We start from the raw sequence: 288,358 nt of genomic DNA, 5'->3' as shown, positions 1-288,358 counted from the left end.
CTTTTGTAAAGATTAAATAGTGAAGTATTTGTAAAATACTTTATAGACCAAGCTGCTAACTTGATTGTCAGGTAACAGATGATTGGGGCAGGCGTGGTTTAAGGTGAAATATCTCAGGAATGATTAGCTTTCATGTTAGGGGTACAATAAAAAATGCTGGGGCCTCTGGCAAACAGGAGAGTTGTAGTCCTATCTGAAGAATATGGCCATTTTTTGATAGAAGTTCATCAATACCTTGTGGGAATATAGGTTCAGTGGCTAACTCCACATTTTTTGAGGAAAAAAACTCAAACATTCCATTTTTATTTGCAATCATCTGGCTTGTTTTAGACATATTTATATCTTAAGGTATGGTTAGACCAAGGGAGCAATTTGTGAGCTCTTTGTAACATCTGCTGTAAACCCTAATACTCAATGTAAATGTCAGTTATAAATTTTATCATGAATTCTTAAAACTGGGAAGTAAGGTAAACAAGTGAGAGGCCAGGAGAAAGGAAATATGTTGAGGTAGGGGAGAGAAGGGATCTGAATTAGGACAGGAGTGATGGAGATACTCAGAAATATTTCAGAAGGAGAATCAATAGGACTCACTAGCTCCTTGGTTAGGGTGGGGGTCCTGTCATTGCTGAATCATGGAATCTTTTTCAGTCCAATGAAGCCCAGAACCCAGTCTCATAATTGCGTTTTTAAATGCATAAAATCAAGCACAAAGCCGACTAAGTTTGTTAAAAGTTAGTTATAAAAATAACCTGAGCAAAACACACAAACAAGCAAACACCCTAAAATATCCTGAGCATCAGATTTGTCATACTGTTACAAATATACTTTAGTGACACTAAAGATCTAGTGGCAGGTCTAACAATTTCAAGGTAGTGATGAAAATAAATGATATTTCAAGATATCTGCAATAATTGTAATGTGACATTAAAATGTACTTTCTGTTGACACAGGTGCTGCTAACACTGTTAATACTTCTGCAATTTGTTGCCTCCATTCATAACTTCAGCTAGAGCTTGTGAAAATTAAGATGTGACTTTTTTCCCTCCAACCCTGGAGGGACTCCCTGAGAGTCCCACAGACTCCCTGAGTTATAAACAAGTTGAGTGTCATTTTATTGAGGGAGTGAAAGAAGAGGTTCAGAGTTCTCTCTGAACCTGGGGAGAGTCAAGATGGATTGACTCAGGAGGATAAAGTAAAGGGGAGAGAAAGGAGTTTAAAATAGAGTTTGGGAGAATTGTGATTAATAAGAGAGTCAAAATTGAGCTTTGGAGCCAGAGTTCCTGGGTTCAAATACTGGCCCAATTTCTTCTTAGCAGCTTTGTAATCTTAGTGTGTACAATAGCACCCCATTTCTGGCACCAAAGAAACACCTCATTGGCTTGTATATCAGTTACTGGGCAAAACTCTTGTGCTTCAGTTTATCCAGCTGTAAAACAAGGATGACAATTGCATCACTTACCTCCAAAGTTACTGTCAAGATCAAATGAGTAAATACAGGCAAAGCTAATACATGCCAACTACTCAGAACAGCACTGGGCACACACAGTAAAAACAATACAGACCTAGCTACTGTTATTGAAGGGATGGTGGTGGATGAAGTTCATTCATTAATTATTCATTCAACAAATATTCATCAAACAGTTATGAGGCCGAAAACAAATCAGACAAGGACTCTCCTCTCATGGACTTTAAAGTCTCTAAGGGGAAACAAATAAATAGATAATAGACAGGGTAGTGATAAATGACAATGTAACAGGGTGATGGAGTAAAGTTAGACTAGATAGGAGGATCTTAAAACAGGTGGCCAGAGAAAAAGAAGGCAATTCTAGGTAGAGAGAGCAGCTGGCTCAAAGGCCCAGAGGCAGTAGTGTGCAGCATGTCCAAGGACCAGCAAGGCAGCAAGTGAGCCTGGAACAAGATGAGTGAGGGAGAGCGTGGTGGGAAATGAAGTTGGAGACTTGGGGATGGAGGGGTCAAATCCCATGTTATATGTCAGGGATGTAATGATGAATGTGTCCTAGTCAATGACCTCAAGGAGTTCAAATATCATAAGGCATTGCTGTACAAGAGGTCTGAGTGAGGGGTTAGCCACAGCTTTCTAGAGGACACATGAGCTGAGACCAAGTGACAAGCAGAGAATGACTCAAGAACAGAACAAGAAAGAGGTGTGATCGTAGAAGCCACCTAAAAGAACCAGCTAAGAAACTTACAGTCAGATCATGGAAAGCAAGGGAAGGTCGTGTTTTGAGAAGGAGAACGGGATCTACGGTGTCAAAGCCAACAAAGAGATCAAGTAGGCAGAGATCCAGAAAGAAAGCAGGTGGTATCTAAATGGCGGTTCCAGGTAAGCAATGGCTGGAAAGTCATTGTGTCATGTGGAGCAAGGGGAGGTGAGTGAGCAGCACATCTGTTCTAATCCCTGACTGTTGGGAATGGGAGTCATGTTTGAGTCACCTCTTTCAATACTTGGAATTAGTGTGTCACTGAGCACTTTCTGTTCTTGCTTTGTAAGTCTTGTTCATTCACCCTTGGTGGATATGTAAGAACCCCACTTCTGACTGCTTCTGGTCTTCATCAGTCTACCTACCAGTGACTGTACCGATCTCATAGCTATTTTCTCAAACTGTTGCATCCTGCTTCCACTTATCAACCCCATTCTTGAATATGCTACCATATTTTGTGCTGCTGAACTTTCCCACTTGATTTTTCATCAGACTTTTACTCTGCTCCTGTGTTGTTCCAGGTATTAGGCTAGGGCTAAGATAACAGTTATTACCCTTTGTCAAGCACCTGTTGTACAAAGTCAGTGTGGATGAAGTTCTTACCTTTGAGGAGTTTATAGTCTACTGGGAAAGACAAATGAGGAAGCCAGTGACTCAGATAGTCAGTGGGGTTATTTATCATGGGGTTTGTTTCTGGTTCTGCCCCCTCTACCATGGGGCTAGTTGTGGGCACACAACTTGCTATGGTCAATACAAACCTGTGTTTGGATGTGTCAAGTGATTTCTTGGTGGTAGTTTTAAAAATCACTGTGTGACGTGTCATGTTCCCTTCTCTGCTGTGACAAGATGGAACTTCTGTCATCCTGGGTCAAGATCACAGCCTCCTGCTGCCTGTGTTGGACATGTCCCAGGGCAAAAAAACAGACTTTTCCTATTAGGTCACTGGGACTTGGGGTTGCTTGTTAGAGCAACAAAAATGTGCCACCCTAAGCATGATTCTAGCACTTGTGGCTTCCCCTGATAATTCTTATTGGTTTCTCCTTTATTATAATGATCACATACTTCCTTTCACTTCTAGTTCCTCCCCCAATTTTTTTGATTCTTTAAAAATACCTTCCATGAAGCCTCCTTTAAATTTTCACAACATTTGCTGTCTCCATACCACTACTTAACTCCTAATCATTTACTGTGGTAGGAAGGTGATGTGAAGACACAGGAGAGGAGACGGCATCTGTAAGACAGGAGTGAAAGGTTCAGGCATTTGATAGCCACTTCCAGCCTCGGGAAGGAAATAAATCTCTGCTGTTGCCGCCACCCAGTCTGTGCTACTCTGTGATGGTGGCTCAGCAAATGAGCTCATTCATTGTGTAGGCTGTCCCGACCCGCGGGATTCGTAGGCACGAAAAGAGAAGGGCTGAGGATTGAAATGAGGGGCTTGAGACAACTTGACGCTAGCGTTTACTTCTTTATTTTTCCTTTTCCTTTCTTTTACTTTTCCCTCTCTTTCTACCTTCCCTGACCTTCTCTCTGCTCCTCTCGCAATAACCTCTCTCGCAATAACCTCCTGACCTTCTTGTGGTTCTCTTCTTATATCCTGGTAGCTCCTCCCCATCGTACCTCCCAGTCTCAGTTGATTAATAGGAAACACCTGTGGTTTCTCAGCAGGCAAAACGGTAAAGCGAAAACTAATTAATGGCACGTGTGTTGCGCAACACGGCGCATGCTCCAGGCGGCTCCGGACAGTAGGCCACGAACTCCCTGAACACACGGGGCCTTTGTGTTTCCTGCTCTCTCTTTCTGAAATGCACTTGCCCCCGATGTCCTCCAAGATCGTCCTTCACCTTCTTCAGGGTTTTACTCAAATGTTAGCTTCTTAATGATGACTTCCTGTCTACCTTGTTTATAATTAGAGCCCTTGCACATGTCCTAGTCCCCCTTCCTAGTGTATATTTCCACTAGCACTTAGCTCAATCAAATAATATATATTTCCTAAATTTGTCCTGCTTATTATTGTCTGTCTCTTTTCACCTACTTCTAGAATGTCAGTCCTCTGTGACTGACATTGGACTCTTGTCTCTGTGTTGTATCTCAACACCCAGAGTGATGCCAGTAGAAAGCAAATATATCTATATATATTATATATAATACACACATATATATCTATATATACCCCTCACACATATGTGTATATATAACACATTTCCTTTATTCATTCATCTGTTGATGGACACCTAGATTGTTTCCATACCGTGGCTATTGTAAATAATGCTGCAATGAACATAAGACTGTATATCTTTTCATATATATATTATATATATATATATATATATACACACAAATATATGTATATCCCACCTTCATTCTTTTTGCCTGCCCCATTGCTGCCTTTGGCAACCAGCAGTCTGTTTTCTGTATCTAGAACCTGAGGCTTTTGTTTTGTATACATTTCACATATAAGTGATATCATACAGTATTTACTTTCTCTGTCTTATTTATTTCACTTAGCATAATGTCCTTGAGGTTTCCATCCATGTTGTTGCAAATGACAGGATTTTCTTTCATATGACTGAATAATATTCAGATATATGTGCATATATCCCTATATATACTCCTCACACATATATGTGTATATGTCACACATTTCCTTTATTCATAGATTGTTTCCATACCTTGGCTATTGTAAATAGTGCTGCAATGAACATAAGAGTGTGTATATCTTTTCAAGTTAGTGTTGGCTGGCTTCTCTCAGGCATGCATGAAGTTGTTACCCCAGTTTATCAATGTCCTCATTCACATGTAGGACAAGGGAAAGACTGACTTCCAGATGCTCTCTTTAAAGCAAGACACTTCCTTTCCAGAAGCCCTTGGCAGAACTCTTCTTGGGTGGTATTGCCCCAGCTGACCCTGCTATTCATTCATGAACCAATAGCTAACAATGGTCAGAGTGGAGCATAACCCACAAGATTAACTAGCAGGCAGGCTTGGCTCTGGCCCACTGCCTGAGATGAAGCTGAGTTTGTATCCCTCACTGTCACCTCCCTGTTGTATGATCATGAGCCAATGTTGCAACCTTTCTGAACCTCAGTTTCCACATCTGTGAAATGGGAATCATAATGATACATGTGATAGTATTCTTAGGAGGATAAAGTGAGCACTGGTTGTAAACACCCTGCACAGCCCCCTGACAATCCATTCTACAACTAAAGACCTGGCTGATAAAGGCATTAATTGTAGCAGCTGTTGGCTGCTGCTCTGCACACGTTTGGGTCACCTTTACTCAGGCTATATTTGTAATTGCCTGGGGATTGTTCAGTGTGGCAGATTTGTGGGATCCTTTCTCAGGATTGACATAAATAATCTTACAACACCCCAGTGAGTTTGAATGGGGGGACACCGAGGCACAGTGAGGTTAAGTCACTTGCCTCAGGTCACAGAAGGCACAAGTGGCAGTCTGACTCCACACTGTGTTTTCTTATTATCACTATAGGTGGTCTCTAGTATTTGCCAACCAGGATACTGAAGCCCCAGTATTTCAATTCATTTTTTAGAGAAATGCAATAGGCAGAAATCTTTGATACCATGTGCAGATGCATTGGAACCAGGTGCCAAAGTTCCCTGGCAGGTCAGTTACAAGGGATTGAATCCACCTCTGCTTAACCCCAGCATGCAGCCTCCTCACCCTGATGCCAGGCAGCAGGGAGGTCCCTGCACCAACCTGAGCTGCAGAGAGATGGCTGAGATGGAAATCCTAGTCATTATTGTGATGGTTACAAAATATTTTAGTGAGTGGGTTTGAAACACTGTAAACAGGTTTAGTCCTCATCCGCTCCTTTGCAAAGAGGCAATTTACTCAGAGAGCGAGGAACCCAACCTAAATTTAACAAACCAAAGCTGGTGAGCAATGGCAGAAGCCTGAGGAGGAGTCACCTTGGCAGTGTCAGATAAGGTAGCCAGGCGCTCCTCCTGGGGTCTTCCTGTACAACCCTCTGTGCCCCACTGGTGAGAGTTCCCAGGTCTTGGGTGTTCCAAGTGAGGTGGGAATTAGAGGCATCCTGGTTGTTGTTGCTGACCTAAGGCAGATACACTAGAAGGTTTTCCTTTGCTCTCTCTGCCTGTGCTATCCAAATTCCTCTCTTTTGTCCCTAGTTCTCTCTATCTCTGTCTCTGTGTGTCTGTGTCTATCTCCGTGTTGGTACCTCTTCCTCTCCCTCTTTCTCCCATTTCTCTTTCTGTCTTCTCTTTCTCCCTCCTCTCTCATACATGCACACATTTGCTCTATTGGCATGGTCAGAGTGCCACCTGTTTAGGGCCCCAGGCATGGAAGAGAAACCTTCCTAAGCCCCAATGATAGGTCTCAGCTGCTTGCGGGGCACATTCCATGGAAAGCCACATCTTAGATCAGGCTCCCAGAAAGCAGAGTCTGGGGTGCAGATTCTTGGGCAAAAGGATATATGGCAGGGGCATTCTCTTGGGAGAGACCTCTAAGGCAGTTTCTCCAATTTGGCCGCACATTGTAATTACCTGGTAGGTTTTTAAAAGTCCTGATGGCTGGACCTTGTTCCATACCAATTAAATCAGCATCTGGGTGGGTGGGGAGGGGGGATAAAGGGTGTTTCCAGCTTGAGAACCAGTGATCTCTAGAAAATGAGGGGTATGGGACCTTCCTGGTGGTACAGGGAGTAGGCACAGCACTATGAAGCTATCTGCAGCCTATGTAGCATAAGTTCAATCCCAGGCCAGGGAGCTACCTGCATGGCGCAGCAGACCTCTCCTGTCTCGCCTGCTGCTCCCCTTAGCACTGTGTTTCAGTGGATCTGCCCGTTCTGCTCCCTACTGTGTCTCTGGTGAGTCCTCATACTACCCTCCCCCGCCCCCATACCTCTGGCCCGTACCCCAGTTCTTGTATGCATAAATAAATAAATCTTAAAAAAAATAGAACTGGTTGAAAAAAAAAGAAAATGAGAAGACTGATAGATCAGGGGAAGAAGTAGAAAAAGGAGGTGGGTTCAGTTCAAGGTCATGGGAGTTACCGACCATGAAAAGCACCACAGATGTCATCCCACCCAGGGCTTGGGACCAGGCTGGCAGCTGTTGGCAGCCCGACTTGGAGCAGTCTAGGATGGGTGACTCTACCTGGTAAAGATGTGCCAGCAGCCTCCTTTCAATTTATAGGAAAAGGTTTGATAATATAGGACCACTAATATTCCAGGGTTTACATTTCTGTTTTAGAATCTGTGCCTTTCAGCCTGGGAGATGTGATGTTGAGCAAAGAGAAAACTGAAAGTGCCAGTGGTGTGAAGTTGATTCATTTATTGAGTTGCCATGACATGCCTTGTCCTTTATGCAATTTATGTTAATAGGAAAGACAAATAATAAAAATTGGAGCCCAAGCATAAACAGGTTATTTCCATTGGAGCTATCAGGGGTGATTATGGGAGGAGCCAGGGAGGTAACTGACAATACTCAGCAGCAGGCGGGCAGGGAAGGCCCATCAGAGGACATGGCCCAAGACCTGAGCAAGAGAAGGAAGAAGATGTTGAAGATCTGGGGATAAGTGTGCCAGGCAGAAGACAGCAAGTGCAAAGGCCCTGAGGTAGTGGTGAGTCTGGCTTGTTTCAGGAGTGGGTGGGAGCTGGTGAGAATGGGGTAGGATGGGCTGGGAGGAGGTGAGCAGTGGAAGATGAGGTTGGCAAGAATCAGATCATGCAAATCCTTGCAGTCTAGCCTGGAGAGGCTGGGCTAGTTTTCCTAGGTGTCACAGGGAGCCACTGAAGGTTTGGAGCAAGAGAGTATGATGATTTGTTTTAGAATTTTCTTTTGAAGACAAAGTTGAAATAATATAAAATTGACCATTGTAAAGTGAACAATTCAGTCACACTTGGTACATTTATGATGTTGTGTAAACAATACCTCTATTTTTACCCAAAAAAGTTAGCCCTACAACCATTAAGCAGTCAATCTCCATTTTCTCAGCCCCTGGCAACCACCAGTCTGCTCTTCCTGTCTCTGAATTGACCTATTCTGGATGTTTCCTACAGATGGAATCACATAAAGTGTATCCTTTATGTGTCTCGCTTATTTCAATGAATATCATACTTTCAAGGTCTATTCATGTTGTAGTATGTATCAGGGCTTTGCTCCCTTTTTAAAAAGATTTATTTATTTATGCATACAAGACCTGGGGTGCAAGCCAGAGATGTGGGAGGTGAGAGGATTCGCCAGAGACAGAGTGGGGAGCAGAATAGGCGGACTGACTGAAATATACTGCTGATGGGAGCAGCAGCCGAGACAGGAGAGATCTGCACCTCCCTGGCCCAGGATCGAACTTGTGCTGCAGTGGCTGCAGGTAGCTTCATAGTGCTGCATCTTAACCCCTTGCGCCACTAGGGAGGCCCCATTTGCTCCTTTTTTTAATGACTGAAGAATATTTCATTGATGGCTAGAGCACATTTTAATTTTTTGCTCATCCAATGGACATTTGCATGCATATGAATGTGTTTGAATTCTCTCTTTTTTTTTTTAAAGATTAATTTATTTATGCATACAAGAGGAGTCACCAGAGACAGAGCGGGGAAAAGAACAGGTGAATGTACTGAAATACACTGCTGAGGGGAGCAGCAGGCGCAACAGGAGAGGTCTGCTGCGCCATGTGGTAGCTCCCTGGCCAGGGATCGAACCCATGCTGAAGAAACTTTGGACAGTCTCAACAGTGCTGGGTCTTAACCCCTTGTGCCACCAGGGAGGCCCTGAATTTTCATTTTTAATTCTTTTGGTTATAATACACCTAGGAGTAGATTCAGCATTTTTACTACTACTGTCTTCTGTGTCTTCTGTGTGAAGAAAAGCTTGTTGGGTGTCAGGGAATTGCTGAGAGGCCAGGGAGGAAGCTACTGTGATAGTCTGGGCAGGCAATAGTGGTAGCCTGGCTAAGGGGTGTGGCAATGGACATAGGAACATGTAGTTGAGTTGTACTGGGGTTCTGGAAGACTAATTGATGGAGAAGATGTGGGGGAAGCTGGAGGAGCTACTCCTTAAAGGTGTGCCATGATTTGGGGGTAGAAAAGATCTTTGAAAATAATGGCAGCTATTCTCACTAAGCACATTAGTTCTCTCACCACCCAGCTCTTCCATCCTTGAGCAGAGCTGTCCATGGATCTTGGCCCCTTCCTGCTTCTCTGATTCCATCTTTCCAAAGACCCTCCTTGTTTCCTACCCTTCACCACCATTAGCCTTCTTCTTGCCCTTAAAATCCACAGGCCTATTCTGCCCCAGGGTCTTTGCACCTGCCTTTACTACTTTGAATGCTCTACCACCATATCCACACGGTGGTCTCTTTTAAGTATCAACTCCAATGCCACCTGATCAGAGAGACTTTCCCCAGTTCTTGTCATTCTCTACCACACGTTCCCATTTTATCACCTACTATTTTGTGATATCTGAAATTATCTTTATGAATTCATTTGTGGCTGGATTTATTGTCCTCAGTCCATGAGGCTGTCAGCCTCTTGAGGGCAGGGATATTTGTCTAGTTCACAGTTGTGTCGTGAGGCCTCTGGCACACAGCAGGTGCTCTGGTGTTGTGCTGTGACTGCACTTTAAGTGGTCCAAATACACTTGTGTGCCACAGAATGACATGTCAGTCATCGAATGATCATGTATATGACAGGGGTCCTAACAGGCGGTACCATATCGTCTCATGTGTAGTAGGCTGCACCACCTAAGCTTGTGCAATTACACTCTGTTGTTTGCATGATGATGAGGCACCTAATTAAGCATTCCATTGTTAAGCCCCCTAGGACTGTACTTAACATGGTTGACCTCTGCCCTGAAGGGATCCAGAAGACTGACTTGTCAAGTGAGAGAAAACCTGAAGATAAGGTTGAAGGGGCCAGGCTGGCCCACATAATGTTTTATAGCTCCAGTCCCAGCAAGGAATGCTGCATCTGAGGGGAAGTGTCACTGTCTGGGGAGGAGGCTGTTGCCTGTCTTGATGAGGCAGGGAACTGACAATAATGCCCACTCTTTTTTGTTTTATGGACTAGTACAATGTGGACCAAGGGATTCGTGGCTCCAAGCCCAGTTGCAGAGTTAACAATTAACTGTGCACCTTGGGCATGATCCCGGACCTCTGTAACCATTTCTGCATCTGGAAAACGGGGACAGGGAGTTTCCCTTCCAGACATAGTAGAAGAATCTTAAGACTCTTGGTCATTATCTGATGAGCAGTAAATAAACTCTCTCCAAACAATGCAGTATTAGATTGTTATTACATGCAAACTAATAATAATTAGTAATAAATATCTGTTATGATTGATTAATATGGTTATTTTTAGAATAATCAATGATATTCCCAGAGCAATAATAGGGGCAGCTGTAGCATAGCAATTTGAAGAATGAAAAATTGGCCCACATATCTGGATTCAAATTCAGAGTGTGCCACTGTGTGACTTTAGCTGCATCACTTTGCTTCCCTGCTCCTTGATTCCCTCATTTGTATAATGGGATAGTGATCTCAAGGTGAGTTAATACACATACAGTGCCTGGCATGCAATGGGTGTTATGGAGTAATTATTCCTATTTTTTTTAATAATAAATTTTATTTTTATATTCCCCATACAATTGCAAACCCCCCATTCTGACCCCAATCCCTCCCCTCCCACCCCCCACCCCCCAAGAAGTGTCTCTGGTTCATAGTTTTTTGTTGATTTTGATTTTCACTTTCTTATAGTTATTCATTTTCCTGGTCCCTTATTTAAGTTTTCTAGATTCCTGCTATGAGTGAGACCATCCGGTATTTTTCTTTTTCTTTCTGGCTTATTTCGCTGAGCATGATCCCTTCCAGCGCCATCCATGTTGCTGCAAATTGCATGTGTTTATCTTTTTTGAATGCTGAGTAATATTTAGTCCTATTTTTTTATTCTTATTCTTGTTGCTACTTTGACATCTATCAAATTGAATCTTCCCCATAATTTGAGATAGTTCTTTGTGCATTAAAAGGGGGTAATATGTTAGTCTATTAAAGTGGCTTTTTCCAAAATAACCCTGTAGGACTGTGTCTCCAACCCCAAATGACTTCCCTCCTCTCTTTTCCTCTCCGGTGCGCCCTCATCCCCTCCCCTTTTCGTCCCCTCCCTCCGTTCTTAGCAAGAGGGCCCAGGGAGAGATCCAGTCCGGGCTGGCCTATTCCAATAAAATATTAGAATGATGACACTGTTGATAGGCTCACATCACACAGGTGTGCTGGGGACTTCTGTGTGTTTGGAAATGGTCAGAGTAAATATCACCCAGGTGTCTCATCTCAAGACAGAGTGGTTGGAAGGTAAATGGCATTTTCACAAGCCGGAGTGACACATCAAGTAGACGATCAAGGCATAGATCTTCTGAGGGCCTCGACCTGACCGCCGTCAGAGAAACCCAAGTTCACCACTGTCTACTTCCGTCGTTTCTCGACGAAGAACCTCTTCAAGCAGGGGTGGGGGGAGGGGGCAGGAAAAACAGCCTCCATTAAGTCGGGGTGATGCTCATGATGGGGCACAGGCAAATAAGAGAGCCTGAGCCTCCTCTACCTGAACAAGGCTCATCTGAGGGCAGACGTGATCTGCAGATGTGGCTGGGTAGCCGCTGGGGTAAACTTTAAGTCACCGTGAAGGCTAGACAAGACCTAGGCCAGGGTGAGGAGGATGAGACAGTTGTTTTGGGTGCAAAATTCAAGGGATCCCCAAAAACCTAGACATTAAGATAAATATTTTGATGCAAAATTTAAAAAAAATGCAAAAATCCATGATGACCAAAATATCAGAATTTTATTAAATTCTTTTTCTTTTAATTAAATTTATTTTCTTACATTGTTGTCCATTTTTGGACAATATTTGATTTCTCCCCTCAGGTGTAGCCCCAATAAATTTCCCACCACCACAGCACCAGTGACCTGTCACCCCAGTGTCCTGTGCTCTTCCTTCCCTGTTTTGACGCCTTCTTCTCCCACCTGCTGTGTGCCCCAGATCTATGGTCAGCTTGCCAGCTTTGTCTTTCTCCTGACCTTTTGTGTCTCTATATTCCACATATAAAAATTTTCAAGGCAAGCTCTTCCCTTTGGCTGGGGTTGTGGCAAGGCTTGGCGTGAGCCATGGGTGGTAAGTGTATGGGCTTTATGGGTCAGGTCCTACACTGAAGTCTTAAGTCCCAGAACGTCAGAATGAGGCTTATTTGAAAACAGGATCATTGCAGATGTAATTGGTTAAGATTAATCGATAATGACTAATTATTGACTAAATAAACATAAAATAAATATTACTAGTTACTAATGAAGTAGGAGGTGTCCATAGAAAAAGGGAAATTTGAACATAGAGATGTGTGCTTGGGGGAAAAAGCTGTGTAAATATTGAGTTATGGGGCCACAGGCCAAGGAACTGCTGGAAATCAGGAGAGAAACCTGAACAGACCCCAACTTGGGCTGTTGATGCCTTGATTTCGGACTCTGCCCTCTGCAGTGGTGAGACAATAAACTCCTGTTGTTTAAGCCACTCAGCTTGTGTGCTGTGTGACAGTAGCCCTACCTGACAAATACAGCCAGGGGATGTAGTGGTTCAATTTTATTCTCAAAATGAGTGCCTTATTCTCACCTTTAGACAAGCCCCACATGATGGACATGTGAGGACACGGGACTGTGGACTTTCTGTCTTTCTTCTACCCTCCCTTCCCTTTTTCCTTTCCTCTCTTCCTTTTTCTTTCTCTTAAATAACAGTTTTTTTGGGATATGATTCACATACCATAAAACCGATCCCTTTAAACTATACAATTCAATGTTTTTAAAAATATGCATAAAGTTATCAAATCATCTCCACTGTACATTTTCATAAAGATAATGCAAACTAGAGATAATGCAAACGAATTCTCCTATAGAGAATCCTGTACCCATTGTTGGCTGTTGTTTTTTAGGTTAAAAGCAAAACAAAACAATAAAAAAACTTAACCCAGAACTTACTCAACCTGCAGAGAACAACTGCTTTGGTCTCCCCACTGGGGACTCACAAGAAGCCATGGGACCCGGCACCAGTGTCAGGCAGGCAGGGTGTGTGTGGGCCTCGGCCCTGAAGAATGGTCCTGGGCTCCTCTAGGTGCCCACATGATCTCTTTCACTGTTGGCTCAAGGGGAAGGCCAGGGTGGCATTGAGGGGGCTGTAAGATTGCAGATGGGGGGCACACAGGGAAATTAGGGATGGGGGCTACTTATCAACTGATATAGAAATATTTTGCAATTGTAACAGCCCAGAGGGTAAGCAGCAGCTGCGATTATAACCTTCTGGTTGGTATGGAGACCTTGAGCTGTTCAAGAGCTGGATCTATGCGTTGGCCCACTATGTAGTACCTGAATGTGGTGGAACATGGGTGGCCAGAATCTATTTGTTGAATAGATCTTTAAAGCTTGGAGAATAATAAGGTTTTGGGGAAAGTCGGTGAAGCTGGTTTTCCCCATAAAGGACTTGGTTGAGAAGACTTCACTGTGGAGGGGTGCAGCTTTCAGACAGAAACATGATTAAGAAGAGGTCAAATCCCAGAGTCCACATTTGGGTTTCACCTATGTCACCTCCTCACTGTGTCACCCAGGACCTCAGTGGTTTCTGGCCTGTAGGTTGGAAGGGATAATATTTCCTCTCCACTCTTAATTTGGGACAAGAATTCAAGTAGAAATAGTTTTTTGGAAAGTGATCCCGGCAGAGGTAAGGGGAAGTGCAGAGGGAAAGGGGAGTGGACTGTTACCAAGGAGTTACCCGTGGGCAGCTGGGGCTCAGTTGCAACGAGGAGCTGGGGGGCAGTGGAAAGTGTGCTCCGGGACTCATTCCATTTATGTAGGGAGGGGGCTGAGCATTTAGCAACCAGTTTTTGTGGGTCATTGGATGAGGTTATTAATTGCTTATGGTATTAACCCCCCAATACTCTGGCTGTCCTCCATCCCCCAAAACTCAGTACACCAACAGCATCTGGCATAAGGGTCTTGTGACTAGTCCCTGAGATAATGTGTGAAAACCACAGGTCCTCAACATTGAGTGCTATTATCTCTGAAGTTGTTGCTCCCAAGTGCTGTGGAAAGAAGGCTGATGTTAGGGTAAGACTAGGCTACTGGAACAAAGAGCCCGATACTAACCTTAAAGAGGATAAGAGTTTGTTTCTCCATTTGTTACAGTCCGAGGTGTGCAGGTAGCTTTTATCATGTGGCTCCACCATGGTTGCATACACTGTGGATGCTCCACCCACATGCCCCTGGCACTTAGCACTTCTCAGCAGACAGGACCTACATCTCGCTGCAGGTCTGATAGCATTTCTAGTCAGCCAGAGTTTACTATGAGTGCAAGATAAACCTGAATTGTTGAATTGATAGGAAGCAGCCCCAGCCAGTGACTGCTGAGGTTTGCTAGATAAATATTCCGCCTACTTCCCTCTGGGCGGGAGCTCTGAGGTGTGTGTCCTACATTGTCTTCCTGAGCTCACCAGCAGGTTTGAATCCCAAGCATCTTTGGTGGTAACTGACTCTAAAGCAGAATCCTCATGACTGCCTTCCCTATTTTGTCTAACTTCCCATTAGCTTACTGGTATTTTCTAGGGTCAGTTCATAAATAAATACTTACATCTGAATCCTTGTCTCAAGGATTATAACTAAATATGAAGAAATATTTTCCCCCCGTAAGGTACAGATCCAGAAGAGGCACCTAAAGCTTCTGCTCGTATTTTCCTGGACACATGACCACATGGAATCACAAGGGTAGCTGGGAAGTGTAGTCCATCCTCATGTCAGGATGCTGGTGGGTATGAATAATCTTTTCCACAAAGGTGGCTGACTGAGAATGAAAACTCGACCACCTTTATTCATAAAGTACATCATTCACTGCAGATAATGCCATGTTCACAATGATGTCTCTTTCCCTAGATTAACCTAAAACTTCCTTTTTGGCTCAAGAACAAAATTAGTTCTCAGCCCTGCAGTCTCGGTGCTAAAGCACTCGAACACTGAAGCACAGAGAAATCTGCCTATTTTTTTGTTTGTTTTTGTTTTAGATGACACATGTAGGGATTATGTGTCTGGACCCTGAAATAGCTGCCCCCACCCAAGCCTGCCAACTAGACAGACAGAGCCCCCAAATATTCATATAGTTATTTAGTTAGGTTGACCTAGTATTTGTAGCCAGTTTTCTTGGGAACAATTTCTGGTTAAATATTCTTCAGAGGATTTTTTTTTTAATTTTATTTTTTCTATTTTTTATTTTCATTTTTTTGGGGGTGGGGAGGTTGTCAAGCAAGCTTAAGCCTCATGGTTTCTTTTTTCCCTAGAGGAAGCAGGTGTGGATGGAAACCTCTCCAGCATCCAGAGCCCAGAAAAGCTGGTTCTTAATCCTTTTGCCTTGGAGGCATTTTTTTCCCCCACCACTCCAGCATCTTGCCAGCCAGTTTTTCTGTGCTTTCCTCTTCCTCCAGTTTTTCTGTGCTTTCCTCTTCCTCCCCCAACTTGGGGCCTTTCCCCAACGCTCTGGGATTAAAAAGTGCTGAGGTCAGTGTCTCTAAGCGCTCTGCCTTCCTGTTGTCATAGCAAAGGGAGCTGGCAAAGGCCTACTAACTCCTTCCTCCTCAGGGCCTCTGAGCAACCTGGGACCATGGTTCAACTGGGACTTTAGCCCTTTAGAATTTCAAACAGCAATCCTCCATTAGCTAGCTCATCATAGTCTTATTATTTAATATATATATTTTTCATTTTAAAAGTTTTTGAAAATTGAGGTATAAGATGTGCTGGGGAAGATGTGTAAAACACATGTACTGCCAATTCGTTGTTTGGTGGATTTTTATGAGAGTAAACAACTATGTGAACATCATTCACATTGGGTGTGAACCAACCCTACCTCCAAGAGTTCCTTGGGTGCCCATTCCTAGTATACCCCTTATTCTGATGACTATCGTTATTGATTAGGTTTACCTGTTTAGAACTTCCAATAAATGGAAACCCTCACTGTTCTTATTCTTTGTCACATATGATCAACATTATTCTCATTGTAAGTGTGAATAAAATAATCTTTAGGAAACCTTACTGTCTTTATTGCTGCTTTATAACAATAGCAAATATTTACATGGTGCTTACAGTATGCCAGGCACTGATCTAAGTGCTTTGCATATATCAACTTTTACTTCCCATACAACCTTGTGAGGTTGGTACTGCTATTACTTTCCAGATGAGGAAACTAGGCACAGAGAGTTTAAGGGGCTAGCTTAAGGCCATCCAGCTGGAGCTGGCAAAGCTGAGATCCAAACACAAGCAGACTATCTCTGGGATTAGCCATCAAGCATTACATACTTTCAGTTCAGGTGTGGTGGCCTCTGAAATGGTCCCAATGATCCCATCTCCTGATCTTCATGTCCTTGTATAACTAATTCCTGTCCCTTGAGTGTGTGGAACTAATGATTCCCTACTAATAGCTAGACTACAGCAAAGTGAGAGGATGTGATACCTTGTTAGGTTATGAAAAGCCCGTGTCTTCTGTCTTGCTCTACTTTCATGCTCTTTTGCTTTCTGGCTTTGGTGAAGCCAGTAGCCGTGCTGGGAAATGTCCTATGGAGTGGCCCACGCGAGAAGGAACTAAGCAGGACCTGTAACCAAAAGACTGTGAGGAATAGGATCTCGCCAACAGCCATGTGAGTGAGCATGGAAATAAACCCTTCCTTAGTTGAGCTTTCAGATGAAACCACAGTCCTAGATGACATCTTGAGGGCAGCCACACGAGAGAATTTAAGGCAGAGGAACCCAGATAAGCCATGCCAGAAACTATAAAATCATAAGTGTTTGTTGTCATTGGCTGCTAAGCTCTGGGATAATTTGTCATGCATTTGATAATAATAAGCCAAATAAAAAGCTTGTATTGTAAATGTGATTTTGAACAACACCCCTGGCCCCAGATGCTGATCTAATCCATGCTCCTAAGCATTTTCAATGTAAAAATTCCAGCACTGCATTAGCTTTAAATCTAAATTTAATACAAAAGCCTTCCCCTACTCCCAAGATTAATTTCTTGGTCCAAACTTGTTAAAAATCTGGCATTGATGGTTTTGTGCTAAGGGTTGCAGGAATCTTGCACATGCTGTCTTTCCCATTTCGTGTATGCTTTACCATGACATCAATGAATTCTTATTTAAAACAAAATCAATATTTCAAAATGTCTGACTCTTTCCCCTTATTTTTCCGTGAGATAATCCCCATTAATGGTGGTGATGATCCTTCCCATTTTATATTAGGATAAGCAGAATTAGCATTACATGTGTCTATAGATTTGCATCATATCCTTTTCCACTTAAAATGGGATAATGATGATGTCTTTATTATATGGACTAGGATTTCTTCCCAACCTTACTTTCCCGTTGCTTAGTGACCAGCTCCTATGTGCTAATTTGTGATCCAGGATTTGGGACCCATCAGTGCCTTCATTTGAAAGCCTTTTAAAAATCCTTCCTTTGTCTTCTACCTTATTTTTGTTCTTTCTCATCTGTAAAATGGGAATAATACCAGAATATACCTCATATAGTTTTGGAGAGAATGAGTTGAGTTATTGTACATACATTTTTAGCTAAGTACCTAGCATGCAGTAAAAGTTAGATTTATTAGCTGTTACTATCAGCATCTCTCCATGATAATTCCCCTTCTTTTTTTCTGCCATACACTTCTTTCTCACATGCCTTCTTACTTTTCATTTTTTATAGGAGGGAAGGGTGCTTGAATTCTGACAGTGTTCTGTGTGGGTCCATTACCAGCGGCTGGGAAGAGAAGAATGAACTAAATTAGAAGATGCAATTGGCTATCTCAGGGAGCAGAGCTGAGCCAGCTGGAATGAAAGGGACACATCTTCCACCCTGTCCCCATCCCATTTCCCCCCTGCTCCCTCCTCTGACAAATTATTTCTCATTGTTTCCAGGGATCTAGAGGAGTTTAGCTTGGCAGGTGGGCCCTGGAGCTGGGGCTGGTCACACAGCAGAAGATGAAAGAAAGGCCTGCTGCTGGCGAGAGACACCCACTCCTTTATCTGCCTGTCTCCGAGGTCCCTCTGTTCCCTTCCCACACACCTTGCTTGCTATTTAATCAGAAGAGAGGATGCACACCCGAGCCCTGCAGCCACCACCAGCAGTACAGCCTTTTGCTTTTCTTACCCTTTTAAAAATAAATCCATTGTCAGAAGAAGGCGACACTTTACTATTTGATCACTCACGCACTTGTTCATTCAACACAACAGCTACTTACTGGGTGCACCGAGGTCAGTGCGGGGAACACAAACATGACAAGGCCACAGAGCTTACTCCTTAGGAACCCATGGTCCTGATGACACAGACCAACAGACTCCTTGGTGCCAGGCAAACACTGTGGGAAGAAGGTTCTGAGTGTGCTGGGAGCCCTGGATTTGCTCTGTGGAATTAGGGAAATCTTCAGAGTGGAGGCAGCATCGAGCCAAGGTGTACGTGATGAGTTGAAGCTTGTCACGCTGGTAAATACGGTCATGGTCTGGAAGAGGGTATTCCAGCTGGATGGGATGGCTCAGGGGTATCAGTCAGCGTCCTTTTAGTTGTAAGAGACATAAACACAGGCAACCTGACATGGGATAGGAAAGGGGGGTTAGGGGGAGGGATCTGTGGCTGAATCTAAAATACAGGACTCAGTAAAGGCTGCATACAGAGGCTTTATTAAGATCATATTTCACAAATGGCTGCATCCAGGGCCTGGAATAAAGTCATCAGCCTGTGGTTTAATAAAAAAAATTGGTTTTTATGCCCAGTATCCTGACACAGAGTTTTTGTGTGTGTGTGTTCTAATGAGATGACGCTTGGCCCGGGAGCTCCTGTTTCCAGCAACTATTCTAGATGGAGGGGGATCAAAGAGGTAATAACCTCCTCTCAAAGAGTTTATATTCTAGAGCGAAGAGGCAGCCCTGGAAGATCAGGATACACACTGACTCTAGGAGGGACTGGCTGATTCTACTGAAAAATATTAGAAAAGGATTTATGAAGCGTGTGTTTCCTGATGTAGGTTGTTGTCTGTCAAACACTCAGGGAAAGAGGAAAGGTTTGGAGCTGGCTTAAGGGTGTGGATTGTCTTAGATATTGGAGGAAAGGAAAATAATTGAGTGCAGATACCTGTGCTTCTCCAAACGGCCTGCCCTCCTGGTGCTCTGGAGGAACTTAAAAAAATAAAATGGCAATGCCAAAGCCCTACTCTAGACCAGCCAAAAGTTACTCTCTGATGGTGGATATTTAAATTTTTAATTTAAATTTTAATTTTAGCTTTGGTTTAAAACATTATATAGGTTTTAAGTATGTAACATTATAAAGTAACATCCACATGGCATTATGTTCACCAGCAAAAGTCTAGTTTTCAATGCAATAATTTCCATGCAATTATCCATTTTATCCAATGCATGTACCCCCTCCCCCTCTCCTCTGGTAACCTCCATTTTGTTCTTATAATTCAAGAGTTTGTTTTGTTTGTTTAGTTTCCTTACCTTCTACAGATGAGTAAAATTGTATTTGTCTTTCTCTGATTTATTTCAGTTATCATAATACTCTGTACGACCCTCCATGTTGTTGCAAATGGCAAAATTCCATCCTTTTACAATAGCCAAGTAGTATTTAATTGTGTATAAATAGCACATCTTCTTTGTCCATTCATCCTTCAATGGACACTTGATTGTGTCCAAATATTGGCTACTGTGAATAGTGCTGCAATAAACATAGGATACATATAAATTTTAGAATTAATATTTTCATATCATTCAGACAAATCAATGGTGGGTATTTGAAAAACCCTCCTTGCCTCTGGGAATTATAATGTGCAATCAGCATAGAGACTCTCTGGGCTAGAATTTATGCTTCAAGAAAATAAAGACTTGGTAGATAACGAGATAAGGGTTTGGTAGACAGAGGTAGAAACAAGCTCTGGACTTTACCCAGTGGGCAGGAGACTCTCTCTTCAACAATGTGGATGCTTGGTTGGAAGCCTAGAATCCTAAAGCAAAAGCGTTTAGCCTAGGAGCAAAAGAGAGTTATTGAAATAATTACCATGTGGCCTAGAAATCCTTTTCTGAGTATATGCCAAAAAAACTAAAATCAGGGTCTTGATGAGATACCTGCACACCCATGTTCACACCAGCATTATTCACAGTAGCCAAAAGGTGGAAGTAACCTAAATGTCCATTGCTGGGTAGGTGAGTAGATAAACAAAATGTGACTTATACATGCAATAGAATAATATTTAGTTTTAAAAGGGGAGGAAATTCTGACATGTTACAATGTGGGTGAAACTTAAGGACATTACACTGAGTGAAACAAGCCAGTCACAAAAAGACAAACACTATATGACTCTACTTACATGAGGTCCCCAGTCAAATTCATAGACAGAAATCAGAATAGTGCTTAACAGGGCAACGGGAGATGGGGTGGGGGTTAGTTTTAGGGTGTTCAGAGTTCCAGTTTTGTAAGATGAAAGGCGTTCTGGAGATGGTTGGTGATGATGGTTGCATGACAAGGTTAATGTACTTAATACTACTGAGTTCTGCACTTAAAAATCATTAAGATAATACATTTTATGTTATGTGTGTTATACCACAACTTAAAAAAAAAAAAAAAGAAACAGATCGTCACTAAAATTTTGAGCCAGGGAATTTCTTTATCAGAGGTATGAGTTAGAAAAAGACCTCTGGGAGCAGTTTGAGGGATGGTTGCAGGGAAATAACATTAAAGGAAGGGGAACTAGGGAGGATACTGCAGTAATCCCAGCAAGTGTTGCTGGAGGCCTGAACTAGGTGGTCATGGGAATGGAGAGAAAGGTTTGGAGAGAAAGGAATAAGTGACTGGCTGACCAATGGACTAGTGGTGGTGAAGAGTTCTTTGAATCTCTGTAGATCTGTTACTGATGCTTATAAAGACTCATCATCTGGACTAGGGTTCCCAGCAGGGTCTAAACTGGGATTCAACAGATTGTTATGTTTTAGTAATTAATGAATAATTAATAAACATCTGCATCTTCTACTCCTCCCCAACCTGTCCCATTCCCCTCCCCACTTCCATCCCCCATTCCTACAATATTCATAGGTTTCTTTTCTTTTTTTCCCTCAGTGTCATTTCATGCAAACTCATGAAGTATGTGTGAACATAAATATTTATTTTCATTTTCCCTCCTTCCTTACATAAAAAGGCACATACTCGATATGCAGTTTGCCATCTAGCATTTTTTTCAATTAACAAACTGTTCTTGAAGATCTTTCCAGATTCCTTTGGTGGGAGCTTCCTTCTCAGAGAGACAATATTACAGTAGCATTGTTGAGAGCACAGGAAGAGCTGAGGAAGAAGGAGAAACTGAGGCTTCCTATTTCACCCCTCCCCCTACCCTGGGGGTATCTTCCCACAGACTTGGGTGTGCTAGGAAGGTGACTTCACAGCATCCCATTCCACTACCCTCTATCATTTCCCTGAGCTGCCAGCAGCTCACTTGGGCTTCTTTTCATGCTCACATAATTGCCTGCTCCCAGACCCTCAAATCACTATCCTTCTCCATGACCTGCCTTGCCTCTGTCTAGCTGTGTGGTCTTGTGCAAGTTACTGACCCTCTCAAGCCCTCAGTTTCTTTACCTAAATTGGATAGTGGTTATAGTGCCGCTCTTGTGGTTGTGATGAGTTAATACATATAACACATTTAGAATAGTGCAGTGCACAGGGTAAGTAACTTATGTCTAAGCTGTGATTATTTTCTTGGTGGTCCATAATTTATGAAACCAGCCCCCACTGATAGATACCTGGGTTGTTTCTTATAGTCAGCCATTACATGCAAGATTATATTATATTGTATTATAACTGCACATCTGTCGTTTAAAAAACATGTTAATGTAACATGGACAATGGGATAAATTTGGAGATGATGGCTTACTCAAGGAGCAAAGGCATTTTGGTTGATATTGCCAAATGACCTTCCACCAGGCTTGTGCCCCTCCCACCAGCAATGGATAAGACAGCCTGTCACCCCTTCAGTTCTGCCAACAGAGTGTGTTGTTCTTTAGCTTTTGCCCACGAGAGAGGTAGAATATGGCATCTCAGGATAATTTTAATTGCTTTTTTCCTATTATGAGTGAAAATGGCCCCCTTGTCATCTGTTTAAGGGCCATTTGTATTTCCTCGGGCACCTGTGGAAAGTGATTACTAAAGCAAAAGGCAGGACATGCATAATAGGTTGACTGGCCTATTTTTAAATCTCAGCTGCTGCTGCCAGTCAACACATCTGATTATCATTTAGCTTGATTTTTGGTATGGAAGTGGCATTCTCATCTGCTTAATTTTGTGTGTCTGAGGTCTTAACTCAAGTGTCACCTTCTCCGAACACATGTATTTTGTCTTGTGGTACTGTCTGGTTCACTTGTGTGTTTCCTATTATCTTTGCTCCCTCACCATCATGTGCTCATCCCCAAAGACCGTGCCAACTCCATGAGTGCAAAGATAAGGGAGAATATGGCCTCATGGCCTTCTGGTTTTAGGGTTGTCAAAATGATAACCATCTCTGGTTTCCTTTGGAATTGCAGAGTCACACTCAGCATTTTGAGGGAAACTCATCCATCCACCCACCCACCTGCCTGTCTGTCCTCTGTCCATCCATCCACCTACCTGCCTATCCATCCATCCATCCACCAATTACTCATCCACTCATCCATCTGTTTACTTATTCAACAATATCTCAAGAACCTGTTATGTGTCATGTCTCATACTAGACCCTGCAAGTACAATAGTGAGTAATACAGATATCGTCCTGCCTGCCAGCATCCCAGGTTAGCAGGGCAATTGAAGTGCTCTTACAAAAGAGCAAGGTTTATAATTTCAGTGTTGAATGTAGTCTAACAATATCAAAGAAGGCTTCTTGGATAAAAGAACATGAACATGGAACATGGAGAGTGAGTAGGAAATAACTGGGGAAGGAGAGGAGGGAAGCTATGGACATAGTGTGGTAAAGGTCGGGAGATGGAAAATAAGATGGTGCACTTAAGAATTGAAAGGAGTCCAGGAAAGCTAGAAAGTAGAGTTGGGAGAGAGGAAGCTGTAACTGGGGTAGGGACCAGATCATGTAGGGTCTCTGGGCCACATTAATGGAATTGGAATTAATCTTAAGAGATGATGGTAGAATTTGATGGAAGCAACAGCAATGAAGAGAAGTGGGGGTGCATTAGACAAGATAGGAAATGCTAAACATAGTCCTTGCTCACTCAACTGTCCCAGATGGGTGGTTCTGCTAAGAGGCTTTTCTCCAGGTGGTGACTCAGGGATCTAGGGTCTGTTAACCTTGTACTTTGCTTCTCCTAGGTAGGGCTTCTGAGTTCCCCAGTGGTGCTTCCAAATTTGGCTAGCAGATGAGGAAGAGAGAATGGAAGATCTTGTGCTGGAAATTTCTTATGGGCCAGGCTTAGAAGCAGATCCCATCAATTCTGCCTAAATGTCACTGGTCAGAAGGCAGTTCCAGGGCCCCAACTCACTGCTGGGAAAGGAGCATGTATATCCTTGCTGTATGTCCAGGAGGAAAAGGAAATAGGATTTGGCAGTCCTACAGCACTGTCACTGCCTAAGTGGGGCCAAATAAGAGAGGGTAGTTGGATAAACAAAACTCCATCTCCATAATTTACCAAAATTAGAGGAAAATGCACATACACAAAGGGTATGTCTTTAATGGTGAAGGGTCAGGAACATTATCTGTGAAGACAGATAGTGCTTTAAACCAAAAGCCTTCCTATTTCATTCAGCCAAGATCCCCTTTAACATCAGAACCTATTTTAGAAATATCTTTCCCCCCTTTTTAAAAATATGCCTGCCTTCTGATCCCTTCTGACCCCAGGGTCTGTACGTTGCCAGAAACTTCAGACTATTTTTCTCCAACACATGGTTCCTAGACTGATTTTTCTTTCAAATGTTTCCTTAAGTCCTTGGTCCTTTCTCTAGTACAATTGGTTATTTTCTTTGCCAGCCCCAGGCAAGAGAGAGAGAGAGAGAGAGAGAGAGAGAGAGAGAGAGAGAGAGAGAGAGAGAGAGAGAGAGAGATTGAACAGTTGTGTGCTAATTACTTGTGGGCATATTTTAATATTATAAAGAATGCTACCATAAAATCTTTACATACCTTTCCCTTTCATTTGGATTATTTCCTTTGTATAGATTTCCCAGAGTAATTTTATTGGTTGAAAACAAAAAGGATCCATTTGAATGGTTTCTGATACATATGGCCAAAAAAAAAAAAACTTTTTCAATTATACCAATTTACAGCAATGCCTGAGTTGTTACCAGCAATGCCTGAGTTTTAGCATTTGAATGCAGACTGACCAGCATCAAGTATTATTGTTTAAAAATATCTTTTGTTAATTTAATAGACAAAAATGGCATCGCCTTATTATTTTGATCTGATTTGTTTGATAGGAAGTGAGATTATTCTTCAAATAGTTTTTTTTTTTAAGATATACTTATTTATGCATAGGAGAGCTGGGGTACAGTCCAGAGGTGCGAGGGGTAAGAGGATTCACCAGAGACAGAGCAGGGAACAGAACAGGCAGACTGACTGAAATACACTGCTGAGGGGAGCAGCAGGTGAGGCAGGAGAGGTCTGCTGCGCCATGTGGGTTGCTCCCTGGCCAGCTGGGAGATCGAACTCGTGCTGCATAGGCTGCGGACAGCTTCACAGCGCTGCTCTCAACCCCTTGCGCCGAAAGGGAGGCCCATTTCTTCAAATAGTTATTAAGCAACCTCCCCATGCCAGGCTATATGCTGGGGCCACAAGGCTGGTAAGCGAAGCAGATGTGTGTTCTGTGTCCTTGCGGGACTTACCGCCTGGGGCAAAAGAGGATTTAATTAATTAACACCCCCCCTTCAAGTTTTAAACGAAGAGGTTTTTTAAGAAGGGCTTTCTTTAAGAAATGTGGATAAAGGAACCCCCCAGAGACGGAGGTGGTACCCAGGAGCTAGCAATAGGGGGAGCCTCTACGTCTCTTGAATTAAAGAAAGGGCGGTGCTGGAGCCAGAGAGCCGAAGGAGGGGCTTCCTGGAAGGGCCCCTGCCGTGGAGGGGTGGGGGTGGGGGGGTGGCACCAAAGCGGAGAGGGAATGGGGAAGTATCCGTTTTTCCTCTTCCCGCTCTGAGTTCTTGTTATTGCCTGTCGATGGTTGAAAGTGCAATAGGGTGGTCCCCAGGAAAGGGGGAGGTTCCCTGCCCCACCCAAGGGAGGGTGGAGCTGAGCAGGAAGAGGAGAAGCTGCAGAAGAGACTGAGGAAGGAAGCAGAATGGAGCCAGGAGACCTGGAAGAGGCGCATGGAGCCTAGAGACACGTGAAGAAACTGTGCTTGTCTTTTGGTCGTGGACTGGGTGACACAGATGTGGGTGAGACCCGTGGAGAGGTGACCATGGCAGCTTTTATCTTGATGTTGATTTTGCTCTTTTCCTTCCGGGCTTGTCTGGTTGTTTGTGACCCTTTTCTGTGGGTCCCCACTGGAAGATGCTTTAGACTTGGGGCAGGCTTTGGGGCCTTGTTCTGGGCCGATCCCATTTGGATGGAGTTTTACCCACGAGGGGACGGGTAACTTTGGGTGCTTCATTTAGAAACTAGACTCTTTGCCTTACCTGTATTGTTTCCTAGTTTTATTAAAGTTCCTTCCCATTAAAGTCTCCTATGTTTTGTGTTGATGCGGCGGATGGCAGAACCCATGTAGAATAGGCAGGTTTGCGGGGTTTGGGCTGCCCCTCTCCCTGTCCTATAACAAAAGCACAGGAACTCAGGAGACCTGGGCGTCCCCCCCCCCCCCCCCCGCCCACAGATTAATTTTTTTCATAAGATTTGACACTTTCAAAGAATCACGGGGCATAACAAGAGTACTGACAGGAATTTTCCCTGCTTGTTACTAGTGATGTGACGTCGGACAGCTCGACCTCTCTGGGGTTCAATTTCCTCATCTCTGATGTCAGTTGCCTCTTTCCTGGTTGCATGTCACAGGGGTGTTCTTATAATGCTCATAAGGGGACATGGAGCAGAATCTTCAGCCCAGCCTTATGTGGTTATAAGGCGTTGGAAGCTGCGTACTTGTCCATCACCTCTTATCGCTCTTGTAGCGTCATCAGTTTTTTTGATGTCTGAGCCAATTTTAGGTGTGGAGTTGATTCCTCCCTTTGCAGGACAACTACAAAGTCACTGGTATGTGAGACCAAGTGGTCTGTCTTCTCTTGCTTTTGGCTTACTATTTTAGCCTCTCCCACCTTTTAAAAAATTGAATTAACATTGCATTATAACATTATATAAGTTTCAGGTGTGGTCATAAATCAACATGTGTATACATTACATTAAAATGTGCACGGGTGCATCTGCGAAGGGAATTCTATGGGGACTACATGGGGCGAGGAAGGGGAGGGAAGGAATATTGTTTAAAAATGAACAATGATGTAAAAAAATTTTTAAAAGTCACAAAAAAAAGTTCACCACCAGAAGTTCAATTTTATCATTCACAGTGTGATTGTACCCTTTCACTCGATTTACCCGTCCTCTTTCCCCGCCCTCCCTTCTGGTAACCACGAATAGGTCTTATAGTTTGAATGTTTACTTTTGTTTGATTTAGTTCACCCATTGTTTTCTCTGTATGCCACATATGAGTGAAATCATAAAGTGTTTCTCTTTCTCCATGTGACTTCTTATACTAATACGTTCAGTCCACATTGTTGCAAATGGCAGGATCACACTTTTTTAAAAATTCATAGCTAAATAGTGTTCCATTGTGTATATATTTCACATCTTTATCCATTCATCTGTTATGGATGCTTGGATTTTTTCCAGCTTTTGGCTATTGTAAACCATACTGCAATACACATAGGGTGTATATAACTCTCCAAATTAGTATTTTTGTATTTTTTTTGGAGGGGTAAACACCCAGAAGTGGAATAACTGGACCAAATGAAATTTCTATTTTTAATTTTTTTGATGTATCTCTAAATGCTTTCCATATAGCTGCATCAATTTACATTCCAAATAGTGTACAAGGGTTTCCTTCTCTCCACATCCTCCCTAACACCTATTGTTTCCTTTTTAAAAAAATAATAGACATTTTCACATGCATAAGGTAATAGCTCATTGTTAAGAAGATTTATTTTTGTGTAGAAGAACTCTGGTGTTGGCCAGGGATGTGGGGGTGAGACAATTCACCAGAGACAGAGTGGGGAGCAGAACAGACAGATTTACGAAATACAGTGCTGAGGGGAGCAGTGGGCAAGACAGGAGAGGTCTGCTGTACCATATGTGGGTCACCTCCCAGGCCGGGGATTGAACTCAGGCCCTAGAGTGATTGTACTGAGACTTAGTGCCTAGGCCACCAGTGAGTCCCTATCTCATTGTTGTCTTGATTTATGTTTCTGCAATAATACTTGATAATAAACATCTTTTCACGTGCCTATTGGCCCTCTGTATGTCTCCTTTGAAGAGGTGTCTATTTAGATCTTCTGCCCATTTGTTAACTGGGTTGTTTGGTTTCTTTTGTTGTTGAGTGCTAAGAGTTCTTTGTAAGTTTTGGATACTGATCCCTTGTTGGATGTATGATGTGCAGTCTCCTATTTAGTCGGCTGTCTTTCCATTTTGATGCAAGTTTATTTATTTATTTATCCATTCATTTATTCATTTATTTATTTGATTTTGTGCAGAAGCATTTTAGTTTGATGTCCCATTTGCTTACTTTTTAATTTTGTTTTCCCCGTTATTGGAGCCGAGTGCCCAAACACACCTCAGGCCAATGTCAAGGAGCATATTACCTGTGTTTTCCCCTATTTTATGGTTTCATTTATTAATCATTTTGAATTAATTTTTGTGTAAGGTGTTAAATAGCAGCCAGTTTCATTCTTTTGTTTGTGACATCCAGTTTTCCAATATCACTTATTGAAGAAACTTTCCTTGCTTCATTGTATGCTCTTGACTCCTTTGTCATCAACAATTTGTCTGTATGGGTGTGGTTTTATTTCTAGGCTCTCAGTCTTGTTCCATTGATTGGTGTGTATGATTTTATCCTAATACCATGCTGTTTTATTTACTATCACTTTATAATATAGTTTGAAACCCCCCCTTTTTTAATTTATTTTTTATTTTTATATTCTCCATACAATTGCAACCCCCTGATTTTGACCCCAATCCCTCCTTTCCCCACCCCCCCAGTGTGTCTCTGGTTCATAGTTGTTTGTTGATTTTGATTTTTTTCTTTCTTATAGTTATTCTTTTTCCTGGTCCCTTATTTAGGTTTTCTAGATTATTGTTATGAGTGAGATCATCTGGTATTTTTCTTGTTCTTTCTGGCTTATTTTGCTGAGCATGATTCCTTCCAGCTCCATCCATGTTGCTGCAAATTGCATGTGTTTATCTTTTTTGAAGGTTAAGTAATATTCCATTGTGTATATGTACCACATCTTTTTGATCTAGTCATCTATTTTTGGGCATTTGGGTTGTTTCCAAAGCTTAGCTATTGTAAATAGTACTGCTATAAACATAGAGGTGCAGGTGCTCTTTGGAATTGGTGTTTCTGTGTCCTTTGGGTAAATACCTAGAAGTGGAATTGCTGGATCATATGGAAGCTCTATTTTTAGTAGGTCAAGGAATCTCCACACAGCTTTCCATAGTGGTTGGACCAGTTTGCACTCCCACCAAATGTGCAGGAGAGTTCCTTTCTCTCCACATACTCACCAACATTTGTTGTTGCTAGTTTTTTTTTTTTTAAAGATTTTATATATTTATTTATTTATTTATTTATTTATTTATTTATTTATTTACACAAGCACTGGGTACAGTCAGGAGCGCGGGATGGTGAGAGAATTCACCAGAGCCAGAGTGGGGAGCAGAACAGGCAGAAGGACCGAAGTACACTGCTGAGGGGAGCAGTGGGCGGCAGGAGAGGTCTGCGCGCCATGCGGGACCCTCCTCCGGTGGCCGGGGAGCAGCCGGGGATAGAACTGGCGCCGCAGAGGCTGCGGGCAGCCTCACAACCCAGCGCTCAACTGCTGCGCCACCGGGGAGGCCCTGTTGCTAGTTTTTTTTAATATGTGCCATTCTCACTAGTGTGAGATGATATCTCATTGTAGTTTTGATTTGCATTTCCCTGATTACAAGTGATGTTGAACATTTTTTCATATGCCTGGTGGCCATTTGTATTTCCTCTTTGGAGAAGTTTATTTTTAGCTCTTCTGCCCATTTTTTGACTGGGTTATTTTTTTGTTGTTGTTGTTGAGTCTCATCAGTTCTTTGTAGATTTTTGTGATCAGTCCTTTATCATTAGTGTTGGGTGCAAAAATTTTCTCCCAGTTGGTAGGGTGAAACTCCCCCTTTTTAAATGATGTTATGGTATTTTTTTAATGTAGTGAAAGATAACCAGACAATTGCTTAAACATCTTGGGGAGCAAGGTGAGCATTTGTAATGAATGCTTCTTAGCATCCTTTCACAGGGGAATCCATTCTCCTTCCTATTTAGAGTTCCAGTCCTTGGACTGGCTCAGGTTTGGGAATTGAACAAGAGGCCATGACTCTCTATTGTTGACCCTTGAACAATACAAGTTTGAACTTGTACAAGTGCGAGTCCACTTAAACACAAATTTTCTTGTAAACAGATGAAGTAAATGGTATTGATAAATATAGCACAGTACTGTTACTGTATTTTCTCTATCTTGTGATTTTCTTTTTTTTTTTTCTAAAGATTTATTTAATTATTTATACAAGCACTGGGTACAGTCAGAAGCGCGAGAGGGTGAGAGAATTCACCAGAGCCAGAGCGGGGAACAGAACAGGCAGACTGACGAAACACACTGCTGAGGGGAGCAGCGGGCGCAGCAGGAGAGGTCTACGTGCCATGTGGGACCCTCACCAGTGGCCGGGGATAGAGCCTGCGCTGCAGAGGCTGCGGGCAGCTTTGCAGCCCAGCGCTTAACCGCTGTGCCACCAGGGGAGGCCCTTGTGATTTTCTTAACATGTTCTTTTCTCTATGCAATCAGTAAGGTTTCTGGTCAACAGTAGGCTATTAGTAAAGTTTCTAGAGAGTCAAAGTTAGATGCAGATTTTTGACTGTGTGGTTTTGGTGTCCCTAACCCTGGTATTGTTCAGCAGTCACTGCACTCTATGGCAGATCTTTATTTGTCAGATCTAGATTTTTTTCTTAATGATTTATTAACATTTCCTAGATGGTCCATTTTTTTCAGCTCTAGGGTAGCTTGATCAACTGACTGTTGCCAATGATCTCTTAGCATTTCCCATCATGGTTACTGTCCCAAATTTGTTGCTATTTTCAATAACACTGCCCACCTTGTTTCTTGAACTCAGAGCAGAGACAGGCAGAGAATCAGTCTGGCAAGGCTTATGTGGGCAAATGGAGAACAACCATCTCAGAGGAGATCCTCATAAAATAAATCAACAAATAGCTATGAAGTACACTATGAAAGAAACCAATATTTGCATTAATATAGAGCACTGGTGGAGCAGGTATGTGGGAGGTGAGATCTACTTTAAACAGTGGGGAAATCATTGCAATGGAAACATTAAAGTAACATTTGCAGTATTCCAGATACCCTATTTTGGCTGTAGTGACTAATCTGATTCTCAGAAATCATAGCTATAGCTACTTCCATCCATAGATATTTCTATTTCCATTTCACAGATGAAGAAATTGTGGCACAGAGGGGTTAACTTTCCCAAGGACACACAATAAAAAAGGGGACTGAGTCAAGATTTGAACCCAGGTCTAGTTCAGTCTTGGCTCTTTACCCTGAGAGGGGCGATGGCTTGGTGTGTTCCAGATACTAAAAGGAGGCTGGTTTGGCTGTGATTTAGAGAGATCGAGTATTTGGTGAGAGAATGTTGGAGATGTTGACATTCTCTATGCAGAGACTATGCATAGTCTGACTTTGTCTGACTTTGTCTGACTTTGTCAGACTATGCAGAGCCACAAGATGTATGGAGTCACTGAAAGATTTCAAGGGGGAGAAAGGTGATGGTGTTATTATTGAACGTACCATTGACCTTTGAACAACAATTTGATCTACAAGGGTCAACTTATACATAAATGTTTTTCTATCCACTGGTTCCACATCTGTAGGTTTAACCAACCAATATCTGTGGTTGGTTGAATTCATGAATGTAGAATCAGCAGATACAAAAGGCTGTCTGTAAGTTATATTTGGATTTTTTTCAAATGCATGGGGATTAGCACCCTTAATTCCCTCATTGTTAAGAGGTCAACTGTATATTTTTCAATGATATCTCTGTTATAACAGGCAAATACAATATATGGTATGGGCTAGATTGTGTTCCCCCCAACTCATATGTTGGTATCCCAACTCCCAATCCATAAAAATATGACATTATTTGAAGAATCTTTGGTTTTTTTTCCATGAGAAATTCTTTAATCGTTGTGTGGCCATTTGCATTTCCTCTTCAGAGAAGTTTCGTTTTAGCTCTTCTGCCCATTTTTTGACTGGGTTATTTTCTTTGTTGTTGTTGAGTCTCATCAGCTCTTTGCAGATTTTTGTGCTCAGTCCTTTATCATTAGTGTTGTGTGCAAAAATGTTCTCCCAGTTGGTGGGGTTTCTCTTTGTTTTTGTTGTTGTGTCTTTTGCTGTGCAGAAGCTCTTTAATTTGATGTAGTCCCAGCTGTTTATCTTTGCCTTCACTATCACTGCTTTGGGTGATGTGTCTGTAAAGATATCTTTGATGTAAATATCATGTAGTGTTTCGCCTATATCTCCTTCTATGTATTTTATGGTTTCAGGTCTTATGTCTAGTTCTTTAATCCATTTTGAGTTGATTTTTGTGTATGGTGTGAGGTAGTGGTCAAGCTTCATTCTTTTGCATGTAGCGACCCAGTTTTCCCAGCACCATTGATTGAACAAACTTTCTTTGCTCCAATGCATATTCTTTGCTCCTTTGTCAAAGATTAGTTGACCATAAATCTGTGGGTTTATTTCTGGATTTTCTATTTGATTCCATTGGTCTGTATGTCTGTTCTTGTTCCAATACCATGCAGTTTTGATGATTATGGCTTTGTAGTATAGTTTGAAGTCTGGGAGTGTGATGCCTCCATTCCCTTCTCTTTTTTTCAGGAGAGCTTTGGCTATTCGGGGTTTTTGGTGATTCCATATGAATTTCATCAATAATTGTTCTATTTCTTTGAAGAATGACATTGAAATTTTGATTGGAATAGCATTGAATCTGTATATTGCTTTTGGTAGGATGGCCATTTTAATAATGTTTATTCTTCCAATCCATGAGCAGGGGATGTCTTTCCATTTCTTTGTGTCTTCTTCTATTTCTTTTAACAGTGTTTTATAGTTTTCTTTGTATAGGTCCTTTATCTCTTTTGTTAGATTTATTCCCAAGTATTTGATTTTTTTTTGTTTTGATAATAAAAGGGATGGTTTTTTGATTTCTTCTTCTTCAGACTTATTGTTTGTGTATAGGAAGGCTACTGATTTTTGTGTGTTGATTTTGTATCCTGCCACTTTACTGAACTGATTGATTAGTTGAATTAGTTTTTCTGTGGAGTTTTTGGGGTTCTCTATGTATTTTATCATATCATCTGCAAATAATGATAGTTTGACTTCTTCTTTTCCTCTTTGGATTCCTTGTATGTCTTTCTCTTTTCTTATTGCTCTGGCTAGGACTTCCAGTATTATATTGAAAAGCAGTGGTGAGAGTGGACATCCTTGTCTTGTTCCAGAGCTTAATGGGAATGCTTTCAGCTTTTCGCCATTGAGAATGATACTGGCTGTTGGCTTGTCATATATGGCCTTTATGATATTGAGGTATGTTCCTTGTATCCCAAGAATTTCAAGGACTTTTATCATGAATGGGTGTTGCACTTTGTCAAAAGCTTTCTTGGCATCTATTGATATTATCATATCGTTTTTATATTTCTTTTTGTTGATGTGTTGGATAACGTTGATTGATTTTTGGATGTTGAACCATCCTTGTGTTCCTGGAATGAATCCTACTTGGTCATGGTGAATTTTCTTATGGATACATTGTTGGATTCTGATAGCTAAAATTTTATTGAGGATTTTTGTATCAGTGTTCATTAGGGAGATTGGCCTGTAGTTTTCTTTTTGTGTGTTGTCCTTGTTTGGTTTTGGTATTAGTGTAATGTTGGCTTCATAGAACGTGTTTGGTATTATCCCTTCCTTCTCAATTTTTTGGAAGAGTTTGTGACGAATAGGCACTAATTCATTTCTGAATGGTTGAATTCATTTGTAAATCCATCAGGTCCTGGGCTTTTGTTTTTGGGGAAGTTTTTGATTTTCTTTTAAATTTTGCTGCTTGTAATTGGTCTGTTTAGGTGTTCTATTTCTTATTTGAAGAATCTTTACAGAGGTAATCCAGTTAAAATGATGATTAGGATGGCCCTGATCCAATTGGACTTATGTCCTCATAAAAGAGGGAAATTCAGACACAGGGGTGCATATAGGCAATGTCATGTGAAGATGAAAATAGGCATCCATAAGAACAAGAGAGGCCTGGGGCAGATCCTTACTTCAGCCACAGGAGGAAACAATCTTGCATATGCTGTGACTTCAAATTTCCACCCCACATATCTGCGAGACAAAAAATTTCTGTTGTTTAAGACACCTTAGTTTCTGGCAATTTGTCATAGCAGCTCTACAAAATGAATACAATGTGGATCTTGATTTTTTTTAAAAAAAAAGTTGTGAAAGACACTTTTGTGTCAGTTGGGGAAATCCAAATATGGGCTATTATCAGATGATTTCAGAGAAATGTTTTTCTTTTTGGGGGTGTGATGATGGTGCAGGTTTGAATAGGAGAACATCCTTATTTTTAGAAGACATCTGCTGATGTATTTAGGTGTAAAATGTGAAAAAATATCTTTAACTTAGTTTCAAATAGTTAAGAAGCAAAGAAAAAAAATACATGAAATGCTAGCAATTGTGGAATCACCATGGTTCATATTTAGATAATTATTGTATCAATCTATCAAATTTTTGTATGTCTTAATTTGGGGTCTTCCAGAAGCTGACCTTGAGACAGGCATTTGAGGACAAGCTATTTATTGCAGGGATGATTCAAAGAAATACAAATAAGGGGATATGGAGGTAAATCTAGGAAAGGAAGATAATCATGAAAGAATCAAATAACTCCCCCCCCCCACACACACACACAACTGTTCCACAGGCCAACTACACTGTGGAACTTGTGGATATATAGTAGAACACTCATCTGAGTTGTCCAGCCCAAGGATAAAGTAGCTGGGGTATTATCCATCAACTCTCATTAAACATGGGAGAGCTTCTGAGAGAAGGGTTGGACTTGGTGGATTTAGAAACAGTTAAGTTTAACCACTCCTATTATAATCATCCCTTAACTCATGCTAAGTAACTCAGCTAAGTAACAGAAGTCTGCTGAGATTTTTTTTCATTTCTGCCATCACGTTTCAATTTCTGAGTGTTCATTTTGGTCTTCTGTTTCTTTTTCAAAACATCCTGTTCTTGTTTCATGGATATAATATATTTCCCATAGTATTGTCCCCTCTGAGTTGCTAGTCTCTTTCTATGCTTATTGATTTGTTCTGATTCGTTCACATGACTGGCTTTCCCAAGATGTCTCTTGACTCTTGGATCTCTATTCATATTTAAATATGGAGAAGTTGGGGCCTCCCTGGTGGCACAGGGGTTAAAGTCTCAGTGCTATCCAGCTAACACCAGTCACTGTGGCATGAGTTCGATCCCTAGCCAGGGAACCAACCCACATATTGCAGCAGACCTCTCCTATCTTGTCTGCTGCTTCCCTCAGCAGTGTATTTCAGTAGATCCACCTGTTCTGCTCCCCACTCTATCTCTGGTGAATCCTCTCACCTCCCCTCACCTCTGGCCTATACCCAAGTTCTTGTATGCATAAATAAATTTTTAAAATATCTTAAAAAATAAATAAGTAGGGCCTCCCTGGTGGCGCAAGGGGCTAAGATGCAACCTATGAAGGTCTCCGCAGCCACTGCAGCACAAGTTTGCTCCCCAGCCAGGGAGCTACCCACATGGCGCAGCAGACCTCTCCTGATTCACCTGCTGCTTCCCTCAGCAGTGTATTTCAGTCAATCTGCCTGTTCTGTTCCCTACTCTGTCTCTGGTGAATCCTCTCACCCCCTGCTGCCACCCCCCACCCCCATATCTGGCCTATACCTCAGTTCTTGCATGCATAAATAAATCTTAAAAAAAATAAGGGAGACCTTTTAAAAAAATTCAAAATAAGTAAATAAATAAACAAATATGGAGATGTTAAAAAAAACAGATATATTAGGATCTGACATCAAATGCATACTACAATAAAACTGCATAATTAGAAGGTCTATGCACAAAGGGACAATTTCTTTTTTTTAAAATTTTCTTACATTGTTGTTCATTCTTGTATAATATTTGGCTTTCTTCCCTCAGGTGTAGTTCTCATAATTCTCCCACCACCACAGCACCTACGAACTGTCACCATAGTCAAATGGACAATTTCTAAGGGAAGGTTCTAGGGGGCCACAAAGATGGTACAATCACCCAAGGTTATTCTTACAGGGGCTGTTTTCACCACTGGGTCTGAGGGGACAAGGAGAAGAGGCAGCTATCAGAGTCTAGAGGTAGTGAATCTGGCTGCCAGGGAATGCAGTAAGTTGAGGCAACCTGACAGCAGAGGAACAGAGAAATAAATACCCTAACCACACTACATAATGCAGGAGCTCCCCATTGTCTGGCCATAACTACAAGTGAGAGTACATGAGAACCACCAATAGGTCCTATTAGCTGGGATTCTCCAGAGAAATACAACATATATATATACACACACACACACATACACACATAGATACATGTATACATATATACAACCTATTATATATATACATATATATACACCAATATATGTATATATACATAGAGAGGAATTGATTTTAGGGAATTTGCTCATGTACTTGTGGAGAATGGCAAGTCCAAAATCTGCAGGGCATGCTGGCAGGCTGGAGACTAAAGGAAGTGCTAACATTGTCATTTGAATCCAAAGGCAGTCTGGAGGTAGAATTTCCTCTTCCTCAGATGCCTCGGCCTTTTTCTTAAGACCTTCAGCTGGATGAAGTCCATCACATTATGGGGGTAATCTGCTTTACTCAACTGATTTAATTGTTAATCTGATCTAAATAATATCTTCACAGAAACAGCTAGACTGGTGCATGACCAAATATCTTGTACTGTGGCTTAGCCAAACTAATGCTTAAAATTAACCATCGCAATGGGGCTCATACTATTCAGCCCCTAGAGCCTAGGGCAGGGAGGAGCAGATGGATAGAGTAGATCAGGGAGGGAGGTATGTGGAAGATTTTAGACATGACTCCATCTGTTTTGGAATAGTCCATTCTGAACTGCCAGAGTTTACTTTTATTCTCAAATCTTAACCCTAATTTAAATACCAACTTTACTATAAAATTCTGAGGGCTTTCCAAGTGCATAAGATTTTAGAATTCACTTTGGAAACTTGGGTGCAGGGGATCTTAGATGGCCCCCATGGGCATTTGGTCATTCAAAATCTGGTCTACTATTTTTTTTTAATTTATTTATGCATACAAAAACTGGGGTGCAGGCCAGAGGTGCGGGGGTAAGAAGATTCACCAGAGACAGAGTGGGGAACAGAACAGACAGATTGACTGAAATATACTCCCCTCAGTGGATTGCTGAGGGGAGCAGCGGATGAGACAGGAGAGGTTGCTGAGCCATGTGGGTAGCTCCCTGGCCAGGGATTGAACTCGTGCTGCAGAGGCTGCAGATAGCTTCGTAGTGCTGTGCTTATCTCTTGCGCCACCAGGGAGGCCCTGGTCTACTTTTTTTTTTTTAATTTAAATTTTATTTTTATATTCCCCATACAATTACAACCCCCTTATTTTGACCCCAATCTACTATTTTTTAATTGTGGAAGTCAACTGCTTTAGGGCCTCCCCTGGTGGCACAGCGGTTGAGCGCTGGGCTGTGAAGCTGCCTACAGCCTCTGCAGCGCCTATTCGATCCCTGGCCACCAGCGAGGGTCCCACATGGCACACAGACCTCTCTTGCCATGCCTGCTTCTCCCCTCAGCAATGTACTTTGTCAGTCTGCCTTTTCTGTTCCCTGCTCTGGCTCTGGTGAATTCGCTCACCCTCCTGCACTTCTGACTGTACCCAGTGCTTGTATAAATAAATAAATAAATCTTAGGGGAAAAAAAGTCAACTGCTTTATTCATTTGTTAATTCATCTGACATTTCCTAAGGGCTATACAGCATGCAAAGCTAAATAAAGCTGGTTTCTGTACTCAAGGAGTCTCCTGAGCAGAAACAGTCAGGTAAAAAGGCAGGCTGGTAGACCATATATATTTGTCAGTCAAGAATTTTGCTTGACTATATACAGTGACCTAAGGCTCAAAGTGGCCACTGCAACCTCAAACATCATGTCTGCATTTCAGTCAGGAGGACAGTTAAGGGACACTGGTGCCCTGTGTTTCATTGCCCTGCATTTTCACCTGGCCATACCTTTTTGCAAAAGGGCCTAGGAAATGTAATTTCCTGGCTTCTGAAAGCTTGAGAAGAAAGAATGAGTGAATAATGGGTTGGCAACTGGTTGTCTCTGAAACTCTTTATCTCAGGTGTCTAGAACAGTCTCTGGAACATAGACACTTAGTATTTGTTAAATCAATTGCTAAACAAATAGCAATACAGTAGGATTGTTACTAAGATAAAGGTTGTTACAAACAACAAAGGAACAGGGCATGAGGATTCTAATCCTCAGGGATTAGAAGAGGGTAGGGAGCAAAGAGGGAAAGTCGTGGGGCTGCTGGGAGAGGGGAGGTTAGTTTCCGTCTAAATTGAAGAGTCCTCATACACTCTGTCCTTAAATTGCCAAGTATCCTTTCCCCACAGCTATTTTGTTTTCTCACCTGCAATCCTTCCTCAGCTCCACTATGTTTATGTTCAGGTGGAACATGGTCTTACAGATGGGTAGATGAAACAATGATAATGTTGCATTAAATAGATTCTCACGTGAGGAAGAGAATTTCTCATTCTCCATATTCTCCCTGATGGCATTTTATTGGTTTTGATAGCTGTAGAAGCTTAGTTTGGGATTTTTCTGGCAAAATTCCCAGAGAGCAGGGTTTATCTAAACTACCTAATATGCAGCATTTGCAAATAATTATTAATAGATGTTTGCATTTTCATTCTTTATGAATGCTGCTGTGTGGTGATTCTATAATTCAAGTGGGACATGGTAATGTGGATTGTTATTCCTCCCAAGACTATTCCTCCCTCGGTCTTCTCCATCGCAGCTGATAGCAGCTCTGTCCTTGGGCTCCTCACATTAAAACCTCTGAGGCATCCTTTGTTATAACCGCCCTCTTCCCCCCAACACTCTCTGCAAAGAGTGGATCCTTTTCCCTCTAGGGAAATAATTCATCAGAGCACTGGAAATAGTTGAACCAAGCAAGGCCCAGTGCTGGAAAGCAGCATGTAGCCTGGTTCTTCAGGGCAGTCGGGATGAGGCAGGGTGCAGGAGAGGAATATGGCAGCTTGTTCTGGGCTGCGCTACCCTGGGCACGCACAAATTGGTTACATTCCAAATGTACCTGCTGATTTTGGGGCTTCTCCCTCCAGGAAATTTTGAGATAGTCATTAGTCAGAATCTTACCCTTTTGTCTGGCGTGGCCTTCCTGGGCAGTGTGGTGGCCACATTGTTTGGGTAGGGTTGGCGAGTCCATGATTCAGTCCACCTGCTAGGCTGTCTCACCTTGACTTCTCTCCTTTGCTCATGCCCCACATCCAACCCATAAGTAACACCTGTCTGCTTGGCCTTCAAAATATATATGGAGAAACAACTCTCCATGGCAGCCTCCTAGTCACAGAACCCCTCATGGCTCCCATCTCACTTGGGATAAAAGCCAAAGTCTTCACTGAGGCCCGCAAGGCCATGCATGATCTGCCCCCACCTACTTATTTGTTCACATCAAGCATGTGCTCACCTCAGGGCCTTTGCCTTGCTATTCACATAGCCTGGAATGTTCTTCCTACAATTTTTCCAATTTTTCCTTTCCTCGCTTCCTTCTTACCCAAATTTTTCAATTTTTCCTTTCCTCACTTCTTTCAAGCTTTTGCTTGAATGTTACTTGCCAAAGAGACTTCCCCAATGACTGTCTCTGTACCATGCCCTCCTTTACCCCCATGCCTAGCTTCATGTTCTATGCCATGTCTGCCATATTAAGTAATTATTGTCCACTTTTCCAGTTATAGTATGCCAGTCCTATGGGGCAGGGGCTTGAGGTTATTCTGGGCTGTGTCCCAGGTACCTAGAAGGTGCTCTACAAATATTGGCAATGTCCAAGGAGCAGAAATATATCAAGTGTTTCTAATGGCAGATAGGTACAGTCAATTTAGGAAGATATGGAAATATATATCAAGGATCTTGATGCAGCAATTCCACATCTGACCCACTAATTCTACACCTGGGACTTCTCTGTATTCAAAACCAAAGATATACCAGGACTCATTACCCTCTTACTACTAAGAGCATCTCATTAGAAATATTATTAAAAGTTCACAAGGGGCCTCCCTGATGGCTCAAGGGGTTAAGATGCAACCTATGAAGCTATTCACAACCACTGCAGCATGAGTTTGATCCCCGGCCAGGGAGCTACCCACATGGCGCAGCAGACCTCTCCTGACTCCCACTGCTGCTCCCCTCAGCAGTGTATTTCAGTCAATCCATCTGTTCTGTTCCCCACTCTTTCTCTGGTGAATCCTCTCATCCCCCACACCTCTGGCCTGTGTCCCAGTTCTTGTATGCATAAATAAATAAATCTTTAAAAAAAAGTTCACAAAAGTAAATAAATAAATGTAGTCACTAAAATGATGGTTATAATATGTCATAAAGTAAGAAAGGGATAGAAGACACCTTTTCATTTTGAATAGTTAGTACTAGAACAAGCTTTTCAGAGTGAATCCACTGAAAATAGGAATCCAAACTTCACAGGGAGCACTGAGTGGGGGAAATTCGTTTGGGACTTTCTCCTGTAAAATGAATGCAATTTGGTATGCTTGTTTATTTTTAAAATCGTGTTTAACAGAATTGAAGCAATAATTGCAAATATACTCTTAATTATTTGAATTAACAAAGAAAGAGTCAAAAGTTGATATTTCAGTGCATTATTTCCCAGCAAATTTTATACCAGAACAATGGAATATTTCAAATTTCATCTTCGATTTTTGTGACAATAATTACAGTGGGCATCATTTTTGCACATTTATGATTTTCACCAGTTTTCCCAGAGGGTCTTTAAAATTATTTATTCAGTTGGGTAAAAGGGGTTAATTGTATAGTGAAGGACAGGATTGAATTTTTAGTGGTGAACTTAATATAGTATACACATGTTAATTTTTAATGATTCACTCTTGAAAATTAGGTACTATTACAATGCAATATTACTTCAGCCACAAAAATTGCTAAAAAATAAATTTTTAAAAATCACTTGCTCATTGGTTCATCCTCTTAAAAATACTCATCTCTGCTATCTGCTTTTTTTCTGGTTTGTTTTTGTTTTTGTTTTTTTGTTAATCAGTCTAACTTTCCAGGTTCCTCACTTGTCAACGGTGTCTTTTACGTTGCAAGTGATTCTCCCACATCACTTTCATTGACATCATGAAATCCTGCTGTTTTTTGCAAAGATTTCCAATTTTCATATTATAATAGATGCACTTCATTTCAAGTTATGTTGTTGAATTCAATCAACCATCCACAATCAGAAATAAACATTGGCAAACACATTGACTTCATGGGCTTAGAAGCAATGTTAGTGTTAGTCCAGACCTTGCATTGTGACATTATCTGTATCACATTAGTGAAGATGTTTATGTTAAGATGGCTTTTGGTTCCTTAAATCCATAACTGCGTGGATAACTGACCTTATAATGAGCCCTCAGTTATTGAGACACTACTGTATGTAAAATATCTTTATACTATACTGACCTTCCTTAGTATGTAAAATAAAATCACAAGGGCAAAGAAAAAAACTAGATAGAAATACAATAAAATATCCAGAGTGTTTGTGTTAGGGTAGTCAAGAGATAGTGGCTTAAATTTTTTTAACAAGAAAATTACTTTACTTTTGAACATATTTTAATGCAAATCATAAGAAGTTTAAATCAAAATGACTTCATGCTGGAGGTAGGGAAAGTGAGCATCACCTGGGTTCTCAGTCTTTCTATGTGGATGGTCTCATTCAATCCTCACAACCCCCCAAAGTGGTGAGCTCTGCAGTCCCTCTCTTTTACAAGTGAGCACACTGACACAGAGAGGTTGAGCACCTTGCCCAAGGCTGCACAGCTCAACCCACACATTGGGAACTCATGACACTTTGACACATGTCCTTAAATGAACATCTTAGCTATGAGAGTGAAGTAATTTCTGTTGGCATGGAATGAATGGATTTTCCACAATAAAAGACATGGATAGTGCTGTGGGAATAAAAAAGACATAGAAGAGAGGCTTAATACTCTGTCAAGGCAACCCATAATGCTCTCTGTGTGGGAGAACATGTGTCAGAGCAGCCTGAATAATAACACATTCCCATTTCTATCTGCAAGTGTTTCTTAGATGAAACTTTTCTTTCCTTCAGGTGATGTGGTTAGGGTCACTGCTGTTACCTGTATTTGGGTCTCTGGTGGGTCCTTTACTGATTTTGTCTGCCTCATTTCTGAACCATTGCTTGCTTCCCTGGGGAATACTTCCTCTGGACACACGATGCAATTGTACCTACTTGCTATAAATCCAAAGGGGTACATAGTGCCCTCACCCCCATTTCACTTGCCCATCAGTTTATTCTCTTTTGAAATACTCACCACTGTTATTGGAGATACCGATATGGGTGTATTGGTAGAAATACACCAAGGATCACGTATGTCATTCTACAGGCTCACAGCGGTTTAAAAAAAAAAAACAACTGGCAAGGTTAGTTTTAATAACATATTCTAACCTAACATGTTGAAATGTTATTACTTCTACCTGTAAGGAAAATAAAAATTATTAGAGAGCTATTTCATACTGTTTTCTTTTTCCATACTAAGTCTCCAAAATCTGGTGACATTTTTATGCTTACATCTTGACTCTGACCAGTCACATTCTAGGCATTCAGTGGCCACACGAGAGTCGGGGCTATATTTTTGAGAGTGTGAGTCCAAATGTTTTGACAAGTAGTTCTGGGATTTTTCTATGACACAGTGAGTCTCGGTAGTACATGTATTGAAGGTAGGTGATATATATTCAGGTTTTATCCTACAAGCCCCTTCAAACTCTTTTTATGAAGAGGAATGAGGGACAAGAAGGAGAGGGACAGGGAGAGGGAGGGGGAGAGGAGGGGAGGAGAATAGTAAGGGAAGGACCTTCTTTCTGCCTAAAGATTGTGAAATAATTACCATAATCTATCCTACTTCATTGTCTCAGTTTAGTTCCCCCAGAAGCATATTTGGAAGCAAGGATTCAAATGCTTTGGGGAGAGATCCCAAGACACACTGGCAGAGAGAGGAGCAGGGAAAGGAAGACCAAGGAACCATAGGCCCTGAAGTGATTGGGGCAAAGGGGTTATCCGTGCGCAGTGTGACTCAGTACGCGCTGGGGCCTTTGGGAGGCCGCAGAGAGCACATTTCTTAGAGCCCTGGCTTGGGGGTTGGGTGTGGGGGGGTGCGGGAGGAAGGTGGATCCAGGGAGCAGAGGTATTTTTATCCACCAGCTTCCATCTATCTCAGGTGGAAGGATGCTCCCAGGAGTATTCATTTCCCAGCGTCCAGACCTGCCCAGTGGACACTCTGGAAGCCAGAGAAAGCCCCTGGTGCTTGCAGTGGAAAGTCAGACCACAGTGCTCCTAGGTGGCCAGGTCAAATCTGGACAGCGTCCATCACACCCTTGACACACCGCCTTTCTCATAATCCAAAAGTTTTCTTTTTCATCACAAGCCCTCATTAACTTCAAGTGCGTTAACTTTGCGACAGTTGGGAATCCATATGGGACATGAGATTATTTAGCTGTTGTCATCTCAGTGACAGAAAAGGCAGAACAGTTATGGAAGGATGTCACAGATGTATGTGTACATTTCCATGTAACCCCGAGGACACGTGTGTATGTTCCCATTCATGTTGTCAGCATGTCAGCTTAACTCTCACTGCATTCGCTGTTACTGTATGTGTTTCCTGCTCTCTTTTTTCCTCATTCGGTGAGATGGAAGCACATAAAAGGAGTAAGTTCATGTTCCCGGGGAAATAATGCTGCTAGGCCTCTAACCTGGTGATGGGATCAGATCTCTGTCCCTAGACCCCTCCCTCTCTCTCCCTTGTGGAAAATCTTTTGCACTGGTCTCTGCTTTATGCTTTGTTTCTTTTTTAAAATATGAGTAAGCATTCTTATATTTTCAAGCAGTCTGTCTCTTTCATAAACAAAATTCACCATCCACATTTCTTGCCCTTTTCTATTTTGATCTCTTTAGGTTGTTGAGGCTGAAACAGTAAGTAGGATAGACAGGACCTTGAGGTCTGGGAACTTGAAGGCTTTTAAGGGTCCCCATGACCCCAGCCAGGCCCTCTTGCCCTCCTCCTAGGACCCTCCCCCCCACCCCCGCCAGAACCCCAGCCAAGAGGGCAAGTTTCATTAGGATAAATGACTGGCCATGTGTTTCGGATGGTTTGAGATCTGTCTGACCCTGGAGGAGCTGCCTCCCACCCACACCCCAGGCTTAGCAAATCCCATGAGACATTAAATGACTCACTGGTGAGCACACATTTCAGATACAAACCAACCAATTAGAACCCCCACCTCATCAACACCCCTGTGGGGTTCTCACATTCATGGCCATGACCCCTCCACCCCAATCACTTCAGGGACAGGTGTCAGACAACCAGGGATAGTCCTGATGCCTTAGAGCCTGCTGAAATTACCCAACCTTGCCGTACTCCAGCCTTCTTGCCAAGATTCACCATTTCTTTCCTCAGGAAATGGCAATCAACACTCCTGCTCACCTCTTCCCTTTGTTCTCTCTGGCTCCCACCCTGGCGCTTGCCCCTGTGGCCTGGGCGTGCTCTCTCCTCTCCCTCTGGAAGTAGAGCAAGCGCTCTTGGCAATGACAGTCACCTTCTGGCCTGTTGGCCTCTCCACACCTGGACAATAATAAAACCTACATTTTCAAACAATCAAGGCCCAATAAGGGATGACAACCTCTAACCCCCACCATTGCTTCCTTTCCTCATCTGCCCTCACTGTCCCCACTCCAGCATCTGTGTGTCCATTCCTCTTCCTCAGACCTTTCCTTAACGTTCACCTTCTCAGAGAGATCTGAGATAACGCTCCCTCCTCTTCGATTTGATCCCTTCCCTGCTCATTTTTCTTATAAAAATAATCTCCTCCTGATACATGCTAGATCTACTCAATTTCATTCATCTTTTCCATGTCTCTGCCCCAAAACATGATTTTCTTTTTCTTTTTTTTTAATTTTTATTTTTTTTAATTAATGACGTATCATTATTTTAGATCTTTGTTGGTTTTTTCACAATATAGGATTCCTCCCCTCAGGTGTGGTTACCCTAGTTCCCCTACCACCAAAACATGATTTTCTTATTTGCTCTTTCCATGGATGCTTCTATCCCTAGTGGATGGGATAGGGCCAGTTACATAAAAGATGCACAACTAGTATGTGTTATATGAATGAATAAAAAGCAAATGAAGCCTGTCATTCTTCTCAAGTGTTCAGGTGAAACAGCATCCTTGGGTCTGTTGTCTATTACAGTTGTGGCAAAATTTGTTATTTTGCAAGTTGATGGGACCTTGTTTAGTTCTTGCTCAAGAAAAGCTGAGATGGAGGTTTCCAAAAGCAAATGTAGTTCAACTGATTAAATTTCCCTTGCTAACTTCTCAGGATACACATGAATATATAAGTAAGCATTTAATCAAGCTCCTGACTTAACAGAGGGGTTAGATGCTGAATATAATTTGTAATTGCTTGAGAATATAGTAAGCTTGAGTACTTTTGTTTCCATAATTAAGTATGAGGGTCTTCTTGCAATGTGAATAAAAAATACTTCAAGTATTTTATAGAAAAAGAATTATTTCCTTTCAGAAAAATTCAAATGTGTACGAAAGAAAAGAATAGAATGATAGCCCACCACATTTCCACCTTCGTACCTAGAAACTCATGACCCAGCTGCTGTTACTCCCTCCAGACCTTTAACATAACCTTGCTTTGAAAATTAAAGCAAACCTTTTATTTATTTTAGCTTAACCCTGGGTTGTGTTAAAGCAAATCTCAGACATCATATGATTTCATCTGTAAATATTTTAATATGTACTTCTAAAAGCTAAGGACTCTGTAGCTGCTATGGAAAATGACATGCAGATTCCTCTAAAAATTACCATGAGATTCTGCCATTCCATTTCTGGGTATAAACCCCCAAAAATTGCAAGCAGAAACTCAAAGAAATATTTATACACCCATTTTCATAGACACATTATTCACAATAGTCAAGGTGTGGAAGCAACTCAAGTGTCCATTGACGGAAGAACAGATAAGCACATGTGGTATGACCATAAAATGGAATATTCAACCTTAAAAATGAAGAAAATTCTGACACATGCTACAATATGAACCTTCGGGAAGTTATGTTAAGTGAAAGGAACCAGTAATAAAAAGACAAATACTGTGTGATTCCATTTATATGTGGTTCTTAGAGGTGTCAAATCCATAGAGACTGAAAGTAGAATGGTGGGTGCCAGGCACTTGGGGGGTAGGGCAGAGAAGGAAGACTTGGTGTTTACTGGGTATAGAATTTCAGTTTGGGAAGACAAGGAGGTTCTGGAGCTGGTTGGGAGGTGATGGTTGCACAACAGTGTGAACATTCTTAATGCCACAGAACCATAAAAATGGTAAATTTTAAGTAGTGTATGTTTCACCACATATAGAACTGCAACGAATCACTTTTAAAAGTTTTTTTTAAAAAGATTTATTTATTTATGGATCCTAGAGCTGGGGCACAGGCCAGAGATGTGGGGGGTGAGAGGATCCACCAGAGACAGAATGGGGAACAGAATAGGCAGACTGACGAAATACACTGCTGAGGGACGCAGCAGGCGGGACAGGAGAGGTCTGCTGCACCATGTGGGTTTCTCCCTGGCCAGCGGGGATCGAACTCATGCTGCAGAGGCTGTGGATTGCCTCACAGTGAAGTGCTTAACCCCTTGCGCCACCAGGGAGGCCCAGAACTCGCTTTTAAAACCATGACCATGATGTCTTCATCACATCCATAGCATAACCAGGAGCTGGTTCTGATCCTACTTTGTGGTTGGCACATTGGACATTGGGCTCTCCACCCCAAACTCCTTGGATTGAGGCCTCACCCACCAGATTTTTCTCCTACCTCCTTGTTGGTGCCTTTACAGCCAGGGACTTCTCATTCTCAGCTCTGTCTTTTGTTGACATTTCTCAGGATTTTTCTTAAGACCTCAGTCCCTCTCACCTGGTCCAGGTTTATTTCATCCACCACAATGCTTATCAGTCAGTGTATTCCCATAGCCCTTGTATTAGTTTCCCGTGGCTGCTTCTAAAAAACAAACAAACTACCAACTAGGTAGCTTAAAGCAACAGAAATCTATTTCACTGTTCTGGAGGTCAGAAGTCTACAATCAGCTGTCAGCACGGCCACCCACATGCCCTCCTGATGCTCCTTGGAGAATCCGTTCCTTGCCTCTCAGCTTCTGGTGTCACCCACAATCCTTGGTATTCATTAGCTTCTAGAAACATTACTCTCGACAATCTCTACTCCCTAGCTTTTCCTCTTTAAATGGCCTGCTCTACTACATCTGTGTCTTCTGTCTCTTATAGTTACCCGGCATGGAATTTAGGGCCAACCCAGGCAATCCGTCTCAAAATCCTTGAGTTGACTGCATCTACAAAGGTACTTTTCCCAAATAAGGTCATACTCAAATGACCTGGGACTTAGGGTCCTCACAAATCTATTGGGGACTGCCAAAATATCTTGTAATTTCTCTCCTAAGCCTGGAGCCATACAGACAACAGGCAAACCTGTGTTCCCAGCTTCCACTCCTTCCCATAAGCAAATTCTTCCCTAGCTATTCAATCTCTGTTCCCTTTTTCCCCAAAACAAAGTATAGTCAGACCGCCTGGTCTTGAATTCCAGCCCTGCTCACTATGATTAAGTGGACACAGACAAGTTACTGAAGCTCTTATGCCTCATTTGTAAGATGCAGGGTTTTTTTAATACCTGCATTTTTTTTATAATAATGCAGGTATTATTTATGTAAGATGTAATAATGACAACTATCTCATTGAACTGTCTTATGAGGGCTAAATAAGTTAAAATCTGTTAGGGCCTTTAGAAGTTGACTAAAAATAGCATTATTCATAATAATATGATCTTATAATGAAATTCTAATTAAGTTCTCAATATCTTGAGAAGCTGCCATGCTGTTCCCTGCTTTTCCTTTCCAAATTCTAGCTAGTCAAGAGGCACATGACACCTGCCCCAGGAAGTCTTCCCTGACTATGCTGATCTCACTTATCGTTTCCTTTTTTAAAAAAATATTTTATTTTATATAATTCTTACATCATTTTTTTCATTTTTGCACAGTGTATGCATTTTCATTTTGGTTATATTCCCCGTACATTTCCCACCCCCCTTATTTTGGCCCTGATCCCTCCTCTTCTTCCCACCCCTACCCCCTATTAGTGTGCCTCTGGTTTATAGTTGCTTGTTGATTTTGATTTTTTCTTTATTATAATTAAGCTTTTTCCTGGTCCCTTATTTAGGTTTTCTAAATTCCTGCTATGAGTGAGATCATCCGGTATTTTTCTTTTTCTTTCTGGCTTATTTCGCTGAGCATGTCCCTTCCAGCTCCATCCATGTTGCTGCAAATTGCATGAGTTTATCTTTTTTGATTGCTGAGTAATATTCCATCATGTATATGTACCACATCTTCTTGATCCAGTCATCTATTTTTGGGCATTTGGGTTGTTTCCATAGCTTATCACCCAAAGCAGTGATAGAGAAGGCAAAGATAAACAGCTGGGACTACATCAAATTAAAGAGTTTCTGCACAGCAAAAGAGACAATAACCAAAACAAAGAGAAACCCCACCAACTGGGAGAAAATTTTTGCTCACAACACTAATGACAAAAGGCTGATCACAAAAATCTGCAAAGAGCTGATGAGACTCAACAAAAACAAAGACAATAACCCAGTCAAAAAATGGGCAGAAGAGCTAAAAATAAACTTCTCTGAAGAGGAAATGCAAATGGCCAACAGGCATATGAAAAAATGTTATTGTTTCCTTTTAACAGCCTATCTGTGATAAGGACCACAGTTAAGCACTTAACATGTAATCTGAGTACGGTACTAGTAAACCTATTAGGGTGGGAGGAATGCATTGACATTTCTCCTCACCCCATAAAGCCCCTCAAATGGGGCACCTATTTGTTTCTCAATTATTCACTTGCTGATTGGGTAATTGGGTCAGGAAATTGGCATTAGAATCACAGCTACAGACACTTTAAGGCCGATACCAATAGCAAGATTTGCTGAAATGAGTGAATGGCATGCTACAGGTCACACTGTCATAACATATAACCCCCAAATCTCTGTGGCTTTAAAATGCCAAACGCTGGCTTCTCACTCATCCAGTCTGTCCTCCTAGGTGAAACTGGGGCTCTGTTCCATCCTACCATCCCTCTGGGACCCAGTCTTTTCTCTCTTTATTATAAAAGGACATGCACTAACTATGGGATTTTTGGGTATCTTTTTTTTTTTTTATTGAGGTAACATTAGTTTACAGTGCTGTATAGATTCCAAGAACACCACTCCCACCACCAAATGTCCATCCACCATCTACCACCAACCAAGTGCTGGGACTCAGTCTTAAAGAGCTCTCACCATCTGGAGCTGGACTGGCTCCTTGCAAAGAGTGCTTCAAGCAGTAGCATCCCATAGAATTTTCCCGATGATAGAGTATTCTCTAGGTGGCCACTTGACACATGTGGCTTTTGAGAATGAGAAATGTGGTTTGTAGGACCAGAGAACAGAATTCAGTTTTTGTTTAGTGTTCACAGCCACATGTGGCTAGTGGCTGCTGGCTCGGGCACCAGCAACTGAGCTCCAATCTGGAAGCTGCACACTTTACTCCCACCGGGAACCCCTGGGCTAGAACCCATCATGTGACCTCAGCAAACACCAGGGGGCCAGCAATGCCATCTTCCACATACCTGGATACACTTTGCTCCTGCTCTGCTCTTCGCAGCCCTTACTTCTAGCCGACATACTATGTATTTTCCTTCTCACTTCCATTTATTCCATCTTCAGTCAGCTCTACCATGCCATAGGGATTTTTGTTTGTTTGTTTGTCTTGTTCTATGCTTGGAAAACCACCTGGCACATAGCAGGTGCTCAATAAAATGAAGATGTGAATGAAATTTATGTATATATACTTTTATGTTTATATGGAAATTTGTTTATTTTAACTTTTTATTTTGACAGAATTTCAGTCTCATTCAAGAGTTGTAAGAACAAAGAATTCCTATATACACTTCATCCAAGAAGCCTAATTGTTAACATTTTATTACTTCCACTTTATTCTTTCTTTCTTCTCCCTTTCCTCCTCCCCACCTCTCTCAGATATGATGGTCCTTTAAGTCTTCATACCTCAATGTGTTCTGAAGGGCATTCTCTTACATAACACAGCGCAATGATCAGAACCAGGAAATTAGCATTGACATACTATTATTATCTAATCAACAAACATTATTCAGTTGTCATCCATTGTCCTAATGACATCCTTCAGAGCAAAAGAAGATCTTTGTTCACTTGTTGGATTTGGCCAGCACATCTCCTTTATTGTGGAGAAGTTGCTCAATCTTTTTTGAGCTTCCTGACATTAACACTTTCAAAGAATGTAGGCCAGTTACTTTGCAGAATGCCCTCGATTTAAACATGACTGTATTCAATTTATTTGAATTATACTTTTTTGGCAGGAAGTCCCCAGAAATGTTGCATCCTTTTTGGAACAGCATAACAGGAAGCACATGGTATAAATTTCCCTGTTACTGATAAGGTTAAGTTTGATCAGTTACTTTTTTGTCTGCCAGGGCACTATATGAAGAGTACAGCATAAAACCATAAGGTTAATATTTTTTTTACCACCATGATTAACAATTGTCTATGAGAAGCTGCTTCCATACTATATAAATGTGTTATTTTCATCCATGACTTTCAGCATCCCCTGATAGCTCTTGCATGTTTTTCTTTGGTGAATGCCAAATTGCCTGCACATATAATTTCATTGTATATATATAAACTTCCAACCAAAAAAAAAAAGAAAGCCCAATATGCAATATTATATTCAGCCCTGAGATCATGGTGTTTAAATACCATCCTCCAATGAAAGGAACCAGGGCTCCTTGGAGAAGTGGTGAATTCTAGGGCAAGGCAGTAAAAGATGTTCCTGGAGCCTCTGGTAATGCCAGAAAAAAAAAGAGACCTTTAAAAAAATACAAAAACTGGGGGCATTTCAAAGGGATGCAGAAGTCAATCTGAAAGAGTTCTCAGTAACCAAAGCCAAAACATTTCAAGCAAGAAAATACACTATATAGTATTGAATGATAATCCACAGAATAAAACTCATAAGAATCTCTACTGATATAAATGAAAGGGCAAATGAATGAATAAAACAGGAGACAAATCTTTCTTACAAAGGAAATCTAAAGAATATGTATAGATAAAAATATAGGTAGACTCAAAAGAGAAGAATAGACAAAGGCAAAAATAGTAACTTGACTGTGGAGAGACCACGCCCAAGAACAACACCCCAATGACAAGCCATCTGGATGTTGAGGAGTCCTGACATGATCTCACGTAATGAGGTGGGCATTGCACCAAACTGAGAGATACTGAAGTTCAAAATACCTGACCAGCACTCCGAAAACTTGTCAAGGTTGTGAGAAACAAGGAAAGACACTGTCACAGACCAAGGAGACTAGGCAGACAGGATGACTCAGTGGTCCCCTGGATGGGATCTTGTATCAGAAAAGAACATTAATGGAAAAACAATTGAAATCTGAACAAAGGTAGGGTTTAATTAACAAGTTTGTGCCAATGTTGGTTTTCTTGTTTTAACACATATACCCGCGTTATGTAAGATGCTAGTACTAGGGGACACTGGTGAAGGGCATATGATAACATCTTTTGGTAAATCTAAAATTATTCCAAAGCAAAAAGTTTATTTAAAAAATTAAAAATAAAGCAATATTAAATCAGTCTTGGTCAAAGACATTCCCAGACTAGAATCCAGGTCTAGAAAGTCAACTATGGTAATTTTTAAAAATAGCCTTTATTTTTAAAAACAGTTTTACATTCACAAAAAAATTAAGCTGCAGTACAGAGATTTCCCATGTAACCCCTTCTCTCTCTCATGCAGAGTATGAGTAATCAGCATCCCCGCCATTTGTTATCATTATTGAACATACAATGACATATCATTATCACTCAGAGTTCACATTATGGGTCACTCTTGGTGTGGTGCATTCCATGGATTTGAGCAAATATAATGATGTGTATCCACCATTACAGCCTCATACAGAGTAGTTTTGAAACCAGGGCCCCTAGCAAAACTGACTCTCTTTCCCACCACTAGCTAAGCCATTTAGGAAAAGCTGTGGTGGTTTCCCTGCTCACACACGAAATTGCTGCCTGTGGGCAGCCCCTCCCCAGGTGCCTGCTAGGTTTCAGTGTGAAGCTGCAGCAGGACTCTCCCCACCCCCATCCCCCCGCACCCACCACCATACCACTGCACCCAGGCCATCTGCTGCCTCTAAGAGGGCTACATGGAGGTCCTGCATTGGCAGGGCTTGATGGTGGCTTTGTAGCCTTTTATATTTGGCACCTGGATTGCAGAATGGACCAGTGAGGTGCAAGTTGAATATAACCATCCTTTTAATTAGTTCATTAGTTAATTATTCAGCACCAAATGGACTTATTGGTCTTAAAATGGTCCAATCGGTCACTTAAAATTGAAAATGGTACCATCAGGCAGGTATCAGATATTACAGTAGGGGACTCTGAAAGAGGATATAAGGCAGGGAAAGGCAGGAGCTGGCTTGGGGTTCCTGTTTCCTGGGCTCCAAAACAGAAAGAAAGGAGAAAGAAGAAGCATCCAACAGTTGCCCTCTGAACAGAGAGGTCAAAGAGCTTCACAGTGACAAGTTGGTTGTATCTGCCTGCAGTCCTGCCTCTGACATAGCCTAAAAGGAGCACCAAAGGCCCCAGGCCTGGTGTCTCAAAGAACTGTTTGCTGGTGGTACGCTAACAACTCACAAAGAACTGTAACACTGCTATTTTGACATGTGACTGGCACTACTGCCCATCACTGCTGATGGGTGTCCAGCACTCTGTGTACGCATCACTTTTGAGAACTATTAACATGGTGTATCTGATCATCTGGTTCTGCCTGCCAGTGCTGCTGCCTCCATTGCTATCTGGTCCTGCATCTGGTACTGTTTATCCTGACCTGCCCCCAGTTGCTGTGGGCTGCCGTAGAGTCATCTCAGTGGCCCTGCCTGTGAGCACCTCCCACTGCCACTGTGGGTTGGATTTTGGCCCACTGCCTTCTGGTGTGCCATGAGCTCCAGGTTCTTGAATGAGCAACCTTTTGTTTGGTATTTGTGGACACTATCTGGGGTTAGATAGCCAGCCACTTGTGACCTTAGAAACTCTTTGTATCCCCTGTTTGTTAAATAAACCCCATTGTTGTTATTCCCTAAACCTGAGTGTCTTGCAGTTGTACATGCAGGTGAAAACTCACAGAGAGTGACCTGTCCTCTACTGGGCACTGTCCTTTGACCTGCTGTAGTGCGCTTATAGCTCTGTTTCAGTTTCATTGTGCTAAAAGTCCTCTGTGATTCACTTAATCATCCCAACCTCACCCCTACCCCCTGGAAAGTATTAATAAAAATATATTAAATTTATATTCTTTATAAAAATAAACTATCTCTATAGTTTTCCACAATGTCATTTAGTTTGAATCATACAGTATGTAGCTTTTCCAGGTTGGCTTCTTTCAATTACTAATATGCATTTGTTTCTAATATGCATGTCTTTTCACAGCTTGATAGCTTGTTTCTTTTTTAGTGCTGAATAATATTCCATTGTCTGAAAATTATTTATTACACAATTTATTTACACATTCACCTACACAAGGATATCCTGATTACTTCCAAGTTTTTGCAGTTATGAGTAAAGCTGCTGTGAATATATGTGTGCAGGTTTTTGTGGACATAAGTGTTCAACTCCTTTGGATAAATACCAAAGAGCACCATTTCTGGATCATATGGTAAGAGGAAGTTTAGTTTTGTAAGAAACTGCTAAACTGTCTTTCAAAGTGGCTATATCAATTTCTATTCCCACCAGCAATGAATAAGAGTTCCTGTTACTTCACATTCTCTCCAGCATTTGGCATTGTGAGTGTTTTGGATTTTGGCCAATCTAATGGGTATATGATGATATCTCATTACTGCCTTAATTTACATTTTCCTGATGACATACGATATCTTTTCATGTACTTATTTGCCATCTCTATATCTTCTCATTCTTTTGACTCTCTGTATGAACTTTAGAATCAATTTGGTAATAAGCACAAAGTAACTTACTGGAATTTTGATTGGGGTTGTATTAAATCTATCGATCAATTTGGGAAGAACTGGCATTTTGGCAATACTGAATCTTCCTATCCATGAACATGGAATGTCTCTCCATATTATTGTGATTTTAAAAACATATATTTACTACCATTTCTCGACTGCTTATGATGTGTCAATCATTGTATTTGTGTCAATCATTTGCCTGCTTGATCTTAATCCTGTGGGTCATGGAGTCATGTCTTAGTACAAGGGAACTGAAATTCAGAGAGGCACTTTTCCAAAAGCACACTGCTAAGAATCTTAGAGCTAAGATTTAGACCCAGGTCCCCATCCCAAATTTGGCTCTGCATCATTTGTTTTTGGAAAGTAACAAGGCACATACACTATGCAGTGTCATGCTGGAGTCACAGCCACATTCCATCTCCAAATTCACTCTTGAGGGTCTACATCTTGAGTGTAAATGTCTGGATTATAAGATTTTGTTTTGTCATTTATGCCCTTCATCCTGAAAGATCATGGTACTCATTCCCATCAAGTTTTCAGACCAGAAGGCTATAACCAAATATCTTTTGGCCAATCCATTTATGCAACTCAACATGACTGGATTAGCTGGCAATTGTTTTAGCAGTCAAATGGATGTGATTTGCAGTTATTTATTTAGGACATTTATTTCAGAGAAGCTAGCCCCATTCAACTGAATAACATTCTCAAAACCAGTATGGTAATTCTGCTGCTGACTGAAAAATTAAACCTCCAGCTGGCAGATGTGTTAAAAGATTGGAACCAATGACTGGGACTGATTTCTGGGAGCCTGCAGTTAAGCTGCCTCTGTCTGTGATGTTAATGAGATTCTAGATCTTTCTACCTGGTCATCTGTAGTAATTTTGGTCAATAGGGAGCAAGGAACTACTGGCAGTCATTTAGGAAACCTATGAAGATTTCTTGCCTATTCATCCCATTTCCTAGGTGAGAATAAGATTTCAATATTAGAGACTCATTCCTTTGGCTAAACTATTTTTTGTTGTTGTTCTTTTTAGCCTTTTGTTCCATAAATCCTGGAGCCCTGTCACAATTTAGATAAAGGGAGGACTGAGCAATTGGGGGGGGGGGGTTGGAAAACTTGGGAAGACCCTGAGGAAGAAAAGGGGAACCCCGATGTGTCTAACTTCATAGTGAGGCAAACCTTGAAAATGTCATTTGGTGAGAAGATGGTATAGACGTCTGTCACCTTGAAGGTGACTGAGAATGTGTGTATCTTTGCTTGTCACAAGACTGGGGGTACTACTGACACTTAGCGGGTATGTGTGAGGGCTGCTAAACTGCCCACAAGGCACAGGAGAGCCCCAAACAGCAAGAATTATTCCACTGAAAATGCTGCCACCACCATCATTCGTAACTCTAGAGAATTCTGAGATAAGAATGGTAAGTTTGCCGTATTCCAGAACAGTGATTAACAATCCTGCCTTTACTCCAATGGACTTGATGAATGAAACTCAGGGTAGAAAGAGAGGGCCGGGAATCAGAATTTTTACACTTTGAAGACTGTTATACAGTCAGTTTGCTGTCTAGGCAGGGGTTAGGGCAACCTGGAGGACCATTCTTTGTCTTCTGAATTTGTTGTAGGGACTTCATAGTCAAAATATTCAAAAGCCCCACAAACATTTCTATTGAAATAAATAACATACAGAGCACTGCACAGCTCAGTGATGCACAGCTCAAGGAAAAGTTATAAAATGCAAAACATTTCCAAAGTGAATGCATGTGCACAACTATCAGGCAGAAGCATCCAGAAGGTTTCCCTTTGGACCAGTTACTCCTCTACCCTCAAGAGTGATGTCTACTTTGACTTCTAACAGCACAGATTTGTTTGTCCATTTCAAGTTTTATGTAGCAGGAATTATTTGCCTCATTCTATAGTATGTCTTGTTCTTCGGTTCGGCATCATGGTTGTGAGATTGCCCCATGCACTTGTGTGTAGGTGTGGGCCCTCCATTCGTATTGTTACAGAGGGCTCCCTGTACAAATGTTCCACAACATCTTCACCTATTCTGGTATTGATAGACAGTTGGGGAGTTTCCAGTTTTTAGCCAGTATGTCCATGCTGTTATTCACATTCTAGGGTGTGTCTTTCAGTAAACATATGTCCTTATTCCTCCTGGTTACATACTCAGGAGTTCCATTGCAGAATCACTGGTATTCAAATGATCAATATTGGTAGAAATGGCCATATGGTTTTCCAAAGCAGTTGTATTAAATCACACTCCACTCAATAGAGTAGGAACTTCAAAAGTGGTTTCAGACCCATGTCAGTGTCCTGGGCAAATTTTTAAACTTCTCTTAGCCTGTGTGTTTTCCTCTGTGAAGGGGGACTTCTATAAGGACTCAGAAGAAGGTTTACCCTGTAAGGACTTTATCAGTGAGAGCTTGCTCTTTCCCAAAAAATCTTGGGGTCTTTAGAAATCTTTTTAGGTAACATGTATGATGAAACTCAGCAAGTTACATGTAGGACCACCTTGCCCTATGCTGTCTTCTTGTTTGGCTGGCTGTATTCATGCACATGGGACTACTTCTTTTTAATTTAAGTAACATTGTTTTATAACATTATGTAAGTTTCAGGTATGCATCATTACAAATGAACATGTGTATATACTACATAAGTTCACCACTAAAGCTTAAATTTATCCTTTACCATACAGCTCATCATTTTTATCCAACTTGCCCACACCCTTTCCCCTTCACTTTTGCTAACCATTAAATTGGACTTATAGTTGAAAGTTTATTTTTGCTTTATTTTGTTCATTTTTTGGTTTGTTTCTTTATGTATGAGTGAAACCATAAGGTGTTTGTCTTTCTCAGTCTGACTCGTTTCACTAACCATAATACCCTCGAGGTCCATCCATATTGCTGCAAATGGCAGGATTTCATCATTTTTTAAAGTAGCTGGGTAGTGCTCCATTGCATACATATTCCACATCGTATTTATCCAGTTATGTGTCAATGACACTTAGGTTGTTTCCAAGTCTTGGCTATTATAAGTATTGCTGCAATGAACACGGGGTGTACATATCTCTTTGAATTGGTGTTTTTGCATTCAGTGGGATAATCGAGTTGTTTCACGCTGGCTATCATTCACTTTTGAGATAGGAACCATTATCAAGTACAAAAATCATTATTTGTTGAGAATCCTATACATCCCATCTTCTTGCATCTCCAATTACTCTTGGTTTAATAACTTTGTCCAGGACCTCCCTGGTGGCGCAGCGGTTGAGCGCTGGGCTGCCAAGCTGCCCGCAGCCTCTGCAGCGCCGGTTCCATCCCGGGCCACCGGTGAGGGTCCCACATGGCGCGCAGACCTCTCCTGCCGCCCGCTGCTCCCCTCAGCAGTGTACTTCAGTCCTTCTGCCTGTTCTGCTCCCCACTCTGGCTCTGGTGAATTCTCTCACCCTCCCACGCTTCTGACTGTACCCAGTGCTTGTATAAATAAATTAATAAAATAAAAATAAATCTTTAAAAAATAATAATTTTGTCCATATCTTGACAAGTTAGAAAGTCTCAAAGGCACTGTTGGAAACCTGTAAAGGCTGACCTATAAGCACAGAATGGGAAATTTATATGACGATATCCTCTTTTCTTGACTGCTCCAAATAGATACAAATGCAGGCATGGCAGGGGAAGGCATTAATTAAGATTCAACTAGATAAAGCTTAAAAAAAATTTTGCCTTCTTCAACCTCTTCCTTTTCCCTCCTCCCCACCCCTGCCTTCAAGTCTATACATTGCTTGTGAAAATTGAGTGGTTCCTTGGTATATCCACTTTGGAAGACACTTTGAGGATATCTTACCACTCTGAAGATGTCTTTATAACCCAGAAATTCCACACCTAGGTCTATTCCTACAGAAATACACACTTACAGGCACCAAAAGTGTTTGAGGCAGGAATGTTTAAGAGCCCCAACTGGAAACAACTCAAATCTCCATCAGAGAACAATGGATAAGCAAAATTTTCGATGGAATACTATACAGCAATGAAAACGAATCAGTTTCAGTCACATGTGACAGCAGATGATTTTTAAAGAGACATATTATTGAACAAAGAAACCAGATTTCAAAGGACACATACTATATGATTCCATTTATATAAAGTCCGAAAATATGCAAAGTAGACCTGCATAGTTTAAGAACGCACGATAAAGTAGTAAAAGTGTAAAAAAGAGCAAGGATATTACAATCATGTACAATATAATGACTTTTTGGTCAACAATGGACTGCACATACCATATACAGTCTCTATACACCACTTAGAATACATAGGAGGCGTACCACCAGGTTTGTGTAATCACACGCTGATATTCAGGCAATGATGAAGTGGCCTAACAAAACATTTCTCAGAATGTATCCCCATCATGCAATGCATGACTGCAATACCATAAAATCAAGATAGTGATTATTGCTGGGGTAGGGAAGAGGCAGAAGCATGCATATATGTTTGTGCTTGTTTCTGGAAAGCTTGCAGTGTTACATTTCTAGTCTTGGACTTGAGTTTTATTTCATGGGTATTAGTGTCACGAGAATTTCCTAAATTGTACATTGATGCTTTAGGAATTTTTCTGTGCTTATTTGAGTCCACAATATAAATCGTAGTGGTTTTGTTACAGGGCAGGATGAGGGGCACTCCAGAACCCCCAAACCTGCATGTTCTAAATGGGCTCTGCCATCCACCACATCAAGACAAAACATACTCTAGTATGCAAGATCATCAATAGAAAGTAACTTTAATACAATTAGTGTGCAATAAGGACAGGGAATAGGAAGGATATAGTAAAAAATAGTTTCCAAATGAAGCATCCAAAGTTACCAGGCGCCTTCTGGTGGGGAACAGAGGAAAGGGGCAGAAGGGGCCAAGCAAGCTTGGGAAAAAAGGAGCAAAAGCAAAGCCCACGTAGGGTAAAGGCTGCCATCACCAACCTCTCCATGGGTCTCGCTCCACCTCTCTGTCTCTTTTCAAGTGTCTCCTTCCATGCCCCGAAGTCCTTGGCACATCCAAGGCCAAGAAGCAAAAACAGCTTCTTCACCTGTCTCTGTTCCATGTGCCCCTCCAGGTCTTTTTCTTGATCTCTTCTCCCAGTCTTCTCCAGCTCTCCCTTCCTGCTCAGCTGTCTCCTTCCTCAGGATGGGGCAGGGAACCTGGATCCTCCCCTTTCCCTGGGGATTATCCTGTTACATACAGTTTTGGACAGAAGTGAAGACCATGCAAAATGGACCCCCTCTCAGCAATGGACCCACACAACTAGGACCTGGTTAGTTCTGTTTGGGACAGTATGCCCCTACTCGGGTCTGTTCAAAGATGGGCTGAATCTTTTACTACAGCTTGCAAGGCCTCTGTGATTTGACAACTTCCACAGAAGTATCCCAAACCCTTCTCGTTAAATAAACGTTCTTTGCTAAATAGACCGAATTTGATTGCCCCTCTTGATATGAATCCCCTTCTTTTTCCATCCTTAAGTTTCTTCCTTCCTCCCTTTTTCTCTTAGCAAGACACCGGGAGCGTCAGGTTGTTTGCAACCCTAAAGACACCCATTGGAAAACCCAAGGTCTCCTCCCCAGAGAGGAGGCATCTGTCGTCCCAGCTTCCCCTTGCCCCCCAACCACAGGGCTCCCCCCTCTATCCCTCCAAACTCCGCTGAGTCCTGTCCCCTCGCACCTCCGCGATTGGACGCAGGCCGTCATGTGTCCACACCCTGGGTGGGTCTTTCTCCCGTGAAACTCATCAATCGCTTCTCTTTGGAGCGTTGCTGGCCAGTGGCTCAGACCTTTGCGCCCATTTCACCCCTTCCTGCCTCTTACCTTAGCCCTCCGCACCAGTCTTACTTTAGGAAAACCTAGAGAAGGGGGTGGGGGCAACACAAGGCATTGCAGCATCCGGGGAGCAGCTACTGAGTGGCTAAGCGAACGGCGCATACCTCTCTCTTTTTTTCCCGTTGGGAATTTTCAGGATTTCATTGCTGCAATTTAACCCCGAGATGAGGCACGGTTAAGCGACAGCCTGCGCGCACGCACACGCACTCGCTCACACTCCTTCGTGAGCAGAAGAGGCACCCGCTGGTGATTCAGGACGAAAAAAAAATCCCTGGGACCCTGCGGCTTCAAGACTCCTTAAGAGCCCCCCGGAGTGTTTCCCTCCCTCCTCTCCTTTCCTTTCCCGTGAATATTCCTTCATTTTATTTGATTTAAAAAAATTTATTTTGGCTACACATCTTTCAGCATTTCTAAGGTCTAGGAACTACAGCAAAAGCAGAAAGAGGGATCTGGACAATTTTTATGGCTGCCCTCCCCTCAGCAAAAACCTGGATTTTATTTTTTTTAATTAAAACATTTTTTTTCTAATGGGCCGAGCGCACTCCTTTTGCAAGATGCCAGCCTGACCCGGACCTCGGAGGAATTTGAAGCTTCCACTGCGTCCCGGGGGGGCGTCCTCTGCAAATTGCTCGCGTCTTCAGGGGGTGTGCGTTGCTTTTTTTTTTTTAACTGCCTTATTATTTTTTTTTCCCGGAGTGGGTGGACTGGGGATTGCCTGGATTCCTTCCTCGGTTATTTTTCGCTCGCTTCCCGCCCCTCCCCCCGGCCCCCGCGCCCCGCCTCCGCGCGCTCCCCCGCCCCTCCCTCGGGTCAGCCGGGAGGATGTCCCGCGCCGCTGTCCCCGGCCGGGGCCGGCCCGCCGCCCGCTGAGCCCCCGACCCGCGGCGCCGCCCGCCGCCGCCCGATGGGCTGGGCCGCGGCGCGTCTCCGCAGCAGCAGCTCGAGCCGCCGTCTTCGCAGCTCCGGCAGCAGCGGCCGCGGCATCGGCATCGGCGGCGGCGTCTTCCGCATCGTTCGCCGCAGCGTAACCCGGAGCCCTTTGCTCTTGCAGAATGGCCCGCTTCGGAGACGACGTGCCGGCCCGCTACGGGGGAGGAGGCTCCGGGGCCGCCGCCGGGGTGGTCGTGGGCGCCGCAGGCGGGCGAGGAGCCGGGGGCAGCCGGCAGGGCGGGCAGCCCGGGGCGCAAAGGATGTACAAGCAGTCCATGGCGCAGAGAGCGCGGACCATGGCCCTCTACAACCCCATCCCCGTCCGACAGAACTGCCTCACGGTCAACCGCTCGCTCTTCCTCTTCAGCGAGGACAACGTGGTGAGAAAATACGCCAAAAAGATCACCGAATGGCCATATCCTTTGCCCGAACCCCGGCAGCTGCGCCTCCCCCCACCCCCCTCCGCTTCCCCTTCCAGCCTGGGAGAGAGACCCGGGGGTTGATGGGAGCCGGGGGGGTCTTCCCGGGGCTGGGACGGGGCCCCGGGAGGAGTGTGCAGGCGCTCTCCACCCCGGGCTGGGCTGAGCCGCCGTGGAGGCTTGGGGTGGGGGGCCGGGGAGTGGATTCCGCCTGAGGACCGGTTCCAGAAGGAGGGTTGGGCCCCAGGGTCGTGCAGAGGCCTTGGGGGGGTCTGTAGCGCCAGTCCCAAAGGAGTCAGAGTTCCCGCGGACGAGCTTGGACCTGGCTGGGGCCTGTGCGTTCTGGCCAGAGCCGGGCGACCGTGGGGGCCTTGGCTGGGCTTCCTCAGCTGCCCCTCACCGGAGCCCTCCGTTGCCTCTGGAGCCGGAGCCCAGTCCCAGCTTGTGAGCCTCCCCACCGCTGCTTGTCCTGAGCTGGGGGGAGCACCTGCAGGGCAAGGCGCGGAGGGGCTTCTCAGGACCAAGAGCAAGTGGGAGAACATGTGGCCTTCCTCCTTAGGGGTCGGCACCGGCCAGAATTAACACCTCTGAGTGGCCGATGGCCCAGCAATGGGGAAGCAGTGATGAGTTGAGGGTTCTCTCCCGTGTTCTGCCGCTCCTGTTTCCCTCAGCCACTAATGGGGGACTTCATCATCTTTTGGGGTGTAGAAAACATTCCCCTTGCCCCATCTGGAGCCCTGACCTGAAGACCCAGCTTGGGCTATTTCAAAAAGAAAGGACAAGAGCAAATTAGGTGGTGGGTCCTTCCTAGGGCACAGTGGCAACGCTTGGGTTGGAATCTGCTTCTCCTACTCTAGAGACCCAGGAAGGGACACCAGGAGAACCAGCATCCATGTGGACATCTCTGGCAGGTAAATGCCCTTTTATAAAACCATAAAATCAGAGATCCAGAGGAAGAAGGTAAAGACCACATTTTCCTCTATGGAGATGCTATCAAAATGCAGATCCCCTTGTGTTTCTTTAAATCAGTGCCTGCTTGAAATAAACCTTGAGGAGGGCTTAACATCTGTTGAGATGTAGGCAGGCAAGGATGGGTAATTAGTCGGGCTTTCTAGCAGTTATCTAAGCATGACCCAGATTCCAAGTGGGGGGACGAATCCTGCTCCCTAGGCTGACTGGCCACTGTGCCCTGCCCCAAAGTGCTGCTTCTCGGCACCTTTCCAACCGGCTGCTCTCCGTGTACAAATGAACAGTCAGGATAGGCCCCTGGGGTTCAGAAGTGAGCCCCCATCCCTTTTGTGTGTGAGTTTGACTGCTATATTACTCAACAGGCTGGGGCTTGAGTGGTTCTGGGCTTGCTTATTTGAGGAGCAAGGTGGTGGGTGAATTCACTTCTAGGAGGGCTCATAATTGAGTCAGGCTTTTGGCTTCTGGGTGCTGAAATTCTAACAGAGGGCTCTGAGGTTTTGGAGTGTGTGAATAGTCTGCTTTCATGATGGTGAAAATTTAGAGGGTTAACTGGGGTCTATTTGAAGGCATATACCCCTCAGCATGATGCGGTCTCAATTGTTGCGTGAGACAGGAGCCAGGTCTTTGCTTCCTAAGTTCCAATCACATGAAGGCCCATTTGCAGTGTTCAAGGGTCTTGTGATCAAACTGCCTCTGTGGAGGAAGACAGGGTGTCAGCGTGTGCACGCTCAGATAACTCCAGTGGGTGTCCAGGAGGGATTCACCGGGCTGGCAGATTTCGTGTTGAAAATGGCTTTAGATCGCCTTCTGGAGCCTGGATTGGGAAGGAGGTGGGAGTCCTAATGTGTCCTTAGCTCACCCTGGTCCAGCCTGAATCCTGCAGATGATAGGACTGTTGGGGTGGGGGAAGGGTTTGCAGAGGGCCCCTTGGAAGGAGGAATCTCGGGGGAAATGCAGGTAGATTGGGAGCATTCTTTGGTACTTTAGATTTTCTCTGGCTTTCTTGCTTTTGGTAGCTTAGTGATGAGTTTGTGCATTTTGCTCTCTGCAGACAGTTTTTGTTCTCTCGTTGGCCCAAGGCAATAAACATACTGTACAGTCCCACTCTGGAAGGCAGGGCTCTTCATCTCTCAGTCTGTTGCCAAGCGTGGACATTCAGGACTGAGCTTTCTCTGGGGGAATGACAGGAGAGGGGCCGAGAACTGGGGGACTAGCTAAGGAGGGGATTGGAGCTGGCGCAGGAGAGGGGCTTTATGGGAACGCAGGTGTTAGGGTGCCCGTGCGGAACATTGAATTCTGTGTCCAAATACTTTTGCCATTTAAAAAAAAAGTATTTAAGAACTTTTTCTAAACTTTTAGAATAAAGTCTAATTATGACAGGAAAGTGGAGTCCAGTTTGAGAAGTCATGACAAAATGCCCCCTCCCACTCACTCCCCACACAAGGGAACTTTGGCTTTCAACCCCACAGATTAATTTTGCCTCCTTTTGAGCCTCCTATAGATGGAGTCATGGGCTGTGCGCCTTTGTGTCTGGCTGCTTTTGCTGAACAGCACGTCTGAGACCCATCCACATTGCTGCAACTGCTTATCAGTTGTCCTTTCTCATAGGTGTGTAGTGTTTCCTTGTCGGACATGACCCACTGGACTTGCCTGTTCCACCATTGAGAATGCATTTGGGTAGTTTACAGATGGTGCTGTTAGGAACATACTTATACAGATCTTTTGTTGAACTTTAAAAAAAACATTCCCTTGGGTCTATACCTAGGAATAAAAGTGCCCCTGCCATTCTTGGATGCATGTGCAGTGGGCCATGTACTTGGCAGTGGGGTGCCGGGGAATAGAGGAAGCAGATTCCTCACTTTCTGTGGTGGAGTAAATGTCCCAGGAACTTGGCTGTCTGTTCATTGGGCCTAAAGACATTACTTCAAATGAAAATTCCAACAGGCATGCTGGGGGAAGTTACAACCTTGCATTTACCTCATTGCACAGTGATTGCTTACCCTTCTGCATCCTCCACCCCCAGTTGCTTAAGCCATTTGTGGGTTCTCATTAATTTTGCTTTTCTCTTCTTAAGTAAGAAAACCCAAATGGAAACCTGATGGTCAGCTAACATTGCTGCTGCCTTTTTCTCTTGGAGTATTCCAGGCAGCAAGCCGTCTTGACCACACACCTTGGTTTCATGATTTCGTTGATTGGAAGTCTGTTTTAAATATGGCCGTGATGGGCTCTGATGATGGCTTCTAAAGAGCTCAAATCTGTCAGCTCAATAAGGTGCATCTGTCAGCCTTCCTAGAGCCCCCACTTAATGCCACTTGCTCCTTCTGATGTGCTACCAAGTGCCAATGTGAATGTCATCTTCCCCCAGCCCTGCTGATGCCAGCAGATCTCCCACTGAGCAAGGTGTAGGAATTTGGGGTCCTTGCAAGAGCCACAGACTGGAGTCTGTGTGTTAATGACACTTGACCTCCTGGATTGCACACAGGATTCCAGATTTTCATCTGTGTTTTCAGAAATCTTAACAAGAAGCTTAGAGTACCATACATCAGGTAATCTGTGGACATTGGCTGACTGACACTTAATTGTGCTGTTTGTTTGCTTGTTTTTAATGAAGCACTTTGAAGATGTATGTTCTGCATGGAGAGAAGAGGTAACTCTGGGAGAAATTGAAGCATGTTATCAGTCTTAGCCCATCTTGAAAAGTAGAATGTCCTAGAAGGCACTACTGTTGAGGGCAGGACAGTATGACCTGTAAAGTCCTTCTTCTAGATTAATGTGGCTGCTATTTCCAGAAGAGCAAAATTCTGGGAAGTAAGAATGAGCATGATTTTTTCCACTGGGAATTTTTCTATAAAGGTGCAGTCCCTCTTCTCAGTCCCCAAATGTAAAAAGCTCTGAAAGGCAAAATGTCAGCTCATTTAGGGATTAAAAACCTACCTCGAACAGATCTGAGTTTATAATCTTATTTTAAATTTTCATTTATCCATCTGGGTGTGCCTTTTGGTATGTCTTGCTGCAAAAAAGTTAGATATGATTGTTTATGGGTGCTGTTCCACTCCCCACTGGGGATGCTATGTATAGATTGTAGTGCTTTTCAGACTTTCATGAGCATGAGAATTGCCTGATTAAAATGATGACATGGCCCAGCAGGTTTGGGGTGGGGAGGGGTGGCACGGCCTGGGATTCTGCTTTTTTGATCAGCATCTATTGCTTGCCCACGCTGCTAGCCCATGGGCTACGCTTGACATTTCCAGGTTAGATCATAGATGCATCTCGGTATCTTTCTCTTCTTTTCCTCAAAAATCAGGCTCATTGAGCTATACTTTATTCAGGGAAAAATTCACCCTTTTCAGCCCACAGTTCTGAGTTTTGGCAAAATGCATACAGTTGTGTAACCACCACTAAAATCAAGATACAGAACAGTTCCAGCACCCCAAGACACCCCCTAATGTCCCTTTGCGTCAGCATCCCACCACCTGAACCCCTGGCAGCCACTGAACTATCCCTGTACGTTTGCCTTTTTCATAAGTCATTTATAAATAGGCTCACATGGTATGTAGCTTTTGGAGTGTGGTTTTGTTTGCTCCACTTTTGAGATCCATTCATGCTGTTGTGCATTCCTTTTTAGTGCTGAATAGTATTCCATGGGTGGAACAGAGCTGTACATTCATTTTCCATTTGAAGGGCATCTGGTATATTTTGAGGTTCAGTGATAATGAATAGAGCTGCTATAAACCCTGGCAGGAGGGATTTAGTGGGAGCCCTGGGAGAATACGTTCCATTTCTCTTGGGTAGGATTGCTGGTTGTTTAGCTAAGTGTATGTTTAAACTTTATAAGGAGACCTCTGAACTGTTTTTCTGGCAAGATGGTTGTGCTGTTTTATATTCCCATCCTTGTTATCCCTCTAAAAGCACCAAGTTCTAAACTCCAGAGTTTGTCTGGGTTTAGGATGGAGGATTGTGGGCATGTAGAAAGTGGTGGAAGTGGTAGCATTCAGTGCCAGTCATGGAAATGAGGAAGGATAGGATGTTGTTTTTGCTGTTTGCCTGCACTGGTTTGAAATATTGAGGGAGAAGGAGATCTCTGGTGTGGCGTTCATGGGTTCCACCACTTGCCAGTGAAAAGTCAGGTTCCCTGGCCACAAAAGCCATCCCCATTGCCCTGGGCACCACTGCAACCCACTGTCCTGTCACAAAGTAGCACCCTTTAAACATTTGTCCATGAGTAAAAAAGTCCCTCTCTCCACCTGTTTGCCAAATCAGAGTTCTGATTTTCCCTGTGTTTGGGTTTTCAGTGGATTTTAGGTGCAGCGTAGGCCTGGGTGGGGACTGGGAGGGGCAGGTGTGATGAGGTTTATCAGGTCAGAGTCCTCTGAAATGTTAGTGCTTGAGAAGTTGGGGCGTGCCTTGAGAGTGAAATATTCCTTCCAGTGCTTGGGGGATGTCTGTTGGGTGCTGGAGGCTTATTTCCCTCCCCGCTCGGTAGCCCCTGGAGTGAGCACGCGCAGGCACCCTGTCAACATTGTTAGGCACCACTGGGGAGATGGACTCCATCCAGAGACAGGGCCAAGAGCCCCACAGTTAATCCATTTCAGAGAATGCTAACTCAGCTCCTTAGAGAAGGAGCTGCTTGTGCCACGAGAAACAGACTGCAGAGAGGAGAGGGAACGTGTTCTGGGCGGGGGGTCATCCAGGCGCAGGTTGGAATTGCCCACCCAGCCAAGCGGCCTTAGGCCCCAGAGCCTCAGTTTCCTCAGGCGCATGGTGAGAATATGGCTTCTGGTAACATCTCCCCCAGAGGGCTCTCAATGAGGCAAAATGGGGTCACACATGGGAAATACTCAGCACAGTGTCCGGCACTGAGAAAGTCCCTAAGTACATGAGCCACAATATCAAAGGGTACACTTCCCCCTAATATTCTTGTTTTGGGGAACTTTGCCTAGAAATAAGGCTCTCTGGCTAGGAATGGGAACAAAGGGCCCCTCTGTGATGACCGACTTGGATTTCTTAATTTGAGTGTGGCTCTCTTTAAAGCAACCTTTAGATATCTGCATTCTCCATTGCCTCAGAAGCATTAAGGGGAAAAAAATCATGTCCACTTGACCCATTTTCTATTCCCTTTGGTCTAAGGTAAAATTAATTGTCTTCCCCTCCTTGATCTCTCCCCAAGGTGAGGGAGTTTTGGAGTATATAATTAACTGCCCTGATCCCCCTCCCATCCCATTTCTTCCTTCTGAGCTGGTCAAGAGTCCAACCCACGATGGAGACCACAGCCTAGGATGGCTGCTGTGGCTGCCCCAGACGACCACTGAGAGTATAGCTTTGGGGTTAGCATGTGATCCCCCCCCACACCTTAACTCTGGTCTTTCTTCTTTCTCCCCCCTCTCTCACTTCCTGGGAGGATAGAGAAGGAACATTCCAAGACAGGAACCAGGTGGGTAGGTTCAGCATCTTAGGTTTCAAAAATCACCAGGCATTAGTTCTTGTCTGGGTGTGGTGACCAGATGCCCCAGTTTACTGTCCTGGTTTAGCATCTTGAGAAAGCTGACAATTCTGGGCAAACCAGGATGCTGGTTGACCTGGTGCTGAGCTTTTTACACCCAAGAGAGACAGAGAAGAAGGGATGGTGCCAGTGCCCAGGAATGAAGATGCTTTTCCCTCTGAAAAGCCGAGACTTTTTTTTATTGGAATGAATTGTGCTCTGGAAGCTGCCTATTTAAGGTAGCTAATGCAAGAGAGAGATCCTGACTCTGAAGCAAAATTCCTCAGTTAAGTCTGGATCAAGTTTTATTATCTCTCTTGGGTCAGAGATGGCTTTATCTTCTGCTCAGACTGGGAACATTCTTGGTTCTTCCTTGAAGGTGCTCAGTGTTCAGCTGAACCTGGAATTCAGAATTTAGTGCCCCCCGCCCAGAATAACACACGAGGCAGGACCCCCTCTCTGGAACAATGAGGGAAAACTCAACTTTGTCACCTACCTGCCAGTGAGATTCACACTTAGTTCTGTTCTCACTTTAGACTGGTGTGTAAAAAGTATATATAAGTTTAAACCAAACTTAAAGTATTTTCATACAAGCGGAATTTGCAGGAGGGATAGTCCGATGTCAAGAATAAATTGATGGATTTGTCAGTTTATTGGTACTGACCTAGAACTTGCTCTGGGGGCAGGGGGAAGGTTTCTGACCTTCTTGAAGATGCCGTGTTCTTTTATCTTGTTGACCTTTATTATATTCCTTATTAAGAATAATGAGCATGGGAGGGGGCTGTGCTGACCTTCACTTGCTGCTGTGAAATATTTTTGAAGTCCACTAGCAGTGTGCCTGATGAGCAATAGCAGGAGTGGAGAAGAGACAGAGAGGAGAATGACACTAGGTGTCGCCTACAGACCTGGGCAACAGTGGACCCTGACTGCCGTTCTCAGTCCCAGCTCGCAATAGTGAAGCCTTAGTCTCTTCATCTGTGAAATGGGCGTAGCCGCCCTATGTCCAGGGAGTTATGGAGGTCGCTGTGTCATGCACAGGAAGCTTGGGCGCTCGTGCGCTGCAGACCAGCAGGACAGATGGCCTTTCCTCTATGACAGCAAGGGCTGGACTGTGGTTACCACTGTGTTTAGCAACAGCAGAAGCTGAATACATAATTGTGGGATATTTTCTTGCACTTCAGGCAAGCAGCCTATTGCTTTAACCCTGTTCCAAGCTCATAACACAATCTCAGTATTGTCTCTCAAGAACTAGATTGACAGTCCCCAAAATGCAGTCCCCAGTCCCTGAGATCAGAACCTGCTCTAGAGCAGAGATTCCCACATAGGGATGTGCATCAGCGTCATCTGGAGGCTCTTTTAAATACAAATGACTGGGCCTCACCCCAGGGCTTCTGATTCAGGAGATTTGGGGAAGACCCTGAGAATCTGCATTTCTACCAAGTTCCCTGATGGTGTAGAGGTCTGCGGGCATACTTTGGGAAACCATGAATTAAAAGATGATCAGCAGTTTACTGCTACCACAGTCTCCACCACCCCACCCTGCCTTTTTTTCTAACCTTCCCCCATCGACTTCCCAAAAAACTCTCTTAGATTGTGTATTTCTTATTTCCTTGCTTTTTTCCAAAAAATGTTTTTTTGTCACATATTTATATATGCCTTAATATAAATTTAACAGTCCTGATTTCTGAAATGTTTTGCCTTCTGGAACTTGCACTTGCTTTTGTTCACTTAATTGTGTTTCTAAGATTCATGTCTCTTATTGAGTATTGCTGTAGGTCATTTATTTTTCTCTCTATAATATTGCATTCTGTGATGATACAACAATTTATCCATTTTCCTTGGTGATGGACATTTGGGATGTTTCCAGATTTTTGAGCAGTGCTACTGTGATGAATAAATAATTTTTGAATGAATGAATTCAAGGTGTTAATTTTAGTCTGTGTACTTGGAAATCTCGCTTCAGCTAGAATCAGCTGAGATTCATCAGCATTTATGGAACACCAGCCATCTGACAGGCCCTGGCTAAGCCATTTCACAGTCTACTTATTCTCTCTAAGGACTGGGTCAGCCAGACAGCCCCTGTTCCTTCTTTGTCTTTTGAGAGTCAGCTTATGGTTTAGAAAGTGGCAACTGATATGGTCATACAGCAGCATGGCCAAGTTGAGAGCATGGACTCTGGAGCCAGGTGGCTGGGGTACAAATCCCAACTCTGCTAGTCACTTGCTGTGTGACTTTGGGAAAGCCACATAAGTGCTCTGTGCCTCAGTTTCCCAGTCTGTACAATGGGGGTTCTAATAGCACATATCTTGGAAGATTGAAGGAGTTAATACATGCCATGCTTAGAATTATACTGGAACTTAGTATGCACTGTATGTTTACATATGGGTAATGGATGGATGGATGGATGGATGGATGAATGGCAAAAAGGAAAGATGAATGACTTACTTTATTTTGGTGGTATGGTGTGTGGCACATGGTATGTGCACCATAGTGCTAATTATTATTTTTCTGCCTCTTCTTGCTAATATTCTCAAGTCCCTTGATGTCTCTTACTCTTTGCCATCTATCCTCTAAACTCACCCTGTTGGATGATCAATTCAGTCACCACTTCTCCAATATATAAGTCCAGAGGAGAACAATCACAGATTCACACTGATTGTCAATACTAGAATTATCTGATTCCAACATCCATTCGCTGACCCATATTTTCACCCTTCAATTCAGTCCAGTTATTTACTCATCTCCTCATTCACCCACATATTCACCCATCTATCCATCCCCCCTCCATCTACTTATCCACCCACCTATACCCCATCTACCTGTCTATTCAATCATCATCCAACATCTTCCTCCCTCCTTCCCTCCTTCCCTCCCTCCTTCCCTCCCTTCCATGAATGGATTTTGGATATGAAGATGTGTATGAAAAGGTGGGTGCCCATGTCTGGTTCTCTCTGGTTTTTGTTGTTCTTGTTGGCTTTGGAATGACAAAATTCCTCCACTTACCAACCTAGCTATATCTTTTCAACATCAAGTGAGTCTGGCATGGAAATCAGCGGAAATCAGTAAGATTGTGTGTTTATGTTTTACCTCTAATTAGAAAGCTCCTTGAGGGTAAGGGACAGAGATTTGCCTTCCTTACATCTGCTATTAGTTGCATCACTATATCATGCACAAGTATTTGTTAATTGAGTAATAATGAGGAAAACAAACAGTGTTATTGATAAAGATTGTTAAAATTCTGGAAACACCTGGCTTTGTTTATTTCAGCACTGGACTGGAAGTTGAATTCCTTCTGTTTTGCTCCATCAGTGAATAGTGGTGGGATAATGTACTATTTCTCTTCTGAGTTTGTTGGGTAAATGCCCTGGATTCTTACCCTCTGCCTAAAGTACAGGCTACGGATGAACCAGGGTTCTAGAAGGCCCTGATCTGGTCCCTGTTCTGTCTTTGATCTCATCTCTTCCATTTTCTACCCCCTCCTCTCTGTATCAACCCTGTGACCCTTTTTGCCCACACCAGGATCATTTGCATTTCAAAGCATTTGTGCTATCTGTTCCTTTCACCTGCTTAATTATACTACCAGGTCTCCTTATGGCTCCTTCTCTTCATTTTGGTCTTAGCCCAAAAGTTGTATCCTCCGAGTGGCCTATCCTTTTCATTTATTGAATAGCTAAGGTACAAAGAATGTAAATTCAGAGGGACTCCATGGAGATAATTTAATATATTTCATTCCCTATATTTTAATGGATATACACTTTTGTGAACACATTTTCATGCCACTAGATATCCTTGGACAGCATTAAGACTACCAGGTATGGTTGTGCAGGCAGTACACTACACAAGGGTATCATAGCTCATATCACAGGCAACTTAAAGCCATACATTTATTATTTTAATTTCCCAGATGATGGAAGCTTAAGATCTTTTTCAAGCAAAATGAAGATATTATGACAGTTTTTGACAGATGGACCTAACAATTTGAAAAAGGGGCATCTTATTTAAATTCACACAGTGGTGCTGTATGGGTTGGCAGCAGCCCCAGAAACGACTGTTAATATCTGATGATATTCCACTTTCTGGATGTATCATACTACATATAACAATCTCCAGTTGTTTGTTTTGCATATAACTAACAGCACAATGAACATCTTTGTGCAAAAACCTCTGTCCAAGGTTCTGATTATTTTCAGAATGAAATTCTGGTACTGAAGTCATGGAACTGTTGTCATCACTTTCCTAGAATCTGTAAAAGAGATTTGGAGATCAGGTGACTCAGAATTCAGGAAGTTGATGAAGAGGGGCAGGGAAAGAACAGTTGATTGATTTGGAATTTTTCCCAGGCTACATATAAAGCAGTGTGTTTGAATTGGGGGGAGATTTTGCCCCCCAAGGGACTTTTGGCAATGTCTGGAGACATTTTTCGTTGTCACGAATGCAGAGGGCGGGGTGCTACTGGCATGTAATGGATAGAAACAAGGCTACTGAGTATCCTAAAATCCACAGGACAGCCCCTGCCCCAGTAAAGAACTAGCCAGCCCAAGATGTCAATCGCGCTGAGACTGAGAAATCCTGCTATAAAAGATGTCACGGATTTCTTGGAGGGGAGTGGGCGGATTTAGGGTTTTTGGGTGACTTAAATTTAATTTACAGTTTCTCTTCCTAGCTGGGTGTCTAAGCCAGCTTTCTGTGAACTTTAGATCCCACACGATCAGCAACAGGCTTGCTACAGACAGATTCGTTGATGTAAATATAGATGAGTATATAGAAGGAAATCTCAGCCGGAGTTGGAAAATGATGGAACGAAAGCTGCTGTGGCCTCCCTTTCTCCCTCCTTCTCCTTATGTTGCCCAGTTTTAAAATCGTGTCTCACTTTCTCTGGGCTCCTGACGTGGTAAGTGCTGCTGGTATAGACTATAGTTCTTTATTCCTTTGGTGCCCACACCCACGCTGGTCTTGGGCACATACAGGAGACACTGATGGGGCAGATTAATTTAGAGATGTGAGGTGGGAGAAGGGTGCATCCATTCACAAATGTTTATTGAGTACCTGTGTGACAGGTGAGTGGAGGGAGGTGAGTACAGGAAGGAGACAAATTGTGCAGGGCTTTGTGGGCTTTGGTGAGGACTTTACTGTAAAGGATATGACAACATCATTCCCACTTTTTCCTTTGGCACACCTATACTTTTTGTTTTCTGTAATAAAAACTGTGTATCTGTTTTGAGAGCTACTGTTCTACCAATGATAGCCATGCTGCAATGTCCTCCCTCACCCCAAGCCCCATGGTGTCTTTGCACTTGTTTGTGACTATTTCCTCAGGGCAGATTCCTGAAACTGGCATAGTTGGGTGAAATGTCAGACTTTGGGGTCAGGTTTCAGGGAACAGTAGGTTGGTGCTCTTTCAAACTCTGAAGTTCCCTTTTCCTGTCCAACTGCATTGCCCTGCATTTTACATCTTTGCCAATCAGGTAAGTGAAAGGTGGGATCCTGTTGTGGTTCAATATGCATTCTTTAGTTCTTGAACACACAGAGCATTTTTCAGGTCCCTGTGATCTCCCTGGTTCCACCCTTTGGTTCATTTTCTCCAGATGTCTTTTTCTGGGTGGGGGAGGTTTGCACCAGCTTTTATAGGTGCTAAGAGGTTCCATTGCTGTGTTGGGTTTGAGGCAGTCCAGTATAGTGGTTAAAAGGAGGGACTATAGAATTCAGGCTGCCTGGGTTCGAATCTCATCTCTGCTCTTTCCAACCTGGGCAAGTCACTTAACCTCCTGAGCCTCAGTTTCTTCATCAGTAAAAAGTGTAATGTTAGCACCTGCCTTGGGGGGAGGGTTGTTACAAAACTCAAGCAGCACTTAAAACAGTGGGTGATACAGGGAGGGTGTTAAATAAGAGTTTGCCTGCATTATTCCTATAGCCTAGGCATTAGCTTCCTCCCTCCGTGGTGCAATAGTATGTGTCAGTTTCTGTGCACCTTTGTTGGTGCTGAAAATCCTTTTCTTTCAGGGGCAATAGCCATCTTGTAATTTAGAGTGAGCTCTCCAAGCTTAGTGTAAGCCATGGCTCCTTTAAATGACCAAAATAGGCCCTCTCACCCCAACCCTAAGCCCAGTAAAAAAACAACTGGACTGTTTTCCATGGTCATGGTGGGTGGGCACTTTCCTTGGCTCCTGTGCTTGTTCATGTCTATTATTTCAATGGAGCTCCAGTAAAGAGAAAGTGCCATATCCTGGGAGGACAGGGAAAATGTCTGCATTTGAAAAATAGTTATTTTTGGAGAACATTCTCTTTATGGGGAGGCGGGGGCTTATGAGTCCCCAGGCTGTATGAGATTGACTTTGACCAGCTTAATCTTCATATCAGCCCCAAGAGCTTCCAAAATGGTTCTATTTTCACCTGTTTTACAGATGTGCACACAGAGTCTCAGAGAGCTAAAGTCGCTTGCCAAAGGCATCTAAAAAGTAGGGAAGTCTTTTGGAACAGGAGACAACACAAAGACCCAGAGGGGCAAAATTCACTCTCCAGACAGGTTGGAGATCTTGGGGTCTAGTGGGCATATAGGGTGTTAGTGTGATGAACCTGAGTTAGGAGGAGACCAAAGGGAGGTGTGAGCTTGTGTTGGAAAATGATGCAGGTGTTTCCCAGGTGAAATCTGAGAGCCCTCCCATAGGTAGAGGGCAGGGAGAGACAACAGAAAGAGGCAGGCTACTCCAGATTTGTTGGGTGACAGCCTTAATGAGGCATTGTCTTGGGCAGATGCAAGATGAGTGGTTTTCCACACCACCTGCACCAGATCTCAAAGTTTCATAGGGGCTTTAATTTTATTGAATCAGGTTACAGTTCAGATAGCCAGAACAACACACCACACATCTTAACTTGGACTCTCAAGGCTGTGTCCTTGGAGCTGCTTCTGGGAATGCATATTCTCAGGGAAAGAAGTGGGAACAAGAAGCTTCAGATTGCTCAGTCCAGCTTGAGGGTCAGTTTGACTGTGGTCATGTTCTTTTGATTGCCTTTCCCAGCAATCTGATCCCTGTTGCTCTGGGGGAGCAGGTGTGGTGAGGCCTGAGGTCTGTTTTATGTTCAGCTCTGTCTAGGGGATGAAAGGGATTGCTTGGGCTGGTAAAGGGAACAGGTGAGGGCCCTTGAGCAGGTGGGCGGTACTGGGAAAGGAAGGATGGAGAAGAATCAAGGGAGTTTCTAATTTCTTCTGAATTGTCTCCCAAATTCTCCCAAATTGTCTTATCTTTCTTTGTCCCAGGTCATGGGGTTATTTAAAAACATAATGGTACTGAGTTCTGGGTTATTTTTAAGGCTCTCTGTTGTTAAACAATTCTGGGATATCTTTTTTTTTCCCTAAAGAAAATAATTCATTAGATGAATTTAATGCCTCATTTCTTTCCTTCCTTGGAGGTTTTCTAGAACAGTGCTGCTCAAAAAGGTAGCCACTTGGGCCTCCCTGATGGCGCAAGGGGTTAAGACGCAACCTATGAAGCTGTCCACAGCCACTGCAGCATGAGTTTGATCCCCAGCCAGGGAGCTACCCACATAGCACAGCAGACAGCTCCTGCCTCACCCGCTGCTCCCCTCAGCAGTGTATTTCAATCTGCCTGTTCTGTTCCCCACTCGGTCTCTGGTGAATCCTCTTACCCCCCACACCTCTGCCTATACCCCATTTCTTGTATTCATAAATAATAAATAAATCTTTTTTTAAGGTAGCCACAAGCCACACATGGCTTTTTTAATTTAAAAGGTAATTAAAATTAAGAAAATGAAAAAGTCCCTCAGTTGCACCAGCCATATTTCAGGTGTTCAATTGCCACTTCTGGCTTGTGCCACAGGTAGATGGAGAAGTTCTAGACATTGCATCATGGAGAGAAGTTTTTGGTTTTGTTTAAAGATCTATTTTTTATTTATTTAAGTGTCCAAGAACTGGGGTACCGGCCAGACATGCAGGGGCTGAGAGGATTCACCAGAGACAGAGTGGGAAGCAGAACAGGCAGACTGACTGAAATACACTGCTGAGGGGAGCAGCGGGTGAGACAGGAGAGGTCTGCTGCACCATGTGGGTTAGCTCCCTGACCAGGGCTCCAAGTCATACCTCAATGGATGGTGATAGCTTGACAGTGCTGAGACTTGTAACTTCTGCGCCACCAGAAGTTTTATAGGACGAGCTGCGGCCCCCATAGAGCCGTCAGCAATAGCAGCATCTCCTGAAAGCTGGTTGTAACCACAGATCTCATACCCAACCCCCAACCTGCTCAGTCCCAATCTGCATCCTAGCTGGGTTCCTCAGATGAATTTGGGGACAGTTGGAATCACCTGGAAGCTTTAAAATGCTGATACCTCAAGCCCCACACTCACAGAGGTTGGTGACATTGATTCAGATGAAATTAAAAGTTCAACTCAGAGCAGCAGAGAACACTTGGAAGGCAGGTAGACTGGAGCTGGATCTGGGTGACCTAGGGCAGGCTGCTCACCTCTCTGATTCTAAAGTTCCCTCTTTATAAAGCCAGGACCTGCGAGCACCTCCCTTCCAGAGCTGCGAGGAATAAATGATGTGGTGGTTTGAAATGCTGAGCAAGGGGCCTGAGACACGGATAGCAAATGCTTCCTACATAAATAAGTGTCATTTTTAAAATGAGGTCAGCAGGTTTCAAGCTAATGGCTGGAGTGGAGAAAACCAAATTTTTAAAAATGAGTTTTGGGTTTTTTGTTCATTAAAAAAAAAGGAGGTAAAATTCACATAACAAAATTAACCTGTAATGTTTTAAGGTTCAGTGGCATTTAGTACATCCCCAGTGTTGTGTTAACCTCTTTGTAGTAAAACAACATTTTCATCACCCCAAAAGGAAACCATCAGACAGTCTCTCCCTCCCCCTGACTTCCCACGAGGCCCCTGGCAACTGCTAACCTCTGTTCTGTCTCCATGGATTTCACCTATTCTGCTTTGGAGGGGACGGGTGGTACAGTCCCCTCCCCTGCAGACCTCCTTAAGTGAGACTGTGAGAAGGCCCAGCTTCCTTCATTCCCAGGTCTTCCTGCATCTGGTGTAGGGGGCTGCCCCCACTCACATCCTGCTCTGGTGACCTGGACCTCGCCAGTCAGCAGTGGTTAATCCCAGCAGCAGGCCCCTGCTCTGCTCTCCCAGGGCCACCACAAATGAGAGGTTTCATCTCAGCTGGGTTTCTCCTAGTTAAATATTTAATAAATAAGACCTACAACTTGTGATGCTGGGAGTGTTTGATAGTGAAATTAATGAGGGGGAGAGTTGCAGGCAGCCTACGGGTTCATGCTTGAGCCTGGCCACGGGCACCCAGGTGGCACAGGCTCATCTGGCATCTGGTGGCAGGACCTCAGTGAGCTATGCTGTTCTATGTCCCCTGACTGTGGCCTCCCTGGTTTTTAGCACTGTGTCTGCTACAGAGGAACCACTTAGCAAATGTAGGTTGAGAGATTTTGTGTGCATGTAGGGGAAGTAGAATGGAAGTCAGGGGGGGAGCTAAAGGAGGAAAAAGTGTGGAGACAGAAGTGGGGGAGTGAAACAAGGGAAGGGAGGGGGATAAGAAGCAGATGGAAGAGAAGGACAGAGCTGGAGGGAGGACGTGGAAAACAGTGATGGGAGAGGGAAAAAGATGGAGGAGGTTGAGGGACCTAGAGAGACAGAGACAGAGGGAGAGGGAGACAAAGAGATGATAGAAAGAGAAAAAAGCAGAGATGAGAGAATATTGCTTCTTGTATCTTTTCCCCTCCCCCATTGGTCTTGCTCATCTTTCCCCCCTTTTTGGTCTCCTTATTTTTCATTTCCTTACTCTCGCCTTCTTGCCAGCTTCCCATCTCTTTTCATTTCCTGTGTCTCTGTTATCTTTTAATTTTCTGTCTGAGTGTTTGCCCCTTTTCTCTGGTTCCTCATAAACCATCCTTTGGTCTGTGTGTCTTTTTTCTAGTCACTTTTTAGCTGACTGTTGGCTAGCTTTGTGTGTGTGTGAGAGAGAGAGGCAGACAGACAGACAGGCAGAGACTGAGAGGGAGGGAGGAGTATAAGAACATGGGTCAATCAGCATTTCCAAGACCACTCATAGAGCAGATGCCCAGACCAGGAGCCGAAGGCCACTGTCTCCTCGGTGTCCCCTAATGTCTCCCGTCACAGCTCCTCCTGCTCTCCAGGGCAAATCACTGTCGAGGATTTTATGGAGCTCATTAACTTGCTGTTCCTTGTGGCTTTGCCACCTAGGTATACATCCCTAGGCACTACAGTTAAATGTTATGTGGTTTTGAACTTTGTGTAAACAAACTTATGTTTTATGAATGGCTTTGTATTTTGCTTCATCAGCTCACAATTATGTCTGTAAGATCCATCCTTGCCGTGGTTGTTGTGGCTCCTTCGTGGTGATATTTGTTCCCTGATGATGAACTGTCAAGTGTTCACTTTTTGGTGTCATCATGAGCGACATTGCTGGTTGTTGGTGGATTTTGTTCTGCAGGGTACATGCCTCAGTGCAGAGGAGCTGGATATTAACACTAGTGCATCTTCGCTTTGGTTATGTATTTTCAGCTGTTTTTTGCAAAATGTTTGTGCTGATTTATACTCCTCCAGCAGTAGGTGAGCATTCAATTTACCTCACAGCCTTGCCAACACTTGACATTGTCAGACTTTTTAATGGCAACTGTTCTAGTTGGTGCATGGCAGTTTCTTGTGATTTTAATTTGTGCTTCCAATTATAAATGAGGGTGGACATACTTTAATATATTGACTATTGAATCGTATTGGCTATTCAAGTATAGAATAGTATTGGCTATTCAAGTTTCTCCTTTTGTGAAACACCTCTTCATGCTCTAGTCACTTCAATGTGGTTGAAATCTTTACTTTTACAGCTTGTGGGCTTTGTCTCTTATTTAAGGAACCCATTTCTACCCTACGATTATAAAGATGTTCTACAGTATTTGTAAAGTTTTACATTTTCACTCACCATCTGTCTTTAATCAGCTTGAAATTGATTTTTCTGTAAGATGTGAGGTAGGGTTCCAATTCTTCTTTATTCCACCTGAGTTGTCTTAGCACCATTTATTAAAAAGTTCATCCTTGCCTCAATGATCTAGAAGACAAACTCTGTTTAACTTTTACCTCCTTTGGACTGGTCTGTTTTTGTGCCCATCCAGGCAAGCCACAAATACTTATTGAATGCCAGCTATGTACTAGGCACTGGGTTACAGCAATGAACACAACAGATGCAGCCAGTGCTTCTGTGGAACTTACAGATACATAGTTATAGCCACTTAATTTATAACTACAAATGCTATAAGCCCTTCAAGGAAAGATGAACCCAACTTAATCTGAATGAGGCATATACCCAACTTCCCCCCCAGGGAAGTGGCATTAAACTGAGTCTTTAGTGGCATTAAACCAAGTCTTTAGTGGAACACATTTTCCTACTTTGCTATAGTGGGAAAGGAGTGATGGGAAAGATTCTGGTCAGAGAGAACAACATGTGCAAAGGTCCCATGGCAGAAGCTTAGGACTTTGTATTCCTAAAAACAAACCCAAAAGACACTGTCTGAGCACAGAACCAGCAATCTGTGATATATTATGTCTATAGATGGCCTCACTGGCTGGCATGTAGAGAATGAATTGGGTAGGGGCAAGAATTAAAACTCCAAAACCAGGGAGGCAACATTTATAGTTCTTTAGTGACACAGACAATGTGCTGTGGACTTGGGATAGTGGCTGTGGAGATGAAATTATTGATCAATTTGCAACATTTTGAACTGGCATGATTCTCCTCTCCCTTCTCTCTCTCTCTCTCTCTTCCTGTTCTGGTTGATATTTCTGGGTGAAGAAAGCAGTTGTGTTCCTGCTAAGGGTATGTACTCTGGAGGGCATATTTGTCACAGATGGTCTTTGGAGTTCTAGCCAAGAGAGTAACTGGACAGCCCCCGGCCCCCAGGGTTTTCTGGAAGCATTTAAAAAATGGCCATTTATTAATAACAACAGTGAGTTGATAGCCTTTCCTTAGAAACACTGTTTGGCTATTGCCTCATTTATCATCCCAAATGGCTCTAAGAGAATGATGGGGGAGAGAGCTGGGGGCTTTTCTCTCTGTTTTTGTTGTTTGTTTTTTTATAGAATAGGGGAAAGTTAATCAACAAACTTGAGATCACACAAAAGACATTGGCTTGGGGATTGGAATCCAGTTCCTCAGATTTCTGTCCCAAGAAGTCTGTCACACACCCACTCTCTCAAGCATACTCTTTCGCAAACCTCTACTGAGGTGTTCTTGAGTAATTTTCTTTTCTGTTGCAAAGAGGCAGAAAACTCAAGGGACTTAAGCCAAAAGAGAGGTGTTTCCTGGCTCTTGAGAAGGAAGAGTTCAGGTTTGTCTGGATTGGGGATCAGATAGCATCATTGGGTCTTAGTTTCTGAGCTCTGTTTCATTTTGTTTTTAATTTTCTTTTTATTTATGTATTTTTTTACATCATTATTCATTTTTGAACAATGTTTGCTTCCCCCCTCAGGTGTAGTCCCCACAAAATTTCCTTTACCAATGCACCTGTGCACCATCACCACAGTCCCCTGTGCTCCTCCCTCCCTCTGATCCTGTTTTTTTCTCTTTTAAACAAAACACCCAACACTATTCACCTCTCATAACTTTATTTCGGTTTTCAGTGTCTACTAATTTATTTTAATTTTGTGTTGTCTGGTTTATCCACTTAGTTTCCTTATGTTGCACATATGAGTGAAATCATCCAATGTTTGTCTTTATCTTTTTGACTCAATTTCACTTCACATAATCACTTCACATTCCTTCCATTTTCCTGAAAATTGTAAAATTTCATCTTTCCTTATAACTGAATAATATTCCATCATGCTTATATACCACATTTTCTTTATCCAGCCATCAATAGACATTTTTAGTTTCTTTCTCTGGAATCTGATTTTTGAGGTTGGTGCCATTCTCCATGTGCATGTAATCCAGCTACAGCACCAGACGTTTGGTCCCCATTTGGTCCTTTCCAGAGTATAGCCAAAGGGATTCTCTTCCACATTCATCCTTCCAGCATTCTCCCAAATGATTTATTGCTTTTTGTTGGCTCTGCAGAGGTCATGTGATTATGCCTGAGCCAGTCACTGTGGGGAACTGCAAGATGCAGGAAGAGGTGCTCTGCTTAGCTTGAGCTTGAGCCACATGACAGTGTCTGGGTGAAGCCAACTTTGTGGAATAGGGACAGGTGATGCCTTTAAAGGTGCATTAGGGTAGGCAAGCTATGCAACAAGCAACTCCATCTTCTGCAGTGGCTTAGCACAATAAGAATGCATTTCTAACTCATAAATCCCTTTCAGATAGTCAATAGGTGGCTTTCCATCTGGTGATGTAAGGACCCAGGCTCTTTCTATCTTGTGACTCCACCATCCCTTGAGAGCTTGAAAGGCTGTTACTTCCTCCCTGTAGACAGAGTATAATGGTATAACCATGAGGTGGGGAGGGCACATCTAGAAGTAGTACACCTTGCTTCCACCAACATTCTTTTGACCATCATTTCATGTCATGGGACATCAATGAAAGTCTCAGTAGGAAACAGAAGACACTCTTCAAGAAATGAATGATATGGGCAGTTAGCAAAACAGGGAAGAAAGAAGGGAGAGAGAGAAAATAGAGAGGAAAAACATCTGCCTGGCAGGAGCTGTAACCTGAGGAAACTGGTAGAATAAATGCCTTAACTTTCTATACCCCTCCCACCACCACCACCCCCATTTCCTGCAAGATCCTTTTTTGTACAAACCAAATTGGAAGCCAGAGAGTGGGGAGCTCAATGAGATGGTCTATACAGGTTACCCTGCCCAGGCATAGCAGAGTAGGAAAGGAAGGAAAGAGGATTCTGGGGAACAGGAAACAGCCAATACCCTTCTAGTATGGGAAAGACAGAGCCATTGAGTTCATGTGCACCGTTGGGAGGAGGAGGCTTAGTGGATACATCACACTGTCTTTTCCCACAAGGAGATAAAACAAACAACTACTTTGCTGCTGTTGTTATTGGTGGTGGTGATGGTGGTGGTTATCGGTTTCCTTTACACACTAGTGTCTTCCCCCATGTTTTCTTTTCTTTCTCTCAATCTAAGTAGAAATGCTTTGATGTCCTTGAAAAGAGTTCACTTCTATGCCAGGCTTCAGTGTGGGGCCCTCTGTTAGAAAGCTGATAGTGGGGGTTATCAGCACGCAATCTGTGCCCCTCACAAGGCCCTTGGTTTAGCCCAAAGCTGGAGTGGGGGAAGCTGCTTGTATGGGCTCAAGGAACGACCCTTCCTGTGAGCTCTGTTTTGCTGAAGGTGAAACCTAGGAGAGGCCCTGTGTCTAACTCTAGGAAGGTGGACTCTGGCAGGAAGCGACCCCTGCCCCCACCACTCTTTGGAACAGCCTTGGCAGCCAAAAGTGGATGCACAAATGAAATTGTAGCCCTGGCGTGCTGACAATGGCTCACATCCACCCCACCCCAATCCGGTGCAGCTGTGTTAGCTTGTGCATCTTTTTCTCCAGCCGCTGCCAGGGTCAGCCTAGCCACGATAACAATGACCTGTCCCCTCCTTGCCTTGCCCACTTCTTTGAACCCTTGCCATCACTGTCTCGGCGTCCTCCATTCACACTTTGCGGTATCTCCTCCCCTCCATGGAGAACGGAAGAACAGCCCCTCATTGCCTCTGGCAGCTGACTCGCCAGGTCCCCACCTTCCAGCCACTCCCGGGCCCAGGACAACAATGAGGAAAAAGGTAGGCAAACCCAAGTTGCCCATGGTGGTGCTGGCTCCACCACCCATGGATTCTGTGATTCCTAGTTTTCATACCCTCTTCTCAACTTTGCCGGGCTCCTGCTTCAGCAGTGATGATTGCTTGGGTTCAAATCCCAACTTGATCACGTGAACTTGACCCAGTGAATAAATGACTTCACCTTCACCTTTTAGCTCAGTTTCCACACCTGTCAATAAGAACAGTCATGATGACTAGAACTGAGCAATTGGCCAAACACCTCTCACTTGAATCTGTTAAGTCCGTCCTCTCGGTACCCTGACGATAATATCCAAATTCAATAAGCTGTTGAACAGGTTTAATGCAATAAGTAGGCAAGAAAGCTTCCTGAGTCCAGGGCTCACCACATCATAAATGCTTGATATAGATGCTAGTTTGAATAGTAATTATTATAGCATGTTATATTACATAGTTCTACATGTGTTTATAAATGTGTGCTCTAAGCGCTTAATATATTAACATACAGTTATTTATTATTGGCACAGCAGAGGAGTCAGCAAACTTTCCTTTAAAGGGCAAGTAAATATCTGGACTTTAATAAATAATAAACAAAGGACTTTGCTACCTTTCAGATAGTAAAGATCTGAAGCTCTGTGGGCCATAAGTTCTCTCTCAGGCCCCGCTCTGCTGTTGTAAAAGGCACCCAGAGACAGTATGTCAATGAATGGGCATGGCTATTTTCCAAGAAAACTTTATTTACAAAAACACGCCACAGGCTGTAGTCTGCCAGGGTCTGAGATAATGTGTGTCATTAATGTAGCAGTATTTTTTAAAAACATGTTCTTCTGTTTATACACTTCTTTCCCCTTCCATTCTTACAGGCCTGCTTTTCTTTCTCTCCTTCGCTCCCATCTTTCAGAAAAGCACATCGAGGCCACTAGACTGTGTGGTCCTTCCAGCCCCAGGCTTATTTGTCTGGTGGGGAGTGAGGGTGGTGCAGGCTTACATCCCTCTGCCCTCCCTCCTTTATTCCTGACTTCCCAGGTCACCATTCTTGCACTGCTGATTTCCTCAAACCCTGGAGCATCTTTGTGCTCCTGTCCCCACTCACTTGGCTTTTGCCATGCTCTCCTCTTCACTCTTCTTCAAAGACACTGAACACCCTCCTTCCTCAGAGTCTGGGTACCAGCTGCTCCCTTGGCCTGGATCTTCACTGTCCTAGGTCAGTCACTTCCTGCCTCTTACCTCCAAGTCTTTACTCAAAGGCTTTCTCCACAGCCAAACTGTTTTAAATTGTACACCCTGCCCTTCTCACTGCCTCCTGGCTTTATTTCCCCCTTTGGCAACCTCTTTGGTACCCCTTTTCCATAACCTGTATAGCAGCAGGCAGTTTTATTGATTTTGTCCACCAGTGTAGCCTAGAACAGCACCTGGCACATAGTAGGTGGTCAAAAATTGTTTTGAATGGGTGAGAACTACACCTTTGTTCATTTTAATTGCTGAGTAGTAGTCCCTTGCATGACCATACCAGTTTGCTTGTCCATTTATCTGTAGATGAACACTCGATGAATCTTCATAAATCCTTTAGGTTTTCCATTAAATGGTACCTTCTCAGAGAGCCTTTAACACCCAGCCCCCCACCCCTGGCCTGAGTTTGGTCTCCCCCTTCAGTCCTCATAGCACTCATCATGGTGCAGTCACAGGTCTGTGCTGTGAGGCATGCTCTGACCAGAGCTGTTTACTTCCAGAGTGAAAACTGAAGCTAAGAAACAAAGCACAAGCATTTGTAAAAACAGCTCTGCTCTCAGAGGCAGTGGTAGTTGGCGCCCCATTCATCCATGTGGGAGGATGTCACAGGTCTTCTGGAGCTTACTGTTCATGGTGGACTCTATATGGTTGATAAGGCATTGTTACATGGTGTCACATGATGTCCTGCAATGACAGGTTGTCATAAAAGCCAGGACAGAGCACTATGGGCCAGTGAGCTGGAAATTAGGGAGGAAATGACAGTACTGACCTAGTCAAGTGGGAGGGGCAGGATCAGAGGGTTAGCTGTGGAGATAATGAGTGGTTGTGTTCTGGCAATAATTTCTAATTTATTTATTGTGGTAAAGTACGTAAAATGTAAAACTTGTCATTTAATGGCCTTTAGAGCATCACAATATTGTGCAACCGTTACCTTTGTTTAATTTCATCAATTTCATCATCAATGTTTGATCAGCACAAAAGGAGACCCTGTACCAGTTATTAGTCATTTCCCACTCTCCCTCCTCCCAACTCCTGGTAATCACTAATTCTGGCTATAATTTGAAAGTTGACCAGTAGGATTTCTGGACAGATAGTGGTAAGAGATCAGTGAATTAATGTGAAGAAAGCAGTTTGGTGACATTTAGCAGGTGCTGAAAACTGATATATTGGCAGTGACAGCAAATGCTTTCCAGAAACCTTGCTCCCATGATAAACTGGCTTACCCACCTCCTTGGAGTTTCCGCCTGCTGGCTGGAAGTGTGGCAGACCCAGCATCTTTGTACATCCTGAGTAGGGATTAGGAAAGAGTCATCAGGGGTCAAACCAGATTTCCCAGAATCATGCAAGACTGCGCAACCAACATGAGTTGTAGCAAACCTGGCTTTGGCTGATGTTGCTCCAACTAGCATTAGCTGGACCTTCAACTTGAGCCAGAATGGCAGCTTTCAGGGGAAGAGCAAGAGGCGTATAGTTTCTTTTCCTGAATGTGCTTCCACTTTCTTTTGCAGCTTCAAATAAACTCCTGCTCTGTTCTCTTTTACTGTTGACCTCTCTCTGAAAGGAGTATGAATCTCCCCCACCCCTTTCCCAATGTCTGTGATATGTTTTGGTTTCTATAGATGAAACTCTTCTGTGTGTATGTCTGCTTCCGTCTCTCCTTCACTGAATGTAATTTTTCCCCTTGTTCCTTCTCCCCCTGCCTCCATTGATGTTTCTTCTCATTGTTATCTAAATCTTATCCTCAATTCCTTTCACGTGCAGTGGGTAGCACTTAAAGAACACGGATCACATGGTCTTGGATTCTGACCCCATATCTGCCACCTTTGAAACTGACTTTGGCCAAGTTATTTAATCTTCCTGGATAGAAATCCTTTGTATTGGTCAGTCAATATTAGGGGTTCTTCTCTTAACAGCATATTCTCTTTCCTATCTCCTTGAAGTTGGGCATGGCTATGACTTGCTTCAGTCAATGGATTGTGAATGGAAGTGACATGTGTCACTTCTAGGCAGAAGCTCTAAGAGCCAGTGTATGGTTCACTGCATTTCCTTTTGCCTGTATCCACCATCACTAATGCACAGAGATGGAGCCTCCCCGAGACTAGGATGGCACAGAACAGAGTTCCCGCTCCACCTGAAAGTGGACCTGTAATGACTTTGGCAAAACATAGACTCTCCATGGTATTATCTATTATCTAATATCTATTAGCTATTAATATTTCTTGATCTGCACACTGGGAATATTATCTAAGCACTGTGAGCATACATATATGCTCACATGCATATAAAATTTTTGCTAACAAATATGATTTCCTAACTGCTGTCTCCCTCTAGGGTCTCTACTTCTTCTCCATGTTTTTGAAATCTTGAGGAAAAAAAGTGTGGGAAATAATTGTCTGACTTTTCCACCCAGGAGATGAATGGTGTCTAAAGCTCTGAGCAGTGATTCAGTCCCTCTTCGCCTCCTTCCTATGACCTTTTTTCTCTCCTTCCCATATCACTTGGTACCTACTGAGTGATTAAAAAATCGTATTTTTTAATTAATTAATTTATTTATACAAGCATTGGGTACAGTCAGAAGCGCGGGAGGGTGAGAGAATTCACCAGAGCCAGAGCGGGGGGCAGAGCAGGCAGAAGGACCGAAGTACACTGCTGAGGGGAGCAGCGGGCGGCAGGAGAGGTCTGCGTGCCATGTGGGACCCTCCTCCGGTGGCCGGGGAGCAGCCAGGGATCGAACTGGCGCTGCAGAGGCTGCGGGCAGCTTCCCAACCCAGCTGCACCACCAGGGAGGCCCAAAATCATTTTTTTAATAAATTATTTTATTTTATATAATTCTTACATCATTTTTCATTTTTGCATAATGTATGCATTTTCATTTGGTTGTATTCCCCATATAATTCCCACCCCCTTTTTCTGACCCTAATCCCTCTTCTCCTACCCCTGCCCCCCACTGTAGTATGTCTCTGGTCTTTAGTTGCTTGTTGATAAAAAATCCTATTTTAACTCATTCAGTTTTAACTCTTGCCATCTTCATTTTCTCTTTCCCATGTCCTGTTTTCCTGTTCTACTGCTTATCCCATGAGGGAGTTTAAACTAGTGGTCTAGAACTTGCAGTGCTTCTCTATTATTTTCAGTTTATTGTTTACCTGCCCTCCCCCCGCCCCCCAGTCAGTTATAGTAGCAAATTAACAAATTCCTCTGAAGTTCCTCAAGCTTGAAGACATTTCCTTTTGCTCACCTAAGCAGAATTCAGGAGCAGTTGCAGATATCCTGGCCCCTACTGTATATCTTCCTCTGTGTTGTGAGAGCGACTCAGTCAGGGTCAGTGAAGACCCAAGCAGATCTTAGCCAAGGCTCCTTGATGTTCTGGCTGTGCTGGGGTGTTGTCATATTGATTAAGCTCCTGGGATGGCTGCCAGTAGCCTCTAGGATTAAATCAATAGAGTTTGCAAAAAGTAAAAGCTTCTTTTGGAGGCACAGAATATGTTGGTTTATTTTTTAATGATAAAGCTTCAAGGAGAATCTTCACGGATGGCAGGCCCAGCAGAGGAAAAGGCCAGGCAGACCCAAATATTTGGAAAGTGCATGGGGAGCAAGTGAGGGAGGTTTCATCAGGGGCATGGAGCTTTCAAAAATATCTGTTTAATTCAAGTTGCCAGACCTACAGCTGGGAGAGTTGAGAGAGAAGGTAAAATATGCAGAAAGGAGTAACACCAAGATGTAAAGAGAAATGAAGTAGATGTAGATTCATTCACTCATTCAACAAACATTTATTGGAGTCCTGTTACGTGCCTCGTATGGGACGGATACTGAAAATAATGGTGAACAAATTCTTACGACAAAGTGTTCTTAGAAAAGATGAAAAGGGGAGAAGACACAGGAGGAGGTCGTGTGAAGACAGAGGCACAGGTTGGAGTAAGGCTGTCATAAGCCAAGGTATTCCTTGAGCCACCAGAAACTGAAAGAGGCAAGAAGAATCCTCCACTAGAACCTTGGAAGGAGCTCGGTCTTGCCGATATCTTAATTGTGGGCTTCTGGCCTGTATCACTTAAGAGAATAAATTTCTGTTTTAAGTCACCATTATGTCAGCCCTAGGAAACTGATACAGACACTCCTATAAAGTTTGTCATGGCACAGATAGACACAGTGGTTTCCAGACTCTCACTCTGTAGCAGGGAGGAAATGGGATGAAGAAATACCCCAAACTCCTCCTCTCTTACAATTTCCTGCTGGTGGGAGATGATGGAGGTTGGGTGATACACTTCCCAAGAGTCAGCTCTGCCTCTCCCAGAACACTCAGCAGAGCAGTGAGTGAATATTTGGGGGAAAGGAGCAGCAGGAGTATGACAAAGCATGAGATCAAATGCATGAGATCCCCTAGGAAGTGGATATGGATATAGAAGGGAAGATTACCTGGACTTGAGCCAAAGGAAAGACCAACTTTTAGAGATTGAATTGAAAAGGAGGAGTAAAGAGGAGAGACAGAATTTGTGACAAGCAGAATAGGAAGGAAACTAGGAAGACATAAAAGAAGGGTATGGCCAAGTAATCCAAGCTGTGAAAGGTGACCCTGGGATTTAGCAGCCTAGAGGCCTTTGGCAATATTCACTAGGAAAGTATTGGTTTAAAATATTACATAGGGGCCTCCCTGGTGGTGCAGGCAGTTGAGCACAGCGCTGTGAAGCTGTCTGCAGCCTCTGCGGTGCGGGTTCAATCCTGGCCAGCCGGGGAGCTACCCACATAGCACAGCAGAACTCTCCTATCTCCCCTGCTGCTCCCCTCAGCAGTGTATTTCGTCAGTCTGCCTGTTCTATTCCCCGCTCTGTCTCTGGTGAATCCTCTCACCCTCCCGCACATCTGTCCTGTACCCCGGTTCTTGTATGCATGAATAAAAATAAATCTTTAAAAATAAAATATTACACAGTACAAAGCTTTATAATGCAATATCTGTATATACTACATTATGATCACCACTGAAAATCTAGTTTCCATCCACTGCCATTTAGTTGATCCCATTTACCCAGTTTCCCTAATTTCTCTCTCCCTTTCCCCTCTAGTAACCACTATTTTGTTCTTATAATCTAATAGTTTTGTTTTGTTTGTTCCTTTGTTTTTGTTTATGTTCTACACATGCATAAGATGATATAGTTTTTGCCTATCTATGACTTATTTCATTTAGCATAATGCCCTCAATTTTTGTTTTAATGAAAAGAAGTAGAGAAATTTAAGTTTGCAACTGGTGGAAGATTTTGGGTCAAGAGTGGGGGTTCTAAAGATGAGAAAATATTTTTCTAAATTATGTTTGGGCCTTCCTTCATCTAGGATGCTACAATTTGTGAATGCAAATATGAGGTCATGAATTTAACGTCATCAGCACAGATTGCTTATCTTATTCAGGAATGTTCTCCTCTATAGGCATGAGAAGACAACTGGTTGGATTCATCCAAGGATTGGCTTTTTCCAGGAGAGAGAGACAAATAAGGGAGTAAGCTAGGTAAGGCTGACAAGGAAGGAGCTGAATCCAGGAGGAGGTGCTAAGAAATGGTGCGGTCAGCGGGTCACGGGAATTGATGGGATGAATGTTGGATTGCTCGTGATATGGGAAGAGGAGACTGGTATTTAAAGAGAAGGAAATTTGGAGAAAAGATATTTTGGAGGTCGCTGGCACAGTTTCTAGGGTGCATGATTGGAGTAACTTAGAGTTGGCGTTAGTTACTTTTGGTGAGATAGAGATGTCCTTCAATGATCAATAAGGAAGGGATCAGCATGGATGGTGGTCTCTCTACAAGGAAATTGAAGGTCATAGAAGGTAACACAATAGTCTCCACCATAATTTTTATTTTCCTGGGGCCTCAGCATCTTGACTACTGGGACTTCCTTCTTCTTTTGACCTTGAACTTCCGACTGAACCCAAGGCATTAGAAGGGACAATGTGGGCTTGCCAGTTTTAGGGGAGGCAACTTCTTGGTCTTGCTGTCTTTCTTGACTGCACCTGAATTAGAAAAAACTTTCTTCACCTTACCTGATTTATTGGGCACTGTTATCACCTCACCTGAGTTGGGAAGGCCATTCCTTGTTTTGCTTGCTGTCTTGAGGTCCTTCTCCTTGACCTCACTGGTTTTCCTTGGGGTCTTTGTGGTAGAAGTCACCCTGGACTGGGTTCTCCATTTATTCTTCAGGAACTAATTTGAAGATGCCAGTTGGCCTCCTCGACCTTGGAATTGATAGTCTTTGGGGATATTTCCAGGTTTGAATTTAAGCCACGAGGTAAATAGAACATATAGAGAAGATGCTGGGGAAATGGAGGATTTCACTAACTGTTGAACAGGGGTGAAGGTACAAGAGAGGAGAAGAACCTTCACTCAGTAGAGGGAACACACTAGGGAACACAGATGTAAATTGTATCAGGAGATGGGGACCACTTAGAAGGCCCCAGGGAAGTTATTGTCCTGACAAATAACTTAAGATAAGAGACTAAGAGAAGTCTTCAGTTCTTATTTGGAATCCCAGACCCCAAGAGTCTAGAAATGACCAATACCACCTACTTTTTTCAATTGTGTTATTCTTTTTTTTCTCTTTTTATCAAGGGAACTTCTTTTTGCTTTGTGTATATTTGTGTTTTCCATGAGTCATGTTAATTCTTGCATGTTTAAACTTTTTGATAAAGAGCAATTTGTATATTTAAATTACAGATTTAATTTCATAAGGAACACACGTCTGTAAAATAAAATGTGGTAAATCTCCAGGGTTGACTTGGCGGTATATAAGAGAATATCAAAGGTGCACCCCCCCCTCAACAGTTTCACAACATTTGGAATTTATCCTACAGAAAAATCCTCACAAGTGCACAAGGATGTATGGTCAGATTATTCATTGCAGCTTTGCTTGTAATAGAGACAAACTGGAAGCATTTAGGGGAATATTAAATAAATGATGATGCATCCACTTACAAGAATACTGCACAGCCTTTTAAAAGAGGAAGGTCCAATGTACTGATATGGAAAAATGTATCCAGTGTGGTGAGGGGCACAAATTGCAGAACATTATGTTCCAAGATCCCATTTTTGTAAAGGGAAATGCAGTTTTGTATACTCATATGCACTCTTTCAATACTATTTATTGAGTACCTACTATGTGTTAGTTGCTGGGCACATAACCAAGAACAAATTCCACAAACTTTGCCCTAATGGGGATGACATTTCTAGTGAAGGAGATTAGCATGAGTAAGATAAATAAAATACATAGTTGGCTTAATGTGAAAAGTTGCTAAAAACAAGAAGATCGAGACTTTAGATCTGGTAACCAGGGAAGGTCTCGCTGGCAAGGCGATGTTTTATACCACCTGAGGGAGGTTAGGCAGTGTGTCCTATCATATCTGGGGGGAGAGTTGGGGAGACAGCCGTTGGCACAAAGACTGTGAGGAACAGAGCTGAAATACAGACACTGCACTGGTAGTGGGTCATCTCTGTCTGGAGAGTAGTGTGGGTGAGGACTTTTCAATTTTCAGATGATACATTTTCAAATTTAAAAACTAAAAAGTGCACATATCCTTTTATAACTAAAACCATTTGTTATATTTAAAAGGAGGGATCTTGAGGGTTGCCTGGCTGGTGTTTCTCTCTGGGTTCAGGACCCACAGGAAAAAGACATCCGGAAAAGTCATAGGGTGGGAATTGGTGGGAACAGAAGCAAAACTAACAGGGGTTTAAAAAAAAATCAAGATGGGATCATACAACATCATTAACCATTTTAGAGTGACTGGTACATTGGCATATAGTGCATTCACGATGTGCCTAAACCACCACTTCCGTCTAGTTCCAAAACATTTTATCACCCCGAAAGGAAATTCTGTCTCCATTAAACAGTTTCCCCCTTTACTCCCCGTTTACTCTGCATTTTTGTCTCCATGGATCTACCTATTTTAGATAGTCAAAAGTTTGAAACAGTCCCCAAAACCCATCAGTGGATGAACAATGAACAAGTTGGAGTCTGTACCATAAAAAGGAATGAGGTCCTGATCTATCAGTTTTAAGTGTGGATCACCCTGAGTGAAAGAAGCCGGACCCAAGCTGTCGCCCATGGTAGGATTCCATTTATTTGAAATAGCTGATGGGGTTTTTGCAACGGTTTGAGCCTGATGTTCAAGGAACATCAAGCAGTATGTTCAAGACCACACACGTTCACTGCATTCTGTTCTCTGACACATTTCAGAGCTATGACGCCTGCTAGTGAAGGGAAGGAACTGAGAATTATGTGGGTAAAAAAGAAATGGGAAAAATTAGGAATACTAGTAGCAACTGTAATAAAAATAGTCAAATAAAAACGGTGTGACTACAAAGAGATGCACCTCATCTTACGATTTCATGAGCACATTAAGTTCTCTGATCATCACAGGAACCAGAGTTCCTCAAATATATTTACCAAAATGCCCACTTTTGCTGAGTATGATATACAGGTCCTGTTCTAAGTGTGCTGTATGGTTCCATCCTTCCATCCATTCGTTCCATTCTTACACAGCTTTGTGGGGTGTGCGCTCCTCTTCTTACTTTATTTAGGAAGGAACTGAGGTGGGGAGAAGGAAACACTTTTGCCCAAGATCAAAGCCATATCCAGACCCTTTCACATGCTCTGCTTTGTGATTTCTCATGGAAATATTTCCAGTTTTCTGAACAGAAGCATGATCAGGGTAGACTTCTCTTTTCAGAACCAAAGTGTTGAAAATCCTTGGATAATGTTGAAAACCAATGACAGCAAAATGATTTGGTATTGGGTTTTTAACATTCTCTTTATTTGATTCTCCTGATATAATGAATCTCTTCTTGTTTTAGTCTCTACTCTGTGTGTGAAGTGTAGGTCTTTACAGATATCTCAAAGGGTGTTAATACTGACACTGGGTTGGTTTGCCCTGACCCAGGCTTGCCATGTATGGGTGGATGTGAAATTAAACTTCTGTCTCTTGGCGCTGGCTGTGGTGCTGGAAACATCCCGGGCAGCATCAGAGTTGCCCTTGTTAGCACCCTGATACCACTGGTGGAACGGTATCAAGCTTGATACCATTTCTAAGCTTGATTGGAGACTTTGAAACTCATGTCTGAGAACTTAAAGCTCTTTATATTATTGGAAGTTGAAATATTCATTAATATGAACCACTTGGGAAGGGCTTATGAGGGCGTGGACTTACATGTGGTGGTTGATTGTTACTAAATTAAATTGTGGCAGTTGGTTGGGACTCAAGTGAGGTCTCTCCATTTGGTCTAACCCATATGGTTAAGGTCCCACATGTACCTTAACTTCAATTTTTAAATAAAAACAAAACCATCCACCTTCTAAAAAGGATAAGCTGCTGAGTTGGCTGTGGGGACCACCAGCTTGAAAGGGTGGGTCTTGGAGTGAGCCTTCCTGTACCTTCTTGTGACCTTGAACTATTTAATTAACCTCTCTGAGACTTAATTTCCTCATCTGGAAAATGCACCTTACACCAAATCTACATGGTAGAATTTCTGCAAGGAATTAACTGAAACATTGAGTGTGAGGTGCTTAGCTCAGTGTCTGCCCAGCAAAGCGCTCAGTAAATGGCTGTTATAATTATGGCTATTGTGCCTGTTAATGGCCCTCTAATAGTTGCTCATATTGCTGAGTTAGACTGTAGCGTTTGTTTAGTGGAGCAAGGAATGTGTTCTAAATCTGTACATCTAGGGCCCTGGTACCCACGGCTCTTCCCCTGGAGATGAGCATGACAGTAACATGAAAATAAGGTCTGTTTGGCTTCTCCCCACAATCTCAATTGCTTGGTTCACTCATTGAAATATCTGTTTCCTCAGAACACACCCATCAAGCAGACCCCATAGTAGAGACAATGTCTTGATGAGTTAACAAACCTGATTTGATTGTCACACCAACCAAAGGAGGGGCACCACACAGAGGAATGAATTATTTGGACATTCTGTAAGGTCTTGCTAAAGGGCTGAAACTGTCAGCCATGCCCACTTTGCAAAGTGATTTTCCTTGGTATCCTGGATCCCAAGAGCATCTCCTGTTAGCAGATGCAGCCCTTCTTCCCCAAGAAGAATTGCTTGGTTGGTGCCAGTGTCACACACGGCCACTCTCTGGGGCCTCTGCAGGTCCTGATCAATCTAATTGTGGGAGAGCTTTGTGTATCTGCACTTGCCTGCAGGGCTATTTGCTATCCTGACTTCCACGAGCCATTTCAGAAGCCAGCTTTTCCTCCCATCAGGGATGCTTCTCTTCTTTCATCTCCTCCTCCCCCACCCTCTCCCTCCCCTTGGCCTCTTCGGCTGGCTGATTATTCTGGATCCCGCTGACACAGGTGCTTTCTTCCTGAGCCAATCCGGGAGCAAGAAGGCTCAGCTCAGCTAGCAGCGGCATTGCTCACCGCAGCTGTGAGTTAGAACCCAGGCTTTCTAAATTGGGAGGATCAGGCACGACTCAGGGTTGGGCTGAGTAAGCCTCTGCTCCCCCTGCCTGGACTACCTTTGACTTCTGCCTGGGGTGAGGCAGCTCCTCCCATGCCAAGAACTGAGTACCCCATCTTTGTGTCTGTGTGCCAAGTACATGGCTGCATATTTCAAGGAGTTGAAATGTGTCCTTAGCATATCCATGGGGACTTGGCATAAAATGAATTGGGGGGAGAGGTGCAGAAGAACTAATCACCCCTCTTTCCTTGTTTAGTAAGCACCTGCTATATAACAGATGCTGTCTTAGGTGCTGAGAACAGAGCAGTAAATAAAGTAGACAACAGTCCCTGCTTGCATGGAGTTTACCGTCTAGCAGGAGAACACAGTGAGCACAATAAAGGAAAATAACAGTAGATACTGGATTGGAGACATGGACCAAAGGGGAAAAATAAGCAGGAAAAGGGGCTGAAGACCTCCTTGAGGATGTGATTGCTGAGTAAAGGCCTAAAGGAAGTGAGGGTGGGAAGCATGTGGGTCTCTGGGGAAAGAGCATTTCCAGAGAGCACAACAGGTGCAAAGGCCCTGGGGTAGAATATGCCTGGTATGTTTGGGGAGGTCACTGTGGCTGCAAGTGAGTGAGCAAGGGGGAGAATGAAGGTGATGAGGGCAGGTCATTCATGGCCTTGCTGACTGCCAGAAGGATTTTCACTTTTCCTCTAAGAATTGGGAGCCATGGGAAGGCTGTGGATACTTCTGTATCCTTTAAACCAGAACTTGCTTATCTGCTTGGCTCATTCCAACATTGCTCAAGATCTTGGCCTTCTTATTAGCCCCATTGTCTTAGTGGGAGCAGAAGACTGGTCCAGGCTTCCTGAAGTCTCTTTCTGGGGTCAGATGTAAAGGAGAAAATTGGGAGGCAAAAGAGAAGCCCCTATTTCTTTGTGCATGACTAAAGCCATAATTACCTGGGCTCGTCCTACCCCTGAAATAGATTAAGGCAGCTTTCCTAAACTTAAGTGTGCTGTAATTCCCTGAAGCTCTCACTAAAATGCAGATTCTGACTCAGCAGGTCAGCCTGGGACCTAAGACACTGCACCTCTAGCCAGTGCTGCCGATGCTGTTGGTCCTTGGGTGTAGCGAGGGTGTAAAGTCAATGTTGCAGATTCCCATGGGGGCCTGCCAGAGGACACTGGCAGGGTCTGCAGGTGTGTGGAGGGAAAGAGAGATGATATTTACTATCCAGGGTGACTAGGTCTGACCAGAAATAAGAAAAATAATGAATGTGGGAGTGGGCAGCCTCTTTCCATTTGTCCACACACTAAGCCTTTGTCACCATCCTGGGTGAATGCTGGGTCTGAAATGCGGGCCATACTGGGCAACTGAAACCCTGATAATGCAGCCCACAAAAGTGCTGCTTGCTGCCAGCCTTCTGGGACTCTTCCTGGAATCTCAGTTCAAATCTGATGCAAAGGAAGTCACATTCAAGCCACTTAGGGGCAGGAGGCCAGGAGGCCGGAGGAGTGAGCCAGCCGGCAGCTTCATGCGGAAGCCAGCAAGGAGCTAGTTGGCAGGGAGGGAAAGTGAAATCAGAAATGATCGGATTCAAATCATGGCTTCAGAAGGCTCGGGGAGGGAAGACCAGGGAAGGGTTTGGCATTGCTTTTCTGTGTACAAATATTGTCTCTTATTTTCCGGGCTACAGGGTGAGGCAGAATGGAGTATTTGTGCAACACGGCCCAGCTTTGTTCTCTGTGCTCCTAATGACTGTTAGCTGGGAGGCAGGAAGCCAATCAGAGATGATAGTCGCAGGGCTGGCTTTTGTTGGCTCCCCAAATTGCCCTGAGTCTCAGATTTGCTTTTCAGAGTGTGTGGAGTGCGACTCAGCTGTTTTCAGCTGGAAGCGAAGGCCAGAGCTGGTGGCGAAGATGCTTCGGTTTTTCTGTTTTACTTAGACTTTTGCCTCCCAGTCTACTTCAGACGTGGCTTGCCCACCTGAGAGTGGGTCTGCTCCCAGTCCTCCTCCAGCAAGAGCCTTTGGTTTTACAGAGCTTCCAAAATGCCAAGCCTAGTTCTAGAGCCAGAGAAGAGCCTGAGACCAACTAAGTCTCCAAAGGAGAAAGCAGGGAGAAGGGCAGGAACTTGACAGGACCAAGTTCACCAAGATGCATGGATAACCTCTACCTCCCATAGCTCTTGAATAGTCAGCTTCTCAGAGGCTTGCCCTGGCCACCACATATTTTTAAATTGAGGTAAAATTTTGTAGCATATTAACCATTTGGAAGCAAGCAATTCAGTGTCATTTAGTATATTCTTAATGTTGTGCAACCATCATGTCTAGTTATTACAAAATATTAGACAGCCACTCCACACTCCCCAGCCCTCTCCCCCACACAAGCCCTGGCAGCCACCAATCTGCCTTCTGTCTCTATGCATTTGTCTGTTCCAGACATTTAATATAAGTGAAATCTTTTATTTTAAATATTTATTTTATTTATTTATGCATACAAGAACTGGGGTCTAGGCCAGAGGTACAGGGGGTGAGAGGATTCACCAGAGACAGAGTGGGGAGCAGGACAGGTGAATCTACTGAAATACACTGCTAAGGGGAGTAGCGGGCCAGACTGGAGAGGTCTGCTGCACCATATAGGTCATCTCTCTGCCAGGGATCAAACTCAGGCCTCAGTGGCTGGTGATAGCTTGATAGTGCTGAGACTGCAACCCCTGTGCCACCAGGGAGGCCCTGATCATATAAGTGAAATATTATGTGCTCTTTTTTGTCTGGCTGCTTGAATTCAACATAATATTTTTGAGGTTCATCCACATTATAACATGTATGAGGACTTCATTTTTTAAAAAGATTTATTTATTTATGCCTACAAGAGCTGGGGTACAGGCCAAAGATGTGGGGGGGTGAGAGGATCCACCAGAGACAGAGAGGGAAACAGAACAGGCAGATTGACTGAAATACACTGCTGAGGGGAGCAGCAGGCGAGACAGAAGAGGTCCGCCTCGCCATGTGGTTCTCTCCCTGGCCGGCCGGGGATCAAACTCATACTGCAGAGGCTGCAGATTGCTTCATAATGCAGTGCTTAATCACTTGTGCCACCAGGGAGGCCCAGGGCTTCATTTTTTATAGCTGAATAATATTCCATTCTAAGTATAGACCATTAACCATTCATTCATTGATGAACATTTGGGTTGTTTCCACCTTTTGGCTACTGTGAATAGTTTTTCTATGACTATGCATGTGTAAGTATCTATTTGTGTACCTGTTTTTTATTTCTTTGGGATGCACATGTAGGAGTGGAATTGTTGTGTTATCTTGTAATTCTACATTTAATTTTTTTGAAGAACTGCCAAACAGTTTTCCATAGTGGTGGCACCCTCACCAACATTTATTACTTCTTTTTTTTTTTATTTATTCTAGACATCCTAGTTAGTTTGGATAATATTTCATTGTGACTTAGATTTGCACTTCCCTGTGATTAATGACATTGAGCACCTTTTCATGTGATTGTTGTATATTTGAATATCTTTGGAGAAATGTCTATTCAAGCCCTTAGTCCATTTTTTAAGTGAGTTTGTCTTTTTTTATTGTTTTTTATTATATTTGGAATACCACATCTTTATCAGATATATGATTTGCAGATGTTTTCTCCATTATGTGGGTTGTCTTCACTTTCTTGGTAACACCCTTTGATGTACATGTTTGAAATTCTAATTTATCTGTTTTTTTCTTTTGTTGCTCATATTTTTGGTGTCAACTCTGACCACTGAGTTTTTTCGACCTGTAAGATGCACCATTTTATAATGTACCACACATTGTGATTATTTCACTTACTCACTTCTCCTCTACAAGGGCAGAAAAAATTTTTTTTAATCTCTGGACAGCTGTGTCCACAGTGCCAGAATAGGGGCTGACACACAGTAAGGGCCAAATTAATATTTGTCTAATGAATATTGGAGGTGAGATGAAGGAAGAATATCCACATTTTGTTAAATAGTCATGTTCTGGATTTTGAAGGCAGTGAAACTACTCTCTGTGAGACCATAGTGGTAGATAATGTCCATTATACATTTGCGCCAACTCCTACCATACACAACGCCAAGAATGAACCATAATGTGAGCTAAGAACTTTGGATGATGATGACATGTCAGTGTAGACTCATCAATTATAATAAATTCACTGCCCTGGTGGGGATGTTGGTAGTGGAGGGGGGGCAGGGAGTGTATAGAAACTCTTTGTACCTTGGTCAGGTTTGCTGTGAACCTAAAACTGCTCTAAAAATCTGGAAATTCAAAAAGGGAAGAAAATCTTAGGTTTTAATAATTGTTAACTCTTTCAGTTGAAGGAGCCAGAAAAAAAACAAGTCATCTACCCCATGTTTGGGGCGTGAAGGGATTCACTCCAGACAGCTTAACTGATGGGGTTGCAGGAATCTGATGTGGGAGAGTTTTAGGGGATGTTCAGAGATATGAGATAATTTCAACCCTCTCCTCTTTTCCCTTATACAAGCTGGAAAGATTTTCCTTAATTCTCCTATACTCCCTTTGAATATATGATTTTAGCCACCATCATAGCAAACTGCATCGTCCTCGCCCTGGAACAACACCTACCTGATGATGACAAGACTCCTATGTCTGAACGACTGGTGAGTGATGTCTCTCTTTGGGGGATTTTCCTTTGCTTTAGTGGCAAGTTGATGTGGTGGAAGAGGCCAGTGTGGGTTCTCAACTTGGAACCAAGAGCCAGATCATAGGTCCCCTGGCTGGGAAGCCTAAATTTCATGAACACCAATAATCTGGGCAGAAAGATGTCCTCACTGTACAACACCTGCCTTCTTGTGTGACCCTACCCCCTCCAGCAGACCTGGTATCAACTGGGAAGGGGTATGGATGGTGATAGGTGTCGCATTGTCCATGAAAACATCATGTTCAAAACAACATTCTTGTGAAAAAAATGTGTCCATTCCCAGAACTAGAAAGAATAGTACAATGACTGCCCCACAACTACCCATCACCCAGATTCAACAATTGTCAAACGTTTGCCTCTTTCACTGCCTCTGTCCTTTTGTTACTTCTTTGGTTTGTCTTTCTTGGCCAAAGTATTTTAAGAAAAAACCCAGACAGCATGTCAGTTTGCTGCCATATACTTAAGTGTGCATTGCTAAAAACATGGGTGTTCATGACCACAGCGACATTTTCACACTTGACCCAATTAACAGCAGTTCCTTGAAATCATCTAAGACCCCAGTAATCACATTCCCATGATTGTCTCAGAAATGTCATTTTACAATTGGATTGTTCAAACCAAGATGCAAATAGCGTCTAGATTTCATGTCACTTAAGACTTTAATCTAAAGCAATATTTTCCCTCCTGTCATTGACTTATTGCAGAATTCAGTCCAATTGCCCTAAAAAATGTCCCATATTCTAATTTTTGCCTGGTTGCTTTTTTATGATGTCCTTTAACTTGTTCCTCCATTCCCCATGTTTCCTATATGTGGATGTCAACTCTGGAGGGAAGTCATTCAGAGTTGCTCATTCAGGGAAACTCAGCAGAACTCTAAACCGGCACTGTGAGCCTTCCTGACCCCCAGCCATCACCCAGCATCTCGGTGCCTCTTTGACATTCTGACATTTCAATAAAGGAGACTTCTTTCACCTTTCAGGGTCAGTTGGTAGAGAGAGGGCAATGTAAGAATTCCCTTGCTTCTCATCCACAAAATATTAATGGTCTCATCCTGTGTATTCTTTAAAAATACAAGTAGCTTAGCAAACCTATGATTTTAAGACTTTTTGGTTTTTGCTTAAGATGAAGCTAAATAAAAAGAGTCAATCAAAAGAATAGTCAGCAAATTATAGTGCCAGTGGCAAGCTGATGGGGTGGGGGTTGGGGGGAATCATGACAGCAGAATGCAAATGATAGAAGCTTAAGAAATGTCATAATGTCCATGTAGGGGCTCTGATGGAGCAGAGTTTATGGCAGAGTTTATGGAGCGAGGGTTAGAGCACTGGCCATTTGTCAACCAATGAAGTATTTTTCCAAAATATTAACCACCTGAACAGCTGTGCTAGTGCATCCCAGCTGAGACCTATCACGAATGTCAGCTTTAGGGAAGAGGTTGGTGCACAGCCAGTCTCAGAGGCTTTGAGTTATGTGTGTGACGAGTAAACATGCTACCCAGCATTTTCCAGTAGGACTTCCTACAGCGATAGCTTCTATATCTGCTCTGTTCACTGTGCTCGCCACCGGAAATGTGGCTAGTGTGACTGCAGTACTGAAGTTTGCATTTTATTTCTTTTATATTCATTTCAACTTAAATAGCTACATGTGGCCAATGGCTGCCATACTGGATAACACAGATCCAAGCAAACAGTTTTTTTTTTTACTTTTTAATTTTTTAATGAAGTACCATCATTTTACATCCTTGCTAATTGTTGGACAATATAGAATTTCTCCCCTCAGGTGGGGTCACTGTAACTCTCCCACCACCAAAGCAGTGGTAGTTTTCTATCACAGTCCACTGTGCTCCCCACCTCAATTTTCACCCCTTCCCCACCTCCTCCCCACCTCGATGCCTCAGATCTATGGTCAGCTTTCAAGGGCTGGTTTTAAGGTTTGTCTTTGAGCCTTTCCAAACAAACAATTCTACTTGGCTGAGTGGTACCTGAGATTGATATTCTTTTGCTTTTCTTGCAAAAACCTTTGGAGGAGAGAATTCCAGGCAGGAAGCAGTGGAGAGAGAGTAGCACTGAGTGCTGAAGTGGGGATGTGGGTATAGAGCTCTGGTAAGCTGGTTTCTGGTCTTGCCACCTTCTGCCTAGCCAAAGTCACTGACCTTATCCACTTTTTCTTCCAGGACGACACAGAACCTTACTTCATTGGAATTTTTTGTTTCGAGGCTGGAATTAAAATCATTGCCCTTGGGTTTGCCTTCCACAAAGGCTCTTACTTGAGGAATGGTTGGAATGTGATGGACTTTGTGGTGGTGCTAACAGGGTGAGTAGCAGGTGCTATTTCTTATCATTATCTTGAATTATAAGGACTTTAGAAACATAATGGTTGGTGTGGTCCAGGTGGGGCTAGGAAGGCCAAGACACAATGTTCTTTAACATGCATCTGCCTTTCTACCTCCATGTCTTGGCTGCGTATTACAGCGGATGCTTTCTGTTTCAATTAGAATAATAGCTTGTTAGAGTCAACTGCTTCCAAAGAGCTTTATGTGCATTCTCTCATTTAATCCTCACAACAACTCAATGAATTAGGAAATATTAATATTCCCATGTGACCACTGAGGAATCTGAAACACAGAGAGGAACTTGCCTAAGATCACCCAGCTCGGAAATGGTAGAGTTAGAATTTGACTTAAGAGTATGTCATTTCAATCTTTATCTACTGTGCATGTGTAGCCTTCTTGCCTGGCTTGGGGATGACTTTATTTCAAGTTGGTAAATGTTTATGGAGGACTTTTGGGTGAAACAATTTGTGAGAGGGTGATGGAGAAAACCAATCTACATAATTTATAATCACAGCCTTAGGGGAATTTTCAGATCATAAACACATTTTTCAGAACCATTGTTGTAAGGTGAATGTGTGCACACTTTCCACCAAGTATCCTATTTAAGTTGACACTAGACACTATAACAAAAAATACAAAACTAGGTGATAACTTAAACACAACAGAAGTTAATTTCTCATTCATTGAAAGCCCAAAACAATTGCTCCTCTTTGGCAGGCTGCTCCCCTCCAAACAGTGATTGAAGGACATGGGCCCTTGCTACATTGTGGCTCCTTATTATTGATTCACAGATTCCAAGAACTCTGTGCTTGTCGGTATCAAACTACAGAAGAGAACCGACTGTGAAAGGTGATTCTTGGGAGGTTGTGTGGGCCTGGCTGGGACCCAGCATGTACATCTTCCACTCATTCCTTTGGCTAGAATTCAGTTACATGACCACGCGTCACTGCCAGGCAAGCCAGAAAATGTCAGACCGTGCTTAGAAGGAAAGGGAGATGTATTTGTTGAATGACCAGCCAATCTCTGTTATGGACCCAACGCCCTTTATCAGATCCCAGTGTGGACATTACCACTTTGTCCTAATTTCTGGCTCCTCTGCCCACCTATTCCTCCTCCTCTGAGCTAAGATCTTCTATTCCAAGGCCTTTCTTCATTGGAAGGCCTTCTTCATTTCTCCTTTATTGGTCAGAGCTGTGCACTAAAGGGTCAGAATTTTGTTATTTGTCATCACAGTTCTGCTCTGTGGTATCATAATTATCCTCTGTGGGGTCAAAGTTCTCCTCTAGGCTGATGCTGCTCCAGATTCTGTCCCTGTTGGCAAATGTTGCTGAGCTCCCACAATTCAGTTTTTGAACAATTTGTTTCAGATCAACGTTGCTTCTCACAGAAGGAGCCATGCCATATTGGACTTTTTCAGCAGAGACATTCAGATATGAGTGGTCTATTATGAGAAATTTGGACTAGCTCCCGTGGAACTGGGTGTTCACTGAGGAGGCTCTGTTGTTTGAGCTCACTGTCCGGTGACTTGGGACTTTGGCACATGTCCCAGGGACATGTCATGGCATCTGGGCCCTTTTCTCCTTCATTACTGAGACACTTATCCATGACAGAGTCTAGTGACTAACTTTGTTGTTGCTATAACTGGATAATAAAAATATTAGAGGGCCTCCCCAGTGATGCAGTGGGTTGAGCACAGTGCTGTGAAGCTGTCCGCAGCCTCTGCAGCACGGGTTCAATTCCTGGCCAGCCAGGGAGAGTCCCACATGACGTGGCAGACCTCTCCTATCGCACCCACTGCTCCCCTCAGCAGTGTATTTCGGTCGTCTCCCTCTTCTGCTCCCTGCTCTGTCTCTGATGATTCCTCTCACCTCCCTCGAGCCTCTGGACCTGTACCCCCTAGTCCTCTAGCTATAAGTAAATAAAATCTTCTAAAAATAGATATAGAGAAAGTAGAGATTAAATAAAAAATCATATGATCTTCATCAGTGAAGTCTGCCCCTGGGTTTGGCCATCCCCTGTGGCCATAACACATACCTCATTCCTTCCTGCTTTGGAATTTTGCTCTGGGCGGAACCTGATGCTCTGGTGGTGGCGGAAAAGAACGAATGAAATATCTAGTGTGCTAAGTAGCGGGAGGGTTGCAGAGAAAAATTAAAGCAGGAAGGAATGAGGGATGTGTTATGGACAGGGGACTGGAAACCAGGGGAGACTTCACTGAGAAGATATTTGATTTTTTTTTTAATTCTCTGCTTTTTTTTTTTTGAAGATTTTATTTACTTATGCATAGAGGAACTAGGGGGTAGGTCAGAGGTGTGGGAGGTGAGAGGATCACAGAGTGGGGAGCAGAACAGGCAAATCTACTGCAATACACACCTGAAGGGAGCAGCAGTGAGACAGGAGAGGTCTGCTGTGCCACGTGGGTCACCTCCCTGGCCAGGAATCAACGCAGGCTGTCATGGTGGAAGCACTGAGACTTAACCCCTAAGCCACCAGGGAGGTCCAGAAGATAATATTTTAATGAATACCTAAAGCAGGTGAGTGAATAAACTATGAAGCAGGAGGAGAGTGCCACTCAGAGAGAACAGCAAGCACACAGGTCCTGAGACTTGTCTGGGTCTGGCACGTTTGATGACAATGTAGAGGACAGGGTGGCTGGAGCAGAGTGAGGGGCAGAGTGGAAGTGAGAGGGCAGGGAGGTGATAGAACAACTGTTATCAAAATGAAACCTTTTTTAATACAGTATAAATTCCTGTGTTCCTTTCTATGACTCAATTCCTTTCTCTTCCTCCATTCAGAACCACTTTCCAGAATTTTGTGTTTATCATTTCCATGTATGTATTTGCACTTTTACTACCTATGTAAATAAGGAACATATGGTACCTCTTTTTACAATATGATTAAATAAGTATATAAGAAGTATTATGTGGAACTGCTTTGCATGCTTTAAGTTTCCCTATAATTTTATTATACCTTGCCTTTTGCACTTGAGATTAAGTTGGTTGACACAAATAGTTCTCATTCATCCATTTTTACTGCTGCATAGTATTCTGTGGTATGAATATTCTACCATGTACCTATCCATTTGGGTTCTTTCCAGCTTTGGGCTATTTTGAACCAAGCTTTCCCCTCATTCTTGCAAGCAGATTCCTCTAGGACATATACCCAGGAGTGGAATTGCTGAGTTGTGTTCTCTACGCATCCTCAGCTTCACTAGATATTGCCAAATTGCTCTGCAAAGTGCTTGTGCCAATTTATGCTCCTCAGGGGCTGGCTTTTGCTGGCAGGGGTTGGTTTGACCTTGCTGGCAGGAAAGAGCCTTAAAAACCCCTGTTGTTGTTGTTTGTTTTTTTATAACATGGCTCTTGAAACACCTAGGGAAGTGCATATACTGTTGAGCATGTAGTAATTCTCACTAAGTGAGCATTTCATTGAAAGGCAGCCACAGTAGATGAGTTTGTCACTTGGATGTTTGTTTCTTCCCCATAATTAGACCAAGGTAGCCCTTTTTTCTAGTTTCTTTATACTTGATGGACTTTTACTTGAGAAATTCTTCATCTGGGGCAGATGCTAACGGTGGAAGATCATAGTTGGAATTTATGGGATCCATGAACTCTGAAATTGCTTATAGAAACTCTTCTCTCTGTCTCTGTCTCCTCTCGTCTCCTCTCCTCTACTCTTCCCTTCTCACCTTGCCCTGCCCTGCCCCTGCCCTGCCTTTCTCCCAACCCCCTCTTTCTTGTTGATAAGTTCCATCAGATCCCTAGAGTGCCCTGATCCTAAAAGAGTACCCATTGTTCTAGATTCTATTCCATTCTCATCCTGTTCTCCCTTCTTTATTTTTTTTACATTCTTTTCTTTTGCTTCTCTTACTCATTTCTCCAATAATCAGCCATCCTTTATTGTCTGTTAGCTCCACTCCTTCGAATCAAGTACACAGCTTAAAATTCATTATTTAAAATTTGGAATATAAGCTAGGAACTGGGAAAGATGACTAAAAGCCCTGCACACCTAGCCTACTGAACAATGTCAATAATGGGGAAATGCAGTGAACTCTTTAATTCCATGTTCCAGGAGCAGGGGACTCGAGTATATTAATATGACATTGTGACAAAGTTAACTTCATTGAGTGCTTTCTCATTAACTGTTTTTGCACATTTCTAGGAAAGCCACAGCATTAAAACATCATTTGTTTTTCATACATTACCAGCACTTTGCCTTCTTCTTATGTGAAGTTGGCCCATGGATTTTTTTTGTTTGTTCTAAATAATTCAAGAACTCATAAATTCTAACTTTGTAATTTTATCAAACTCCTTTAAGGCACACTTCCATTGTATTTGAAGGCATGATTATTAAACTGAAAGTGTGCAGAGGAAGATTTCAGAAACTTCACTATGTATTTGAGATGACAGAACTTTTAACATAGTGCTCGAATATATATAAACCTCTACTGGATTAAATGATAAAATTGTGCATGTTGAGAAAAGAGACTGTGAACACTGCTGTGATAGAGATGAAAATGTAGTTTTTGTGTTTGTGGGCTGGCTTGGTTCTGTACATGGCATATAGTAGGTGCTCAACAAAAGAAATGGTTGCTGAGTTGACAGTGGTAACATTTCTGATGATTGAGGTATTGGGGGGAAATTTGCTAAGCTTTTTTTAAGGAGATAGGGACCATTGTATTGATACAGATAGTCAAACAGGAGTCTGTGACAGATAACCTAACTTCAGAAAAGGCAGGTGGCAGATAAACTCTAAGTTCTTACCAACTTCTGCACTTTGTGACTAAAAATGAAGGATCTTTTCTTAGAAGGTCCTAGGAACTACCCAGGCTTTGGTTTTGTTGAGGTCAAGAAATGAGAAAAAGACCCAACTATTTGGAGACCAGCAAGAAAGGTATAGGCCTTGGTTTCATAGCATCATTGAATTTTAGGAATCAATAGACACTGACTGGCCCAACCCCTTTGTTTTATCACAAGGGAGCTAAGACACAGAGAGGCTAAGTAATTTGCCCAAAGTCACACTGAGGTATGATAAATCAGGACTCTTTCAGGATCAGAAGGTATTTTGATGTCAAGAAACCTGGAGCCCCAATTTGAGGGGTCACTGGGAATGGGTTAATGGCACCCTTTGGTTTCTGTCATCAGAATCTTGCCTTCCCTTTGTTTCTCCCACCCACCCCCAAGTACCCAGCTATGCCCTCTTTCCAGAGACATATAAAGGGAGCCTCAAAGAAGCTCATTTTTCCTTTGTTAAATAGAAAGTTGAAGAAGCTGAGACCTAAAAGAGTAACAATGGCATAACTAGAGTGACACTTCTTTTAGGCTGTCTTTCCTTTCGGGTGAATGGAACAAACACATGTAGATTCCTCAGTTTCTCCTCCATTCTTTACCTCCTCTGCAACTTTTCTGAGTTACCTGCAAAAACAAAACAGCATTCAAAACACAACACAACCAGCATTCTCACTCATGAGACCAACTAACAGCCCCCACAAATGCCAACTGAATTTTATTTTAATGTCTCTCTGCATTAATTTCTCTCCTAGTAGATCAGTCACCCTTGGTACCAAAAGGATTCCCTACTGTGGAACAAATGCTTTTCATCATTCATAAAGTCGTATCATTGAGAGAGAATCTGTCTTCTTACTGTTCAGAGCACTTGGTTTTCATGATATTTGTTGAACCGTGTTCCATCAGAAAATGTCTCACTTCCTAGCAGCAGGAACTAGTTCCTCCTTCTTGTAACAACAGTGACAGTGATAATAATGATGTTGGCTGCCATGATGATTATTCTCATCATTTATTGAACACTCACTGTGTGCCAGTACTATTTTAACAATTTTATGTGCATTAGCGCATCTCAGTTTCACAAACCTTTAGCGATATATCTGAGGTTCAGAGAGGTTAAGCTACTTCTAGGGGATCCACAGCTAGTAAAGACAAATCAGGATCTCAGCCATTCTGCTAGAATACCTCCCTGAAACTTGGATAACCCTTGCTCAAAGTTAAATTTCAGACAGAAGCTATATTCTGGCCACTTTCCTTATGAATGTAATACCTATTATTAACAACAGTTATATATGGACAACCTAGAAGTTACTTAGTTTAGTTTATCTTTCCAGTCCTCTAAGTTAACCTTTTTTTAAAGGATTTATTTATTTATACAAGAACTGGGGTATAGGCCAGAGGCGCGGGAGGGTAAGAGGATTCACCAGAGACAGAGCGGGGAGAAGAACAGGCAAACAAACTGAAAACATTGCTGAAGGGAGCAGTGGGCGAGACAGGAGAGGTCTGCTGCGCCATGTGGGTATCTCCCTGGCTGTCCGGGAATCGAACTGGCGTTGCAGAGGCTGCAGACAGTTCCACAGTGCTTTGCTCAACCCGCTGTGCCACTGGGGAGGCCCCCTCTGAGTTAACCTTTATGACCACCATTTTACAAGTGAAGAAGATGGGACCTTAAGAAGTTAAATAACTTATTCAGTGTCACTCACCTCATTAGCAGTAGATTCAGAATTTGAACTCACCCAGATCTGGATCCAGGATCTATTTTCTTGAGTCCCACACTATTTCCCTAAAGTCAAGTTTTCCAGGAAGTTGAAAGGTTCTTCCTTTCTCCCACCATCCTGTCTTGGGATCCACTATGGCAGGGAAAAAATGGCCAAAAGAAATAGCCTGAATTGGGAGATTGATGTAGCCCAGTGGTTAAGACCTGGATTTTGAATGAGAAGAAGTTCTTTCAATGATATACTCAAGAACACAAGTTACTCTTTCATAACCTCAATTTTCTCACCTGGGAAAGGGGATTAATGATAGAATCTAACTCTTAGAACTGTTGTGGGGATCAGAGAAGGCGATATGTGTGGTAGATACTGTGAATTGAGCCTCTGGGCTTTTCTGAGTGCTTTATAAATGGGAATTAGTGAACTGAAGAGCAAAAATTTAAATGAATTCTTCTGGAAGGAAGGGTAGATGCCAGAAATGCCCCACTCTACATTCATCCAACTCACCTCTAAGTTTACCTGCAGCATCAGTGGACAGTTCCCATGCAAGCTAACCACTCTATACCTCCAGCACTCTTGTTTTTCTGCATCTCTGTTGAAGGCTTTTCTCTACATGGGAAGAATTTTTTTTCAATCCATAGACACTTAACACTCCCAAGATCAGCCCTTAACCAATGACAAGGGAATTGGTGTATGAATACCTGACTTCCCCATTGCTCAGTGAGAAAACTCAGAAATAAGTTCTACAACCTATCAAAGGTTCCCTGGGATCAAATCCAAGTTGCTCACAACAAAAGTCATTCATTAGTGCACCCTGACCCTCCTCCTCCCTTGTAATTCCATCGATCACCTCCCAGAAGTCCTTGTCTTATGTCTGCTTTCAGAGGATCCCAAACTATCACAGGGAGCGGTAGCTGGAAGCCTAGTGAGTTGGAGGTTTCAGCACGCTGGACAGCACTCAGCACACTTAGTTGTGTTAAAAGGCAGCCTCTTCCCTTCTTCCGGACAACTGGAGTCGGGAGGGACAGAGTGAGGGCCAGATGGCCAGGTGACGTTGCTCTGTATAAAGCTTTTTGACCATTTTCCCTATGGGCCTGGAGAAGAACTTGCCATCCGTCTCTGCAGGTAGGGGCTGGTCGAGGTCTTGTCCTCTTGAGTTGCTGTGACAAAGGCCAGCCTGCCTCCACAGAGGCATCTGGCCACAGCCTCTGTGGTTTGCAGAGCTAATGACTCCCCTCTTCTCAACAGGGCAGGGAGGTGGATGCCTGGCGGGCAGAGGAAATCTCAGTGGAACAGGAAGCAAGTGGGTGTCTGGGGCTGAGGCAGAGACTGCCAAGCTTTTGAAACACTGTTTTACATTATGTAAAGGGGACCTACAGGACCTGGAGATGCTGTGTTGTGACAGAACGTAGAAACTGGGGGCTCCACTCTCCATGGAGGACCTGGGCCTGGCCACAGACAAAAGGTTCTCACCTTTAGTGGAGTTGTATAGTAGAATGTTAAAGCTGAGACTTGGGGAAAGCTAAGAAAACGAAGCCTCTCTTTTCTTGACTTCTGTGGCTATACTTGGCTCTTGGGTGATCTCATCCAACCTTGAGGGTTTAAATACTCCTTCTATTCTGATGCTTCCCAAGGTTACATATTTAACCTGGAGTTTTTGAGACATCCCCACTTAGAATGGAGATCAGCATCTCACACTCAGGATGTCCAAAACTGAACTCCTGAGCATCCTCCTAATGTTGCTCCTTCCTGTCTTCCCATGTAGTAGATGGCAGCACCTTCCTTCCAGAGTGTCTGGTCAGAAATCTTTATTCCTCCTCCCTCTCTCACACATACTCCATGCCCAGTAGAATTCTGCAGATTCTATGTGTTCTGTCTTTAACATGTAAACAGGTTTTTACTGTACATCTCGCAACTCCACTGCCATCATTTTCTCTCTTTTGGGTTGTTGAAACAGCCTCTGCCCAGATCCCTCTGCTTTTACTCTTCTCCTCCACAGCCTGCTATCAGCAAAAGCAGCCAGAAGGATCCTTTTAATACAAAATAGACCAAACCACTTCTCTGTTCTTCTGTGGTTTCTGTCTCTTTTGGTATAGAAGTCAAAAGTCCTCCCCATGGCCACAAAGACCTACACTATTTGTCCCTATCATCTCACCAACCCCATCCCCCAATCCCTCTTGCTTATTCAGCTGTACCAGACTCCTCCTCTCCATTAGTGGAATAGTTCATGCAGATTTCCACCTCAGGGCCTTTGCATTTGTATTTTCCTCTGCCTCGTTATGCTCTTCTTACAAATATCTGCTCAATCTCTTCCCTCATCTTCAAGACTTTACTCCAATGTTCCATTGCCACTTACCTACAACTTCTGAACCTGGACTTCACTCTCTGACACTCTCTCAACACTTCCTGTCCTCTTTCTTCTATTTAGATTTTTTTCTATGCACTCATCACTTTCTGAAAAATATTTTATTAATTTATCTTTTGCCTATATATATCCCCGCTACATCAGCCCTGTGAGCACAGGGATTTCATTTCATCTGCTCATAATTCTGTTCCCCACTGCTTAGAGAAGGGCCTGGCACACAGCAGGTGCCCAATAAATGTTTCTGATGGAATGAATCTATGATACTTTTGACCTGTCAATGTTGAGAGAAGTTTCACTGTAAAATAAACTGCATTTGGAAGCAGAAGAGCTCCTGCCCAAGTGCCCATACATATTGACTAGTCTAAATGAGACATTGCAGTTTTGAAGGGCAGTTGGGAGTGTTGAGTATGTTGACATTGCATATGCGGTGACCAGAACTCATAGGCTCGAATATGGCTACTCATGGCTGTGGGCCTACCCCAGGAGTTCAGGCAGGTCGTGTCTGTCATAACTCTGAATTCACTGAAAATCCTTTGGAATCAGCTTTGTTAGCTACTTTGCACTAACTAGGTGGTATGTATACATGAACAGGTTTGTGCAGAAGAGGGAGTGTTTGAGCAGGGGTGTGTTCTGATGTCTGTGTGTGGTTGTGCAGGTGGCACAGTGAGCGAGGTGGAATATGTTTTTCTAAGTGTGTAAATCACCTGTGTGTAAACCTCTTTTGAGACCTCATAGGCCTAAGAATAGGAAATCCTTTATCCTCAGGAGTCCCTTCAATCCTAAGAAGCTTCAATTTTAGGAATCAAAGGATTTTTTTGTGTGGTAATGAAGAGGGAAGCCCATAGGTTATTTGTTTTCATTGTCCATAGGTACATTTGGAGGCCACTCATGGAATTTCAGTACATAAAAATTCATTGTTAGAGCTAGGATGGAAAATAAGATAAGATTGAAGTTCTGCCCTGGGCACTAAAATGTGGCTGGTGGTGTTTCCTTCAACTTGGTATTCCAGGAATATTAAGTAGAATAATTATAATATTGATTGTACAGGAGGGATAAGACTGGAAGGTCTGCATAAACTGGACAGAGGAGTGTTAGACTGGTGGGAAATAGCTGAATGTTTCAAAACAGAAACTGTGAAGTGTGTAGCAGAATTGCATCCTATGCAAGTTTGACTTGGCACAAAATCATTGGTATATAACATACATGTGAAAATAAAAAAGGGAAATGTAATTATTGAGCAGTCAGTCATTCCTACCTTCTATTCCACTTAGTGAGCTTTTGCCAGATAAACGGGCATGAGTTATGTTCTTCATAGACTCCAGGATGTCACTTATGAGTGCTTTTCTCTGCATGTAGGAGAAGAAACATTTTGAAGGGGCTTTAATAGTAAGCAGAGGATTTTGTCATGTGACTTACAAATCCACAAATCAATGGACCAGGATTAGTTAGTTAAGTGACTTGGTAATATCCTTCCACCTTCCACTCCACCATCCTTTGTGAGCTGAATTTTGACTTGATGCTTGTTTTTGACTCAAGGTTGCAAAATGGCTGGCAAATCTCCTTCTTGCCCAGCTTCATCCAAAAGTAATAAGTAATGGCTGGGGGAGAAAACTCTCACTGAAGGCTTTTCTCTTTTTTATTTAGTAGGAAAGTCTTCCCTGGAAGTCCCCAAAAGATTTCTCTCTACATCTTATCGTCCATAATGGGGTCACAGGACTATTTCTAGCTTTAGGGAAGACCTGAAAGACCTGGCATTTTTACCATTTCATGGCAGGCTGGCTCTGCCTTTGGGAAACATGGCATAGGACAATGACCTGGGGACATTAACATCATCTGTCACATGGCATACTGTTCTCATTCTTTTACATCATTTATTACTGCATACTTTGTATTATACTGTACACCTCTAACTAGATGATATATATATATATATATATATATATATATATATATATGAACAGGTTTGTGCAGAAGAGTGAGCAGGAGTGTGTTCTGAGGTCTGTGTGTGGTTGTGCAGATGGCACACTGAACCTGTTTTTGTCCGAGCTTAAATGCACAAATTCATGTATATTGTGCTTCATGGATGATTTAAGGATTTTTTTAGGGTATTTTTGAGTATATGCAATTTCCCTTGTGCACTGACTTTTGAACCAGGACTTCACTCTTTCTTGGAAGACAAGATGTCACTTGGAGATGTGGGTTCATATCATGGCTCTGCCCTTCAGAAGGTGTGACCTTGGACAAATAATTGACTCTTCCTAGTCCTTATTTTACTCATCTGTTCACTGAGGCTCATATTAATACCTACCTGATTGGGCTGAGATGAAGATAAGATAGGGATATTCTTACTATGTAGCAGAGGCTTCAATAAACTATAGCGAAGATGTGGGAGAGAGGGAAGATAAGGAGGGGAAGGAGTCTGAATAGGATAAGGTGAGGAGGATCCCTGGCTGTGACTGACCATGATGGATTAAGTTCTAGAATTGAGATGATTCCAAGTCTGGGATCATTTGGGATGACATTGTAAATAGGAAAGAAATGATGGATTTAAAGGATGTTTCACCAGAAAAAAAAAAACACAGAACATGATAATCAACTAAGTATTGACTGGTATAATGGACGCTTCAAGTGAGAAGACTTACCTCAGTCATGTTGAGGTTGCTGCAAGACACTGAAGCAGAAATGTTGCTTAGCAGACAGATGTCGATTTGATTAAAACTGGACAGTGACTGAGCCCTGCTGGCATGATGGTGTGACAGTCAGGCGCACAGGGTCAGAGAAGCATCTACATGTAGGGACCAGAGGAGGAGGGGGATCGGGGAAGAAAACAGAAGGTGCAGTGGACAGGTATTTAGAAGAGAGAAGCAAGTTGTCCTCATCTCTGTCAGTTGCAGCAGAAGCGAGAAGAAAAGCCCTAAGGCTTTGGGGCTTTGTGATTAAGAGAAAAAGAGTTACTTTAACAGGGTCATTCATGGGGAGGAGGGGATGCATGAAATCTTGGTGGTAGAGGTCTGATAGAAAGGGGGGAAAAACAAAACAGTAAAGCCTGATCCTCTCATTCAGGAAGTCTGGCAAAGGAAGGAAAGAGGGAAACATCTGCTAGCACCTATCATCTCTGAAGAGATATGATGGGTTGGGTGGTCTCATTTGGGGAATAGTTTGGTTTCCTCTTTGTTTTTTTTTTTCTTTTCCTTTACAAAAAGTTTTACCAGAAGACCAAGATGGTGGGCATGTTTTGAAAGATGAAGAAAATGGGTATCACATATTATGTATCTCTTCCTAAATTAAGTTCTGATTACATCATACTAAAACATCTGGACAGGTTTTCTTCAAATGCAGAGGCTACACATGAATGTGGGATGATTTTACTCGGTAACATACAGGAAACTTGCTTGAGAGGCTCTCACAAATGTAGGATATGCTCTGTCAGGACACAGAAATTGATGTGGGTGGGTGACTCTAGGGAGTGATGGCTTGATGTATTATGATTTCAGGCGGGAGCCCTACACTGAAAGGCACTAAGGTAGTAAAGCCTTCAAGTTGCGACATTGTTTTATGACCCAGCTGCTCCCTTGCTGACAACTCAAGATAAAGGGGCAGCCAGTCTTCACACCTGATGGCTAGGACCACTGACTTTGCGGTTTGGAGTTTGAACAGATTCAAAACCCAGCTCTGCTGTTTCCAAGCTGTGTGACCGTGGACCCTTGTCTGTATCTCACTAAGTTGTAGCTTCTTTGTCTGGAAAATGGGGATAATAACGCTATCTTGTAGAGATGTTTTCAAGATTTAAGGAGTTAATGTCTGATCCATGATAGGTTTGAGTTATGGATGGTATCTATTTATTTATTTTGGCATAGAGGAACTCGGGTGTAGGCCAGAGGTGCGGGGGGTGAGAGGATTCACCAGAGACAGAGTGAGGAGCAGAACAGGAAGATCTACTGAAAATCACTGCTGAGGCAACAGTGGGCGGGACAGGAGAGTTCTGCTGCACCATATGTGGGTCAGCTCCCTGGCAGGGAAATTGAACTCAGGCAGTAGCGGTGATAGTGCTGCGACTTAACCTCTAGGCCACCAGGAGAGCCTGATGGATGTTATTTAACAGTGGATGGTTTGAAGATAAAAGAAGGGATGTAGTTCTTCTTTGGGCCTCAGTTCCTTATCTGTGAAATGGGGATAATAATTGTACCTACCTAAAAAAGGTAGAATTCAATGAGCTAATACTTATGAAGCACTTTGAATCTGACACAGAATAAGAACTCAATGTGAGCTATTATAGCACTAATAACTATAATTATAACAATGATAATAATTACTACTACTTCTCCAGGCCCAGTTCCATAGACCAGTTAGTTAACTGTAGAGATCATTTGTTCTTTTTAGTTGGGCATGCAACATCCAACCTCCTTTTCCAATTCTACACTCACAGAATTCTACCCTCACTCTCAAGTTGAAGGTTTTGGGGTAGGAGAATCTTCCTCTCTACACCCCTTGGTTATCATGGCATATAATTTAAATTCATCAAGTCATATGGTTCCCCACCCGGGAATCTGAAAATGGAGTGAGTGACTCAAACCCAAAGAGATGGTTCCCAATTCCTTCATGGCAGCCTGCTGTATGGGTGGGCCTGCCTGCATGCTTCCTATTTATTTTCTAAGCTTCATCCTCTGGTCTCTCATTGGTAATCTGAGCTTCCTAAAAAAAAAAAAAAATCCTTCTTATGCCCAAGACTGTCAGTCAGGTTCTGGTTTTTGCATGACCAGTAAAGTTGGCAAGAGAAGCGCTCTCTGGAGAGCTTTGGGAGCCCCTCAGAGTGAGCTCACCTAAGAGAGGGAGTTGGATTGGGGGATCCTTCTGGAGCCAGAATATCATAGATGTTTGTAGTGGGACGGACACAGGCATAGCACTCATCATCTGCCTTGCTGACTGTACTTACCTAGTTCTGCGATGCCTTGTCACTCGACTGCTTGGCTTTCCTGATGAAGCATTTTGAGAATCAGTTCATCTCCAGGCGTCCACAATGACAAGGCAATAAGATTCACCCTGTTGGTCCCAAGTGGGAAGTAAGAACAGCTGTGCCATAGGTGTGGGATAAATGAGGGACAGCAGAAAGCCAGAACTTAGACCTTTGGGGAATTTAGACTCCGTTGATGTTCTGGACACAAAGAACTCTCTCTCCTTCCTGACGTAGCAGAGCACAGGATTTCTGCATAGAGAAGAAAAGAGTTCTGAGAGAATTAAAGGCTGGAGATTTGAAGCAGAAGAGCCAAACAGGATCCAGGACTTGGGGTTAAAGATAAGTTAGTAACATCTTTTTATTGCCTTTGGCTGATGACAAAGAGTAGAATTTGTTCTAGAAAGGGAGAAAAGAGCAAACTGCACTTGTCTTTTGAAGTGAGAACTCCTTCCATAGAGTAGTCTCCCTGTTGAGATGGCAGAGCAGCCCATGTCTTCACTCCTGAAAAAGAAAAGAGAACCCTATTTTCCTACCAAGGAGCCTCGTGTGGTCCAGAAATGGGGAAATGTTTGAAGGATCATTAAAAGTGCATTCAATGGCAAGTGACAAAGAATCCAGCTCATGGTGACTAAAATAAATAGGGGCTTACCTTTCTCATGTTACAAAAAATCTGGGGTGGGTACTAGTTGACCCTGGCACAGAGATGGCTAGCATCTCTTTGATTTGATTTGCCTTACATTATGGTTGCAAAATGGCTTCTGAAGCACCTAGCATCATGTCCTGTTTAAGGCAAGAAGAGACAGATATGAGATGACCCATCCAGGTCTGCCAACTTTTGTATCAGGCAAAGCAAAAATCTTTCCAGAAACCATCCATTGAGTTTCTGCTCACATCTCACAGCCAGAAAAATGTCCCATGGCCACATCTAGCTCTAAGAGAGCCTGGGAGAGTATGTCACTTTTCTAAACTTTCTACTTCTTGTTGTAACTTTTGACTTTGTGTATGGTTAGAGGGCACATTTTAAATCAGTTAAATTCTGATTTAATTCACCTCCCAATGATCTCTTCTGTATGCACCTTTGTATCAGTTATGTATTGCCATAATAGTGCCACATAACAAACAACCCCCAAACCTACTAGCTTAAAATAAGCATTTATTTAGCTCACTATCCTACAAGTTGGCAGTTCAGGTGGGGCTCAGCTGGGTACTCCATCTGGTCTTGGTTGAGGTCATTCATGCATCTGACATCAGCAGTGGGGTGCCTGTTTGGGCATGGGCTGACTCTAGGCTGGTCTGGGATGGCCTTGGTTAAGACAGCTGTGCTTGGCTCCAAATGGTCTCTCATCCTCTAGCAGGTTCACGTGGATTGGTTTACATGGCAGATGCAGGGTTCTAGGAGAGAGAGGAGCTGCAAAGGCCTTTTTTGAGAGCTTATCTTAGGAAGTGTATGTCACTCTTAGCTTAAGCAAGCAGTATGGATAGTCCAGATTCAAGAGGTAGAGCAATAAACCCCAAACCTTTGATGGGAGAAGTGATACAGTCACTTCTGGCAGAAGTCTTTCTCCAAGGTTATTCACTGGGGACTAGTGGGGCCCCAGTTCTTATACCCTGAGTTGTTCTACCCTTACTTCTGCCAGCCACTATGTCACAACTCCCCTTCCCATTCATTCCCAACTCTTAGCGAGAAACAGGCATGATGTGTCATTATTATTGCATCACTCGCACAATCAAAAGGAGAGAAAGTGCCAGCAAAGATTCTGCTGAGAACCCAGGGCCTATCATATATCCACCTGGGAATTAGAGGTGGGGAAAATTATACAGCCTTGCTGATGCTTCCGGCTTTTATCAAATCTCCACTTGATATCTGTGTCCTTAGCCTTCGCAATGGTTGAAGCACGGAAGCAGATTTCTTGCCCGCCTTGTTGCTGCATAGTTCCTAGCCATGCAGCCTGGCTGCCTGTGTCAACTGAGGCTTTTGCTCTCATTTTTTTTTTAATGTCACCTGCTTCTGATCAGCACAATATGGAGGCCTCATTCTGATTCTATCAACAGAAGGAGTCAGAGGCCCAGTTGGCAGGCCTCTGCATGGAAACCTGAGCTTTCTCCATCCCTACTCTCTCCCACCCCAACTCTTTGTGCTTCTGCCTTCCTTTCTAGTTGTCTGCATCTCTCTTCGCTCCTGCAATTCCAGCTTAAAGGGAACCCAGGCCAGTGGGCACAGTTAACGTCAGAGAAAGGAAGTTGGCATGAATTGAGCACCTGCTGTGAGCTGAGCTCTCTACATACCTTATTGCTTTCAAGCCTTGCCACAGCTTCATCTTATCACAGATGGAAAACTACACTCAGAGAGGAAAAGCCACTCTTGTCCAAAGTCACACAGATAGGAGTTCCTGGAGCCAGAATTTGGACACAGGTCCACCCCACTGCAGAGCCAGGCTTCCTTCTGTTGCATTTGAGGGGGAGTAAGGGGAAGGGAATTCTAGCTTCTTCTATCAGCAGCATATGCTCACTCACCCCAGGACATTTGCACATGCTCTTGCCTGTGTCTGGAATATGCTATCTCCTCTTATATCAGGCTAACTCTTACTCAGACATGCTATTTAGAGTATTTAATGTCCAGTTCCCATGGGCATTGACCGTATATAAAAGAGCTAACATTTTGTGAAAGCATGGAGCCTGTGTTTGCTGCATCATGCAGAGGTCCAGGTATCTAGGAGAGGGACCAGTGTGCATGGAGAGCACTCCTGGGCCTCAAGGAAGTATCTTTACTGACAGTAATTTTTCTTTATCAGGGAGCCTTCCTGACTTTCCCACCCCATGAGGTCAGCTTAGGTTCCCTCTTTCTGTGCATCTGGTGGTACCTGTGTGAACCCTTTCACTATTGTTTACTGAGTCAATTACCACCCTCCTTTGGGAAGGCAGACTCAACCCAGAACCTAGTGCAGAACCTGAGAATGGGGTTTAGTAAAGATATATTGAGTGAGTAAGTGAGTGACTGAATGACTGTATAGCTAGTGGTAGAGGGAACCGTGCCTTTTGGCTGCTGCATGATGAACAGCAGGAAAAACAGGGTAGCCTTAAATTCTGTCCTTTTGCTCTGAAGCAGAAGTGAAGCAGGAGCAGCCAAGGTTCCCCACTCACTCTGTCCTTGTGTTGGGGACTCAGCCAGCCCAGGGGATGTTCTGAAAAGCTTTGGACATCCAGAGCTGTGGGGGCTTCGAGAAATGAAGAGACTGAGGGAAGAGTCCCTGCTTCTCCATTCTTGAGTCCTTTCCAAAGGGAAATGCAAAGACTTCTATGCTTTTAAATCGCAGGCTTCACAGCAAAGCCCCGTGATCAAGAACCCGACCCTAGAGTCAGACAGTCGTAGGCTTTCCTGCGTCCCTCAGAAGCCATAGTCAACACCGACACTCACTGAGAACCTAGTGTTGTGCCCCATGCTGTTCTCAATACTTTGAGTGAATTATCTCATTTAATTCTCCAAATTCAGCCGGTCCTCAAATAACATCATTTCATTATAATGGTTTATTATGAGGGAAAAAAAAACCCAATCTATTCCCAGTCACGAGAGCCTCTGTGTGGGCCTTGCACATTCTCCTGGGTCTACATGGGTTTTTGTCACAGACCAGGGTGCTCCCACCCCAAAGGTGCCATGCCGGGCTCGTTGGTGGCTCTCAGCTGTTCTGGCCAGCGCGGGAGTGAGTGTGGGTGGTGCTCCCTGCGATGAAAGCACATCCCATCCAGATGCGCGCGCCTTTCCCCCTGAGCTGCCCAGAGAGATGCTGGCCACGCGAGGCCCAGGACTGGAATAAGCAGGCTTGGAAATGAATAAATGAATGACTACAAATGACTATTGAATATTAGAAGTGTTTAGGGTCTTTATTTACAAGTTTGGTGTTTTTGTGACTAGAAACTTACTGAAACTTAACTCTTATTTACATCAATTAGCCTGTGTTGACTGTATTATACACTGTTTTGCTTAAAGCTTCAGTTTCCAAGAACCAATGACCATGTTGTGAGGACTCACTGTGTCCCTCTTGGTAGGTGTTGTGTCCGCATCCTGGGAGAATGACAAGGTTGGTCGAGGGACCTGCCAGGGGCAGGTGGCGGGTGGTTGGGGAGCCAGGCAGCTGGGTTTGACCCATCCAGCTCATCAAAACTTTTTGTCTTTCTGAACCTCAGTTGTTTGTAAAATGGGGGTTCATGCTGCCAATATTGGAGGGCAAATGAGGATATTAGCAATGGAGCGGCCACCAACATGAGACTTGCTGTGGCCAGATTGTGCTATACACACTCCCCACCTCCCCATCAACTGTCATCATCCCCATTTTATAGATGAGAACAGTGAGCCTCAGAAAAGTTAGAAGACTTGTCTCTAGCCACATGGCTAGAAAGTGCTGGAACCAGGACTTTCATGGGGAAGACCTGGCTCGGAGAGCGAGAAAACACCATACTCCATAGTAAATGGAGCCAAGGTGCCGATTTTGTGGTTATCTACTGTAGTTGGGAGTGGGGGGTTGGAGAGGTAAATGCCCTGCCAGATGTTTATCTCAGATTGACTTAGCTGCAGGGGGTAGTTCCCTGCAAGAGTTCATTCTTTTGTTAATAATAATTGTTCCCATTACCACATGTTGGTGTATGTGGTGGGGGATGGCTATTGAACCCTCTGTATGGGGGCTGTTAGCACCCCCCCCATAAACGCTCAAGAACCTATACCCCTCCCCCTTAGTCAAGGAGGTCTCAGCCCAACTCGGACCCTAATCCAAGTCTACGGGTGCAAACTGCTTTCACATTTCTTGGGGTGGAAATTTCAGTTCCCTTCAAGGTGTTGAATCCAGTAGGACTGATGATTGTCACCCAAATCTGCTACCCTCTTCATCTGTCTCAGCAAAGGCAATTTTATCCTTCCCAGTGCTGGGCGCCCAAGCCTTAGGGTCTTTCTCTACAACTCTTTTCCCAATCCCCTCCAGTCTATTTGCAAATCTGGCTGACTCCACCCTCAGGCTCTACTAAGAAATCCACCCATTTCTTACCACCTTCTCTCCCCTCCACAACCTGGCCCCCATCCTGGTCTTTCAACTTCCTTCTTCCTGCCCCTCCCCCTCCCCACCACAGTCTGTCTCCTTCACAACAACACCTGTGAGCACCTGCGTCACACCATGGCACGCTTCTGCTCAAGAACCTGTGTGACTCCCTCCTCACCCAGAGAAAAACCTTAAGTCCTCTCTGTAGAGCAAAAGATCCTGCAAACTCTGCCTCTGCCCTCAGCTCCTCCTGTCCTCCCCCTTACTCACACACAAGACACAGTCCAATCTCAGAGCCTTTGCACAGGTTGTTCCCTCTGCTTAGAGCTGTCTTCCCCTGAATCTCACATTACTCTGCCTTCATTTCTCTTGGGTCTTTGCTCCAAGGACCTTCACATTTTAATTTCCACCCCTCTTCAGACAAGCTCACCTTCACCCTTCTTAGCTTTATTTCCCACCATACCCCTGATTAAACCGCCAAACCATATTTACTTTTTTATTTTGGTTATTGCCTGTCTACCCCGCTAGAACATCAGCCCATGAGGATACAGCTTTTGTGTGTTGCCCACTGCTGTGTCCTAGAGCCTAGAGCAGGGCTGACACAGTGGTGCTCAGTAAAGAATTCGTGGAATGAATTGTGCCAGAACCTGACTGTCCTGCCCCTCCTCTACCTCCTCTTCTTTCTCCTTCTGACCAGTTTGCCTTGTTGTTCTTCCTTTCTATTAAACAAAAATTGTGGCAAAATATATAAAATATACCCTTTTAATCCTTTTTATGCATAAAGCTTAGGGGCAGGAAGCACATCTTCATGGTTGTGCAGCCATCTCTCCAGAACTCTCTTCACCTTCCTAAACCGCAACTCTGTCCCCATTAAACACTGACTCCCCACCCACCACACCCTGCACCCAAGATTCTGCTTTCTAGCTCTGTGAATCTGAACTTCTTTAGGTATCTCGTGCAAGTAGAAACACGCCGTTTTTGTCTTCCTGCATAGGCTTACTTTACATCTCATAATCTCCCCAAGGTTCCTTCAGGTTATAGCCTGTGTCCGAATTGCCTTCCTTTTTATTTTATTATTTTTTTAAGATTTATTAATTTGTTTATACAAGCACTGGGTACAGTCAGAAGCGTGGGAGGGTGAGAGAATTCACCAGAGCCAGAGCAGAGAGCAGAGAGCAGAGCAGGCAGAAGGACCGAAGTACACTGCTGAGGGGAGCAGCGGGCGGCAGGAGAGGTCTGCGCGCCATGTGGGACCCTCCTCCGGGGCCGGGGAGCAGCCGGGGATTGAACCGGCGCTGCAGAGGCTGCGGGCAGCTTCACAACCCAGCGCTCAACCGCTGCGCCACCGGGGAGGCCCTGCCTTCCTTTTTAAACCTTCCTTCACTGTGTGAATGGACCACAATTTGTTTCTCTGTTCATCTTTCTGTGGACACCTGGGTTGCTTCCACTTTTTGGCCATTGTGAATCGTATTGCTGTGAACATTGCTATGCAAATATTTACTTGAGTGCCTGTTTTCAGTTCTTCGGGGTACATACCCAAAAGTAGAACTGCTAGAGATTTGTTCTTCCATTTTTTAAAAAAATCAAGATTTTACTCACTGAGACTTTCAGGGCTCATTGACTGAGGCTTTCCTCAGACATTTTGAAACCAGAAACAAGGATGAGGGGTACATTTGGGGGGAGGGGCAGACAACTCTTGTGTCATCTTTTTTTAAACACACTGAGAGGAAGATGTGTGAAATCCCTCCCTCCCCACCCCACCCGCCCCGGTATCTCAAAATACCCCTTGTTTTAGGAAATGGCTGTGGCACCAGGAAGGCAGCGTGTGGCATCTGAGACACAATATCGCAAGTGGCTGGGAGCCCAGAGCGAAACCAGGACAGGCGCACTGGGGACGCGGATGGGAGATGGAGCTAATTTTAGTGCCTGAAGAGGCTGTGAGGAAAGAGAGGGAGAGAAGGTGTGTGTGTGTGTGTGTGTGTGTGTGTGTGTGTGTGCGCGCGCGCGCGCGCGCGCGCGCGTACCTGGCCGTGTCTGTGCGCGCGCACGCCCGCATGGTGACAGAGGTTTTGTGGAAGAGCTGCTGCTTAAGTCAGCTTGGGGAAAGTACATTAACAGGTAAGAGTTGGAGCCCTAGTTCAGGGAATGGTGGGCAAGTCCGAGGGTGAGTGCCCCAGCCAGGGTCGCGCATGGCGGTGTCAGCTGGCAAGCAGACTAAAGAGGTATGCACTTATGGAGGTCTGCTCTGAGTTCACCCGTGCCATCCTGACAGCCATTTTATGAGAAAGACATCGTTGTTCTCCCTCTTATGAGCAGGGAAACTGAGTCTCTGAGTCCCTTTTCAAGCTTCTCCCTTAAAAAGTGGGATGAGCCAGAAAAGATACAAGGTTGAAGGAGAAGTAAAGAAATATAAGCAAGAAGGTCCTTTGGGCGTACAAGTTGGTTGCAACTGGGGAGGGTGGTCCAGGTGAAGGGAAGATTCCACTTGGCAGCAGCCAAGCACTTGGATTTGAGAATCAGACTAGACGGTGTGAAAATTCTGACTCTTCCACTCACAAGCTGTAGGGAGTCATTGACTTTGTTTCCTCTTGGTGAAATGGGATGATATCACTGTCCCAGCATTGCTGCAAGGATGTGCAGTGTCCCCAGGGGACCTGCTCCAGGTAGATTCTCAGTATGTGGTAGTCACAGTTTTTGTTGTATTAGGGAGTGATATTGGCAAATAATGGAGAAATTCTTCAAAAATTGCTTACTGAATTCTGACTTTGTGCCAAACCCTGAGGATATAGTGGCCAACAAGACAGAATTGGATCCTGCCTTGTGGAACCTCAATCTAGCCATAATGCCCTTATCAGCCTAACTGATTTAAATTGTGATGAGTATGACAATATCTAGCACTTACTATGAGCCAGACACTATTCTGAATCCTTTCAAGCATTAGTTCATTTCATCTTCACCAAAGCCTGTAAAATAAGAGCTATTATTAGCCACATTTTATATAGAAAGAAGCTGGGGCTCAGACCGGTTAAGTAATACAGCTGAGGTCACACAGCTAGTGGCCCGAACCAAGGAGTGTGGCCCCATGGTCTGTGTTCTTTCCCAGGGTACTTTCCTGCCCCTCTGATGAAAATAATCATTAGTCATATGCACTGTTACCAGGTGCCATCCCCTGCACACACAGCTCATTGGACCCTCACAAAAATCCACTGAGGCTGATTCTTAATGATCCCTACTTTGTAGAGACAGAAACGGCAGCATACAGAGGTTAGTTAAGTGACTTGCTCAAGATCCTGCAGACGAGAACTCTGGGGTTTCAAATTTGGGGCAGCCTTGGACCTCACAGCCCAGCCTCCCATGGCCTATAGGAAGAGGCTTTTACAGGTGCATTTATTCCAGTTTCCCTGATTCTATATAAACATCCCAAAACCCTTCACCCATGAACTGTGGGATGTAATTAGTTAATGGAAGGTAAATGCTTTAAAGATGGAAATTGCTGTGCTTTTTCCCCTAGGCAATGCTGCCTGCATGCTGATGCGATATAATGTGTCTTTCCTCTATCAGGCATTTTAGACAAATTCTATTTTCCTCAAAATATTTTACTAGATAAAATAGCAAGTGGGAAAGAAATTCAGAGACATGGGTAGAGAAAGGAAAACTTTCTCCCATTTAAATAGAATGACAGGATGGTTAGGAACGCAGATCTTGAGTTATGCAGATGCCAATTTGCAGTTGGTCTCTCAGCAAGTGAGTGGCCAGCTCTCTGTGCCACAGTTTACCCTTTTCATATGAAAATAGCCATCTCCAAAAGAAAAATACCGGATGGTCTCACTCATAGCAGGAATCTAGAAAACTTAAATAAGAGACCAGGAAAATGAATAACTATAAGAAAGTGAAAATCAAAATCAACAAAAAACTATAAACCAGAGACACTCTATGGGGGGTAGGGGGCGGGGAGGGGAGGGATTGGGGGTCAAAATAAGGGGGTTGCAATTGTATGGGGAATATAAAAATAAAATTTATTAAAAAAAATAAAACTAGTGATTGCTTAAAAAAAAAAAGAAAGAAAATAGCCATCTCCATCTCTCACTGATTTACCGATTCCTTCTCTAGCTATGTCTAATCTGCCATTGACCAATGCCATGAAGTTTAAATTTCTGAATATTACATTTTTTTATTTCTCAAGTTCTAGCTGATCCTTTTCCAACCAACTTCAACTTTTTTCTCTTTGATTGACACATTTTTTAATATTATTTTATATATTTTACATCATTTTTCATTTGTGTACAATGTATACATTTTCATCTTGTTTAGAGACCTGTAAAATTCCCACCACTCTTGTTTTGATCCTACTTCCTTCTCTCCCCCCGCCCCCATAGTGTGTCTCTGGTTTATAGTTGCCTATTGATTTTGATATTTACTTTATTATAAAAACTTTAACCTTTATAGTAGTTTATATTCCCCGAAGTCTCAGCCTTGGTGCTACTGACATTGGGGCTAGAAAATCCCTTGCTGTGAAGAGCTGGTCCTGTGCACTGTGAGGTGAGGGGCTGAGCCCTGGCCTCACCCTCTGAATGCTTGCAGCACCCCTCTCCCCAGGAGTGACAACCCAGAATGTCTTCAGATATCACCAAATGATCCCAAGGAAGGGCACAGAATCACTATCAGTTGAGGAATGCTCTAAGGCATTTTCAAACACATCTTTTCTTATACATTATGTAAAGAACTTTTGCACAATCAGTATCTGATAACTTAAATATCTGAATTCTTTGTGAACTTTTTCCTGCCTTCCATGTATTATTATTATTATTTTCAGTTGTTAGAAGTTCGTTTTCCTTGCAATACTATTGGAGGGAATCTTTGAGACCTGAGATGAGGGATATCCTGCTTGGAAGATTTGTGTTTACTTCTTCCTAGAGCCACCATAAATTTTCAGACCACTCATGTGTTGAGAATTCAAGACACCAATGTCTGCAAAGGGGAGCCAGTTTCTCCAAGACCTTTATTTTCCTTCTCTGCTAAGTGCCAAAGTAACTTTCTTCAAAATCCCTCAGGAGTAAATTTACTCCAAGTTTCTTATCCTAAAGCAGTAACCCTCTGGGGTGGCTTTGCCTGCTTCCCTGCTTCCCAGGAGACCATGAAAATTGAAGCAACAATTTTTTTTTTTTAAGGAGAACTCTTTTGTTTGTTTGTTTGTTTGTTTATTTATTTATTTATTTATACAAGCACTGGGTACAGTCAGAAGCGCGGGAGGGTGAGAGAATTCACCAGAGCCAGAGCAGGGAGCAGAGCAGGCAGAAGGACCGAAGTACACTGCTGAGGGGAGCAGCGGGTGGCAGGAGAGGTCTGCGCGCCATGTGGGACCCTCCTCCGGTGGCCGGGGAGCAGCTGGGGATCGAACCGGCGTCGCAGAGGCTGCGGGCAGCTTCGCAACCCAGCGCTCAACCGCTGCGCCACCGGGGAGGCCATTGAAGCAACAATTTTCTGGGTTAGGCAGATGCCCTCAGAGCAAAAGTGGCCTTAATGTTCTGTCTGCTTCTCAGTGGTTCTTGCTTTCACTTCCATTGGGGGTTGATAATTACCTGCTAAACGGTCAGGTTGTCAGTTTTTCAACAGAGCGTCTTTAGATTGATGCAGGACTCGTGATTTTTTCCAGCAACAGGGTTAGTCTGATTACCTGACTGTTGTTTACCAGAAATGGAGATCTGTCCATGGATTATATGCAGCAGCAGTGTGCCTTTCACAGCGCTTGATGCTTGTGGCTGTTTGTATTGTTACTGAGGCTGCTGTGTAGGGGAAAGAAGAGCAGTGAAGTCTTCCTTAGGGGAATTACCTGGAGGGTAAGTGAGAAGTTTTGGAGTAGACAATCCAAGGGCGTGACAGGTTTCCTTGGAGGGTCTTTCAGATTTCAGGTAGTGTTAGCTGGGAACCTCATTTATTTCTTGAAGTAGCTCTGGGTGCCCAAATTTCCTGTTGCTCTAGGTGGAGTTTCTGAAAGAAAATTCTCTCTGGGGCTCAACTCTGGCCCTTGTAACATTGACTGCTTCATTTCACCTCCTCCCCCTACCTAGGAGACACAACACTTACACACACACAAACACGCATGCACACCACACACATCCTGTACTATCAGCTTAATCTGTGATCTGGGTACTATGCTACATCTTGTCCACATTCCTGACCAGAGTTCAAGGAGAAATCAGCCTGCTCGCTTCCATCACACATTCTGCCCTAAAAGCACTAAGCATACTGATTTGATCTTTCTGACTTTCCCTCTATCTTCTGAGCTGTTTGAAGACAGAGACCAGCTTTGTCTATTTCTGAATTCACCAATGCCCTGCCTGGCAATCAGGTAGGACTTCAGAAAATGTGTCAAATGGACATGCTTTCTCTGAGATGTTACTGGAACAGGAATCTTGTTGGTCTGAAGCAGCTTTAAGGTTGTAAGAATATGTATCAGAGGTCCCCTCCATTTGACAAGATCACCTCCATTTGACAGTTTCCTTGAAGGACTCAGAAGACCCAGAAAAGCTATGATACATAGTTACCATTTATGATGGTGAAAGCACACAGATTAAAATGTGCAAAGCAAGAGGTGCACAGGGCAGAATCTAGGAGACGCCAGATAAGCATCTGGTTGTTCCCTCCCCAGAGTCATGCGACGCTGCTCAATTTCCAGCAGTCATGTGTGACAACATGCATGGGAGACCTCCAGGTTCTTATTGGGTCTCAATCACATAGGCACGGAGCTGACTTTATCTACTTAGTCACCAGCACCTGAGACCTCAAACACACAGCATGGCCCAGGGCCCAAGTGAATAAATAGATGTTCACCATAAATCACATCTTTAGCATCAATTTCCTGGTGTGGCCCAGTGCCCCAAATATACAAAAACTCCTATCAGACAGGATATGCCAAGGCCCCAGAGGCTCACTCCCAGGAGTCCAGAGTCAGCCCTTTCTTAGAAATATGAAGGGCTCAGATACCCCATTCTTACCAAATCAACCCTTTGCTGCACAAAATATCTAACCAAATCATTCTCCTCGTGAAGTCCCCCCAAGCAATCCATTGCTCTTAGCTGGGTAATTGACTTTTTTAAAAGATTTATTTATTTATTCAAGAACTGGGGTACGGGTCAGAGGCACAGGAGGGTGAGAGAATTCAGAGACAGAGCGGGGAGCAGAACAGGCAGATGGACCGAAGACACTGCTGAGGGGAGCAGCGGGCAAGACAGGAGAGGTCTGCCACGCCATGTGGGTATCACCCTGGCCGGCCAGGAATTGAACCTGCACTGCAGAGGCTGCGGACAGCTTCATAGCGCATCCCTCAACCCTCTGCACCACCAGGGAGGCCCTGGTAATTGACTTTTGCCCACCTCACCTGTGTCATCACTAAGTGCATTGAACTTTAAGATCCTCTGGCATCCTGTATTTTCTCTCAGCCTCAAGAGTATTCATCCTTTTACTTAATTCATTCTTTCTCTTTGCCTTTAGGTCTTAGAATAAGCCCCACTTTTTCCAAAAATCCTTCCCTACATTGCACGCCTGGATTAAGAAATTTTGTTTTGCTCTGAGACTACCCTTCCACCTGATTCCATATCCATTAAATTATAATTGAGATTTTAATAATATGCTTTCCTCCCACTAGACTGTGAGCTCTGTGAGGGCAGGACCCCACCTGTCATCCCACTGTCATATCTCCAGTGCCAAAACAGCCTAGGAACATTTATTATGTTATGTGGTAGATCTGTGCTGCTGTAAAAAGAAATGTCAAAAGAACAGTGGCTTGAAACAAACAAGAATTTTATTTCTCCCTCCCTTACAAGCTCCAAGATGAGCCATGTAGGTTGGTGGGGGAGCTCCCTTCCACAGTCATTCCAGGACCCAGGTTCCTGCCCTCTTCTTGCTCAGCTTCAAGGGCATTTGGCATCCTTTGCACAATTACAGCTGACACCTTATGAAGGCAGAAGAAAGGGTAAGAGGGGTATCCCTAAGTCTTAAAGTCTCAGACCAGGAAGTGACATGTGTTAATTACTTCTGCTCACATGCTATTGGTGGAAGCAAAGTCATGTGACCACAACTACCTGCCAGGCAAGCTGGGAAATGTGGATTTTGCTGGGCAGCTAAATTTTCCTGACAAAAAATCCATTGCTGTGAAATACAGCAAGGAAAGGGATAGATTTGGGTAGCTATCCAGTGGATAATACTGCATGTTTTGAATAGAATTATCAACAGGATCTGATGTGAATTTGCTTTGAAATAAATGGATAGAATCCCAGGCAAGAGAGATCACCTCATCTTTCTCTGCCTATGTTACTAAGGCTGCAGTAACAAAGTACCAAAAACTTGGTGACTTAAAACAACAGAAATTATTTTCTCACAGTTCTAGAGTCTAGAAGCCTGAAATGAAGGTGTCAGCCAGACCCTGGCTCCCCTAAAAGTCAAGGGAATCCTCTCTTGCCTCTTTTAACTTTTAGTGAGTCCTGGTCCCAGCAGTCCTTTATGTTCCCTGACTTGTAGCTGCCTCCATAATTGGGGCCTATTCTGTGTCTCTGTATCGGCTTCTCTTTTTATAAGGACACTAATCATTAAATTTAGGGCCCACCCTAAATCCAGCAGGATTTCTTCTTGATATCTTAACTAATTATTTCTGCAGAGACCCTATATCTAAACATGATCATACTTGAGGATGCAATTGATCATCATTTTGGAGGGTACTATTCAACCAACTATACTGGCCTAAATTAAGAAAAGAGAATGCTAAATTAAGTTCCTTATCTTAGTCCATTTAGACTGCTACAACAAAATACCATGAACTGAATGTCTTAGAAACAACAAACTTTCATTTCCCACATTTTTAGAGACTGGAAGTCTAAGATCTAGGTGCTAGTGCATTTGGTGTCTGGTGAGAACCTACTTTCTATTTCATAGATGATCAGCTTCTCTCCCTGTCATCATGTGGTGGAAGGGGCAAGAGACCTTTCTGGATTTTCTTTATTAAAGGCACTAGTCCCACTCATGAGGGCTCCACCCTAATAAACTAAGCATCTCCCAAAGGTCTCATCTCCTAATACCATCAGAGTTGGAGATTAGGTTTCAATGTGAATTTTGAGGAGACACAGACATTCAATCAATAGCACCCCTTCTGCTTACCTTAAAGAGAATTTATTATCACATCTGCCTGCTCTACCACATCTGTACCCCAGATATGCTCTATTACCATAGCTACTAGTCACATTTGGCTATTTAAATTTGAATTTGAATCAATTAAAATAAATTCATATTTGAAAAATCAGTTCCCTGGTTCCCATAACCATATTTCAAGTGCCCAGTTGCCACATGCAGCTGGCAGTGACCAGCTCCACAGTCTAGCAAGTACCTTTTGACAGATATGAATGTATCTTGTAATAAATACATTTCATGTGAAAGCCACCATTCCCTGAGAGAAGGGGTTGGCAATTTTCTTTCTCTGTCTCAACTACTCTATAGGTTAAAACAGCTGCTGCTGTATTCCAGACAAGTTTATTTATCAAAATATGTTGCCAGCTCCTGGGGTTTGTGGACCTCTGTCCATGAATTCCAGCGTCAATAGTATTCTTCCCACCCTAACTCAGCTTTATTGAAATACAATTGACGTATAACACATCCATTACTTCACATAGTTACAATTTTGTGTATGTGGTGAGAATTTATAAAATCTACTCTCTTGGAAACTTTTAAATAAGCAATACAGCTTTCCTAACTGTCCCACATTTGTCTACACTGAGTCAGGTCAGAGAAGAAGCTGTTATTTAACTATCATTGCCCTATACACTCATTTCCTGGGCCTTCTGCCTTCTGTAACAATGTACCATAAACTGAGTGCCTTATAGCAAGAGAAATGTTCAGAGTTCTGGAGACTGGAGGCCCCAAAGCAAGGTGTCAGCAGGACTGCACTCCCTTAGAAGTTTCTAGACAAAAATTCGTTCCTCCCAACATTCCTTGGTTTGTGGCTGCGTCACTCCAGCCTCTGCCTCTGTGGTTGCAGGGTCCTCCTCCTCTTCTCTCTCAGTCCTCCCTCTGCCTCCTTTTGTAAAAAATACATGTGGCTGACTATTCTTAGGGCTCACCCTGATAATGCACAAATAAGCTCCCCTCTCTCAAGCCTTAATTTAATCACACCTGCAAAGACCCCTTTTCCAAATAAGGTCACATTAACAAGTTCCAGAAATTAGGAATTGGACCTATCTTTTGGTGGGGAGGGAATATCACCATTTTAGCCCGCTTCACCCAGAATACATTTTGGAATTTATTTTCTGACCTCTGAGGAGACCTGCCTTGTATTTAAATGCCTGGAGAATCCTGCTCCAGTATTTGCTTTGCTACCTGGAAAGTTGACTTTCCAGAAGTTTCATTCCACTTATGACATGCCAGTCACTGTGCTAAGGACTTTACATACATCACAAAGAAATTGTGGCTCAGAGGGTAAAGAAACTTATCCAAGGGCATAGTAACCAGCAGAACCAGGATTTGAACCTATATGATCCAACTCTAGATGCACGCACTAACTGCCTCACAAAGGTTGTCCCAGATCCTTTTTGAGCTTTCATTGTGCTGAATGCCAAGAAGGAAAAGAATGTGGGGTCTGGAAATCCCATGACATGTAGGGATGGGAATCCGGACCTTGGTCTAAGATGCCCAGCATCTCATTTAACTCTTTGTGCTGGATTTAACGCAGTAGCCCAAACCAGTTCACCCCAGAACGTGAGATGCATGAGCATGCATATGAGCAGAGAATCCTGCACTGAACCGGCTGGAGTGGACCATGCTATGAACCAGGCACTCCCCCCACCCCCACCAGCCCTTGGCCACTCTCTCCTGCTGTCACCACAGCCACTGGGCATGCAAAAAACAGGCATAACAGCTTTTCCTTCCTGTCCCTGCCCAGTGGAGTGGAAACCCCCCAGGACTCAGACAACAAGCACAAGCCGCACAGAGCTGCACAGCTAATGCAGCGATTCTCCTCCAGCCCTCCGGATGCAAGCTGACAGATTGGCAGCTGACTGGCTGCCAAGGTCCAGCGAGTTCTTGGCAGTTCCTGTCTGACCCGGACTAGTGGCTGCCACCTCCTGGAACATCGGCCTGTCCCCTCGGGGAGGGATGATAGTCTCTTGAAAGAATGTGAACTTTGAGGTGGTCTTAGAAGCCATCCTTGGAAACGTTCTTCAAATTGCACTGTCCAGTTCAGCCTGTACTAGCTGTCTGGGGATAGTCAGTTTTTTGGCTTTTAATTGCCATAAAATATACACAACATAAAATTGCATATTTTAATCACTTCTAGATGCATAGTCCAGTGACATTAAGTACATTTACATTGTTATGCAACCACCACCATCCATCCCAGAACGCTTCATTTTGCAAAACTGAAACTGTTCCCATTAAACACTAACTTCCCATTCCTCCTTCCCCCAACCCCTGACCCCACCATCAACTTTTTGTCTTTTTGGCTTGGACTCCCCTAGGACCCAATGGAATCATAAGTATTTGTCCTTTTGTGACTGGCTTGTTTCACTTGCATAATGTTCATCCATGTTCATCCATGCTGTAGCCTGTGTCAGAATTTCATTTCTTTCTAAGACTGAATAATACCTCCTTGTGTGGATGAACCACATTTAATTTATTCAGTCATCCTGGACACCTGGATCACTCCCACCTTTTGGCTATTGTGAATAATGCCGAGAACACAGATCTACATGAATCTGGTCAAGTTTCTGCTTTCTGTTCTTTGGCGGATACCCAGATGTGGGATTGCTGGATCATATGGTAATTCTATGCTTAATTTTTTGGAAAACCAGCACAAATTTTAATTCATGGAAATTAACTAAAATTTAAAATCCCATTTCTCACTCAGACTAGTACATTTCAAGTGCTCAGTGGCTGCACTCAACCGGTGGCTACCACATCACACAGCACAGATAGAGAGCATTTTCATCATCTCAGAAAGCTCTGTCACACAGCCTGCTTCTCAGTCCTGTAGCACAATGCAGTAGAAAAAGATGAGCCAGGCTTCCACAACTCATAGCAAAAAAACTGGTAGTCCGATTTTAAAATGGGCCAAAGACTCAAATAGACATTTCTCAACAACAACAAAAGAAAATATAAAGGCCTACAGGTATATAGAAAATGTTCCATGTCACTCATCACCAGGAAAATGCAGATCAAAACACAATAAGATAACATCTTACACCCAGCAGGGTGGCTGTTATCACAAAAACAAAAGACAGCAACTGTCAGCAAGGACATGGAGAAATTGGAACCCTGTTTTGCCCTCTTGCTGGGAATGTCTCTGTGGTCCAGCCACTATGGGAAGCAGTATGGAGGTCTCCTCAAGACATAAAAAATAGAACTACCTTATGATCCAGGATGACCCTTCTGGCTGTTCCTCCACACGAATTGAAATCAGGATCCTGAAGAGACAGTAGCATCCCAATGTCATTGTGGAACTGGTCACAGTAGTCATGATGTCCCTAAATGTTCACTGACAGATGAACAGATAAGGAAAATGTGGTGTCTTCATACAGTGGAATACTATTCAGCCTTGAAATAAAGGGAAAATCTGACATATTCGACAACACGGATGAACCTTGAGGACATTATAGTCCAGTATGTCAGGATGCAATAAGCCAGTCATAGAAAGACAAATGCTGCATGATTCCACTTAGAGGAGTATCTAAAATAGTGAAATTCATAGAATCAGAGAGAAAATGGGATGGCCAGGGACTAGGGGAGAGGAAAATGGGAGTTGCGAATCAGTGAACATGATGTTTTCAGTTAAACAAGATGAATATGTGTATTATACACTCAAAAAATTTGTTAAGAGGATATAGCTCTTGTTAATTGTTCTACCACAGTAGAATAAAATATGATGAAAAGAATTGTTAGAACAGAATGGAAAGACTCATGCCAGGCTGGTGAGAGATTCATCTTTTAGTCCCAAATTTGTAGCTCACTTGCTTGGTAACCTTGAACAGCCCTCTCAGTCCCTCTGAAAATTCTCACTCATTGTTAAAATCAGGACACTTGACCTGTTTTTGGGGTCAATTCTGAGGCTTGGACTATACTAAATTCCACACACAAGGAGGAGAATCTTTTTGGTTCAGCTCTGACATGGCACCTCTCACCACCTCGTTGGGGTGGCAAAGATTGGTGTGCTGTTGTGGTTCTGAATGGGCTTTCAAGGGCATTAAGAGTTGTATCTAACTCCCTTCTCTACATACTCTTCTGTAACAGCCCCCTCTGTAGGTGCCAGGAACACAATTTCCTGAATTCATGAATCTGATAATCTAATAGAGGGAAGATAAGACCTTGAACGATAAACTTACTAAGAAAAATACATAGTAAATACATAGTGACGAGTGAGATGGAGAAAATAAAGCCAGGATGGAGAAGAAGGTACAGTTTAAAATAGGGTAGTCAGGGGCCTCCCCAGTGGCGCAGCTGTTGAGCGCTGGGTTGCAAAGCTGCCCGCGGCCTCTGCGGCGCCGGTTTGATCCCCGGCTGCTCCCCGGCCACCGGAGGAGGGTCCCACATGGCGCGCAGACCTCTCCTGCCGCCCGCTGCTCCCCTCAGCAGTGTACTTCGGTCCTCCTGCCTGCTCTGCTCCCTGCTCTGACTCTGGTGAATTCTCTCACCCTCCCGCGCTTCTGACTGTACCCAGTGCTTGTATAAAACAAACAAACAAACAAATAAATAAATAAATAAAAAATAAATAAAATAGGGTAGTCATGGGCCTCCCCTGGTGGCGCAGGCGGTTGAGCACCACACTGTGGAGCTGTCCGCAGCCTTTGCAGTGCTGGTTCAATCCCCGGCCGCCGGCGAGGGTCCCACATGGCATGGCAGACCTCTCTTGTCTCACCCGCTGCTCCCCTCAGCAGTGTATTTCATCAGTCTGCCTGTTCTGCTCCCCGCTCTGTCTCTGGTGAATCCTCTCACCCTCCTGCGCATCTGGCCTGTCCCCCGGTTCTTGTATAAATAAATAAATAAATCTTTAAAAAAAAATAGGGTGGTCAGGGAAGGCTTGACTGAGAAGTAAAAGGATACTCTGTCTGCTTTAGTGTCAGGAATAGAGTGAAGGGATTGTAGAAGCAGGGATGCTATTTGGGAGGTTGCTGAAAGGATGAACTTGCCATCCACAGAGATGAAAAGGGTGGGAGTAAGGACAAATTCCTAGTCAATTAGGACACACTGAGTTTTGTGGGCCTGTAAATGAGTAGAGATGTTGTGTTGGTCATTGAGTATTCAGAGTCTGAAGTTTAGGATGGGGCTGGAGATACAAATGCAGGAGTCCTCAGCATTTAGAGATTATATATAGCTATGAAAATGGTTAAGGGAGTGGACATGACAGGGCATCAAGGAATGAGCCTGGGGCTGGCTCTCCATCATTGAAGAGGTTGGGAGGTGAGAGGAGATAGCAAAGGAGACAGAAATGGAGCAGGTTGAAGGAAGTGTAGGTCCCGGATGCCATATGAGGAAAGTATTAAAGCAGGAGAGGAGATGATCAGTAGTGTCAAATGGTGCCAATGGATTAACTCAATGAGGGATGAAAATCAGCCATTCAACTTAGCAGCATGGAGGGCTTTGGTGATCCTGTCCAGAGCTACCTTGGAGAAAAGGTGTTGACAAAGGCTACTAGAGGAATCACTAACAGTTCCTTTAAAGAGTTTTTCTGTGGAGGATGGAGAGGGAGAGGGGGTGTTAACTGGTGAGGAAAGTGGAATTCAGAGGTTTGTTTTCTTTTTTAAGATAGTAGAGCTAACAAGAGGCTTCATGCTCATGGGAATAACCTGAAAGAGATAATACGAGACCAGAGAGAAGGAAAGGGTTGGCAGAAGGGCCATCTCTCAGTGAACAGGAGGGGATGACATTTGGGGTGCAAGTAGAAGATTTCACTTTAGATAGGAGCATGCACGAGTCCACTGTGGAGACCAGTGGGAAGGCACTTCATTGGCTGGTTGCTGGATGGTGGGGAGTCAGTACCGCATCATATGCTTGTGCAGGTTCTGGTCTAGTTCTTCTGTTTTCTTACTATTTGTCAAGGACAGATTCATGAGCAACAAACTCTAGCTTAATCCATAATCATTGGTAGGATGTTTTACTCTGAATCAGGCATTGTTGGGTGTTGGGGAGATAGCTGCCAACAGAAACACAGCTAAACACACACTTTGTTTGTATGTCAAGTCCTATAAAAGACACCACATATACATGTATGGGATCATTGAAAGACAGGTCATCTCAGATATCAAAATGAGGATGTTCATCCATTCCTCTCCCCCAACTTCTACTGCTTCATCATTTTGTGGCTGGATTTTAAGTCTTTAGAGCCTAACTCATCCCAGGATCTTCTTTACTGCACTCCCTACCATGATCCCATTCTTACCCCAAGGCACAATCCATCATTCAGGAAAGCAAAGTTCCAAAGAATCATGATTGTATCAATGGGCCCATTTCCATAGCAACAGTCATGAATGAGCCAAGCAAGGTAACCCTGGAAATGGCGTGAATGAGAAGTGGTCCGTTGCCATGGAGACGTGCTGAATGGAAAGGCCCCCTCTTGCAGGGATACGTCATCGAGATGGAACAGTCAGCATGAAGTCGGTGTGCCTATTTTCAACTCAGAGTTACAAAAATACATTTCAATAAAGCTCACGATCCACCTTGTTCCTCATCTCTGCCTCCCGCCCCTTTTTCACCCTTCATCCTACAACTCAACCCAGGCTCACTAGGTCTCCTTTGAATCTCTCAAGGACACTGGGAGATACTTCTTTGCCTTCCTTCCTAGGCCAAGTTGGTAGTCCTTTGACCAAATACAATCTTCCCTTTGGGGAAAAAATGCTGTCAAAATCCATAAGCTAATGGGAAGAACACTAACTGTATTCTTTGGGGAAAGAACAATTGATAAATTGAACCAACTCTGCTCTTTCCTGTGAGGGTTATCACATTGGGTAGACCAGTTCTCCATCAAGAAACTGACATTGGCCTCCCTGGTGGTGCAGCGGTTGAGCGCTGGGTTGCAATGCTGCCGCGGCCTCTGTGGCACCAGTTCAATCCCCGGCTGCTCCCCGGCCACCGGAGGAGGGTCCTACATGGCGCTCAGACCTCTCCTGCCGCCCGCTGCCCCCCTCAGCAGTGTACTTCGGTCCCTCTGCCTGCTCTGCTCCCCGCTCTGGCTCTGGTGAATTCTCTCACTCTCCCGCGCTTCTGACTGTACCCGGTGCATGTATAAACAAAACACAAACAAATAAATAAATAAATAAAACATGCCTCTATTAAAAAAAAAATTTAAAAAAAAAGGGCCTCCCCGGTGGCGCAGCGGTTGAGCGCTGGGTTGCGAAGCTGCCCGCGGCCTCTGTGGCGCCGGTTCAATCCCCGGCTGCTCCCCGGCCACCAGAAGAGGGTCCCACATGGCGCGCAGACCTCTCCTGCCGCCCGCTGCTCCCCTCAGCAGTGTACTTCGGTCCTTCTGCCTGCTCTGCTCTCTGCTCTGGCTCTGGTGAATTCTCTCACCCTCCCATACTTCTGACTGTACCCAGTGCTTGTATAAACAAAATGAACAAACAAACAAACAAACAAACAAATAAATAAATAAATAAAACATGCCTCTATTAAAAAAAAAAAACTGACATGCCCCACGCACAGTGACATAATCTGATGATGCTATTGATGTTGCACATATACCCTTAGTATCACATGGAAGCAATTTGTAAAAGCCCAGGATTTAGCTCCTGCAAAGATATCTTTGTAGAACTATGAATCTCTGAAGCCTGTTTTTTCCTTTCCTACTCATAGAACACTTCTTCATTCATCGGTTCTTTTGTTTGTCCAACCACATTTATTAAGTATTGTCCTAGCAAAGGGCTAAAAATAACTCAAGTCCATCAGTGGGGAACAATTACATAAATTATGTTGCATCCCTCTGTGGATGGAGGCATTAAAAGGAAGGTATTAAAAAAGGAAGAACAGATCTCTGGGTGCGATTAGAAATAGCACAGAGAGAACCTACTATTTATAGGCACCATTCTAAAAATGAGTAATAACTCATTTAATCCTATAACCAATGTGTAAGGTGGATTCTGTTGTGTACCCATTGGACAAAAGGTGTAACAGGAGTCTTTATATACCAAGATACATTGTAAAGTGAAAAGAGGGAGTTTTATGATAGTACATAGCACAGCTACCTTTTGTTTATAGGTATTATTTCTGAAAGATTCTGTAAAAACTAATAATTGTTTTTGCCTCTGTAGAAGGACCCTAAGAGACATCACAGTAGATATACAGAGAAAAGTTTACTTTCCTGGTAATGCTTTATATTTTTCTGAGTTGCGTCCTGTGGGTGTGTTTTATTTTTCATGAATAAAACAAAGTGGACATTGTCTTAGCCTGTTTGGACCTTTCTAACAACACAGTAGACAGGGTGACTTACAAACAACAGACATCTGTCTCTCACAGTTCTGGAGACCAGGAGTGCAGACCTGGTGTCTAGTGAGACCCACTTCCTAGTTCAGAGGTCACTGTCTTTTTGCTGTGTCATCACATAGCAGAAGTGTCACAGTAGCTCTCTGAGGGCACTGATCCTGGGCCTCCCTGTGGTGCAGGGGTTAAATTCTCAGGGCTGTCAAGCTATTGCAAGCCACTGCAGCATGAGTTCCATCCCTGGCCAGGGAGCTACCCACATGGTGCAGCAGACCTCTCCTGTAGCACCCACTGCTCCCCTCAGCAGTGTATTTCAGTACATCTGCCTGTTCTGCTCCCCACTCTGTCTCTGGTGAATTCTTTCACCCCCCGCACCCCTATCCTATACCCTAGTTCTTGTATGTGTAAATAAATAAAACTAAATCTCTAAAAGATAAATAAATAAGGGCACTTATCCTGTTCAAGAGGGCTTTCCCCTCCTGACCTCCCAAAGGTCCCACCTCCAAATACCATCACATAGGGTGTCAGGATTGAACATAAGCATTTTAGGGGGACATAAATAATCAGTGTGTAGCTGTCATCAAGTACCTATTTGTGCCAGGTTCTCTTAGATTCTAAATACTGTACTGATGAGGAAAATGGGGCACAGAGAATTTAAGTGACTTGTTCAGGTGGCAGAGCTGAATGAGGGTTTATGAGAACAAAAGCATGACTGGAGTTGTGTGCATGTCTGTGTACATATGTGTGTGCATGTGTGTATCTCTGTATGCATGTATGCTTCCACATGCGTGCAGGTGCATGTGTGCTGTGTATGCCGGTCTCTTTGTATGTATCGTGTGTGCCGTGTATGCTTGTGCATGCATGTGTGTGCATGTGCTTGTGTGCGGGGAGGAAAGAGGCAAGAAAAGAATACATAGAAGGTCATCAGGGACAAGGCCATGTTTTGAGGGGTTGGGCCTTCACCCGAAAGGGCAAGGGATGGATGTGATCAGATTTTTATTAAGAGGATCACTCTGGTAGAAGTGTGGTGGCCCAGAATACAAGTGTATGCAAAGGGTTCCCCTTTTGTGGGGTGCGAGGATGCCTACCTACTCTTTCCTCCCAGCATAGTATCAAGGGGCAAACTGGATGGGAGGCCTGTGGCCAAATTGGGCAGCCCCATTCTGAGGCTAGGCAGTGGATATCAAATGTATCAGCCTGTTGTCCTTCTCAAACCCTGAATTGAAACTGCCCCATGAATCTGGAGGTCAGGGTCCCTGCTTCATAAAGCTGGTTCATGGAAAGTGTCCATCTCGTGCTGCTGATCGGGAGGTGAGGCAGGAAGGCCATGTGGATGAACCCTGGCTCTGTCACCTCCCAGCTTTGTGACCCTGGGCAAGTCAGCCAGCCCCTCTGTGCCTCAGTGGCTTCATTTGTAAAGTGGATCTGGTAAAAGCAACCTGTAAGGGGAGTTGCAAACATTGTCAAAGGTACATAATGTCACTGTAATGTTGAGGGTGATGAAGATGCCATGTTACCAGATAACCTGGGCTCTTCCTTATGCCAGCTATGTGACTCAAAGCAGGTTCCTGAACTTCTCTGGGCCTTGTTTGTTTCATCTGTTCAATAGGGATACTACTACTACGTCCCAAATTCATTGGGAGAATTAATAGAAATAATCCATGTAAAGCAGTGTCTTTAGTTCTGGCTCTTCATAAATGCTCATTAAGCATTAGAGGCTGTTGTTAATAATAATTTCATCATCATCATCACTAAAGGCCTCTTGACCCCTGCCCTCTATTTTGCCAGTTTTCTTGGAATGGATTCCCACACATTTACCTTCACAGGGTCACATCTAGCATCAGTGACCTGTCCCTAGGGATTCATTAGCTTATTTCTGGAAAGCACTTTGGAACTGCATGTGCTTTGCGGGTTGGAAACTCACTGGGCTTATATGAGATCTAAGCCAGGCCAGATCCTTCAGCCCAGCAGGCGAAGAGCTCACAGAGTAGCCACCCCTCTCTACCTCACATTTTCTCTCTGTCCACCTCTGCTTTGCTCCTGGCTATTTTCTGTTCTGTTTGGGGCAGCCTGGGCGCTTTCAGCTTTCTCAAGAGAGAGAAGATTATTATTTAAAAGGCAATAATCGCTCAAGTGTCAGCTCTGAAAAACCACTGTTAGCTCTTTCAACTCTAACACAACTTTCCCCAGGCAGCGTGTGAGTAAACGCAGAGCGGGGATCAGCCCTGCTCTCTGGTGGCTGCTTACTCTATTAAGCTCTGGGCAAGGACATTGGCTCGCACTCTCCATGAACCTTGCATGTGTGCATGTGCACACATTGGTGTGTGCACGTATGTGTCTACCTGTGAGCCTGTTTCAAGCAGTTTATCAGTATGAACATATTTCATCCTTCTATCAACCCATTTTGTAGATGATAAGACTGGGGTATATAAAAGTTAAGTTGCTGCCCCAAGATCACACAACTGGTGAATAGAGGGGCCGAGGTTGGTTACAGATAACCCTCTATCCTTATGACAGTCACCAGTCACAGTTTGGTGAGCCTGGCCATGTCCATGCATCATATACAGTCTGTGTTTTTCTTTTTATTCTCTTTTGCGCAGAAGAACTGGGGTATAGGCCAGAGGTCTGGGGGTGAGGGTTGGGGTAGAAGGTGAGAGGAGTCACCAGAGAGAGTGCAGGTTGGAAACTCACTGGGCTTGTTTGAGATCTAAGCCAGGCCAGATCCTTCAGCCCAGCAGGCAAAGGACTGACAGAGTAGCCGCCCCCTCCACCTCACGTTTTCTCTCTGTCCACAGGTGGATCTACTGAAATACACTGCTGAGGGGAGCAGCAGGCCAGACAGGAGAGGTCTGCTGCGCTATATGTGGGTCAGCTCCCTGGCCAGGATCAAACTTAGGCTGCAATGGTGGTGATTAGCGCTGAGACTTAACTCCTAGGCCAACAAGGAGGCTCCACAGTCTGTGTTTTTCAAGCTAAACTTGAACAAGCAGCTTTGCTTATCCAGGATTAGTTGCTGGCTGAGTGCTTTTTCTGAACCTGTTTTTTTCATCTGTAAGGTGGAGTTAATCATGCTTTTCACTTGTGAGCACTGAAGCGAGTTCATATATATAAAGCTCTTAGAACATTCCAGACACAGAGTAAGCACTCCATTCAAATTTTGATTCAAATCAACATATGTTGGGCTTCCCTGATGGTGCAGTGGGTTGAGCGGCCCCACTGTGAAGCTGTCCACAGTCTCTGTGGGTTCAATTCCCGGCTGGCAAGGGAGAAACCCACGTGGCATGGCAGACCTCTCCTGCCTCGGCCGCTGCTCCCCTCAGCAGAGTCTTTGGTCCATCTGCCTGTTCTGCTCCCCACTCTGTCTCTTGTGAATTCTCTCACCCTCCCGTGCCTCTGATCTGTACCCCAGTTCTTGTATAAATAAATCTTTAAAAAAAAAAAATCAACATCTACTCATTCAGTCAGTCCATCATTCAGCAGTTACCATGTGCCAGACACTGTTATAGGTGATCGGGAGGAGGCGCATTAACAATAACAACGTTGTTTTAGAAGGTGGGAGAAAATGTTAAGGAGAAGGGAAGTGGGAGTATTGGGTGGGGTGTGGGACACAGTGTTCAATGGGGTGGTCAGCAAAGGCTTCATGGGGAAGGTGACATTTGAACTTTTGAGGTGTTATTGCTACCATATGGTGGCATTAGCAGCAGTTTGAGTTTCAGTTGGGGCAAGTCTCATTTGCCATCATTAATTGGCCTGAGATCTAAAACTTGGTTGAGGAACCAAGACATGGGTTCCTTCATAGATCTTTTTTAAGATCCTGACTTGGAGAACCCATCTCCCTTTTCCACCTCCACTGGGAGAAGGAGTTTTCTCCCCAGCTTATCTTCAAAGGAGGTTATGAGGACAGAATTCTGGGGTTGTCTTCAAAGCACTCAAAAGCATGGATAGTGAGGAGATGGTATTTGCTGGCAGGAATTAAAAAAACATATGATAAAGGAAGAGGTTGTGTTAGTTAACACCAGCTACTATAACAAATAAAACTAAGAGTGGCTTAAGAGTATACATGAGTAAGAAATAAACTTCTAGAGTATAAGGTACAATTGGTGAAGTGTGGGGCATGTGGAGGGTTTGGTAGCACAAGTACGGCTCTCCTTCACGCAGTCACTCAGGGATCCAATTTGATGAAGATTCTACTGTTTTTAACATGTGGCTTCTGAGGTTGCTCTGAGAGTCCAAATCCAGCCAGCAAGAGGAGGAAAGGGAAGACAGAGTAGGAGGTTATTATGGGCTAGACCAGGAAGTGGTGAACCACCCTTCTGCCCACAGTCCATTGACTAGAATTTAGTCATGTGGCCCCACCTTAGATGCAAGGGAGTCTGGGAAATGTAGTTTCTGACAAGACAGCCTTTTCCCAGCCACCCAATGGGAGAACAGGTTTTCATGTTGTACCAGGAATTCAGTCTAGTTCTCACCAACTCCTACCTTCTAACTCACTGTGTACCTGGCTAAAAAAAAAAAAAAAAAGTGTTTTACACATATCAATCCATCTGATGCCAACAGCCCTATTCAGCTGACTATTTTGGCCATACTTTACAAGTGATAAAACTGAAGCCCAGAGTAGTTAAGTAACTTGCCCAAGGTCACCACCAGCTAGGAAGTTGGATTTGGAATCCAGATAGTCTGACCACAAAGCACCAAGCTTAGCATAAATACTTTGTAGTTAGAAGGAGACCAAGGGGACTCAAATTGACATAGTTCCATTTTGGTCAATAAGGAACTGGCCACTTATAAAAATGAGTCCTGACTCAAATATCTCAGGACAATCTTGGCCCACTTGGTTCAGATCCTTGTTAATCGGGTTCTAAGTCAGAGTTTCCCAATTGCAGCACTACTGACATTTGCAACCAGATCATTCTTTGTGGCACTGGCTGTCCTGTGCACAGAAATATTATTAACAGCATCCCTGGCCATCAGTCCACTAGATGCCACTATCGACCCCCCAGTTGTGACAATCAAAAATGTCTTCACCTGTTGCCAAATTTCTCAGAGATTGTCTCTTCTGGTTGAGAACCAATGTTCTAGATTGTGAAATTATTCTGCAATATATGCATATCCAAAGCGGGCTGACTTTGAAGTTACCAACCTTGAAAAAAAAGTGCAAAATTTCATAAAGTCCATGAGCTTGATCATGGAAAATGTTGAAATCCCATCCTAAGACATTAACAGATAGGCCCTGAACAGTGTTCATCTAGATAAGAGTTGACTGGGACGAAGACACCAACATGTTCTTCAAAAGACAATGGTTTGGATATCAAAGGATCAAGACAGGGGTAATTGGCAAAAGCCCCTGCAAATTTGAAAATTAAAATAATCCTTTTGAAAATTCATGGCATGGGCCTCCCTGGTGGCTCAGGGGCCTATAATGAGTTGTTATAGGCCCTAACCCAAAAGAGCGGTCCTTTGCATTCTCCCAGACCACAGCACTATCAAGCTATCGCCAGCCACTGCGGCATGAGTTTGATCCCCAGCCAGCCAGGGAGCAATCCACATGGTGCAGCAGACCACTCCTGCCTCACCCACTGCTCTCCTCATCAGTGTATTTTAGTGGATCTGCCTGTTCTGCTTCTTACTCTCTCTGGTGAATCCTCTCACATACCCCCGCACCTCTGGTCTACACTCCAGTTCCTGTATGCATAAATAAATAAATCTTTAAAAAAAAATCATGCGTAGGCTTCAAGAGTGACATGCAGGGAGTTATATGCTATCAGGTTTTGTGAGGGAAATTGTACATACACACACACACAAACACACACACCCCTTAAATATGTGGACGAGTTGTTATAGGCCCTAACCCCAAAGAGCGGGTCCTTTGCCGTCTCCCAGGCTCTGTGTCCTCAGTGTTCGGAGGAAGCTGTGTTCCCAAAAAGTCTGATCACTTTTCCTTTGAGGTGACCTTCCTAAGGAGGTATAAGGCAGAAATTTTGAATCTTTTTTTTCTAATAAACATTATCATTGCTAACTTGTAGTGCTTGCTATGTCTTCATCTTCCACCACACTGTGAGTGGGTTCTTTTGCTATCCCATTTCCCGGAGGGGAAACTGAGGCTCAGAAAAACTTAACTCTCCCAGGGTTACACAGAGCCAGGATGCAGACCCAGCACAGCTCCAGGGCCATGCTTTCACCCAGTATACTTATGGCCACCCTGATCCTGCGATTCTCCCATATTTGAAATCTTTTATTGCTCCCCACAGTCCTTTCCCATTGACTAGAGGCGACATGGCTCCGTACTCCCCATTAGTGTGTAAAGCATGATGTGTGAGTTCAAAGAGGAGCTTAGGGCCATGTGCAAAAACAGAGATTTGAGGTGGTTTGGCCTAGTGAGGAGCCTGCCACTGCCTGAAGGAAACAAGAAAGGAAATTGCTGGGGCTTGTGTAGAATTCAGGGCGCTGTTGGGTCTGTGTTAAAACAAGAGATAGAGCCGTGCTCCCCAGAGTGTTCGACTGATTGGCCTTTGGACAGGAATCTGGGAACTTTTTTTTCCTGCTAAGGCAAAAAATAAAGTGACTCAGGTTCACTTTGCTGCTGTTCTCCAAAGCCCTGTGTCTCTTCTGCTTTTTTTTCCCTTCTCATTTTTGGGTCTGGACTTCTGCTGACTCATCTCTCCAAGCAAGGAAGGAGGGAGGAAATTAGAATTGTTCATTGACCGTTTTCTTTCTTTAGTGACTCAGCTGTGATTCACATTTTAATTAATGGAGGAGAAAAACCTGATCAGCCCTAAAGCATGTGTCCAATCACCTATACCTACTGGCTGGTCATGATGACGGAGTACCCCCAAACATGGGACATGCTGAATTAAACTATAGTTCCTTTCCTCCATTAGACCTGAAGACTCCACCAGACCCTCCGAGTTCCCAGTCCCCATTAGGCTCCCTAATCCAGAGGCAGCTGGTCCTCCTGAAGCAGGAAAGAAGCTAATTCCTACAGAGTTAGTCTGAGGTCAGGACAAGAAACAGGCTGGATCCCTCCTGGGACCGCAAAAGGATCATGGGAATGTACTATCATTTCCTGAGTTGGTCTTTGGCTGTAATCCCAGGGACAAGCCCGGTCTTCCCCTCCCCTTCCCCATACCTCAGGACCTGAGATTTGTCAGCGTCTATTGCAGGGGCAGTTCCGGAGCTTTTGGTTGCCCAGAGAATGAGAAAGATCTAGATCATTATGACCACTACTTCCTGAGGGCTTACTATGCATCAGACTGTACGCTCAGCACTTTTCATGAATGGCCACATTTAATCCTCCCACTGTTCACAAAAAGAAAAGGATGTTATATAATTCTCCATCTTCCTTGCAAGGCAACTGAGACTTGGGAACTTGTTCAGATAGACAATTAGTAAATAATTAGGCAGGCTATAAATCTAGTCCCTACCTGAAAGCCAGAGTTTGCAAGCATCTGCTACTCTTTTCTGCCTTTCACTGAACTGGGGAAAAAAGTGAAGTTGATGGCTCATCAACAAATACCTATTGTGGCCTACCATGTGCTGGGCCCTTTCCAAGCACTGAGGCTCCATCAGTGAATAAGAGACAAAACTGTGATCCTATGGAGCTGGCATTTAGCTGCACAAGTGTGTTAACCACTGTGTAATTAGAAAGTTACTATAAATGTATTAAGAATTGCTTGCTGCTGTAACAAAGAACTTCCATATGGTGGAAGGGTTCAGGCACAAAAGAAGATTAGTTCTTGCACACCTCAAGTCCAAAATGGGTATTCTTGAACAGGGGGTTCTCCTCTAACCGGGCAAACAGAGAACCCGGCTCCCTCTGTATTGCACCTTCTTGCCTGTATCCTGTGGCTGCCAAGGTCTCCATACCCCTTGGCATCAAGCCACAGAAGGGTAAAAGAGTATGGACCGTGCCTGGAAATAATTTCTTACCTGAAAGCTGCTCTTACCACTTCTGCTCACCTTCCATTGGCCAGAATTTAATCACATGGCCACACCCACCAGCAAGGCTGGAACATATAGTCTAACTGAGTGCCCAATAGACGAGACGGAATACTCGGTGCCCTGGGTTCTCACTGAGAATCAAGCTCTGAATCCTCTTACAAGTCCTATCTTAGAATAACATTGAGAGATAGTCCTGCCTTCTTTCCACCTGGTCTATTTCCTACTATAAGGAATTGTTCTTGCCTTACAGTGTGTGTGGGGGGGAGGTGGGGGGGTGTCCAAGATCCTGGTAGAATGTCTTTTTCCCAATTTGAACTCTTTTTTATTATTTTTATTTTAATTTTTGTGTAGATGAACTGGAGTATAAGCCAGAAGTGCAGAGAGTGAGAGTATTCACCAGAGACAAAGTGGGGAGCAGAACAGGTGGATCCACTGAAATACACTGCTGAGGGGAGCAGCAGGCGAGACAGGAGAGGTCTGCTGCACCATGTGGGTTAGTTCCCTGGCCAGGGATCAAACTCAGGCCATAGCTGAGACTTAACCCCTAGGCCATGAGGGATCCCCCACCCCACAATGTGAAGTTTTATTTGAAAAAGACAGCAGAGTATCCCTGTATCTTGAAGTGAGGAAACCTAGAGAGAAATCAGGCTTCTGCAGAGATCTTTGTCTCAGAAACTTGGGGGGTTACGAGAGGTGATTTAGGCACCCACTGGTGGTAAGCCTTCTTGGACCACCCCACCTTTTATCAGGCATAGTTTTGCCAGGAAAGAGAATTCACCACTAGATGGATTCACGTGAAGAGCCTGTTATAAAGAAATTCCTTGAAGAGGGGGACAGGTTAAAGAAATAGGAAAAGGATGTTGAGTTCCCCAAAGGGAAGTCATTGCAGTCCTTATATTCCTGGAATCCAGTGGAGGCAGAGCTGTGCATGAAGGACTATACTCAGAACCAAGGAGGGAGTATGGAACCAACACTCCACCCACTCACCTTCCCTCCCTCATCTTCTGTTGGCACCTCCCATTGGCCAGGACCCATCAGGAATTCCACAAAGCAACCTGGGAGATGTAGTCTGTAGGAGCTGGCTTGGCAAGGCACAGAACAAGCTGGAGAATGGACCTTGAGGGCAAATGGGAAATCACCAGCCATGCACCAGACCAATTATATGCCCTCGATTATATAATCCACCCTATAATGCAACTACAGAGCTGCATAATACAGTTGATTTTTAATGATGCACACTTAAAACTTATGTAATGTTACAATGTAATGCTACTCCAATAAAGCATAATAAAAATAAAAATTAGGGAGCCTCCCGGTGGCGCAGCGGTGGAGCGCTGGGTTGCCAAGCTGTCCGCAGCCTCTGCAGCGCTGGTTCAATCCCCGGCTGCTCCCCCGGCCCCGGAGGAGGGTCCCACATGATGCGCAGACCTCTCCTGCCGCCCGCTGCTCCCCTCAGCAGTGTACTTCAGTCCTTCTGCCTGCTCTGCTCCCCGCTCTGGCTCTGGTGAATTCTCTGACCCTCCCTCGCTTCTGACTGTACCCAGTGCGTGTATAAATAAATAAATAAATCTTTAAAAAAAAATGAAAATACAAAAAAAAAATAAAAATAAAAATAAAAATTAGGGTGCATGATTTTTGGACCAGACACGTGGCCTCTTAGATTCTCAGTTTGCTCATCAGCAAAGTGTCAATACCCACCTTCTGTGATGATGATGATGCCCATGAGTCTTTGAAAGAATAAAACCCTATAAAGTGCTAGTTGATGCCATGATGGGTAATGATTGATTACAGAATGGCACAGCAGAACCAGAAGATAGGGTTCCCTTCTTTCCTGCATAGTGTTCCCTTAGCCAGACCTATGGTGTCCCTCAACAACATTTTCTTCATCTTTAGTCAATGCTTAATTAAACAAACCCACCTCTGCTCCGAACCTCTCCCTAATTCTTTGGGATCTATCTATTAAGATGTTGGCAGTAACTTTTATGAACACTTTTCCTTTCAATTTCCTCAGGATCTTCAACTCCACTCCACCTCCCCTTGCCCCAACCCCCACTCCATGGTCTCAGAGAAATCCAGACCCCTTCACTTTTCCAAGACTGCAGAGTACTGCAGAGTAGTTAGAAGTGAGTGGGACATGGCATCAGAACTCAATTTAGCTTTGCTAGCTGTGTGAGTTTGGAGCAGTGTCTCAACCTCTGTGGTCTGGAAAGTAGAGGGAATTACATGCCTTCCCTCCTAGAGTCATCATGGGGATTGAATAAAATTGATACCCCCTGGCCCATAGCAAGCACAGATGTTAGCTCTTTCTAAAACTGCTTTTTAAACTTTATATTGAAGTAGAACATTCATGCACAAAGCACACATGTGCCCGCACATCTTGAGCAGTTTTCAAAAACTGAGCACAGTGATGTAGCTAATACCCCAAACTAAGAAATAGAACACCCTCAAAACTCTAGAAACCCTTTTTCCCCTACAAACACAGTAACTCCATCATGACCTAGAACAGCATAGATGAATCTCGCTTGAATTGTAAACACAACATGGCTTGCGGCATGCTTTCGTTGAGTTCTTTCCCTCACTTGTGTGTGTGTGTGTGTGTGAGAGAGAGAGAGAATGTGTGTGTGTGTGTGTGTGTGTGTGTGAGTGTGAGAAATTCATCCACCTTGTGGCTGTAGCTCACGGCTGTGTATGCAGTGTCACCTGTTTCCTTCACTGGTGATGGGCATTTGGGTAATTTCCATGCTGAAGCTACAACAGAGAAACCTTGTCTGCCCTCTCACACTTGTCATCTCATGGCCGTGGCTCATGTTTCTCTGGGAGGTAGTCCTAGGAGTGGAACTTCTCAGTCTAAGAGAGGAATCTGTTTCACTTTAGAGGAAACTGCCTAACAATTTTCCTGAGTAGTGGGACCAGTGAAAGTTCCCACTGGTTGTAGGCAGTTTAGCATTTTTTTTTTTTAAATTTTGATCCAGGAGTGCTTCTCCAAAGGAGGAACCCCCGAAATGTGTGGAAACTCAACTGAAAATGTAGTTGTCCATTTTCTTGAAAGCTTCACTGTATCAGATGTCTCCTTTAGACCCACCAGGCTGTTCTTTTCCTCGGATACTATGCTCTTTACTTGCAAACTTGGACAAATCTCCTTTATTTGGAAGATACCCCATGCCCTCTGATCTCACATGCTCTTCTCCCCTCTTCTCATTTTGGCCTCTCAATGTTGTGATCAGTAAGATAATGAAACTATGCCCTTCAGGAGGCAAGCGACCTGCTAATCTGAGAATCCGCAGGCCTTTGCTCAGCTGCGTTCCTTTCTTGTCACCAACAAACTGCCTCCTCTAGCTCTGGTCTTTTCTAGAATCACTTACCTCGTGCCTTCTGGAGCTTTGCATCTTTTCCTGCTCCTTTTTATTTAAGAAAACACTGTGTTTTAAAGAGCTTCAGGAATCACCCAAAATAGAAACTTGTCCTTTTGTGCAAATCTCTACTTTAAAGATAAATAAGAGGAAGAACTGTTCCTTGCAAAGGTTAAGGCACTTGAGAGGACCTCATGTGAGTGATAAGAACTTTACATTAAGGAAAGAAAATGCAGGAGAATGTCTGTGTGACCCAGGGTGAGGGGGAGGACTTTTTCAACAGAACTTTGAACACAAACTCTCAGGCAAAACAAATAAACAAAAATACTCAATGAAAAACAAGATGTTCAAATAAAGATATAATGGAGGTGGCTTAGGAACCCAACAGTCAACCCAGATCTTGGTTGTACTATTTCCTGTAAATCCTCAAGCAAGTTTCTCAACCTCCCTGGACTTTGGTTCCCTTGTTAATAAAATGGAAAGAACAGTGTCAACCTATGGAGCTCTCAAGAGTTTTAAACCAGTTAATATGTATGAATCATTTAGAGTAGCACCTGGTACATGATAAGAACTCTGCATAGAATGCTGCAAAAATGACTGACCAGGGATTAAATCCAACTTGCTGTCCACTATGGTAGTCCCCTGCCACAAGTGCCTATTTTAAATGTAAACAAATGAAAAGTAAATACAATTTATAACTCAGTTCCTCACACTGGCCACTTATGAGGACTCAAGCCCAAGTGGAGTCAGCGGCTCCTGTGCTGGCTGGTGTAGACTGTACAAGGGAATGTCTACAAGTCCACACAGACAGCACAAGGCCTCAGTAGGAAAACAGGCAAAAAAAAAAAGGTGGTCAGGGAAATTAGGGGAAAGAAGTTTGAAAAGCTAATTGATATGTGATATAGTATTCAAGATCATTTGTAATCAGAAGGATGAAAATTAAAGCAGTGTGTATTTCTGTAAAACTCGTATAGTGGGAAAAATTAGAAAGATGGCCAAGCCAAGGGTTGAGGATGTGGGGATAGAGAAAATTTTTGTCCTGCTCATGGAATGTAGCCTGAGTGGCCTTCAGGAATCACCCAAAATAGCGGCCTTCAGGAATCATCAGAGCATCATCAGAGGTACAGTGTGGTTAAGTCTAGTCCCACAGGGCCTCCCCAGTGGTGCAGCAGTTGAGCACTGGGTTGCGAAGCTGCCCCAGCCTCTGCAGCACAGGTTCGATCCCCTGCTGCTCCCGGCCAGGCCACCAGAGGAGGGTCCCACATGGCGCGCAGACCTCTCCTGCCTCCCGCTGCTCCCCTCAGCAGTGTGCTTCGGCCCTTCTGCCTGCTCTGCTCCCTGCTCTGGCTCTGGTGAATTCTCTCACCCTCCCGCGCTTCTGACTGTACCCAGTGCTTGTATAAATAAATAAATAAATCTTTTTAAAATAAATAAATAAATAAATCTTTTAAAAAAAAAAAGTCTGGTCCCACAGCAGTTATGCCCTCAGGCATCACCTCAAGGAGATCTTCCCTGGGTTTCTAAGGAGCAGGTACAAGGATGTTCATTCCAGCTCTGGCTGTGGAACAGAAGCTGGAGGTCACCTAGTGTCCATGCCTGGAGAATGGGATGGTGGGATGGAGCAGCAGCAACCATGCAGCATGGGCCCAGCAGAAGCCCAGACTGCATGTCAACAGACTGTCCTGGATGGGGCTTAGAAACACGGTTCTGGATGAAAACAGAAAACAACAGCCTGCCCCACTTCCTGCCGTTTATGTAAATTAAAAATACACTCACTTAAAATAAAGCACAGGTTTTGTAAGGATGCACTCCAAAGAGACTGAGTTAAACATTTTATCAGCTACCCCTTGAGGGAGAATGAAAGTAGGAAACAAAGATAGCAAAGAAGGAAAGAGGGAAAGGGGAGGGAGGGAGGAAGGGAAGACAGAAGAGGAGATTACACAGGTCAAAGGTAAAGCTACGCCATGAACTGAGGAGAGTGATTTACTCAACTGTCTGAAGTTGAAGGTTTTAAAAAGAAATTTTGGAAATAGCTTTCCCAAGAGGGGGTAAAAATCAGGTAATGTAAGAATGAACCTGAAGAGGATGTGCAGAAAACAGACTGCATGGGAAGCAATTATGCAATTATGCCCCTAAGTGCCCATCTCAGGAAGATTTGACCTGGGTCCAGAAGAAGCAGGTGCTTCTTCTAACCTGAGGTGGAGGATCTAGGCATTTCCTATCCTCTCGCCTGCTTTCCCACCACACGAACATAAACTTCCTCTCCTGTCTGCCCCTCCCCTCTCAGCTGCTAGCCTACTGTTGACCATGAGGTCTCTTCAAGCCCAGGACCTTTGCACATGTATCATCATCATCTACCTGGCACATAGTTTCTCACCTGCGAATATTTATTGACATCCTGACTGCCAGCCAGCAGAGAAAAATCTAGCTCCTTCATACACTCAGGTTAGTCCAGGCATAAAATTGACTGAAGTCTTGGAAGAGGGAAAGTAGGGTAATCAAATTAACCAGGGGGAGCACAGTGGAAGTGGCAAAGCCAGACTGGAAACCCAGGCAGCATATGTTAGCTGTGTGATTGTGGGCAAGTAGCTAGCTTTTCTGGGTCTCAGTTTCTCTGTCAATTAAATGAGAGTAGAACACTTACTTGGTAAAGATACTGGGCCATAAAATGGTATCTCAATAATCTTACACCAGTGAGAATGGCACATATTAAAAAAACTAGCAACAACAAATGTTGGCGAGGGTGTGGAGCAAAAGGAACTCTCCTACACTGCTGGTGGAAGTGCAAACTGGTCCAACCACTATGGAGAGCTGTGTGGAGATTTCTTGACCTACCAAACATAGAGCTTCCATATGATCCAGCAATTCCACTCCTAGATATTTACCCAAAGGACACAGAAACATCAATTCCAAAGAGCACCTGCACCCCTATATTTATAGCAGCACTGTTTACAATAGCTAAGCTTTGGAAACAACCCAAATGCCCAAAAATAGATGACTGGATCAAGAAGATGTGGTACATATACACCATGGAATATTACCCAGCATTCAAAAAAGATAAACACATGCAATTTGCAGCAACATGGATGGCGCTGGAAGGGATCATGCTCAGCGAAATAAGCCAGAAAGAAAAAGAAAAATACCGGATGGTCTCACTCATAGCAGGAATCTAGAAAACTTACATAAGGGACCAGGAAAATGAATAACTTTAAGAAAGTGAAAATCAAAATCAACAAAAAAACTATGAACCAGAGACACTCTAAGGGGGGTGGGGGGCGGGGAGGGGAGGGATTGGGGTCAAAATAAGGGGGTTGCGATTGTATGGGGAATATAAAAATAAAATTTATTTTAAAAAAATGGTATCTCAATATATAAAGCACTAAGAACACATTGACAAAGAGAAAAAAAAAAACTCAGTGAGTGTTGGTTTCTTTTTTTTTTAAGATTTATTTATTTATGCATACAAGAGCTGGGATACAGGCCAGAGATGCAGGGGGTGAGAGGATTCACCAAAGACAGAGCAGGGAGCAGAACAGGCAAATCAATTGAAATGCACTGCTGAGGGGAGCAGCGGGCAAGACAAGAGAGTCTGCTGTGCCATGTGAGTTGCTCCCTGGCAGGGTATCAAACTTGTGCTGCAAAAGCTACAGATTGCTTCAAAGTGTGGTGCTTAAACCCTTGCACCACCAGGGAGGCCCCTGAGTGTTGGTTTCTTCATCAGTTGATTCTGGTATAATTTAGTGGCAAGTAGCAAGGTAAAAATAGATGATGATGGTGATGATGATGATGATGATGAAGGAGGTGAGGGAGGAGAAAACAAGCTTTTATATAGGATTTACTAAATTCCACAGTTCTAAGCACTGATTTATTTATCACATATATTCCCATGCTTATAAAGAAAGTACTATTATCATCCTCATTTTGTAACTCAGGAAACTGAGGCACAGAGATGTTGAGTAGCTTGCCGAAAGCCATGTAGCTAATGAGTAGACAAACCAAACTTTGGGGGAAAAGGACATTATTCACATTACAAGAATTCTAGGGAGCTGGAAGGCTGGTTCCAGAGTTGGTTCAACAGCCCAGCAAGACCTCTAAGGATTCTTTTCCATCTTTTCCCTCCGCCATCATCAGTGTAAGGACTTTCTTGGCAACTTTTACCCCTTGGCCACCTTAGTTCCCAGATATCTGCTCAGCATCCCACGTAGACACAAAAGTGTCATACCAAAGAAGAGATGGGGCTGTCTCCTGCCTTGAGACTCATCTCAGGAAGATGAAACTCTTTCCAAGAAGTGCCTATTGGACTATCACTTGGGTCCTGTTAAGCACACAACTGGGTTATATGGCTGGTGTGCTCAGTCAAGGAGCACCTTGACTCACAAGAAATCCTAGGAATAAAGAGACTATTGGGTCTTTTCTGCCTCTGATGGAAGATGGACTCTGCTCACAAAAGAAGGTGTAGGAATGGCTATTGGGTAAACAGCTATCAGTGTCTTCTTCTGTTCTTTTCCCAGTTTAAGACAAGTTCTGTCTTCTCCCTGGCCTTTCATCTCTTCTAGAATATATAGTTCACCCTTGAACAATATGGGTTTGAACTATGTGGATCCACTTATACATGGATTGTTTCAAATATATATATATATAAATGTATTATCTCTTCCTTATGACTTTCCTTATAACATTTTCTTTTCTCTATTTTAAGAATAGAGTATAAATTAGGGGGGTGGGGGAGGGAGGGAGGAACGGGGAAAGGAAGGACTAGAGTCAAAATAAGGGGGGGGTGCAATTGTATGGGGAATATAACCAAAATGAAAATGCATACATTGTGCAAAGATGAAAAAAGATGTAAGAATTATATAAAATAAAATATTTAAATTTAAAAAAGAGGAAATGCAAAGGACAAACAGGCATATGAAAAAATGTGCAACATCACTTGTAATTGAGGAAATGTGAATCAAAATTACAATGAGATACCATCTTACACCAGTGAGAATGGCACATATTGAAAAAACTGGCAACAACAAATGTTGGCGAGGATGTGGAGAAAAAGGAACTCTTCTGCACTGCTGGTGGGAGTGCAAACTGGTCCAACCACTATAGAAAGCTGTGTGGAAATTCCTCAATCTGCTAAAGATGGAGCTTCCATATGATCCAGCAATTCCACTCCTAGGTATTTACCCAAAGGACACAGAAACATTAATGCAAAAGGGCAGCTGCACCCCTATGTTTATAGCAGCACTATTTGCAATAGTTAAGCTATGGAAACAACCCAAATGCCCCAAAATAGATGACTAGATCAAGAAGATGTGGTACATATACATAATGGAATATTACTCAGCTGTAAAAAAGATAAACTCATGCAATTTGCAGCAACATGGATAGAGCTGGAAGGGATCATGCTCAGCAAAATAAGCCAGAAAGAAAAAGTACCAATGGTCTCACTCATAGCGGGAATTTAGAAAACTTAAATAAGGGACCAGGAAAAAGACTAATTATAATAAAGTAAAAATCAAACTCAATAAGCAACTATAAACCAGAGACACACTACAGGCTGGGAGAAGGGAGTAGGATCAAACCAAGGGGGGTGGGAATTGTATGGGGACTATAACCAAGATGAAAATGCATACATTGTGCAAAAATGAAAAATGATGTAAAAATTATATAAAATAAAAATTAAAAAAAGAATATAGTATAAATTACATATAACATACAAAATAGGTGTTTATAGACTGGTTATGTTCTCAGTAAGACTGTGGGTGAATTGCAGGTCATTGGTAGTTAAATCCATTATCAAAATATGTGGATTTTTGATTGCACAAGGGTAGACAGTCAGTGCCCCTAAAACCACATTATTCAAAATTCAACTGTGGGCCTCCCTGGTGGCGCAGCGGTTGAGCGCTGGGTTGAGCGCTGGGTTGTGAAGCTGCCCGCAGCCTCTGCAGCGCCGGTTCAATCCCCGGCTGCTTCCCGGCCACCGGAGGAGGGTCCCACGTGGCGTGCAGACCTCTCCTGCCGCCCGCTGCTCCCCTCAGCAGTGTACTTCGGTTCTTCTGCCTGCTCTGCTCCCCGCTCTGACTCTGGTGAATTCTCTCACCCTCCCACGCTTCTGACTGTATCCAGTACTTGTATAAATAAATAAATAAATCTTTAAAAAAAATAAAATAAAAAATAAAAAAATTAAAACAAAATTCAACTGTACTCTACTAGTTATCTTTGCTTTCCTACATTTTACTTCTTCATTCATTTATTCAACAGACATCTTTAAGCACCTGTTATAACCAGGCACAGTTTTAGGTACACTGGATATGGCTATGAACAAAACAGTTATTAATTCCTGCCTTAATGGGTAGACATGCCAAAACAGTAACATCCAATTGACCTTTCTGTAATGATGGAAATGTTCTGTGTATGCACTGCTCAGTGGGCCATAGAGCACTTGAAATTTGACTAATATGACTGAGGAACTGATTATCTAATTTAAGGTAATGTAAAATTTATATTTAAATAAAGCTGTGTGGCTAGTGGTACCTTATTGGTTATGGCTACCTTATTGGGTAACATAGCCCTAAAGGCCATGGGATACATCACTGACTTCTGCCTTTTGGTATATAAATATATTCAGTTGTCTCCCACCCTATAAGTCCTCTGTTTTCACCCTCAGGCTGATGTTTCTAATTCCTCTTCTCTTTTCTCTCCAGCCATCAACCATGGTATGACTTCCTAGTGACCTAATGGCATGGGTAATGGATAGTCTTCACCCAATGCCTCTTACTCCACTCTGTGCTACCTTAGAGACCAAGACCTTTCCTTTCTCAAAATGCTTTGAAACTTCACCCCCAAGAATGACACTCTCTGCTAGGTCTTCTCCCACTTCTGTGACTTCACCTGTTTTTTCACCAATCTCTTTCCTCTTTTTGTCCCTTAAGATGTAGCTCTTCCCCCACATTCCACTGGGGACTCGGCTTTTATCACGTTACCCATATACCCAGGGATATTTTGTCTACTATAACCCTGTCCTCTACCAACCCTTATTCATTCACCAAATTGTCTGCTAGGTCATGAAAGGTGCTACAGGTACTACAAAAAAAGGTCTCTGCCCTCCTCATGGAGCTGGTGTTCTAGAAGAGGAGGTGAATAATAAATTCAGTGTAATAAACAGCATAATTCCAGAGCATAAAGTGTCTCTTTAGCTAGAGAAGCCAGGGAGATCCTCTCTGAGAAGGCAGAATGTGAACTGTAACTTAAAAGATTTGAAAACAGACATGTAGGTAAAGAGGGGGAGAGGATGGTAGAGTGCTGGCAGTAAAAGGCTCAGCCAATAAACACACACACACACACACACACACATACACACACACACCACATTACCATGGTGGGAAGAACTTTCCCTGCTGGCAGAACAGAAAGTCAGAGTGGCCAGAGTGTGGTGGGATAGGATGGAGTCAAGTCATGAAAAGTTTTGTGATTATGATGGAGTTTGCATTTTACTCTAAGCCCAATGGAAACGATAGCAAAGTTTTAATGAGGGGGTTATAGAAAACTGGTATCTCAAACTCAACATGTTAACAATCCAGTTCTCATCTCATTTAAACCTACCCCTTCTTCCGTCTTCCCCAGCTCAACTGATGACAACTCTTTCAGGTAGCCCAGGCCAAAACTCTAGAGTCACCCTTGATTCTTCTGTCTCCCACCTGTGCTCAGTCCTCCCAGTAGGAGCCTGAATGACTCTTTATTGTTTTCCACCTAATGTACACTTTTCCGCTGTTACCTTGTTCACAGCAGCATCCTCAGCCCCTACCTGAGTGCCTGGCTCAGTAAACCTTTCTTGAACAAATCAATGATCATCCCTTGGTTGTTTATTCAGAAACAGGAGACTATTCTTTTCTCTTTCTCCTTCACCATCTCCCTCCCCCCATCCCATCAGCTGTTTGAATAGAAGACTGATGTTCTGGAGTCCTGCGGTCCTGGGTTTGTGTTCTTACTTGGTGTTGTAGACCTCTGTACATTAGTAACTTCTCTGTGCTTTAGTTTCCTCCTCTGTAAAATGGGACTCATCCTGCCAACTGCTGGGATGCAGGGAGGCTGTGATGAGCCCAGGCAAGCTCCCTGGTGCACAGCAATCAATGGCAGCTATATATAAATCGGGGCCTCCTTTGTACTCCCACTGCCTTTGTCCTAGTTCCAGCCCTCATTACACCGGCCTGCTCTTGCGGCTCCCTCCTAACTTCTGCTTCATCACCACCAATCTGTCCTTTCAGCTGTCAGGCTTGTCTTCCCAGCGCCAACCCTAATCATATCCCTCACCTGATCCAAAGCCTTACATGACTCCCACTGTCCACACGACAAGACCTTTAACCTCCAGTTCACAGCCTCCACCATCCAGTTCACCCAATTTCTCCCCAATCATTTGGAGCCTTTTGCCTCTATAGAGATTTCTTGACTATGGAAACCTTTCCCTTCCTGCTATCCTTCCTAATTCCTTCTCATCCTTTCAGGGAGGGGTACAGAAGAGAATACATATGGGTGCCAACTGAGATTGCACTGGAAAGAAGGGAGGAAGGTCTCAGATTATCTGCTTGGTCAAGTTAGGGCAAGGGCTGTACAATGAGGAAGCACAGGCCAGGGTTTAACCCCAGTTCTAAGATTTTGCACAGTGCTGCCTCCCCAGACTTGGACTCTGCAATGATGCTGTCCCCGGCCCTCCCATCTGCATTCATTTCACTCCTGCCTCCTATAGCCCTGAGGTCAGAAGGATTTGTACTTGAATCTCTCACCCGCTTGCTTGGATGGGCATCAGTGGGCAGGGTTAAGTTCATCTCAGCATGATCATTGTGTCCAACACAAGCTAGTCTAGTCCCATCATTGCTCACTTGACTCCCCTTGACCCCCATCTCCTAGCTTATGGCCCTGGTTGCCCCCCAAGAGGGATCTTACTTTCATATAAGTCAGATTGCATCTCTCTTCACCTCAGAACCCTCTGTGGCTCCCACTTCATTCAGAGCAAAAGCCACAGTCCTCCCCAAAGCCCACCAGAGGGATGATCTGCTCATCGCCTTCCTGCCCTCATCTCACTCTAGAGTGAGACACCGGCCACACTGGCCTCTCGCTCTTCTTCGGAACACATGCACTGGCTGTCCCTCTGCCAAGAGTTTCCCCTAACATCTTGGGACAGCACACCCCCTGGCTCTCTTCTCTCTCTTCACTTGCTTTCCTTCCTCCAGCGTCTCTTTCTCTAGACCTGACTGTCCAGTAGTTCACCATGGGCCAGACATGGTCACTGAACACCGAACTGAGATTTGCCATGAAGTGTAGAACAGCACCATACATCAGACTCCACCCAAAGAAAAGTATGTCTAATATGTCTTATTAATAGTCCTTCATATCAATGACCTATGGAAATTATAACACTTTGGATAGATTGGATTACATAAACTATATTATTGAAATTGATTTCACTTGTTTCTTTTTACTCTTTTTAATATGGCTACTAAGAAGCTTTAAATTTCACACTCTATTCTTACATTTCTACTGGGCAGCACTGGTTTGATCTTCTTAACCCTGAATGAGTTTCCTACCAGGTGGTAAAGAACAATTTACCTTTACCAGGGGTTATGAAAGTCACTACTTCTCTCATCCTGCCCCACGTTCATCCCCTCCCAATTCCCAGGCATTGTTTTTCTCCCTCATCACCATCACCCTGACATCTGGCCTCTTTATTGGGTTTACTTTCATTCTTCCCCACACAGACAGGAATTTCTGTGACTCATGTTTCAGTACCTGGACAGGGCCTAGCACCTTGTAAGTGCTTAGTTAACATTGTGAAGTGAACTAATGGAGACACACCCAATGCCTGTGGTTTGCTGTGTGTGCCCTAACCTATAGCTTTTATCTACCAAGAAAGAGGAAATTTAGATGCAGAAAGAGAATGATGATGAAAAAGACAGAGTTTGAGGAACCCAAATGAATATGAGAATGTTGACAGAGGAAGAGAAAAGTAGAGTAAATTGAATGAAGAGTTCTTTGGGGTTGTATGGTGTGGCCTCCGCCTACCTCCAGCTTCGAGGCCCTATCCAAATGTGCACCAGGCACTGTCCAGTTCCTAGTATTTCCCAAATGCCTCCCACCCATCCCTCACCCCCATGATCTCTGTCTCAATCATTCCTCGTGCTGGAAAGTTCTTTCCCCACTGACTGGATTCTTCCTCCTCATATATGTTTGAGACCTCAGCCTGAGCTGGCCTTTCTTGAGCCTGAGACTAGTTCACACCACCTGCCATGTGCCTCCACCCTGGTGTCTTCCCAGCTCTGAGGACACGTCACACCTGTGTCAGTCATTCGTGGTGTGCATTGTGTGCATTATGTTTTATATCATTCCTCTTCTGTGTCAGCTCATGGGGCCAAGATAGTCTTGTGTATTGCTCTGCTCAGGATGTAGGATGTACTCAGATCACATTTGTTGATGGTAGAAAAATAGATCAACCCAACCTAAAATGTCCACCTCTGCTATAGGAGTAATCTTGTAAAGGAGTTGGGAACGCTTCCTGTCCTAGTTTGGCATGCCCCAAAATAGACCCTGAAATAAGGGTTCAGATACAAGTGGATCATCTGGGAGGTGTCCCTGGGAAGTGGCAGTGGAAGAGAGAGGAGAGAAGGGGAGAAAGCTCTGTGGCTGGGCAGGTTGCCTCTGTGGCCAGCGGGGCTCATTCTCCTGGGACTCTGTTGAACACACACACCTCAGTTACTAGCAGTGAGGGGTGAGGAGCTGGGCTATGGAGCCACCTACTCCACACAGTCTTTGGATGAAGACTGTTTCCACAAGGACATTCATTTCCTAGGCCTTTCTCTGCTTCAGAGAAGACTCTTGAGAGAAAGATTTTTTTATTGGTTCTTCCGAGAGGCAGATACTGGTTGTTTCAAAGATAAAGTAATGCCAATGTGGTTGTTTCCAGGACACAGTGGTAAGGTCCAGGCCCCTGGACAACACTGAAGATGCTCCCAAATTATTTGCACTCTCACCCTCCTCTTGATGCAGAGCCCTCTGGTGTGGGGCATTTCCTGTCCATCATCTGAACTTCCGATGACAACCTCTTCTGTCATTGCTCTATGGCAGCTCATTCTACATAATTTACCTCAGAAATGGACTCACTGAGGAAACAGGCTTGGGAGGTTTCTAGGGCTGCCTGAGGAGGAGATGCAGGACCCCCGTCTCACCAGCCACACTTCTGCAAGTAAGGTCTTATGATGAGGTCTTCCAGGGAGGTTCAGCAGAAGGCTCATCTGTCCTGTGTTGCCTTGATTCTCACTCCATTTGCCTTTGCAAGAGTGGTTCCTTTTGACCCAAGGTTTGGGGTCTGTACCCGCTTCTGGGGCTCAGCCATCCACACCACCAGGGCCATGTCCATTGTTTGTTTCTAGGTAACTTAGCATATTTCCTGTATGCTAGGGACAGAGTTGACCACTTCATTGTCAGTGCATTTAATCCTACAACCCTTGAGGCATCAGTATCATGGTTATCCCTCTTATACAACAGGGGAAACTGAGGCTCAGAGAAGTGGTTTGCCCAAGGTCACCCAGCTGGGAAGTGACAGAATCTGGATTTGAACCCATACAGACTGAGCTTTCAATACTGAACGACTTTCCTTTCTCTTGGTAAAGAGCCCGAACCCCCAAGGGCACTCCCCTGGCCCTGCCTCAGCCACCAACCCATCCCCAAGATCCATTCTGATCATGGGTTGTGAAATATATTGAATATCACTCTGACCTACCCCTAAACCTACCCTTTCTTCCATCTTCCCCCTCTCAACTGACACTCTGTGTACCACAGGGAAGCTTTTATCCCATGAGGCAGGTACTATTAACACTGTTATAGATGAGGAAACTGAAGCCAGAGATGTAAAGTCACCTGTCCTTGGCCACCCAGTCAGTAAACGACGACACTGAGTCCCAAGCACCCTTGCCTTCTGGCAGGACCCTGAGTCCCACCCTCTCATTTCCATTGTGGCTTCTTTCTTCCAGCATCTTGGCAACAGTTGGGACGGAGTTTGACCTACGGACGCTGAGGGCAGTTCGAGTCCTGCGGCCACTCAAGCTGGTGTCTGGAATCCCAAGTGCGTGAGTTTCTGACCCCGGCAAGGGGTCTAATCAGGGTTCCCAGGAACACTCTGTTCCCCTCTGCAGACACCTTAGGAAGAGCCCGAGTGCTCTTCCATGTGCATCATGGCAGGCTCCTCTTTGGGGAAACTCACCAGGAACCTAGCTGTAGGTCCAGTGAGCCCCTAAAAGCTAGTCAGGAGCCTCATCCATTACCACAGTACCCAGTTATTGAGTCCCTGTTGTCCATCAGGAGCCACACTGAGCATCGCTTATTATCTCATTGCTACTTCCAAGCCTGTGACAATGGACTGTGCCCACATCTCCATTTTATAGGTGGAGAAACTGAGACTCAGAGCTTCTGAATAATTTGAGCAGGGTCAAGTGCTGAGAAGTGGCAGATCTAGGAGCTAGCAAGTGTGACCCAAACCCCAGATATTGGTGACCATCACCATTCATCAACTGCCTATTGTGTACAAGGAGTGTAAAAAGAGCTCTACGTGCAATATCTTAGTTTGTCCTCACCATCATCCAGTGAAGGATCCAGAAGTCTGAGGCTCAGAAAGGTTAAATTACTCACCTGAGTACTTATAGTTGGACAGTGATGAACTCCGAAATCCTTACCTCCTCCATGCTGTTTTTCTCATTCTCCAAGGATGCTTTTGTTCCACTCTCGGGGTGGGTAGAGGACTGCAATATTTAGGGTCAAGATTAGATTCAGCTACCAAAACAAAACAAAAAAATCAGGGCTGATCTTGTTCTGTCCTGCCTCAGATAACAATTATTATCTATTATTATCATCATTGCTGTGACTAAAGTGCTTACTGTGTGCCAGTAAGTAATACCCTTTCTTTACACTCATTTATCTTCACCTACCCCTGTGAGATAGGTTCTCTAATCATCACCAGTTTACATTTTACTGGCTTCATTGTTCAGGTTCACTGCCACCCACGTGTTAAGATTTCCAGGATCACTGGCAACGTGGTGTTTCTGTAGAATGATGGTGCGTCCACTCAGGTGTCTACAAGTTTCCAGCAGGTGCCTGGACCATGTTAAATTAAGGGCTAGCCAGAGTTAGCACTAAAAAGAGTCTCTTTAATGGCTGCCTGTGATGTGCCAGGTACTTTGCCAGGTATGAACTCTGTCATTTAATCCTGAGAGGAAGGTGCTGTTCTAATCCCCCTATACAGATGAAGAAAACAAGACTCAGAGTGGCCACCTGACCTGCTCAAGGTCACATCTCTGGTTAGTAGAGGACTGGGTCGTTGGTAGAGGACTGGTCGTATACAACAGGCAGTTAATTCCCTAGAAGCAGATGTAGGTAAATGTTCAGATGCCACCTGCCTTACTCGGGCAGAGGTGGGAGGCAGGGAATGCTGTCAGGAGAGAGAGAATGAGGGCAGCAGGGTGGGGCAAGGGTGGAAGCCGAGCAAGGATGGTCAGCCCGGCCTCACAGGGCGCCCCTGAGTTGTGCACCAGCGCCGTCCTCCCGCGTGAGGCAAGGTGCCGGCCTTTTGTGCTTGGCTGGTTAGTTACTGGGAGTGGGAGGCTGGGAAGCAACAGCACCTGGGTGAGGTGGCTTCTGGTAACCAAGGGTAACTTGAGAGCCATTAGCCACTGCTACCCACAGCAGCTGAAGGGCAGGTGACTGGCGAAGGAGACTCAGGCTGGGCACCGGCACGGGAAGTGTCCAATCCCAACCTTAAGCTCGCGCCGTGCTGCCTCCTCAGTGCCACCCTTATGTTTATGTACCTTGGGGGTAGCAGCCCCTCAGGCCACCTTGACAGCATCCCTCTCTTACTGCTGTCAGGAGGCGCTGCCGTGGGCTATGCGACGTCCTCATCAAGGTGGACCTGGAGGGTATTATTCTGAGTGAAGTCAGAAGGAGAAAAACACAGATCTAGGATTTCACTGTGTGGTAGATAAAGAAAAAACAAAGGCAAACTTTTAGCCTATGAGGACAAAGTAGTAGTTCCCAGAAGGGAAGGGGGTGGGTAGGTGATTTGGGTAAAAGGGATCAGTTGTATGGTGAGGGATGAAAACTAGCCTTTTGGTGCCGAGCATGATGTAGTAGATACAAATGTTGATAGGTAAGCCCACACACCTGAAACCTAGATAATGTCATAAGCCAATGTCAATTCAATAAAAAAGAAAGGAGGGGGAAGGGCAGGAGGGTAAAAGGAAAGGAGAGAAAGGAGGTTAGGAAAAAAGCAAAGCTTGGAAACTTACAACTGGAGGTTTTCTTAACATCCAGCACAGTGGTTCCAAGCACAGGCTCTGACATTGCTCAGATTGTGATTCAGACCCTGCCTCTGTTCTTCCTCATGCCTGTGGGTGATCACGACACCTCTGAGCCTCGCTTCCCACCTCTGTAAAATGGGCATAGCTCCACATTTGCGTCCACCACGTGAGGTCCTCGCTTTAGCAGCACGAATGAACTATTGTCTGGTTTCTCAGGGCTGAAATGGGTGTTGACTGCTTCCCATGCAGGGGAGCAACTAGCCTTTGTGTGGGTTAGGAAAAGACACCCCCTCTTGGGGAAAAAAAAAACTGGAGAAATTAGTGAAAGCCACTCAACAGCTGGGAACATGGCTCAGAAAGCTATGGCTTCCACCCCATTCTTGCCCATCCAGTGGACAGCATATGTAAAATACATTTCTAAATATTTCACCTTGAAAAGTTCTTTGAAATATTACGAGGGATTGTTCTATTCATTGTAATGACCAGTCTCTGTGTGGCCCTTTATCTTCCTTCACCATGGCCCTATGCCTGTGCTCTGGGGTCCCTGGGGAGGTGCCTGGGGTGTGGGGTTGGGGGCACCTGCTCATGTGGCCATGGGCCCTCTCTCTGTGTTTCCCCAGGTTTACAAGTCGTCCTGAAGTCGATCATGAAGGCAATGATCCCCTTGCTGCAGATCGGCCTCCTCCTATTTTTTGCAATCCTTATTTTTGCAATCATAGGGTTAGAATTTTATATGGGAAAATTTCATACCACCTGCTTTGAAGAGGGGACAGGTAGGTCTGAGGCTCATGACTTGGTTTTTGTTGTTCCAGTTTTCCTCCCTTAGGGACAATCTCCTGGGGGGATATGTAGCGATTTGCTTCTTTCTGCTGCCAGCTGGAAGAACCTCCTTTTAAAAGCACTGCAGTGTAGGCAGGGGGACAAATAGCCCCTGAGGTCTTGGATGTTGCTAGGGCCTAGTGCTGGGATCTCCCAGAAGCTGCCCCAAGGCTCAGTGATTTCTTTGGGAATTGATCCCCAGAAAGTGCCATGGTGGGTGGGGGCAGTAATAAAACAGGGAAGGGAAGACATCTAGTAAAGGGGTTTATCCAGCAGACCACCAGTGTAGGCACCCAGGACTCAGACCCACTGGGCATCTCTGGGAGACAGGGGAGGACACACAGCTCGGAGCCATCCCACAGGAGGGTTGAGGAAGCCGGGGCACTCATCCTCTGACTTCTGTCCAACAATAGCAAGGTCTGCCCCAGATGGGTATTAATGTCCTGGCACAGCTGCACACTGGCGGGAGCAGGCGGTGGAGGTGTTTTCAGGGAGCGAGGACAGAAAGGGGCAGATGACGATGGGCTGTGTGCGACCTCAGCCTCTGCTGAGTTCCACCGCGGGAAGAAGGCGAGGGCAACATTACTCTGAAGGAAGGGGTATGATGGCTGTGCGGGTGCCCCCACACACACTGCAGGAGGGAGGATAGAGGATGGCTTCTCCTGGTCTGCCCCAGAATGTGCCTGAAGACACCCCAACTGGGAGTCTTGGCACCAGCCAATCACTGCGAGAAGCCTTTGTGTAGATTAGGAAAAGACGCCCCCTCTTGGGGAAAAAACTAGAAAAATTAGTGAAACTCACTCAACACTGTGCAGCGCCCAGTGCCCATGAGGCTGGGTCAAGAAGAGTGGGGGTGGGCAGGCGGGAGAAGGTCAGAGGGCAGGAGGCAAACCCCAGGGACTTGGCTCTGAACCGCAATGTGACAGGATGGTGGCCCTGCCCCCCACACATCAGGGCCCCAGCTCCAGGTACATTTTCAGTTAAACCCGCTGCTGTCCGAACTCGGGCTGTCCAAACTTACTCTCTGAAGCCCAATAACAAAATGGAGTTGAATAAGGAGGAAACCTGTGTCTCAATATTTGGTGCAGACCTCCTGAATGGCTTTGCCAGTAGGGAATGAAGGCCACCGTGAATCTAGGGAGTGGACCAAGTGGACAGTGAAGCCAAAGGGGGCTCCCTGTGGGGAGGGCAGTTTCAGGTCTGTCTTATTGGGAAGAAGATCTGTCTCAGAGTAACTTCCTGCCCACCTTCTCCACCCAGTGACCCCCAAATGGCCCAGCCATCTCCCAGACTTCCCGAGATGGGAGGAAAACCCAGTAAGGAAGGTTGATTTGGGATGCTTTTTTTCCCTTCTTTTTCTCTTACTCCTCCTGTCTCCTCTCCTGGGCCTGTGAAGTTTGCTCAATATGGGATGTCCTAATTATTTCTTTCCCCGATGAAGAAGGTGTTAATTGAGGCAGAACTATTTCTGCACTTGGCCTCGTCACCTAAGTGGAAATGTGAGAGGAAGGGATACAGTGAGGGCCCCTTGGAAAGATGGGCCCAGAGCAGAAAAACCAGGCTCCTGGATACTAGGTTTGGTCTGGGTGTTATTTTTTTCATTCCAGCCGAGAGGACAGGAGACTGGCTTGGGTCTGAGTGGGGCTGGGAGGGGGCAGACGTGGGTGGGGCAACTGGAGGGTAGGAAGCTTTGATTTAGGAGGATGACTGAAAAGCTCACAATTAAAAATATAAGGCGTGTGAGTAAGAGACAGATATATACAGACACCCTGGCAGCAGGTTAATTTTAAAATATATTTATAACCAAATTCCTCAGACTCTCGGGACGATTGCTTTTCTAGAAGCAGCCCTCAGAGTGTTTCATGTCGGTGGGGGGTGGGGGGGGGAGTTGAGGGAGGATGGCAATCGAGAACACAACTGGGCAACTCTGCTAAAGATAGACAGGTTCTCGGTTGCAGTGCCTTTCTTACGAGGAGCTTGACTCCTGTGCGCCCGGCACAGGGTTTAGCTCTCAGAGACACACAGGGATAAAGTGGAAGGCTTTCTGCTTTCCAAGAGCTTCCTGAATAGTTTGAGGAGAGAAAACCCCTCATTTGCATACAGTTCTTAGCAGTGACGGCTAATGCAAGGTTTTATCCCTCGCCAAATATGAACATTCTAGAGTTATTGTAGCCCCAAGGGAAAGAGGGCTCAGCTCGCAGGGGCCACTCCATGGCGGGTAGGACCAGCCAGGCTCAGACACAGGGCGGAGACAGAGAAGGTTCCTGACAGAAGCGACCTTCCCAACAAACAGTAGTCTTCATTTATCATGGGAGCCCCTGGGCTTTTTTATCCTTATCCTGAGCCTTCTGTTTTAAAAGATTTTGCCTTTCAACCTGTGTTTTCTAAAGCATATTCCTGTACTATATCCAGTGTGAGTGGAGAAGGTGTTTCCAGCAAAATAAACTAGTGGCCCCAGTGGTCACCACTTTCCAAGCAGCAGTGTCACTTCCGAAAGCAGTGGAGGGAGTCTACGTCTTATCATGACCCAGAGTTTCCATTTCACTGTAGCTTCCAATAAGCCAATAAGACCCACGCATGCCATCTTGGTTTATTTCTCTCTGTGTGCTGAGAGGAGCTAGGGGGTGGATACTGCATAGCTTGTAGCACATACATTGAAATGTGGGGAGCTTGAGTTTACACACTTGACTGTTTGTTTGGCAGACAATGTCACTCTTTGAAAACCTTCAAAAATGTCACTCACTAAATAAAGTCCTCTCCTACATGCTGCTCTGGTTCAGTGGGGAAGGTCAGGGATGCGTGTGTTGATGGAAGTCTCTCTCCTCGTCCCTCCCCATCAACACCTTTGAATTCAGACTGGACCTTTAGCACCCAGCCCAGCGTCATTGGGAAGCTGTCTTATACTTCCCTGCAAATGGAGCGTCCATTGGCACAAGTGTCTTTCCTGGTGGCATTTTCACAATCTGTCTCCTTCTATTTGGGGAGAAAGCTTAGCTCCTATGCCTAAGGGTAAGAACTGTGTGTACTGGTCTCCCTCGCCCCCAGAACAGCTCCCTGAGCCCAGTACATCTCAAGAAAAAAAAAAAATCAGTCAGACTACAGGAAAATAACACAACAGATTAACAAATATGTCCTAATGGAAGTCTGGAGAACCCTGTACCCAACCACCTCACAATGCACACAGCAGCACATTTCCAAGTCAAGTGTATTGGGACCAAAAAGTGTATCTCAACAACAGATTTCTAAGGACAGAACAATATAAAACACATACTCTGATCACAGTGCAGTAAAGCTGGAAATCAGTAACAAAAAAGATAACTCTTAATGTGTTTGGAAATTAAGAGAAATTATCTATGGATGGAATTATTTGAGGTTTGTTTTAAAACTATTCTGGCTGCAAAGCAAAGTGTGGGGAGGGGATATAGATGGCATAAATTAGTCCTGAGTTAGTAAGTGTATCTATTTGACAAGTTTTTCTAAAAAGGTATATTTCTTAGTTATCCACAGGTCAAATAAGAATAGACATTGTCAAGTATTTCACTTGAACAATGATGAAAAAATGCATGACAAAATTTATGAGATGCAGCTAAAGCCATATTTAAAGGGCAGTGTAGTCTTAAAGTTTATTATCTCTAAAGCTTAGGAAAAGTAACAAAACTTAGAGAAGAAATGAATGAAGTTGGCAATGGTGAATCAACAAAGCCAAACATTGGGTTTGTTTAAAAAAAAAGAAAAGAAAAGAAAAGAAAAGACAGATAAATTAATTAGTTTTGAAAAAATAGCCATTTTTGTTCCAACAGCATCGAATCCTCACTGGTGCTTCTGTCTTCCCTTCCCTGACATAGATGACATTCAGGGGGAGTCTCCAGCTCCATGTGGGACAGAGGAACCCGCCCGCACCTGCCCAAATGGGACCAAATGTCAGCCCTACTGGGAAGGGCCCAACAATGGAATCACTCAGTTCGACAACATCCTGTTTGCAGTGCTGACGGTTTTCCAGTGCATCACCATGGAAGGGTGGACTGACCTCCTCTACAATGTAAGTGATGCGGGTTCAGCAGGAGATGGGCCTGTGGGGCAGCCAGCTCCTGAGGCTGCAGCAGCAGGACGCTGAGCCAGAGAGGCAGCTCAGGAACAGCACAGCCCCAGGAGGCCCCCCGGGACGTGGGAATGGGAGTTGATCAGCGTGCTAAGGTGGAGGAAGGCCTCTCAGGGCATGGAGATCTAGAGGATACAGGGTTCCTGAATAACATTTGTGTAAGTTTTTCAAGATAATTGTAGGTTTTTGAAAATATAAAGATTGTATGACTCATAAACCAACATAGATAAGATGGAATAATGTCTTGGGCCTATGCAAGGGGGCTCTGACCTGGGGTCCTCACTGGCCCTCCTCCAACCACAGCCCTCATTATGGAGTGAGAAGGGCACAGGTCCACCAAGATATGGTACCTGCCCCCCACTTTCTCAACCATGCACTGGGTTATCCAGCACCCTAGAGTCTCCTGCCCAAGTCCCAATTACAGGGACTTGTCTGAGATTCTTCCTTGGTGTGTTCTCCAATTGGGCTGTCTCATGTGTTTGTGCATGAAGACCCCTGCACCCAGGCTGACAGACCCATGAGTGGGAGAAGGTGGCAGGCCATGGTCAAGAGCCGAGTCTAGCTCTCCCCACACCATGAACCAATGCAAATGTCCAGTGTTCAGATTCCATCCTGACCTCCCAAGTGCTTACAAAAGAATGTTTGTAAAGGAGAAGCATATTAGCATATTTTATTTAGTAGCTTTTAAATATTTACACAGAGTACTCTTGTCCTAGGTCTTAAAAAAATCTTAAGAACAAATCTGAAAATATGTAAATAGGCACTCCCTACCCTGTTTCCCACTGCCTATCCTGGGGCTCTTCCGTACTCTTACTGCCAGTTAAGGTTCTAGCCAAGCAAGGTTCTGACCTACTAGGGAAGCAATACTAGGCTTCTTCCTTCCTGGCAGAGGAGCTGAACTTTCTTCCACGTCATGGTAAATGTTCCTTAAGGAATGTTCCCGTTCGGAAAAATGGAGGAGGGAGAATCTACTCTTTGATCAATGGCTCGTTTAGAGTGAGGTTGAGAGTGCAGCTTGGAAGTGAGCAGCAAAACTTGCTGCCATGGACAGTTGTTCATGACATGCACTGCACAAGTCCAAGTCTCTGAGTCTGTTCACATGGTAGACGACATAGCATTCTGTTGTTACTATGATAATTTATTGACAAACATAAAGGATGTGGGATAAGAACATGGTGTTCTAATTTGCATGAAGACCTCAACTCTTTAGAATCTCCAGGAACAGCAGCACATCTGGGAGACATGCAGGCTCTCTTCTGGGCCTCACCTGCACACAGGATAGGCAGAAGGTTACATCCAACGGACCAAAGCTGCCCCACAAAAATGCCCCAGCATTTCTAGGATGTTTCTTTACAAAGCTAAAGTGAGGAGATGAGCGGAAGCTTCAGGAGAAAATATACCCTCCTGGGGCTAAAACAGAGGTGGGAGGCAAGAAGAATGGGAGCTCTGGCAGAGAGAGGGGGTGGGGGTCAAGAACTGAGGAAAGTGTGAATTTGAAAATGGGTTATGTCACCAGGTTGGGGGTTCAGAGGAAGATACTGGGGCTGTTCTTGGTGGTGGGAGAGGAAGTATGAGCAGAATCATGTAGAACCATTATCTGAGAGTATGTTTGTGCTGGAAGTTTAGAGCTGAGCTGTCTTGGGGTAAGCGAGCCTAGAAAAGTAGTTGAGAGCACAGTCAGGACCCAGTCTATCCAGGTTCCCACTCCATTCCACCACTCCTTGCTGGGCAACACTGGGCAAGTCACTTGGCCTCTATGCCGCCATGTCTATGTATGCAAAAGGAAGAGAAGCACAGACCTGCCTCACAAGGCATGAGAACTGACAGTGTTTAGAACAGTGCTTGGTCCCCTGTTTAGGTCAAATCCTCCACCCCGACAGGTGCTCCTTTTAGAAACACATCAGAATTTTTTTTTGAATTTTTTTTCTGAGTTTTTTTTTCCATAAAAACTCCAGCAACACCTGAGGAAATGGTTTGTCCCATGATACTCCCCACCCTCACCCCACTGGTAACTACCACTAACTTGGAGCAGCCTTCTAGCATTTTCCATGTACTTCTGACCCACTGTCATCCTTTGGGTAGAAACCCAAGCAGTGCTTGGGCCTGATGTGAGCCCAGAGATGTGGTTCTCAATGTGGGGAAATCCTGCTGCCCCAGGGCAACTTGCCAATGTCTGGAGACATTTTTAGTGAGGAGACAGTGGGGGCCTGGGGATGCTGCTCAACACCCTGCATTGCCCAAGATGTCCCCCAGCCCCCCAAATGGAGAAGACTCTGGGGGCAGATCCTTTCTGCCTCTTCCAGCTTCTGGGGGTTACTGATAATCCTTGGCTTGTAGAGTCTCTGCCCTCCACCGAACCCTGTCTCCATATTGCCACCTTGTTCATGTTGGATTAAGGGTTCACCCTACTCCACCTCATCTGCAACTAACCATTTTCCAATAAGGTCACATTCTGAGGTCCTGGAGTTTAGAATATATCTTCAACATATCTTTTTTAAATCTGTCTTTCATAACACCTCCAAGATAAACTACCTACACCTGAATCCTTGTCTGGGAATCTCCCAAATTAACCCCTCCCCTCCTCTCCCCACTGAACCAACAAAACCAGTAAAGGCAGGACCAAGGTGAGTCTCTGAGTTAATGGTGAGGACAACTTCTCTGGATTCATTTGTTTCCTCCCTTGCGTTCTGCCATCTGCCAACCTTGCCCGGGCCTGTTGGAGCATGCCCCTCGTTCTCCTTCTGTCACAGGCAGGCACGGTGTCTAAAATCTTTGGTTTCTATCCCTATGCTAGAGCCTAGGCCTTTGAGTGTGGCCTCGCTGGAAGCTGTCATGGGTTCATGGGAGGGAGCCAGATGCACCTGCTCCAAACATCTTAGACTCCGTGGGCACAGATGCCACCTACCTGGGTAGACAGTGTTTCACAAATCCAAGTCCTTGCCCAACATCACTGAAATCCATTCCTTTAATCTATAATTATTTATTCAGTGCATACTACACACCAGGAAATGATCAGGATGATTGGGACACCTAAATGAAGAAGACAGACAAAAATCTCCACCCTGGTAGTGGAGACTGACGTAAACAATAAACATGGTAAACAATAAGCTACTTATAAAGTAGGAGATAGAGTGTAAGCAGATGTGTAATAAGGAACAGGGTGACTTGCCCTAGGGAGCCCAAGAAGACAAGTGATGGAAGCCAGGGTCTAAGGTAGGTCAGGAAATCAAGGCAGGGTCCTCGGAGGAGGTGGCATCCACAGAGAAGACAGTGTTTTGGGAAAGCGCGTTCTTGGCAGCCTCGCCTATATCGTGTGCTCATGCCCCTTCAAGCTTTTCTCATTTTCAGTTTCCTTTCTTTCTCCCTTTGTCTTCATGCTTAAAGTACCTTTTGGAAAAAGCCTAACTTCAGCTAATCAGCAATGCTGTTGAAGGTTTATATCAGGATGTGCACCCCAGCATTATATTTATAAAAATAGAATAAGCAACTGGTTAAATGCCGTATGGTCCCTCCATATGATGGAATATCATGTCATCGTTCAAAATCATCTGCTGGAAGAGTATTTAAGGATGTGGGGAATGTAATGATGAGGGGAATGGGGAGATTGATTTTAAAAAAGGATCAAGGTGAGATAAACCTATGTCTCAGGCAGTTTGGGCTGCCATTACCAATCTGTTAGGCTGAGATTTGCAGAATCACAGAAGTGTGTTTTCTCATAGTCCCAAAGATGGAAGTCTGAGATCAGGGTGTCAGAATGGCCACCTTCTTGCTATATCTTCACATGGTAGGGAGATGAGGGGACCACTCTGGCATCTCTCCCTTTAAGGATACTAATCCCATCAGGAGGGCCCCACTTACATGACCCAATTACCTCTCAAAGGCCCCATCTCCAAACACCATCACATTGGGGCACTGGGTCTCCAACATTTAAATTTGTGGGGTACACAGTTCAGACCATAGCACCTTATCTCAAGTATGTAAATTTTAAAATATAAGTACAAAAAAATAGATTGGAAGATTCATACCAAAATTGCCTCTAGGTAGTAGGATTCAGATATCTTTATTTTCTTGCTACCTCTCCATATTGTCAAAGTTTTCTACAATGAGCACTATTTACTTTTATCATCAGGGAAAATATTTAAACTTGTTTTACTAAACATTTAGGAGGGAAAAAAGGAAACCAGGAGAAAGGACAGAAAGGCAGCAAAATAATTACTTTCTGGTGTCCACTGTGTGGGGTACTCTTATCTCACATAATCTATCCAGAGAGTCTACACCTAAATAAATGATTGGTTGATTGACATAGCAATGTTATTTTGTTATTAAATGAACGAATTGAATGAAGAAGAGACAAATTTGCTTATAGAATTCCAGTTACTATTCTAGATACTCCCTCTCCCTCCAGGATAGAGCTTAACCTCCCCCACTTTGAGGGTGGGCTGGATTTAATGGCTTACTCCCAAAGGATGAAGCAGGAAAGGGGAAATGTTGTTTTACAGTGGAGAAACCTAGCACACAGCACACTAGCCAAGTGACTGAAGGTTGACATCCCCAGAGGACATGTACCCCAGAGGACATGACCCTTGGTTTGATATGGTGAGGAAGGAGCCCCACCTCTTGGTTTTCTTCTCCAAGGCACATAACCCCAGTTTAATCATGAGCAAAACCTCAGACAAACCCAGATTGGAGGGCATTCTGCAGGATACCTAGCCAGTCCTTCTCAAGCCTGTCAAGGTCATGATGAGGCAAGAAACTGTCGCAGACAAGATGAGCCTGAGATATGATGATGAAATGCAATGTATGGTCCTGGAAAAGAGCAAGAACATTAATAGGAAAACTGATGGCATCATTTAAAAAGTTTGCTTTTTACTGTACCCCATTTTACAAATCAGTCTCAGAGTTGCGAGAACTTCCTAAGGATGCCCAGCCAAGGAGTGGTGGTACCAAACTCTGTGAGAGAAAGGGGAGGGGAGGGGAGGAGAGAGGGAAGGAGGAGAGGGAGAGGGAGAAGGAGGAGAAAGAGGGAAAGAGAGAAGAAAGGGAAGGAGGAAGGAGCAGTTTAATTTTTAAAGGAGTAATTTCCTAAAATGCTCACTGAAATCTGGGGCAAAATAGAGTAAAGATTGAGAGCAGGAATCTGACATTTTTTTTCGGTTTTATTGAAATATAATTGACATAAAACACTACATATGTTTAGGGTGTAGAGCACAGTGATTTGACATACATTATTGCAAAGTGATGACCACAGTAAGTTTAGTTAACATCCATCATCTCACTTAGTTGCCAAAAAAAATATTTTGGGTGTTTTCAGGGGATGAGAATTTTTAGAACGTACTCTCTTAGCAACTTTCTGATATTCTATACAACAGTATCAGCTGTAGTCATCGTGTTTTATATTTCACCCCCAGTACTTATATTAAAATTGGAAATTTGTACCTTATGACCACCTTCACCCAATTTCCCCACCCCCACCTCTGGTAACTGCAAATCTGGTCTGTTTTTAGTTGTTTGGTTTATTTTGATATATAAATGAGATTGTGCAGATTAGTCTTTCCTGTCTGACTTATTTCACTTAGCATAGTGCCCTCAAGGTCTACCCATCTTGTTGCAACTGACAGGGTTTCCTTTTTAAGGCAAATATTGTGCTATTGTGTATGTATGCCACATTTTCTTTATTCATCCATTGATGGACAATGAGATTGCTTCCATGTCTTGGCTGTTGTAATACTGCAGTGAATATGGGGCTGCAGATCTCTTCAACAAAGCAATTTAGTTTCATTTAGATACAGTCATACTTTGCCTAATGATGAGAATGTATTCTAAGAAATGTGTCCTTAGGCAATTTTTTGTCATTGGGTAAAGATCATAGAGTGTCGCTGCATAATGCAGATGGTACAGCCCATTACTCACCGAGGCTGGGTGGCTTGCCTGTCAGGACCATATGTCACATATGTAGTCCATCATTGGTAAACATCAATATGCAAACATCAGTATACAGTATATTGAAATTCTGTGCCCAAATTGAGGTCTAACTCATGCTTAACTGCTAGATGATCAACCTTAGTTGGCACAAAACATCTCTGCCCTTGGCCTGGAGCCTCTTAGGCACCCACATGACTTTGTGCCCACTGGTCAAGACTCTTTCTTCCTACCCCTTCCTTGGGCCCAAGCTGGAAGGCCTTTTGGAATCATGTATTATCATTCCTTTCCCTTATGCCTCCCTGTTCTGGGTACTTCTCTGTGTACCAACCTATGATTCCATGTCAGTGGCCCTCTAAGTAACCCATTTTACAGATGAGGAAGCAGGTCCAGAACTAAGCTCAAGGAGTTAGGGTTGAAATCTGACTCACTGCTGGTTCCCTCAGAACCTGCCACTTACTACCTCCCACAGCAAACAGGACTGAGAACTAGTTCTCTGAACTCAAGAGGGTAGGATGGAGGAGCTCAAAGAGGGGTGCACTGGGGCCATTTGTTGGAGACACAAGCTGGTGGCTCTGCATGTTGCTGGAGCAACAGGTGGCCTCATTTCACAGGGACCCCCTCACCATATGTGCCCTGCTTGGCTCAGAAGAGTAACAAATTACCTCCACCCCACACATGGGACGTCCCCAACACAATCTTCACCAGCTGGGCTAAAGCAGCCTAGGGCTGCCATGTGGATGATGGAATCTGCCCTCTTTTGGCTCCTATTAGGAAGGGAAGATGGAGAGAATTGGAGCGCATGGCCCGAAGCACTTGTGAGCAGCAGGGTTCCTGGTGGAACAAGGGCAGCTTGAATATTGGCTTTCATTAGCTGAGAGATTACTGTGAGGCATACATCTTCTTTGCATCATCAATTGATCCATGGAACAACCTTGTACAGTTTAGCTCCATCTTCCAGATGAGTGAACCAAGGACCATAGAGATAGAGACACCTGCCAAAATGTACCCTAGTCAAGGATGGCAAAGTCAGGCTTAGAATCCCGCACTGGGAATTAATCATTTTACTCCCTCCATCTCTCCCTAAGTCTCCTCTTCTTTTTTCCCTCTTTTTCTCTTTTGTTAATCTTCCCCTCTCCTCTGCCTTCTTTTCTTCCTCTTTCTCTTCCCACTTCACCTCCCCTCCACCCCTTTCCCTAGTTAATGTCAACTAGGAATAGGGCAAAACTTTTTAATTTATGATTGTAGGTACATGTCCTTGAGCAAATGGTCACTAATGTTTGGAACTGTGCTTTGGCTGAGCCCTTTTTCATTTGTAAATGTTCATGTTGATCAACATCAAAGCAGTTGGTTTTGGAGAACTTTAAATCACACATTTATCCAACAAGCATTCATTGAATACCTGCTGTATGCAGGTACTCTTCTAGGCACCAAGGATAAGGGAAGAAACAAAAATCCCTGTTTGGGGGGAATTTGACATTTTAAGAGGGAAGCAGGTGATCTACAGGATAATTAAGAGACATTTATTTACATTTATATATGTGAAGGACAGATAGTATCTTAAACATTTTAGAGTTTGTGGACCATGAAGTCTTAGTTGCATCTTCTGAATCTGATGTCATGACACAGAAGCAGCCGCAGAGAAAACACATAAATGAATGGGCGTGGCTGTGTGCCAATAAAGCCATAATTCACACAAAAAGGTGGCTAGCCCATTGTGTGTAGTTTGCTGACCCCTAGTTTAAAAGTTGATAAGAGGGCTTCCCCGGTGGCGCAGCGGTTGAGCGCTGGGCTGCAAAGCTGCCTGCAGCCTCTGCAGTGTCAGTTCGATCCCCGGACACCGGCGAGGGGCCCACATGGTGTGCAGACCTCTCCTGTCTCGCCTGCTGCTCCCCTCAGCAGTGTACTTCGTCAGTCTGTCTGCTCTGCTCCCAACTCTGGCTCTGGTGAATTCTCTCACCCTCCCGCGCTTCTGACTGTACCCAGTGCTTGTATAAATAAATAAATAAATCTTTTTTAAAAAAAAAAAAAGTTGATGAGAGCTCAGGAGAAAATTGAAGTAGTAAAGTAAGTGATTGTGGATCATTAAGGTGAGAGATGGCAGTCCTAATAAGATCTGAGGGAGGTGAGAGGAAGTTACACAGGTATTTCAAGGAAGGGAGCCCAGGGGAACTGAACAACCAGTTGCAAAGGCCGTGAGGCAGGCGTGTTCCCAGTGTTTGCGAGGAGCACTGAGGCAGCCCATTTGGCTGAAGAGGAATAGTGAGTAAGGGGAGGTGACAGGAATAAGATCTGGGAAATGACAGGAAACCTCCTAGGCAGAGAGGCCATATGATTTATCATCCAAACCAGGACAATTTTGAGAGCAAATAGGGAAAGGAGGACACAAAAAATAATGAACAGGCTTTGCATGACCTATGCGAGGTGTACACCAGGATATAAACCTCCGTCATAGCCACTCTAGGGGTTTTGCCTATTTCACAGTCAAATCCACCCCATATTTATCCCATGTGCTGGGGAAGTAGGTATTTTCCTGAGCTGAGTATTTTTTTTTTTTACAATCCTTTATACTTTTTTTGAATGAACCATGCTCAAAAAATTAGAGGAAAATCAACCACAAAACAGAAGGCACTTAAGGATTTTACTGGGACTCAGCCATTAATTTGTTTGATGAGTATTTATCGAAGCACTTGCTAAGCGGCAGGCGCCACGCTGCACACTAGGTACCGGCAGTGCTGGGATGAATCAGTATTTTCCCTTCATTTGAGGCTGCTAGAGACCAATCATTATAAACATAAAATACTGCATAAGTTCAGCAAAGGGGTAAATTAGGGGGGAAAAGTCAGTCAGTTGCAAGGCAGAATGACAGGTCTAGCCCCAGCGGTCCCAGTTGTGAAGGCCCACCCTGTGTGAGCTGGGCCAGTTCATCATCTCTCTCAACCTGTTTCCCCATCCACTGGGAGTGGAGATTATAGGAATTGAGGGGTGTTTCATTGAATCAGAGGACTCTACTAAAGCCACAGGAGTTGTCCCATCTGCTTCTCCATTCTTAGGAAAACAGCCTGAGCATTTGAACCTGGAATAATTTATATTTCCTTATATTACTAGTAATATTATTTAAACTATCCAGGACCTCGGGATTATGTTCATTCACCCAGGTAACCAGAGCTTAGTAAGCTCCTACTGTGTGCCAAGTTCTGAGCCCTGAAGAACTGACATTTTAGGGAACAAAGACAATCTGCAAACAAGTAAATGTGCAAATTGACAAGATAATTAAGAGAGCAAAATCTGCTGGGAAGAAAGTGTGTCTGGCTGTGCCGTAGTGTGGGACAGGTCCTTTTGATCAACAGGTCTATAAGTCTTCTCTAAGAGGGGATAGAGTAGTGCTAAAGCTGAGTAATGAGGAGGAATCAACCAAGCTAAGACCAGAGGGAAATTAGACTCCAGGAAGAGGCTTAGCGAATGGAATTAACTAGCTCATTGCCATTTTGAACTTTACCTTTAAGGGACAGCAATTTCTCCATCAGGGATAGATTTCTCTCACCCCACTTGTCTCTTGAGATCTGTATAAAGGTCAGTGAGAAAGTGACATTTGAGAAGAAGTTGAAGGAGATGAAGGAACAAACTAAGGAGATGCCAGGATGTATTCAGGAAAGCTAGGTTAAGCAGTAACAAACATCCCCCAAACTTTCTAAGATTTTAACAAAAAAGGTCTTTTCTTGTTCATGCTAAATGTCCAGTGCAGGTTGGCAATGGGGGAGAAAGGGCTCTGCTTCACATAGTCCCTTTTGACCTAACTCATAGAGTAGCCACCACCTGGGCATTGCCACTTGCTGTCCCCAAAGAAAAGAGAGCCCTGGAGGCTTCACATGGCAGCTCAATGCTCTGGTCCCAAAGTGACACAGGTATTTCCACTCATTCCTCATTGACCAACACTTACACGTGGCCTGCAGCCAATCACAGGAGGGTTGGGAAGGGTCATCCCATCTTACACCACAAATGTTTAGTGACAGCACTAGTGAGAAATAGCATACCAGGCAGTGGAACTCTTTGAACCTTTCGAAGAAAGTCAGGGTGCTCTTGAGCACACAGCCCACCCTGTATTATTAACAAGCAAATTTCCCTCCCTCATCCACCTCCTCAAACCCAGACTTGTGTGCAATCTCCTTAACCTGAACTATCAGAGAAGATGAGAACCTAGGAGAGAAAGTTTGGGACCCCCACATTTTTTGCTATCATAAACTAGCCATACAAACACCAGTTTTCCTGTTTGGAAAATATATTTCCCATTTTCCTCCCAAGAAAAATGGAGAACTTACCATTTGGGGAGAGCCCAACTCCCAATCAAAAAACCACCTAAATCTCTGCCAACTTCTCTGTGAGCCTTTAGATTCAGAGCATGTAATTGAATGATCTCAGCTAGATTTGAAAGAGAACAAATGTCTCTAAAATAAGATAGCAGAATCTCAGTCCCCAGGAAGGGAAAAGCAAAAAGGAGGTGGGAGCAAGAGTTGGAGCTAAGGACAAAGGCATATGGATCTTGGACCCACCTCCCACTTAGTCATTCAAAAAACATTTATTGAGAACTGTATAAATACCTGGCATATGCTAGGAAATATAGGAGGGACCCCAAAACACAGTGTCCCTGCCCCCTGTGAAATGGACATTCCAGCTCCAGAGATGGACAGCAAGCAGGGGAAATAAGTAAAAGTTAGAAGAGAAGAGCGAGGGGAAAAAAACAGCAGTAAATTGGATTAGAAATGAAGGGGGCAGCTGTAAAGGGCCATCAGGAAAGACATTTGAGCAAAGACCTGATGGAGGTGAGGGAAAAGCCAGCTAGGAATCTGAGGGAAGCATTCTAAACAGGGGGAACAGCACATGAAAAGACCCTAAGGTTTGGGGTATTTGAGGCTCTATAAGGTGACCATGAAGCTGGAGTAGAGTGATTGTGGATGAGAGGTGGTGATGAATTTGGCAGGGAATACCTTTGCCATGTTAGTAGTTCAGGAACTACTAAACTTTTAGTAGTTCTGTGTTCATTTTCTGTGACTGCCATAACAAAATACTGTAGCTAGGTGACTTTAAACAACAGAAATATCTAATCTCCCAGTTGTGATGGCCAGAAATCCATAATCAAGGTTATTGGCTGCTGGGTGGTGCTTTCTCTAGACTCTGGGTAGAATCCTTCCTGCCTCTTCCTTTCTGGTGCTGGCTGTCCACTCTGTCATCCCATGGCTTACAGCTGTGTCTTCCCAATCTCTGCCCCTGTTGTCCCATGGCCATCCTTTCCTGGTATGTCCCTGTCTTTGCCTGGCGTTTTCACTTTCTTAGAGGGCCACCGGTCATATTGGATTGGGGCCCACCTTCATGACTTCATTGTAATTTGATGACTGCTGCAAAGACCCACATTCACAGGTACCAAGAGTAGGACCTCAAAATCTTTTGGGGCATGTAGGGTTAGAGTAGAAATTTCTCCTTACCTGCTCAGACTAGTCAAACAGTCAAATTAACATCAGACATATTGGTAGAAGAATAAGTTTAATTGCATACATATGGGGACTCTACATTGATGTAAATTCTGAAGTAAATGGGACCAAAGGAGGGTATTTATCCTGAGCTAAAGAATGGGGTGGAGCCTGGGACTACAAAGAGAGAGGAAGGTGGCTTCATCCAATAAAAACCTGATGCTCTGTAACTCACTACTTGCCCTGCCACTTAGATGGGTTTCTCTAACAGAAATGTTGTTTCTGGAGATAACCACGAATCTGGATAATAGTTCCAGTCTTTATTCTTTTAGCTAGTTAAGGGAGTGGTGCTAGTTTTCTTAAGCCCTGTAGGACCTCAACTGCTCTCAGCTTTAAATAATCTACATGTCAGCATGACAGTCCAGGGAATATCTTGGGGAGGCCTATCCTTCAAGGAGACACAATGCAATCCACAGCAGGACTTTGGGCATGGAATTTTACCTGCCCTGCCTCAGTCTCCTCACCTGGGAGAATGGGAAGGATGACATACTGCCTTTTGGAATTCATGGGAGAATTAATTGAGCTCAAGAAGGCCAAGTATGTGGAACCATGGGTGTCTGCTATGCTGGGCAGCATGCCATGGGACCGGGGGCTCCCGTGCCTGTTAGGGAGCTGGAACATGGACAGTCTAAAGTGGAGGGCTGCTGTGTCACATCCTCAAGGGACCTCAACTCCTCCCTCCACATCAGTCCTGTCTCCTTTAGTCCCCCCTCTCCCCCCACTGCTCTGTTACTCTCCAAAGTCTACTTCCCGAAACAGCCCTACTTTTCCTTCTGTTGGCCAGAGCAGGTTTTCTTTCTCTGGGCTATATTTAGCCCTAAGAAATGGGAACGAGAGGCCTCAGCCACTGCTAGTCAGACGAGAAGTACAAAGACGCTCCTGCCTTCTGTCCAGTCCTGTTCTGCTGACTCCATGTTTTCTTCCAGAACCTTCCAGAAGCAAAACATGGGGAACATTTGGGGCTTACTAGAACAAGAACATGGACTAGCTGCCGACACATGTCTGCTGTCCCCAGAATTATATCCATGATGGAAGTTGGCTATTCTGTTTATTTCATTTTCAATTTTTCATTGTGGCAAAATACACAGAACATAAAATATACCATCTTGACCATTTTTAGGTGTACAGTTCATTGGCATTAAGTACATTCACATTGTTGTGCAACTAACACCACCATATGGCCATCTCTGGAACTCTTTCTGTCTTGCAAAGCTAAAACACTGTCCCTGTCTAACACTGATATTCCTGATCCTCCCCCAGTCCCTGGTGCCCACCATCCTATTTTCTTTCACTGTGAATTTGACTTCTCTAGGGAAAGAAGGTGGAATCATATACAGTATTTGTCTTTTGGCAACTTGTTTCACTACATAATATCTTTGAAGTTCATCCATGTTATAAGATGTGTATGAATTTCCTTCCTTTTTAAGGTAAAGTCAACTTTAAAAGAAAAAATCTTAATTAAAGTAAAGTGGACTTACAGAAAATCCCACAGATCAAAGTGAGAAGGAGATTGATGAATTTTCACAAATTGAACATGCCCATGTAACCAACACCCAGATGAGGATATAGAAATGTCTCAGATCCAGAAGCTACCAGTGCCCTCTCCCTAATCACTGCCCCACCAAGGGTGCCCTGTCAGCACCCCAAGCATGGTTGCCTATTTTGGTTCTTTTTGTATTTTGCATAAGTGAGCTCTTACATAGGTGCTCTTTTCTGTTTGCCTTCCTTTGCTCTACATTAACTTTTTTAAGGTTTCATGTGACAGGCGGCAATACTTCTTTGCACAGTATATATTTATTCATCCTCTTTCCCATCAGGTAGGATTTGGGTTGTTTCTAGTTTGGTTTATCATGAAGATCACTCCTGTGAATATTCTTGCACATGCCTTTGGCATACATAGGTTCACATTTCTGTTGGGTAACAACTCAGCAGTGGAATTTCTAGATCATAATACATGATTAACCTTAGCAGAAATTCTCAAGCCATTTTCCAACCAAATATTATAGGTTGAATTGTGTGTTCCCACCACCACCAAAATGTATATATTAACATCCTAACCTCCAGAATCCCAGACTGTGATCTTATTTGGGAAATGAAGACATTGCAGAAGTAATTAACCAAGATGAGGTCATGAGGGTGGGCCCTAATCCAGTATGATTGGTGTCCTTACAAAAAGGGGAAATTGGGCCACAGAGACAGACATAGACGCACAGGGATAAAGTTGTGTGAAGGTGAAGGCAGAGGACAGGGTGATTATCTAGAAGTCTAGACACTCCAAAAATTGTCAGCAAACCCTCCAAAGGAGGAGGAGAAGCATGGAACAGATTCTTCATCAGAGCTCCCAGAAGGCACCAACTGTGCTTGATACCCTGATCTTGGACTTCTGGTATTCAGAACTGTGAGGCTAGATATTTCTGTTGTTTTGAGCCACCCAGTTTGTAGTTATTTGTTACAGCAACCATTTCCCCCGTCCATTTCCTTGCAGCCTCACCAACACCTAGTAGTGTCAGACCTTATCATTTTAGCGTTTGCATAACAGTAACAGCATTGTTTATGTTTTTAAAGGTGAGCTTTTAAAGCCACACCTGGGGACCCAGCATTCTCTAGATGCCACAGAACTGATGAACTATTGGAAGATTTCTCTCCTCCCCTCAAACCCAGTGCTCTGGCTTCTAAAGTTGAGGTTTCTCCAGACAGACGTTAAGGTCAAGGGCTCTGGTTCCTATCCCATATCTATCACTGTATAGATCTATGACTTCAGGTTGACTATTTTGTCTTTCTGATCCTCAATTTCCTCAGTTAGACATGATGATAATATAGGACTATCATGAGAACTAAACAAGCTAATAGGTGATGTGTTTAGAGGAAACCTTGGCACACAGAAAATATCCTGTAAGTTCTTTGGTCTCTCTCTCTCTCATCCTCCCATTGATAGTCTCCCCTCCCTTTACTTCCTTCTTGCCAGTGTTCTGTTTTCTATATCAGACAAGAATGTCGCATTTATGGACTTCATCCCCTTTTAAAATATAGCTGTGTGTTTCTGGGAATTTTTCATGGTTGACATTGGGGTTGCTGAGAATAAGGGAAGGAGACAATTGAAGAAAAGGCACACTGCCCTGCAATCTGGCTTGATGGTTTAACTTGCTTGTCAGACCTTGCAATCATATGCCTTCTCTAAGGGAGTGTGTGACTGTGTCTGGGAAAAAGGAGGGAACCAGGGGCTTATAGCTACATTTGGATGGGCTTTTGCTTGTCCTTCTCTTCCTGGAATCTGGTCTGCGAAGTCCCCCCAGGTTTCATGCTGATTTCTAGGTTGTCTAAGAACTACATGGTGGGCCTCCCCGGTGGCGCAGCGGTTGAGTGCTGAGTTGCGAAGCTGCCCGCAGCCTCTGCAGTGCCGGTTCGATCCCCGGCCACTGGGTGAGGGTCCCACATGGCACGCAGACCTCTCCTGCCGCCCGCTGCTCCCCTCAGCAGTATACTTTGTCACTCTGCCTGTTCTGCTTTTGCTCTGGCTCTGGTGAATTCTCTCACCCTGCCACGCTTCTGACTATACCCAGTGCTTGTGTAAATAAATAAATAAATCTTTAAAAAAAAGAAAAAGAACTACATGGTAAGGAGAAGACTTTGTCCTATTAATGGTATCTCTGGAGTTTCACTCACTGGCAATCCTGTGTCTTCCATTTTCCTCTCCAGGCTTCCAGAGCTCCCCTTCCCCATATGAGTCCCTCTCTACACTCACCTTATTTCCTGCTTCACTTCCCACAGAGCAACGACGCCTCAGGGAACACTTGGAACTGGTTGTACTTCATCCCTCTCATCATCATTGGCTCCTTTTTTATGCTGAACCTTGTACTGGGTGTACTGTCAGGGTAAGTCTCTGCTGCTCTCTCCATCACACTACCTGTCACATCTTCTTCCCAGGGAAAGGCAATAAAACTTTATTTTCATTCTCCAGGCAGAGCACAGTCCTCTTCCTTTGTTTGAGTTAGCCACCATTATTTGAAGGCTCTGATTCATAGGTGCCACTGTTAGGGGCACCCAGGGAAGGGACTCATCGGGACTAAAATCTAGTCTAACCTCAATTCACCAGCCTGTGCCCATGGCATTATGCTATCTATTCCCTAAGGGAAAGGAAACATCTTTCTGATACACACCTCTCATTCAGAAGGTTTTCCCAAATTTTCTAGATTCACAACTCACCTATAGAGCCTTAATTTCTATAATTTACATTTTTTAAAAAGTTAGGTTTCCACACTCTCCTATTTTCCAAATATAAAATCATTGCATACAGTCTGACATATATTTTCATGACACACATTGCCCCCTACTCCCAAGATTTTTTGTTGTTGTTTAATCATAAACAGGTTTTAATTTTTCTCAATATAAGAAGTCTTGGACATGGTATGGTGGTTCCGTGGTACCCTCAGGAACCCCAGATGCTTCTAGTTTTTCATTCTGGCACTCTTATCAGATGCTTTCAATCTCATTGACACCTCGTGGCCTCAAGATGACTGTCATGTGCTCACAAGATGGCCATCCTATGTTCCAGACAGGAAAAGAAAGAAGAGAAACAGGAAGAGATGGGACCTAATCAGCAAATGAAGGCTTCTGCAGAAATTTTTACTTATGTCTCTTTGGTTAGGAAGACTGAAAACATTTTTTAGCCATGAATACAGAGAATGAGAGTAGAGTAAAAGTGGAGTATATAGCCAACAGTGGTTGGCATGGCATAGTTTTTTGGCTTACTTTTTTTCTACCTGGGTATATTTGTTGGAAAATGTGGGAAGCTGGCAGAGATACCTATCACTCCTATAATGTTCAGTCTTCTCCCAGAAGATCTGAATTTTCTTGTTGAAATCCACTGCCCTTCTGAAGCCCCCAAACACACATATACATACACACAGAGACTCCTTAAAATTTCTGGAACCACCAGATCCAGCTTTTTTGTGTTTCTGCAGGGAGTTTGCCAAAGAAAGGGAGCGGGTGGAGAATCGGCGGGCTTTTCTAAAGCTGAGGAGGCAGCAGCAGATTGAAAGAGAACTCAATGGGTACATGGAGTGGATCTCAAAAGCAGGTGAGACTCTTTTATCATGGGGCCCAGGAATATAAATCCCAGGCCACAGCCTATATACAGTTTGGAGATAGGTAAAGGGAGGGCCATTATGAGAGGAGGAAGAGGATCTGGCTGGTCATCCCAATCTTTGGCAGCAGGAATCCAGAGTATGATGAATTCATTGGGATAAAGCCAAAAGACATGACATAATGGTAAAGAGCTCTAAAACCATATGTTAGGTTATACCCCAGTCTTCCACCTCCTAGCAGTGCATCTCACCTCTCTGTGCCTCAGTTTCCTTGACTGTTACATACCTACATACACTCCTCATCATTTGAGTATTCACCTCATAGTTTCTATACTGTATTCTATACTGTAATCCAGATTTAGGAAGAATGGTGCCTAACAGACAGGCATATGTTTATTTGTTCACTTATTCAGGAAACACCTGCTTTGTGCCAAGCACCATTCTAGGCACTGAAGATATGCGAATGAACAGATCAGGTCAAATCCCTGCCCACATGGATTCCTGTATTCTAGTGAAGAGACAGAAATAAACAAACATATAATGCTAAGAAACATAAAGCAGAGTTAGGAGCAGAAAACAATTGGAGATGGGGTAATCAGAGGGAGTCTCTCTGAGGAGGTGCCATCTGAGCGAGACCTGAATGGAATGAAAAAGGAAGTCTGTGGTTGTCTACTGGGAGTGCATTCCAGGCAGCAGGAAAGTCAAATGCAAAGGCCTTATTGTAGGAGCAGAGTTAAATAATAGCAAGGAAGTCAGTGTGGCTGGAGTAGAGTGAGTGAGGAGAGCATGGGAGGGAAAGAGGACAGCGGGGTGATGGGTTTAGATCAGGCAAGGCCATATAGGCTACAGTAAGGATGTTGGTTTTTCCTTTGAGGGAGGTGGGAATGATGTTGGCCATTACTACTATTGCTGAAGTGGGGCTAGGAGTCAGAAACTCATTGAGCAATGCACTTCTGACTGATTGAGTGTCCCCATCAGCAAAGGGAGAGTGGAGGTAGCTGAGAGCTTCTCCTTTCTGGTTCAAGGGAACCCATCCAGAAGAATCTTTCAGATGCCATTGCTTAACTCTGTCCTCTTCATCCACAGAGGAGGTGATCCTTGCCGAGGATGAAACTGATGGGGATCAGAGGCATCCCTTTGATGGTAACTGCTCCAAACCTGGCTAGAGAAGGTGGGAGGGGAGTGTCCCAAAAGAAATCAGAGCAGTCATTGCTGGGGGAACAGGGTGCACAGTTTCTAAGGGATCTCAGGGGACGGATATTCAGGGCCCAGGTATGGCTAAGAACAAACGAAAGACCAGGTCAGGCCCAGGAAGATATAAAGGGTTGCAGGAATCTGCCTCCTCAAGGAATTTCAGGACCTCTGCAACTTCAGGACTTACGTCTTCTGGTCTACCCTTTCTGTGTTCACCATGTGCCCCTCTTCTGCCTATGCTTACATTTTTCTCTCCTGCAAAATGGGCATGATAGTAACACTTATCTCTTTGGATTATTTATGAGTAAGATATTAATTACTGCACACAGAATGCCTAGAACTGTGTCCAGCACAGGTCAGTACTGTTCACTGATTTAAAAAATAAATAATTTAACACCACCAAGAATTCAGCTGTCTGTAAGGGAGAGTTGTCTCACATGTTTGAAATTCGGCTAAACAGAGCAAAGGCTTTTGATTGAAAATACCATGAATGAGAAGAAAGAAAAAGAACTGGGACTCTATCCCATAAGGGGATAAAGTGAATTTTAGTATTTTGGAGAGAAGAGATTTGCCATGGGGGTATGTAAATCACTTTATTTGAAGTTTCTGAACTCATTGTCCCCAAGCAAGCTCTTGGTGTGTAGAAGCTAAGTATTAGAAGAGGGCATGCACGGCCCCAGACTGCTAGGACTTATGCTGGAGGTCAAGGGATGGATTGTTTTCCGAGGAGTCACTATAAATCCAGTCCCAGTGCTTCCAGAGGGGAAATAGTGAGCACACACTTTGAGTCAGACAGAACAGAACTTGAAAATTAAATTCATTATAACAAAACCAAAATGACCCAGTTTATCTGTGTTGAAACATTTTCTGATCTCTGTACTTAATTTCAATAAATATCAGAATGTCAGAAAGAAAAAAAAAAACAGAACTTGATTCTTGTCTTTACCACTTGGACAAAAGCATGTTAATCCCCAGTCTATACACCTGTGAGATGACTACACTGTGCCCTCCCAAATAACCAGATTGTCGTGATGGTTAAAGATACAACCGCACATACAAGGTGCCTGGTGAAGCACCTGGCACCACAGACACACTCTGTGGGGTAATCATTATTGCAAAAAGGGTAACGTCTGTTTCTCTTGCCATGTTTCCATTGTTGGAGCTCTGCGGAGAGCCACCATAAAGAAAAGCAAGACTGACCTGCTCAACCCGGAGGAGGCCGAGGATCAACTGGCCGATATCGCCTCTGTGGGTGAGTCGCCTCTCCTGCAGCCTCGTGATGGATTATCAGCATTGGTCCAAGAAACAGGGGCATGGACTTGGGAGCCAGGCTACTTGAACTTGGGTCTTGACTCTGCCTTTTGTCACCTGCGTGTCCTGGGACAGGCGACATGATTGTGGGGATAACAATAGTGCCTGTATTTTAATATTGTTGCCTGGGTTCAATTGAATCATCCACACCAGGCACTTAGAATAGCTTGCTGAACTGTGAACAAAGCAGAAACCAAATCTCTACCTGGAGTTCAGTGCAGGAAATAGATATTAAATAGATAATGGCACAAATGGACATGCGATGCGTGGCATTTCAGGGGAGGTGCTCAGGTTTGGTCAGCTCTGAAAAAGCAAGGTGTAATCAGAGGGAGGGACACTGAGGCTGAGGACTGAAGAGTGGGCAGCAGTGGGGGTGCCCCGTGGTGGAGAGCGCAATGGAGGCTGCCACCTGGTTCTCACAAAGGATAGAGTGTGAGGTGGGAGGGGGAAGACGTTGACTCTTTTCCTGCTCACTCCTGTGATGAAGATTGTGGCCTTCTCCAAAGAGAATATATTCTCTTTTGAAATGGGTTTTTTAAAATTCCAATAATGAAAGAGTCAGTGAGAGAATATCTAGGCACAGGAAATAACACACGAATTTGAGGGGAGAAGGCATTTAGGCAGATGGCAGAACTGCGGCCAGAGCATAGAAGAAGAAAGGATGGTGAAGGGTGGGAGGAGGGGAGGGAGGGATATACATGTGTTTCTAATTACACAGACACCAACAATTTTATGCTTCTTTTTTTTTACTCAACCCCAGTTTATAACCTTACTGCAGAATTTCCATTGCATCCCGTACACCATAAGGAGGGCTGCACTATAGTTTATTTAACGATAGCTCTAGTACATGGTGTTTGAGTTGTTTCCAATTTTTGCCCTGACAAGGAGCACTGCTGTGAACATTTATGTACAATTACTCCCCCCCACCCTTAGGGCGTATTTCCTTGGGGATAATTATAGGATCAAAGATATGAACAGCTTTTCAACTCATTATTCACAGAGCCATTTTGAGTTTCAAAATCATTGAACCCATTTATAAACCTGCCAAATATGCATTTGTTCAGATTCCCCACCCCGGCCATTGCGCATTACCCACTTAATTTCCTCTCCCAGTTCAGTTGGTCTATAATGATACCTCAAAGCTTCTTTTAATTTGCATTTTTAATTTCTAGCCAAAACACGCTTTCCCTTATAATGATGAAGTAATCCTAGTTCCACTTGTAGATCTGTCTTTTATCTCCTTCCTGCAAATTTTAAGAATCAAAGCACACCCTCAATATTCTGTGCATTTGATCAGTTGTCTGCCCCATGTATCTTCCCAATCCAGATGCTACAATCTGCTTTGTAGTATTTTGATGGGCAAACTTTTTTGTTTATACCACATTTATTAAATGCCAGGTACTGAAAAAGAAATGGAGTACCCATGTAAGTATCTCCTTTATGGATTAGATTGAGTACCTGCCCTTAGTTACAGAAAGATACTATTTTAATTAATCATCCTGGAAAAGATAAGAAAGTGATGCTACCCAGTGTTAGCAAGTATGTGGGGAAATGGGTATTCTCATACGCAGTTGATAGGAATGTAATTTGTAGCACTTCTGGTGTATGGCTGGCATTATAATTACAAATGTTCACACTCTTAGTCCTAACATTTCCATGCCAAAAGCATTTCTTTATGTGTGCACAAGAGCTGTGTACCAGCCTCTTCTTAGCAGCATTGTTTCTGGCACTTGAACAAATAAAAGCCAGAAACAATATTCATGCCGATCAAGAGGGAGATGATTAATGAAATGTATCACCTAACAACTTTTCTGTTGAACTTCATGTATGAAGCTCCCAACAGGCTATATCATCCAGCCTAGAGGTGGGGTAGGCTCTACCATCTAGGTTTGTGTAATCACTTTCTATATTTCCACAATGACTAAATCACCTAGTGATACATTTCACAAAATACATCCACATTATTACTTGACACTTGACTATACAGTAGAATATTATGCAGCCAGGAAAAATAACAGGGTTGCTACCAATATGGAAGGATGTTTGAAATTTACTTTTCAGAGGGAAAAAAAACAAGATACATAATATATGATCCTATTTTAAAATAAAATATTAAGAAGTGTAAGCTGTATTTGGAGCTGTGAAAATTAGAGGATTGCAGAGTTTTTTTTAAACTTTGTGACATTTTTCTGCAAAGTATGAATGAATAATATCCATTTTTTAAAATCAGAGATGTAACTAGTTAATTTTAAAGTTGCTCAAAAACAACAGGTATTAATTATATGGAATCTGTAATAGCTGTACAGGTCAGGGAAGAATTTGTTTGGTGGAAAACCAAAGAAAATTTTATGAAAGAGGCATTTAGGAATTGAACTTCATGTGGAATGGGGAGAATGTATTGGTTTACCAGGGCTGTCATAATGAAATCGCACAGGCTGAGTTCTTTAAACGGTACACATTTATTTTGTCACAGGAGATCAAGGTATTGGCAGGGCTGGCTTCCTGAGGAGACCTTGTTCCTTGGCTTATAGACGTTATCTTCTTTTTGTGTGTGCACGTGGTCTTCCCTCTGGGCAGACTGCTGTTCTATAAGGACCTCAGGTCTATGGGGCTAGGATTAGGACACACCCAGATAACTTCATTTTAATTAAATTACCTCTTTCAAGGTCCTATCCCCAAATGCAATCATGTTCTGAGTTACTGGGGCTAGGGCTTCAACATATGAATTTTGGTGAGGACATAGTTCAGTTCATAATGAGGGGGAGACCCAGAAAGCCATGAGGGATATTCACAGAGGGTTTGTCATGGGGCAACCTGCTCTTGAATTTGTGGATGACGTAAGAAAATTTGCCACTTGAAGAATCCAGTTTCAAGGCCAGCATTTGTGAAACGTTTGAGGAAAGGAAGCCGAGAAAGCTGTCTGACTGAAGAAGAGCTGACGCTGTCCTGCAGCACCTCTGCTAAGAAAGCAGGTGATCTGCAGCTTTCTAAATGAATTCAAAATCCAGGCCAGTGACTTGGTCTCCCAGGACTAGGCTTGGTCCAGACAAACCCACCAAAACCCAGTTCCTTGGCCTGGAAGCTCAAAAACTGCATAGGAAGGGCCCCAACTTTAGTCTGTGGTTTCTAAACCCTCCTGAAAGAGACCTCTGGAATTTCAGGGTTCTAACAGCTAAATGCCTTTACCTTTATTCTTATGAATGAGAACAATTGCCTCAAAGTAAGACAGGAATTTTAGAAATACCGTCTTATAATTGGTGATTGTACCTCACTGTCACATCCTTTTTTTTTTTTTTAAGATTTATTTTTTTTATTTATTTATACAAGCACTGGGTACAGTCAGAAGCGCGGGAGGGTGAGAGAATTCACCAGAGCCAGAGCAGGGAGCAGAGCAGGCAGAAGGACCGAAGTACACTGCTGAGGGGAGCAGCGGGTGGCAGGAGAGGTCTGCGCGCCATGTGGGACCCTCCTCTGGTGGCCGGGGAGCAGCCGGGAATCGAACCGGCGCTTCAGAGGCTGCGGGCAGCTTCGCAACCCAGGGCTCAACCGCTGTGCCACCAGGGAGGCCCTCACATCCTTTGATAAATACGTTATTAAGTCTTCTCATTTAAAGTTAGCAAACTTAATGCTGAAATAGGGAACTTAAGTCATTAATAGGAAAAGTTGAGCCATGAATGTGAGTTGCCATTACCACCATTTCCTTAGGAAACTCAAATTCTATCTTGACTGTTGTAATGGTAGGAGTTCCACATGGGCCATATTTCTTTACTGAAACAAAGTACCACAGATTGGGCACCTTTAAAAAAAACATTTGCTGGGCCTCCCCGGTGGCGCAGCGGTTGAGCGCTGGGTTGCGAAGCTGCCCACGGCCTCTGAGGCGCCGGTTCGATCCCCAGCTGCTCCCCAGCCACCAGAGGAGGGTCCCACATGGCGTGCAGACCTCTCCTGCCGCCCGCTGCTCCCCTCAGCAGTGTACTTCGGTCCTTCTGCCTGCTCTGCTCCCCGCTCTGGCTCTGGTGAATTCTCTCACCCTCCCGAGCTTCTGACTGTACCCAGTGCTTGCATAAATAAATAAATAAATCAAACAAACAAATAAATAAATAAATCTTAAAAAAAAAAAAAAAAAACATTTGCTCTCTCACAGTTCCAGAGACCAGAAAGCCCAATAAATCAAGATGTCAGCAGGATGCCACCACCTCTAAAGGCACTAAGGAAGAATCACTCTCATGCTTCTCTCTTAGCTTCTGAGGTGCTGGCAATCCTGGCACCTTTGAATCTGCAGACATCAGTCCAGTCTCTGCTTTGTCATCACACGTCTCCTGTGTATCTGTGTCTCTAAGGACATGAGCCATTGGATTTAAGGCCATTGGATATGGGCCCACTTGAATTGAGTTTGACTTCATCATAACTTGATGACATCTACAAAGACCCTATTTCCAAATGAGGTCACAGTCACAGTGCCAGGGATTAGGCCTTCGACACGTCTCTTCAAGGGACACATTTCAACCTACATCTCTTTAATATATTTCTGTACTGATTCCATGTTGAAATGATGATATTTTGGGTCTGTTATGTTTCATAGACTGTCTTAGTTAACTTATTTTTAAAACCTGAGGATTGTCTGCAATGATAATTCCAGAACACAGGGAAAAAGTAGAGATAAGAATGTATAGGAAAAGGGGATCAGAGTGAACATGAGAAGCAATAATAGAGGTGACAGTACACAGCTAGCACAAGGCTTAGCATGAAGTAGGTATTCAGTTAATACTTACTTCCCAATGAGTGGCATGCCTACTGGTGAAGACTTGGCCTGTGACCTGGGTCTTGATTTCAGTTCCTGAGGGTGCAGCAGATTTTGTACCTAATAGTCAATGTGGACAATATCATGCTAAGGTATATTAATTAATTGATTCCTCCCAGCTGCACTGTGAGGTGGAAAGTGTCATTGTCCCCAGCTTACAATTGGAAGCACTAGAACCCTGTGATGCAAGGTCACCTACTCAAGGTCATTCACCAATTGGTGATGGAGCCAGGTTTTCAATGTGACTCCAGGAGCAGTGGGGGGTGGGGGGTGAAAGGGCTCCTGCCACTGCACTGTTCTCTGTCTCTCTCTCTCTCCTCCTCCTCCTCCTCCCCCCCTCCCTTCCTTTCTCCCCCCTCCACTCCTCCTTCTTTTCTTCCCATCCTTTATTCTCCATCCCTCCCAAGGAACATCCTTCCTGACCCCTAAGACCTTCAAGAGTCTCATTCCTCTTTGCCAAACTCTGTGGATGCGTATAGGCCTGGGTACCTCTTTGGGAACTGCATGCAGTAAGACCAGATTTTCCCAAGCTGGGGAGGGCTATAAAGAACCACCCTGGGGCTCCCAATGCCTGTGAATCCATCAGGTGATGGACAGGAGGGAAGGATCTAGCCCCTCAGCTTGGCCAACTACTGCCTGTGGAATTTGCCCTTCCCTTCACGTGTTTCATGAGTGATGCAGCATGGCAGACTCACAGCTGACTCCTTGTTTCCTAGCCTGTCCCTGGACCCCTGTCCCCTCTCTGTCTCCACTTCCTCTGCTATAAAATGGGAGAGTGGGAGTCTCTACTTCCTATAGTTTTGATGAGGAAAAAATAACTTGGGTAAAATGTGTCTCCTGCTGTGCTTGATGCCTGATCAATACATGTCAACTGTTATTTTCATCTTGAGAAGCTGAAGTCCATTATTTTTATGAAAAATCTCCCAGGTTTTAAGTGTGGGCCAATAATTTCAACTTTTACAAGCCAAAATGAATCAGCATGGCCCCATGAGTGCAACTCACAACCTCTGTTCAGTATTTTGCTAATAAGAGGTGACATCCTACATGGTGTTTGCTGTGTCCCTGCCTGTCTGGTAGAATAGGATCAGTGAATATAAATGGATGAATGAAAGAATGGATAATTGAACTAATGAATAAATAGATGGATTAACAAATAATGTATGAATGAATGAACAAATGAGCACACTAATGAATGAATGACCAAATTAAAGTACTAATTAGTGAACCAAAAGATGAATGAACTAATGAAAGATTGGACAAGTGAAGACACTAATAAATAAACAAATGAATGAACCAACAAATAACAAAATAAATGGATGCAATTGAAAGTTTTCAAGAAGAGATATGTTAAAAGATAAAATCACTCTGTCCATAGCTGAGTTCTGACCCTCCCCCTCAGACCATCGCCTCTCAGTGGATGGCAGCTCATTTCCTCTGGAGGATCAAGCCAAACACCTGAACTCCTTCCACTATCTCACACCCACACTTGATCCATCAGCAAATGTTGAAATCTACCTTAAATAATACATCCCAAATCTGCCCACTCTTCCCCCTTCCCTGTCACCATGTTGTCCAGACCCAATCTTGTTTATCTTGACCATGCATCCACCTCTTTCCTGGTCCCCCAGTTCCTGGCCTCGCCCTCAATAGTATGTTTTCCCCCCACAGCTGCCAATGGGTGCCTGTGAGCATCTCAGTCAGTGGTGTCTTTCTTCTACTCAGAACCCTCCATGACTCCTACCACATTCAGAGTAAAACCAAAGTCCTCCCCATGACCCAAAGGTTCCCATCACTGCCCTCACTACCTTCCTCTCCCCCCATCAGCCACTCCAACCCAGCCACCGGTTATGTGCTGTTCCCCAAATGTGTCAGACAGGCACATTCCTGCCTCAGGACCTTTGCACTTTGCACTTGCTGGTTCCTCTCCTTAAAATACTAAGGTGACTTATATCAAGACCTTCACCTTGACCACTCAGCTTAATATTGCAACCCACCCTATGTCCCTCCTGGGGATCCCACTCCCTTTACTTTACTCTTTCTTTTTTCCAAAGTATTTTTCACCTTCCATCACACTATTAACTTATTTATTACATTGTGGTTTATTCTATTTTATTTGCTGTCTGTCTCCCATACTAGAGTGTGAGTCCCAAGTGGGCAGGGCTCTGTTAACTAGTGTGTCCTCTAGTTAACAGTGACTTCTCCATAAATGCTTAAGAGCAAAAATATATTCAAGCAGAAGGCACAACTGACTCCTTCCTGTGATCATTTCTAAAGTGAAATGTCCAAGGAAAACTAGCATTTTATCCCCACCTCCTTCTAGAGGCTTTCCAAGCATGCTCCATGCAGCTTTGCTACCTGTCCCATCTGGGGGTCCTGTGCTAAGGCTCCTGCCTCATCCCACCTTGTGGCATGCCCCCAGATTCTTCAACATGGCCAGAAGGGGGGAAGCACAGAAAGTTGACTGACAATGCAGAAAGTCACCTCTCCTTTGACATCCTAAGTTCTCATTGGTTATTTTCAGTAGTTATTCTTAGGGACACTTTCTACTGATAAACCCCATCTCTTGAAAACTAAACCCGGGGCCTCCCTGGTGGCACAGGGGTTAAAAACAGCGCTGTCAAGCTCTCACCAGCCACTGGAGAACGAGTTCGATCCCCGATCCCTGGGCCAGCCAGCCAGCCAGGGAGCTACCCATATGGTGCAGCAGACCTCTCCTGTATCGCCCGCTGCTCCCCTCAGCAGTGTATTTCAGTACATCTGCCTGTTCTGCTCCCCACTCTCTCTGGTGAATCCTCTCACCCACCGCACCTCTAGCTTACACTCCAGTTCTTGGGTGCATAAATAAATCTTTAAAAAAAAAAAAAAAAAAAAGGAAAACTAAGCCCATGAGTCATGATGGTTCCTTCGGGTCAGGGGAAGCCGACGGTCCCCCCAGCTACAATCCATGTGCTAAATGCTGGTCATGGGTCAGTTAATTTCCTCCACAGGAACATCCTGATATTCTCTCTTCTTTCCGTGGCAGGGTCTCCCTTTGCCCGAGCCAGCATTAAAAGTGCCAAGCTGGAGAACTCAACTTTTTTTCACAAAAAGGAGAGGAGGATGCGTTTCTATATCCGCCGCATGGTCAAAACTCAGGCCTTCTACTGGACTGTGCTCAGTCTGGTAGCCCTCAACACGCTGTGTGTCGCTATCGTTCACTACAACCAGCCCGAGTGGCTCTCCGACTTCCTCTGTGAGTACCCCCTGGCCTTGCCCCGGCCAGCTCCCAGATCCCTTCCTCACTCCCTGTCTTCCAGTTCCCCTTCATTGGCAATATGTGTCCCTTCGTTGGTCCTCACTGAATCTGCCTTTTCATTAAGCCATGTCTGCAATTGGAATTGAGGTTGATATTGCTGCTGCCTCAGTGTCAGAGCCCTCATATGGTCTGAGAGCTAGAAGCTGGAATTCAGGCTGCCAAGCCCTTTTATGATCCCTTTTCTGAGAGGGGGACAGGGGTACTACTGAAGGGAATACTGCAAGAGAGAAGAAAGAGGTAGAGACAGAAACGTACATGTAATTTCCAGGTACATCTCTGGGAATGTTAAAATAATTTGAGGTTGAGAGCTGAGGGTGCCTTAGGGACAGAGTGGTCTGTATTTCTCCTTTCCTCCATACCTTCTGCTTCTTTCCCCATTCTCCTCCTCCCCCTTTTTACTTCCTATGTCTGAGATTCATTCCCAAAGATGCTCCCCCCAACAAAAGTGAGCGCATCTTGCTCCCTCAGTGGGTTTTGGGACCTCCATGACTTTGCCGTTCTTGACTTACTCCCATGTTCCAGGATTAGTATCAGTTAATGTCAAAACTGATGGCCCTGTGAAGGTGAGAAGTGGAGAAAGGTGGGGAGACCTCTGACCAGGAGGTCAGAGCTCTGAGAAAAAAAAGTAAAGAGCTCTGAGAAATCAATAAAAGTAGTGCCTGAGCAGTGAGGACAGTAAGTAGCTGCCCTAGCTTTGACTAGTGACACCCAAGCGAGGACTTCTTAAAATCTCTCTGCCTGTTGGCTGCCCTACTCCTACATATACTGATTCATATGATTCAGATTTATGGATTCTCTGCCCTTCTGACCTGGTTCAGCCATTAGAGAGACAATCAAGTCTTCAATCTAGAGAGGCCTGGGTGCTGAGTCCAGGTCATAGTCTCCTTGTAACCCTCATTGCTCCCAGTCAAATTGGCTGACCCCTCCCAGGACACCCTACAGGGGCCAGTTCTCCTTCCAGGAGCCCTGACCCAGTTCCAACCTTTGTAATTGCTTTTGGTCCCTCTGGAGTCTCTTATAAATGAGGACTCTTTACTTCTTGTTTTAACCTCCTCTGATAGTCTATTTTTAATCTCCCATATTCTCCTCACTAATTACCTCACTCTGTCAGTTCTGGTTCAGGAACAGACGGTTGGAATTTCTTAGCCAGGGCCACTATGTCTGTAAAGTTTCTTTATCCCCATTTTCCAGTTAAGAAAACTGAGACACAGCAAGGTTGAGTAACTTGCCTGGGATCATGCAGCTAATAAGTGATGGAGTCAGGATTTGAACCCAGAGCTTTAGGGAAAAATCCCAACTTTGATCACCAGGTGACCTAGGTCTGCCCCTAACTTACTATGTGACCTTGGACAAGTCATTACCATGGTCCATCAGTTGGAAACATCTTCAATTATAAGATGCTTTTGTTTGAGGTGCCACTAAGAAGTAAAACAATCTAAACTAGGGCATGCTTATTTTAAGATATACCCTAATTTCAGAGATGTCAAAATTGAACAAAAATGTGTCTTGGAATATAGGAGTGTAGTGGTTTCTCTAGGTCTCAAATTCCTCATTTGTATTTGGTAGGAAGTAGATTTCATGACCCTGGGAATTCTTCCAGACGCACCACTGCTATGTCCAGATGATTCTTTCAGATCTGGTGCAACAACAGCTACCAGGTCTCTTGGTAGGCACCCGATGTTATGGACAGATTCTTGGAAGGTGCCAGATGTTATGGACAGATTTTCTTCATTGATATTTTTGTCCTGGAGACCCTGCAGTTTCCCTCAGATTCAGGAAGCCCCTGGCATCCTAAAACTAAGGGGAAGTTTCTACCAGGAATGAGTGGGAAGGACCTTGACCTCTTAAAAGAATGATGTAGCATGCACTTTGAACTCTGTGACCAAAACTGAAATTTTTAGAATTTTGAGTCCCCTGCCTTTCCTTTCTGAATACTTCCCTCCTCTTAGAAACACTTCACTCTCCTTTCCATCCATTAGGTGAGTGCCCAGGCCCCTCCTGGCTCCTAATCTTCCCACTCCACCAACTACTCTTCCTAGCCCTCCGAAAAGGGCTGAGAATAGCCATTTCTTTGCTGGGGCAAACAAACACCCACACGTTACCTGTCCCCCCATATCTGAACTGCTGTGCTTTCTTGCCAAAGAACAATAGGCTTTCTTTTGTTCATGATGTTTAGAATTTGCAAGAAAAGATTTCCAACAGACATTTTCCATCCGATAGGCTTTCCACATTGGGAGAGGCCTTGCCTTAGGTCTGTGGTGCTACAACTAAGTTTGCAACATCAGGATTTTGAAGGAGACACCATTAGGACTTCTAGTTTTCCTTTGGCGCTCAGGCATATAAAAGTGGATTAATTATAATTCTTAGATGATGACACCCTGGCATTGCAGGGAATTGTTATTTTGTTGCTTAGTTGTCTGGTTAGTTAAATGGTTCGTTTATTCTTTTTTTTTTTTTTTTTGAGAATCAATACATTTAGATTTATTTATTTATTTATACAAGCACTGGGCACAGTCAGAAGCGCGGGAGGGTGAGAGAATCCACCAGAGCCAGAGTGGGGAGCAGAGCAGGCAGAAGGACCGAAGTACACTGCTGAGGGGAGCAGCGGACGGCAGGAGAGGTCTGCGCGCCATGCGGGACCCCCCTCTGGTGGCTGGGGAGCAGCTGGGATCAAACTGGCGATGCAGAGGCTGCGGGCAGCCTCGCAACCCAGCGCTCAACCGCTGCGCCACCGGGGAGGCCCTCGTTTATTCATTTTTAAAATAAAGTAAGCAGGGCCTCCCCTGGTGGTGCAGCAGTTGAGTGCTGGGCTGTGAGGCTTCCCACAGCCTCTGCAGCGCTGGTTCGTTCCCCGGCCGCCGGCAAGGGTCCCACACAAAAAAATATATATATATGGTAAGCACACAGGAAAGCCTCCCCCCACCACCAACAGCACAAAACCTAGATCCTTGGCAGTAACCTACATCCAACTTTTATCAAATAAGGGCAAAAACTGCAATATAGAAACCCGTGAACTTTCTCTTACTCTTTTTACGACCAGCCAGCAGTGAGTGGGTTGGAGAACAGTGGTCAATTGTTGTTCTTTCCCTTAACGGAGGAAAAACTGAGGCCATGGAACGGACACGTGAGTGAGCTTTGGCTGAAGCCGCCAAAGCCCACCGTGCTCTCCCTGCCTGCCCTGCCAGACGAGAGAAGGGCTGCTATTAACAGGAAAGCCATAGCCACCTGGCACCCCACATACCTAACCTCTTCTCTGTTTCCACCCCTCTGCCTTCTAGACTATGCAGAATTCATTTTCTTAGGACTCTTTATGTCCGAAATGTTTATAAAAATGTACGGGCTTGGGACGCGGCCTTACTTCCACTCTTCCTTCAACTGCTTTGACTGTGGGGTAAGTGCTCTGGTTTCTGGAATTCATCTCTCCAGCTCTGACTCAGAATGGCTGATGCCTGGGGAGGCAGGTAGGGTCACACCTGGATGGGAGAGACTCAGATGAACGCAAAAAGAGGAAGAGGGCAGTCCCAGACATTGGCTACAGCATACAGAGGATACAGATTTCTCAGCCCCTGCCAGGAGAGGGACAACAGAGTGCAGAAAAGAGGTGTGGACTCCCTGAAAAAGCAGGGGCAACCCGATGGTTCCACTGCTGGGTTCACTTAGAGAAACTCAGAATGTGCTGAGCAGCCTTGTTTCTAATAGACCAAGCACCCCAAGTACCCCTCTGAGTAGAATCGACGCATGTGTGTGCACAGCAAGGAAAGGCAGCCACACCCACAAGAGGCGCATCTCACACTCGGGGCCAGGGGCCAGGTGAAAGGAGGCAGGCACTTGCGAAGCCAGTCTGCACAACCCTGCTTCCGGTCATGACAGTTCAGACGCACAAAATTTAAGTATGTTGATAAGGAATTGTGCTTGGATACATTTAAAAGGCAAAGACCTCAAAAACATTATGCTAAGTAAAAGAAGTAAGACACAAAAGGTCACACTCTGCATAATTCCATTTATATGAAATATCCGGAACTGGCAAATCTGCAGACAGTAGATTAGTGGTTGTGGGGGCTGGGAGGACAGGGGAGTGAGGAGTGACTCCCTTAGGCACGGGGTCTCCTTTGGGGTGATGAAAATGTTTTGGAGGTGATGGTTGTACAACATTGTGAATAGACTAAATGCCCCTGAATTGTGCACTTAAAATGAGTGATTTTATGTAACTAAGGTGAATTTCACCTCAGACTTTTATAAAAGGCATGGAGATGGTTATTACAAAATTCAGGATGGCAGTTATGTCTCGGGGCCCCTGAAGGGCTCCCAAGGAGCTGACATGCTCTGTCCCTACACAAAGGTGCTAGTTGCAGGGATTCTTTGCTCTATGTGAGTTCTTGAGAGAGAGAGAGAAGGAGAGAGAGAGAGACCTGGTCCTCGGTTCTAGGTTATCATCGGGAGCATCTTCGAGGTCATCTGGGCCGTCATAAAACCTGGTACGTCCTTTGGCATCAGCGTGTTACGAGCCCTCAGGTTATTGCGTATCTTCAAAGTCACAAAGTAAGTTTTTGGGGTACCCTGGCATTCTGATGAGGGCCGGGATGGGGGCCACTCCAGCAGGATGGGAAGGTGGGGCTCAGCTGCCACCATCTTGGCCCTACCCAACCACCCACCCCTGTCCCCACCCGGCCTTTATTGGCAGGTACTGGGCATCTCTCAGGAACCTGGTCGTCTCTCTTCTCAACTCCATGAAATCCATCATCAGCCTGTTGTTCCTCCTTTTCCTCTTCATCGTTGTCTTCGCCCTCCTGGGAATGCAACTCTTTGGTGGCCAGTAAGTGCTCAGTGGCTATTCAAATTCTGCTTGCCCGGGGTCTGACTTGAGACCAACCCCTTCTGCCCCCTGTGCCTCCCTCAGTGCCTCCTGAGACCCTACCTCCTTCATCATGCGGCCTGCCCCACTCACGGCCTCACTGCCCCTGATAGCGGGTGGCCTTGGGTACCCCTCAAGGTGCCCTTCTGGGAGACAGAAGTGCTGGAAATGTTGCCCTGGAGGGGACAACATGTTGGGGGGTGGGGAGCAAGGTGAAATGCCTGTGTCCTCCCCACAGGTTTAATTTTGATGAAGGGACTCCTCCTACCAACTTCGACACTTTTCCAGCAGCAATAATGACAGTGTTTCAGGTACGACCTTCAACGAGCCCCACACCAGACAGGACCACACAGGGAAGTACCTGGTCTGGTCTGGAGGCAGAGGGAGTGGGAAGTGCAGGCAAGAGCTTTTATTGTGGTTTCTCCAGGAAGGAAGGAGCACAAGACTGGCAGGGTAAGCAGGTTTAAGATTGGCATGTTTGAATTATTTTAGCAGGCTCTGGGACAATACCTAGTCATCTGATACCTACCCTGGGGGTGATTGGGGCAAGTAGTGAGCAGACTGAGTGTAAGAGTCCAGTGGAGGAGGCATTTGGTACGAAAGCATGCTTCACACGTTGTTTACTCAAGGCCAGCAAAGCCACAGATGTCAAAGATCAGAATGCAAAAAATAAAATAAGGCCCTCACCTCTGGGTTGGAAGACACTTGGGCCCTGTCTTCCTTGCCAGACCACCTCTGTACCCATTTAGGCACACGTTCAGAGGTCTGGGACTAGCCTAGCTGGGGCCTCCAGATCCTTCCCAGTGGGTTCTGTCTCATTGGAGACAGAGTCTGTGGAAAATGTGATTCTACTCCCCTCTTTTCCAGGGTCTTAGAGAAGGTAGTTTCTAAGTAAGATCCCCAGATAGGGAGTTGGAACAGGAACCATATATGAAGCTAAAGTCCCCACATAAATAGTAGTAATTGACACTTACCTATCTTTGACACAGGAGTTTTTGGCCAAGAGCAATTCTGTCCCCCAAGGACACTTGTGGTGTGTGGGAGGGACACATCTAGTGAGTAGAAGCTCAACACCACAGTGCACAGACCAGCCCCCCACCACGGAACCTTGGTCCCAAATGTCAGCAGTGCTGAGACTGAAAAACTCTAAAGGAATGGATTAGCGTTTGTCAAGGCCTTTCCCATTTACTTGACCCTCATGGAACTGTTACAAAGGAGGGAAGTTAGGATGTTGCTTTACAAGTACATGAGTTCCACACACACATCCCCTTGGTCCCTCCATCAGCATCATCAGTCTCTACTTGCCAACACCCTGTCCCTTTGCCGGAGGCTGTCTCTGGCCCCTAACACCATCCCCGCCCCAGGCATGGCCGTCCAGAAGTACCAGCACTGTGTGGCTTCAACTACAGAAATGTCTTCCTCACAGTTCTGTGGTCTGGAAATGTGTGAACTGGGGGTTCACAGGACTGGTTCCTGGTAAGGACTCTCTTCCAGCTTCCAAACAATTGCTTTTTCACTGTTTCCTCACATGAGAGACAGAGATAGAGATTAGACAGACAGACACAGAGAAAGACAGTGACAGCGAGAAACAGACAGACACAGACAGACCGACACCAAGTTCTTGGATGTCTCCTTACAGAAACACTAATCCTGTTATCAGGGCCCTGTTCTCACAACCTCATCCAACCCAATTACCTCTCGTCTCCAAATACTTGAAGGTCTAGGGCTTCAACACATGAAGCCGGAGGGGATCTAGGGGTGTGAGCTCAACTCAATCCATAGCAATGTCATCATCATGTCAGGGAAGATGGAGTAACAAGAGGTTGGTGACCTCTCCCAGGGTCATCTTTTCCTGAAAGCCAAGCTGAGAGCCCCTGGGTGCAGGGATGGCTCTGTCTGCTTGCAAACAGATAAGACCCCTAACAACAGGGGCTGAGGAAGAGCCAACATGGGCAGGTTCCAGCTCCACAGCTGCGTCTTGGAAGGGCCCACGGCTGAGAGGGGGGTTGGCTGTGTGTTTCTCTCTCCCCTTTCAGATCCTGACAGGCGAAGACTGGAATGAAGTCATGTACGACGGCATCAAATCTCAGGGGGGCGTGCAGGGCGGCATGGTATTCTCCATCTACTTCATTGTGCTAACACTCTTCGGAAACTGTATCCTCCATGGGGGGCAGGAGGCGGGTGTTCCCTTGGGTGTCAAACAGAGCAGAGGGGGACAGGAAGGAGGAGATTGGAGAAGGAACCCAAATACTCAGGGCCCAAATCAAGATGCTTTCCCTAACTCTGGCTTCTGCAGACACCCTCCTGAATGTGTTCTTGGCCATCGCCGTGGATAATCTAGCCAACGCCCAGGAGCTCACTAAGGTGGAGTTGGTGGGAGAATGTTTCTCTGGCAAAGTTACCACCTGCTCGTGGCAGATCAGGACCATACCAGGCATGGTGGAGATGGGGATGGGGCCACGGTCAGAACTTCTGCTGTGGATGCACCGTGCCAGGGAGAAGTCAGCTCCTCCCCACTGAAACAGACTGTCCTTAATGAAGCAGATTCTGCAGGAGAGGAGGTGGGAGGGGTAAGGCAGCGGGATTGCCACAGGAAACAGATGGCAAACTCCACCAGAGTGCCCATTTATAGGGAGTAGGCAGCGTCAAGGGACCTCCAAGGCATGGTGCAGCCCCTCAGGCTGTCAGGCACTGCTCTCAACCTGAAAGGACAGGAGAGGTAGAGAATAACCTTTGCAAAAGGGGAAACTGAGATTCTGAAAGGCAGTCATTGGCCCCAGGTGAGATAACATTATAGCAACTGCTCGTTATAGAATCATGCTGTGCATTTCGGACACTCGGCACATTCTTGGTACACAGTCAGCGCTTAATAAAATGGGTCTTTGCAAATCATTTGGCAGAAGCTGGGCCCTGGACCAGAGTTCTCATTTTGCAGAGCTGGTCGGAGACTGGTATTCAACCCGCACCTGGCAGGTTCCAGAACCTGAGTTCTTTACCCATACACCTGCTGGCTTTCAGTCAGCCCCAGTTGGGCAGGTAATGATAAAAATGCTAACAACCCCAGAGAGCATAATTGCCCTCCTGTGTGCCAGGCACCAGCAATCATAAGAGATAGAGAGGTATTGTTAACCTCACTTCACAAATGGGGAAAATGAGGCCCAGAGAGAGTAAGTAACCTTATGTGACCCGCCTCAAAGAGTAGAGCAAATGAAGTCAGAAGAGAGTCTGGGGGCTAGGGCCGGGACCATCCATGAGAGAAGAAACCCAGTCTTATTGATGACCAGATGTACCTTAGGGCAGCCTGGGAGTCAGTGGGAGGCAGGTCTAGCCCAGATAGGCAGAGGGGCTCTCAGTGACACAGCTCACTCCCTGGGACAGTCATGAGCAGGGCCACTGAGATGGTTGAACAGGCTGTTCACTGCACAAATGATTGTACAGGTTGACCCTTTTCTATTTGGAAGAAAAGGGTGTTGGGAACAAAGATTCTTCGCAGCTAGTGGTGGTCAAACCCAAGCTTCACCCCAGGAGGCCCATTGCTATAAAATAGTGTGTGCAGAGAGTCTTCCTCCCAGTGTGGCAGGGCAGGCCTGGGGCCTCCTTCAGCTCCGTAACCCCTTCCCAGTGCCTCAAGGTGTTCAGGACACCAGTTCATGGAACTGAACTGAACTGAGCAGACGTTGCCAACCCTCCATCTGCTGGCCCTGGCAGGAGGGAGAGTTTCCCGGGCACAGCTTCAACTGGGGGCTGGAGGGACGGAAGTCTCCACCACTCCAAGCAAACGGCCATAGGTTGAGCCACCATGGAGCTGGCTGGCATGTCTGTTCTGGGGGCTGATCCAGCCATGAGCTCATCCAGCTTCCCGGGCCCATCCTCAAGAGGCTAGAGCTATGTGGGTGGGAGAGTGAAAGGAGAAAGGCATGAGCATCTCTTTGGAAGTGTGGACATTCATCTAGATCCATATTCGTTCCTTCTTTTATTCAACAAACATTTCCTGGGTATTTAATACCATGTGGCTGACATCCCGCTAAGCCCCTCACGTTTTTTTATATCTCATTTAATCCTCAAGAAACCCCAGGAGGCAAGTTCGCTCTGATCCCTGCTTTACATATTTTTATCATTCATTCAAAAACATTTCTTGAGAGCCTAATGTGTGCGCGTCCTGGTGTAGGAACCAGAGATATAGTTGTGAACAAAACAGGCAAAAATCCCTGCCCTCTTGAGGCTGATATTGGAATGGAAGAGACAGACACGAAATAAAATTGTCAGATAGTGATAAGTGCTAAAGAAATAACAGTGAAATGGGGTAATTGGGTGAAGAATTAAAAATTTAGATGAAGATTATTAAGCACAGAGAGGTTAAGTGACTTGCCCAAGGTCACACAGTAGTAAGTGGTGAGTTGGGATTTAAGCCCAGGAGGGTGTAGAACTTGTTCTCTTCACCATATCCCCTGGTGCTTAAACTTGGAGAGTGCTTCATGCTCATCTGGGACTTTGTTGGAGAAACAGATTTTGAGGCCCATTCCAGGTTCTTCGGGAGGCCTGTGAATCTACATTTCAGTGTTTCTGTGGCAAGTGGTCCAGGGATGCGGCTCTGAGAAATGCTAGGTATGGTGCCAGAAAGGTGGGGGGGCGGGGGGCTTGAGAGAGCAGGGTGGCCAGCCAGGGCCCCCCTCCATGTTGTGACCAACAGAAAAAGTCTTGATCTGACCATTTCCGAGGTGGTAAGGTGCTTCCTGCCCAGAGGTGGCAATGCAGGAGAGAGGCGCCCGCCACAGCATGGCTTTTCTTTGTGGTAGGTGTGTTTCTGGCCATTTCTTTCTTGTTGCTTTTCTTTGCTTTTTTCTTTGTTGACTTTTCTGTTGTACGAATGAGGCTCTGCATGAAGGCAGAAGGATTACAGTCCCCCCAAACGTCTTTTTCTGTATGTATTTTTAAAACATCTACCCCTCCTCTCTGAACCTAACTGGCAAGCAGTCCGAGTGCCTGCAGCCCCACCCAATCTCGCTCCGGTGGTATCAGGGATACAAGTTCCTCACTGATTTCCCGCTCCAGAGGCTGTTGGCAGAGCATTAGGTGGGCCATGGGAAGCTGGATTTTTCTGCCTGTGGGGCTAGTCAGCATTTTTTTCTTACGTCTTGGCTCAGAGAGCTTAAACAGCCAAGAAAATAGGGTAAGAGGGAAACCTTTACATTAATTTCTAGCTCATTGAGATAGCATGCAAAAAATTCTCCATTATGGGATGGAAAGGGAATCTTCTCTTTTTGTTTTCTTCTAACTGTGTGTTGAAATAAGGTTAAAAATGAGCTGGGTATCAAACTTGTCCAGAATGGGGATAGTAGTACACTTAGTGAACTTGAGATCCATTCCTATCACAGGCCTTGTTGCCTTGGCCAGGATGACCCTGGCTGACAGTAGGGTTAAGGGTGAGTTCCCGAGGCCCGATTATGTTTTGTGAACAGGGATTTTGTGCCTTTCAGGATGAACAAGAAGAAGAAGAAGCAGCCAACCAGAAACTCGCCCTACAGAAAGCCAAGGAGGTGGCAGAAGTGAGTCCTCTGTCAGCAGCCAACATGTCCATAGCTGTGTAAGTGCCCCCGACTCCAGGATGACATCCAGACTCCTCAGCCTCTATATTTTCCCAGACAAGGATTTGGAGGTAGAAAGCAGTTACTGACAGGGTTGAGCTTTAGGAAGAGGTACTTCTGCCCTCCTACCTATTTTTCCTTAATAAATTTATAGTAAGCACCCACTATGTGTCAAGCACAGTTCTAGGTGCTAGAGAGACATCATTAACAAGAGGCTCTGGGGGTCTCCCTGTTGGTGCGAGCAGTTAAGCACAGCAGTTAAGCGCAGCCTCTGCAGCACCAGTTGACCCCCGGTCAGCCAGGGAGCTACCCACATGGTGCAGCAGACCTCTCCTATCTCGCCTGCTGTGCCCCTCAGCAGTGTATTTTAGTCAATCTGCCTGTTCTGTTCCCCGCTCTGTCTCTGGTAAATCCTCTGGCCTGCACCCCAGCTCTTGTATGTATAAATAAGTAAATAAATCTTTAAAAAAAAAAAAAAACCAAGAGGCTCTGGAGTGTAGGGAGTACTAGGAGAGGAGTTGTGATTTTAAATAAAATCACCAGAGAAACCTCATTGAGAAAGTGATAAAGCCTGAAGGAGGTGAGAGAGGAGCCATGATGGGGATCTGGAAGGCAGCAGGAACAGCATATGTAAAGGCCCTGAGGCATGAATGTACCTGAATGCCTAGAGAAAGTGAAGGAGGCAGGTGTAACTGAAGTAGAGTGAATAAAGGGGAAGAGTGAGAGGAGGTGACGGCACAGAAGTGATGGGTGCATCACGCAGGCTCTTGTGGATTGTGGGGAGACTTGGGCTTTGCTCAGAGTCAGATGGGAGCCATGGAAGATTTGAGCAGAGGAGGGACAGGACCTGACTCGGGTGCTCACAGGCAGTCTCTGGCTGTTTTCAGGGAATAGACTGTGGGGACTTAATGCAGGAGTCAGGAAACCAGATTAGAGAAAACTACATTGGTTGCTGCAAAAGAAATAGTGGAGGGCCTCCCTGGTGGTACACTGCACTATGAAGCAATCCACAACCTCTGCAGCACGAGTTTGATCCCCCACCGGCCAGAGAGAAACCCACATGGCGCGGCAGACCTCTCCTGTCTCTCCCGCTGCTCCCCTCAGCAGTGCATTTCAGTCAGTCTGTCTGTTCTGTTCCCCATTCTGGCTCTGATGAATCCTCTCACCGCCCCCACCCCACCCCACCCCGGCATCTCTGGCCTGTGCCCCAGCTCTTGTATGCATAAATGAATACATGTTTTAAAAAATAAAAAGAAGTAGTGGGCACTGAATCAGAGTCGTAGCTAAGGGGGTGATGGATATGCTTGTATTCTGGATAGATCGTAAAGGCAGAGAGACAGATTACTGGTAGATAGAAGGTGGTAAAAGTTAAAGTGTCTTGATTTAAAGGATGTTTGTTATCACTGATATTCTGAATTGTGCCTTTTTGGGTGGCCCTGAGAACTTTGTATATGCAGAACAGTGCATCAAGGGACAGCATAGAGGGGACTCTCTTTCCCAAAATAGTAGAAGGGGTCCCCAGGAAGGCACATACTCAGATGGATGGTCTTAAGAGAGCAGCCTATGGAATGAGGCAGCATAGGACCCTCTATATGAGACTACCAACGCACCCAGACCACATGGAAAATCAGATACACCCCAGTTGGGGCTCCAGCCTGCCAGTACTCCCAGCAGTGGCCTCCTAGCTGCTTTGCACCTGTGGCAAATAGGCACTGCCCTCCAAGACTCTCAAGTGCCCCTGTCTCTCCCTGAGACCCCCAGACCTCCCATGTCCCACACAAGTGTCCACTATGATTGAAGAGTTCAGAGGTTAAAATATTTTGAACAGGGCCTCCCGTGGTGGCGCAGCGGTTGAGCGCTGGGCTGCAAAGCTGCCCGCAGCCTCTGTGGTGCCAGTTCGATCCCTGGCCACCAGCGAGGCTCCCACATGGCACGCAGACCTCTCTTGCCGCACCCGCTGCTCCCCTCAGCGTGTATTTCGTCAGTCTGCCTGTTCTGTTCCCTGCTGTAGCTCTGGTGAATTCTCTCACCCTCCTGCGCTTCTGACTGTACCCAGTGCTTGTATAAATAAATAAATAAATCTTTTAAAAATAGATAAATAAAATATTTTGAACATGAAGGTTGCCCCCAGAGGGTCATGCGCTATTTGAAAAGCAGTGGTGAAGGACACTCCACTGGGCTGAGAGCACCATTAGAGCAAACACCCAACCAGCCAAGATACACTGCTGGATAGAGACACCCAGTTGGTCCAGGACAACTGTTAGGCTGAGACATCCAGCCAGGTTGGCTATTCCACACAGGTTGAGACACCCACCTAAGCTCAGTGCCCACCGAGGTGGAGATGCCCACCTGGGTTGAAACTCCCATCACCTAAGAAGTCTACGCAGGCTTCCAGTCCCAGCAGTGTTCTAATCCCTATGCCCTTTCCTTGCAGAAAGGAGCAACAGAAGAACCAAAAGCCAACCAAGTCAGTGTGGGAGCAGCGGACGAGTGAGATGCGGAAGCAGAACCTGCTGGCCAGTCGGGAGGCCCTGTACAATGAGATGGACCCTGACGAGCGCTGGAAGGCCACATATGCCCGGCACCTGCGGCCAGACATGAAGACCCACCTAGACCGGCCACTGGTAGTCGACCCCCAGGAGAACCGCAACAACAACACCAACAAGAGCAGAGCGGCTGAGCCCACAGTGGACCAGCGCCTCGGCCAGCAGAGAGCTGAGGACTTCCTCAGGAAACAGGCCCGATACCACGACCGGGCCCGGGACCCCAGTGGCTCCATGGGTCTAGACGCCCAGAGGCCCTGGGCTGGCAGCCAGGATGCAGAGCTGAGCCGCGAGGGGCCTTATGGCCGTGAGTCAGACCACCACACCCGGGAAGGCGGCCTGGAGCAGACAGGCTTCTGGGAGGGTGAGGCTGAGCGGGGCAAACCTGGGGACCCCCACCGGAGGCACGCTCGCCGGCAGGGGGGCAACAGGGAGAGCCGCAGCGGCTCCCCCCGCACAGGAGCAGATGGGGAACCCCGAAGGCACCGGACCCACCGCAGGCCTGGTGAGGAGGGCACAGAGGACAAAGCCGATCGAAGGTCCCGCCACCGTGAGGGCAGCCGCCCAGCCCGGGGTGGCGAAGGCGAGGGCGAGGGTCCCGATGGTGGTGAGCGGAGGAGGCGGCACCGACATGGCCCTCCAGCCACATATGACACCGACACGCGGAGGGAGGACAAAGAGCGCAGGCATCGGAGAAGGAAGTAAGTGTAGGTGACCTCCAGAGGGGGTGGTAGTGATAATAACAGCCAAGGTGGCTTCTGCTATGTTCCGAGTACTCCTGAGCAGCTCCTTAAATCTTCTCGACAACCCCTGAAAATAGATGCCGTGGTCAGAGCATGTCCATTTCACAGATGGGGAAATCAAGAGGTGGAATGGCTTGCCCAATGTCACACAGCTAATAAATGGCCTTGAACCCAAGTTGTCATGCATCACAGGCTGCAGACAGACCATTTCACCCTGCATGTCTCAGGGAAACCGTACGAAAAACCTCCTCTCTGGTTTTTTGTGACCTTGGGAAAGTGACTTTCATCTCTGGGCCTCAGTTTTCTCTCCTGTAAAATGAGAACAGTAGGATCTAATTGGGTCATTGCTGGAATTAGACAAGCTAATACATGGAAAGGGCCCAAAAGAACAAGTGACACATTAGTGCTTGGTAAATTTAGACCATTATTAGCTGTTACTGAGCCTACTATCTTTTTGCCTAATGCTACTCCTGGGGGATTTGAAAAGCTACTCTGGGCCCTTGGAATTGAATCAGGGTTCAGAGTTTTTAAAGGTATTTTCCAGGCCAACTCCTTACCTAGCCAGAAGCAGAACCTCTGTTTTATAATAATTTGTAACACTTTTTGAAAGACCCTATGGTGATTCCACATCTAGGCGTCCATTGACATACATACATGTTAAAAAGACATTGTTCTTCTATTAATTAATGTTCTCTTAGTCTTGTGTATCACCATTAGGGCATCATACTGATTTTTTTAATGATGTATTTAAATGTCTCTGTTGGATGACATACACACTAGGCCAGCATTTCTTAAAATTGAATCCCCAGGGATCTTGTTAAAATACAGACTCTAATTCAGTAGATCTCAGTCTCCACCTGAGATGCTGCATATCTAAGGAGCTCCCAGGAGAGGCAGATGCTGGTCCAGGGACTGCGCTTTGTATAATGGGACTCCGAGGCCAGAGTGAAGTTATTCTGATGCACGCACCTGCGTGCACAATCATCCTGCCATGGCAGGTGCAAAGACCGACTGCCTCAGGGTTGTCCAAACAACTCAAATGATATGAGGGAGTTGCCGTAATGTCCAGATATTCCAAGATGGTGAACATTTCCTGAGAAAATTTGATATGAAATAGTCTAATCCTCCTTCATTTCGTCCATACGCCCATGCATTGATGAACGACGGGTGCATTTTGAGAAGTGCATGATTAGGCGATTTCAATGTTGTGAAAAACATCATCGAGTATTATGTCAGAAACTTAGGCTCTGGGTATGACCTGTGGGAACCACGTCCTACATGCATTCTAGTGCTGATCAAAACATCATTAAGTGACATGTGAGTATAGTTGCAATCTGGAAAATGCAACATATATTTAAAATATTTTAAAAATACTTAATACCCATATGTAAAACAGACTTAGGTTAAAGCTAAAACACTGATCATTACAAGCAGATTTCTCATCTGTGTGAGGGGATGTTCAAAAATCATGAAGGACAAAGGATAATTCTTTCCCAGGTGGGATTGCCTTGTACTTGGTAAGACACAGTATACTTCCTTTATCTAAATGCCCACTATGCCCCCCACTTATTATGTCATTATGTCTCCACATATCTCCACAACAGTCCCATGCAAACCATTGTTCCAAGTCATTCCTACTGTGGGGTCTTCTCTTACGAGTTTATTCGTTCATTCTGTCAGCATTTACCAAGTGCTACTCTATCTAAACAAGCACTGTGGATTTGATCAAGTGCAGTCATGCTTCACTTACCAAGAATAAGTTTCCAAGGAATGCATCATTAAGCTATCTTGTCTTTGTGCAAACATCATAGAGTTTTCCAAAACCAACCCACTATACTCCCAGGCCATACAGCAGGGCCTCAGTCATACAGATGACCCATCAGCCACCAAGCCATCATTATGTGGCTTGACTGTGTCCAAAGATGATCAGGATGCTGTGGAGAAGTTCTGAGAAAGATGACAAAGAAACTGTGTCCAGTCCAGGGCAGGCTTCCCAGAGAAGCAATCTGAGATGGAAATAGAATGCTCTAGGCCATGAGCAACCTGTGCAAAGGCCCTGAGGTAGACCAGAAGGAGGCTAGTTTGCAGTTTAGACAGTGAGGAGAAAGTGGCAGACAAAGAAAGTAAAGGGACAGAGATGGGTCAACAGGGCCTTGGCCCCTTTCAGAGCAATAGGAGACCACTGAAGGATCATACAGGGAATAAAGTGGTTAGCACTGAACTCCATAATTAAGAACCAGTGACTTATTATCATTCCTATTACTATATCTACTATTATTGAAGGAGTTAGGATGATGACACAGCCTGGTGGTGAAGGGCAAGGACCCTAGAGCCAGTGGTCACACTCCTGCCCCATCGCTTCCTGGCTCTGTGACTTACAGTTTGTCCCTTTCCCTCTCTGAGCCTTTGTTTCCTCATTTGTAAAGTGGAGGTAAGAGTAGTAGCTACTTCCTAGACTAGGCATAAGGGTTAAATGAGTTAACACATGTAAGACGCTTTAGTGCCTGGCTTATAATAAGCGTTCACTATATGTTAGCTATTATTAGTATTAGTACTAGGCTAGTATTAATGTAACAAAGTGTTAATCAGCTGTAGTAATAGTAATGAGCACTTGATCCATGGTACCTATTATTACCATCAAGAGTTTCTCATTGGTGAACATATAAAACAACTTTAGACAGACAGCCTTTAAATTGCCCACTCCAGCTCCCTCCTTTTATAGATGGAAAACTGAGGCCCAGCAAGGGGAAGGGGTTTCCCCAAGGACAGCCGTCTATATCAACGGCTTTCCAGAATCCTACAGTTGGCCTCCACTCCCTTCATCTCCAAAGGAAAACAGTACTCCCCAACTTTCACCCTCAAATGCTGGTCATTTCTATATTTTTTTAACTCAAATTTCAGATTGTTGGAGCAAAACAGGTTATATTTTGAAACAGGTTGAATTGCAAAACCTCCTTGTTTTTTGCTTGTAATCCCCCATTCAGTCTTGGCTTCCAAAATCAGGCAGAAAGCTCGAGGACACCTCACTTGCATCTCAGCTGGGCCACTCCCATGTTAACTGGCGTGGCAAACACCCTGGTTGGGGAGGTGCTGTTCATTTGGCTAATACAAAGATTCTAATATTTGTTGAAATAAGACTCCATGGAGATTCAGGCTCTTTTAGGAAAAAAAAAAATCCAAGATGAGCCATTCATCTGCTTTAAAAAAAAAATAAGAGTGGTGAAGATAAAACTTTGAGAGTGTAATATGCTATAAAAGATGGTGTGTTCTGTATAATGACAACACTGAGGCCTCAGAGGTCAGCCTCATATATTCTTGCTCCTCATTCCTTAGCCTTCACTCAGACATGCTCTGTGTTTTACGTTGGCTCTCTAATACACATAACTGTTTTCTTTCTGTTCCTCTGTCTTTTCCCCTTTCCTACCCTCATCTCTTCCTCTCTTCCCCATTGAGATCCACCACTCAAGTGACTGAGCCCAATGGCAACCCAGGGCAAGCAAAGAAAGGATGGGCTGGCTTTCCCCGACTCCCAGTACAAAGCTGTGGTTCGCAGGGCGTCCACCACCTCCTACAGCCAGGCCTCCCACTAGGCTTGGCTGAGTGAGGGGAGCTCTTGCCAAGACCTGTGGCACCCCAGAATTAATAGCTCAGCTGCTTGTGTCCTGATTCCACCTGCTTCCATCACCATGACAACCCCCCTCCCCCCAAGGAGCAAGAAGAGAGACACTGGATGCCTGAGCCTCACTGGTTTATCCTGCATTGGGAAGGGGGTGGGAACACTTCATCCTTTAACACCCTGATTCTCACACCACCCCCAATGGGCCCTCACCAGTCTCCTCACCAGTCTCCTCATTCCATGCAGCCCAATTTGTACATTGCCTCAATTTCTTCACTGAGTGATGCTCTACATTGAGATCTCTAGGACCAGAGTCCAGCTTAGCCCTTGCGCAGCTGGGTAATACTGGCGCTTGACTTTGGCTCTCTGGGCTCCTGTTTCCACATCTGCGTAATGGGTCTGATGCTAACAGCACCTCTGATATGGTGGTTGTGGGGATTAAATGGGTTAATTACATGTCGGTTCTTAGGACAGGTGGGGACACAAGTGAGGAGACAATTAACAGCAGCAGCTGCTGTTGTCATTCCCAGGTAACTGAGGCCACCCCCTGCATCTAGGCGCCAGAGCAAGCCTGGGGTGGGTGTCCACAGCCCTTGGCAGAGACCCTGAAGTGATTCTCTGGCAGAGGCACGGGTACTGAACGGGAATTATGCAACTGGCTTTCTGTTCAGGGCAGATAATGGCAGGTCCCCGAGGGGAAAGGGGAGAAAGGGGCTAATTTCAAAGTTTTCTGCCCCCATTGAGTTTTCCTGGGAGACACTTGGAAATAAAACCTCCTGGAGATTGATTATTGGCATCTGCAGGCTGAGCTTATTAAAACTGCAGGACAGAGGAAGTAAGAAGACACAACAAAAGCCAGAGGTCCCCTTTCCATCCGGATAAGGGGCTCTTCTCCCTGTGCCTGAGGTCCCCCACCAGCAAACTCCCCGGAGCTTTCACCATAGGCTCCAGGATGCGTTATGTCGTGTGTGGCTCCCTGACCGGTATCTGTGTGCTGAGAAGTGCACCCCTGGGCGCTACCACCACCGCGGCACCATCAGAGAGGGTGACCATCAGCCCTAGGCGGGCAGCCTCCTGCACACCCAGGGTGCTCGGCACAGCCTCCTGGGACCACAGTGGTCTCAGCAGCCCCTGGATGACAGAAATGTCATTTTGCAACATGTGATTATATTTAGATAGTGGCCAAAGAATGTAGGTTCTCTTTGAAATGATAACTCATCCAAGCTTGCTTTTTGAAAATATTTACAAAAATGAGACACTATTCCCAGCCAGACAATATTCCCAACTGATATACAAATTCTAAAAAACACCAGAGTGTGCTGGGCAAGACATTAGGGAAATACTAGTTTGGAATTTCTTTCCACTGGCACCCTTATAGCTGTCCTGATCCAAGCATGCTTGGCCCATGACCCTTGGCCTTGGCCTTTCCTCAGCTGGTAGACTTTTCTCTCCAGTCCCTGCCTGCCTCTGTGCTGTCTTCTCTCCTGTGTGTCTTCTGTCTCTTCTAAGGTCACTTGTCATTGGAGTCAGGGTCCACTCTAATCCAGGATGATCTCTCAGGAGCCAACCTTAATTTCATCACATCTGCAACCTTTTTCCAAGAAGGTCACGTCCCATGTTCCAGGTGGACATAGCTTTTGAAATGACACTATTCATCCAGCTACAGTCCACCCTCTGACATCCCTCCCCAGAATTCACATCCATCCCATGTACCAGATATCTTCACCCTACCCCAACAGCACTTAAAAACTCAACTATTACAACATCAGCTCAAAACCCCCGAATCTCATCTTCTGACTTGGGTTTAGATGAGATGCTGGGTGTGACCCATGCAAAGGCAAAATTCCTCTCCATCCATGGACCTGGAAACTAGAAACAAGTTACCTGTTTCTGAAACATCGTGGTGGGACAGCCAAAGGGTAGCTCTAAAAGGCAGAAATTGGAAGGAATTAAGTGTCACTGGTTCTAAGCCGGTTCTACATTCAGCAGGGCAAATTCCATTAAGATCTGAAGTCATTCTACAGAGACCCCCTGAGGTTACCATCCCAGGCTATGGGGGAGAAAACAGACTGACTTACCAGTGACTATCAAGCACATCACTCCAGGGATCTCCACTTTGGTCTCGAAAATATAGGGAAGGTTCTACTATTATTCCCAATTTAAAGATGAGCTGAGTTGAGAGAGGTTAATCAAGCTGCAGAGAGTCACACAGCTACTGAGTGGCATTGCTGACACTCAAACCAGGTTGTTCTGTCTTCAACAGAAAAAAAAAAACAAAAAACAAAAAGATGATGCCAATGATTCAGCTAGTCTGTTTTATTTTTAAGTGTGAGATTTAGGATTCGGAACTGGGTTTGGAGAAACAGGCCTGTGCTGTGCGGGGGCTTCCATTCCTGTGACTGTGTCTCATCCCCTTGCTGTTCAATGAGTAGGTACTACCTGAGCGCCGTCTACTGCTTGCTCTGGTCTCTCCACTCTGTGTGTGATGGCAACCGCCTGACACAACTGTCCTCTAGTATGACTTCCGCTTCTCTGAGCAGAAGCAGCCCCAGCCTCATAAAATTGTTCAAGAAGTTAATGAATTCAGATAGAACAGAGGCTGGCTGCCCCTGCTGGCCAAGCCACTGAGCGCCAAGGATTCGCAGCACTTGGAGGCTCAGCTTTTAGGAGATCTCAGACTACTCAGTCAGAGGCCAAGTATCAAGCAGGAGTTTGCAGTCCGGGTGCTGGAGTCAAGATCCAAGCTGCCTTGGCCACCAACTCTGGCGGCTGTTCTCTCACCTGTAAAATGGGAATAACACCACCCACTTCCTATGGTTATCCTGAGGATTAGGTGAGCTGACTCATGCCAAGTCTAGCACACAGCAAGTATTAATACATCTGAGATGTATGAGAAGTGGGGGGCACAGTTGTAGAATTGGGGGCTGCTTTAAGAAGAGCCAGAGGGGGGAGTTTGGGACTGCAGAGCCCTCTGGATGGAGAGGGGAGTTGTTGAGGCCGTAGACTAAAGATGTCCTGGTGTTTCCCACAAACAGACTTTGTTGGGACCCGAGTCCAAGAATTGAGGAAGGACAGTGGCTATCCGCTGAGCATCAAGGGTCCAGAAGGGGTAGCTGGAGGCAAACAGAGCCAAGTCAAGGGCCGTGCCCTCAGGGGAGGCAGCTCCACCCCAATCTGTGTGCAGGGCCAGCTGAGGATAGATATGCAGTGGTCCGAGAGTCACCATACAAATCTCATCCCCCAGCCACTCTCACTAAGGCCACAGCTCCTAAGGGTCTCTGGCAAGCAGGGTGAGCATGCAGATGGGAGGAGACAGGGGTTGATGGGAGGTCTGGGCCAATGGGACTCTGGGCCTCAGTGTTCTTATCTGGAAAATGGGACATTTATTTATCACTTGACAAGAGTGACCAAAAGTTTACCATGTATCCAGCCCAGTTACAGACACTGACAAGAAAGACAAAAATAAACCTCTTGCCTCTGGGAACTGATGTCCTGGTAGAAATTGGGGTAGAAAAAGCTCAGCAAGGACATTTACCTTTTTCTCTCTCCCTCCAAAGGCGCTGAGCACTCACACTCATTTCTTCTCATGACATCTGCGTGATATTATTTGAGCAACTAAGGTGCCAAACTCCATCCCACTTCATCTCCCCAACTCCCAACCTCCAGCCACACTGGCATCCTCAAATTCAGCATGTCTGTTCTCACCACAGGGCCTTTGCACTTGACTGTGCCCCCTGCCTGGAGTGCTTTGTCCACATTTGGATTCCTGCAAGAAATTCTCGTTCATTTACCAACTGTGTGGCCTTGGGCAAGAAACTTAACTTCTCTGAGCTTCTGTTTTTTTCATCTATAAAATGATGCTAGTAATTGGTCTTCCGAAGGCTGAGGATTGAGTTTTTATTACAAGATAGGTGCTTAGAGTGGTGCCAAGGAGTTTGAGTTACTGAAGTATTTGCTGTTTTTGTTTCTATTGTTTTTTTCTTCTGTTTATATGTATGTATCACCTGCTTCCCCCTATGGGAATATTGGGAGTGACCAGACACACTACAGGTATTTAAAGCTATGAGCCAATTCTCCTCTAAAGAGATGGCGTCCCTGTGTGTGCCTTAGCCTCTCCTCTCCACTGCCAAAAGCTGGGAGGGCAGGCATGGCACTCATGCAGGGACTTCAGCTCTGACCAAGCACCATGTGCTGGATGTGACCTCTCGATGTCCAAGTTATACCTTTAAATAAGGGGTCTTAGGCAGATCTAGAAGTGTCGCTCTGTAACTCTAACTCAGTGGGTTCTTTTTCATTGGCCTGCCTTCCTCAGAGAGAATCAGGGCTCTGGGGTCCCCATGTCAGGCCCCAACCTGTCCACCACCCGGCCGATCCAGCAGGACCTGGGCCGCCAAGACCCGCCGCTGGCTGAGGACATCGACAACATGAAGAACAACAAGCTGGCCACTGCCGAGTCGGCCAGTCCCCACAACAGCCTGGGTCACCCCGGCCTGCCCCAGAGCCCTGCCAAGATGGGGAACAGCATGGACCCCGGACCCACACCAGCCCCACCCACCATGGCCTCCAACCCCCAGAACACCGCCAGCCGCCGGACACCCAACAATCCGGGGAATCCATCCAACCCCGGCCCCCCCAAGACTCCCGAGAACAGCCTTATCGTCACCAACCCCAGCAACACCCAAACCAACTCAGCTAAGACTGCCAGGAAACCTGACCACACCACGGTGGACATACCCCCAGCCTGCCCAGCCCCCCTCAACCACACGGTCGTGCAAGGTGAGACCCTGGGAGGGGAACCAGCTGCCTAGATCATTCGCCAGAGGGTGAACCCTCGGCTGAGTGCCCCGGGCAGCACCTCCACCCCTCTGGCCTCAGTTTCTTCCTATGGAGAATGGGCATAGCTGTCATCTCTGCCCACAGGGCTGCTGGGAGGATTAAATGAGATAATATGGGTGCAGTACCTGGCACATGTACATAGGGGGTCACTGTGTCTCCTGCATCCCACATGCCCACAATGCAGCCAGAAAGCAACCTTATTTGAGAAGCAGTGGGTTCCTCAAATGGCAATTTGGGGGTGCTCAGATCACTCTCTAACCCAACACCTTCCAAGAGAAATGAGACAGAGGCCACCTATATAACTGAAAATGCTCTAGTTCCATACTGAGTGGAAGGAAGGAGAGAGAGAGGGAGAAAACAGGAAAGGATGGATAAAAAGAAGGAAAAAAAAGAATTTAAAAATAAAAAAATAAGTGAAATTTGATAAATTGTATTTAACCCAAAATGTTACCGTTCCAACATGTAATCAATATTTTAAGAATTATTGGACATTCTTTCAATTCTTTCACAGTTACGCGTACATTGTCCACTGGCAGCAAGCACAGTGTTGACCTCCCCCCTCAAGTGTTGCAGATCCTCGAGAGCAGTTCTCACCCCGCACTGGCACCTCCTGACCCTGTCAGACTGGAGTCGGGCAAACACTGGAAACTTGTAGGCGACTGCTGCCTAAGTCATTATTTTGAGGTGACCAGAGTAGCCTGGTTCCTCCAGGGTCAGTTCTGTGCAAAGACTGACATGAGTGTGCTCCATGGGTATCCACCACTGTCCTACCAGGTAGATCTAGTCATTGTACTCATTTTACAAATGAAAAGTAAATTGAGATGCAGAGAGGCTCAGCCTGCCCACAGGCGCATGGGGAAGCCAGGCTGCAGAATCAGTGCTCTGGAAGACAGTGGTCCATCGCCCCTATCAGAAAAAGGGGTGTTAATGGGGAGGTGGCTGCAGTTTGATGGTGGGAGAGTTCAGTGTTCTCACCTCTAAGGAGGCACTATTGGAACTCACCGCAGCCACCTTCAAGTGATGCTAGGGCACAGGTCTGTGAGCGCCTGAGGGGCTCATCAGACTTAAGGCTATCAAACGGTTAAGAGCAGGCACTCTGTGGCTGCCTGGGTTCAGATCCCAGTTCTGCCACATCCCAGCTGTGTGACCTCAGGCAGGTCACTTTACCTCTCTGTGCTGCAGTTTCCTCATCTGTAAAATGGGGGTTGGAAAGTACCAACCTCATAAGGTCACGCGAGGATGAAATGGCATGACATGACGCCTTGCACAGAGTAGGCACTTTGTGTCAGCTGTGTATTGACTGCTTGGGAGGTGGGCAGCCAGGGCTTGTGGGAAACTGTAGAGGGAGCCCGTGTTGGTTCTTGTCCCAACAGTGAACAAAAACGCCAACCCAGACCCACTGCCAAAAAAGGAGGAAGAGAAGAAAGAGGAGGAGGAAGACGACCCTGGGGAAGATGGTCCCAAGCCCATGCCCCCCTACAGCTCCATGTTTATTCTCTCTACAACCAACCCGTGAGTATGGCCCTTGGCGAGGGCAGGGGACCTGGGCTCCTGCGAGGGCAGTGGAAGTCAGATTGGAGGACAGATCCAGACACACGGTTAAAAGGGAGAGTTGTCTCCAAGACCACCTTAGTCCATAGGGAGCCCTTGAGCAAACTTTAAAATGTTGCCCCTTTATTAAGTCTTATATAAAACAGAAATTTGTCATAAAGCATTAATTTTTGTGGGAAAAGACCCCTTCCTGCCATCTGCTAGAATATCATTGTCATAAACATGCAAATGTTCATGTCTAGGTATGAGTGGTAGCCCCTTAGACATGGCCACCTTGTGCAGTACACAACCTGGACAACCATACATGACAGCCCTGATCCTTGAACTCTGCTTCTGCCTTCTGGGCCGGTGGCCTCTGAGTTCCACAGCCCTCTAGCTTGGACATCCTTGAGGAAGATAGATTATGTATGTTGTGGTGGCTCAGAAGTTATTCTAGGATTGCCATTTTTCCAAAGGGTATTTCTTGAAACTCTTGTCCCTTAGAATATTTGTAGAAGCTTGTCAAAGAGGAATCATGTCAAATAAGCCAGGCAACTGCTCTCTACAATCTGCCTTGTGGAGATTCATCCTGGGTGTTTACTTTCTTACTTAGTTGGCGTTATCTACATTGCTAGAGAAATACTCATGAAGAACTTAGTGCCAGGTACTGCTCTGAGTGCTTTACAAGTAAAACAACTCTAATGATAACCCTATGGGCTTGGTACTATGCTCATCCCCATTGAACAGATGAAGAAACTGAGGTTCAGGGAGGTAAAGTCACCTGCCCAAGGTCACACAGCAATCAAGTGGGGAATCTGCGACAGACACCCGCATCCTTTCTTAATCTCTGAGATTTGCTGCCATTCATGCAAACTTTATTTATTATTGTCCACTCCATTTAAGTATTACCTGTTGGTGCATTAAAGGCTCTGATAAGGCCTGCAAGTCATAATTTCAGTAACTAACTTTTTGGAGCCCCTACTACTTGTCAGGCATTTATTAATCCTTCTGATTCTCTGGTGCACTCTAATCATGGCCATTTCACAGATGCAAGCACTGAAGTACAAAGGGAATAAGTAACTTGCCTAAACTCAATTTTTTTAAAAAAGAAAGATTATCTATTTAACCCAGAATTTCCCAATTTTGTTTGACCATAGGACGTTTTATGCAAGAAAACCCTCTGGCCTCCTACAGAATCGAGGAGAATATTTCTTCAACCAGGCTGGGAATCGATGTTCCAAGAGGATGGTTTGGGAGTGTTAGGAACTTATAAGCAGGGCTTGTGAGAATCTTTCCTTCTTAGGAAAGGAATTTAGAAAGGACCCGGACCTTTGACTAAATGCCATGCAGTTCCCAGTGCCCCATCTAAATCAGAGTGGATTCCGAGAGAGGCCCCAGGTGTCGGGGTTTAATAATTTTGGGTCGCGGGAGTTAGAGATCTCAAGTAGTGGTAGGTGACATAAAGAGATTACAGAGGAGAGGACTTGGGAGCCTGTGGTCTGAGTGGACCCTGCATGCCCACCTGTCCCTACAGCCTCCGCCGCCTGTGCCATTACATCCTGAACCTCCGCTACTTTGAGATGTGCATCCTCATGGTCATCGCCATGAGCAGCATCGCCCTGGCCGCTGAGGACCCTGTGCAGCCCAATGCACCTCGGAACAACGTGAGTCTCCCCAACAGCTTTATCCTCAGTCTGGGTGGTGAGGATGGTGGGGCACAGCCCCAGAGTCTGCTGGTTAGAAGGGGAAGCTCTGATTCTTTGGGGGTGCTCTCAAGGGCAGAATGTTCCTTGAGGAGGTGGTAGCTGTGTGCCTAGTGGAGAAGATGCGGCTGCATCTTCGGCATCATTCAACCATCTCTGTTTACTGAGTCAGTACCTGCTGTATGCACGGCCCCCTAAAGTGCCACCATACAAGAATGACTGTATGTTCCCCGCTGAGAAGGGAAACCGAGTCACCTCAAGTGAGGACATGCCTCACCCCTGGGCAGGTGCACAGGGGTCTGGCCCAGGGCCAGGCAGAGAAGCAGGGGGTGAAAATTGCTAGGATCCGCAGTGGGAAGCATGCGGCTGGCAGGATACCGGGCAAGATACCAAATGCGTGCTGTTCGTGAGAGGTGGGCATACCCATGCAGGGGTGCTTCAGAGGCTGTCCCCAGGGCAGACAGGTCTCACCGGCAGACATTCCCATTTTGGCATGAAGCTTTGAAAGGTGAGATTGTTTTGACTCAGAAATCTAACCCTAACATTAATGTTTGGGAGAGCTAACAAGCTCTCCCTTAGGGGGCTACCAGAATCCCCTGTTGAGCACTTAACTATAAACAGACGCAACCCCAGGCTCTGAGCAAGCAAGCCTCTCAGGTATCCCCATTTGACAGAGGGGGAAACTGAGGCTTGGGGAGACCATCCAGGGTCATGCGGCAGAATTTGACTCTGCCTCCCCTAAAACTCCCTCAGCATCATTCAACCATCTCTGTTTACTGAGTCAGTACCTGCTATGTGCACGGCCCCCTAGAGTGCCACCATACAAGAATGACTGTATGTTCCCCGCTGAGAAGGGAAACCGAGTCACCTCAAGTGAGGACATGCCTCACCCCTGGGCAGGTGCACAGGGGTCTGACCCAGGGCCAGGCAGAGGCTGGACTGGTGGCACCTCCTTCCCAGTCGCTCCCTCCCTGCCCAGAGCCAAAGGCAAATTTTCTGCTGGGAGCCAAGCCCTGCTGCCCTCACTAAGTAGGTTAGGAGGCTGGTGAGCCCTATAAATCAAGCCTGCACAGCTTACCTTGCACTTTCCCTTCCTTCGCAGGCCTGCCAGGCCCCCTGGGGACTCATGCAGGAGGCAGGGAGGTGGGGAGAGGGGAGGAAATAATTAGAACACAGTTCTCTGAGGAACTAGTTCCAGGGCAGGGCTGAGACTGCACCTACCTCCTGTAGCCTGTGTCCCCAGCGAGCCAGGCCTGGGGAGGGGGGTGTTAAAAGGGATCAGTAAATCCTCGGCCTCCTTGGCCTTCTCCTTCTAGTGGAGTCCCAGGAGGCTCTGTCTCCAGAAGGGAGAGAGTGGGCATGAGGGGGCCACCACAGTTCCCGGGCTGCAGGGAATCTGGCAGGGCTCCGACCAGCCCCTTCCCCACTACATCTTGCAGTGAAAACCTCCCTCCTCAGAATCCTCCTTTCAACAACACTGGGCTCTGTCCTGCCCTGATGCCCAATGTTCACTGAATTGGAACCTGACTCCAAAATGTGGGTTAAACACTTACCATCCATTTGCCATAGCTTTTAAAGCACACTTACCCACAGAACCATATCCAGGACAATAAGCAGAACAAAACTACCCCCCACCACCTGACCACAGTGGTTTCCTTGATCTGCCTTCTTCCCTCCCTCTGGAACCAGGGTTCATGATTGGGGATGTCGTCTGGAGACATGTTGATGCTGTGACTTGGGGGGTGAGGGGGGAATTCTGCTCATCCTGCCAGGCACAGGGCAGCCCCTGCAGAGAATGCTTAGGTCCCAAACAATACCAGCACTGAGCATGAAACCCTATCCTAGGGGTAACTGAGACCCAAAGTTCCAGAATGAATATTTCTGAATCTTCGTCATTTTCCTACCTACATCAAAACACTGCAATTTATGTTTGCCTGTTTTTAACACTAAGTACATGTTATAACTCTGTGCCTCGCTTTTCAGCCAACGTTTTGTTGGTGTGAGATGAACATGTATTGCTGCCATAGTGGCGGTCACTCTTTTGCGTTACTGTTTAATATTCCACTGTGTGGCCTGATTCGCCTGTCATCCTATTGATGGACATTTGGGTCCTTTCCAGTCTAGAAGACTGTCGCCACCACCCTTGCACCTGATGGGTCCCTGACTGTCTCCAGAGTATAAAACCAGAAATGGGTTTCTGGATGGCAGAATTTGCATGTGATTAGTATGATTACTGGACCGTACAGTGACGCTCACGTCAGCAGTAGCCAGGGCTGCCATTGCTCCACAGACGTGCTAACCTTTAGCTTGGTGCTGTCAGCGCTTTCCCTGAGATGACCTGGTGGATGACAAGTGTTATCTTGTTAGAACTTTGATTTGCATTTCCCTGTGATAAACAACAACCAGACCCTTGGGGACCCTGAGCTGCAGGAAATTGCATATTAGAGGTGGTTGAACCTAATCTATTGAACCTAATCTATTTTCAGTTCCTCTTGCCCAATTTATTCAGCTCTCCAGAATTTGATGTACCTGACCACCTCACTTGCCCTTCCCCCATGCCTCCTTCCCGCTTTCCTCCATTCCTTCCATTCATTGCTTTATTTAGTATTATGTAATGAACAGCTATTAAATGCCACATGTGGAGCTAAACATTGATGGCTGGCAGGGCATGAGATGGTGCTCATCTTCCCAGTGCTCATAAAGTACCAGCCCTGGGGCCTCTCTGTTGGTGCAAGGGGTTAAGACTTAACCTATGAAGCTGCCCACAGCCACTGCAGCATGAGTTCGATCTCTGGCCAGGGAGCTACCCACACGGCACAGCAGACCTCTTCTGACTCACCCGCTGCTCCCCTCAGCAGTGTATTTCAGTCAATCCGCCTGTTCTGTTCCCCACTCTGTGTCTGGTAAATCCTCTCACCCCCCACACCTCTGGCCTTACCCCAGTTCTTGAGTGCATAAATAAATAAATCTTAAAAAAAAAAAAAGCACCAGTCCTTCAGCCAGGCTGTGCCCCTTTCCAGACACACCTGAAACGCTCTCTCACCATCTCCCTTACCCACCCAGGCCCTTCTAACCCCTTTGGACCTGCCATCCAGTCCCAGGAAGCCAGTGTCCTGGCCACTCTGATCCCTGATGGCCCTTCAAACACCACACATAACAGGCACGTGAGCCATGACCACACAGACCACAGAGGCCAGGTCCTGTGGGACCCGGTACAGCACCACTTACTCATGTATTCATTCCACAGACATTTCTTAAGCACCTACTATATGCTTGGCCCTGTATTATGGGATAGCACAGAGACAGACAAACATGCCTGCCCTCCTGGTGCTGACATTTGAGGGGGAGGGGAGATGGACAATGAGATGATTAAGAGAGTTTGTGTCAAGGGATGGAGGGTAGGATTGGAAAGGGAGTAGAACTTTAAACAAGTGGTTGGGGAATCAAGGAAGGCATCATTAAGGAAGTGCCATTTGAACCAATCCATAAGGGAGGAGAGTGCAGGAGTCAGGTGAGACCTGGAAAGAGCACTCCATGCAGAAGGAGCAGCCTATGCAGATTCTGAGGTAAGGGCATTTAATGCGCAGGAGAGAGTGATCAGGAGGGTGAGCCTGAGGACGTGAAGGCAAGGAGATGGCCAGGCAGATGGTGCAGATTCTTGGAGGGCCACAGGGAGGACTTCAGCTTTTACCTGGAGTGAAATGGGAGCCAAGGAGTGTTCTTGAACAGAGACAGGCTGTGACCTATCCTCTGCTGGTCAAGTCTGTAATTATCAGCCTTCACTCTGCAAAGCTAGTTTGATGGAGTCAGCCCCCCCCCACCCGTGCCTGCCACATAACAGGCACCTTGGCAGCACACTCGTGTCCGCATACCCTAGTCGCTAGAAGCATGTGCTGGAACAGCCCAGCTGCACCACATTGCTCTTTGCTCATCCAGGCAAAAAAGATCTGCATCAGGCGGTAGGGAGAGGAAGAAATAAGCCCCGCAATGAGATCCAGCCATCGAGGGCAGCAAGGTCCACAGTGCGAATAAGAAGTACCTTGGTCATGTTTAGGAAACACCCTCTGGCAGCGACTTCTTGCCCAGGACACCCAGCAAGTGAAGGGTACTGGATGTAAAACCCCTCACCAACCCTGAACTTCCCTGGGGCCCTCCCCTCTAGTACTTAACAGGCAAATAAGAAAGGAAACCTGTGTGTTGGTTGGTAAGCAAATCTTACTTGATTTTTTTAAGACTTTACTGCCATCTGCTGGACAGGTTTGTTCATAACCTGCGTCCCACCCAAAGGTGCCTGGCAGCTGTGTTTCCCCCTGTGGATGGAGACCCTGTTCCTTGGGGACTTTGCTGAAGCAAGTCAGTGATCTGTTACCCCTTTGCTTTTATCCCCTCCAGGTCCTGCGATATTTTGACTACGTTTTTACAGGGGTCTTTACTTTCGAAATGGTGATCAAGGTGAGTCCTGAGAAAGTCAGAGCTCCAAGGGATTCTTGGGGTCCATGGAGAGGGCTTGACTTTTACCCCAAGTGAGGTGGGAACCATGGAGAGTTGTGAGCAGAGGAAGTACACGACTATCTTGGGTGCTCACTGGCGCCCTCTGGCCTCTGTATAGAGGGATAGACTTGGGAGGGTATGGAAAAGAAGGTGCCAAGAGAACTGGGAGCCTGCAAACTAAGGTGACAGAGAAAGTGGCGAGACGTGAGCACATTTTTGGAAGATTCGGAAGGCAAAAACCAACTTAGTTTGCTGATGGATCTAATGGCGAGTGAGATCAAGAAGAGTCAAGGAAAACCCGAGGTTTGGACATAAGAACTGACAAGTCAGAAGTGCCCCTCATGAAGCCCTCCGGCCATTGTCCCATCCCTGCAGGTTGCTATGATCCCATGAACTCACCTTTCTCCTCCCCCAGGCTTCTCCACAGCCTGTGGATGAGGGAACTGAACACTGCCTCTTCTTCCCGTGTAGATGATTGACCTGGGGCTCGTCCTGCATCAGGGTGCCTACTTCCGTGACCTCTGGAACATTCTCGACTTCATAGTGGTCAGTGGGGCTCTGGTGGCCTTTGCCTTCACGTAAGTCTTCTCTAGAGGCCTACACTTCCCTCATCCCTCCTCCCCCAGCCTGGGTTTGCCAATTGGATAAAGAGACATGTTCTCAGGGTGTAGCGATGGGGCGGTGGGCTCTGGGGCGATGGGAGGTATCAGCATGCCACCAGGAAGAGCTTCGATTGGCTTTTGCATGACGTCCACCATGGAGGAAGAAGGGACCCTGCCTTCCACCTCCTCATACAGCCACCTCACCAACCCCTTGCTGTGCTGCATTCAGTAGATTAGCCCCACCAGGACATCTCATCTTCCTCCTGCACTTCAAGCTCCACCCAAACTGCTCTCTCTTTGGGAAGCCCCTAAAAAGACGATCAGGAATGGATATGCATGAGAATTCAGATCCCCCATCTGGTGACTTCCTTGGTGTGTCTTTCACTTCTCCTGGCAATCTTAGGACACTCTGCCCTCTGAAAGGCCATGCATCATCATACAACTCCCAAGCTGTGTGTGACCACTCCAAATCAGGTTCAAAGAACTGAGCATCATTCTAGTGTGGCACCTAAATTGTGGGCAGCCATTCCAAGACAACACCCAAAGACTTAGTAGCCATTCAAAATTTCTAGGTAGCTATTCCAATATGGCATCCAGGCACTGAGCCATCATTAACACTTAAGGCCCTGGTAGTAAACTTAAGAGAATGTTCTTCAAGTCGCAGACATTTGGGGTGCAATAAAAATATCTAATCAATCCCTAATCCAGAAACAATTCTTGGGGACCCTAACTATATCTATCACCATGGATCAAGCCCAAGGAAAGTCTCAGGAATTCTGACCCAATGTACCCTGCCTCCTTCAGGGACTCCCTCTGCCTCCTGCAGGAGGCCTTGAACGCCCTCCCACCAACCAAACAGTGAGGGTCTGGTTTGTCAGGAGGTTAGGGTATGACCCATTCCAATTTGAGGGATAAAGTGGGCCACTCCCAGAGTCATTTCTGGGAATACAACAAGGTCCACTTGTATCAGAAGAGCAAGAAGGTTCCAGGTTTCTGAATGCCTCTAAGTTGGTGGAGATGTACCATGTATTATTGACTCTGGCCAGACTTCCCACCCCCTTTTCTCTTTCTCTTCTCTCTCTCTTTCTCTTTCTGTTTCTGCTCGCTCTCATTCCACTCTCTCTCCCTTTCTTTTTCTCCCTCTCTCCCACCTTTTCTCTCTCCTGCTTTTTTAAATAACTGGATATTTGAGTATTAAAGCAAGGGAAGAAGTTACTTAAAAGAAATTAAGAATGTAGGGGCCTCCCCAGTGGCGCAGCGGCTGAGCGCTGGGTTGCGAAGCTGCCCGCAGCCTCTGCAGTGCCAGTTCGATCCCCAGCTGCTCCCCGAACACCAGAGGAGGGTCCCGCATGGCGCGCAGACCTCTCCTGCCGCCCGCTGCTCCCCTCAGCAGTGTACTTCGGTCCTTCTGCCTGCTCTGCTCCCCGCTCTGGCTCTGGTGAATTCTCTCACCCTCCCGTGGTTCTGACTGTACCCAGTGCATGTATAAACAAACAAACAGACAAACAAACAAATAAATAAATAAAAACATGCCTCTATTAGAAAAAAAAAGAATAGAAAAAAAAAGAAATTAAGAATGTAGCTATGTTATTATGTTCTGTAGGTTTAAAAAAAATAAAGTAAAATGCACAGGAAATTAGGGGAGAAGGATTGCCACAAATAAGACAAGGAGTCAACAACTTTTATATATAAAGAGTAATTACAAATCAATAAGAAACACTAAACCTCAATAGATAAATGGGCAGAGGATGTAAACAGAAATTTCATTTCACAAAAAGATGATAACTAACAAAAATGAGGAAAAAATTGACTTCACTGGAATTTGGAAAAATGTGAAAATACACACAGGATACAGTTTGTTACACCAGTTTTTTTTTAATTTAAAGATAATATAATGTCCATAAGAATGTAATGAAGTACACTTCTCCTTCCCACCATCAGCTATTTGAGCAACTTCTACAAGGTATCAGGTAGGCATCACACTGGATTAGAGAAAAATCCTGAAGCTCCTGAACATTCTGCTGCCTCAGCCAGGAATGAATCCATCTCAAATTCCCTTCCCTCCCTTACTCCTGTATCTTTACTCCTTGCACTTTCCCCTTTTTTCTTCCTTTTCCTCTCTCTGACTTCCTCTCCTACTTTGTCTTTCCTTTTTTCTGATTTCCCTCCCTGTGTCTCTTTCTGTGTGTCTCTCTTCCACCTGGCTCAGATCTTTTGGTGATGTGGACCTGATCTGCCACCTCACCTAGGCTGCATGGCATGGAAAAGACAGATGCCCTTCCTGGCTCTGGTGTTAGGAACGTGGCCTCACATGTTCTGACCAGAGGTGTCTTCATGACGAGGGAGGTCAAGCCCATCAGACACTCCTCCCACACTCCCTCAGGCCCTCCAGGGTAATAACTTCTGCCTAGAAGACATCCCGATGGTGCAGACACCCCTATCGGCTCCATCCATCTGTCCAAACACAGTCCCCCAACTTGGCTGGCTGCAATGTGGGTGTTGGATTTCTCCCTCCTTGACCACATGCTTTGTATATGATAGACGTGTCCCGTGTCCATCAACTCAACCCAGAGACTTTCCTCTAGACTTCTGTCAAAGGAGGGGGTCGCACTGCTGCTACCAACCCACAGTTTGCTCCTCATGGTTTGGGGAAGGCCCAGCATTCAAATGACCAAGGAACAAGTCTTTGTTGTGACAGGTTGTAATTTGGGATATGCTGTGTCTTACCTCCCTAGGGCTACAGTTAGGCTCTACTTTATGTAAATCTAATCTGCAAAAACAAAATTAGTTCTCCACCAAATAATACTTCTTGGTATTGCAAAAAGATTTGCCCCAGATTGTTTTGTGTTAATGTGTAAGTTTACTTTTTAAATACAAAGTTAAACAAGGGTGTTCAAAATAAGCCTCCACCTCATCAAAATGCAGCCTACGCAGCCGTGTGCTTGTAGAGTCAGCCTTTAGAATGGGATTGTGAAGTTGCCTTCAACATAAAACCAGCCTGCCCATCCATGCCCTTGAATATCCCATTTTGAACTTTTTTTTTGTTCCTATGCAAGGAAAAGGTCCAGATAGGGACTTTTAAATGGTTAGCCTGTGAGCATCAGAGGGAGCATGGCAAGTGTCGGGTGCTCACATGGAGTGTGGGAGCTGCCGTGGCTTTGGCTATGGGAGCACATGTAATGTGGGCATGGGGACAGGTGAGGAGACTGAGGCCCTGCCCTTCCATGCCCTACCCACCTTACTGTCAAGCATCCACCAGGCACTGTCAGTCCTTCTCCAGGATGAAGCTACAGGCCTGCACAGCTGGTCAAGCACCCTGACCACGCTGTGCCTGCATGCTCAGAAGCCGAACGGCTGAAAACCAGAGAATTAGCCTCTAAGCTGCCACTTTTTCCCCAGAAAAGCTTCAAAATCTCCCCATCGACGTAGGGTCAGAGTCTCTTTTGCCTGAGGTCTCCCTCTAAGGGGACTTTGCATATTGTCATTTTCCTTGTTAACAACTAGCTGTCACCCTGGCAGGAGCAGGGGGTGCTCTGAGGGTCTCTGCCTAAGTGTCCAATCCCAGAGTCCTTTCCTTCTTTCCTTCCTGGTCTTATAACTTGCTTTATCTCTCCTGTAAGCCTGTCTCCATGTAGACAAAGCTGGGACCCCAACATGTGTTAAATTAACTTTATTGTTTTAGGAAAGGTCCCCACATGTCTGGTTTCTCTCTAGACGTGCTCACTCCCTTAGCCGCGCTTGTGCCTTGGTTCCCCATAAAATAGAGAAAACTGACTTATTGGCAATAATAGTAACAGCTTTCATTTATTTAAGCTTCACAGCAACCCCATGTGGGGGGAGTTGTCTTATTGTTCCCATTCTGTTGATGGAGAAACTGAGGCCCAGAGGGGTTGAGGAGGGCGGGGCAGTGAGTCTAGCAAGATCACTAAGATTGGGCTCAGCAGGTCAAGTCTTGGAGTTGCTGCCTATCCCCCAGTCCGTATCTTGGAGACTTTCACCAGTTGGCAGAATTCCTCAAGTCAGAGCCCAAAATCTAAGGGAATGGAACCCATGGTGGTTCTCTTCCTTGTAGGAAGGAATCTTGCTGTTCTGGTCCTTGGGCATGGAGGCAACAATTGTGCCACTGTTGTGACTGTGCCCCCACCTGGGATATGGGAACAATTTCTGTGAATCCTCCAAAGGATGTGTTTCCACCCATCCTGCACCTCACCAAGATATCTGTGTGTGTCCCTCTACCTACTGACTGACTGTGCCGTGTCTGTGACCCATCATTAATGCACTGTTCCATTAGCCATCACACATCTCATGCTCTGTGCCCATGTAGCAGAGCAGCCAGTAGATATTTCTCAGCAGCAGGGGGATGGTGATCCTGCCCTCACTGCCAAGAGTCCATCTGGTACTGCCACTCCTCCCTCAGGGCAGGCCCGCACAGCTGGCAAGTTGCCTTGCCCAAGGCTGTCGCATGCCAAGCTGCTCGGAAGCCAAAGAAGGAGCTCTCGGGGAAGCCACATTTTAAAATCCCCATCCTTAAAGCCCCCTTCCACAGAACATACTATTTTTCTAGTATGTGATGAAAAGGAATCAAGATTAGAGGGATACGTGCACCTGGGTTTGAATCTCAGTCTGCCACTTCAGCTGTGTGACCTTGAGCAAGTTGCTCTCCCTCTCTGAGCTTCAGCTTCCTCATCTGGAAAATGGATATAATGGTGCCATCTTCCCACGGGCCAGCAAAAGACGCATAAAGTCAGCAAGTGAGACAAAAAGCACTCTCATTCAAAGACACTTAAATGTCTGTGAAGGAGAATGTACACGACTCAGTGTATTCCCAGACACACAGACCTTCGAGAATCACTGAGCTACGGGAAAGGGGACAGGGAAGGAATGTCCTGTGTGAATATTTGTAAGCATTTAAACCATTCTATGTTTTTTTTAAAAGATTTATTTATTTATACATACAAGAATAGAGGTACAGGCCAGCAGTGCAGGCATGAGAGGATTCACCAGAGACAGAGTGGAGAACAGAACAGGTAGATTCTACTGAAGTGCACAGCTGAGGGGAGTAGTGGGTAAGACAGGAGAGGTCTGCTGCGCCACATGGGTTATCTCCCTGGCCAGGGCTCGAACTCAGGCCGCAGTAGCTGGCAACAGTTTAATAGTGCTGAGACTTTAACCCCAGGGAAACCCTCTGTGTTTTTCAAAGTATCACTAACTTCCAAAGGCTCAGTAGATGGGAAAGTTCGTAGAGGGTCTGCCCAAGGCTTCAGCATCCTGATGGAAGTCAAGTTCTTTCACTTTGACCACCAGCTACTGCTGGAGGATCAGAGTGTAATGAGATGAGCTGTGCAAGAACCACCGCCAGATGCCGAGAACTTTCAAGTTCCACCCTAATTGTGTCCCAAATTGGAACCCTTTGTCAACCTCCCTCTCCTTCATAACAAGTGGACAAAGCCAAGGACTTGGCTCTGGTTTATGGAACATTAGAATTGTTAAGACCTGTTTGATAGATGCGGATAGTAATTAGGAGCCAACTGAGATTCAAACCCAGGTCCCCCCAACTCCAGAGTTCACAAGACATTTTAAAAACTTCCTGTCCTACAACCTCTGGAAGAAAGTCTGGTTTCTAAAGCTCTTGGCAGTAAGCTTCAGTGCTGAGTCACCTGCAGTAATGGATGACTGTGGCTGTCCTGCTACTTGGACATTTGGCTTTCATGGTGTTGGGCAGTGCCAACGGCAGGGGGCTAAATGGGGGGACTTCCAGATGGAAGGATGGAATGGACGCCAGCCAGGGCCATAAACCTGAGGCTATCCCCTTAGTGCACCCACACGTGCATGTGTGTGTGTGTGTGTGTGTGTGTGTGTGTTCTGTGTTCTTTCTTCTGAGGTGCTTACGATCTGTCTCTCCTTCCGACGCCACCTAACCAGGAGCAGTACACGGTAAAGTGTCTCTCTCTCTCTTTCTCTCTCTCTCTCTCTCTCTCTCTCTCTCTCTCTCTCTCCCCCCCCCCCCTCGTTCTGTCTCTCGTTCTTGTCCTCCATGCCCTGGTGCAGCCATGTCGGTTCTGGGCCTGTGTCCGTGGCCCGTGTCCATGAGCTGTCCTGTTGCTGTCAGTGACTGTAGCCCTCTCATTCTGCTCCACCAGGAGGAGAAGCCCCGAGGGGTGTTGACCACTGCCTCCCGCCATGACCTGCCACTAGCCTGTTTCTTGGCAGAGAACAGAAAGAGCATGGGGAGGGGTGCCTCTCATTTAACAGGAGATATGAGCTGGGCGGGTGGTTATCAGAATGAGTTTACAGCGTCCTGATGGAAAGAGTGAGCAGCCCCAACAGCCGGGGCTTAGGCTCTGAAAGGAGAAAGTAACCCCCCAAGGGGCGTCTACACGCAGCAGGTGGCACAATGCCTCAATGAGCAGGGCTTTTTCTCAGCTCTCAGGCTGCGGAAAGAGCACCACAGGGACAGGTCATCGTCAGATGGACACACGTGTCCTGGGAGACATGTTCCCACACCAGCCGTCAGCAGCTGGAAATTGTAGCTGCTTCTACATACAACCTCCATGTCCACTTGCTTGGCGTTTTGTTTTTTTCCTACCCAGAGTCTAAGCTTCATTTTCAACTGTCAGGGAAACCTTATAGCACCCGGTTGCAACCAGTATGATTGACCTGAGATAGGAGCACAGCTGCAAATGTGGATTAAACAGGAATGAAACAGTTGCATTGCAGCTTGTTACATTCAAGCTGGGTTATTGTTAAAAAGGAAATTAGTTTGCACAGGGGAGGGGCTAACAACCTACTCACTAGTGCCCACCAAAGCAAAAGTCCCAAAAGGGTCTTGAAGAAGAAATAACTGCCTTCCTCTGGCATCCAGTTTCGTGTCCCTGCTCTGCCTAAAATCACCACAGTGACTCCCGAATTGTGTCTTATTCACTGGGGCCACAGCCTTGAGAAAGTAATAACTGACTTTGATTTAAGAAAAAAAAAAAAGCCATGTTCAGGCCTACTGAGTCTTGTGGCATAGCTGTGCCTGATTTCTTTAGTCACTGAAAAATGAGAGAAAAGAACCCTTAAAAAGCAAATGGCGGACCTCCCCGGTGGCGCAGCGGTTGAGCGCTGGGTTGTGAAGCTGCCCGCGGCCTCTGCGGCGCCGGTTCAATCCCCGGCTGCTCCCCGAACACCAGAGGAGGGTCCCGCATGGCGCGCAGACCTCTCCTGCCGCCCGCTGCTCCCCTCAGCAGTGTACTTCGGTCCTTCTGCCTGCTCTGCTCCCCGCTCTGGCTCTGGTGAATTCTCTCACCCTCCCACACTTCTGACTGTACCCAGTGCTCGTATAAATAAATAAATAAATCTTTAAAAAAAAAAAAGCAAATGGCAAGAAGAGTGTTTTAGCATCCACTCACCCACACACACTAGGATGGGGGTCTCTGGAGTAGCTCTACTTATGACCCAGGTGGTAACTATAGGGAGATGTTTGCTAGGAGACCCCAGAGAACTCCCAGCTGGACCATTCACGTGCATCCAGGCACATGCTGGGGATTGGGGCAAAAAAAAAACAAGATTAAAGGGGAAATGAACACATCAAAGTCACTGTTGAAGCCTTTCAGTTTTCTATCAAAAGCCAGAAGCCTAAGACAGGGACAAAGATGATTCTGGAACAGCAATATGGTCTGGTAGAACCCAGGGACCATGGGGGAGGCTGTGGGATGAAGGGGCATTCACCTTGTATTCTGAGGGTTGAGTAGTTGTGTGAGTGGAGGTGTGGAGGAAGGATACATCTAGCAACAAGAACAGTGTGGGCAAAGGCAGACAAAGGAGTGAGACTGGGGTATGTCCCAGTGATGACTACTGGGGTAGTAATCAGTGAATGCAAAAAGTAAAGGTAAGTCGGGCTAGATTTCGAAGAGACTTGAACACTGTGCTAGAAGTTTGCATTTGTGTTTCTAAAATTCTGAGAGATAAGAAACTGGAGAGTAACATAGTCATTGGCTTTGACTACTATGTTACAAGAGAGTTGAAAGAAGAGAGATAAGGGGAGTGGGGGCAAGGGGGCTGCCATTAGGATATGGGTAATGGAGTAGAACCTAAGATGGTAGCCAGGAGAAGAGAGTACAGATGTTTAGGAAGGTGACCTATTAGGGATGGGATGGAAGACAGGAAGTTGAACTTGACTTGCAGGTTTCTGGCTTGGAAGACTGAGTGGGTGGTGAGTTCCATTAACCACAGTCTTTGATGGACACATGCAATGACCTCTTTGGGGCCCAAATCATGGTTGACCAATGGTATCCTGGTGCCCCCATGGTCTTTATGGTTAAGGCTCAGGCCCCATAGGCTCCATACTGAACCTCTATGCAGTTCTCTGAAAAGATGGGCTAAGACTCTCTGGAAGAATGAAGCAGTGGTTCAATATCAGCATCCAGTGGCCTGGTTCTCTCTGTTATGAATTCATGGAATATTGGTGGAGGGGAGACTCTTGGATTAAGGATCACTTTAAGAATTTCCTGAATCCTGCTAGAAGGGGGAAGAAAATCCCACTTTCTAAGGACCTGCCAAGACCATCTCCAAAGAGTGCACCAGGGGCAGCCAACTCCCCTAACCAGATCTGAGGGTCACCTCCCTGGGGCAGCTGCTCAGCCCAACCAGGTGGTAAAGGGTGCTCAACAAATCTTGAGACCAAACCCATCATATCACTGACTCCTAAGCCCAAACAAAGCAAGAAGCTGACTGTTCTTCCCCAGTGAAAGCAGGGCAAAGCCAGGTTCACCCCAGATTCCTAGGCCTGGGATGGTGGGGTCCTATAGAGCTTCAAGCCAGCTACCACCCAACCTAATCTCTGCTCCCTCTCTTCTCTTCTCCCCACCCTGACGTTCCTCCACAGTGGCAATAGCAAAGGAAAAGACATCAACACCATTAAATCCCTCCGCGTCCTCCGGGTGCTACGACCTCTTAAAACCATCAAGCGGTTGCCAAAGCTCAAGGTGAGATAGGGATATGTGGGAGGCATGTCAGGATTGCCATGCACAGTTGAGCAGGTTGCACACTGATTAAAGATACTACATTGAAAGGGGTGCTGATACCATTACAACCCTCTTATGTGGATGCATATGTTATTACAGTTTTCCAGCAGATGGCAGCAAAGTGAGTTGATCTAACAAAATCTTTATGTTGTGTCAATTTTCCAATAGATGAAATGTCTCAAGATTGGGATCCCTTTTCTTAAATCACATGAAAGCATCATATGACTAAAACAGAACATAACCCTACTCTGGAAAGCAGGACACAGAAGCTGCTTCTGTGTTTCTGACCCACAGAACCTTTGTTTCTGGCCCCACAGAACCTTTGATTTTTTTGCCTAACTTTTCTAGGCTCTAGTAACTTCTATTCCAAAATACCAAATAACATCTCTCCATAACTTCTCGTTCAAGGGGAAAAAAGGAAGGAAACAAAGCCTAGTCTTTTTTTTCCTATTTTTTTTTTATTTTTTTCTATTTTTTTACATCATTCATTTTTAAACAACATTTGCTTCCCCCCACCCACTCAGGTGTAGTCCCCATAGAGTTTCCTTCACCAATTCACCCTTGCACCATCACCTCAGTCCCCTGTGCTCCTCCCTCCCTCTGATCCCTCTCCCTCCTCCTCCCCTGAAGGATGTCTCTGATTTATAATTGTCTGTTTTTGCTTTGCTGTGTTTTGTACTGTTATTATTTTTTACACTGATGTTTTATTTGGTTCCACTATGTTCCTGCTATAAATGAAACCATCTGATATTATTCTTTTTCCTTCTGGTTTATTTCACTGAGCATAATTCCTTCTAGCTCCATCCATGTTGCTGTGAATGGCATGAGTTTATCTTTTTGATTGCTGAATAATATTCCATTGTGTATATATACCACATCTTCTTGATCCTGTCATCTATTTTTAGGCATTTGGGTTGTTTCCAGGTTTTACCTGTTGTAAATAGTTCTATAATAAACATAGGGGTACAGGTGGTCTTTTGAATCAGTGTTTTTGTGTCCTTTGGGTGGATCTCTAGGAGTGGAATTGCCAGGACTTATGGTAGCTCCATTTTTAGTAGACTGAGGAACTTCCAGACAGCTTTCCATAGTCAAAGCCTAGTCATTCAAATACTCGTTCTTGGGGCCTCCCTGGTAGCACAGGGGTTTAAGTCTCAGTGCTACCAAGCTATCACCAGCCACTGGTTCAATCCCCAGCCAGGGAGCTACCCACACAGCACAGCAGACCTCTCCTGTCTCACCCACTGCTCCCCTCAGCACTGTATTTTAGTCAGTCCATTCCCCACTCTGTCTCTGGTGAATCCTCTCATCCCCCATACCTCTGGCCTACACCCAGTTCTTGTATGCATAAATAAGTTATTTTTAAAAAGAGTTCAAAAAATAATAACTTATCCTACCCCTGAGGACCACCTGATTATCACTTATTTAAAAGTTGTTAAAACAGGTCACCTATTTTTTAATTAAGTGAGTGTTTTTAAAAGGTGATGCTATGCCAATTTTCTCAAGAACCCACTGTTAATAGAAAACAAAATTTCCCAGGGAATGATTGCTGGAATTTTAGATGCATGGAAAATATTGAAACCAGGCCCACAATTACTTCTCCAGACTGTGTGACCTTCCCCTGGGTGACATAGCTCATGTCCTTGTCTGTGCAATGGGAACAATGGCATCACTTTGTGTTTTGAGCTGCTAGAGGAGGAGGCTGTCCACTCCTCACACCTTTCTCTCAAACCTGCCCACCAGGCCGTGTTTGACTGTGTGGTGAACTCACTCAAGAACGTCTTCAACATCCTCATCGTCTACATGCTGTTCATGTTCATCTTTGCTGTGGTGGCCGTGCAGCTCTTCAAGGGGAAGTTCTTCCACTGCACTGATGAGTCCAAGGAGTTTGAGAAAGACTGTCGGTGGGTCTTGATTCTCCTTGGCATCCCCATTGTGGCTAGTGGGTAGGAGGTGGCCAGAGGCACCAATCACTCGGACTTGGAAACTGAGGGGTTGGGCCTTGGGGATGTCACCCTATTGCATCTGATTTGCATCTGGCTTTAAAACCACTTTAAAATTCAAGTCACTGCTAGTCACTTCAGGATACACCCATGAGCTGCCTGCTTTCCTCCTCAGTTGCCTCCTTTGTCAAGTGGGGTCAGTTTCTGTTGCCAAACATGTTAGATCAGAGATTGGCAAACATTTTCTTTGGTCAAGGACCAAACAGTAGGGCCTCCCCTGGTGGTGCAGCGGTTGAGTGCTGGGCAGAGGCTGCCTGCAGCCTCTGCAATGCCAGCTCCATCCCCGGCCACCGGCGAGGGTCCCACAAACAAACAAACAAAAAAAAAAAAAGGACCAAACAGTAATTATATTTGGTGGTATGGACCATATATTCCCATTTTAGCTACTCATTGCCGCCATTTTAACACGAAAGCAACCAGAGCCCATAGGTAAGTGGGCATGACTGTGTCCCAATAAGCCTTTATTTCTGGAAACTAAAATTTGAATTTCATAGCGTTGTTACTTGTTGTGAAAGCATTCTTTTGACTTGTTCTTGACCATTTAGGAATGTAAAAAACTATCATTAGCTTGTGGGTCACACAGAAACAAAGTTAGTTTGTGACAGTAACTTGCCAATCCCAGAGTTGGTTGGTTTTTCAAAACTTTTTGGGTTTTAGAATTGTAGATTAGGGATGATGACCTGAAGTTCCCCATATTTGGGGCAACCTTACCTTGGGAAACTCTGAGCTCAGCCTGGGGAAGTGTTGAGACTTTAACCAACGGGGCACTCTCGCTGAATACTGCTAGTGTTACTTTGTGGTAAGTGGCGCCCTGTTAACTTGGTGGCTGTTTCCTGAGATTGGAAGGATCCCAAGCATTTAGCTAGGAGTCTGGGATTGTTTCCTGCCCTAAAATGAAGCAGTGGTGCCCTCCATAGCCTGAAAAACCCAGAAATGCCCCTGTGTCTTCCTGTTCTTAATCCCTCAAGCCTGAGGCTCCCAGCCTCAGGACTAGAAGTGTTAGATTCATCTGGCTCTCCCACTGGGTGCAGGGCCATGGCATCATCTGGGGATTTGTCTCCAGGAGGATACTCATAAACAGGATACACAACAACAGGAAACGTCACTCACTTCTTGGGAAGGCATTGTGAGCTGGTGGCTACCCCCTCCTCCTCCTCCTCCTCCTGTCTCCAGTCCTCAAAGACGAGTGCTCAGAAGCGCTTCCTGCATGTGCTAACAATCCCCATTTCCCGTGGCAGTGGCAAGTACCTCCTCTATGAGAAGAATGAAGTGAAGGCACGGGATCGAGAGTGGAAGAAGTACGAGTTCCATTATGACAACGTTCTGTGGGCTCTGCTGACCCTCTTCACTGTGTCCACAGGAGAAGGCTGGCCACAGTAAGTGACCTGGCCAGAAGAGCCCAAAGGAGTCACGCAGGGGGCCTAAGAAGTGGGAAAAGAAAAGGTCTCAGAAGCAGTGCTGAGAAAGGTCTGGGAGGGGAGGGCTTCGCTCCTGGTCTCCCAAGATGGTAACCCTGCTAGATGTCACACCTTCCACATGCTTGTGGGGCGGGGGGGCGGGGGGGGGGGTTGGCAATCTGGCCATAGCTTGGCTTGCTATACCCTGAGTGTATGGGCTGTATCCTCCCAGGATGGGATGTTTCCAGTTTGCAGCAATTTAACCCTTCCTCTGCTGATGAGTGAGAATCTCCAAGTTGGGAGTGTGGCAGTGGCATTTTCCAAGGCCGTGTGACTAACTGGACCATTTGTGCCCACACAGGAGCAGAGCTGGGGTGAGACAGAATGTCATGCGAGTTTAAGACAGGCCCTATCTTTATTTGAATGTCTGACATCTTGTGCATCATGAGCTTTTCACTTTCATTTTTGTTTTTTTAAACATTGCAGTAAATTATTATCATTGCAATTACTACTGTGCTTGGCACGCCCTTAATTTATGTCCAAAACAGAAGCCTTATTCTCCTCACCTTAGTCCTCCTCCCAGAGATCTCAGAAATGCCAGGGTTTTGGCTTGGCACCTCCTAGCATGCCCTCCATCATTCTCACCACCCTCCCTCTCAGCAAACACACTGACCTGCCTTACCTCTCTCTTCACCCACACATACGTGGTACCCACACACAGGAGGCCAGTGCTAGCCCATAAGGCACCTTTGAGTGAATTTTTAAAGACACCCCTTCCTCAACAGACTTTCTTTCCATCTGTCAGAAAATCATTGCAATCGACTTCATGATTTTGTTTGAATAAGGTACTTTATGGCTGGCTGCCAAAAAATGTTGTCATCATGAATACACAAATCTATCATGTCTGCATTATGGTTGCCACCCTTCAGACAGAACCTTTGAGCAGTGCCTGACCTGTGCAACTGTCCAGAGCCTACTCCATGTGCATCCCCACTGAAACTTCTGAACTCCTGCCACGGCCTGCACTTAAACACCCCCAACACATACACCTGCCTTCATGATGCCTCCTCACTCCCACCCACCACTACAGACTTGATTGCAAATCCCAGTTTGGCCTTACCTGAAGCTCAGATTCTTTGTGTGCAAATTGGTACCACTGATAATTTCCCTGAGAGGGTATCTGGGAAAATAAAGAAAACATTAAACATCATTTTTGGCACACATGAGGTTCTTAATAATGGTGGTAAAAGTTACTGATTTTGTTGTCCGTACTCCCACAGACAAAGGAGGTAGAAAGATGCTTGGAGTCAGAAAGCAGTGGCTACTTTATTTCTTTTTCTTTTCCTTATAATGTGTCCCTGTTTCCTGCTCCCCTGCCCACTTCCCCTCCTCCCTTGCCCGCACTCTTACAGGGTCCTCAAGCACTCCGTGGATGCCACCTTTGAGAACCAGGGTCCCAGCCCTGGGTACCGCATGGAGATGTCCATCTTCTATGTTGTCTATTTCGTCGTGTTCCCCTTCTTCTTCGTCAATATCTTTGTGGCCTTGATCATCATCACCTTCCAGGAACAGGGGGACAAGATGATGGAGGAGTACAGTCTGGAGAAAAATGAGGTACCACCTGCCAGTTTTATCCACTGTTTTAGTACTGTCACTCCCACCACACACACACACACGGGCCAGAGTCTGGGACATCTGGAGAGTGAAAAGCAGCATTCTCCAAGCAAAATTCAACCTAAGTGTTTAGTCATTTTTGACTAGGTTATGCTGCAGTAACAAACATTCCAAACTTTTCAATGCCCGAATGCAATTGATTTCTTGCTCACACTACATGTGTCAGTGGCTCCACTCCATGTCACCTTTATTCTAGTTCCCTTCTGAGCTACTTGAGATCAAAAAGACAGTGTGGCAAACCATGGTCCAGATCTCACAGCCTGTGCCCAAAAGTGACATGTCACTTCTATTCATATCTCTTTAGTAAGAACAAGTCACACATCCATGCCTGATGTCAACGGAATAGGGAAGTAAAGTCTCCCCTAGGGAGGGGTAATGAATATCCATGAATGAAAATCCAGTCCAGTGGAGAGTAGGCACATAGTCCTTTACCTTTCTAGTAGCACCATCCATGCTGGATGGAGGGCCTAGGATTCATCCTTACTCTACTCTGTTGGCCCCTACGACTTAATAACATTATTGTTCCCTCTTGCTTTCCTTCAAAGAGGAGAACGAGAAGCAAAGTATTCTGTAGGAAAGAATGGTTAGGCTTCGCTGTGTGAAGGATCCTCAAACTACTAAAAATGGAGCTACCATATGACCCAGCAATTCCACTCTTAGGAATCTACCCAAAGGACACAAAAAACATTAATTCGAAAAGATACCTGCACCCCTATGTTTATTGCAGCATTATTTACATTAGGCAAGCTATGGAAACAACCCAAATGCCCAAAAATAGGTGACTGGATCAAGAAGATGTGGTATATATGCACAGTGGAATACTATTCAGCAATCAAAAAAGATAAACTCGGGGCCTCCCTGGTGGCACAAGGGGTTAAGACACAACCTATGAAGCTATTCGCAGCCACTGCAGCATGCATTTGATCCCTGGCCAAGGAGCTACTACCCACATGGTGCAGCAGACCTCTCCTGACTCCCACTGCTGCTCCCCTTAGCAGTGTATTTCAGTCAATCTGCCTGTTCTGTTCCCTACTCTGAATCCTCTCACCGCCCCCATACCTCTGGCTTGTACCCAAGTTCTTGTATGCATAAATAAATAAATATTTTAAAAAAAAAAAAAAAAGGTAAGCTCATGCCATTCACAGCAACATGGATGGAGCTAGAAGGCTCATGCTCAGTGAAATAAGCCAGAAGGAAAAAGAAAAACATTGAATGGTTTCACTTATAGGAGGAATATAGGGGAACCAAATAAGGCCTCAGGAAGAAAAAAATAACAATAGTAATAATAATAATAATAAACAAAATTAGCAGGCAACCATAAATCAGAGACATTCTGCAAGGGAAGGGGAGGAAAAGGGATCAAAATGGGAGAAAACAGTGCAAGGGACTATGGGGATGGTTCTTGGGTGAATTGGTGGTAGGAATTTTACGGGGAATACACAATGATGTAAAAGATATAAATTAAAAAAAGAATGGTTAGGTTTCAAAGTAAGACTTGGGCTGAAATTCAGGTTTGGCCCACCTGGCAGCTGTGCCTCCTCAAACAAATGCCTTAACCTCTCAGAACCTCTATTTTCCTCATCTGCAAAGTGGAGTGATTGCTGGTACCCACTTTCTCTGCTAACGGGATTCAACAAACAGATGGGGAAATGTCAGCAGAAAGTTTGGCAGAGGGGAGAAGAAGCCCTTGGGGGAAGAAAGTCATCATGGTGAGGGGATTATGGGCAGTCTAAGAATCCTGACTGGGGGCACGAGTGGTAGAAATTCAAGCAGTTGTGCCAGAGGGCCATGTGGAGTTAGATGTGGGTGCTGTCAAGCCATCTCACGCCTGCCTCGGACCCTCACAGTCAGTCTCTCTCCCGCAGAGAGCCTGCATCGATTTTGCCATCAGCGCCAAACCACTGACCCGACACATGCCCCAGAACAAGCAGAGCTTCCAGTACCGGATGTGGCAGTTCGTGGTGTCGCCACCTTTTGAGTACACCATCATGGCCATGATCGCTCTCAACACCATTGTGCTCATGATGAAGGTGAGTCCCCAGCGCCGCTCAGCACCCATCGCACTCCTGTCTTCTGCTGTAGGCTCCCAAATGACCACTCAGTCGCCACCACGCCTTCCCTGTAGCTGTTCTCTCTGCCTCACACACTGTTCCTATCATTCTGCCTGGTCAGCCCCCTCACTGCACCCATAAGCCACTTCCTCCAGGAAGGCTTCCTGACCTCTCAAGGTTGACCCAGTTTCCCATTTTTGCAAGCATGCAATAAGTTGTCTCACGTGCCACATTATCTGTGTGGTTGCCAGTCTCCCCCACCAGCCTGTCAACTCTAAGGAGCCAGACAAATCCTGGTCACCCTTGAGTTCCTGGGATTTGATGATAGCTTGGCTCAGCAGGAATAAGGCATCTCAATAAATGTCTGATGACTGAAATGAGGAAGGAGGGGCAGGTAAGGACCTTGCAACCCTCAGGGCCACTGAGCCTACTCAGGGTGAGAAGTTAGAACCTTTCACCATGTGGTTTGGAGGCCAAAGACCTGGGTTCAAAGACCCAGGTCCTCCTTTTAACTCACCATTTCACCTTGGACCAGTGACTTCCTGGCGTCTCAGTTTCCCTATCAATAAAGTGGGAATGATCGTAATGGCACCTTCCTCCCCTCTCCTCAGGGTGGAAGTCAGTCATGCAAAGACTTTAATATATTTCTTGGCACTTCAGAGACAATAAATTTAGTTGTTAATTTTTGGTGAAAAAGGCACATCCATTTTCACCTGAAAATCCTTCTCCAAAAGGAAGTTCTTTTATCTCGTCATTGTGATTATGAACAGCCTCCAACCAGCAGATGAGAGGACAGTGGAGCACATCATTTCTCAGGCTGTAACTTACTCACAGATCATGGAGGATCTTATTAAAATGCAGCTTCTGGTTCCATAGGTCCCGGGTGGCGCTGAGACCCTGCCCTTTAGCCCAGCCCAAGGGCATGCCCCGAGTGTCCAGGCTCTCGTGAGCACCCCGTCTCCATCGTCCAGTGTTCCCCATACGGAACTCTTTGCTATGTTCGTGTCATCATTTTTTTTCTCATTTTCTTTATTGAGGTGAAATTCAGATAACATTAGCCACTTGGAAGTGTGCAGTTCAGTGGCATTTAGTGCATTCACCTGGGTGTGCAATCACCACCTCTATCAACTTCCAGAATATTTCCATCACGCCAAAAGAAACCCTGGACCCATCAGCATCCCCCTCCCCTGGCAATTACTAATCTGTATTCTGTCTCTGTGGAGTTACCCATTCTGGACATTGCCTGTATTTTAAAGGCTAGACACCACGCTATTTTGTCCTGAAATTCTTCAGTAAGCATTTCTTAAAAAAATAATAATAATTCCTATGTAATCTCATGCTTGACAAGATTAGTAGTGATAATTCTCCAAGATTCACATTGAATTGTCCCCAAAATGTCATTTACAGCAAGTTGGTTGTTGAGCCAAGATCTAAATGGTTACATATGGCCTCCGATTTTTGTCTTTTAAATCTCTGTCCTCCCCAAACCTTATTTTCATGCTGTTGACTTTTTAGGGAAACCAGACAAGTTGAATGAAAATGTTCCCATCTCTGGGTGCGTGTTTTCCTTGTGGGGTACTGTGACTCCTTCCTTCATCTGCCACATTTTCTGTAATCTAGCAACTAAGGCTAAAGTTTATAGATTCAAATCCAATTAAATAATTTGGGCAAGAATATCTCATAAGGAGTCAGTACAGTGATTACCTTTAGGGTGGGTTATCAACTGGGAGGGGGTGCAAGAAAACTCTGTGGGGTGCTGTAAATGCTCTAACTCAATTTGGGAGTTACCTGTACAATATACAGGTAAAAATTATAGCTATAGTGCTTTATGTTTCTGGGGGGAAAAAGAGCGATCTGAGCAAACAAAGAAACTATGGCAGAAAGGATGCTGTGGCCATCCCCCTGCATCTCATTCAGAGCTGGGCCAGGCTGTCCTGGGATCTGGATGCTCAGACAGAACTCCAGAAGGGAGTTTTTATTTTGATGTAAAAATACTAGCCAGCCTGTGAAGCGCTTGCCTGAGGGTTGGGTCAGCGCCACCGGACATCAGTGGGGAAGCCAAGTGCCCAAGCCCAGCTTGCCCCTGGGAAGGATGGCCATACTGCGGCCTCACCAGTCCCTGCCCTACTTGCTGATCCCTCCCTCCTCCTCCAGTTCTACGGGGCATCGGCAGCTTATGAAAACGCTCTGAGAGTATTCAACATAGTCTTCACCTCCCTCTTCTCCCTGGAATGTCTGCTGAAGGTCATGGCTTTTGGGATTCTGGTAAGTACAGCTTCAGGGTTAGAGATGTGGATTGCGGGGGCGGTGGAAGCCCAGAGGGCAACTGAGTGATGGGTGATGGTCTCCCCACCTGACCCCAAGAGCCCTAGCCGCCAACAGTGGCCTGATCACCCCAGTGATGCCCACAGACAATGTGTAAGCATTCTCTTTGCCAAGTAACACCAATGAGACTCAACACTCGTTGACTTTTACTATATGTGGGACATGTATTTATTCAGTCATTCCTTGAAGTGATCTGATGGGTGGGAGTAACTGTCATCTTCATCTGTCTTAGAGTTAAAGACACTGAGATCTAGACAGGCTAAGTCCATGAATTTCAAACAATTCTAATCACAGTCACAGTAAGAAATACTCTAGTCAGTGGAGCCCAGCATGCAGGTGTGCATGTAGACAACTGAAATAAAATTGGTATCTACCCTTATGAACTGTACTCTGAAGTTGTCCATTCTACTCAACTTCATTTCCTTTTTGTTTTTAATGCAGTTCATGACCCACTAACTTGATTTCATCTCCCATTATTCCAAAGAGATCTGTGAATGGGGAGAGGGGGGCTGTAAAATTAGACAGGAAAAAATTACATCTTTATTTTTCACCATTCACTAACTCAATTTGAGCAATTCCTTCCATCTTGAAGGCAGACAACAACCCCCTGCAGCAAAACCCAGTACAATCTACATCAGATATTTTTCATAGAGGTTACAGGTAATTCAAAATTAAGTCTGTGTTCATCGTTGTTTCAAAATGCTGGTGGATGTTAAACCAGAAAATTGCTAGGACTTATTTAATGTATTTGTGGAAAAATGCATTCATCATTAGATCACCATTTAAAAAATATTTTGATTACTATATTTTAGTATAACAGTTCTCCTAATCATCTTGGTGTTTTACTTTATGCATTTATAAACCTTCCTCTGGAAAAGATTTTTCCAGATGGCTAAGGGCTTCATACCACAAAAAAAACTGAGGAAGACTGAGACTAATGAGTTGTGACTTGGGGGACTCAAGAAGGCCCCCTGTGCAGGCCAGGCTGAGATTTGAAACAACTTATCTACTATACCCTTGAGCACCTGTACAGCCTACCTCTCTGATGAGAATGACCTACAGCTCATTGTCTCAGGTGGGGTTTCAGTGGGTGACGGCTGGGTTCTTGCCTTGGCTTCCTGAGGTGGTAAAGGGTAACTGCCTTGGCACCAGAGAGACCTCATTTCAAATTGTGTCCAGGCTGCATCATCTCACCTCTCCGTGCCCTGTCCCTCCTTCCAGAGAGACTTGCAAACCCTGAACACAAATGCTGTGCAATGGCGACTGAGAGTGAGTCCTGGCGTTCAGTGAGTGCTCAATAAAGGCTAAGAAGGGCTCCAGGAAAACTCATCTCCCACCTTTCTCCTCCAGAGCCATGGTTCTCAACTCAGCTTTCCATCAGAGGCACTTGGGAGATTTCTTAAAATTCAGTGATGCCCCAGACCCACTCACAGAGGTTCTGATTCACTTGGCCAAGTGGGGAACCCCTGTATGTGTAGTCTTTTTTTTTTAAGATTTATTTATTTATTTATACAAGCACTGGGTACAGTCAGAAGCGCGGGAGGGTGAGACAATTCACCAGAGCCAGAGTGGGGAACAGAACAGGCAGACTGACAAAATACACTGCTGAGGGGAGCAGCGGGCGCGGCAGGAGAGGTCTGCCGCGCCATGTGGGACCCTCACCTGGAGGACCGGGGATCGAATTGGCGCTGCAGAGGCTGGAAATGGCGCTGCAGAGGCTGCGGGCAGCTTCGCAACCCAGCACTCAACCGCTGCGCCACCTGGGAGGCCCTGTATGTGTAGTCTTGATGACTATCCAGGGGAATGTAAGGTATAGTCTGGGATGTCAGATCCAGCCAGCAGGGGGCAGCATGGCAGTCAAGTCAATGGCACCAACTCAGCGTTTCTTTCCTGGGGATGTCACCTGTGGTCTGTGTACCCCAGCTGGGCCACAGAATGTATATGGTGAAGGACTTGGACCTCAGATATCCACACCTGGATATCTGCCTCGGCCCCTTAACTGTGTAACCTCAAGAAAAGAAGTTGGTCTCTGCACCGGTGTCCATATCTACAAAATGGGCGTACTGTGCACAGGACCTGTCAACACGGAGGGGAGCATGAGTGTCAGCCTGGCATGGGCCCTGCCCATTGCAGTGGTATTGGGCAGTCTTTCACTCCCAGTGATTTTCTAATGATTCTTCTATTAATCATCCCTCGTGAGCATGTGCCGAACCTTCCCCTTTAGTTTTAGATGAAACCCCAAGTTTCCCATGTGGAATTTTGGCAACAGAGGGGAATCTTCTCGTCCGGGGTCCAGGGTCCTGTGGCCAGACACCTAGAAATTTGTTGTTGCTTGTGTTCCCCCAGAAGCAGAGTCTGAGACAAGAATTGAGCACAAAGAATGTATCTGAGAGGTGACCTCAGAAAGCATGATAGGGGAGAGAAGGATGAGGCAGGGTCAGAAGGCAATCAGTAAAAGGTGTGTTAGGAAGTCACTTCCCACTGTGGGCCACTGGGACCCATTTCCACTGGGGTCCTCTGGGAGGCAGCAGAGAGCACACATTTCTCAGTGCCCCTCAGCCATAGTCAAGAGAAAGTCCCTGGGCAGAACAAAATGTGCGGTATAAACATGACGAGATGTGGGCAGGGCCTCAGCAGCACCTGCTAATACCAAAATAGGCAGTGGAGCCAGAATTACTTTCAGACAGTTATAAAACAACAGCATGCACCTATTGAGCACACACTGTTCCAAGCCTCACTCAGGGCAGAGTATTTTAACAACACAGCTGTACCTGTGCGTACCAGTTGAGCCAGCAACCGGCCCAGGATAGATCAAGTTAAGCTCAGTAACGAACAACCCCTATATCACAGTCACTTCAGTCAGCAAAAATTCTGTTGACACTCAACGGGGGACTCTGCATGGTCTCCACTCAGAGGCCCAGGCTTATGGAGCAGCTGCCATCTGGAATGGTCAGCAGGCCCAGAGCTGAAAGGCACTCACTGGCTGCTGGCCAGAAGGTGATTCACACGCTGCCTCTCACAACCCTTCACTATGACTAGACACGCAGCCCCATCTATCCATGAGGGAGCCAGGCTGTGAAGCCTGGTGTGTGCCGTAAGGCCTCTGCACCCCATTACTGTCCCCCTTGTCCATACTACGGGATGAAAACACAGAGAGGTTAAGTCACTGGCCCACAGTCACACACCCAGATGGTAGCAGAGCTGGGATGTGAACCCACGCTCTTAGCAAGTGTGCTATGAACACAGTCCTGAGTAGTGGGGTCCTGGACTCAGCCTGTGGACTCACCCAGGCCTGGGTTCCGATTCAAACTCTTCATGTTCATGCTGCTAACATCAGACAGGTGAGTGACTCTGCTCTCTGAGTTTCAGTCACCTCTTTGAGAGGGCGATAATCCTTGCCTCTGTGAGTCCTGGTGAGAATCCCAGTAATGTCACCCATAAAGCATCTGAAGTATCATGGTGCCCATGGTATCAGAAAGACAGAGCACAGTCCAGACAACAGCCTTCTCTCCCCAGCAGAGCTAAAACAGAACCTTGAGGCCCCCTTGTGGGCCCAGCAAGGCCCAGGAGTCCTGGGGAGGGGAACCTAGAATAGATGACCCTGAGCAGCCTGCACGGCAGTATTTTGCTACTGAAATGATTGCAACTCCCTGGGGCACTCAGACTGGTTGCAGCTGTATCCCTAAAGTCCCCGAGCCGGCCGTGGGGGCCAAGCGTGAAGCCCTCTATTGGAATCTCTGTCTTATGGATCCCCATTCTAGAATTATTTCCGTGATGCCTGGAACATCTTCGACTTTGTGACTGTTCTGGGCAGCATCACCGACATCCTTGTGACAGAATTTGGGGTAAGTTTCCAGCTGACTTCTCTCTGGGCATCTCCTGGTTGGGCTGGGGTCTGGGAGGTCACCCAGAAGCTGCAGGTCCCGACCGCCATAGCTGGCTCGGGCCAGCACTTGACTGTGACCAAAGAGGGAGAGCTGGGGCTCCCAGGGTCAGGGGTGGCCCCTCAGGAAGGCAATGTGAAGAGACAGAGATGCCCAAGGCCACAGCTGTGAACTTCTCTGCATCTTGATACTGACTTGTGAATAAAAACATGGATCAGTGCCTTGAGAGAACTGAGACACTTAAAGGGTCCCAAAGCTGAACTCCACCCACAAACACCGCACAGCGCTGGGGTACCCAGAGAGAGGCAGCTTCGAGTTCATGCTGTTTGAACTGACTGTCCACTGGCTTACACACAGGAGGGAGCAGTGCTCCTGGGACAGCATCCCCAGGACCAGGAGGTCCTGCTGTGAGGGTCTCTGGACCTCTCTGAAGTGACCTTTGGGCTACATGGTCCCTCCTGTTTACCTGAAGACTCAGAGCCCCAGAGCGGCTACCCCACACCCTCTCCTTGAGCATTTGCCAGAGAGCTCAGGCTTGGGGGCCCTTCATAGACTGGGGAGCGGGTAAGAGATACTCAAAGAGGAAGCAAAAGGACAAAGAGTATGGAGCCCAAGGGGGTGGGGTGGTATTGGTCTCTTCATAATAACAATAAAAATAATAATAATGACTGGCAAGGATGTTGCACTTGCTACATGCAGTACCCTGTGCCAAGTATTTTATGTGGATGAGCTCATGGTGTAGGTCAAGGGCTCAGCATATAAATGAATTCCTTTCAGGGGGGGTTAATGGAGGGGATCTGAAAGCAGAGACTGCTCATGGAGAGGAGAGGAGGGGCCGACAAGGATGGCCACATCCATAAAGCATCTGAGGTGTCGTGGTGCCCTCAGCACTGTCAGGAAGACAGAGCAGACAGCAGCCTTCGCTGTAGGGAGCTAGCTGTTCCTTGCCCGGGTGTTGAAACAGAGTGGCAACCTGAGTCAGAGTGGGGATGGGCCAGGCAGAAACTGGACATGAAGGGTGAGAACCCCTGCCAGAAGCAAGGGCCAAAACAGGGAAGGAGTGAAGTCCCCACCTTTTTCTCCGCCTGCCACTCTCTTCTGCCAGCCCCAAGCACTGGCCAAGTCCAATCAGAAGAGAGTTGGGGTTTCCTGGTGATGTTCAGAATAAGCAGAGAAGAATCAAGAATAGATATGGGTGGGCAGAGCCCAAGGGAGAGGGTGCTGCCCCATTTCACAAATGAGGAAACATATTCAATGCTTTGGGAGCTGAGGAACCTACCGAAGATCACACAGGCAAGCCTGCGAGCTCATTGGTGACCCCTGGGCTGCCGCAGCTGAAGAAGGGAAACAATCGGCCCACTGCTTCCACCCAGAAGGCTACTGGGGATGGGAAGCCACACAGAAAAGGGGCCATTCCCTGTTGTGTCGCCCAACACCCCACCCAAGTGGTGTTCAGACCACACCCTTTGCCTTCAGTTCCAGTGAGCTGGACATTCTCCTTTATGCCCATCCCACTCTTGACACCTTCCTTTAAAGTGTTACCCTCTTTCCTGTTGGGTTGCTCCCAATTGGGCCCTGTCTTCTTACAGAGAACCAGGATTGGGCCTCATCTTAATTCTGTTTCTATGAGGTCTGTACCTCCCAACTGACAGCTAAAATTGCTTACCATCCAGCTAAGCATAAGATAGCTTTGAAGCAATGTCCCTCTGGGCTAAGAGTTTAAAAGGGGTGGCCCAGCACCCCAGTGAAAAAAATGGAGAAAATTAGTTGAAATCTCCAGGAGCCAGTAAGAGATCCTGTAGGGCTGGATCTCAATGGTCTGTTCTCCTGATTGGCAGGACAGGGGAGGGAGGATGTGGCAAAGGGTCCGATTCAAGATTACCAGGACTTTTGCAGTAGTCAGTCACCATCTCTATGAGCTGTTTGACCTTGGGAAACTTGCATTACCTCTTCTCATCATGTACAGAATGTAACTGATGTAATTAACCTCATTTGGGTCCTTATAGTCCTCACGTTCATTCGTTCATTCAACAGGCATGCATTGAGCTCCTGCTGTATGCAGAGCATTGTTTATTATAGGTGCTAGAGACAGAGCAATGAATGAAGCAAAACAGACAAGCTTGCCTGATGTTCTAGGGAGAGAGAATGACACTTTCAACAAGTCAGAGCAATCAACCTGAAGTGCTTGGCACAGAATCTGTCAGGAACAGTCTTGCGTCACTCACTGACCTTTCAGTCAATAAAGGACCGGCACATATGACAGTGGTCCCAATAAGCTATACCATCCAGCCTGAGTGTGTGACAGTCTGTCCTATATAGGTTTATATAATTACACTCTATAATGTTTGCACGGTGAAGAAATCACCCAAAGGATACATTTCTCAGAATGTATCCTCCTCCGTTCAGTGACACATGACTATACATACTTCACAAATGGTGGTTATTATTATTGCTATTGTTATTATTGCTGCAAATGTACTTGGGTTTGCAAATAGATGGATCCCTGGCCCTGAATTAAAATCATTTTGAGGGAAAGAGAGGATGGGTGTGTGGGCCCTTCCAGTGTGATTTGCTCCCAGCCCCTGCCAGGCAAGCAGTTCACAGCCACCCCTTTCTGCCTCTCAGGTAAGCCCACGGGTCTGAGGCCAGATCTCAGCCAGACTGAGGCAGGGGGAGCCAGATCCTCAGGAGGGCAAGTCCCTAAGGTTTGGGGGGAGAGAGCGTGAGGCCCACTGGGCCTCAGCTGCCACCCCCAAGTGGCCGGGGTGACGTGGGTTTGCCCTTCGTGCAATGGATAATGACTGTGTTTCTTGTCTTGTCTCTTTTCATGCCTGCTCTTTAAACTGTATATTGGCACAACGCCGTCTGAAAAACTCATCCAATCAAAATGCACTATGAAATTCATTTGTTCATCCATGACATGGTCTGTGTGTTCATACACCAATGACTATCTCCCAACCCACCACCACCACCCCCACTCCCCGCCCGGGAACCGAAACCCATTGGTTTTTTGGCACTGGTTACAAATCAACCTAAAAAACGCTGAACACGCCTCCCCAACTGCCCCCGCCCGCCCGCTCCCCCTCCATCTTCAACATCTGCATCTAGAATCCGGTTGGTCTTACTTCTTTCTGAAGTCTAAATGCCTTACATTAACTGTGAACGCATCTTTCGCATCAGCATTGCACGTCATGCCCTGGGCTTTCTAACTTGGATTGCCTGATGCACCCCCACCCTCCCTACTTTGTCCGTCCCTCTCTCCCATTCCTGCCCCATAGTCCTTCCCTTGTGTCTGTCTGTCTGTCTGTCTGTCTGTCTGTCTCTCTCTCTCTCTCTCTCTCTCTCTCTCTCTCTCGTTCTGAATTGAGGTTTTCTGTTGGGCTTGGTTTGCACCTTTTGCAGAGTGAGGGATGGGTTTACCCCACGCTGCGCCTCTGATAGGGGAAGACATCTGGTTTGGTGTCCCTCCCCGTGACTTACACATATCGCTAGGCTCAGAGTCTTTTGAGGCAGACATGGTGCTCACTGCCGCCGTCTCTGCTCAGCAAACTCTCAGGTGAGAGGACTTGGACAGCTGGCATGTGGGTCCTGCTGCTTCCTGGCAGGTCAGCCAGGCGAGGCTCACTCCTGAGCGGAGACCTGTGCACACACGGGCTCCACACAATCACGCCCTATTTCTTGTTCAGTCTGACTCTCATTCCCTCTCCCTCCCTCTGTCTCCCACATACACACATTCCCTCTCCTGTCCCCTTATGCATGCTCTACCACACCAGCACATACATAAACATGAGTGCACGTGTACACACATATGCACACGTGCACACATATGCTTGTGTGCACACACATGCACGCACACTCTTCCTCCCCTCTTGCATCCATTCACCCTGCAGGCCATACCCCAACCCCAGAACACACTGTCTGCATCTCCCTATTCACTTATATGACTCCCTCCACACCCCTCACTCTGTCAACTCCCAGCTGCCTCTCCCCCTTCCCTACCCATCCCTGAACCCTTCTGAAGAACCCGCACTGACATCTTTGCACCAGGACCCCTCTCCTGCTAGCATTCATACACCAAATGTTTAGTGGGCCCCAGTTTGGTGTCACAGATGGAGAGGTGGCCAGAAGCAGATACCATCACCGCCCTCCTCCACCTACAGTCAGGAGGGGCAAACAGACTTTGGTCAAATCACCCTTCAAAACTCTTGAAAGCAGAGAAGACAGAAATTCCAGGCCCTGAACAGCATATGGAGTGCACAGGGGGTCTGCAAGTGAGGAGCTGTGACTAGAGCAGAGAGCGAAAGAAAGGGGCCTTGTTGTGGAAGCCTGGGAGGGTTTGGAGCAAGGGAGGTGTGACCACAAGTGTACTTAGGCACTATTTAATCCACAGCTAGAGGACACAAAGTAACTTGGCAGGGGATTGGGCTAGAGGTGAGCACCAGGAACCCAAAGAGAGGTGACAGCAGAGGAGGCTGGCAGGCTGGCAGGACTGGCCATCTGAGCAGGATCCTCAAAGGCCTGGGGCTGCATGGGGTCTGAGCTGGGCAGAGAGGGTGATGCCTAAAGGGACAGGGAGCTGGAGGTTAGGGAATGTGGAAGAAGGTCAGGTTGAGGAAAGAGTGTGAGCGTGGGCTCAGAGATTTTGAGGTAGCTTTAAGAACACCCCAAAGAAGTCAGGTAAGCTGGTGGCTATGGCGTCTAGAGGCCAGGTCTGGGCTCTGCAAGTAGTAGGCTCTCTCTGGAGTTCTCAGGCTCTCAGGTAGGTGGTTCCCCTGTGCCTCTGAACTCTCATGGCCCTGAGCAGCACCGGGCTCCCTGAGCCCGAGTCTGCCTTCACCACCGTAGAATGGGGAGCACAGGGTGCAGGAGGAGAGGACAATTGCTTCTTCCAGGCTGTGGACAAAAAGATGGAAACTAGGAAGAAGGAAGATGGAAACCGGAAGTTCTGTGAACACTAGATGCTGACTAGGAGGTGGAGGGATGGATAAGGGCAGACCTTCTCTTTTCCCACCACCTGAACCCCTCTCACCTCTACCCCTTACCTCCCCTGTGTGTGTCCTTCCTCCCTCCCTTGGCTCCAAGAAGATCAGCATGCTCTCTGCACGTGTCTCCCTGTGAGACCCCCTTGCTTCTCCCACATGGTTGCAGGCACTCCGGCTTTGCTCCCAAGTCCCTAAGGCTGCTTCCAGGGCCTGCCTGCCTCTGCATGCCGGGCCAAGTCCACATGTTATGACTGCCCTTGAAGGGATGGCTTAAACTCTGGGGTGGATGGCGGGAGGAAGCTGGGGACACCTGGGCCATCAGCCCTGTCCCTAAGTGGAGCTGGGTAGCCAGGCAGAGCTGAGAGTCAGGTCAGTGGGGCTTAGGGCCGGGAGGGTCAGGGGGACACCCCCTTAGCCAAGCTGGATTTGGGAGCTTGTTTGAGGCATTTGGAGTATTCTCACAGCTTTGGGCCCAAAATGGTCAGGGTAGGCTCCCACACCCTCCCCCATCCTGCAGTCCTAAGGGCCCACTGATTGATGTCCCAGAGAGTGTCCTAGACTTTTTCATCAACTCAAAAGCCTCTTACCAGTCCCAGATATTCCTGAAACCCCCATCCCTTCCTCTGAGGTCCCAGGCAGGCACTAGCACAAGATATAGACCCAGGAACTGTGTCTATTCTGTAGGCTCACAGAAACCACCAAGTCTGATGCGCACATATTCATCATCCAAACTTTCAAGACCAGAAGGGGTGCTGTGATTATTAGGGTGACCCATGTGGTCTCCCTGTGCCATTTGGGGGTTGAGGACTAGGAAGGTTTAAATCCCTTTCCATGCCTTGTGTCTAGAGCTCCCCCAAATCACAGAAAGCGGAGTCTGGCTAAAGCCTCTCTGTCTAGCACAAGCTGGGTGACTGGTCAGCAGAGATTTCCACATTTGCCCAAGGCTGGGGTCTCAGACTGAAATGCTTCTGGGGGCCAAGCTGTTGCATAAGCCAGGAAAGTAAGTGTCACTTCTAGAACATGGGCATCTTGGTAAACTGGAGGATATGTGCCCATGTCAAACTAGAAACAAGCCCAGGGTTTCCAGAAAGCCAGATCTGTAGGCAAAACCTGATTTTCAAACAATTGCAATTACTTTTAGGTCAGAAAAGCAAAATCAAAAATTTGAATACTGCTCAAGACCAACAAAACAGTTTCACGGCCAGTCCACATGTGACTTCTAGCCTCTTGTCCCCTACCAGCACACCCTGAGGCCCCAGCAGGCAAGCCCTGGGACAGTCATATGAGACCCACCATCTCCAGCTGGCTACCCCCTTACCCCCACCCCAGTACTCTGGTGCCCCCCACCCCCTGCATTCTTCTGGTTCAGGTGGGAGGAGACAGAGGCAGAGACTAGACAGGGGGGTCTTCAAGCAGAGACAGGGGCCACCTAGGGAGGTCCTGGGGGCAGGGACAGCCCTTTCGCCCCGCCCCCAGCACCAGCCCCCTGGTGGGCCTGGGCTGAATCCAAGCTCACCCACCCATGGGCACTGCGTACTTCCTGCTTCCCGCAGACCTGGTCCCGTGCTACTCCACCCAGCCCCAGAAGCTGAGAAGCCATCCCTGAGAGGGGGGAATGGGCCCCAAATGCATCTTCTCCGACTCAGCGGGCAGCGAGGACTCGCCCTACAGCCGAACAGCCCCAGCTCCCTCCCGTCCTCCCCATGCCCGCTCGCCAAGGGGGTAAGAAAAGATGCTCTTCTGCTTCTCCGGTTGGCTCAAGCCGCTGCTCCTCTTGGCTGTGGGGTGAGGTCAGGGCGGGCAGGAGTGGGTGGGCACCTCAGCAGGGCAGGGCAGGGTGCCCGGTGAGTCCCATGATAGATGCATTTCTGGCCCAGAACGTAACATGCCCTTGGAGCCCGCACATGTCCACAGGCGTGAGCGTGCTGGCTATCCCACCCCACTCTGGTGTTTGTGCATCGTACACGTGTGATGAATTCGGCAACTTGACCTGCTTGTGTCCTATCGTCTCAGTGCATTTGGTTGTTGGGAGAAACAAAAACCATCTCGATTTTTTTCCTGATTGGATGATTCGGATATATTTTCTTTTCCTTGTTCTTTTGTTATTTCTTCCCTACCCTTCCTTTCTCTTTCTTTTTCTTTCCTCTTCCCCATTTTGGGTGGGGCTGGCAGGGAGGGCTTATGCATTTGAGTTGATGCCTTTTCCTCCCTCCCTCCCTTTTCCCCACCCATCCCAACTTGTTCCTTTTCGAGTTTTTTCCTCTGCATCATTGCATTAATAGTGCTTTCTCTCCTCTCCCTCCTTATTTGGGGTCTGGCTTGCTTTTTCCTGTTGGTTGGCTTCATGTAGGGGCCTCTGTGAGTGGTGATGGCTCAGAGCCCCTGGGGGTGGGTGGATAGTTACCCCTCTTTCTCCATCTCCCCAGAATAACTTCATCAACTTGAGCTTCCTCCGCCTCTTCCGAGCTGCCCGGCTCATCAAACTCCTCCGTCAGGGTTACACCATCCGCATTCTTCTCTGGACATTTGTGCAGTCTTTCAAGGTGAGCTTGCGCCCCTGCTGCCAGATCTAGGCTAGCAGAAGACCCCCCTTGCTGTGACTGAATCTAGAAATCAGGCTAAAAATGCTTCAGGGAGAAACTTATGTACAGGCCTTTTGAAGCTCCAGGGGGAATCCTCTTGGTGCCTTGTGCTACAGTTCTCCTCCCAGAGCCATCAAAGATGCCCACCAGCCCTAGCACCACCTTGGCACAGCATGTGCTACCCAACTCAATGGGGCAGAGCCCTGGGATAAGGAAGGGAAACAGTGTCAGGGGCCCCCAGCACCCTTCATTGCCTTCCCTCCCACCAGGCACTGCCGTATGTCTGTTTGCTGATCGCCATGCTTTTCTTCATCTATGCCATCATTGGAATGCAGGTGAGTGATAGCAGCCCTAGCATTCCCGGGGCCTCCCAAGGAAGGCCCTGAGGTAGGGGTGGGCAGGGGACACCAATTCAGAGAGGTCGCCATGGGGGTTAAGCTGGGCTTCCATGGATCCACTGATTGACACAGCTGCTCCTGGTCATCATCCTCCAATTTCCCAGGTGTTTGGCAACATTGGCATCGACATGGAAGACGAGGACAGTGATGAGGATGAGTTCCAAATCACTGAGCACAACAACTTCCGGACCTTCTTCCAGGCCCTCATGCTGCTCTTCCGGTGAGAAGGGATGTGCTTTCATCCTCTTCTTCCAGCGTACCAGTGCTCTCTTTTCTGTTGCGGGGGAGGGTCAAATACCCTCACATTTCTCTCCCAGTGGAGAAGTGTCCTGTTCCTTTCGTTCCAGCGTGGTTTGGGTGAGCATGATGTGCCTAGAGGCTGTGGCCAGGGCAGGAATTGAAGCCTTCAGACATAACTGTGGCGAGCATTTCCAGGCATTACTGCCCCGATTTCTCTTGACTGCCCTGTGAAGTGGGGATTTTTGGCTACCCCATCTGATAGATGAGGAAATTGAGGTGTATAGACTCCAGGTATGATTCCCACCTTGGAGTTTTACTTTAGAGTTCATTTATTTATTGGTAATTCATTCAGGAAGAGAGGGAAGAAGACAACATTAGCTCCCTGAGAGTTTATATTTCCGTGGGGGAGACAGGTGATCAGTGAACTAATCATAGAGGATAGTAGAGGGAGATAAAACTCAAAGAGGGGAATGTATGGTTCATATGTCTGATTCCACTTACATGAAGTACCTAGAATGGGAAAATGTATAGAGAAAAAAAGAGGGGAAAGGTTTGCAGAAGTTGAGGGAGTGAGCAACAGGGATTATTCTTTAATGGATACAACTTTTCAGTTTGGAGTGATAAAAAGGTTCTGAGGTAGTGGTAGTGGGTGCACAGCTTTGAAAATGTACTTGTGCAATCCATAGACACATAATTTGGCACAAGAAAAAAAATATTTTTAATTTAGCAACAATTCAAGGAACAAAGGGCTGGTAGGTCATGCATCCCTGAAAAGGGATGACTTTTGATAGAACTAGGAGGGAGCCAAGTGAATTATCTGGGAAAGAACAGTGCAGGCAGAGGGAACAGCAAGTGCAAAGCCTTTAAAGCAGCAGCATTGCTGGCATTCGAGGAACTAGGAACCCCATGTGCCCAGACTGAGTGAGGTAAGGAGAAAGTAGTAAGAGATGACCATCACCTGGAGGAAGGACAACTTTTAAAATTCACTTATGTTGGGCCTCCCTAGTGGTGCAAGGGGTTGAGAGGCAACCTATGAAGCTATCCGCAGCCACTGCAGCAAGAGTTCGATGCCCAGCCAGGGAGCTACCCACATGGCGCAGCAGATCTCTCCTGACTAGCCCGCTGCTCCCCTCAGCAGTGTATTTCAGTCAGTGTGCCTGTTCTGTTCCCCACTCTGTCTGTGGTGAATACTCACCCCCCACACCTCTAGCCTATACCCAGTTCTTGTATGCATAAATAATAAATCTTTAAAAAAAATTCACTTATGTTGCCAGATCAACTGAATCCAAGTCAGTAAAAGTGGAGCACTGGAATCAGCATTTTTTTTTTTTAAAGTTCCCCTCTGACTTTAGTGCACAGCCAAAGATGAAAATGCCCTCTCTAAGCTCTCGGAGAAAAGAGATGGCTTACCTGGGACCCATGCCAGCTCAGCTCCAAAATCCATGTGCTCCATCTCCCTGAGGAGCATTGTCATCCCAAGCTGGGTACTCAGGTCCCTGATGCCCCCTTTTTGCCTTCAGGAGTGCCACTGGGGAGGCCTGGCACAACATCATGCTCTCCTGCCTCAGTGGGAAACCGTGTGACAAGAACTCTGGCATCCTGACTCCAGAGTGTGGCAATGAATTTGCTTATTTTTACTTCGTTTCCTTCATCTTCCTCTGTTCATTTCTGGTGAGTCTGTGAACATGTGGGGAAGGGATCCCTAGCTCTCACACTCTCCCTAGCTCTCTGGGGTGTGGGTTCCTCTAGAATGTAACAGTGTTGTTTCTGCCTATCCCAGGCCTCTCTGAGCCCCCTGGGGATTAGATTAACCAGGCTCCCTCAACCGCAGCACTGTGGTAGGTCCATCCCGTGCATTGTAGGGTGTTTAGTAGCACCCTGACCTCCACCCACTAGATGTCAGTAGCACATGCCCCTCAGCTTCCTAGCTGTGACAACCAAAAATGCCTCCAGATATCATCAAATGTCCTCTGGGGTGGAAAGAAGGAATAGAAACACCCCCCCCCATTGAGACCCACTGGTTTGTTCTGAAAACAAGACTAGCAGAGCTAGTCGAATATCAAGGTATCAGCAGGCCATATGCACTCCAAAAACTGAAAAAAGGATCCTGCCTCTTCCAACTTCTGGTAGCCTCAGACATCCCTTGGCTTGTGACCACATCACTCTACTCTCTGCTTCTATCTTCACATGTGTATATGTGTCCAAATTTCCCTCTTATGAGCATAACAATCATGTTAGACATAGCACTTACCCTAATCTAATATGACCTGATCTGAACTTGACAATATACACAAAGACCCTTTTTCCAAGTAAGGTCACATTCACAGGTACTAGGGTTTAGGATTTGAATATGCCCTTTGGAGAGATACAATTCAACCTACAACACAGATGAGTCCCTTCTCCTGTCCTTCCCAATCCAGCCTCCTGACCATGGTTCCCTCTGGCAGGATGTAAGAAGCCAGTTGACAAGAGAGGGTGGGAGATGTGATCCAGGTAACAGCATCTGTCAGCAAAAGCCTACATACTCACCCTTTTCAGATGTATACCACCCCCAATCCAGCAACAACAGCCATTGGCCCAGAGTCCATTGCTTAGTTTCAAATTCTCAGAAGAGGGAATCTGAATGGACCAGCCCTGGTCAAATGACCACCATTGACCAAGCAACTGTGGAAGCAAGACTTTACAATACAGCCCGTATGGGAAGGGTAGCACCCTGGAAGACATCTGCAAGACTTGACTATTAGTTCCCCCAGAGCAAGGATTTCTGCTTTATTCACTTCTCAGTCAATATCATAAGATGATGAATTAAAAATAGTGCCACTAGCATTAAGAACACCCAGAATTACCAGTCATCCATTAAGCACCATCTTTGTTTATATATAAACATTTGTTTAACTCCTATTGTGGGTCAATCCTTATGCAAGGCCCTGGGGGTATAAGGAAAGAACATGTTTCTCTCAGTTTGCAGAGGTGATAAGCAGACAAGTTAGCACAGCAATACAATATGAGATGTGCTCTAATGGGGAAGGCTCAGACTGAAGAAAGGAAGATTTCAGAGCAGCCCCCAAGAATGGTGAGCAGGAATTAGACCATGTATGAATCAAACTGGTTGCAGCTGACAGAAACGCAACCAAAACTGACTTAAACAAAACATGTAGCTTGTTAACTGACTTAAACAAAACATGCAGCTTGTGTGACTGAAAAAATCCAGGTGAGGCTGGATCCAGGCAAGTAGACTTCCTCATCTTTACTGTTTTCCTCCACTCTGATTTCATTCTCAGACTTTCTTCTTCTAGAGGCAAGATGGCCACCAGAGTGCCAACAATAATGTGGGGAAAGCCTCATTAGCTACCTTGGGTCATGTGCCCTTCCCTAACCAATCACAAACCTAGATTTTATGACCACCATGTCTGGAGCCATGAGGTGGGGGTCAGCCATACCAGCTACAACTAAGTATAAATGAGGGGGCACTGTTACCCAAAGGAAAAAGTATCATGAAGTCCTTGAAGGGAGCAAATTTGCAAAGTCTCGGAGGCAAGATCAATGCATTCTTTCCATGTGCTAAGGTCTAGGAGACCTCATGAAAAGATGCTACAATATGCAGAACAGGAAAATTCATTCATTTCATCCGAGAAATATTTGCTGAGTGCTTACTTTGTGTTGGGCCTAGGAACACAGCAAAGGTCTTACTTACATGGAGAGATCACTTTGACTTGTTGGGGGCAAGTGTGGGAGGATTTGGAATCGTGGTCATCCCATGGTGGTGCTCCCCATCTCACATAGCCTCTCCTCTCTTTCCAGCTCTCTTTCCATCGCTCTCTGTCTCTGCCTCGTTATGCCTGTATCTCCTTCACGCTGTGTCTGTTTCTGTGTCTCTGCCTCTCTCTCCCTCCATTCCTGTCTGTGGGCCTCCTTGTGTGAGCACGTATCTGTTTTCCCTGCCCTGCCATTCTCTCTCTTTTTGTCCCTCTCCCTCTCTCTCTCCCTTTCTATCTCTCTCTTATCTCATCTTCTCTCTACCCCCTTTAGGCCTGTGTGCATGGGCAGGGTTGGGGGGAGGATCGGGTGTGTCTTGCTCTCCTCCACAACCTTTTGGCCACTGGGGCTCCACAGATGCTGAACCTCTTTGTTGCTGTCATCATGGACAACTTTGAGTACCTCACCCGCGATTCCTCCATCCTGGGTCCCCACCACCTGGATGAGTATGTGCGTGTCTGGGCTGAGTACGACCCTGCAGCGTGGTAAGGAGTCTCCCTAAATCCTCCAGCTACATTACCCACCTTTCCCTGACACTGGAGCACAGGCTAGTTCAAGCCCCTGGGGTATTGTGTCCCTGTTGAGCTAGAGGGGATCTGGGGACAGAAGGGGTTAATCTAAAGGAAGGAAATGGGAATCAGCCCCTTTGCATGCCCCACATTAGGTGCTTTGGGTACCTCCCCTGCCTGAGCCCCAGGTTTTTGGGGAGTTGAGGGAGGAAGTTAAGATTCACTTCCTGTGAATCTCTCCTACCCCTCACTGTGAGGCCACAGCATGGTGAAGGCAAGTTAGCCGGACACCAGGGAAGAAGTCAAAGGCCTCTCGACCCCAATTCTCCTGGGAGCATGAGGAGAGGACTGGTCTAACTCCCTTGGCAGATGGAATTGGCTCAAGATCTTAGTGGCAAAATCTAGCACCCCACTAGGATCCCAGGACCTTGGAGCAGGCCACAACCAGGAAGACACAGCCTCAGAGGCCCTTTCATCTTCATGGTCACAGAGGTTGTGAGGGCTCCCACCTCCCTGGGTACAAGTGTCCCTTCCTGGGTGATGGATGGTGGTGTAAGAGAGGCATCTTCATTCTGTGCATGCGTATTGAGCATCCACTCAGCCCCAAGCCCTTGTAACATGCTCAGAGGTGCCATCCTGACTCTCAAAGCCCACCACCCATGAACTAAAGATTCTAGCTCAGACTGGGTTGGGGCCATTAATGAGGACCCTCAGCAGCCCGAGTTCTGGGGGATAGGCCTCGTGAGGAAGGCTGGGAGGAGTGGACCCTTGGCACTCCTGCAGACAAGTCCAAGAGAAGAGCTCCATGAGACCGAGAGGCCAGGGTGAGCCGTGGGTCTGGGGCTTCACTTTCAGCTCATTCCTAACTCTTCCTCTTTTGATTTTAGGTCACAGCAGTTGGATGCTGTCCCCCGTCCTCTATTCCACAATCCCTGAGTGTAGCCCATATAGATTGTGAAGGAGGGAAATGCACAGATCCCTGGGGGAGGTATCCCCACAACCTAGAGCTTCCAGTCCACCCCAGCCAAAACCCTCTACTCCCTGGGGTCTGGGAATAACTGAGGCACCTTCACTCAACCCAGGTCTCTCCAGCTCCTTCAAGCCAGGAATTTCTGGCATCATGTCCTCACTATGTGCGTGGCGAGACCAATGTGAATGCAACTCGACCCCTCGCCTCCACTAACCCCCTCTCTTCTCCTTTCAGCGGTCGGATTCATTATAAGGATATGTACAGTTTATTGCGAGTAATATCTCCCCCTCTCGGCTTAGGCAAGAAATGTCCTCATAGGGTTGCTTGCAAGGTTTGATTTCCACTAAAACCTGCTAGCATCCATGGAATGAGTGTGGCTTGGGGTTCTTCAATATATATATTTCATATATATATATATATCTTAAAAACAGAGCCATCTCTCTCTATTGCATTAATCTAGAAAAATTTTAGCCAACAGAATGCGGTCAAGTAGACTCAATGACGCATGGAACATATCTCTCCGTTCCCTTCAGCCATTCCTGCTTGCTCTTAGCTGAAGCTGCCCATCCTGGGGTCTCAACGGCACCCCAAATCAGACACATCCGGAGGGGGTTGAAACTTTGCTTTGCCCCCTCATCACTTCCACTCTCTCTCTCTGCCCTTCTCCTTCTGAAGTCCCCAGCCCTCCTCCCACTGGCCCGCCCTCCTCCCCATCTGGACCCCCTCAGAGACCAGCCTCAGCCAAACCAGGGAACTTGACCCAAATTTTAAAATACCTCTGAACAAAAGCATTACTCCAGGCCCTCTAAAGTGAGAACTCCCTTCCTCTACATCCCACAAGAACCATAACTCAAAGTTGAATCTGACTTTTCTCTTTTCTCTTTCTCTCCCTGCTCGTAAGCAGTGAAATAATCTTTTTTATTACCTTTTCTTCCATTTTTTTCCTCCTCTTTTCCATTTATTTGAAACACCTATTTTATTGTTCTCTGCATCTTTCTCTCTCTATTTTTTCGGCTCGTGTGGTTATTAATTTTTTTTTTTTGGTTTTTTTTTTTTGTGTTTTTTTCCTTCCGTTTCTCCCCCTCCGTCCACCCCTCCTCCTTTGGTTATTTGTTCCCACCCCACCTCCGTTTTTGTTTTCGGTGCTGCCAGGGGCCGCATGCCTTACCCGGACATGTATCAGATGCTGAGACACATGTCCCCTCCCCTGGGTCTGGGGAAGAAGTGTCCGGCCAGAGTGGCTTACAAGGTAGTCTACCCTTGCTGACCACCGACCTCCAGGCACTGGGCATTTTTCAGTGCTGACCCGGAACAACCAGCCGAGTCTTTTTCCAACATTGCTCTTCTTTTTTCCCTCTTTTTCTCTTTTTTTTTTTCCTCCTTTCCTCCTCGAGTAATTGGATCATGACCATCCCTTGACTCTAAGCAGCACACTGTGTCCGTCCTTCTAATGAGTGTGTCTTGGTGTTTTGAGACTCCATTATGGCCGACACGCTGGGGGGAGGGGGAGGGGAGCCCCCCCCCAACCCCGCACCTGGTCCTGCAGGAACCAAATTGGATGCACTTTTGGGGTTGGGGGAGTGGCCACTGTGCCTCCCATCAGCCCACGCCCTGACCAGGGCAGTTCCCTTGCAGGCAGGGGAGCTTTGGCCCTGAGAGAGGCAAGGTCCTGGCCCATCTTTTAAATCTTGAGCCCTCACTTCCAGCCCCCCCACCCATGCACACCTGAAGCTGATCTCTGACCTAGGGCCTGGGGGGACCCAAGACCTCCCAAGGAGCACCCACAGCCTCTCCTCCCCACCCCTGGAGTTGCTACCTCAGTCCCATCCCTATGCCACCCATATCCCTCCCAGACACCCCAACATGCCTCTCCATTGTTCCAGAGTGGGCAGGCGGGCCGCAGCTGGACCCCTGGACCGCGGCACCCTGACGCAGGCCATGCACGCTGCCTTGGCAGGGGCCTGGGGAGGGCAGGCACCATGGCCGATGGGGGTGGGGGGTGCATGCTGGCTGAAAGAGCAAGGGTCCCGCCGCCAAGCGGCTGGGCCAGCCACCCCTCCACACCCCTGTCCCGGAATCTCCCTTGGCACCCAAGGATAGATGCTCTGTTTCTTCCTTCTCATCCATGAGAAGTTCAGGGATGACCTTTAAAGTTGCCCCCCCCAGAAAAAAATTGTCCCAACGTTTCATCCACCATGATCTGCCCTGTGCCTGCAGGAGTCCTCCCTTCCCTTGTGTCAATGCCATTCTTTCCCACCTTGTGTAACCTCCCAACCTCACTCCTCCTCCTCCCTCCCTGCACCCCTCCTTCCTGGTTGAGGTGACTCTACCAGGATCTCAAAGATCCTCTTCCTGGTCCTGTCTCTTCTCTTGTCCCTTCTCTTCACCTGTTTGACTGAGCGTGTGTGTGTGTGTGCGCACGCGTGCGTGCGTGCATGTGTGTGCCCGCATGTGCACGTGCAAAAGAGAAAGTGGGAATACCCATCCTTTTCTTGTCTGCATAGGAGCCACCATGGGTCCATAAGCCACCCTTAAGGGTGCACTTTCCACAGAACTTTGTTGGAAAACTGCTGTAATCCACCCATGTGGTGAGAATAAGACATATTTCCACTATCAGCTGGGAAACTGTCATTTAAATACACAAATCTATGATTCCTGAGACACATAGTCCTTTGTGCAGTGTACAACCTGTACAACTGCATGGTGGCCCAGTCTGTGTATTTCTCTACCTCCTCCCTCCCTACCCTGCCCCAACCCCTCCCTTGTATTCTATTCTGAGTTTTCCATCCCTCTCCCCTTCTCCAACCTGTTTCCTGTTGACTTTGTGTCTGGTGAAAGCCACACCCACCCTTAGCCCCCATCTCTGTGCCACCTCTGCCTGGGTGGTACACACCAGCCCAGTATCCTCTCCCATGCCACCAAGCATGGGTAACAGAGCCCCTGCCTGGGACACGGGAGTCTTTTTCTTCCCTGGGCCACAGGAACGCCTCCTCACCCCTCCCCCTGCCATTGCACAGAAAACCAAGATCCGGACATGCCCCTGAGATACACTTCCCACGGAGCTATGAATGAGTCTCGAGATTCCGTCTGCATGTGCCCCTGTCTGCCGTTCTGTGTGTCACGGCCTCGCTGCATGTTGCAAGAGGTTGCCCCCATCAGCAGGGGGCAGCCTGCCTGCCGCTTCTCAGGAATGATGTGGTCTTTGCCCATCTGGTCTGGTCGGGGCCAAGCTGGGGGTGGGAGTCAGGAGCCAGTGGCTCCCAGGTGACTGTGGCCGCGGATCCCTCTGCCTGGCTGCCGCATGCGCTGCTACAATCCAGCCTGCACTCTTCTTTGGGGTCAGAATGGAACGGAGCCATCCAGAAGAACTCTGGGGCAAGGCGAGGATCTGGGCTAACCCTGGAAATGCCAGCTCTAGGGTCCAGTAGGCTGGAGGAAACAGCAGGGACTCAAAGCAGAAGAGAAGCCCCACCCTGCCCTTGCAGTCCATTAAGGGGGATGAGTAAATGGAGCACTGGGAGGGATAACGTGACATGGGGAGCATCTTAGCCACTGCCTTCAGAGTTCTTCCTGGGGTTCCATGGGTGGGGTGGATCTGGCTCACAGGGGACCCAGGAGGAGTGCCTGGGAGTGATTGTCGTCGCCTCTGGTTTTCTGTAGAGGCTCTTGCGGATGGATCTGCCTGTCGCCGATGACAACACCGTCCACTTCAATTCCACCCTCATGGCTCTGATCCGCACTGCCCTGGACATCAAGATCGCCAAGGGTGAGGGCAGGGATGGGAACAGAGAGGTAGGACAGGGTGGAGCCGGGCCTTTGGAGGGGAGAGCAGAGGGCAGCTGGGGATCCTTCTAGCCTAAAACAGAAGGAATTGCAGCCCATCTGGATCATCACTCGTTCACCTATTCACTCATCAGCAGACATCTAGAACACTCTTCCCATGCCCTGGACATGGCTCTAAGCTTAGGGAACTCACCCCTTTACACTTCCAGCACTGGAGGCCTCCCTGGGAAGGTCTAAAGGGGTGAGGTGATGAGCCACGTGAATTCCGGGGGGAAAGTGCCTCAGATACTTCTCAGCAAATGCAGAAGTCCTAGGCTAGGTGGCCCCCTGGGGCTGTGTGGAGCAAGCCCTCTGAGTGAGAGTGGTGCCTCGTGGCACTCAGAGCAGGAGAGGGGTGTGATCACACATTTGAACAGGCTTCCTGGTCACAGAGGGGAGAGTGCCCTGGGGGGATCTCAATCTCCCTTCTCTCTCTATCCATCTCTCCTATGTCTGCCTGTCTCGCTCTCCTACCCACCCTTCTGTTCTCTCCACCCAGTAGGGTCTCTTGTCTGGGGAAAAGCTCCCTTCTTCATGTTTCTTTTTAGTTTAGATATTGTGCCTAGACCCCTGAAGCCTCCCTCCAAGGGAACTAGGCTGTTTCCTCCAGGTCTCCAGGTGTGACGACAGTGATGACACAGGCCTAAACAAACAACCAACTAGTCGGACATCTCCACTCGTGTGGGCATTCTCTATGCTCATGCGGTCCTCACCCTGGCGGGTCACTGTTTTCTAAATCAGGAATGCCTTTTGTCATTGTCTTAGAAAGGGTCAAAAAACCAGGCTCGCCCTATCCAGGACTCTGTGGAGCTGACCAGCCAAAGGGCATTGGCTGCCATTTAGTACCTCCAAAGACCAAGCTGTCTGAGGTAGTGTCTCTAATGGCCTCGAAACTTCTGGGCTGGGCCACAGGCAACTGAAATTCTTTGACCTGCCTATGCCGAAGCGGTTGACCTCTGGGATGGTGTAATTAACCTGAAACTTTGGTCACGGCCGCAATTCATGGAATGAGAGCATTCATCAAGCACCTATTCTGTGCCTGGGCTCCATCTGTGGTTCTTGGGACATGGCAGGGAAAAACATCAACCTCTGGCCCTCGTGGCGACAGACAATAAGCTCAGTAAGAATATGTATGTGTTCAAAGGTGAGAGGTGAAAGAGCAGGGTTGCAGGTTGGGGGTCCACATCAGAGGTTAAACCCAAAGTCAGAGATTATCAACCAGGGGCAGTTCTGTCCTAAGGGGACATTGGACAATGTCAGGAGACATTCTGGGTTGTCACAATTGGAAGGGGATTGGTATTGGTGGCATCTGGCATGTAGAGGCTAAAATGCCTTGGGGGACAAACTGGTTTATGGGTGACTATGGCCCATACACAGAGGAACCATCTTTCCTGGGGGCTCCAGTGTTAATAATTCTATACCTGGAAGAGGAAGAAACCTGGGTTTCAACCTTGAGCAAACCCCATGACCCCAGTGGATGGCTATCTTGAAATCCTCACTGGAGTTTCCATTTTTAAATGTGAACGGCAGTCCCTGAACTTGAATGAATTGAACTTCCCAGTGAATTGAAGGAGGAAGAGTCTGAGGAGGTATTCTCAACTGGGGTCATTTGTCCCCCAGGGGACACTTGGCAATGTCACGAGAGTTTGGGTTGTCAGTACTGGGGAGAAGGGGGGTTGGAAGCCAGGGATCCTGCTCAATGCAGTGGTGCATGGACACCCATAACTAAGAGCAGTCCCACCCCAGGTGTTGGTGACCAAGGTCGAGAAACCCTGCCCAACTCCCACCCCATTCAGATGCCAAGAGCAGGTATTGGCTGTAGCTGCCATAATAAAGTACCACAGACCAGCAACCCAGACGTTGGTTTTCTCACAATTCTAGAGACTGAAGTACAAGGTCAAGACAGGTTTGGTTTCTTCTGGGGCCTCTGTCCTCAGTTTGTCCTAACAACTGTATGACCTTACATAATTTGAATTACCTCTTAAAGGCCCTATCTCCAAATGCAATCACATTGGGGTTTACAGGTGACACATCAGCTGTAAGAAGAAAGTGACTTTTAATAGGAAGTGTCAAGTTCCCTTCTTTCCCTTCTTGTGCCTCTAAGAAGGAGCCACAGAGACCCAGATCTTCACTTAGCCACAGCAGACGGCAAAGATAGCTAATCATTCCAGCTACTTCCCATGAGAAAGAAAACTTGTTTTGGGTTGGAGTAGACGGTCTTGAGGCCATGTAAAGGGGTGTGGGGAGTCTCTGTAAAGGTTTCCCTCAATAGTCTTGACCTCCAACCTGAGTCCAGACCTAGCTATCAACCAGGCCCTGGAATCTTAGACCCAGAGGTCACCAGCAGTGAAAGAAAGTCCAGGCTGTCCTCTAGTGGTTGAGAGAGGGAACAACAGGAGGTGATAAGTACAGAGAAGAGAAACCAAGCCTGAGAAAGGCTAGGTGTTGGGACTGGGGGTACTGTTTTAGATAAAGGGGCCATCGAGAAGACCTCTTTAATAAAGGGTTCAGCAGGGACCTGAAGAATATGAGGGAGGGGAACTATGTAGATATTTGTAGAAACAAGAATCCTGCCAGAAGAAACAACCAGTGCAAAGGCCCTGAGGCAGGACTATGCCTAGAATAACTGAGGAACAGTGAGGCCCATGCAACTTGAACAGGGTAAACAAAAGGAAGAGCAGAGGAGATGAGGACAGACCACTGAGGGCTCTGAGCAGGTGCAATAAGACCAATACCTGGGCTCTAGTGGATGTGGGAACAGACTCCTGGACCTATTCCCACAATCCAACTACAGGGTAATATGTGACCTATCAGGGCTTCCTTGGTGGTGCAGCGGTTGAGCACTGGGTTGCAAAGCTGCCTGCAGACTCTGCAGTGCCAGTTCGATCCCCGGCTGCTCCCCGGCCACTGGAGGAGGGTCCCACATGGCTCACAGACCTCTCCTGCTGCCCGCTGCTCCCCTCAGCAGTGTACTTGGGTCCTTCTGCCTGTTCTGCTCCCCGCTCTGGCTCGGTGATTTCTTTCACCCTCCCGCGCTTCTGACTGTACCCAGTGCTTGTACAAATAAATAAATCTTCAAAAAAAAAAAAAAGTGACCTATCAGGGGACCTTAGCGCCCTTGCACTCACTCTGTCATCCATGTCCCTTCCATGCTTGCTAGAAAATATTTGGAACAGCCCAGAGGTTGAGGACTCTGAAAAAGAAATAAAGTGGAGACAAGGCTGGTATATCAGCTAGGACAGGTGAGCGCTGCTACTGTAAGAAATCCCCAAGGTATCCAGTTGACAAAGGTTCACCTCCTGCTTCCATATGTGTCCTTCCTGGCTTGGCAAGGGGCTCTGTTCATCAGTCACTGAGAGACGAGGCCAGAGTGAGCAACCACCGTCCATAATTTCACCAGCCACCATGATAGGGAAAGAGAACTCAGATTGGTTCCACATTGGGTACTAAATGCCCTGATCCCAAAGTGACACCTCACTCTACTGACACCTCATTAGCAAAAACTCCTCATATTGCCCCAGCCAACCACAGGGGTCAGGAAGAGCCACACTCACACCTCTTTAAGCAAAGGGACCAGGAATCACTGCAAAGAGCCTTCATAACCACCATAGCTGGAGTAACCAGGGACCAGGGATCAGCTGTGACTAAAGGTCATACTCATGGAGGGAGACTTGGTTGAGGGAGAAGACTCCTCTCAAGACTTCTCTGGGTGTCAACATCCTGGGGCTCAACCCAGACACTACCTGTAACCCATTCATTGCTATAATAATCCAGTGGCAGACACTGTCCTAAGCCTATGTATACATTAACTACTTTGAGTGAGGCAGATTTATTGCAGTCATGCCCCTCCACAGATGGGAAACTGAGGCATGAAGCAGTAGCCTAACATCTAACTTTACAGTTGGCTCAGAATCTAGAATGTGCCCCCACACAGCTGTTCCAGAGCCCTAGTCCTGCCCAGAATCAGAGCCCAGTAGCCATTCCTCTCTGGGCCAGACACACAGGGAACTGGAGACCCTATGGGACCCAGGACTCCAGAGCAGTGAGTCAGCAGGAGCTGCCAGCTTTGAGGCTGACGCCCCAGCAGGCAGTCAAGGCCTCTCTGTGCCCTTGTTGCAGGAGGTGCCGACAAACAGCAGATGGATGCCGAGCTGCGTAAGGAGATGATGGCCATCTGGCCCAACCTGTCCCAGAAGACATTGGACCTGCTGGTCACTCCTCACAAGTGTAAGAGCAGAGCCTGGCCTCTTCCCAGGCTCTGACCCATAAGGACAGGGCTGGGGAGGGTGGGTGTGGATAGAACAGTACTTGTGTAAATAGGGGCCCAGTCTGGGGCCTGACGGAGACCCCTGCCTGTGCTGAGCTTACCCTGTGCCCCCAGCCACGGACCTGACAGTGGGGAAGATCTATGCAGCCATGATGATCATGGAATACTACCGGCAGAGCAAAGCCAAGAAGCTGCAGGCCATGCGTGAGGAGCAGGTGCGACCTGGGCCCTAACAGTCCTCCCCCCCTAAGCCCCTGGCACTGCAGGCAGACCAGGAGACAGTGGCCTCCTTGTCACTGTGGAGAGCTGCTAGAGCGAAGGTGTTATGGCCAGGCCCCTACAGATCACTGGAAAGCAGATCCATGTCAAGGAGACATAGCATGGATTAATTTACCTGTTCTACCAACATATACTGGGTGCCTGCTTTGCGCGGGGCACTGTTCTCAGTTCTGGGGGTGCAGCAAAACAGACCAAAACCCCCAAGGAAAGGACATTCCAGTTGGCAAATTGCCAACAGTGACAAATGACTAAATTGTGTAGTGTAGCAGACAATAGTACGTGCAGTGCTGTGGAAGGAGAGGAGGGCAGGAGGAATGTAATTTGAAATGGGTGGTCAAAGGCGACTTCCCTGTGGTGACATGTAAACAAAGAAAGCTGAGGAGAGGAGCCAGAGGAGCAGGTACCTAGGGAAAGAGCATTCCCAGCAGAGCAAACAGCCAGTGCAGAGGCCCTGAGGCTGGGAGAGTTTGAGTTTGGGGAATAGCAAAGAGGTCATTATGGTGGAAAAGACTGAGCAAGAGGGGCAGTGGGAGGAGACAGGGGTGAGTAGGTGATGGAGCAGATTATTCAAGGCCTTGGGGTGGTGGAAAAGACTGACATTTATTGAGAGTGAGGCAAGGGCCCTGGCAATGCCGCTGTTGAGAAGGACGTGACCTCGCCCAGCTTTCACACGCACCTTCTAGTGACTGTGGGCATAAAGTCTGGAGGCCAGAGGCCTGGGAGGAGGCTAATACACGGGTCCAGGTGGGAGATGGGGGCATGGGACGGTGTGGGGGCTGTGGAGAGATCAGAAATGATCCCATTTTGCATGCACTGGAAGGAAGAGTATAGTCAGCTGGCTGATAGATGAGATCTGAGAATGAGTGTATGTTGCGGGGGGAGGGGAATATGCCAAGAGCACTCCTGGGACTTTGCCCTGGGAATGGACTGAGGGTCCCCTCCGCAGCCTTCCCACTCTCCCATTTAGCTGCAGTCTTGGCCAGTGCTGAGCCTCAGGCACCTGCCTCACCTGGCCTCCCCCATGTTGTCTCGTGCACACATGCTGCTCTCTGCTTCCCCAGAACCGGACACCCCTCATGTTCCAGCGCATGGAGCCCCCATCTCCAACTCAGGAGGGGGGACCCGGCCAGAATGCCCTCCCCTCCACCCAGCTGGAACCAGGAGGAGGCCTGTGAGTGTCCCTCTGGCCAGTAGGCAGGGTGGGAGGGATGCCAGTCCCAGGTGTGGAAGCCCCCACAGTGCCCACCAACACCCTGGCCTCTGTCTCCTACACAGGATGGCTCATGAAGGTGGCCTCAAGGAAAGTCCATCCTGGGTGACCCAGCGAGCCCAAGAGATGTTCCAGAAGACAGGCACATGGAGCCCAGAGCGGGGACCCCCCACCGACATACCCAACAGCCAGCCCAATTCTCAGGTGCCTCTATCACCCACCACCCCTACAGCTCCTGGGCCCTGGGCAGTATAGGAGGGAGGGATCCGGGCCCCCATGCCCACTGCTCTGCAAACACCAGGCCACCATGGGGTCCGGGGGTCTGGCCCCAGGGCTCACTGGCCTCGCCATATGCCCCGCAGTCTGTGGAGATGCAAGAGATGGGCAGAGATGGCTACTCGGACAGTGAGCACTACCTCCCCATGGAAGGCCAGGCCCGGGCCGCCTCCATGCCCCGCCTCCCCGCGGAGAACCAGGTGAGGGCTTTCACCCACCCCACTGGGGCTGGACTCAGCCCCTGGAGTCCGAGCCGGGCCCAGTGACTATGATGCCATCAGCTTCCCCCCTTCCACACAGTCCAAGGCATCTCCTTCCTCCAGAACCCAGCCTGGGGGTGGGAGGCAGCCTGTGCCCCCAACAGCAGCATGCAGGCTCCTCTGCTCCTCTTGGCCACATCTGAAACACCTGGAGATCCTGGTCCTCTTAGCAACTCCTTGATGGAAAGCAGAGGGGAAGGGATTCCCCTGGGGCAGGGCAGGCTGGCCCCTGCCAAGTGCTTCTCTCTGCTCTGTCTGGGGGGCCTGAAAGGGACATGAAGGACACTTGCCTGGGGAGGGGATGGGGAGGGAAATATGAGAAAGTGATGACAGGCCCAGGTGAGAGCTGCAATGAAGAATACACATGCACTCACTCATGCACACAAATACATCGGCACATGTGCTCAGTGGCATGCACAGGTACATATGCCTGCACACATACCTGCATCACACGTGTACTTGCATGCACCTACAGGTCTGCTCTAGAGAACTTGGTAGCTGAACTTAGGGTGGGCCTGGGAGCAACTGGGGTTCATCCTGTCTGGTCTCTGTGGGGGCTGCTGGGGAGGGCCAGAGGCGTGTGCCTGATGTGTGTCTGTGTGTGGCTGCTTTATCTAGCTGCAGGGCCCACTCAGTGGTGTTGGGGGGTGACTCCACTGCCTCTGGCCCATGGGGACAGAGAAACCCGAAGCATGGCTGGCTGGCTGCCTTCCCAGCCTGAGAGATGGGCCAGCATGGCTGGCTGTGACGGGCTTCCTGCTGCTGTGCTGTGGTGTCTGCTCGAGGTAGACGGCTGTGCTGTGCCTGGCCTGTCCAGGGTCACACAGGGATCTGGCCTCGCTGCTGGGGACTTGGGAGGGAAGCACCCAGCCTGCATGTAGCTGCCCAGCCCCATCCCCCTGGGCCTCATCTTCACCCCCATCCCAGAACGGAACTGCTGGACCCCAGGAGAGCCCAACCAGTGGCCAATTCCCCCAAGCTTCTAGTGTCAGCTGAAGCCAGGGCTGGGGCGCATTGCATGAGGCAGAGTCCAAGGCCAGGCGCCTGAAGCCACATTGTCCCATCTGTCAGTCTCGTGCCTCTGCCATCTGTTTGTCTCTTGTCTGTCTCCTCTGAGCCCATGGGAGAATGGCCACTAGGCCTGGGGTCACCCATGCACAGGGAACTTTAACCTCTCTTTCCCTCTAACCACTCCCTCCCTCAGGTTCCTCTCCTTGGGCCCTGAAAACTCCATATGCCACCTCTCACGCTCCTTCCTGGCTTTTATATTTATTTTCTTCTTTCTGTTTTTTCTGTGTGCACCATCCCGTGGGGCTGTGACAGAGGAGAAGGGGCCGGCCACGTGGGAATAACCTCAGTGTATGTACCTCGCCCGCCGCCCAGCTCGGCTCCGGCCCCCTCTTCCTGCCCACCCCCCCTCGTGGGAGTCCTGTCATCTCTCGCTGTCCTCAGACCCCACCCTTACGTTGCACCCTCCACCAGGAGCCCCACCCTCTTATGTTGTGTCCTCTGTGTCCCCGTGTGTGATGCCCTGGGGGTGGGGGTGGAAGGGTGGGGTGGGCCAGCCCCACCTTCTCCCTACCCACACCCCTTCTCTTCAAAGCCCCCAAGCCAGGTGGGGCCATCATTCCAAAAAGCCTGACCTGCAGCCCCACCAGGTTCGCTCTTTCTCCGGACTCACTGCCCTAGCACCACCCCTAACTCTCTGGTCCTGCCTTGGGCAGTGCCACCAAAGCTCAGCTGGGCCAGTGTCAGCCCAGAGATGTCGGCCCTGCTTTCCTCTTCTCCTCTCCTGATGGGGGAGAACCACAGACCTTCTCTCTCCAGGGCTTGACCCCAGGGGTGCAGCACATGCAAGCTGTCAGGCTACAGACCAAGGATGAGAAGAGGTCCTCCAGGGCCTCATTGCCAGGGTGGCCCCTCAAGGGCTCCCTCCAGGAGCCAGGCTCAGGCAGTCAGGAAAGCACAACACCAGCAGGCCCAGGAAAACAGCAGGCTGGGTGCTAGACACCTGGCCCAAAGCCAGGCAGCCTGACAGCCATGGAAGGCAGCCGCTTCTCATCCTCCTGGGAGAGCAAGGAGAGCTGAGGGCAGGGCCATGCTGCCCAGTGCACTTTAAAAGGGGGGTTGGGGGAGCTATTCCCTTCTGTGGCCTGCCTATCCCCAGCTGGACTTCGGGGACCATGGACACTGAGATGGATGGATGGATGGATAGGGATGGATCAGACAGGGCCTCCTGGACAGAACCAGGATGAGCCTGGGAGGGGACTGAGGAGTCCTGGGGTTCTGGTCATTCACACACAGGCCCTGGAGGGTCATACTCTGGTCATGGATGACCAATGTGACAGGACAGAGCAGGACCACCTGGTACCAGCCACTGACCCTGGCCTGCTGGCCTGTCCCCTCCCCCCCAGACCATCTCAGACACCAGCCCCATGAAGCGCTCGGCCTCCGTGCTGGGCCCCAAGGCCCGCCGCCTGGACGACTATTCACTGGAGAGGGTGCCACCAGAGGAGAACCAGCGACACCACCAGCGGCGTCGCGACCGCGGCCACCGTGCCTCTGAACGCTCCCTGGGTCGCTATACGGATGTGGACACAGGTGGGCCCAAGTGACCAGAGGCTGTAAGAGGGGACTGAGGGGATAGGAGAAAAGAAGGAGGGAGGGACCGGCAGAGGAATAGGCCTTGTGAAGGACAAGACTGGGAACCCAAGCCAATGCCTGCTGCTGCTCCGGGCCTGGGAACCATCAGGCCCTCTTTGGTGGCACATCCTATGTACACTCCACCCCACCCCTCTCTCACAATCTTCTGTCTGACCCTGCCCGGCTCAGGCTTGGGAACAGATCTGAGCATGACCACCCAGTCCGGGGACCTGCCATCCAAAGAGCGTGACCAGGAGCGGGGCAGACCCAAGGACCGGAAGCACCGGCAGCACCATCACCACCACCACCATCACCACCCACCACCACCAGACAAGGAGCGCTACGCCCCGGAGAGGCCAGACCACTGCCGAGCCAGGGCCCGGGACCAACGCTGGTCCCGCTCTCCCAGTGAGGGCCGAGAACACATGGCACACCGGCAGGTGGGTGTGGCATGAGGCACCATTTGGGTGGAAACCACAGGCCAGGAGAGGAGACTCCACCCCACCCCACCACACAGCCATTCTGGGCAGAGACCCCACTCCCTGCTCTAACAGTCCACCTTGCCCACCGTCAGGCTCGCCAAGCCAGGGTGGGGGTCCCGGGAGGAGGGGTGGACACTGCCCCTGCCACTCTGGCCCCCACTGCCCCCAGCCCCTCTGCCCCCCTGCCTCCCCTCCTGCCCCCCCACTCCCCCCACCCCTCGCAGCTGCTTCCTCTTTGGTTGTGGATCATATTTGAGTTTCTGGCCAGCTCGGTCCTTACGACTCCTGCTGCCCGCTGCCTTTCGCTTTCCTTTAACCCAGCTTCCGTTTTTTGTTTCGATTATGATTTCTGTCCACTGGACGCTTGTGAGTAAATTTTGAAACTTCTGCTATTTTAACCCCGAAACTTACAAAACTCCATTTCTCATTTCTCTTTTCACTTTGTTGTGTTGGTTTTTGACTTCCCCCCCCCCTTGTCTCTCTCACTCCCCCTGTCTCCCCCTCCTCCTCGTCCTCTCCTCCCTGTGGCTGTTGCTTTTCTCCTTTTTTTCCATTCAAATGTCCTGTGTCCCCTCTTTCCCTCTTCCCGGTCCCTCCCCTGTTCTCCTTTGATTTTCCTTCGCCCGCCCTCGCCCTCCCCCACCCCCATGTCTCCTCCCGTCTCCTGGTTGATTTTGTTGTATCTTTTTTTTTGATTTCCTTTGTTTCAATTTTCGTGTAGGGCAGTAGTTCCGTAAGTGGAAGCCCAGCCCCCTCAACATCTGGTACCAGCACTCCGCGGCGGGGACGCCGCCAGCTCCCCCAGACCCCCTCCACCCCCCGGCCACACGTGTCCTATTCCCCAGTGATCCGTAAGGCCGGCGGCTCGGGCCCCGCGCAGCAGCAGCAGCAGCAGCAGCAGCAGCAACCGGCGGCGCGGTCCGGCCGGGCCGTCCCCAGCGGGCCGCGGAGGTACCCGGGCCCGGCGCCCGAGCCTCTGGCGGGGGAGCGGCCCGCCGCAGGGGGCCACGGCAGCAGCCGGTCGCCCGGGGTGGAGCGGAGGGCCCCGGGCGCAGCTCGGAGCGAGTCCCCCAGGGCGTGTCGCCACGGCGGGGCGCGGTGGCCGACCTCTGGCCCGCACGTGCCCGAGGGGCCCCCGGGGCCCCGGCACCACGCTTACTACCGGGGCTCCGACTACGACGAGACCGACGGGCCGGGAGGCGGCGGGGAGGAGCCCCGGGCCGGGCCCTACGACGCGCCGCCCCCCGCGCGGCACGCGTGCTCGGGCGCCACCGCGCGCTCGCCCAGGACTCCCCGGACCGCGGGGCCGGCGTGCGCCTCGCCTTCCCGGCACGGCCGGCGACTCCCCAATGGCTACTACCCGGCCCACGGACTGGCCAGGCCCCGCGGACCGGGCTCCCGGAAAGGCCTGCACGAAGCCTACAGCGAGACTGACGACGACGACTGGTGCTAAGCCCGGGCGAGGTGGCACCCCGCCCGGCCCCCCCACGCACCCCACGCACACGCCCCACGGGGAGGAGCCCGCGGGGCCACCTCGCTGCCACCTGCCCGGCACAGGGAGGCACGGAAGGGCCCAGGGAAGGACCTACAGGACGACCCTGGTTTCTGAAGGGACCGGGGTGGGGACACACCAGGGTGTCCCGCAAAGATCCTCGACAGGAAAAGCCTCTCCTGGGCAGTGATGGCGGCCCCTACCCAGCCCCAAACCCCCACCACCATGGGGGCCCTGGGGGAGGGGGCAGACAAACCACACAGCCAAGGGATTCTAATTAACTCAGCCATTTTTGGAGAACCTTGGGGAAAATGGAAAAAAAAAAAAAACATTTTTAAAAGAAAAAATGGGGAGAAAAAAATAGCTTCTATTGATGAGTTTTATCATCTCAATTGAATCTTTCCTTTCCCTGGTGATGGTGAGCTGGTGGCTCTTGTGTGATGAAGAAGCCTAAAGCAGAAGCGGAACCCAGAGTCCCACACTCACCCCACCAGACACCCAACACACTCGTTCTCAGACACACACAGGAGTGCTTGCTGGTTATACCAAACCCTACTATTACTGCCTGCAGAAATCAATTTAAAAAAAAATTAACAGTTTTAAAAGGACAAAAAAATTAATGATTGAGAAAAGAAGCATTTTTTTCTGACATTTGGTCCTGCTTGAAATAACAAAAGAAAAAACACCACCACCGATTTCCTTTGCTTCTTTTTTCCTTTTTCCTACCTTGTTTGAAAACTGTGGGCTTGGGACTGTGAATTATTGCATGACATTCAAAAAGAAAAAAAAATAAAAAAGTTGAATCAAAGGGCCTTTGGTTGGAGTGGTCTTTATCCTACTGCAAAGCACTCCCCAGGCCTCTTTGGGGGAACCATGGAAGGAGGCTCTTTGAACATGTTTGAAAGTGGCTAAGAATTAGAAAGTTGTAGATCCACACCCATCTGCTCTTTGCAATGTCTGGTTTTTGTCCCCAGGAACCAAGGCAGATAACTTCCATCCCTCACAGAGTTCAGTGGAGAGAACTCTTGGTCCATTCTCTGTTAGGCCAGCTGAGGAAAAGCAAGACTGAAGATACTAGACAGTTCCTTGCCAGCTGTCCCAGCTAGGGTACTGGGCAGTGTACCCTGTGCCACCCCCTGCCTCCTACCAGGTCTCCCACAGTCTACCTGCTGCAGGTTCTGCAGTCCAAGGTCTACCTGTGAGCAACCATCTGAATGAGAAACCATCCTGATGTCTGTTCTACATGACCAAGCTGGGGGAGCCCCAGGAAGCACCTGTGGAGCCCCAAACTTCAAAATTCCTATTGGCAACACCCCCAGGGTATTGGGGTTCAGGGCCCCCATGTCCAGACAGCTTCCTTCCTTCCCCTGTAGAAGGTGAGCCCTGCTCCTGCTCATCCCCCTACCAAAAGCTGCTTCTGAGAGGCTCTTCCCTAAAACACTGCGTAGACTTTCCTATGATGCCCCTCAATTTCCACACATCCCCTCTGGAACTTACGGGGAATTCTAGAAGTCAAAGATCAGGGCAACCCAAGAGTGGTAAGGAATGATCATAGCCAGTTCAAGGTGGCAGCAACATATCTGAGGTACAGGTGGGGGCAGGGTTCTTATGAAGGCACAGCCTGTCCTCCCTTCACCTTCATCCTCACCCAGTATGCTGTCCCCTACCACATCATACCTGCCCATACACCCCCATTCCAACCTTCTACAAGTCACCCTCCAAGATAGTAGAAGACCCCCCAAGCCCAGGGCCTTAATTCCCTGCCTATTCTGTGACTGCTTCAGTGAATACGGTCTATAGCCATAAAACTGTAGGCTAGCAGATTAGATGTCAGGGGACTGCATCAATTCAGACAAACAAAAAGCCGGTTATATTTCTTGTTGGAGTGAAAGGCAGCTTTTGATCCCTTTCATCTGAAAAAACAGCTTCTGGTTCTCCTTAGAAAAGACTTCAGAGAATCCCAACAAATCTGCAGACAAGGAGATTGGGGTGCTGTCAACAGAAGAGGGGAGATTGGAGGCCAGAGAAGGAGGGTAACCATAGACATCTACCACACCCCAATTTTGGAGTCAGTCATCTTGAGACTTGGCACTACCACCTTGCCTTAACCTCTTCCCAACTCAGCTCACTGGCTGTGTGGCCTTAAAAAAGTGGCTTAAGGGCCTCCCCGGTGACACAGCATGTTGAGCACAGCATTGTGAAGCTGTCCGCAGCCTCTGCAGAGCAAGTTTGATTCCCAGGGAGATTCCCACATGGTGCGGCAGACCTCTCCTGTCATGCCCGCTGCTACCCTCAGCAGTTCTTTCAGTCTGTCTGCCTGTTCTGCTCCCCGCTCTGTCTCTGGTGAATCGTCGCACCCTCCCGCACCACTGGCCTGTACCCCAGCTATTGTATAAATAAAAAATAATAAAATCTTTTTTAAAAAAAAGTGGCTTAACCTCTCCATGCCTCTTCTCCCATCTGTAAAATGGAAATAATAATAGGGATGTTTGTGGATATTAAATGCATTATATGTCAGCATTCAGCAAACATTTTCTTTAAGGATCAGAGAGTAAATATTTTCAGCTTTGTGGCCGAGATGGTGTCTGTCACATTTCTTTAAATCTGCCTTTATACCTGGACAGTAACCACAAATGATATGTACATGGATGTACGTAACTGTGTTCCAATAAAACTTTATTTATAAAAATGGGCAGTGGGGGGCCTCCCTGGTGGCCTAGGGGCTAAGTCCCAGCACTGTCACCACTATGGCCTGAGTTCAATCCTGGCCAGGGAGCTAGCCCACACATGGCGTGGAAGACCTCTCCTGTCTCAACAGCTGCTCCCCTCAGCAGTGTATTTCAGTGGATCTGCCTATTCTGCTCCCCACTCTGTCTCTGGCGAATCCTCTCATCCCCTGCACCTCTGGCCTACACCTCAGTTCTTGTATGCATAAATAAATAAAAATAAACCTTTAAAAATAGAGAAAAAATAATAATGGCATCTCAGAAGCAATCTGTCCAATAAAAAACTGAAGAGGTTTTTTTTTTTTAATAATAAATTTTATTGTTATATTCCCCATACAATTGCAGCCCCCCCATTCTGACCCCAATCCCTCCCCTCCCGCCCCCGCCCCCCTAAAAGTGTCTCTGGTTCATAGTTTTTTGTTGATTTTGATTTTCACTTTCTTATAGTTATTCATTTTCCTGGTCCCTTATTTAAGTTTTCTAGATTCCTGCTATGAGTGAGACCATCCGGTATTTTTCTTTTTCTTTTTGGCTTATTTCGCTGAGCATGATCCCTTCCAGCGCCATCCATGTTGCAGCAAATTGCATGTGTTTATCTTTTTTGAATGCTGAGTAATATTCCATGGTATATATGGACCACATCTTCTTGATCCAGTCATCTATTTTTGGGCATTTGGGTTGTTTCCAAAGCTTAGCTATTGTAAACAGTGCTGCTATAAACATAGGGGTGCAGGTGTTCTTTGGAATTGATGTTTCTGTGTCCTTTGGGTAAATACCTAGGAGTGGAATTGCTGGATCATATGGAAGCTCTATGTTTAGTAGGTCCAGAAATCTCCACACAGCTTTCCACAGTGGTTGGACCAGTTTGCACTCCCACCAACAGTGTAGAAGAGTTCCTTTTTCTCCACACCCTCGCCAGCATTTGTTGTTGCTAGTTTTTTTAATATGTGCCATTCTCACTGGTGTAAGATGGTATCTCATGGTAGTTTTGATTTGCATTTCCCTGATGGCAAGTGATGTTGAACATTTTTTCATATGCCTGTTGGCCATTTGCATTTCCTCTTCAGAGAAGTTTCTTTTTAGCTTGAAGAGGTTTTTAACTTCCTAACCAAGTAGCCTGACCAATTACAACTTCCAGGCCAGCTGACTGCCCAAGATGTTTGTCTGATCGCTGACAAACATCCATCACTACCACTACCCACCAGGAAACAATCAAAAGCTGGTGAGAAGGCAGTGCCAGCCAATAAACCAGAGCACATGTACCCATATAATTTCCTCTGGAGGCAGGGTAGCTGCAGTATCTGTCTACCAGAAAATGAGATCTGCACTGGAAGCCCCCACAATCACTGGACCCAAAGGCTAAGCCTGTGGCTGAGTGCTGGAAAGCTGGACCCCAGGCCTTCATGGCCCACACCTTTGCCCCAGAGCAAGGATAAGTTGCCCAGATGATGTGGGGTAGAAGGAATCAGGGGAGACAGGGAATCAGGGAGACAGAAGAGGGCTTAACTTAGCCCCCGATCTCGTGGCCCCTCAGCCCCTGGCCTGGGCTGCGTCATCTGGAAACCTGGAGAAGTTGGCAAGGAAATAGGCTAAGTGCCAAGTATGCGATGCAAATCCCTGGGCAACTCCATTCTTGGGAAGCAGGGGCCCAAGAGACCCCGACTCCATTTTATTTTTTTTTAAGATTTATTTATTTATGCATACAAAACAGGGGTGAAGGCCAGAGGTGTGGGGGGGTGAGAGGATTCACCAGAGAAAGAGTAGGGAACAGAACAGGAAGTTTGACTGAAATACAATGCTGAGGGGAGCAGCAGGCAAGTCAGGAGAGGTCTGCTGTGCCATGTGGGTATCTCCCTGGGCAGGGATCGAACTTGCACTGCAGTGGCTGCAGATAACTTCACAGTGCTGCTCTCAACCCCTTGGACCACCTGGGAGGCCACTATAGCACCTTCTTAAAGGGAAATTTATCCACTGCTTTGAAGTAGAAAAGGTGACGGCAGAGAAAGAACTCTTTCTGCATCTGTTGATTCTGGACTCAAAATAACCCTTAGGACAAAGTGGGGGGTGTTGGGAATGGCATATTCTGAACCCCTCAGCTCCATCAAAGGATTGGGGATGTGGTGATGGATGGGTGACCACACTGTACCCCAGGGTAAGTGGGAGAACCAGATTTGTGCAGTGCCAGCTAGAGCACCCCAACTGCAGGGCTGATGGCTCCTCAGGAACCTGGGGATGCGCTAGGATAAAAACCTGATTTTAGGGAAGCAACCATTGGAAGACAAGGGGACAGGAAACTCAGCCAATGGACACTGTTTATGTCACTGTGCCTCACCAGCAAAACCAGTGGTTAAAGTCAGTGCTATCAAGCTACTGCCAAGCACTGAGGCACAAGTTCGATCCCCAGCTAGGGAGGGGACCCACATGGTGCAGCAGGCCTCTCCTGTCTTGCCCGTTGCTCCCCTCAGCAGTATATTTCAGTCAATAGGCCTGTTCTGCTGCCCGCTCTGTCTCTGGTGAATCCTTTCACCCTCTGCACCTCTGGCCTGTACCCCAGTTCTTGTATGCATAAATAAATCTTAAAAAAAAAAAGACTATAGAAACAAATGAACACAATCTGAGATATTTAAAACAACAGAAATATATTCTCTCCCAATTCAGGAAGCCAGAAGTCTGAAATTGGAGGCATCTGCAGAGTAGACTCCCACTAAGGGCTCTGAAGGAGAATCTGCCCGCTGCTTCTTCCAGCTTCTGGCAGCTGCTTGATAGGCCCACAATCCTTGCTGTTCCTTGGCTTATGGTTACATCACTTCTGTCGCTGCCTGTCTTCATATGGCCTTGCTCCCTGTGTCTCTGTATGTGTCCTCTTCTGTCTCATAGGAGGACACTGCCACTAGTTTTGGCCCTCCTCCAGCACTCAATGTGATCCCGTCTCCATCCTCACCTTAGTTACATCTACAAAAACCTTATTTCCAAATAAGGCTCCCATGGTCTAATATGAACTGTATTTGTTTTTTGTCCTCGATTCCTGGAACAAAGACCCTAAAACCCTGTGAATTTCCTGTACCATAAGAGTGTCTTTTGTCATTCATAAGGAACCCCTTTTGAACACAGGAGAGTTTGTGCTAATGAGGTGACTTAGGGTAGGGTCTCTAGGTAGTTTTAGGATGGGGGCAGTCACCAGAGAGACCTAGTGATTAGAGAGTTGGAGCTTTCAGACCCACCTCCCACTCTGGGGAAGGCAGTGGGGCTAGAGATTGCATCATAAAAACAAAGGTGATGTCATTTTGATGAGATGATGGGTTCAGTGAGCAGGATCCTTGGGTTGCCTCTGAGAAGTTTCAGCAGATCTCCCCTTTCAGTGGGGCACAGTGAGTTTACCCAGAGACAAAGACTTTGGCACAGACAAAGGCAGGTGGAAGTTACATTTTAAAAGGACAGGTTTGTTAGGAAAAGAGAAGGAGAAGACACTGGCACAGACAAGTGGGCAGAAAAAGCTGCATTTAAAAGGATAGGTTTGTTTAAAGATGGTTGCGTAGACACAGGCGGGCAGTCTTGGGATGGAGAGCTGCATATTTTGCCAGGGTGGGAATTGTTCTACTACCGTTAAGAGCAGGGTTCATTCCTTTTTGAAGTTGTTAAATATTATTAAATTAATCATTTCTAGGATGTGATCAGGTTAATTTGTAAAGACCCATTATTCTCTATACTGGGCTCAATCTCTATATCCCCACCTCTGGTCTGTGCCTACAGATATTTTCGGGGTGTTTTATTTAGCTTGATTTATTTATTTAAATTTTGTTTTATTTTATATATATTTTACATCATTCTTCCTTTTTTGTACAATGCTTGCTTTCTCCTCTCAGGTGTAGTCCCTGAAAAATTCCCATCACCAATTCACCTGTGTACCATCACCATAGTCCCTTGTGTAAGAATACATTCCCTCCCCTGTTTTGATCCCTCTCCCTCCCCATCCCATACAGAGTGTCTCTGATTAATAGTTTCCTGTTAATTTTGTTTTTTAATTTAGTATAATTATTTTGGTTCCCCTACATTACTCCTATAAGTGAAAATATCTGATTTTTTTTCTCTTTTCTTCCTGGCTTATTTCACTGAGCATAATCCCTTCCAGTTCCATTCACGTTGCTTCGAAGGGCATGAATTTATCTTTTTTGATTGCTGAATAGTATTCCATCGTGTATATGCACCACATCTTCTTGATCCAGTCATCTATTTTCAACAGCCTGCACCACCAGGGAGGCCCTGGGGGATGTGTCTTTAAAGACGTTACTGAGGGCCTCCCTGGTGGCTCAAGGGGTTAAGATGCAACCTATGAAGTTATCCGCAGCCGCTGAAGCATGTGTTCGATCCCCGGCCAGGGAGCTACCCACATGGCACAGCTGACCTCTCCTGACTTGCCTGCTGCTCCCCTCAGCAGTGTATTTCCATCAGTCTGCCTGTTCTGTTCCCCAGTCTGTCTCTGGTGAATACTATCACCCTCCACACCTCTCCTGTACCCCAGTTCTTATGTGCATAAATAAATAAATCTTAAAAAAAAAAAAGATGTTGGGCCTACCCTGGTGGCGCAGCGATTGAGCGCTGGGCTGCAAGGCTGCCCGCAGCCTCTGCAGCGCCTGTTCATTCCCTGGCCGCCGGCGAGGGTCCCACAAAAAAAAAAAAAAAAAAAAAAAAAGATGTTACTGAGATGTATGTCATGTAGTTTTTTGCCTATATTTTCTTCTATATAATTTATAGTTTTGGGTCTTATACCCAAGTCTTTTATCCATTTCAAGTTGTTTTTTGTACATGGTGTGAAGTAGTAGTCTAGCTTCATTTTTTGCATGTAGCAGTTCAGTTTTCCCAGTACTATTTATTGATCAAACTATTCATGTTCCATTGCATATTCTTTGCACACTTGTCAAAGATTGGTTGTCCATAAACATGTGGGTTTATTTCTGGATTTTCTATTTGGTTCTATTTGGTCTGTGTGTCTATTTTATTCCAGTACCATACAGTTTTAATTATTATGGCTTTGTAGTATAGTTTGAAGTCGGGAGTGTGATACCTCCATTCTTCTTCTTTTTGGTCAGGAGAGCTTTGTCTATTCAAGATTTTTTGTGGTTCTATATTCATTTCATCAATATTTGTTCCATCTCTTTGAAGAATGTCATTGAAATGTTTATTGGAAGAGCTTTGTAAATTGCTTTCAATAGGATGGCCATTTTGATAATGTTAGTTCTACTAATCCATGAACAGGGGATGTCTTTCCATTTCTTTGTGTCTTCTTCTATTTCTTTTAACCAAGTTTTATAAGTTTCTTTGTATAGATCCTTCAGGTCTTTTGTTAGGTATATTCCCAGGTATTTGATTTTTTTTTTGTTTCAGTTATAAAATGGATGGTTTTCTTGATTTCTACTTCATATTGATTGTTTACATATAGGAAGACTACTGATTTTTATGCGTTGATTTTGCATCCTGCTAATTTACTAAACTGGTTGACTATTTTTTTGTTTGTTTGTTTATTTATTTATACAAGCACTGGTTACAGCCAGAAGCGCGGGAGGGTGAGAGAACTCACCAGAGCCAGAGCGCGGAGCAGAGCAGGCAGAAGGACCGAAGCACACTGCCGAGGGGAGCAGCGGGCGGCAGGAGAGGTCTGCGCGCCATGCGGAACCCTCCTCAGGTGGCCGGGGAGCAGCCGGGGATCAAACCAGTGCTGCAGAGGCTGCAGGCAGCTTCACAACCCAGAGCTCAACCGCTGCGCCACGGGGGAGGTCCTGGTTGACTATTTTAATTAGTTTTTTGCAGAGTTTTTAGGGTTCTCTATGTATATTATTGTGTCATCTGCAAATAGTTGTAGTTTTACTTCTTCTTTTCCTATTTGGATTCCTTATATGTCATTCTCTTGTCTTATTGCTCTGGCTAGGACTTCTAGTATTATACTGAAAAGCAGTGGTGAGAGTAGACATCCTTGTGTTGTTCCAGATCTTAAGGGAAAGGCTCTCAGCTTTTCATGATTGAGAATGATATTGGTTATGGGGTTGACATATATTGTCTCTATTATGCTAGGTATGTTCCTTTTATCCCAAGAATTTCAAGGGCCTTCATCACAAATGGATGTTGAACTTTGTCAAATACTTTCTCAGTATCTATTGATATGATCATATGATTTTTATTTGTCTTTTTGTTGATGTGTTGGATCACATTAATTGATTTTCAGGTGTTGAACCATCCTTGTGCCCCTGGAATAAGTCCTTCTTGATCATGGTGAAGTATCTTTTTGATGCATGCTGGATTCTGTTGGCTAAGATTTTATTGAGGATTTTTGCATCAGTGTTCATTAAAGAGACTGGCCTGTGTTTTCTTTTTGTGTACAGTCCTTGTTTGGTTTTGGTATTAACGTAATGTTGGCTTCATAAAATGTATTTGGTAGTAATCCTTCCTTTTTGAAATCCTTCAGTTTTTGCAAGAGTTTGTGTAGAATAGGAATTAGTTCGTTTCTGAATGTTTGGTAGAATTCATTTATGAAGCTGTCTGATCCCGGCCTTTTATTTTGGGGGAGGATTTTGATTACTGTTTCAATTTTACTGCTTGTAATTGGTCTGTTTTGATGTTCTATTTCTTCTTTATCTAGCTTTAGATGATTATATAGTTCTAGGAATTTGTCCATCTCTTTTGTATTGTTGAACTTATTTGCATATAACTCTTCATAGTAATCTCTGATTATTCTTTTGATTTCTGCTGTGTCTGTTGTAATTTCTCCTCTTTCATTTATGATCCTATTTTTTTGTGCTTTCTCACATTTTTTTCCTCATGAGCCTGCCTACCAGTTTGTCTATTTTGTTTTATTTTTTCAAAGAACCAACCTTTGGTTTCATTGATCTTTTTTTTTTTTGATTGATTGATTGATTTATACAAGAACCAGGGTATAGTCCAGATGCACAGGAGGGTGAGAAGATTCACCAGAGACAGAGGGGGAACAGAACAGGCAGACTGACGAAATACACTGCTGAGGGGAACAGCAGGCGAGACAGGAGAGGTCTGCCGTGCCAGGTGGAACCCTTGCCAGCTGGGATCAAACTGGCACTGCCGAGGCTGAGGACAGCTGCGCTCAACCACCTCTGCTACAAGGGAAGGCCGGTTTCATTGATCTTTTGGATTGTTTTCTTAATTTCTATTTCATTTATTTCTGCTTTGATTTTTATTATTTCGTTTCTTCTACTGGCTTTTAGGTTTCTTTGTTCTTATTTTTCCTGTTCTTTAAGGTTAGAGATGAGGTTGTTTCTTTGAGTTCTCGCTTGTTTCTTGATGTGAGCCTGAATTGCTGTATATTTTCTTCTTATTACTGCTTTTGCTATGTCCCATACATTTAGGAAATTGGTGTCCTCCTTGCTGTTCAACTCAATGTATTTTTTAATTTCTAATTTGATCTCCTCATTGACCCAATGGTCTTCCAGTAGTGTGGGTTTCAATATCCATGAGGTAGGAGGGTTCTTTGCTTTCTTTTCATGGTTTATTTCTAGTTTAATGCCTTTATGGTCAGAGAAGATAGTTGGTATGATTTTAGTATAGTATATCTGTTGATATTTGTCTTGTGTCCTAGTATGTGATCGATCCTGGAGAATGATCCATGTGCACTTGAGAAAAATGTATACTCAGATTTTTGGGGGGGTACAGTGTCCTATACATGTCTATGGTGCAGTGTCCTATAGATATCTAGATAAAAGCCCATGAAGTCTAGATCCTTTTTTAGAGCTCTAGTGTCCTTATTTTTTGTCTCATTGGTCTGTCCATTGGCAAGAGTGGTGTGTTGAAGTCTCCTACTACATATGTATTTTGTCTAATGTCTGTTTTCAGATATCATAATTGTCGATATAATTTGGTGCTCCTTTATTTGATGAGTATATGTTGATGAGTGTTATGTCTTCCTGATGTATTGTCCCCTTAATCATAATGAAGTGACCATATATGTCTTGTTTTACTTTTTTTAGTTTGAAGTTTATTTTATCTGATACAAGTGTAGCTGTTCTTGCCTTCTTTTTTGGTCCATTACCTTGTACAATTACTTTCCAACCTTTTACTTTCAATCTGTGTTTCTCTTTTGTAGTTAAATGTGTTTCCTATAGACAGAAAAAGATTGGGTTCTGTTTTTTTAATCCAGCCTGCTACTCTGTGTCTTTTTATTGATGAGTTAATGTTGATACATTGGCATCCATATTAGCCATTGTGTTTGTCTTTTTGTGATTTTATGCCTTATTCCATTTTTTTTTAAGATTTATTTATTTATGCATACAAGAGCCGGGGTACAGGCCAGAGGTGTGGGGGGGTAGTGAAGGGATTCACCAGAGACAGAGTGGGGAACAGAACAGACAGATTGGCCGAAGTACACTGCTGAGGGGAGCAACAGGGCAAGTCAGGAGAGATCTGCTGTGTCATATGGGTAGCTCCCTGGCTGGCCAGGAATCAAACTCATGCTACAGTGGCTGCGGATAGCTTCATAGGATATATCTTAACCCTTGCACTACCAGGGAGGCCCTGATTTTATTCCTTATTCTGTTCTTACTTTTCATCTCTTTGTTGGTTTTGGCTTTAGGGTTTCTCATAATATTTTTTGGAGTGGGAGCTTAGTAGTTAGGAATTTCAGGAGATTTTGTTTATCTGAGAAGGTTTTTATTTTTCCTTCATAGAAGGAGAACTTTCTGGGGTAGAGTATTCTAGGTTGGAATTTGTTGACTCCAATTTTGTTAAATATGTCACTACTCTCTTCTTGCCCATAGTGTATCTTCAGAGAAGTCTGATGTCAGCCTGATTGGTTTTCCTTTATAGGTTATCTGTTTCTTCACCCTCATCAGTTTCATTATTTTTTCATTGTCTTGTACTTTTGGAACTTTACTATGATGTGTCTTGCCATAGTTTTCCTTTCACTGTGGTAATTTGGAGTTCTTCTAGCTTCTTATATGTCTATTTTTCATTTCATTCTTCATGATTGAGAAGTTCTCTTCAATTATATCCTTGAATAGTTTGGCAAGTTCCTTTCCTCATGCCAACAGATATTTTTCTATATCAGTCAGCTTCTCAGATTTCCTGCACCTAAGAATTTTTTTTATATTTCAAACCTCCCTGGTGGCACAGGGGTGAAAGTCTCAGCGCTATCAAGTTATGGGCAGCCTCTGTAGCAAAGGTTCAGGAAGCTAACCCACATGGCGCAGCAGACCTCTCCTGTCTTCCCTGCTGCTCCCCTCAGCAGTATATTTTAATAGATCTACCTGTTCTGCTCCCTACCCTGTCTCTGGTGAATCTTCTCACCCCTGCACCTCTGGCCTACACTCCATTTCTTATATGTATAAATAAATAAAATATATATTTTTAAAGAATTATTTATTTATACAAGCAGTGGGTACAGTCAGAAGCGCGGGAGGGTGAGAGAATTCACCAGAGCCAGAGCGGGGAGCAGAACAGACAGACTGATGAAATACACTGCTGAGGGGAGCAGCGGGTGTAGCAGGAGAGGTCTGCCCACCATGTGGGACACTCACTGGTGGCTGGGGATAGAACCGGCACTGCAGAGGCAGGGGGCAGTTTTGCAGCCCAGCGCTCAACTGCTGCGCCACCAGGGGAAGCCCAATAAAATAT

At 45.7% G+C, this 288,358-nt stretch overlaps 1 protein-coding gene across 4 annotated transcripts; it reads left to right on the top strand.

The window, feature by feature from the left end:
* The first annotated feature begins 60,290 nt into the window (after window positions 1–60,290).
* Window positions 60,291–276,922, top strand: CACNA1A (calcium voltage-gated channel subunit alpha1 A). 4 transcript variants are annotated; one of them, XM_084251358.1, is made up of 47 exons: window positions 60,291–61,185; window positions 98,576–98,681; window positions 100,893–101,032; window positions 160,635–160,726; window positions 163,571–163,723; window positions 167,615–167,808; window positions 183,081–183,184; window positions 184,274–184,389; window positions 185,483–185,539; window positions 186,753–186,842; window positions 194,725–194,934; window positions 198,276–198,388; window positions 199,424–199,536; window positions 199,679–199,810; window positions 200,088–200,160; window positions 201,886–202,003; window positions 202,146–202,213; window positions 205,327–205,433; window positions 207,869–208,678; window positions 216,649–217,112; window positions 218,546–218,684; window positions 220,237–220,366; window positions 224,798–224,857; window positions 225,368–225,474; window positions 234,365–234,464; window positions 236,244–236,404; window positions 237,742–237,879; window positions 239,313–239,514; window positions 241,440–241,604; window positions 243,780–243,890; window positions 247,712–247,795; window positions 255,243–255,359; window positions 255,668–255,733; window positions 255,901–256,016; window positions 257,557–257,707; window positions 260,150–260,277; window positions 262,424–262,520; window positions 264,932–265,037; window positions 269,213–269,320; window positions 269,475–269,575; window positions 270,701–270,810; window positions 270,915–271,053; window positions 271,212–271,325; window positions 272,709–272,744; window positions 273,800–273,986; window positions 274,218–274,468; window positions 275,232–276,922. In XM_084251358.1, exons 1-47 carry the CDS (start codon window positions 60,893–60,895, stop codon window positions 275,961–275,963), a joined length of 7,509 nt encoding a protein of 2,502 aa, XP_084107484.1. In that variant the 5' UTR covers window positions 60,291–60,892; the 3' UTR covers window positions 275,964–276,922. The 4 variants fall into 4 exon arrangements, with proteins under 4 accessions (XP_084107484.1, XP_084107483.1, XP_084107485.1 ...); XM_084251357.1 differs by having other exon boundaries at window positions 202,146–202,222; XM_084251356.1 differs by lacking the exon at window positions 262,424–262,520 and adding an exon at window positions 261,506–261,602 and having other exon boundaries at window positions 60,892–61,185.
* Window positions 276,923–288,358: the final 11,436 nt, after the last annotated feature.

Source organism: Talpa europaea, assembly GCF_964194135.1.
Source record: "Talpa europaea genome assembly, chromosome: 12".
Lineage (NCBI taxonomy): Eukaryota > Metazoa > Chordata > Mammalia > Eulipotyphla > Talpidae > Talpa > Talpa europaea.
Note: the sequence above shows the minus strand (reverse complement) of the source record. Positions and strands in the feature narration are given on the sequence as shown.

Bases quoted from the DNA above. Each gene is read 5' to 3' on its own strand.
- CACNA1A (XM_084251357.1), top strand. From the start codon at position 60,893: ATGGCCCGCTTCGGAGACGACGTGCCGGCCCGCTACGGGGGAGGAGGC. The intron at 224,858-225,367 runs GTGAGTCCTGAG...CTTCCCGTGTAG, and splicing joins CTTTCGAAATGGTGATCAAG to ATGATTGACCTGGGGCTCGT. The intron at 255,734-255,900 runs GTGAGTGATAGC...CCAATTTCCCAG, and splicing joins ATGCCATCATTGGAATGCAG to GTGTTTGGCAACATTGGCAT.